The sequence below is a fragment of the Cucumis sativus genome, chromosome 1 (genome assembly GCF_000004075.3).
Source record: "Cucumis sativus cultivar 9930 chromosome 1, Cucumber_9930_V3, whole genome shotgun sequence".
NCBI lineage: Eukaryota > Viridiplantae > Streptophyta > Magnoliopsida > Cucurbitales > Cucurbitaceae > Cucumis > Cucumis sativus.
In genome coordinates this window covers 6057264-6277108 of record NC_026655.2, presented here as the reverse complement: position 1 = coordinate 6277108, position 219845 = coordinate 6057264, and the positions used below count along the sequence as shown (strand labels likewise).

General features: G+C 31.7%; 33 protein-coding genes and 1 long non-coding RNA gene across 48 annotated transcripts; 12 read left to right on the top strand and 22 right to left on the bottom strand.

Annotated features, from left to right (window-relative positions):
- Window positions 1-1098: 1098 nt before the first annotated feature.
- Window positions 1099-3464, bottom strand: LOC101204667 (protein UNUSUAL FLORAL ORGANS). The gene is made up of 2 exons (XM_004145158.3): window positions 2976-3464; window positions 1099-2314 (listed from the first exon to the last, which is right to left on the bottom strand). Exons 1-2 carry the CDS (start codon window positions 3404-3406, stop codon window positions 1363-1365), a joined length of 1383 nt encoding a protein of 460 aa, XP_004145206.2. The 5' UTR covers window positions 3407-3464; the 3' UTR covers window positions 1099-1362.
- Window positions 3465-8731: 5267 nt separating this feature from the next.
- On the bottom strand, window positions 8732-11243 carry LOC101216616 (UDP-glycosyltransferase 43). 3 transcript variants are annotated; one of them, XM_031890118.1, is made up of 3 exons: window positions 9991-11243; window positions 8994-9371; window positions 8732-8874 (listed from the first exon to the last, which is right to left on the bottom strand). In XM_031890118.1, the coding sequence occupies exons 1-2, from the start codon at window positions 11155-11157 to the stop codon at window positions 9006-9008; spliced, it is 1533 nt and encodes a 510-aa protein (XP_031745978.1). In that variant the 5' UTR covers window positions 11158-11243; the 3' UTR covers window positions 8732-8874; window positions 8994-9005. The 3 variants fall into 3 exon arrangements, with proteins under 3 accessions (XP_031745978.1, XP_031745989.1, XP_011652382.1); XM_031890129.1 differs by having other exon boundaries at window positions 8732-8878; window positions 8998-9371; XM_011654080.2 differs by having other exon boundaries at window positions 8862-9371.
- A 3817-nt stretch (window positions 11244-15060) lies between these two features.
- Window positions 15061-17159, top strand: LOC116402503 (GDSL esterase/lipase At1g71250). Its single transcript, XM_031881861.1, has 5 exons — window positions 15061-15295; window positions 15388-15515; window positions 15945-16187; window positions 16285-16540; window positions 16724-17159. Exons 1-5 carry the CDS (start codon window positions 15061-15063, stop codon window positions 16942-16944), a joined length of 1083 nt encoding a protein of 360 aa, XP_031737721.1. The 3' UTR covers window positions 16945-17159.
- Window positions 17160-19909: 2750 nt separating this feature from the next.
- On the top strand, window positions 19910-21972 carry LOC101219013 (cationic amino acid transporter 5). Its single transcript, XM_004145085.3, has one exon. It carries the CDS (start codon window positions 19976-19978, stop codon window positions 21770-21772), a length of 1797 nt encoding a protein of 598 aa, XP_004145133.2. The 5' UTR covers window positions 19910-19975; the 3' UTR covers window positions 21773-21972.
- A 32-nt stretch (window positions 21973-22004) lies between these two features.
- On the bottom strand, window positions 22005-24340 carry LOC101219254 (28S ribosomal protein S33, mitochondrial). Of its 3 annotated transcripts, XM_031890137.1 has the most exons (4): window positions 24184-24268; window positions 23427-23446; window positions 22960-23195; window positions 22034-22307 (listed from the first exon to the last, which is right to left on the bottom strand). In XM_031890137.1, exons 1-4 carry the CDS (start codon window positions 24260-24262, stop codon window positions 22217-22219), a joined length of 426 nt encoding a protein of 141 aa, XP_031745997.1. In that variant the 5' UTR covers window positions 24263-24268; the 3' UTR covers window positions 22034-22216. The 3 variants fall into 3 exon arrangements, with proteins under 3 accessions (XP_004145134.1, XP_031745998.1, XP_031745997.1); XM_004145086.3 differs by lacking the exon at window positions 23427-23446 and having other exon boundaries at window positions 22005-22307; window positions 24184-24340; XM_031890138.1 differs by lacking the exon at window positions 23427-23446 and having other exon boundaries at window positions 22030-22307; window positions 22960-23219; window positions 24184-24307.
- Window positions 24341-25080: 740 nt separating this feature from the next.
- On the bottom strand, window positions 25081-29488 carry LOC101221505 (protein PLASTID TRANSCRIPTIONALLY ACTIVE 14). Of its 2 annotated transcripts, none has more exons than XM_031890136.1 (13): window positions 29312-29488; window positions 29081-29230; window positions 28823-28960; window positions 28582-28707; window positions 28156-28284; window positions 27717-27806; window positions 27467-27617; window positions 27227-27336; window positions 26331-26402; window positions 25969-26074; window positions 25666-25866; window positions 25459-25501; window positions 25081-25353 (listed from the first exon to the last, which is right to left on the bottom strand). In XM_031890136.1, the coding sequence occupies exons 1-13, from the start codon at window positions 29366-29368 to the stop codon at window positions 25275-25277; spliced, it is 1452 nt and encodes a 483-aa protein (XP_031745996.1). In that variant the 5' UTR covers window positions 29369-29488; the 3' UTR covers window positions 25081-25274. The 2 variants fall into 2 exon arrangements, with proteins under 2 accessions (XP_031745996.1, XP_004154058.1); XM_004154010.3 differs by having other exon boundaries at window positions 25666-25863; window positions 29312-29487.
- A 369-nt stretch (window positions 29489-29857) lies between these two features.
- Window positions 29858-32097, bottom strand: LOC101221738 (putative pentatricopeptide repeat-containing protein At5g59900). The gene is made up of 2 exons (XM_004154011.3): window positions 31235-32097; window positions 29858-30438 (listed from the first exon to the last, which is right to left on the bottom strand). The coding sequence occupies exon 1, from the start codon at window positions 32022-32024 to the stop codon at window positions 31248-31250; it is 777 nt and encodes a 258-aa protein (XP_004154059.1). The 5' UTR covers window positions 32025-32097; the 3' UTR covers window positions 29858-30438; window positions 31235-31247.
- A 7111-nt stretch (window positions 32098-39208) lies between these two features.
- LOC101218073 (receptor-like protein EIX2) lies at window positions 39209-42355 on the bottom strand. Its single transcript, XM_011654041.2, has one exon. The coding sequence runs from the start codon at window positions 42353-42355 to the stop codon at window positions 39209-39211; it is 3147 nt and encodes a 1048-aa protein (XP_011652343.2).
- Window positions 42356-46190: 3835 nt separating this feature from the next.
- On the bottom strand, window positions 46191-49650 carry LOC101218583 (receptor-like protein EIX2). The gene is made up of 2 exons (XM_031890100.1): window positions 47531-49650; window positions 46191-47422 (listed from the first exon to the last, which is right to left on the bottom strand). Exons 1-2 carry the CDS (start codon window positions 49587-49589, stop codon window positions 46446-46448), a joined length of 3036 nt encoding a protein of 1011 aa, XP_031745960.1. The 5' UTR covers window positions 49590-49650; the 3' UTR covers window positions 46191-46445.
- A 3812-nt stretch (window positions 49651-53462) lies between these two features.
- On the bottom strand, window positions 53463-56656 carry LOC101218552 (receptor-like protein EIX2). The gene is made up of 2 exons (XM_031881825.1): window positions 55931-56656; window positions 53463-55280 (listed from the first exon to the last, which is right to left on the bottom strand). Exons 1-2 carry the CDS (start codon window positions 56654-56656, stop codon window positions 53463-53465), a joined length of 2544 nt encoding a protein of 847 aa, XP_031737685.1.
- A 2143-nt stretch (window positions 56657-58799) lies between these two features.
- LOC101218786 (receptor-like protein EIX2) lies at window positions 58800-61886 on the bottom strand. The gene has a single exon (XM_004145165.3). It carries the CDS (start codon window positions 61884-61886, stop codon window positions 58800-58802), a length of 3087 nt encoding a protein of 1028 aa, XP_004145213.1.
- Window positions 61887-63517: 1631 nt separating this feature from the next.
- On the bottom strand, window positions 63518-65659 carry LOC101208042 (peroxidase 7). Its single transcript, XM_004153964.3, has 3 exons — window positions 65303-65659; window positions 64723-65065; window positions 63518-64165 (listed from the first exon to the last, which is right to left on the bottom strand). The coding sequence occupies exons 1-3, from the start codon at window positions 65582-65584 to the stop codon at window positions 63759-63761; spliced, it is 1032 nt and encodes a 343-aa protein (XP_004154012.1). The 5' UTR covers window positions 65585-65659; the 3' UTR covers window positions 63518-63758.
- A 1486-nt stretch (window positions 65660-67145) lies between these two features.
- On the bottom strand, window positions 67146-68489 carry LOC105435014. Its single transcript, XM_011654029.2, has one exon. It carries the CDS (start codon window positions 68450-68452, stop codon window positions 67367-67369), a length of 1086 nt encoding a protein of 361 aa, XP_011652331.1. The 5' UTR covers window positions 68453-68489; the 3' UTR covers window positions 67146-67366.
- Window positions 68490-75712: 7223 nt separating this feature from the next.
- Window positions 75713-80213, top strand: LOC101207797 (LRR receptor-like serine/threonine-protein kinase GSO1). The gene is made up of 2 exons (XM_004153963.3): window positions 75713-79624; window positions 79706-80213. The coding sequence occupies exons 1-2, from the start codon at window positions 76213-76215 to the stop codon at window positions 80077-80079; spliced, it is 3786 nt and encodes a 1261-aa protein (XP_004154011.2). The 5' UTR covers window positions 75713-76212; the 3' UTR covers window positions 80080-80213.
- A 1641-nt stretch (window positions 80214-81854) lies between these two features.
- Window positions 81855-84906, top strand: LOC101207554 (calnexin homolog). The gene is made up of 6 exons (XM_004153962.3): window positions 81855-82063; window positions 82160-82229; window positions 82780-83909; window positions 83999-84070; window positions 84163-84282; window positions 84388-84906. Exons 1-6 carry the CDS (start codon window positions 81980-81982, stop codon window positions 84529-84531), a joined length of 1620 nt encoding a protein of 539 aa, XP_004154010.1. The 5' UTR covers window positions 81855-81979; the 3' UTR covers window positions 84532-84906.
- A 909-nt stretch (window positions 84907-85815) lies between these two features.
- LOC101207303 (chromophore lyase CRL, chloroplastic) lies at window positions 85816-89487 on the top strand. Of its 2 annotated transcripts, XM_011654014.2 has the most exons (10): window positions 85816-86355; window positions 86445-86494; window positions 86709-86769; window positions 86844-86879; window positions 87027-87077; window positions 87244-87336; window positions 88467-88571; window positions 88710-88802; window positions 88885-89052; window positions 89163-89487. In XM_011654014.2, exons 1-9 carry the CDS (start codon window positions 86182-86184, stop codon window positions 89020-89022), a joined length of 801 nt encoding a protein of 266 aa, XP_011652316.1. In that variant the 5' UTR covers window positions 85816-86181; the 3' UTR covers window positions 89023-89052; window positions 89163-89487. The 2 variants fall into 2 exon arrangements, with proteins under 2 accessions (XP_011652316.1, XP_011652315.1); XM_011654013.2 differs by having other exon boundaries at window positions 88885-89481.
- A 325-nt stretch (window positions 89488-89812) lies between these two features.
- LOC101207060 (hypothetical protein) lies at window positions 89813-95273 on the bottom strand. 2 transcript variants are annotated; one of them, XM_004153960.3, is made up of 7 exons: window positions 94914-95272; window positions 94329-94704; window positions 94019-94181; window positions 93604-93648; window positions 92823-92988; window positions 92270-92640; window positions 89813-90562 (listed from the first exon to the last, which is right to left on the bottom strand). In XM_004153960.3, exons 1-7 carry the CDS (start codon window positions 95046-95048, stop codon window positions 90244-90246), a joined length of 1575 nt encoding a protein of 524 aa, XP_004154008.1. In that variant the 5' UTR covers window positions 95049-95272; the 3' UTR covers window positions 89813-90243. The 2 variants fall into 2 exon arrangements, with proteins under 2 accessions (XP_004154008.1, XP_031743656.1); XM_031887796.1 differs by lacking the exon at window positions 89813-90562 and adding an exon at window positions 90743-91227 and having other exon boundaries at window positions 94914-95273.
- An 861-nt stretch (window positions 95274-96134) lies between these two features.
- Window positions 96135-98627, top strand: LOC101206659 (protein MHF1 homolog). 4 transcript variants are annotated; one of them, XM_004153958.3, is made up of 5 exons: window positions 96136-96295; window positions 96397-96468; window positions 97852-97932; window positions 98061-98243; window positions 98331-98627. In XM_004153958.3, exons 1-4 carry the CDS (start codon window positions 96205-96207, stop codon window positions 98204-98206), a joined length of 390 nt encoding a protein of 129 aa, XP_004154006.1. In that variant the 5' UTR covers window positions 96136-96204; the 3' UTR covers window positions 98207-98243; window positions 98331-98627. The 4 variants fall into 4 exon arrangements, with proteins under 4 accessions (XP_011652290.1, XP_004154006.1, XP_011652296.1 ...); XM_011653994.2 differs by having other exon boundaries at window positions 97849-97932; XM_011653988.1 differs by having other exon boundaries at window positions 96135-96295; window positions 97849-97932; window positions 98061-98627.
- Window positions 98628-98811: 184 nt separating this feature from the next.
- On the bottom strand, window positions 98812-102112 carry LOC101206422 (transcription factor ICE1). Its single transcript, XM_004153957.3, has 4 exons — window positions 100709-102112; window positions 99598-99822; window positions 99294-99464; window positions 98812-99175 (listed from the first exon to the last, which is right to left on the bottom strand). Exons 1-4 carry the CDS (start codon window positions 101879-101881, stop codon window positions 99092-99094), a joined length of 1653 nt encoding a protein of 550 aa, XP_004154005.1. The 5' UTR covers window positions 101882-102112; the 3' UTR covers window positions 98812-99091.
- Window positions 102113-105603: 3491 nt separating this feature from the next.
- Window positions 105604-113837, bottom strand: LOC101221393 (coiled-coil domain-containing protein SCD2). Of its 2 annotated transcripts, none has more exons than XM_004145096.3 (17): window positions 113262-113837; window positions 112776-112945; window positions 112512-112587; window positions 112296-112337; window positions 112139-112201; window positions 111780-111829; window positions 111676-111703; window positions 111440-111514; window positions 111237-111347; window positions 111079-111139; window positions 109513-109623; window positions 109295-109413; window positions 108981-109044; window positions 108571-108612; window positions 107733-107773; window positions 106699-106825; window positions 105604-106016 (listed from the first exon to the last, which is right to left on the bottom strand). In XM_004145096.3, the coding sequence occupies exons 1-17, from the start codon at window positions 113622-113624 to the stop codon at window positions 105904-105906; spliced, it is 1656 nt and encodes a 551-aa protein (XP_004145144.1). In that variant the 5' UTR covers window positions 113625-113837; the 3' UTR covers window positions 105604-105903. The 2 variants fall into 2 exon arrangements, with proteins under 2 accessions (XP_004145144.1, XP_011652277.1); XM_011653975.2 differs by having other exon boundaries at window positions 112776-112941; window positions 113262-113404.
- A 7765-nt stretch (window positions 113838-121602) lies between these two features.
- LOC101205943 (transcription factor bHLH137) lies at window positions 121603-123806 on the top strand. The gene is made up of 7 exons (XM_004153955.3): window positions 121603-122074; window positions 122182-122388; window positions 122513-122578; window positions 122707-122775; window positions 122860-122943; window positions 123040-123252; window positions 123344-123806. The coding sequence occupies exons 1-7, from the start codon at window positions 121694-121696 to the stop codon at window positions 123440-123442; spliced, it is 1119 nt and encodes a 372-aa protein (XP_004154003.1). The 5' UTR covers window positions 121603-121693; the 3' UTR covers window positions 123443-123806.
- An 11343-nt stretch (window positions 123807-135149) lies between these two features.
- Window positions 135150-139223, top strand: LOC101205716 (probable serine/threonine-protein kinase At1g54610). Its single transcript, XM_004153954.3, has 7 exons — window positions 135150-135654; window positions 135786-136070; window positions 136992-137309; window positions 137845-138072; window positions 138162-138262; window positions 138350-138476; window positions 138555-139223. Exons 1-7 carry the CDS (start codon window positions 135352-135354, stop codon window positions 138876-138878), a joined length of 1686 nt encoding a protein of 561 aa, XP_004154002.1. The 5' UTR covers window positions 135150-135351; the 3' UTR covers window positions 138879-139223.
- Window positions 139224-147835: 8612 nt separating this feature from the next.
- On the top strand, window positions 147836-149690 carry LOC101221861 (bidirectional sugar transporter SWEET12). Its single transcript, XM_004145098.3, has 6 exons — window positions 147836-148037; window positions 148147-148183; window positions 148286-148496; window positions 148595-148756; window positions 148905-149024; window positions 149133-149690. Exons 1-6 carry the CDS (start codon window positions 147986-147988, stop codon window positions 149424-149426), a joined length of 876 nt encoding a protein of 291 aa, XP_004145146.2. The 5' UTR covers window positions 147836-147985; the 3' UTR covers window positions 149427-149690.
- Window positions 149691-157094: 7404 nt separating this feature from the next.
- LOC101212917 (bidirectional sugar transporter N3) lies at window positions 157095-159356 on the top strand. Its single transcript, XM_004153453.2, has 6 exons — window positions 157095-157261; window positions 157406-157442; window positions 157578-157788; window positions 157877-158038; window positions 158213-158332; window positions 158709-159356. The coding sequence occupies exons 1-6, from the start codon at window positions 157207-157209 to the stop codon at window positions 159009-159011; spliced, it is 888 nt and encodes a 295-aa protein (XP_004153501.1). The 5' UTR covers window positions 157095-157206; the 3' UTR covers window positions 159012-159356.
- Window positions 159357-166303: 6947 nt separating this feature from the next.
- Window positions 166304-169518, bottom strand: LOC101213400 (protein TAPETUM DETERMINANT 1). Of its 4 annotated transcripts, none has more exons than XM_011653938.2 (5): window positions 169172-169518; window positions 168814-168869; window positions 168474-168703; window positions 168106-168198; window positions 166304-167161 (listed from the first exon to the last, which is right to left on the bottom strand). In XM_011653938.2, the coding sequence occupies exons 3-5, from the start codon at window positions 168580-168582 to the stop codon at window positions 166815-166817; spliced, it is 549 nt and encodes a 182-aa protein (XP_011652240.1). In that variant the 5' UTR covers window positions 168583-168703; window positions 168814-168869; window positions 169172-169518; the 3' UTR covers window positions 166304-166814. The 4 variants fall into 4 exon arrangements, with proteins under 4 accessions (XP_011652240.1, XP_011652243.1, XP_031736243.1 ...); XM_011653941.2 differs by having other exon boundaries at window positions 169240-169518; XM_031880383.1 differs by having other exon boundaries at window positions 168814-169518.
- A 9617-nt stretch (window positions 169519-179135) lies between these two features.
- On the top strand, window positions 179136-180053 carry LOC101220090. The gene has a single exon (XM_004153079.3). The coding sequence runs from the start codon at window positions 179292-179294 to the stop codon at window positions 179793-179795; it is 504 nt and encodes a 167-aa protein (XP_004153127.2). The 5' UTR covers window positions 179136-179291; the 3' UTR covers window positions 179796-180053.
- Window positions 180054-183209: 3156 nt separating this feature from the next.
- Window positions 183210-186067, bottom strand: LOC101220214 (11-beta-hydroxysteroid dehydrogenase 1B). The gene is made up of 8 exons (XM_031881818.1): window positions 186001-186067; window positions 185801-185813; window positions 185092-185161; window positions 184819-185011; window positions 184144-184229; window positions 183901-184032; window positions 183585-183749; window positions 183210-183506 (listed from the first exon to the last, which is right to left on the bottom strand). Exons 1-8 carry the CDS (start codon window positions 186065-186067, stop codon window positions 183210-183212), a joined length of 1023 nt encoding a protein of 340 aa, XP_031737678.1.
- Window positions 186068-186555: 488 nt separating this feature from the next.
- Window positions 186556-188138, bottom strand: LOC116402488 (11-beta-hydroxysteroid dehydrogenase 1B-like). Its single transcript, XM_031881801.1, has 5 exons — window positions 187956-188138; window positions 187655-187847; window positions 187307-187392; window positions 187094-187225; window positions 186556-187005 (listed from the first exon to the last, which is right to left on the bottom strand). Exons 1-5 carry the CDS (start codon window positions 188136-188138, stop codon window positions 186556-186558), a joined length of 1044 nt encoding a protein of 347 aa, XP_031737661.1.
- A 762-nt stretch (window positions 188139-188900) lies between these two features.
- On the bottom strand, window positions 188901-191499 carry LOC101220450 (11-beta-hydroxysteroid dehydrogenase 1B). The gene is made up of 6 exons (XM_004145172.2): window positions 190443-191499; window positions 190179-190371; window positions 190008-190093; window positions 189782-189913; window positions 189536-189700; window positions 188901-189452 (listed from the first exon to the last, which is right to left on the bottom strand). The coding sequence occupies exons 1-6, from the start codon at window positions 190623-190625 to the stop codon at window positions 189162-189164; spliced, it is 1050 nt and encodes a 349-aa protein (XP_004145220.1). The 5' UTR covers window positions 190626-191499; the 3' UTR covers window positions 188901-189161.
- A 512-nt stretch (window positions 191500-192011) lies between these two features.
- LOC101219132 (11-beta-hydroxysteroid dehydrogenase 1B) lies at window positions 192012-194069 on the bottom strand. Its single transcript, XM_004153075.2, has 6 exons — window positions 193723-194069; window positions 193171-193363; window positions 193000-193085; window positions 192791-192922; window positions 192549-192713; window positions 192012-192467 (listed from the first exon to the last, which is right to left on the bottom strand). The coding sequence occupies exons 1-6, from the start codon at window positions 193903-193905 to the stop codon at window positions 192177-192179; spliced, it is 1050 nt and encodes a 349-aa protein (XP_004153123.1). The 5' UTR covers window positions 193906-194069; the 3' UTR covers window positions 192012-192176.
- A 222-nt stretch (window positions 194070-194291) lies between these two features.
- On the bottom strand, window positions 194292-194807 carry LOC105436383. The gene has a single exon (XM_011662058.1). It carries the CDS (start codon window positions 194805-194807, stop codon window positions 194292-194294), a length of 516 nt encoding a protein of 171 aa, XP_011660360.1.
- Window positions 194808-197212: 2405 nt separating this feature from the next.
- Window positions 197213-200079, top strand: LOC101218502 (palmitoyl-acyl carrier protein thioesterase, chloroplastic). The gene is made up of 6 exons (XM_004153139.3): window positions 197213-197997; window positions 198167-198300; window positions 198443-198556; window positions 198742-198919; window positions 199146-199214; window positions 199539-200079. Exons 1-6 carry the CDS (start codon window positions 197572-197574, stop codon window positions 199776-199778), a joined length of 1161 nt encoding a protein of 386 aa, XP_004153187.1. The 5' UTR covers window positions 197213-197571; the 3' UTR covers window positions 199779-200079.
- Window positions 198608-199645, bottom strand: LOC116402741. Its single transcript, XR_004215344.1, has 2 exons — window positions 199546-199645; window positions 198608-199025 (listed from the first exon to the last, which is right to left on the bottom strand). It is a non-coding gene; the product is annotated as an uncharacterized LOC116402741 (long non-coding RNA).
- A 7574-nt stretch (window positions 200080-207653) lies between the features above and the next one.
- LOC101218262 (heavy metal-associated isoprenylated plant protein 7) lies at window positions 207654-209629 on the bottom strand. Its single transcript, XM_031880302.1, has 5 exons — window positions 209333-209629; window positions 208983-209250; window positions 208687-208892; window positions 208494-208581; window positions 207654-208334 (listed from the first exon to the last, which is right to left on the bottom strand). Exons 1-5 carry the CDS (start codon window positions 209339-209341, stop codon window positions 207904-207906), a joined length of 1002 nt encoding a protein of 333 aa, XP_031736162.1. The 5' UTR covers window positions 209342-209629; the 3' UTR covers window positions 207654-207903.
- Between the last annotated feature and the right edge of the window lie 10216 nt (window positions 209630-219845).

The following is a 219845-nucleotide window of genomic DNA, read 5'->3' as shown; positions in this document are numbered from 1 at the left end:
TTTAATCCATATATTAATATTCCTTATTTAAATGAAAAAAAATTAGCATAAATCCATTGCCCTTCCCCCAAACAACACATATTATCACAACACTAGAATTATCGTAATCCTTTTTCCCATAACTCTTTCTCTCCCTCAAGCGCACCCTAAAAGAATAATGAATAATACAACTTTGAAGTTAAATATGGACCCAAGATGATCAACAAACTAGAAACCGATCCAAACTGTTCTATAAGTTCATAAATTAAAGTTTACTTTTTTGAGAAAAAACAACAACAAAAATGAGAGATTGTATTAACTGCACTAAAATTAATACAGATACAAAGTTTAAATTCCACGAATTAAATTTATCTAAACATGGTTGAACTAACAAATTTTCTTTTGCAGTCCAAGCCCTTCATATACATAATTTTGGGTTTGAACCAAAATTTTCAACCCTTCTCTTAAACACGTGTTATAATAATATTAGAAAGTTGTTAACATGTTGTATGTGTATATATGTATAATAAACATAAAATGTAGGAGCCTTCAGCTCCCTAAACTTAGGTTAAATTGAATGGATATAAATATGAAAGTTTTAGGTACGTAGTAATGAAATGTTTGAAGGATGAAAGCGAAGTCAAATGTTTGGGTGCAAAGGTCTCCCACGCGGAGAGAGTCAACACACCAAAACCTCACTCATCTCTCCCTCTCTCTGCCATTACACAGTGTTGTCCAGAACAGGAACCTCATTTCTTTCATACAACAGATAAGATAAAAGCACAAAATAGAGAAAAGGTGTGTTAGAAAGGGAACAGTAACATCATAATAATAATAAAACTTCAAAGTACTTTAGGGTCGGCGTGCCCCTAAAATTGCGATTTGGAAGATATATGATGACACACACACACTAAAGTTTCTGAATTTTAGGAATAATATATAAATCTCCCTTTTCCCACACATATCTCTACTTCCTTTTCAATATTCCATACATAATACACTATTCATAGCAAAACTCCAAATTTACTCTAACCTCAACCTTTTTTGATATATAAAAAATTGATTTTCTTTGAAAACCAATCTTTTCAACAGCTATTCAAAGCACACACATGTCTAGAATAATTCACAAATTAAACTATTATTACTAAACGGTAAACATGCATCAGAAAGTGAAAGAGATCAGGTATATATAATAATAAAACCACTAAAAATCTCCATGAAAACATCTCCCAAAGTTCCCAACACCCAACAAAACCCCCACATAACACACAGTTTAGACTTTAACTCAACACAACAACACACAACTGAACTAATTATTATATCACTCTACCAAATAAAAAAACTTAAAACCCTAAACGAATTACCCTCTTACTTAATATTTAATCACTGATGATTAGCATTATAATTCTGAAACGGAATAGAGAAATGATCAATAAGTCCAGTCACCGGCGTCGCCAATCTAGGCTCATAAGCAAACCCATGTAAAACTTCCTCCCCACCACGGCCGCCACCGGCGGTTCCTATATAAGGACAGGGCGGAACCCATTGCCATAATTTCTTAGCCATATCATACAAAAGAGCGGCTTTATCCCAACACCCTCTAATCAAAACCATCACGAATTCACCATGGGCTACACATTCAAAGCCACAGGATTTTTCCAATTCCTCAAATTGGACGTACAACTGTTGCGGCATTCTTTCCATTTCAATCCACGTGGTCCCACAGCTTTGCAGCCCCCAAATCCTTAAGCTCTTTGGGATGTTTAATTTGCTTTTTTCTACCGCAGCGATTAACAGTAATTTCCCTTGACTTTCCACTAAGTTTGGAGACCGTAAAAACCGTCTCATTGGAGCTTGGATTTTCCACCAATTGTTGTGCGACATGTCGTACGCAAGGATGCTGAATGGGCTGTAGTTCATGCTGTATAATCTGCCTCCCACGTGGACCATTCGGCTTGATTCGAAACTGCAGAGACGTGGCAATGTGGACGTGGTGGCCCACATGGAGTAGAACCCCGTCGCGTCTATGTGGAAGGTTTCGGCGGTGAGGTTTTTGACGGCGTAAGGGGAGATTAAGTCGTCTCCAGCCACTGTGATGTCGATGGAAGATGGGGTTATGGCGAAGCCGATGGAGGGGAAAAGACGTGGTCTTGTGGTTGGGGGAAGTTGAGATAAAGTTCCGAGAATTGGGTTTGATAGGATTAGAGTTTTGGGACCTCCTTCGTCCGGTGCCCAACATATTAATCCGCCGGAGGAAGCTACCGGTGAGAACCCAGCCGGAATTTGAGCGAACGATAGCCGGTACCATGCCACGTCGTATGGATCGAATAAGTACCTGACAAATATTTTCTTTTTTGTTGTTATTATCGTTGCTGAATGAAGAAAACAAAAGTTAAAAATTAAACTATCTTTTTGGTACTCATGGTTTTAATTTTAGTTCAATCAAATTTAGGTGCATTCTAAACTACACATTTCTATTTAAAATGAAAAACCCTAAACAAATTTATTTCAACCATATAAAATATTAATTAGCCAAGACTCATGCTAAACGTTTTAAGAAAAAACAAGATAAAATGGAAAACAAAATAAATTATTTGATCATTTTTTAAAAAAAAGTATTCAGACCAAAATGAACACAACACTATGATTATTCTTTAGTTTTTTATTTTCAAAACCTGTATTTTCTCTATTGATTTTCATGTCCCTAATTTTGTTTTGGGTTTCTTAGCCAATTTTTTTTTTTTTTAAATTATGATACTTTTTTAATTTTCAAATTATAGGTTTGATTTAAAAAAATATAAATACAAGGTAAGTAACAAAACTTAGAACTAAGAAATAAAAATAGAATAAGTAGCAAATAATTTGATGTGGTGGAACATAAACAAAGATTAAAACCATGTGAACTAAGGATGAAGCAAAGGAGAAAGTGGAGACAATAGTATTGTAACCCTAGAAAAGAAATGGAGGGGATTGAGAAAAAGGTTGAAGGCATATACCCTTCATAGGTGGGTCTGGAGTGGTCGGGTCCAGCAAGTGGGGAGTTATTATTATTTCTGTAAATATGGCTGGAAACACCTTTAAGCTTGAAGAACAAGAACCAATGGCGGCGATATGGAGAAATTTGGAGGTACAATTCCAGAAAGCTTGCATAAAACAGAAGGCCGTACCATCTCTTACAAACGCAACGAGCACGAAAAAATGCCGGTGGCGGAAGAAACGCCACGATCCGATCCAGAATCCTCTGCGGCAGTTTGCTCCATATTCTGCTATCCATTCTAGGCCCCGTGGTTAGAAGTGCGACATTATTATTATTACTAGTTGTAGAAATAATGCCGCAATTTGAACTGGAAATAATGTTGTAGCTAAAGGGGATAGTGGGATTCATGGAAGAGTGAAGACTCATGTCCATATGGTGACTGAAATTCATTTTGGAAAGTTTTTCAAAAGGGAAATTGTGAAATGGATTTTAAAGATAATGTTGGGATTGGAGTTGTTGTTTATATAGGGGTGAACTGGGGAATTGATTAGTTAATATTAATATTTAATGTTATGATCAATTGGGTTGCTTTTTTGTTGTGTCTGAATGTGGGCAGTGAGTCTGAATGTTGCATCTGTCATTTCGAGTTGTTTTGTCAATGGCCGAGGTAGGAAGGACAAGGCCGGGGGCATCTCTCTCTATTCTCTCTCTCATTCACTTTTACACAATCTCTCTCTTTTTTTGCACACATACTCCGAATCTATTAACACAATATCAACAGATTGTTTGTGCATCCTTTTTTTTTTTAAATGTGTAATGGTTTTAGGATTATTAATAATCAGAGAAGTGTTGGAAAGGATAGATAATCTAAGATGGAATAAAAGTGAGATAGCCATCAACAATGAAAATGGTCAACGAGAGGGTTTAAATGAAAATTGTCCCAATGAAATAAACATTCAATTTAAATATGAGCTTTAGATTGCATTCCATTACAAATTCATCTTATTACAATCTATCAATCCTTATTAAAAATTTGAAATGATATTAAAGTGAACCTAGTTAATATTTGTCCTGGTCTTTTATATTTTAGGTGGATGTTTGATTCTCTTTTTCTCGGAACTGCTTCTACACAAATAATAAAATACATAAAATTTGTATTTATAATCTTTAAGCTTTGATGATTTTTAAATTTTTTTTTGTAATAATCATATTGTTTGTTAATCATTTCGTTTTTTCTTAGTTTTTAAAAATTAAGATTATTTTCTATCTTTTTTATAACATTATATATGTGTCGTTCTTAATGTACAAAAGTTGAAATCTTAACCAAATTCTCCCTATCAAAACAAGTTTTATTTTCTTTTTTTAAAAAAGTTGACATGATAACTTAGTTTTCTTAAATTTTAGTTGGTAACAATAAGTATAGATAATTGAATTGTTATATAACAAAAAAGATTGAAAATATAAAATTTAAATCATTACCCACCAAAATTTAAAAAATCAAACCTATTGCCTTCATGAAGGTTAATAAACCCAAAAGTGATTTCTAACCTACTTTTAAAATTTTGGGACTATTGAATATACATGAAAGTTAAAAAAGTTTGATTACTTAAACCTAAAAATAAGTTTTTGGAATGATTGATTGACATGACTTTTGCAAGAGAGTATCACTAAAATTCTTTCAACTTTCAACACATGTTTGTGTTTACTCACAGCCTTTCTTTTTCAGAATACTAATAATAAATTAGAAAGCCCACCTAATATATGATTTTGTTTTAGGTCAAACATAATTAGCTTTGAAATATTTTAGTAGTTCATGCCAAAAAAAGATGCTTAATTGGTATGAGTGTTATTATAATTTAATTTATTTTTTTATACAATTGAATTGATATTCAAATTACTGAACTTGTTAGTGATTACTGCATCTTATATTTTCATTGATCTATAGACACTTTGGTGTGAATTTATTTATATATATATCTCTTCTTCTTCTTTCTTCATTTTATTATCTCAAATATTGTAGTTTTAAAATATCTCAAAGACTTGGTAGAACCACCCATATACGTTAGTCATTTTCTTTTTAATAAAACACCATGAACTTTACTAGTTGACCTATAACAGTAAGGAGATTTTATTTCTTCTTTTGGGTAAGTGATAGACTTTGAAACCGTTTAGACTTAGGTCGATCTAACCCATGGATTTAGATGTTGCCTTTGAAACTTCAACAATAAATTAATATCACTTAAATATTAAGACACGTCGTTAATTATTTTAAGAAAGTTATAAGATATTTCTTCGTCGATGTAAATAATTAGAGAAAAAAGAATATCAACCAACAATAGTATAGATTAACTAGTTTAATTAAAATGTAAAGAAAAGAAATCAATCATGTTTGACTATATGGTACAAGTACTATATCATTATATGATCAACAAAAAGAGGTAGAAATTAGTATATAAAGATTGAAAAAAGAGAGAAAAGGGTTTTAAAAAAATGATGAAAGGGAAATAATGAATATATGTAAGAAGTTAGATGGATTAAGTAAATGGAAATTGTACTTTTGAAAAAACAAAAGGGCAGAGGTCATCATATGCTTATATTTCCCAAATAATTGGGGGCCCATTGGCCCCTTCTTTCCCACCATCACCACCATGCCCATCTCCTGCATTCTTTCTGCTCTCTACTCTCTTCTTTCTTTTCTATTATAGCACTTTACTAAATCACACTTTATTTTTTTATCTTTTTATATATATATATATATATATACACATATATATTAGAGATTAGAGCACGTTGAGAGTGATTATAAGTTGTTAAAATTGTTTTTGTTACACTCAAAATTACATTGAAAATACTTTTACTTAATTTAACACTTAGTTTGGGGTTATTTAAAGTATGTTTTGAGTGATTTTAAAATCAAGTCATTTTGTATTTGGTTATTTTTTGTTTTAGGGAAGTTTTGGTTTGGATTTTAAATTTGAACTTGAACTTTTGGTTTTTTTTTCTTTTTTTATTGCGAGAAAATTGGTAAAAAAAAAAAACAAAAAAAAAAAAAAACTTCAAACAATGTTAAAAGCAATTTTATTTGTTTTTAAAGTTCAACTATAGCTTTAAAATGAGTATTAGTGAATTGGGGGTTGATTTTTTTAATGACTTAGAGAGTTATATTGTTTGAGTAAAAGAAAAAATGTGTTTAAGATGAGAGAATTTAAACACCAATTATTTATTTGGTCATGGCAATAAAATATTAGGATACACTAAAGAAGGTGTTCCTTAAAAAAGGAAAGAAAAAGAAAAAAAGAAATGAAATAAACAGATATTGCAAATAATGAAACAAAATACGACCTTCACATTGTCACTAAAAAAAGAAATAAATTAAAAAGCTCACAAAGGTGGCCTGTACCCATTGAGAAGACTTGAATGTGAATGAGGGAATCCCAATTTGTTGTGTTCATTTTCTTTTAGTTATGGTATTGTTGTGGAAAGAAAAATAAAAAGTAACCATATATTCCCATAATAAATTAACATAATTATCCATCAACCTGGATGAATACACTTATAGTCTTTTATAAATATTTTGATTTATTTTTCCTAATAATATAAATAAAAGAAAGAATAGAAAGAGAGGGAGAGAGAGAGATGTCAGTGAGATCATATGTCCAATCCAATCTCATTTATTGATGGATTTGGTGACAGTTATTATAGAGTGTGGCGTGAACTACCAAAAGTTATGGTGTTCATTATTTCTTCTTAATTCTTTGTTTTTTCTTTTTTTTTTCTTTTTAAATTTTGGGATGTAAATCTAATCATTCACTTTCAACAAACTGTTGTGAAAATTTCTTTCTCCTTTCTCTGCAAATCATCATTTTCTGTTTTTGCATCTTCATACATTGAAATTTTAGTGAATGTGTTGTTATTGTCAATCCCAGTGGGTTTTTCATTTTCTTTTGTAAAAAGGAAAAAGCACTTAACATCACTTTTGGAAATTTGTTTCCTCCTTTAAGAAATCTCCTTATTTAGCATAAAGTAGAGTATTCAATTTTGGAAATTTTAGTCACTCTTCAAGCAACCAACACCCTAAACCCTAACCCTAAACCCCTTTACTTTCTCTCTTCCACTTCTCTACTACTACACTGCTACTACTACTACTGCCTTTAATTTCTCTGCCATTTTCCCCCCTCCCTTCTCCCCTTTCTCTCTTGTCTTGTATATTTCCCATCTCTCTTCCCCCTCCACCTTCCTTTCTTTCTCTAATATTAAGTCAACCATCATATATTCCTTTTTTTTTTCTTCTTTTCTTTACAAAACCCCCCCTTTGAAATTTGGGTTATACTAAGGTAATGGAATTCAAAGTCAGGTGGTTTGATAACCATTTGGTCTTTTATTTTTATTCAATTTGTTTCAAAAAAAAATCAAGCTTATAAACCTATATTGTTTTCTAAACTTTGTTGTCTACATTTTTGTAGTATTTTTTTTTCTGTACTTTTAAGTAGTATTTTAGACATTAAGGATTTCAAAAGTTTGTTTTTGTTTTTGTTTTTAGAATTGGATGAGCTCTAATATGTTTAGACAGGAAATATTAAAACCATATATAAGATATTGAAAAAAAAAACAACCCTAAATTTTTTTTAAAAAATCCAAAAGCCAAACAGTAAACTTAATTTTTAGCTTAAGTTATAAGCATACATGTTCAACTAAGATGAGTGTTTTTTTTAATTTTTTTTTTAGAATGTCTAATAAAACTCTAGATTTTTAATTTCACCTGCAATATAAATTTTCTTTCTTTTCTTTTATTTTTCTTTTTTAATAAAAAAATAAAAAAATAAAACATGAAGTTGATATATATATATATGATTGAGTAAAATAAAAAGGATATTTTAGAGAACAATCCGAAAGGGTATTTGAGTTTTAATTGAATTGAAATGGAGGAATGAGAGAGCGAGGAGTGCACTTCAACTTCAACAACTGTCTAATCAATCTTTCTAATCCCATTTCTATTAAACATATCCATTTTTTCTCCCCTAATATATATAATACTTTTCAACTTCTCCCTATATTTTTTTAGTATTAAATTTTCATTAAAACATTGATATTTTTACGTTTTCAAACGTTCAATATCAATAATATAATGGAAGAATCGATTTTTAGACTATATGGTAGAAAAATCTACAAAAACATAAAGATTAAATAACAAAGTCACTAATATACATATAATAATATAGATATGCTAACTCTTTTTTAAATATTTATTTACTAATTTAAATTTATTTTCTTTTATAAATTTTCTAGAAATAAGTATCAAAATCGATCAAAATTTCAGTAAATTAAAATCTTGATATATATTACATCATTAGTTTCTATTTATTTCTAAGATTTTAAAATGTAATAAATTTATTTGTGAATTTTGAATTTAACTTTCACTGCAGTTCGAGAAATTAAACTTACATTTTCCCCTTAAATTTTTACCATTCACCTTTAGTTCTTAGCAATTAAGTATATCTTTCAAATAATATATTTTCCATTGTTATTATATTTTCTTACCAATACACTTGAAGGTAATCATAACCTACTGTGGAGTGGAAGAGAATTTCCCTAAGAGACCTAAAGCAAGAAAGTAAGGATAGGGTTGATCACCTAAGTATATCAAAGTTAGTTTAATAAAAATTCCTTTAACAATATAATAGAATCATAAATAATAATAATAATAAAAAGAATGATTTTCAAACCAGCTTACTATTTAGATGTTTAAAACTTTCTTACATATATAAGAAAACAGAATAACCAACTTAGAGTTGTTATTTATAAAGCTTGTATATATAAAAAATAAAACTACATAGTTATCAAACCTATCTTACTTAAAAAAAAAAAACTGTAGGCCAATCAAGGAGGTCAAGTACAAAACCTAAAATAAGCATATAGTTCAATCAACCCACCCAGTGTTACTATTTATTATCAGTCTCGAAATTAGAGGATTCTTCGGATATATATTGTCAAAATAGAGAAGAAAAAAAAAGCAACAAGAATCATACCCAAATTCAAACAATTACAAAATTTAGGCTCTTAATTTCTCAATAAGAGAATTGAAGGCCACGTATGCGGATCCATTTTCCATGAGAACCATTTTACACTTTTCCCTCATTCGATTCACTCTCGACTTGACCTTGTTGTTGTCATCCATCAAGCGCCTCAACGCTCTCTCTAGCTCCTCTCCCGTCACTACCTTGCTTCCTTCCATGTAATCGAGTCGTACCTCCACTGCCAATTCCAATTCTTTCACCATTTCAAAGGCATTCATTTGTTGCTCTGCATACAATGGCCATGTTGCTATTGGTACACCAAACCATAAACTCTCAAGAATCGAGTTCCATCCGCAATGTGACACAAACCCTCCAATTGCACGATGACTCAAAATAGTCACCTACAAGCCAATATATGAACATAAATCGATGATCAAAAGAACTTTACAACACTATTCACATACCCTTCTTATTAAGGCTACACTATTTTTTTTCTTCATAAAGTGGTACATTTCTTGCTCAAGTCTAAATGACTAACAATATCAAATATTCTAATTCTACAAAAAAAGTTTCTTTTAACTTAGTCAGATTCAAATCAACACTTCCACTCCACATAAGTGACATTAAAGATGTTGTTTTTACATTATATAATTACCTTTAACATATAAAATATGATGTACTATTTTGGATGGGAAGTTTTCGATCGGTTGGTAAAACAGGGATGAAGATACACAATACATTTGCCATCTAAAATTCCCAATCTCATCGTTTTGTTTTATATATGTGTAATAATATATTAGAAGCACTCAAGGAATATCTTATATACGTGTAAATAGTCTTTTTGTATTTGACAACTTATCGTTATAGTTTCATTCAAATGTAGCCTTTTTTTAGTTTAAAACCTATCTTAGAAGTTTTGAAGACTATTTAATTAAGGATATTATTGACCAAATGGATGTTATTTTTGCAAAATACAAACATCATTTTTCCTCACAAATTAAAAGAAGAGAGAAAACACACCTGCGGGACCCACCCACAGACCAATCCCCGTCCGGCCGTGCGACTTAGAAACCCTTCCGGCAACACATCGCTTAGATCAGAGTAGTCATCCGGTTGTTCTAACTTCGCCTTTGGAGGCTGCCGTACAACCCACACGAACCGGAACCCACCCCTTTCGAGCCCAAACGCAATCTCTCTCACTTGACCTTCATCAAGGCTCCCCATACTCCCAAAGCTCAACAAAACAACCGACCCCTCCTCCTGACCATCCAACCACTTCACAACCCTCTCCACCCTCCCCTCACCACCCTGCCACTGGGCCGGCCCACCCAAATCAACCATAGGCCCAATAGCATAAACCGGTGGAACCTCATCCAACTCCAACGACCTCAGGGCGTGTGGCTCAAGCTCTTCAAACGTGTTTATGACAATACCCTTCGTCTCACCAAACCGTCGCCCGTGATAACCATACCAAAACAAACCATCCTCCGTCTTCGAAAGCGTCAGCGGCAACATACTCACAGTCAACGGGTGAACATAACTCGGTAAAACGAACTCAGCCTCCGAGTTACGAATCAATGAGTTAAATCGGTCGTGATCGGTTTTAGATACCTGAACCATGAGGCTAAGGAAAGTGGCAGGGGACGCAAAAAACAGGTAGGGAGGAATTTGGAGATCGTTAGCGACGTCGATGAATGTAGTAGTGAACATGTCGACAAACATCCCGACGATACGCGCGGAATTGGGGAGTTTTTTTTGGAGGTCGGAGAGAGTATGTTTGACGTTGGGTTTATGAGAATTGAAGATTAAGGATAAATAAGCAGTGTGGGAGTGGTAGAGATTGGGGGATGGGGGTTGGAGAGATGGGAGATGAATGAATTGGAGGTTTGGTGATGGGGAAAGGGAGGAACGTGATTGGGTATAGGCATTGACGAGGGATCTTCCGGGGATGTCGATGGCGAGAAAGGTGACGAAGAAACGAGAGTCGTGATTGATTAACCGAATGGCGAATTCGACGGCGGGAACTAGATTTCCGATTGCTGGAGTACAGATGAAAACTAGATGATGATGAGATACGGTCATGGTGGGGATATCTGTGAGATTGAAGGTAAACCAATTATTATTTTTGTACGCTTTTGAACATTTGAAGCTGAGTGGTTTATTACTTGATTGAATTTTCTTTTTCATTAGATATTTTTCAAGTTGTGAGATTAGTAAATGAAACTTTGTTTCTATCTCAATTTTTAAATAATAATTTGCATCTTTAATTTCTTAATACAAGAGTTTGATGCTTAATCAAATTTTAAAAAAACATATATATTTTTTTTAATAACCTATTTTTTTTTTCAATTTAAAAATATTGGTAAAGTAATACTAAAGAAAAAAAAAGTTGAGATAGGATTTTTTTTTTAAAAAAATAGGTTTGGGTATGATAACTATTTTATTTATGTAGTTTTTAGTTTTTGAAATGTATGCTCGTTTTCAATGTTGTTGGTTTGACTTGTACTTAATTTCTATTATTTTGTGTGTAAAAATGAAGTGATATTACTGTGAAGATAATATTTGAAAATTTTGACGACAACGATAGAATTATTAATATTAAATATTTTATTTTATATGTGGGGTGGATGTATTGGTGATGTATAAAAAGTATAGCATAAGTGCAAATTTTAAAATGGTTGCATATAGAAGACTATGATTAAATAAATATTTTTTTATAATGATATTTGAATTGGCTAATCGATCAAACACCTGCACAAAGAAACTTTGAATTAAGATGTGGCCATGCATGTCTTTTCTGCAATAAGGTTAGGTAATTCTTGAGATTAATTGTTAATTAATGATTTTGAGTATAGCACCTAACGTAATCCCTTACATCATGATCATATTAAAGCAAAAGTCCGTTGAAATTTGTGGATCGGTTGGCTAAAGTAACAAAAGATGAAAAAATAGAAAAGAAAAGAAGAAGAAATTGGTGTAAAAATAAATGCTACTCATCAATAAAATTATGAGTTTTAGCTGTACCAGATTTATAATTTTATCAATCAAAACTCTAACATTTAATTTATAGAAATCTACACATTGGATCATGGATAATTTTTAAATATAATCTTAATAAAAATTATAAATCAATTCTACCATTACAATTTCTAAATTTAATTGAAAGAATTAAATGCATTCTATTCTATAATTACAATTCTTCCTAACTAAAAGAAGAGTAGACACGACATACTTTTATAATACAATCTAATGTTTCAATTTAAATAGCAAATTCTCGTGACACGACTTTTTTCTCAATTGTGAACAACATAAACTATCGTATTATTAGAATTAATACACATTATCACCCCAATTGGTATAAGAGCAACACAAGTTTTAGGAAATTTACAAAATTTTGATAAAAGCACAGTAAGTAATAAGTAAAAAAAACTCTTTTGTAGGACAATTTTTTTTTTATAAAAGAGATACGATATGGACTGAGAGATGCGCCAGAACATCTCTGTTAAGACAACTATACAAGCAATACAAGCACAATTAGTTAATCTCAAATGAAAATTTAATCTTGCTTAATTCAACTCTTATCTCTATCATATTTATATTTATCCTAGTAGTGTATAAAAACCAGTATTCAAATGCAAGAAAAAAAGGAAAATAAAATTTCTAACAATTTCTTCAAAATGTCTAAGCACATGCACACATGACACATACTCATATATAATTTTGATGATTCTAATTAATTTACATTCAAATCAAATGTATATTTCTTCTCTACAACAAATCTAAAGATGTCAATCTTAAAAATGTTTCTGTTTTTAGAAAATAAACCCTATAGGACTAATTTGAGTTAAGATTTTTTTTGGACAAAAACATGATGCAATATTTTTAATGGGTAAAACGTTCAAGTTCATCCACATGTTTATGTAACATATAATAAAAGATATAAACTTTTTGGAAGTGGAAAAATTTTCATCTTCTTAATTATGAGTGTTGAGTGTGTAACATTTTGGTAAAACATAGATTTGAAAAATAAGTGGATTAGTAAAAATAAGATTATAGGACAAAATGTACTTCTGGTATCTAAGATTTGATGTCATTGTCTATCTCGTATCCATAAAGTTTCAAAATTGACGCTTAATCCCTAAAGTTTTTTTTTTTAAAATTATAAATGGTCCATATGAAAAAATTGACGGTCACTTGACTAACTAAAGAATGATGTAGCACTAAAATAACAATTATGCTTTTTCATCTTCTTTTTTAGCAAACTTGTCTCCGTAGTTTCAGCAGTGCTCTGTTTGATTTCGGCATCAATATCAACATATTTTCTCCTCTTTTTTTTTTTTTCAATTTCAATCTCCAAATTGAACTTTTTTCTTCGTTTTCCCAAGAACCCAGATAGAGAAATCTCAATTTTTGTCCACGATTGTCAATTTTTATTGAAGAAAACTGGCCAAAATAAAAGAAGAAGAATGAAAAGCTGTTCTAAGCTCCGTTGTTTGGTTGCTTGAATTTCATTCCAATTCTCACTAATGAATCCTAACGCAAAAATTCCCAATCAAAACAAACCAAATCTCATTCTCCAAAAGAAAAGAAATTCCAAGAAATCAGATTCTTGGAATCAAAATAAACAAATAGAGAAAAAGAAAGGAAACCCCATATACCTATAGGTGATGGAAAACAGAGGATTTCCACCACCCACAGGAAAAAAAACTGTGATCATGAACTAAAAAAAAGATACCAAACCTTTATTTCACCTGCATTAACGACCAAATGAAGAATGATGTAAAAACTAGAATAATTGTTATTACACCGTCTTGTCATTTTTTGGTTAGTAAACTAATAGTTAACTTTAATAGATATAGACCATTTATAACTATTTTTCAAATCCATGAAACTGAAGTGTACTCTTAAAACCTCAAAAATCAAATAGACAATAATATTAAATTTTAGAGTTTAAAAGTGTATTTTATCTAAAAGTGTATTTCATGTTTTTAAATATTTATTTGACAACGAATTTAAAAGTTAAATTTTAATTTAAACAATTATGTTCCATACTTATTTATAAACTATACAAATAGTTGAAGTTTCTAATTTTTTAATTAAAGTAATTATTATTTTGTAATATTATATACTTTATTATAAATAACATAGTTATCTATATATTTTTAATTAAAAAAATTAAGTTTTATAACATGACACGTTTTATCTTTATTTAATTTAATAACTTTGCATTTTGAAATTTAAATTCAAAATCTATTACATTTTAAACTATTAAAAATGATGTTCTTTCAATTCAACTTTCTACCCATCTCTAGAGTCTATACAAACATATGTGTAAAAAAATAATTTATTTTTGTTTTTTGCTTTTGTTATTTACAAGAAATTCTGAAAATATAATAACTCAAAAGACCAAAAAAGGAAATTATGAAAATATAAATAGAGGCATCAACATAAACCAAACGATCAATTATAAAATAACTCAAATACAATAGTCGGTGTTGTGACATAGTAGCTCTTAAATATTGATAAAAAAAATTGAGAAATTCTTGTAAATTTAAAGATAGTTTGGCAACTTTTTTAATACAACAACTACCTCTTGAAAAATGATGAGAAAAGATGATATCAAAAGATAGATTAACATCACTAATTAGTCAAGCCTACTTTGACTACCTATTCTCTCTTCATACAATTACAAAGCTATCCGTTACACTTTGAACTCTCTACTTGAACAACTTTTGACCGATATGAACATTATTGTTTAGGAGTAATCATATTTGTTTATATTACGTACCAAAAAGAAAAGACAGTTACAAAACATGTATAGGGATTTATGCATGAAGAACACCTGTCTTCAAAACGATATACATGAACGTTTCCATTTCATTCATGAGTGATCAAGCAAGAAGCATGAGCCAAAAAGCTGACCTACGCCATCAAAATAACTGACAAACTTTTCCGTTTTAAAACTTTTACCCTTGTAATTAATATCACATTCCCTTTTATATATAAACCCACACAACCTCCCCTCAATATAATTAATCCCATTACATTTCCATAGTTCTGATCATGATATCCAACCGACTACATCGTTTCATGGCGGCCGCTGCGGGGGTCGTCGTGCTCGTATTCCTCAAAAGTTCTTATCAAATGGTTGAGGCAGAAAATGGGGTTTCGGCGATTTTTGTGTTTGGAGACTCTCTTGTGGATGTTGGGAACAATAATTTTCTGCATTCAGCTGCAAGAGCCAATTATTATCCTTATGGCGTTGATTTTACTGATGGTCCTACTGGGAGATTCTCTAATGGAAGAACAGTTATAGATATGTTTGGTACAAATATAATATTATTAACTAAATTTTTTTCATTAAAGAAAAAAGAAAAACATTTTGGTGATTAAGAAGTGGTGATATATATGATGCAGTGGACATGCTTGGAATTCCAAACGCTCCAGAATTTTCAAATCCGGACACTTCCGGAGACAGAATACTGAACGGCGTCAACTACGCTTCGGCGGCTGCCGGCATCCTCGACGAGACCGGCCGACACTACGTATGTATTCTTTTATTTATAAAAGTTTGAAGTAATTTTTGATGGATTAAAAGTATGTTTTAGATATAATTAAAAATGGATTTTAAAAAATTATGATGATCTTATTTATCAATTGAATAGGATGTTTGTATTTATAGTAAAATTAGTTTCCGTTAAATCTAATTTACTTCATTTTAGTTTTAAAATTTTAGTTTAGGTTTTGGAAAATATTCCTAAAAGGTAAAATTTAGTGTGTAGGCTTCGTTAAGAAAAAGTAACAAAGTAGTTGTCAAACTGGTTTATATATACACACTTTCATCAGTAAAATAGTATTACATAAATGATTTATAGCAGTATTATTAAGATTAATATGTATGAAATTAATAGCTACACCTAATCATAATTATGTCTTAAAGAAAGTATAATGCATTGGTATATTGCATAATACAGGGAGATAGGTACACTCTAAGCCAACAAGTGGTGAATTTCGAAAGCACTCTAAATGACTTAAGGAGATCAATGGGAAGTTGGAATCTCACTCGTTACTTATCAAAATCCATAGCCTTTTTAGCGTTTGGAAGCAACGATTACATAAACAACTACTTAATGCCCAATCTATACACTACAAGATTCAGATACAACTCTAACCAATTCGCCAACCTTCTTCTTAATCGTTATTCTCGACAGCTTCTCGTAAGTTTCTCTTTCATATATCTAACCGTGCAAAACTATTAGTTACTATCAAAAAATAATACAACCATACATATACATCGTGCGAATGCATGTATAGGCACTGCAAAGCGTAGGGGTGAAAAAGCTTGTGATAGCCGGATTGGGACCGTTGGGTTGTATTCCTAACCAGAGGGCGACCGGGGTTACCCTTCCGGGGCGGTGCGCCGATAAGGTGAACGAGATGTTGGGAGCCTTTAATGAAGGGTTGAAATCGCTAGTAACTCAGCTAAATAGCCAGTATCCTGATACCAAATTTGTGTATACTAATATCTATGGCATTTTTGGCGACATCTTGAACAACCCTGAGACATACGGTGAGACATTCTCATATATATTATGTATACACACACACACATGTTGAATAAATTAATGGACAAGGCCCAATTTATTTGGGCAATACTTAGAAAATGTAACTTTAATTTTGATTGTTGAATTTGGTATGACTAATTATTATTTAGGTTAGGGAAGAAGTTAATAAAATGAAAATGTGCATGCAGGGTTTAGCGTAGTGGACACAGCATGCTGTGGAGTAGGTTTAAACAGAGGCCAAATCACATGTTTACCTCTCCAATTTCCATGCCTTAACCGAAACGAGTATGTCTTTTGGGATGCCTTTCATCCAACTGAAGCGGCCTCCTACATTCTCGCCGGCCGAGCTTTCCGAGGTCCGCCCTCCGACTCCTACCCCATCAATGTCCAACAGTTGGCCCTCATCTGACCGCCACGTACCATCGCTGTTGGGTCGTGGCGTTGCTGATCTCTCTCTCTTTCTACTATATGTTTGTAGTTATTATATTTGATCTCTGCAGCTTGTGTGTGTGTTTCTGCTTTTCTCATGTGAAAAAAGACGCAACGTAGCAATATGAATATGTTAATTTCTCTTGTTTTTACTCTTCTTCTTCCTATGGGGATTGGAGTGATTGTAATTTTATCTAAGTTTGGAGATCTACTTTCAAGTTTTTTGTTCTATTTTGGGTCATATTATTTTACTCTTTTGGAATTTCCTTTTAATTTTCTTTTGACAAAGTCCAAAGTTTTTAGTCTTAAAAATTAAAAAAAAAATGTCCCGTGATATTCTTAGACACTTGTATTCTTAGAATCTAAATTTTAGTTACTAAAATTTCCACAATTTTATCCCTTACAATATTTCTTAAAATTAGTTTATTTTTAAAAAAAATTATATCAAAAAGTTGAAAATATTTAAAAAACAATATCACCAAAATCTCTTCCAAAGAATCTCTATCCCCACAATTATTATATACTATATATTTTAGAAACATAAAAAAATATATGAAATTATATTTTGAGGTGGCTTCGTTTGGCTTGGCTTGGTTTGGTTTGGTGTGTAGTGTGTGGTGCATGTGAGGATTGAGATGTGGACAAAACAAAAGAAAAACAATTTAGAAGAAAGATATAAACTTTCAGAGGGTCATGAAGACAAAAGTTTAAAGAGAAAGGAAGATATCAATTGAAGAGATTCTTCTTTCATTTTTTTTTTTGTTTCTTGAAGTTGGTCTCATAAAGGATAGGATAAATTGGAACGATTGTGACGTAATGAAAGTGATTGTGTTGTTAAGGTATAAATGATGTGCTTACGTTTTTCAATACACTACGAGAATGTGTTCCGATAGTATAAATGATTTCATGTCATTAGTCTATTAATTGTAGCGATATCATCTTTTATGTCAATACAACAATAAAATCAGCTTCAATGGTTAATTTTCAAATGCTTATGTTTTATTCATCAAAAGTTAATTCTATCAATTCTTTAATCTTTGAATAATATTGTTTAACTTCGTCTAATTAATTTTGATTTTGTAGTCTACAACTTTTTGAACTTTTATTTAATTTGAATGATATTTGTTAAAGTTGTTTTATTATTAAACTTACCTCTTTTAATTTTAAGGTCTTTTAGTTCATTCTTTCTTAGTTATTTCTTCTACCAGATTGTTCTGGAGTCTCAACCAAGATTACTTAGTTGTGGAGTATCTCACACAATTTACACCATGTGTATTGTCCCTTTTTTGTGCATTTAGCTAGCCATTAAATGTGTATGGTTAGGGAGATAATCTATGTCATCAGATAAGAAAAGTTTTGACGTATTGTAGGCTTCGTTGTATGCTTGAGGTCTATTGTCTTCACATTCTTGTCCTAATTTAAGTAGGGGTAATATGAGGTGGTGTGTAAGACATATTATTGAAGATAATTGTCTAACTTATATACTCTTAATCACTTTCCTCCTTAGTCAATATAAGATTTTACTTGTACTTCCAAAAGTATTGTGGGTGAAAGTATCCAGAGACAAATGATTGAGACAAATTAAGGTGGTAGATCTAAATTAAAGAGTTGAACTCTAAGACTAGCCTAGGTGGTGAAGCCTTAAAGCCGAGACATAAAGACGTGGGCCGGGGGATGATCACATGAGGAGGTATGAGGCAATAAGCCATAAAGGCTGACGCATAGGCATGAGGTATGAATACATACCAACGTCAAAGCCTAAAGATGAGACTAATGGCGTGGGCTAAGTAGATGGTTGGGCCCATTGTGGTGGCCATAGACCTAGAGGGTCAACCCACTCCAGTCAATCGAGGCCTAAGAGGTTGATCTTGTGTGGGATCGGCCTCACCCACATCCTTGACTCCTCATGGATCGTTTATAGTTCAAACAAAAACAACTCTTTCAATGGATGAGTTTGATTCTTTCATATATGTCTCTAATATGTGACCGTTTTCTTAATTAAAATTTTTGACCAATTCTCAAACTACATCGATCAGACTAGCTAGAACTTTATAAAGAAATGAAATGAGATTCTTATTTGACAAGTTCAAAATTACATTCAAACACAATAATATACCTCCTCATAAACTTAAATCTAACCCTCGAGAATCGTTTGGAAATATATAAATTAAAATAGAACAAATTTAAAAGTAGATAGATCAAAAGTGTAGTGTGGTATTTCAGCCATATTTCTAACTCCAAATTGATATTGAAGTCTTCTTCTTACAATTTATTTGAAGGGAGACTAAAGTTGAACACTTTCGAAGTATATAAGTTCAAATTCAACTATAACAAATAACATAACTAAAATATCTTTTTGTCAAAATACATTTTTGGATATCTAAAATTTGGAGGAGTTGTTTATTTGATCTCTGAATTTTAGAAATGAACACTTTAAACCATGAAATTTGTCCCAAACCAATTTCAAATTTCTAAACCCACAAGTGCACTGTGCGATATTCTTTTAGCCAAACTAATTTTGAAGTTAAAAAACTGAAGGATTAAGACAGAGTACACTTGAAAGAGATATTTTGATAGTTAAACAAACTGTCATCGTATGGAAGGAACCAGCTGAGCTGGTAGACAACGAGCTAAACACTAAACATTACGATAATTAGAAAATTCAATTCATTAAACTATACAGCAAACGAATAATAGAATTGAAAATTGAATGGAAGTATTCGTATAGTATGAAAAGATCCACGGTCACACTCAAAGTCACAGTAATATCCTACTTAGTTGACTAAGTCTTTGATCCTAACGCCAATGAAAGACGTCAAATGCTCATGTATTGAATTAACCGAAAATGACATCCTCTAATCAACATCCAAACTTCTCTGCAAGACGGCCATTAATATTATGGCTTGAAGATACAGACAAACACATCAATTTCAAACCTTTGTGGGCCAATCCAGAACCCACCGTCGGTATCTTCAAAACCCATCTTTATAATCTGTTAAAACTATTCATGAATGACAGAAAATTCAATTGTAGGAAGCAAAATGGGGGAGGAAGTTATTGTTCATCAGCAAAGAAGCTATTGGTGGAGATGGAGCAAACAAGATTTCTTACCAGAAGAATCCTTTCAAAGTTGGAGCAATTACAGAACAGCTCTGTCACAGACATGGTTTCGATTCATCGATCGTCTTCAAAGCAGATCATTTGATGAAAATGAAATAGGAGAGCTAAGAAAACGAAGCGAGAATGAAATGAAACGTTGCCTTACTTGGTGGGATCTTACTTGGTTTGGATTTGGTGCTGTTATTGGTGCAGGAATTTTTGTTCTCACAGGCCAAGAAGCTAATGAACATGCTGGACCAGCCATTGTTCTTTCTTACGTAGCTTCCGGCATTTCTGCAATGCTCTCTGTTTTTTGCTATACAGAGTTCGCTATTGAAATCCCAGTTGCTGGGGGATCTTTTGCATACTTAAGAATTGAATTGGGGGACTTCGCAGCTTTCATTACTGCAGGCAACATTCTCCTCGAGAGTATTGTTGGTACCGCTGCTGTTGCTCGATCATGGACTTCTTACTTCACCTCACTTCTGGACCGACCCGACAAATCTTTGCTTATCCACACGAATCTCAAAGATGGATACAATCTTCTTGACCCTATAGCCGTTGCGGTATTGGCGATTGCTGCAACTATAGCGATGACAAGCACGAGGAAAACTTCATATTTGAATTGGATTGCTTCAGCTATTAATACAGTTGTGATTCTATTTGTTATAATTGCAGGTTTTATTCATGCTGATAAATCAAATTTGACTCCTTTTACGCCTTTTGGAGTTAAAGGCATTTTCCAAGCTGCCGCAATTGTTTACTTTGCTTATGGAGGTTTTGATAACATTGCTACAATGGCTGAAGAAACTAAAAATCCATCAAAAGACATACCTTTGGGATTGTTGGGATCGATGTCGATTATCACTGTGATATATTGTTTGATGGCACTGTCGCTTAGTATGATGCAGAAATATACTGATATAAACCCAGACGCAGCTTACTCTGTTGCTTTTGAGAGGGTTGGAATGAAATGGGCCAAGTATTTGGTGGCTCTTGGTGCTTTGAAGGGGATGACTACTGTTCTTTTGGTTGGGGCGCTCGGGCAAGCTCGGTATACGACTCACATTGCTCGAGCTCACATGATTCCTCCTTGGTTTGCTCTTGTCCATCCAAAGACTGGAACTCCCATCAATGCTACACTTCTGATTGCCATAACAAGTGGCTGCATTGCTTTCTTCTCTAGCTTGGATGTTCTAGCAAGCTTGTTGTCGGTCAGCACGCTCTTCGTCTTCATGATGATGGCTGTGGCACTTCTGGTAAGGAGATATTATGCAAGAGGGGTCACTCCACGGCTAGATCAGTTGAAGCTTTTCATTCTCTTGATACTCATCATTGGTTCCTCCATGGCTACTTCTGCATACTGGGGACTTTATCCAAACGGTTGGATAGGATACGTTGTGACTGTCCCGGTTTGGTTTCTGGGGACTTTGGGGATTGCTTTGCTTCTGCCAATGCAAAGAAAGCCGAAAGTTTGGGGTGTGCCATTGGTACCATGGCTGCCAAGTTTGTCGATTGCGACAAACATCTTTCTCATGGGATCTTTAGGTCGTGAGGCTTTCGAAAGATTTGGAATCTGCACATTGGTGATGCTTATCTATTATGTTTTCTTTGGTCTTCATGCAACCTACGATATGGCTCATCAACAAGATAAGTTAGTTACCCAAAAGCAGGTTAAGGAGGAAACCCCGCCCAGTGCAGTTCCTTAGATTCAGAACATGGTGGAAAATAAACTGGATTTCAGTTCCAAGGCAATCAACTTATCATACTTCAACCTGATATTTGTAATCATATAGTTTTCTTTTTCATTAAACAAAGCTCTACTGAAGAAAATTATGTATCAATATCCAGTTGGTTTGATCCTAAACCTGGTAATGAATTCTAGTCACTGCCTATTGGTTCTTTCCCACATAGAAGTATCAGTTCTAGTAATGCTTTTCATTCACAGATTACGTGTTTTATGCGATTTATTTCTGGAATTTTCCATGTATAGTACGTATTAATTTGCTGGAACCAAATACATTTGTTGAAAACATTGATCATAATGATGAATAGAAGTCATTACAACCGTGAGGAAACTGGCCCATAACCTAAACTTTGTTAAGAAAAAACAACAAAAATAACTGACAGGAACAAGTCCACTGTCATTGACTCTACTTGTTGCGCTTGGCCGCACGCCTGCCTTGGCCCTTCTTAGGTGGTCCCTTACCACGACGCTTTAGCATTTCAAGCTTGGACAAGCGCCTAGCAAAGTAGATGGAAGATAATCAGAATATTGGGACAAATCTATGCACAGAAAGATAAAAATGCGGGGCAAAAACAGAAGAAAATTGAATGAAAAGACATAAAATTAAACACCGGCTCATAATGTTTAAAAGCTTTGGTAATCGATATGCAACTAAAAACCCAGATGAGTTTTGTGCTTGTTAGAGAATGTAATATGTCTCTAGAAACATTTGAAACTCAGTTACTGAACTGCTCCGTCATGTTGATTTCCTTCTCCAAACAACATTAAGATCCTGATATTAAGGTAAAGAAGCACATTTCCCTTAAGCTTGGAAGTCTCAATCCACACCCCAGATTTGGTTTTTTAAACAATGCACTGCTGATTGAAACCTACTTTTGCTAACTAGAAAATTCACTAGTAGACAGTAGTATGTATATATCTCAAGTTCCCATTTCCCACATGAAGCCAACGTTTCTAGAGTGTTAAATTGGTAATTTCAGAACATGCAAGAACACTCATGCATGGACAAATATGGCCTTTCTACAAATCACTGCTTGTCCTAATATCACTCAGTATATTGACGGAGAAAATCAACAGCTGATGCACAAGAAATTTATTCAAATGATATGTCTAGCGCATGGCAGAGTCAGAAATAGAAAGAGAGCATACTCTTGTTCTAGGCGAGCCATGACAAGAGGATCATCCTTCTTGATGTCATATGGATACCACTGGGATACTTTGTCACCAATGAGTTTTTTGCGCAGAAGCTTGTGGGTAGATCGTTGACCTGTTGGGTTAAGTATGTGACCAAATATCCTTGCCCTTGCTTCTGTCACTCCCTTATTGACTGCTGCGGCAATCATACTCTTCAGGCTATTTGTAGCCATTCTCTCTTCTGGCTTTCCCTACGTATATCAACAAAGAAGCACCTGAGGATTTTAATTTCAAAGAAAATAATGCAAAAACATGTCGTTCATTAGAAGCTTCAGCTGATGAATTAATACTTTCCAACACCAAATTTACAGAAACTACTTCATCAGATAAAGATAACCAAGAATGTGAATGAGCTTTTTTTTTTTTAATAACAAACAAACGATTTTCAAGGAGAAAGAATGTAAATGAGCCTTTTGTTCAACCTTCAAATAGAAAGTCTCACCTGCAATAATAATTTCCTGTAAGTATAAAGTATCCAGAAATATGAAACAATTCAATGAAGAATCATATGAAAATTGGACTCGATCGACAATGAAACTTAAAAGCTCATAAACCAAACACTTCACACTCCTTGAGAGTGCATCCATATCAAAACCGGTCATTCTCAATTGCTCTACACACAGTATGATAATTAATAGTTGGTAATTGTAAGAAGCTTACGAGAATAGAACAAGAATTGAAGCCAAAGTATTCCCATTACCAATAAGAATTTGCAAAAAAATTAAAATGACTGCTTCAAGCCCACAAATCTGTTCTTACTAGAGATAATCCTAGAAATAAGAAATAAACCTGACATGCGATAATTATCACTATAACAAGAATAGAACGTAAATTAGATGTATATGCAGGTTTTCACAAGTGCAAAGCTTAGTCAAGAAGCAAAATTCACTGAGCAGTAATTCACATCACAATGCCGAATCCCTCAAATTCATCTTCGAATCCTTGAGGGACCCTATTTTAGAAATAGTTCAATATCGAATAAGACCAAAATGATTTGAAATCTTGTTTTGATTAAAAAAAAATTAGAACCCCATCCAAAATTGGTCGGATTTGGGAGCTGCAACGGCAGAAGATTGAGAATGCGGAAGTGAGCGAAGGAAGAGGTTTAGGTTGACTTGTTTTCATTTCGTTTACTTGAAGAAAATATGGAATAGAAACAATAGTAAATGAAATACATACCAGTGACAGAGAGAAACTGAAAGTTTGAAACTAACAAGATCGGAGGGGGAGGTAATCGCCGCCGCCGTCCAGAGATCATAAGCGGAGGATAGAGTCGATATTTTTTCTTAAAACCCCTTTCTTCAGTAAATCTTGGTTTGGTTTGGTTTTCTTAGGTTTGTCTAAACCGAACCCAACAATTTTTATTTGAAAAAAATGCAACGCCATCGTCTGTGAAGTATATGGTAATATTTTTAAAAAATTATAAATATGATAAAGTTAATTAAGGATAAACTTTCTGTTTCCTAATATAATGGGCTTGAATCATTGATACACAGAATGTGCATGTTTATGCTAAATAGTAAATACTTTTAAACTAATTGTTATGTTGGTATAATTTCCTTTATAAGCAAGATAATTTTCATAAGAATTCACTAAACATCAACCAGGCTAATTGGTAAATGAATAATTTTTTTAATGTTTATGAAAAAAAAAATACAAGAATCATGAAATAATTTAAAGCTTAGAAATGAAAATTGTGATTTGATTGCAAATTAAATTTAGAAAACCTAACTACGAAACTTATTTATATCATTAGTATGAGAAATTTATTGTATTTTATTAACTTAATCCTACTACTCCATTGAATATATTTTTTTTAGATATTTTGAAATACAGGAAAATGATTAATTTGTTTAGATAAAAGTTATAAGTAATATAAACAAACATATATACATATATATATACACCGAGAAAGTTATGAAGTTATTCATAAATTATGATATTTTGATATCTTAAAATTAACTCAAAATAAGAATTGAATTTAATAAAAAAATTGACTCAACATAAGAAAAGTGACTTTAATAAGAAAAAAAAGAAAGTGTGAGCTCACATGTAATATATAAATAAATAAATAAATAAATAAACGCTTTGACGCATGCGTAATATATATAAAAATTTTCTTCGAATTGATGCTACAATTAATAAAACATCTATGACTATTAAGTGAATTTACTTAAGCTACAGCAAAATCTTTACATGAACTGAACACAATTTCATGCAGCTACCAATAATATCTCCTAACATCAAATTGCAATAGAAAATTTTCAAAACTAGAAGAGTATCCGCTCTTGATAAACATCCAATGCCTTGATGACTTTCTCTATGAACAACTTTCGATGCAATCTATATCTGCAGGGGGTAAGAGCTCCATTGTTAGCCACAAAACAAATGGGACCCTGACGAATCATTGTTAGAATCGATAATTAGCTTAAGAAGAAAGAAGATAATGTGTACTTGATCGAGGCTTCTAGCGTCCTGGTAGCTTGTGACATTGAATCTGTTAGTTGTTTCCAGCAGCAACACAACAAGGTATTAATATCTTCGAATATAAGATCTTGAGATTTTATTTCCAATGGTTTTAGAAGTCAAGTCAGTTTGGGTTTTTGGCCGTTCACTAGAGAGGCCTTTAACTATGGGAAAGGCAAGGACTGCAGGGCGTACCTAGCATTTTTTGGTCTTTATCTGATGTGGTCGGAAATGCTGCGAGCATCCGTTGGCACTCTTCTTGTAGCTCTTTAACTGCTTTCCTCTCCCTGCTTGGGCTTGGCGGGATATCCCCATCGGACCATGAAGGCAGAGATCTTGCCGCTGCAATTACTGCTCCGTCAACAAATGTATCTTCCTTGCTAGATAAGCGACCTGCTATCGTTATTTTGTCAGTTTGTTCAGTACTTTGTTTAATTACTAATAGCCTTTTCCCCTTATAAAAGAGATAAACAAAAAGAAAATTCTCATCAACCATACCGTTGTAGTAGTAATTTTCAGGAAGCCCAGCTATATTGAAAACAGATAAGAATGAATCTAGGTGAATACATGCATTGCTGGAGAACTCGATCATATCCCAAGGGTTCTGCAGTTTCCCAAGTTAGATGTTAAAACCATACGCTACAAATACCAAATCCATGTCAATGATGATAGAGTACGAAATTGAATGAAAATTTCAAACTTGCAATGAAATAGATCTAGCACACGTGTTTTTATTCAGAGCGCTACTTAAGCAGTAAACACACTATTTTCTAGGGAACACAATCTTCTTCTGCACATGACTTGAAATAAATTGCATCATTAACTCAATTATATTTAGAAAGTGCTTGAGATCAAATTACCACAGGAGATGAAAAACCATATCTCTGCAGAAACATGTTGTTCTGTTGCCCATTCATGTAATTAACGGTCATCTGCGAGTTAAACAAGAGATAGTGTAGACTATTACATTTACAGGTAGGCACAGAAGCAATTATCACGAAAATTGAGTTCTAGGCTTCTAGCATTAAATGTTAATGTTAATAGGTTTATTGTATAGTTCTGGCAAGATGAAGTTGCAAATTGTATCAGGTTTTATTTACTTGGGCCAAAATATCTTTTATAAGTAACACAAATTGATACTTCAAGAAAATAGACAATGTCAACTTAAAATCCCAAAAAGAGTGATTCCTTTCGTCTCTTGCTTACAAAAGCATGAACAACCAAGACAAAGCCCAAAAGAAAAATTCTCATATCATCCCCCTTTCACAAGTATGTATGAACATTAGGAAGAGTAAAACCATCAACCATCTTTTATTTTTCCTGTTCTTTGGATGTGGAGAGTTGGTCAAATTATGCAATAAGTTTAGCTGTCTGCATGCAGAACTAAATTTGGTCTTTTTGGGATGGTGGCCTATAGGAAAAACTAAGACTCTTTGGAAAACTGTTACTAGAGATATCTTTTGGTAAACTTTGATACGAAGAACAATAGAATTTTCAAAGGGAAACACAAATTTTTGTAGCTTTTGGAAGGAAGTATAGCACACCACCTCCAGTTGATAAAACTATAAGCTGCCACACTACACAGTTTTTTATGTTCCCTTTGAGTGTTAAATGCTGGATTGTAAATTTTCCTCTAATCAATGAACTTCTTGCAATGACACAACCAATATCCTTTCATATAAGATTTCCAAGAAAAAAATCGTTTTAGTTGTGCAGGGACATTGCTAAATTTGAATATAATAAGACAATGAAAAACCTCTTGCCCTTTTTTGATCTGCTGCCCAGCATTTATCATCACCTCAAGCATCCGATCCTTAAAACGCCAGTGAAAAAAGCAATTGGGTTGAAAAGAATGGTTCAGCATATCTGCATAACATGGTTAAAAATTACACATTTTATGACATAAAAAAATTAACATAACAAACTAATCCTGTGATGCATTCTGAGGCATCTTAGCTTTTAAATCCTAATACATAATACTCAGCAGAAAGTTTACCAGCATAAGGAATTAGCATATTTGCATTTTGTACTAGGGCTCCAATTCTTGTTTCCATGTTTATGCATCGCGATTGTGCTATACTCAGAGCCCAAATGAATCTTTTAGGATCTCGAGCAAGCCTCTTAATTTTAAGAGGTACACCACTATGCTGTAGTATAAAAGAAACAAGGCCATAAAAGAGCAGCGGGCACATTAGTATAATGGAAAATAAAAAGCACACTACATTCATGTAACCGAGAACATTTACCCAGTTCCTTTCCCAGAACTCTAAAGCACGACGTTGCTGATCTCTGATGGTTGAAGCAAGATTTTGATCCTGCAGCTCCAAAAGTTCTTCCTAAAATGCATTAGAGATTTTATGTAATGCAAGTTAATCATTAAAGAACCGTGAAACTAATAAGAAATGGATTGACCAAAGGAAACGAATAATTGACTTTAAAATAAGAAATAACAGAATCTTTAAAAATAAAACAAGTATTTGGAGCAACCACTGGAGAACAAAAATTCCAATATACTTCATTAGTACTCTAATTAAGTTGCATTCCAACGCTTCCTACTTTCTTTTACTTGAAATGAACCATAGGTTGATTCATTAAATTGTATTATATCTCCATTCTCCATAGTTGGCACAAAAGATATTTTCATCACATAATCATCAGTAGAATAATTTCACTGTTTATTTATACCTCAGAGGCTAGAAGCAAGCTTGTACATTCGTCAATACTTGGTAGAAAATCACCATAGAGCTGCCAAAAGTTGTCATCTCGATCAAATGCATACAACAGAAGACACGCTAACCTTAAATCCCAATCTGTCTGCCATCAGAAGATATGCCTTATATGAGTCATTTTTAAACAAAAGAACAGAATCAATAAAACTAATAACAAATAATCATCTAAATAATATGCTAAATGATAACTGGAAACTTATTCAAACTGAATAGGATAAAATATCAGGGAACCAGGTAGGAGCTAAGCTAGAGACATTGATCAAATCAGCTAAACCAAAATAAAATAATAAAATGAATATTTCAGTTAAAATAACAAAATCAAAAGCAAAAGCAAAGCTTAGCTAAGAAATATTATCTTCAATCTTATGTAAAATTGGTTTACCTCTGGATTTGTCGAGTTAATAATATCAAATATTGGATGACCCAGTGGAATTATATCGGGGAAAAACATCCACGGGAGTTTCTGGCTTATGGTTAACATTAATTCTAAAGGAATTTCCATGATTACCTGTGAAGCAATACATAAAGAAAACACCATTCTTAGTTATCACAACCAAGTAGCATGTTATACTCCATGTATTTGAGCAGAACTGAGAACTTTAGAAGGAATGCATAAAACTGACCCTAGCACGACGAAGAGGTTCAACATCTTTGGAAGCATAAACACCAAATCCATCAGGTCCTTCTTTGAATTCAATTCCATAAGCTCGCATACTTCTAACATATCCTATCTTATAGAAATCAGGGTCTGCTGGTTCCAACTACGGAAGTTCAATAGTCATTAAGATTCAAAATTAACCCAACGCAAGAGGATGTCAAAGCATTGTACAAAATCATTCGTGGAAGACGAAAAATAAATGGTGGGTGTAGAGGAATTTCACCTCAGAAGGAGATTCGTCCGCTTTGGGAGGTTGAAGAAGAGGAAATGCAGGGATTCCAGTTGCAGCTTTAATCGGCCGGAGTCTGGCTTTAGGGGAAATGGAAGAATTGTTGGTGAATCTTGGTGACGGAAAAGACCGGAAATCCTTGACCTGTATTCAAAATAGAGAAAAAGAAAAGATGAGAGAGGAAGGAGGAAGGTTTATTGAGATGGGGAGAAAGGAAGAAAGAACCTGTGGGCAGGAAATGAAGCGGTGAGTGGGTTGATGGAAGGAGATGGAATTCGCCATTTTAGGTACCGTTCCGATCAAGTGCAGAGCAGAGCAAAACGTTATCCACTTCACCTCTCTGCTTTCGTGTTCCCTCTCATTTTTCAAAGAACGGCACAGTGTAATCTAATGTTTCACTTCACAATCTGTTTAAATATGTTTCTGAACATAAATTTCAATAGTTATTCATTTCAAACATAAATTTTCAATACTTAGTTTACTTCAAAGATAAGTTTTCAATAGTTATTTATTTAATTTATGTAATTTCTTTCTCTAATATGTGTGCAACAAATCTAAATTCGATAACGATCCTATCTTCCGATTTTTAACACTCAAGTACTCGACGAGGGCTTAAAATCAAGACTTATGTGATTAATTTTCCTTTCTTTTTTGTAATATTCAACACCTCTTTCTATATATAATTTTCTCTCTTCAAATGTAAAAAATGGTTTTGATAATGGATGTTAAGTTGTTTAGTTTATCAGATTGAAATAAGTTAATAATTAGAAATATGATTGAAATATGTATTCGAATTTAAATTTCATACGGAACATAAAAATGTCTCGAAGTTAACCGATACAATATTCACATTAAAAATAAAACAAGACAGTGTTTTTTATCAAGTTCAAAATTGCTGACGAGTACATTCAAACTTTTGACTGGAGTTTGATGTTTTTCTTCCCTAAACTCGAACGAGTGAGACTTCAAGTTGGAACGCCCACCTACTTGTGTCTTAACGAGTTTGAATTAGGTAATGCTTAGTACCCACCACCAACTGAGAGAACTTTGCGAAGATTCTATTGAAACCCCATGTCCAAAATGATGATACTAAACAGAGAAAAAATTATGTAGTTAACCTCCACTTGGGTTGCAGGGACATTTAACCACCATTATGTTACATTATACCCTCAATTTCTGCAGCTGTTTATCCCAGTTTGTAACATTTGATGTGAACTTGATGCTCAAGCCTTTCTACTTTGAAGATTTGTGAAAACTATGGGGTCCTGCATCACTGCCTTTCCTCTCCCTGGAAATTGAATACACCGGTAACGACCAAGTTTCTCTTCCTTCTCCAGGAAAGGAACCTGATACTGCAAGATTTTGAACTCTTAGATTAGCACCCAGCTATATAAGAAAAGTAACTAAAATTTAAAAGCTATTGAATCGCTAATCATGTTATACGCATAAGTTGATGAGTTATGAAATATTTTCCCTCCATTGTAAACTTGAAAATTTGTTGAAGCTGAACAAGAGAAAATGTCACTACTTATCTATCAAATTTATCATAATCCATCAACTTTAACCTGTCTTATCCATGCTCACTTAAACATAAACAATCCATAATATCTGTTTTTGTTATTCTTCTTTCTCTTCTCCTTCTAGCTACATGCTATCTAAGCTTTAAGCTTTCAATTATATCAATTCAAGTTGCAAGAAGGATGCAGAAATTACACTTTGTTGAGGGAGAATGACATGGTTTAGAAGCTTGCCCTTTATTTTTAGCTTATAGTTTAACTAGCTTAAATGCTAATCCTTTTGTGTGGAATTACTTTATGTGGTCTAGCTTTTGAAATGAAATGGCAGCAAATGTCACAAAACTACTCTGCTAATTAACTATACAACACAATACAAAGAAGTAAAAAGAATTCAATATTACCAATCAGATAATTGATACCAAGCTTCCCAATTTTATATGCACTTTAATAGATCATGCAGTAGACTATCCCGTGATAAAGTTGCTGAATCCTTATAAATGCATTGTAAGGTCTGTCTGCTTATGATCAACAAATTGCTTGACTCAATCATCCGCTATATTCTAAATATCGTCAAAATTAGAGTCTAGAGATGGTGAAAAATTAATAGAATGACAGAGAGCAAATGGCTTACCAGAAGATCTTCTCTAGTCTATCCAATTGGTGATGATACGATTCAACAATTCCGACACCCTTCGAAGATGGTCAATTGTATTCTGATCGCCAACGAAATTCAAAGCATCATTAAACTCCATGGCTTCGGGGATCATCGCTTCTTTCAGCAAAGACCTAAAAACCCAATTTCTCAAATCGCAATCCGGAACCAAATTCGAATCAATCATATTCCTGAGAACCTTCAAAGCATCAAATGTCATACCCTTCCTATAAAGTCCCGCAATTAGGGTTTTATAAACCCTCTCTTCCGGCTTACATGGCGACCCCGGTCTCAGCATCCAATGGAAAAGCTTCAACGCCTCCTTGGATTTCCGGCGTTTGCAATAAGAGGAAATAAGCATAGTGACGATAGGGGTTGAATAGAGAAGGGCATTGGGATGGTGCTTAAGACGAGTGAGGAGGGACATTGTGAGGGCAAAATCGGACTGGGAAGCAAGTGAGTGGGAGAGAACTGAAAGGGAAAGAGAGTGAAGTGAAGGATTGGTGAGGAGAGTGGCGTGGAGAAGAGAGATAGCAGTAGAAAGGTGGTTGTGGAGACAGAGACGAGGAAGAAGGAGATTGATCCTTGTGAGCTCGTCGTGGGTCAGAGTGGTATTGGGTTTGGTGGCTATGGAAGCTGATGGAGAATCGGAAATGAAGGAGGAAGAAGAAGAAAATGGAGAAAGAATGGCGGGAATTTGAAAGCGGAGGAGCTCTGGTGAGAGTGGAAGACGTTGTAGGGTAAGAAGCTGTTGCCGTATTCTCTTCATTTCCTCTCAGACTCAACTCGACTCTGCTCCTTGCAAAGTCTCATTCAAAGACTCTGCTCCTTATATATTTTTTCCCAAATCAAACCACTCCTTGATTTTATTATTGAAAAATGGTTAAATCACAAATTTCGTCAATTAAATTGATTCTAATATGTCCAATTTTAAACCGTTAAAAAGTATTGTGGAAGTGTTTAAAACAATAATATGTATATTTTGGAGTCAAACAGCGTCAAACCAAGGCAATAGTGAGCAAAAATATGAAGTTGACACTATGAAGCTTCGATGCCACGACGCCGAAAAGGCAAAATGCCTTTGTCTTTGCATAATTGGCCAAGCGTCACGACGTTGCTCTTGGGTGCCGTGACACTCCGAACTTGAAGCAGATGTCTGGCGCAGGCATAGCATTGAGCGTCGCGGTGCCGTACCTTCTTTTTGCTGCTAGCCGCATTCATTCGGAAATCCAAAGGACTTCCACCTATTTTCTCCCTATTTACCTCCTCATCTAGGAATTCTAACACTGTCTGATTCCTTAGGTGGTCGCTTTGCGCCTCTTGAGCGATTGATTCCTTTTCTTCCTTGCCTTCTTCTTTCTTATCTCTCTCACTCTTCTCTTTCATACTGAAGATCTTAAAACTCACTTCGCCTCCTTGATTCATCAAATATTTATTATTTGTTAAGTATCCTATTTAGATAGAATGCCTTCCATAACGAAAACACTAATTCTTTAATCCACTTTTTAATCTCGAATAACTCTTCATTGTCCGACATATGGATGAGAGTCTTTTCTAGCTTTAAGTTTCTTAGATTCTCCATTTATTTCTATGAATTCATCCGAACTTGAATTTATTTCTATGTAATCTTTGGTTCCGTTCACTCCTTAAATATGATTTTGTTATATGTTTGGACGCATGAGAAATATATGGTAGCACTTGCTAATTTTGAGTGTTGAGTTTGATTGAAATGAGACTAGTTGACAGATGGAAAGATGGGATTGTGAGAGTTTTTTCTACTAGAATAGCAGTTGCTCTAATACCATGAATAAACTAAACACACGATCAAAAGAGAATGATATTTGTGATAATTTTATTGATAAACAGATAATTAATATTTTTACACAAATGTGAATAAGCTACAAACATGGAAAGAATAAATTTTGTGAGGGAAAGAATAAATTTGTGGAGGTCAGAAAAGAAAAATGAGGGAGAGTCATATTTTTCATTCAAGACAAAATAATTATGGAGAATTTAAGCAACATTTATGTCAAGGTTAATTATTTAGATTTTGAGTTAATTTGATTAATTCGAATTTGGTGTCAATTTGATTTTGAGATGCTTGATCTTACAGTGTATAAGTGAAAAATACTAAGTGTATTTGTAGTACTTCAAGTGTATCAAATATATCACGTGTGTCAATAGTATAAAATTTGTTGAGTGTACCAATGAATCATAACAAGTTTATTAGCAGTGCATCAAGTGTATCAAACTCATCGGTGAAGCCTTTAAGAATATCAAGACCTAAAGAATATTAAGTGTATTAAGAAAAAATCAAATATAACCAGAAGTATGAAGTGTATCAGAGATGTATTGAGTACATCAAAGAGTATATCATAGTGCCTCAAGTGTATCAAGATTTAAAGGTCATCAAGAAGTGTCAAATGTATATTAACTTTATAGATGAGTTGGATTTTGTTTTTGTTATTTCTATGAATTTAACTTTTATAACTTGTTTCACTTTTTTTTTTTTGCAAGTGCCCGTGATAAACTTATTGACCAAGTCAAGGTGGTGTTTCTAATACACTGATCCAAATAATAAAAAATAAAAGAAATCCTTATAAGAAAAACAATACAATAATTTAAAAAATAAAAGAAAACCTTAGAAGAAAAGCAATACAATAATTTGAGGCTTAAAAGTAAATAAAGATAACATACTATTAATAAACTTAAACACGATGGATATTTCAAAATTTTACATTTCTAACTTAACTTTAGTCACGATCTTAAGAAACACTAAAGAAATTAGAAGCCCGAGAGAAGAAAGTCACATTAACACCATCCCAAAAAACAAAATTTATTTCTTTGACCCAAGAAGTGTGTCTCTCTCAAGCCCATCAGAATTAAAAGCCCCGAGGAGAATCTCCAAAAAGATCATCCGACAAGCCCAAACAACTTGAAGAAAAGAGTAATTGGAATGGATAATTATTTTAGAAATAATAATTAAGGATATAACAACATTTTAAAAAAATTGCAAATGTAGCAAAATTATCGCCGATAAACTTGTATCACTCATAGATAGATCAATATTTACAACATGGTCTATTGGTGATAGACTTCTATCATTGATAGAATTTGACAAATTTTACTATATTTACAAAATTTTTAAAATATTGCTATATATTTAATTATTTTGAATCTAATAACTAAATTTACAACTACCTTGAAGAAAAGAGGAAAGCAAATTTATCGGGTTAAGAATCCAATTAAGCTGGTTGAAGTGATGAAGGAAAACGCACGCAAGGATAGTGGAAATAAAGTACAATCAATAATGAAGTCTTTGACATGGTAGGGATAAATTTTACAGATGATTTAGGCTCCCTCTTTCCTATCACAGACGATGTAATCTCAAGCCCAGAACATTTCTCTCCCATACACTTTCCTCCATCAACAACTCAATCGGATATAGTGAAAGACAGTGTTGGCCCCATGATGATTAGTGACAAAGAAGAAACTTGTGATATGGCTAAACTAGCTTTAAATGTTAACGTTGAATGTGATAACAATGATATGATTGTAAGCAATGTTTTGAACTCAATTGATATGGGTCTGTATCAAATGGGGCAAATTGGTCCCCATGAAAGTTATATGCTGGAAACACTAGAGGATTAAACTCTCCCTCAAAATTAAAAGTAAAAGTGCTCAAATAAAAATTTTGCTTTGTTATCTTCCTGATTTTGTGATTATTCTGGCTGAAACCAAACTTCAAACTGTAAAAAAAAAATCAATAAATCTTTATGAGTTCTATCAGTATTAAATGACATTATGTTCAAGCTGTTAGGGAATTCATGTGGTATATTAATCATGTGGGATGATCATATTGAGAAAATTTTCTCTGTCTCCATTAAAAATTCTTTTCCAAATGACTTAAATAATTACAGTTGGTGGCTCATTGCTATATATGAGCCGAATGGCAAAAGGAACAGAGATGGTTTTTGGGTTGAACTTGAAGAGCTTAAATCAATATGCCTTCCAAATTGGCTTGTGGGAGGAGACTTCAATATATGTTGTTAGATGGCACTCGAAGACCACAGCAAAAAATTCAGCTACATTTAACATGAAAAAATTCAATGCTTTCATAAACAGCTGCAATCTAATTGATCCCCCCTCAACAATTCTAAGTATACTTAGTCGCATCTCAGAAATCAGCCCACAATATCAATTAAGACTTGACAGATTTCTATACACTTTGGATTGGGGAAGTTTCTTTGCCTCACTTTTCAAGAACTCTTTCTAGAGTAACTTTAGATCATTTTTCCATTGATTTCTTAAATCAAACAACTTAAAATGGGGCCCATCTCCCTTTAGATTTACTAATTTTAAACAGAACATTGAAAAGTTGGTGGAACATAACAATACTGCACAAGAAGGCCATTCTGGTTATTCCTTTCATGAGGAGACTAAAGCAGGTATCATCCACCATTAGAAAGTGGAACAAAAATCTCATAGAGGCAAATGAAGAGGAAAAGAAGGCATGGATAAAGGAAATTGATTCCATAGACAAGATGGAAGAAGAAAATAGTATTACTGAACTCCATATCATGCGATAACTGCTATCAAAACAGACCTAAACCAATTGGCTCTCAAAGAAGCACAAATTTGGGCTAAAAAATGCAAAAGATTGTGGAATTTAGAGGGGGATGAAAATACAGCTTTCTTCCATAAGATCTGCTCGACTAGACGAAGAAGAAGTTTCATCTCTAGTATATCTACAACCTTTGGGGCTCTTTGTACAATAGATGAGGAGTTCGAAAAAGCCTTGGTCACTTTAAAGACATTTATATTGATAATAGAAGAGATCTTTGGCTCATTGAGAATTTATGCTCTGGAATCCCATTTCAAAGAAGACTCAAGAAAACCTTTGCATTCCTGTTGCTGAAGAGGAGATGCATAGTGCACTTAAATCATTCTCAAACAATAAATCCCCTGGACCCGATGGATTCACTATGAAAATTTTAAAAGTTGCCTGGAACTTTATTAAAGCAAATATTCTAGAGATTTTCAAAGATTTTCACAAACAAAGCTGTGAACAGCACCTGTATTGCCCTTACTGCAAAGAAGGAGAAATGCTTTATGACATCCGATTACAGGCCTATTAGTCTCACAACAGCCTTGTACAAGCTCATTGCTAAAGTCGTTGCGGAAAGACTCAAAACAACCCTTCCAGATACCAGAGAACCAAATGGCCTTTTTGTTAGAGGAAGACAAATTACAGATGCCATTTTGATTGTAAATGAAGCGGTTGACTTCTGAAAAACAAAGAAAGTTAAAGAGTTTGTTATGAAGCTTGACATTGAGAAAACATTTGATAAAATCAATTGGAATTTCATTGATTTTATGCTTTTGAAAAAAAGTTTCTCCCTCAAATGGAGAAACTGGATTCGGCAAAGGGATCCCATTTCACCATTCATCTTTGTTCTTGTCATGGACTATCTGAGTAATCTTCTCAAATTTCTGGAGGTGCAAAATAAAATTAGGGGAGTTAGATTTAATGGGGATCAAATCTCACTCATCTTTTATTTGCAAACGATATTTTACTCTTTATTGAAGATGATGAAGAATTGATTGAGAATATGAGGTATGCCATCCATCTCTTTGAATTTGCCTCGGGCCTCAACGTTAATCTTAGCAAATCTACCATCTCTTCTTTCAACTGTGACGTCCAAAGAACCAATTTTGTGGCGGCTAAATGGGGTATCTCCATACAGTTTCTGTCTATTTACTATTTGGGAGTTCCATTAAGGGGTAATCCTCCGTCAAGAAATTTCTGGGCTGATGTTATTGATAAAATGCACAAGAAAATCAATAACTGGAAATACTCCTCCCTCTCCAAGGGTGACAAAATCACTCTTATTAACTCTACTCTTGCAAGCATTTCAAATTACCACTCATCGATCTTCAAAGCTCCCATATCTGTCTACAAAAATATTGAGAAAACTTAGAGAAACTTCCTCTGGAGAAGTTCCAAGGAGAAGAACAATATTCACCTCATCAGATCGCCGATCATTACTTCTCTTAAAGACAAGGGTGGTCTCGACATCAATCGTGTTTTGGACACAAACTTTACATTCCTGTATAAATAACTTTGGAGATTTTTAGATGAAAAAGATTCACTTTAGAAACGCATTGTATTGGCAAAATATATATGACCAATCTTATATAGGTGATATTCCTACCAAAGGTAAATTCAACAGCCTTAAAGCCCCTTGGAGATCAATCATCAAAGGTGTTGAATGGTTTATTCCTCAAATTAATGAAAAATCAAGAGTGATGAATTGCTCTTCTTTTGCCATAGTCTTTGCCATGATCACAGTTCTCTTTTCCTACACAGTCCTAGACTATATGCTCTCACAACAAAAAAATGGAACTCTATCAAAGATCGATGGAATACTGATAATCTGGAATATGATTTATTTCCAAGAAGATCTCTGAGAAGAGTGGAACTGCAACTCTAGAATGAGATGAAAATCTCCCTCAATACCCATGTGCTAATTTGTGGCAAGGACTCTCCTATTTGAAGTTTGAGTACAAATGGGAGCTTCACCATTGCCTCCATAAAAAATGTGTAATTCATGACAAAAATCAAGGGGATTTGAACAACATTGACCCGGGTGATATATCACAACCTCTAGAAGTCTACAATCCTAAAAAAATTCAAATTCTTCATTTGGTCACTCCTTTATGAATGCATCAACACCGCTGAAAATCTACAGAGAAGACTTCCATCGTGGAGTTTGAAACCATCTTGGTGTGTTCTTTGCAAATCAACTGATGGAGACAAGAACCACCTTTTTATCTCTTGCCCTTTTGTAAATGGTGTTTGGGAAAAAGCTCGAGCTTTGTTAAATCGATCTTTCAATTATCAGAATATTGCCTCCCTTTGCAAATATATTTGCAAGTCTAAATCTAAAGCAAAGAAGCAAGTCATCTTCTTCAACATTGTTGCAGTTTCCCTTTGGTCAATATAAACAAGAGGATTTTCAATGATGAAGAAAAATCTCTCTCTGTTGTATGGAAAGATGTTCAAGCTTTAACTGATTTTTGGATCGGTCCATCTCCACTTTTCAGAAACTACTCGACCAGTTGCATAGCTTTAAATCTCAATGTTTTTTAATTCTGGTTTTCGGGTCTCTTGGGCTTCTCTCTAGTCTTTTTGTACTTCCTTGCTTCTTGTACTTAACTCATATTATTAATGAAGCGAGAATGGTGATAGTGTTAAAAGAGTGTCTGCCTAATGAAAATGTAGTGGTATACCTACTGGTCCATGATATATATGTATATATATATTTAAAAAAAAACAGAAGAACTTGAAAAATTATTTATGCAATAGCTGTGAAAGATGTGAAGCTTTGAAGGTTTTTTTTTGGTTTTTTACCGTTCTTTCCCTTTTTGTTTTCTTATGTAGTAGCCAATTTTTATTGTATGAAAAAATCATTCTCGTTAAATATTGAGTAAAGAAGAAAAATGTTTTTCAAATATAAGTAATTAAAAAAATCCTTACAAATATGAGACCTTAGCTTTATTATGAAAAAAATGTGTCAAATGAAATAACTCACTAAAACGTACAAGTATAATAATTCATTTGCTAGTTAAGTGAAATAATGACATGTACGATAAAGAAATCTCTATCCAATTTTACTTCCTATTGATTAATTAAACAACTCACTTCATCCTTTCATCAACATGATTATAATATGGATGATAATAATAACAATAAAAAAAAAGTAATTAAAATCGTCCGTTCATTTATTATAATCAATTATCAAAATCCACAGCCATAATGACATACATGCATAAAAACTAAATTTGATGTAAAAAAAAAAAAAGCAACACATTTCTTAAAATTTTCAATCTTAAAAATAAATTTGATCCATTTGCTGCCCCACCAAGAAATTACAGTTTTGGTTAGTAGCTTCATCGTCTCCATATAATCATTCTCCTCAGACCAATTGTAAGAAAGGCAATTGTTTGGAGTATGTTATAATTGACACGATCCACAACTCGAAAGTAAAATAATCTCCTTGCTTCATTTGTGGAAATGGTAAAGAACAGTATGTTGATGCCGAATGGAAAACCAATTGCCATACTGATATAGAAGCCAACCATTTCCGAGTCATTTTCAGCTTTGTCGTCTTCTTCTTCGCTTGTGGAAATTGGTACATTGCTTGAACTTTCATCACCTGGACACTTGATCCGACTTAGAGGAGGCCCACATAGATAAGGATTACCTTCATAGATCGAGGGGTCTTCCAGTGTTTGAAGCTGATTACCCATCGGTATTCTTCCTGTCAAATTGTTGAATGACATATTCAAATGTGTCAAGAAATTTAAAGATGCTAGGCTGTCGGGAATCCTTCCAGAAAGATAGTTGAGGGAGAGATCTAGTGTTTCTAAAGTCTTCATCGCCCCAATATTTTCTGGAATGGTACCCACCAGAGCATTCCAAGATAAGTTTAGAGTAACCAATTGAATGAGCTTTGTTATCTCCTTTGGAATTTCACCACTCAATTTATTCCTTGAAAGATCTATCGTCAGAACAAACTTAACAATAGTGTTGTAGTATTCAAACTCTCTTCCTTTGGTAACCAACCTTGTATTTTCTTCATATGAGTAACTGATCGCTGCTTTGCTATAATAATTCAATCCTAATCCAACATTGTCATCATCATCGCCATGGACAAAAGCTGACCAATTATACAAACAACTTGGAAGTTCACCAAAAAGACGATTGTTTGATAGATCTAATATACGAAGAAAATGAAGATTGCACCATTGTCTTGGAATGGTTCCGCTGAAATTATTAGACCGCAAGTTCAACAATCGTATTTTTGACACAGCTACTCCTATCCATGAAGGCAGGTTTCCGTTTAAGAATCCATTTCCTGAAAGATCGATGCTCTTGAGTAGTGAACAATTCTGCAAGGATTCTGGAATTTCTCCATGCAAATTGTTGTTCTCTAACTTTAATACATTGAGCGATGTTGACAGACCTATTGTGGTTGGAATGTTTCCGTGTAGATTATTGTTGGCTAAATCAACACGAAGCACTAATTTGAGTCTACTCCAATCATCAAAAATCTCCCCTGAAAGTTGGTTGTCTGACATTAACAATATACCAATGTGATTCATTGTTTTAATGGATGATGGAATTGTACCATTAATAAGGTAATTCTTTGACAAATCTAATTCAAACAAGTTGGGCATCGAATCATTGATAGTTAAGGGCATAGGGCCCCACAGTTTATTGTTTCGTAGATTCAAGTGTATTAGATTTGGATAAAGGAGGGGAGTTGAGTCATTGAGAAGTTTTTGACTTTCACCAACAAAATTAGTATGATCAGGTATGATGAATAAGTGGGACAAGCTCATATTGAGCAAGTTGTTGGACAAATCCAATGTAGTGACTTGAGAAGATATGCTAGAAATCCACTCGTATGGTATAGAGCCAGAGATCCCAACATCGGTGAGAGTGATGTCAACAAGTTGAGTTTGAGTTTGAAGCCAAATTGGAAACTGTGGACCAATGAGACAATTTTCCAAATAAAGAACCTTCAGTTTGAATGGAGGAATCCAATCGCATGAGATATTGAAAACAAATCCTTGTTTATTTTTTGTCTTGAAGGTGAACATCTCCAACTTTGTCAAATTTACTAAGTGTGTCTCTGTTATGGTTATATTCTTCCATGAATTTTGGTAATTTCTGAACTCAACTAAGTTTGAAAGTTGTCCAAAACTTAAAGGTATAGTTCCATTTAAAGAGTTATATGAGATATCTAAATATTTTAACAATATCAAATTACCTATTGAATTTGGAAGTGAACCCCACAATTGATTACCTAAGAGATTCAAGGTTCTTAGGTTCTCAAATGTTCCCAATGAATTTGGTATCTCTCCCACAAATTCATTTCTTGACAAGTCCAAGGATTCCAAACTATTCCGGGTACAATTTGAGAAACTATCCAAAAACTCTTCAAGTTTAACCTTAAAACTACTGTATGAAAGGTCCAAAAGTCGTAATTTGCAAAGATTTTGTGGAGAGATTGGTGGGTGATCTCCAATAACACTAATTTCGCTATTCAATGCTAAGTCTAGGTGTTGGAGATTTTTCAATTTTATAAAATCATGAGGAATTGTACCTTGAAAATGATTGGCACTCAGATAAAGCGTTGAAATGTTAGCAAGGTTAGATAGCCACAAAGGTATGGAAGAATTTATCCAGTTACCTGATAAATCAAGGACTCTAAGTGAACTGAGATTTAAAAAGGTAACTGAAGAATCAAAACTTGAAATACCACACTGACTTAAGCGTAATTCTGACAAAGAGGAGAGTCCACCATTAAAAGCATGCATCCAATTTGAAGCTTGGACACTACTTAAATTCACCCCTCCAAGATTAAGGTACTCAAGGGATGAAAAACCAGAAATCCATTGCAAGTTTTGAACATGCAAACTAGGCCATTCGAAAAACGCTAGATTCCAAGTAGAAAGATCCAGATATTTCAAATTAGATAAATTTCCTAGATAAATGGGAACTTGTCCACTAAAATTTGCAAAAGAAAGGTTGAGGTACCTTAGGCTCGTGAGCATCCCAAAAAAATATGGAATTGGAGCACCTTCAAAATTATTTAAACTTAAGTCGAGATAATTCAAATGTTTGAGCTCAAGTAGGGAAGAACTTATTTTCCCTCTCAAACAAGTCTTTAGGAATTCTTGTTCAAAATCCTCGGGAACTTTCCATGGTTGTTTCTCATCCACACCAAACCTAATAGATGATGGAGAAATGGTAGAGCCCACTGAGTTGTGTAGATCAATTTCAATGACTTTTCCAGAAATGAGATCACAAGTAATGCCAAGCCATTGACAACAATTATGGCCAACCCAGGAAGAAAGACGAGCAGAAGGATCTGATAAGCCTTGTTTGAAGGAAATCAAGGCTTCCCTCTCAATAGAGCTACAGTTATTATTGGAAGTATAATCACCAACAGTAGTAGTTGAGGGCAATATTACAAAAAGCAGCCATACTAATGAGACATAACAATTTATGAAATGCTTATCGGCCATATGCGAATTCCAATAATTTTCACAGAACACAGAATATATTTTTGCAGAATTTGCTAATCAATTGGACATATATATATAAAAACTCTTTAAGGCTTGTTTTAATTTTAACTAGTGAGAGAAGCTAAAAGTCGTGTGGAAGTGAACCCAATTATGTCACATAGACTCATTTTTCACGCATGCCTCCAAAATATGGATATATAATTATTATCTTAATTGGAAAACGTATTCTATTAATTCTATTAATGATACACACTCCTAAAATAGAGCATTATTTGATTGCAGAAAAATATTGAAACTATTTATAATTATAATAAATTATTAAAAAAAGAAGAAGAAGGTAACAAACAAAAAACACTACTTTGAAGAAAACAAAAATAAATAAGTTTGAACACACACTCAAGTGTGAAAGTGCTAATAAGAAACTTCAGGGAAGCATCCAAAATCATGCGGTTGAAACAATAATACATATGGAAATATTAATATTTCTTGCACATAAATCATCTAACAATTTGAAAAATGTATATGGGACCATGATTTGATATATGTACGAAAAAATTAGGTTTAGGTTCAAAAGTTGGTGCTGTAAACTCAATCCTACACATTTGCAATTCAAAACTATTTATTAGGATACAGGTATATTAAATTTATCTTCACCTATTAAATTTTTCTGTACGAGTAGATGATTTAAAGACATTTAAATTTTTAAGAAAAAGATTGAAACTATTTATACATATGGAAACACTTGAACCACCGGCTAAGAGAAGAAAGTGAAAAAATTGATTGCTTCTTTCCTTTTCCTGTTATCAATGTTTCACTTCCTCATTGTGTCTGTAGTTTGAAGTTACTAGTGAGTGGAACTCAGCTAGCCAGCCTTGGCATTTAGGGGTAGCAAGATTGTTGACCTTGTTATTAATGAACTTCCTAATTTATGGCACTTCTAAATTAACTTATTAGTATAAAACAAAGTCATAGTTACATGTTTTAACCCTCACAATAAATATAAGTTCAATGGTCCAACACAAAGACAAAATTTAAAAGTTTTTATGAACTAAATTTGCAATTTAAATTTTTTACTTTTTCTTTTAATATTTTTGCAAAGCTTTATAAACTAAGTCTTTCTAAATCCACCCTAGTTATTAAGGTTTCGTATGATAATCATTTCGATTTTTGTATTTCGATCTAAGATTGATGAACCTAAGAAGGTACAACATCTCGAGAGAACATGTTAAGAACCTTGAGAATCCTACGTTGAACAAATAAAAAAAAAATCAAATAGATGAGTTACTTTTAGAATTGTCAATTTGATTTTGAGGTGAAATTTCGATTAGTTTAACCAACTCAATAATAACAAAAAAAAATACTAATGCTTAATTTTCCACATAATACATATTTTGATTTTTTTTTTCTTTTTCATAATATTTGTCAACGAAACTATACAAAGTTTGAAAAAAGGGAACAAAAGACTGGTGCATTTGAAAAGAAATAAAATACAGAACGTTTTTCTTTCTTTTACTTATTTTCTATAAAAGAATGTTCGTGTTCATACCTAACAACCCCATCAAATATATGATTATCTTTTTTCTTACAATTACATGTTTTTAAATATAGTAAAATAAACTAAAATATTTATAAATATAACAAAATATCATTCGTAAATATTAATTAGTGTGTATCAGTTTGATAGACTATAAATACGTTTGTAAGTGATACTTGGAGTAGTGATTTTAGAAAAAAAGAGATTTATATCCCATTGATTTTGTAATAGTGATTTTTTAACGATAAACTTTTTGTTTGGTTACAAACTTTTGAAATTACTTTTTAAATACTTAAAAGTAATTTTGAATTGGAGCACTTGCACAAATGACAAAATAAGTTATAATAATTAAGTTCATAGCACACACTTTATAATTTGCAAAAATGGTAAAAACGAAACTCAGTCTACACATTGTATACCCCTTGATACAATCGTTGTCACCAAATTTTAATAAATATCTAATTTTATTAACTTTTTTTAAAAATAATTTTCCATCTTTTAACTGGGTGAATTTATTTTTTAGATAATATATTAAATTTATAAGTTTTTATGAACTAAATTTGTAATTTAAAATTATTACTCTTTTTAATATTTTACATAGTTATTAAAGTTCAGTATCTTTTTGTTTAACACCCTTTTTTTTACTTCTAAATCTAATTTTTTTACTTTGATATCTATATTTTACTTTTCTACTTAAGATCGATCCGAAGAAATGAAAGAAAACATGTTTAATTTTTAAAAAAGGACTATAATAGTTAAGTAAAATATTGACGTGTAGCATAGAGAAATCTCTATCCAATTTTACTTCCTATTGATTAATTAACCAACACACTTCATCCTTTCTTCTATATGATTATTGGATGAATATGGAATAATAATCAAGAAAAACAAAGCAACTATAATTATAATCAAAATTATCAACACGCTTCTTAAAATTATCGATCTAAAAAATAAACTCGATCCACCAAGAAAAACTGCAGTTTTAATTAGTAACTTCATCTCCATATCATCATTCTCCTCACACCAAACGTAAGAAAGTGATCAGTTGTTTGAAGTATGTTGTAATTGACACGATCCACGAAACGAAAGTAGAATACTCTCCTTGCTTGGTTTGTGAAAATGGTAAAGAACAGTATGTTGATACCAACCGGAAAACCAATTGCCATCCTAACCATTTCCGAGTCATTTTCAGCTTCACCATCTTCTTTTTCTTCTTCTCTTGTTGAAATTGGTACATTGCTTGAACTTTCATCACCTGGACACTTGATTTGAAGAGGAGGCCCACATAAATAAGGATTGCCTTCATAGATCGGAAGGTGTTCCAGTGTTTGAAGCTGATTACCCGTCGGTATTCTTCCTGTCAAATTGTTGAATGACATACTCAAATGTATCAACAAAGTTAGAGATGCTAAGCTGACAGGGATCCTTCCAATAAGATGGTTGTGGGAGAGATCCAATGTTTGTAAATTCTTTATGGCTCCAATATTTTCTGGAATGGTACACAAGAGAGCATTCCAAGACAAGTTTAGAGTAACCAAGTGAATGAGCTTTGTTTATCTCATTTGGAATTTCACCACTCAATTTATTCCTTGAAAGATCTATTGTCAGAACAAGCTTGAGAATATTATAGTAGTATTCAGACTCTTTACCTTTCATAACCAACTTTGTTCCCTTATTATCACCATAATATCCCAAACTAGTCATTGCTATGGTTGCCATTGATCACAAAAGCTGTCCAATTATACAAACAATTTGGAACTTCACCAGAAAGACGATTATTTGATAGATCTAATATACGAAGGAAAGGAAGATTGCACCACTGTCTTTTGTGTGTGTTTAGTGATTTTGTATAAAGAAGATATTTTGAGAGCATAAACTTGTTCAGCAAGTCAAAAATGGTGTTTCTAAAACACTGATCAAATAATATAAAATAAAAAAACAATACAAATACCAATTTATGCAAAAATCTTACAAAATGTGATAGTTGTGAAATCTTTGAAAGGGTTTTTTCTTTTCTTTTTCTTTTCTTTTTTAGTAGCCAATTTTTATTGTATAAAAATAAAATCCTTCTGATTAAATATTGAGATTTACCAAAGACTTTGAAGAAAGTTGTTTTTCAAATATAAATATTTAAAAAAGTCCTTGCCAATATGAGACTTTAGCTTTATTGTGAAAAAAAGAATAATGTGTCAAATGAAATAACTAATTAATGAATAAGTATAATTATTCATTTGCTAATTAAGTGAATTGAACTGTCCCATAAAGAAATCTCTATCCGTTGATTATTGATTAATTAACTAATTAACTCACTTCATTCTTTTATCTATATGATTATTGGATGATAATAACAATATAAACAAACACAAAATAATTTATGAACATTATCCGTTGACTTATTATAATAAATTACAACAATCCACAACCATATAATATATAACATACATGCATAACAAGTTAATTTGATGTAAAATAAAATAAGCAACACACTTCTTCAAATTATCAATCTTAAAAATAAATTTGATCCATTTGCTGCCCACCAAGAAATGGCATTTTTAATTAGTAGCTTCGTCGTCTCCATATAATCATTCTCCTCAGACCAATTGTAAGAAAGGCAATTGTTTGGAGTATGTTATAATTGACACGATCCACAACTCGAAAGTAGAATATTCTCCTTGCTTCATTTGTGAAAATGGTAAAGAACAGTATGTTGATGCCAAATGGAAAACCAATTGCCATACTAATATAGAAGCCAGCCATTTCCGAGTCATTTTCAGCTTTGCCATCTTCTTCTACTTCGCTTGTAGAAATTGGTACATTGCTTGAACTTTCATCACCTGGACACTTCATCTGAATTAGAGGAGGTCCACATAGATAAGGATTGCCTTCATAGATCGAGGGGTCTTCCAGTGTTTGAAGCTGATAACCCGTCGGTATTCTTCCTGTCAAATTGTTGAATGACATATTCAAATGTGCCAAGAAATTTAAAGAAGCTAGGCTGTCGGGAATCCTTCCTGAAAGATGGTTGTGGGAGAAATCCAGTGTATCTAAAGTCTTCATGGCCCCAATATTTTCTGGAATGGTACCCACAAGAGCATTCCATGACAAGTTTAGAGTAATCAAATAAATGAGGTTTGTTATCTCATTTGGAATTTCACCACTTAATATATTTCGTGAAAGATCTATTGTCAAAACCAGCTTAACAGTAGTGTTGTTGTATTCAGACTCTATACCTTTCATAACCAACCTTGTCGTTTCTTCGTACAAGTAATACACCCATTTCATACTATCATGATAGTATCCCAATCCAATAGTGTCACCGTAGCCCTTGACCAAAGCTGTCCAATTATACAAACAATTTGGAAGTTCACCAGAAAGACGATTGTTTGATAGATCTAATATACGAAGGAAAGGAAGATTGCACCACTGTCTTGGAATGGTTCCGCTGAAATTATTAGACCGCAAGTTTAACAATCGCAGCTCTGACACAGCTTCTCCTATCCATGAAGGAAGATTTCCGTTTAAGAATCTATTTCCTGAAAGATCAATGCTTGTGAGTAGCGAACAAGTCTGCAAGGATTCCGGAATTTCTCCATGCAAATTGTTGTTCCTCAACTTTAATATGTTAAGGGATGTGGACAAACCTATTGTGGCTGGAATTTTTCCGTATAGATTATTATTGGCTAAATCAATCACAAGCAATGATTTGAGTTTACTCCAATCATCAGAAAGCTCCCCTGAAAGTTGGTTGTCTGACATTAACAATATTCCAAGGTGATTCATTATTTTAATGGATGACGGAATTGCACCATTAATAAGGTAATTCTTTGACAGATCTAATTCAAACAAGTTGGGCATGGAATCATTGATAGTTGAGGGTATAGGGCCCCACAGTTTATTGTTTCGTAGATTCAAGTATATTAGATTTGGATAAAGGATGGGAATTGAGTCGTTGAGGAGCTTTTGACTTTCACCAACAAAATTAGTTTGATCAGATATGATGAATATGTCGGACAAGCTCATATTGAGCAAGTTGTTGGATAAATCCAATGTAGTGACTTGTGAACATATGTTAGAAATCCACTCGTATGGTATAGAGCCAGAGATCCCAACATCGGTGAGAGTGATGTCAACAAGTTGAGTTTGAGTTTGAAGCCAAATTGGAAACTGTGGACCAATGAGACAATTTTCCAAATAAAGAACCTTCAGTTTGAATGGAGGAATCCAATCGCATGAGATATTGAAAACAAATCCTTGTTTATTTTTTGTCTTGAAGGTGAACATCTCCAACTTTGTCAAATTTACTAAGTGTGTCTCTGTTATGGTTATATTCTTCCATGAATTTTGGTAATTTCTGAACTCAACTAAGTTTGAAAGTTGTCCAAAACTTAAAGGTATAGTTCCATTTAAAGAGTTATATGAGATATCTAAATATTTTAACAATATCAAATTACCTATTGAATTTGGAAGTGAACCCCACAATTGATTACCGAAGAGATTTAAGGTTCTTAGGTTCTCAAATGTTCCCAATGAATTTGGTATCTCTCCCACAAATCTATTTCTTGACAAGTCCAAGGATTCCAAACTATTCCGTGTACAATTTGAGAAACTATCCATAAACTCTTCAAGTTTAACCTGAAAACTATTGACTGCAAGGTTCAAAAGTCGTAACTTGCATGGATTTTTTGGAAAGCTTGGTGGGTGATCTCCAACAAAATTAAAGGATAAGTCTAGGTGTTGGAGATTTTTCAATTTCACAAAATCATGAGGCATTATACCTCGAAAATAATTATATCTCAGATAAAGCGTTGAAATGCTAGTAAGGTTAGATAGCCACAAAGGTATAGAAGAATTTATCCAATTACGTGAGAGATCAAGGACTCTAAGTGAAGTGAGATTTAAAAAAGCAGCTGAAGTATCAAAACTTGAAATATCACAATGACTTAAGTGTAGTTCTAACAAAGAAGAAAGTCCATTGACTGCATGCATCCAATTTGAAGCTTGGACTCTACTAAAATTCACCCCTCCAAGATTAAGGTACTGAAGAGAAGAAAGACCAGAAATCCATTGCAAGTTTTCAACATGCAAATTATTCCATTTGAAAAAGTACTCTTGATTCCAATTAGTAGAAAGGTCTAGATAATTCAAATTAGATAAATTTCCTAGATAAATGGGAATTTGTCCACTAAAATTTGCAAAAGAAAGGTTGAGGTACCTTAAGCTCGCGAGCATTCCGAAAAAATATGGAATTGGAGCACCTTCAAAATTATTTAGACTTAAGTCTAAAGAATTCAAATGTTTGAGCTCAAGCAGAGATGAACTTATTTTCCCCCACAAGCAAGTCTTTTGGAATTCTTGTACAAAATCCTTGTATACTTTCCACGGTTGTAAAACATTCCAACCATACATAAAAGTTGGAGAAATGGTAGAGCTTAATGAGTTGTGTAGATCAATTTTGGTGACTTTTCCAGAAACGAGATCACAGGTTATGCCATGCCATTGACAACAATTGTGACCCACCCAGGAAGAAAGCCGAGCAGAAGGATCTAATAAGCCTTGCTTGAAGGAAATCAAGGCTTCCCTCTCAATAGAGCTACAGTTACTATTGGAAGAATAAGCGCCAACCATAGTAGTTGAGAGCAATATTACGCAAAGCAGCCATACATATGAGAGAGAACAATTAATGAAATCCTTATAGGCCATAAGCTTCCAATAATTTTCACAGAACACAGAATATGTTTTTGCAAAATTTGCTAATTGATTGGACAAATATATATGCATATATAAACACTCTTAAACGTATTTTTCTTTTTTGTTAATAAGAAAAAACTAGAGAGATCAGAAGCTAAAAGTCGTTGGAAGTGGACACAATTATGACACATGGCCTCCAAATTATGGGTATATAATTCTTTTTTTTATCGGAAGCATCCAAAATCATGTCTTTCAAACAATAATACATATGCAAATTATCATTTCTTACACATAAATCATCTAACCATATGAAAAATATGACCATGATTTGATATACGTACGAAAAAGGAAAAATTAGCTTTAGGTTCTAGACTTAGTGTTGTCCAGCTAACAATTAAATTATTAAGTTTCCTACTTGCCCACTTCAAAACTATTTAGGTATAGGATAACATTTTCAGAATATTATACACCAATTTTAGTCTATTGTTTTAGAATTTTTCAAATATGACAAAATTTTTAGTTCTTCGTCTTAAATTTGTTATTATTCCTAAACTACCTTTTAATAACTTATTTTTCTTCCACTTTTTAAGGTCATAATTATTTGTTTATTCTTATACTAGAAAAATTATTTATTTTTTATCTTAATCTTAATTTTAGAATATCAATAGTACAATAATTTCAATATGAAATGTAATGGTTGCTAATCGGAGTAATTTAACTTCATTTGTGATTTTCTTTTTTCTTTTTACTTTCTTCGATGTGTATTGTGAGTTGAATCTTATTCTAAATTATTTTGTTTTATTTTTTTACATTATTTTTGTTTTAGTTTTACTTTGTCTCAATCTTGTATATCAGTGTTACGATATACTTATATTATACGTATTAGTTGGTTAATATAATTACTACGTAACTTTTTTGTTTTTTTAAATTTTATACAGTTCATTAGAGTATTATAAAATATATGAATAATGTAACTCAGTGTATTATTATTAAGTATATGAATCAAGTTTACAAGTGTATATCAAGTGTATAAGTAGGATTTCAAGCATATCAAATGTCTTTAATCAATCAATTATATAAGTGAAGAATACCAAATATATATGCAGTGCATTAGGTGCATCAAACATATATTAGTAATGTTTCAGGTGTGTATTAAAAGGTATCGAGTGTATAAAAAAGTATCAGGTGCATCAAGTTTATCAATCAAATATATCGGGTGTATCAAGAAGTATCAGGTGTACCAAGGAGTATTAGGTGTATCAAACGTGTATAAGGTGTATCAAACATATATTAGTAACAAGGGCATTTGTGACATTTTACATCTTAATGTGTGAGTTGGGCTTTGTTTTTACCACTTTTACAAATAATAAAGTTGGTGTGTCATGGATTTAATTATTTACAAGTGCCCCTCCTTTAAATGTCCTAATTTAACTATCCTAATTTAATTATTATTGTTAGATATTATATTAAATTTGCTTTTAGTTACGCTAAACTTTTCTATCTACGGTCACTTAAAAGACCCATTTAAATTTAAGGCACTTCCAAATTAATAAGTCATAGTTACAATAGTTACATGTTTTAATTTAACCCTCACACATTAAATATAAGTTTAATGGTTGAGTAGAAAGACACAAAATTTAAAAGCTTTTATATATTAACTAAATTTTTAATTTAAAATTTTTACTCCTTGATACATATTAGTTATTAAGGCTGAATTGGATAACTATTTCAGTTTTTTTATTTTGAAAATGTTACAAAAACGAGTCAAAATTTGAGAACTAACAAAATACCTTTCAAAAATTTGTTTTTGTTTTTTAAATTTCTTAAAAAATGCAACTTCTCTACTTTAGAATAATACAAAAACTATGGTAAAAAATGAAAGAAAATATGTTTAATTTTCAAAATCCAAAAATTTGAAGAAAAAAAAGGAAGAAAAAAACGAGTTTTCAAAAACTTATTTTTGGTTTTAGAATCTTCAAACCATGGTAAGAAAGGAAGAAGAAGAAAGGAAATATATATGCTTAACTTTAACCAAAAATAAAAAATGAAATGAAGGTATGTTTGTAAAAGGTTTATGTTTGTTTGTTTTTTCTCTTTTCTACACAATTGATAGAAATCACCTAAAGTTGAAGTGATTGCATTATCGATGGATGTTATTGTTTATCCAACCCAATTTAAAGTACCAAAAACGACAATCAATAAAAGTAAAGAAAAAAAAATAGGATGATCCTATCTTTTGTAAAAACCAATTAGCACCAAAAGATCAAAGGTGTCACATTGGTGTGTTTTTTTTCTTTTTTAAAAAAATTCGTCCTTTGTGTAAAGAAGATGGAAGCGTGAAATTTAGGTGTGGCCAAATTTGTTCATATATATATATTTGGAGATATATGAGAAATTTGTTGAGAGGTTGAGAATGTCTAGTTGGAAAAACTAAAGGACTCAAACATTTTATAAAATAGAATAGGTTGTCAATTAGTTTTAAGATAAAACTTCATATTTATCAAATATGATATTAGAGACTATTAAGTAGAAACAGACATTCGATCTAAGATTGGTGAACCCCAAAGTGGAATTATCTTGTGGTGGTATGTTTAGATACTGACAATCCTACTTTAGAAAAAATAAAGAAAATCATAAGCACTCAGACTTTTTATATAAGATAGGATGAGTTACTCATCTAATTTCCAATTGATTTTGAGATGAAATTGTCCACAGGAACATACATGTGCCAGTTGAGCTAAGCTCATGTCGGCGATTTTACCTTTTTTTGGTAGTATTTGTCAATGAAATTATACAAAGTTTGAAGAAGGGGAACAATTAAAAACACAACGTTTTTCTTTGTGTGTGTGTGTGTTTTTTTATTTTAATTTTATTTTCTAAAAAGAATGTTTTTAGTTCATACCTAACCCCTTTCAAATATATGATATTATAATATTTTTTTTATCTCTTTGAATGTGTTTTTAAATATTAGTAAAATAAATCAAAATATTTATAAATATAACAAAATATGACTGATATATGTATGTTGATAGATTACACTTATGATTTATATTTCAAAGTAATAAATCTCAGATTCTGGGTCAATAACCCTTCCAAAACGTAGATGTTGTGTCATCGAACTGGGTTAATAATGTCATGTGTTACTACTATCTCTACTTATCACATCTATTTATATATCTTTTGTTGTTAACTGTGTATTCATGTTAGACTATTGTTCTTGACTCTTTTATTGATTTTCATAAAAAAATTACCAAACTATGTATGTATATATTTTAAAATGATACGGATGGGTCAGTAGGTGTATCAAGACATCCCTACTACTATCAAGACATCTCCACTAGGTGGATACCCTTTAACATGCTCATTATCTCCACTTCATTGATATAATAAGAAATAAGTATAATGAAGCAAAGGCAAATTATAGTATATATTAGAAAATTACCAAATTATATTATATATTAAAAAAAATTGTTTTTATTAAAAAGCTAATTGTTGAATAGGAAATTTTGAGATTAATCATAAATTGTCACATCATTTATTAAATTAATGATACAAAGTGCAAATAATTGAATTTGGAACTAATTAAAAAGTTGATATGTATCTCAAATTCAAATTGAAAACATAAATTGATCAATTCTAATAATGTCACGTGTTTTTATCATCATCGTTGGATCAAATTAATTATTTTTGTTTATTTAAATATTATTCACTTAACTAAGTTTAATTGAGCTCAAAAATAAACTTAATCGGGTGAAATGGTAAATATGATGGAAATGTATGTGGTTGAGTCTAAACTTGACAGACTTGTTAAAATTATCAATTTTAAAAATAAAGTTGATCCATTACTTGCTGCCCACCAAGAAATTGCATTTTTAATTAGTAGCTTCATCGTCTCCATATAATCATTCTCCTCAGACCAATTGTAAGAAAGGCAATTGTTTGGAGTATGTTATAATTGACACGATCCACAATGCCAAAGTAGAATATTCTCCTCGCTTCATTTGTGCAAATGGTAAACAACAGTATGCTGATGCCAAATGGAAAACCAACTGCCATACTGATATAGAAGCCAACCATTGCCGAGTCATTTTCTTTGCCATCTTCTTCTCCTTCACTTGTTGAAATTGGTAGATTGCTTGAACTCTCATCACCTGGACACTTGATCCGAATTAGAGGAGGCCCACATAGATAATGATTGCCTTCATAGATCCATGGGTCTTCCAGTGTTTGAAGCTGATTACCCGTCGGTATTCTTCCTGTCAAATTGTTGAATGACATATTCAAATGTGTCAAGAAATTTAAAGATGTTAGGCTATCGGGAATCCTTCCAGAAAGATGGTTGTGGGAGAGATCCAGTGTTTCTAAAGTTTTCATGGCCCCAATGCTTTCTGAAATGGTACCCACAAGAGCGTTCCAAGACAAGTTTAGAGTAACCAAGTGAATGAGCTTTGTTATCTCATTTGGAATCTGACCACTCAATTCATTCCTTGAAAGATCTATTGTCAGAACAAGCTCGAGAACTTTATTGTAGTATTCAGACTCTATACCTTTCATAACCAATCTTGTCTTTTCTTCGAACGAGTAATACCACGTTTTCTTACCCTCATGATAATATCCCAATCCAATAATGTCATCGTTGCCTTCGACAAAAGATGTCCAATTATACAAACAACTTGGAACTTCTCCAACAAGACGATTGTTTGATAGATCAAATATACGAAGAAAAAGAAGATTGCACCATTGTCTTGGAATGGTTCCGCTGAAATTATTAGACCGCAGGTTTAACAATCGTAGCTCTGACACAACTACTCCTATCCATGAAGGCAAGTTTCCGTTTAAGAATCTATTTCCTGAAAGATCAATGCTCGTGAGTAGCGAACAATTCTGCAAGGATTCCGGAATTTCTCCATGCAAATTGTTGTTCTCTAACTTTAATACATTGAGCGATGTTGATAGACCTATTGTGCTTGGAATTTTTCCGTGTAGATTATTGTTGGCTAAATCAACAACAAACATTGATTTGAGTCTACTCCAATCATCAAAAAGCTCTCCTGAAAGTTGGTTGTCTGACATTAACAATACTCCAAGGTGATTCATTGTTTTAATGGACGACGGAATTGCACCATTAATAAGGTAATTCTTAGACAAATCTAATTCAAACAACTTGGGCATGGAATCATTGATAGTTGAGGGTATAGGGCCCCACAGTTTGTTGTTTCGTAGATTCAAGTATACTAGATTGGGATAAAGAAGGGGAATTGAGTCATTGAGGAGCTTTTGACTTTCACCAACAAAATTAGTTTGATCAGATATGATGAATATGTGGGACAATCTCATATTGAGCAAGTTGTTGGACAAATCCAATATAGTGACTTGAGAAGATATGTTAGAAATCCACTCATATGGTATAGAGCCTGAGATCCCCACATTCCTGAGAGTGATCTCAATAAGGTGAGTTTGAGTTCGAAGCCAAATTGGAAACTGTGGGCCAATGAAACAATTTTCCAAATAAAGAACCTTCAGTTTGAATGGAGGAATCCAATCGCATGAGATGTTGAGAAAACAAATTCTTGTGTATTTTTTGTCGAGAGGTGAAAGATCTCCAACTTTGTCAAATTTACTAAGTCTGTCTCTGTTCTGGTTATATTTTTCCATGAATTTTGGTGATTTCTGAACGTGACTAAGTTTGAAAGTTGTCCAAAACTTAAAGGTATAGTTCCATTTAAGGAGTTAAATGAGATATCTAAGTACTGTAACAATGAAAAATTAGCTATTGAATTTGGAAGTGAACCCCACAATTTATTGAAGGAAAGATCTAAGGTTCTTAGGTTCTCAAATGTTCCCAATGAATTTGGTATCTCTCCCACAAATCCATTGCTTGACAAGTCCAAGGATTCCAAACTATTCAGGGTACAATTTGAGAAACTATCCAAAAACTCTTCAAGTTTATCCTGAAAACTATTGTATGAAAGGTGCAAAAGTTGTAAGTTGCAAAGATTTTGTGGAAAGCTTGGCCGTGAGTGATCTCCAATAATATTACTTAAGCTATTAGAGGTGAAGTCTAGGTGTTGGAGATTTTTCAATTTCATAAAATCATGAGGAATTGTACCTTGAAAATAATTGTAACTCAGATCAAGCGTTGAAATACTAGTAAGATTAGATAGCCACAAAGGTATGGAAGAATTTATCCTATTACGTGAGATATCAAGGACTATGAGTGAAGTGAGATTTAAAAAATCAGTTGAAGTGTCAAAACTTGAAATACCACAATTACTTAAATATAGTTCTGACAAAGAAGAAAGTCCATTGACTGTGTGCATCCAATTTGAAGCTTGGACACTAATTAAATTCACCCCTCCAAGATTAAGGAACTCAAGAGAAGAAAGACCAGAAATCCATTGCAAGTTTTCAACATGCAAATTAGGCCAATCGAAATTCTCTAGTTTCCAAGTAGAAAGATCTAGATGATTCAAATTAGATAAATTTCCTAGATAAACGGGAATTTGTCCACTAAAATTTGCAAAAGAAAGGTTGAGGTACCTTAGGCTCGTGAGCATCCCAAAAAAATATGGAATTGGAGCACCTTCAAAATTATTTAGACTTAAGTCCAGATAATTCAGATATTTGAGCTCAAGTAGAGAAGAACTCATTTTCCCTCTCAAACAAGTCTTTTGGAATACTTGGACAAAATCCTCGGAATCTTTCCATGGTTGTTCATAACCCCCACTAATAATCATAATCCTAAGAGATGATGGAGAAATGGTAGAAGATGATGCAGAAATGGTAAGGGATGTAGAAATGGTAGATTTGAATGAGTTGTGTAGATCAATTTTGGTGACTTTTCCAGAAATGAGATTACAGGTTATGCCATGCCATTGACAACAATTGTGACCCACCCAGGAAGAAAGACGAGCAGAAGGATCTGATAAGCCTTGTTTGAAGGAAATCAAGGCTTCCCTCTCAACAGAGCTACAGTTATTATTGAAAGTATAAGCACCAACAATAGTTGTTGAGAGCAATATTACACAAAGCATCCATACAAATGAGACATAACACTTTATGAAATCCTTATCAGCCATGTGCTACCAATAATTTTCACTGAACACAGAATATGGTTTTGCAAAATTTGCTAATCTATTGGACATATATATATATATATATATATAAACACTCTTAAGGCTTATTTTTCTTTTGACTAGAGAGAGAAGCTAAAACTCGTTGGAAGTGAACCCAATTAAAATGAGTATTTGTAGCCTTATGAGAAAACTAAAAAAAGCATTCTCGAACATATATAAACTATTTACAAATATAGTACAATATTTAAAAAGAACAAAAGTGTCACTGTGCAAATAAGAAAACAAAAATAAATAAGTTTCAACACACACTCAAAGTATCACTGTGCTAAAAAGAAAATTCAGTGAAGCATCCAAAATCATGTCGTTGAAACAATAATCAATGTGGTAATATCATTTCAATATCATTTCTTACACAAAAATCATCTAACCATTTGAAAAATGGGACTATGATTTGATATATGTACAAAAAAATTAGCTTTAGGTTCAAGAGTTAGTGCTGTCCAGCAAGAATGAAATTATTGGGTTTCCTACTTTAGGGAAAAAAACGAAAACAAGTCATTTATATTATTTTCTAAAAGAAGTTTATGAATTATATTTTTCTATAATTGATTTATTATTTGTTTCTATTTATTTAATATGAAAAATAAAATCAATATTACCCTGTGATCTTTAATTTAATTTCTAAAAATTATGAATTTATATTTAACGATGAGATTTCAAATAAATAAAAAAAAACCAATCGTTTATACCCCATATGAGTTTTTTAAAAGAAGTTTATTAATTATATTATATAATTTATTATTTAAAAAATATGAATTTATATTTAATGATGAAATTTCAAAAGATTTTTGTAATCATTTTTTTTCAACTATATATAAATACATCTCTTTCATCATTTTCTTACCAACATTTTGAATTTTTTTTACAAGTTACATCAGTTTTCCTATGACAAATGTATATGCTCTTTTCTTATAATAATTTCTATTATATAATATAATATAATATTGATTAATCAAACTCTCATGACTTTGATAATTTTATGAAGTCATTTTTATAAAATTTATTTATAGATCACATTTAGAATTATATTTTGTTATAATTAATGTGAATATGTGATCTTAGATTTTTTTTTTCAAGCGATAGTTTGAATCTCCCTACTCAATTATATTACAAAAAACAGTTTCTCTTAGCTACAATATTTTGTTTAGTAATATTTAAACGTAAAAAGTTAACATTATAATCTTTACATGTGCAACGGACGTAAATTTTATTTTATTTTCAAACATGAATTTCTTATATAAAAATGATTTTGATCGTAGCAAAAGTAATTTTAGCCATATCAAAATCCCAAACACCCTATAAAATTTAAGTATGTTTGTAAACTCTTTGTAATAAAAAATATAGTGAAAAAAATCAAGAAATATTTTTAAATATAGTAAAATAAATTAAAATATTTACAAGCTGTAACAAAATTTTAGATTTTATTGATCATAGAAATTTATAGACTTTCATCACTATCTATCAAAATTATCATCGATATGATGATAGAAATTTATCACATTGATAAAATCTAAAATTTTATTATATATGGTAAATATTTTGTCAAATTTATTATTTTTACAATTTTTCATAAAAAAAATCTAAATTTTTTTCTTCTGTCTAAAATGTTGAAACAGCGAGGAAGGAAAGTTTCCACATCATTTTCTACCATGAAAATTTGATTTCGATTAATCAGGAGACCACTTCTATTTGATTTCGGTTCATTAAGAGATCACATCTATACATCCCATTTGATTTTAGATATGTTGCATGTTCTAATATTGCATGTGTGGAAATTTTGTATTAATCATTTTAAAACAAAATTCTAATAGAATTTCTAAATTGTGATTTACCCTATAAATTAAGTCTTCACCATTTCATCTAACGAATATAGAATAATGAAAAAACAAAAACAAATTAGTAATCAAAACTCATGCATTCACATTTTATTATAATCAACTAAAACAGTCTACAAACGTATAATAACATCATGCATAAAAACTGAGAAAGATGCAAAAAGAAAAGTAACATAACATTCTTAAATATAAACTTCCATTTGCATGCAGCTGGCCAACCAAGAAACTGCAGTCTTTGATTAGTAGCTTCTTCATCTCCATCTCATCATTCTCCTCAGACCAACTATAAGAAAATCAATTATTTGGAGTATTTTGTAATTGACATCATCCACAAAACCAAAGTAGAATATTCTTCTTGCTTCGTTTGTGAAAATGGTGAAGAACAATATGTTGATTCCAACTGGAAAACCAATTGCCATACTAATGTAGAAGCCAATCATTTCCAAGTCATTTTCATTCCCATCTTCTTCTTCTTCTTCTTCACTTGTTGAAATAAGAACATTGTTTGAGCTTTCATCCCCTGGACACTTGATTTGAAGAGGAGGTCCACATAAAGAAGGATTCCCTTCATAGATGGAGGGATCTTCCAACGTTTGAAGTTGATTACCCATTGGTATTTTTCCTGTCAAATTGTTGAATGACATATTCAAATGCGTCAAGAAATTTAGTGAAGCTAGACTGGCAGGAATTCTGCCACGCAGATTGTTGTAGGACAGATCCAGTGTCTCTAATTTCTTCATAGCTCCAATATTTTCTGGTATGATACCAACAAAGTTGTTGTTCGATAAGTTTAAGGTATCAAGTTGGACAAGGTTTGTAATCTCCTTTGGAATTTCACCATTCAATTTATTCCTTGAAAGATCTATTGTCAAAACAGAGTCAAGAATAGTATTGTATTCAGATTCCATTCCTTTCATAACCAATCTTGTATTTTCTTCATAGCTGTAATAGGCTCCACTATTTGTTTGATAAGATCTCAATCCATCCCTGTAGTAATCTTGCACGAAATATTTCCAATTATATAAACAATTTGGGAGCTCCCCATCAAGATGGTTGTTTGATAGATCTAGCACACAGATGGCAGAAAGATTGCACCATTGTCTTGGGATGGTTCCACTGAAACGGTTCGACCGTAGGTTTAACAATTGTAGCTTTGGCACAGCTACTCCTAACCATGACGGTAGCTTTCCGGATAATAATCTGTTTTCAGAGAGGTCAAGGCTGGTGAGGAGTGAACAATTCTGCAAAGAATTGGGAATTTCTCCATGGAGATTGTTGTTGTTTAACATCAATTTGTTGAGGGATGTCAACAAACCTATTGTGGTTGGGATTTTTCCGTGAAGATTGTTCTTGGCTAAATCAACAACGAGTAATGATTTGAGTCTACTCCAATCATCAAAGAGCTTCCCTGAAAGTTGGTTGTGTGACATTGAAAGTACTTCAAGATGATTCATGGTTTTAATGGATGATGGAATTGTACCGTGGAGATTATTTTTTGACAAATCTAATCTATACAGATTGGGCATCGAATCGTTGATGGTTAAGGGTACAGTGCCCAACAGTTGATTATTTCGAAGATCTAAGTGTATTAGATTAGGATATCTTAAGGGAATAATTGAATCATTTTCTCCACTATCATTTTTCTGATGAGAAGTGAATATGTGAGACAGGTTTAGATTGAATAAGTTGTTGGACAAATCCAATCTAATGACTTGAGAAGATACCTTAGAAATCCAGTCGTTTGGTAGAGAGCCAAAAATCCCAACATTAGAGAGAACAATCTCAGTTAGTTGAGTTTGAGTTCGAAGCCAAGTTGGAAATTGAGAGCCAATGAGACAATTTTCCAAAAAAAGGATCTTGAGACAAAAGGGAGGAATCCAATCGTATGTGATGTTGAAAACAAAAGTTTGTATATTTTTTGTCCACACTTGAAGGATTTTCAATTCTGTCAAATTCATTAAGTGAACTTCTGTTATGGTTGTATTCCATGAATTCCCATAATCTTCGTAATAAACTAATTTTGAAAGTTGACCAAAACTCGAAGGTATAGTTCCATTCAAGACATTACTCGACACATGTAGATGCTCTAATAATGACAAATTACCTATTGAATTTGGAAGTGAACCCCACAAGAAATTATCAGAAAGATTCAAGAATCGAAGATTCTTAAACGTCCCCAGTGAATTTGGTATCTCTCCCACAATTCTATTACCTTCCAAATCCAAGGATTCCAACCTATTGCGCGAACAATTTGAGAAACTATCCAAAAAAATTTCAAGTTTAAAATCATAATGATTGTATGCAAGGTGCAAAAATCGTAAGTTGCAAAGACTTTGTGAAAAGATTGGTGGGTTGTGATCTCCAATATCATTACTTAAACTATTCCCACTCAATTCAAGAACTCGGAGATTTTTCAATTTCACAAAATTATGAGGAATTGTTCCTTGAAAAATATTGTCATTTAAATTAAGTGTTGAAAGACTAGTCAAATTCGATAGCCATAAAGGTATGGAAGAATTTATCAAATTACTTGATAAATCAAGGACTCTAAGTGAAGTGAGGTTTAAAAAAGCAATTGAAGTATCGAAACTTGAAATACCACAATTACTTAAGTGCAGCTCTGACAAAGAAGAAAGTCTATTGATTGTATGCATCCAATTTCTTTCAACACTAATTAAATTCACACCTCCAAGATTAAGGTACTCAAGAGAAGAAAGACTTGGGAGCCATTGCAAGTTCTTAACATGTAACATGAATCCTCGTTCATCCGAAAGATCTAGATAGCTCAAATTAGTCAAATTTCTAAGATAAATGGGAATCTGTCCATTAAAATTTGCAGAAGAAAGCTTGAGGTACCTTAAACTTTTGAGCATCCCAAAGAAATATGGAATTGAAGCACCTTCAAAATCATTGAAACTTAAGTCCAAATAGTACAAATATTTGAGCTCAAGTAGAGAGTAACTTATTTTCCCTCTCAAGCAAGTCTTTTGGAACTCTCGTATGAAATCCTCGAGATCTATCCATGGTCGTCCTGGATCTCCATACTCAACAAATTGAGAAATGGCAAAGCCTAATGAATTGTGTAGATCAATTTTAATGACTTTTCCTGAAATGGGATTACAAGTTATGCCATGCCATTGACAGCAATTATGGCCGACCCAAGAAGAAAGTCGAGCTGAAGGATCTAATAAGCCTTGTTTGAAGGAAATCAAGGCTTCCCTCTCAATATCGCTACAATTATTTGAAGTATAATCACCAACAATTGTAGTTGAGAGCAATATTACACAAAACACCCATACAAATGAGACATAACAATTTATGAAATAATGCTTATCCATATGTTTTTACAGAACAAAATTGCTTTGTAAAGCCTGCTAACTGATTGCATATATATGTATATATATATATATAAACTTCCTTGAAGCTTTTTTTTTCCTAAAAATTGTTGTAAGCTTTCAAGACATAAAAATTAGAGGCTAAGTTATAGCTTTGTTTAAAAAAATGAAATTGGATGAATTATAATTACTTGACCCACTATAGACATATGTAGATGATCATAATTAGTTCTCCATTACATATAGAAATTGACATTACCACAAACAAATGCAGTAAAAGCAAATGTTGATCATCATAGTTTCTCAAAGTGCCAAATCTTTGTCTCTTGGTTAGATATATAATATTGTAAATAATGTTTATATAAAAAGTACTTCTAAAAAGTTAAAATTAACTAATTATATATTAATAGATAATGGGCTTAATGCACACAAAAGATGATATTGTTAGGGAATGATTAATACCAAGAAAACATCAAAAAGATAAAAATGTGAATAATGATCCATAGGTGATTTGGAATTATCTTAAAAGTAATAAAATCTTGAATATTAAAACATTGAGAGAAAAATAATTAGATGCATCTCCAATTGACACAACACATGTACTTGTACCTAAGTTTATAATAATTTGTCACATGGTAATTTTTATTTCTTCCTTTCTGAAGTTTTTTTAATTCATTTTTGTTGTGTATATATGATAAAATTGAAATGCATAAAAGTTGGTGCACCCTTATTACTCTTATTGAAAAAATGTAATGTTGGGACAAGGCCTCCCAATTTTACCTTTCCTGATGAATAAGTTGAAAAATTTTATAAAAACAAACAATAAAGACTTAAAACACAATAATTAATTACTTGAAAAACTCTCGACGTAAGAGCTTCTAACTAATACATTTGGTAAATAAAGGAGGTGAGCTTCTCTCATAGGCTTGGAGTCACACATCTTCCTACAGAGTAACCGATCATCTTCCTACAAAGAAACCGATAATCAATATATGGAACAACCACACATCTTGCCAAACTCCCAACTCAACATGTGCAGGTGATGGGAGAAAGGAAGATAGGTGTAGAGGGAGAAAAGAAAGCAGAAGCAATAGCTCTCTTTCTTTAAAATAGATAAAGACGATATACGCCCCAAGCAATAACACTTGGCATATTTGAAAAATGGATTATTGCAATATTGAGTAGCACTTTTTAACTAAGAGTGTAACAACTTTTAAAAACTATGTATAACAGAATCTATCATCAATTAATTTAAATTACAGATCCTTTCTTTAAAATAATCATCAACCTATAAAAATTTACAAATATAACAAAAAGATCTAAATTTTGTTATATATTTTAGATTACGGCCAATAGTAACACAATTTTATTTTTATTAGGTCTATAGTAGGATGATTTTCAAATGTGCTTCAATAAAAATTTTATACAAAACAAATGTCGTAGTATTCTTATTTTTATTATATTAGTAGAACAATATTGGAGATGGAGGATAGAACTTTCCAACGTATTTCAAAATTGAAAATCATATCAATTAACTCAGACCTAAACTTACTCTTACCATGTTAATTGTGGTAGCTAAACTGTGTTAATTATAAGACTTTTACTATATTACTTCTCACACAAAACAGCGTAAGAAACGGCACAAAAAATATATAGATATATAGACTAAAACTCTTACGTACGCAACTCCACAATAAGCATCATTAATACCATAATCATTGAAAGGTATCTGATCCCAAAACCAAGATCAAGACTGCAATAATACATCAATCCTTAACATGAAATTAGAGAAGAAGAAAATTACCAACAACCAAAAACAAAAATGTTGAAAGAAAAATGGAAGAGATCAACCAGTAGTAGTGGATATATAACATATCAAGGAGAATTCCTACAACTGCATTTGGTTCGAATCTCGCCTTCGAAAAGGTCAGTAAGAACTTGAACGTTCCCAAGCTTAGCCATGGAGACAGCAAATTGGTGGCGGAAAATGGAGGGCTGATAGGCCAAGGCTTTAACAATAGGGGAAGTTCTTGAATCGGTATAGAGAGCGGCATCAGAGGACAAAAGACCCATCTTTTTTGGGAGATTGGAGTAATAGGCGTTGTCGAATTTGTTGGGAGTTGTAGCGTCAAGGTCCGCGTAGTCGGTGGCCCATCGGCATTTCCTTCTCAAGAAGTTTAAGTATTTTGGATTCAATGATGGGTCGGGTTTTCCAGTTGCGCTGTAATTGTAAAGTCTTTCTTGTACCACTCCACACGTTGCCCTTCCGATTGTGTGTGCCCCTTCACAAAATTTCCAATTCATTCTTCCAGTTCATGAATGACGGTAAATTTAAAGATTTGTATACACAAATGCAAACAAGTGAAAATGGAGCTTTTTTAGATCTAGGGTTGGAATTAAGCCATAAACCATTATCATGATAATTAGTGTCATTATTTTTGGATAATTTCATTCATTGTATAAGGTTTCTATCTTTTTTTTAGTACGCGTATAGAATTTAACTTTCACCCTCTAAAGACATAAGTCATGTTAATACCGACCTAAATTTACTTTGATTATAAAGTTTATATATTGATTTATAAAAAAATAAGTAATTTATCAAAATCATTTGAAATCTAATTGGATAAAATCCATAGACAATCTAGCTAAGCGAGTTAAGATTTCAAATTTGGAACTTACTAAGACTGAAATGCACAAATAACACCTCATTTTATCTAATTTAATTTAATTAAAGATTAGGGACAAAATTAAGGTATAACCGAGAGGTTTTAATGTTAAGTACTTAACACAAATCAGTTGAAAGGTAACACCGTAAGAGTTAGATAGTAAGAATGTATACCTGAAAGAACGACCAAATCGAGGACATTCAAGCCAAGAGATTGGTATAATTCAATGAGAGAAGTGATGTCTTCAATACCCATTGGCACTAATTCTGTTTCTTTGGCAATGGAATCAACTCCATCTCTTCTTCCATATGGTACCATCCAATAAGGCCCTCCCATGAGGACCGTCGCTTCTCTCGCAGCAGCGGTTAAAATATCAGCGCAAGAAACTGTTTTCGGGCACTTTTTCTCTAACTCAGCTTTGATATCGTCGATCACTTCGAAACCTCTAAGTGTCTTGCTCGCCGGAGCCCGTCTCTCACTTCCCTCGTAATCCAGAAGAATAGAACCATCGCAGCCCTGCAATTGCACAACCCCGCCCGGAGCCCATGCATGTTAGTGCCAATTTTCCCTCTATTTTACTTAATGTTTAGTTTAGATATTAAGTACTGTTTATTTATTATTTGCGTATCAATGAGTTAACTCTCTTATTTATTTTCTAGTAAAACTATTTTAGTGCTTTTTAGGCCTCATTTTAGGCCAGACAAAAATATTAAGAGTAGAAAAGAAAGATGGTAGAGAGAGAGCTGTATTTACCCTGACGACGCAGTCATGAAAGTGCAATCTCAAGAGGCCAGCGGCAATGGTGTTGTCTTTATCGAACCACTGCTTGACTTTACGGTGAATAATGCCTTCGACGCCGGGGCAACTTTTCTGGTAGAACCCATAAGTAAGAAAGTCCCCAAAAGCTGAAAAATCCTTCAACTGCGGAATCTCAAGGCTCGGGTATTCTTCTCCGTCATCCTCAAAATCTTTCTCGGCCCACGACACTGCGGTGGCGGAGGCCAGAATAAGAACAAGAAGAACCCCCCATTTCATTGTTTCTTCGTTTGTTTAAAACAACAACAACAACAATAATCTAAAAACAACTCTCTGGCTGTGCCCTTCTTGAGTATTTTCAAAATGTATAAATCATATATATAGTTAGGGAAATAGAGAGATGCATTATTGTATGGATGGGAACTACGTGATGCGCACTTTCCTATTTAATCTCTCTCTCTATCAGGTTTGTGTTTACAAATACAATGAGTGGAGGACTTGCTAGCATGTTCTTTTTCCTTTTCTAATTTTTTTTTTTCTCCTCATCGTTGACAATAATTTTAATCTTTTTTATATGTATATACTTCATCTCATTTTTTCTAAATACATATTTCAACATAACTCAACCGACATCATCTTTACTTTATGCTATCAAATTATCAATTTATAGAGGTAGGGTTCTCTTAATTCTTTAATACAAATAAATAATAAATTAATAAAACAGTGTTTTCTTATTAGTTTTGGTTTAATCACAAGAAAATGGAAAAGTTTAATTGAGCTGTTTTTTTTTTTTTAAGAAAAGACATACAAAGATGTCTAATCTTAAACAAAAAAGAAAATTGGTCAAACTCCAAATATAAATTGAATTTGAGCATTAAAATTAAAATTGTTTAAATAAATAATCTCATCTTATCCTTTTTAAAACAGTTTAATGATTTATTCTTTATAATATATTCATGATACTAACCTTTTATTATTTATTTTTATTCTTTATAAATTTTGTAACGATAAAATGAAAATGTTCAATTTCATCATCTTATATTCGATATAAAATTTATTTATGTATGTAAAAACGTTGACAAAAATTTAATATCGAATCTTAATATGGGATAAATATGGATGCAGTAAGTGAAAAAAGTTTAAATTTGTTGACTTGGTTGGAAACAAAAATTAAAACTTACCTTCTTCCTACTTCTTAATTAGGTCAACATTGTATAATGTTTTGAAGAGGAATGTTGTTTGATTGGATGAGTGGGATTAAATGTAACCTATAGACTATACCTATGTGTTCATGCAACTCTCTTTTATTAAGTTATCACATATGAAATATTAATTTACTATCAAAACTTAAATTTTTGAAGAGTTATTATCTTTCCAATAATCCAATCATTCAAATATATAATCTACCATATCTATTTCTTTTGAAGTAACATAACTATAAAGGCATCCACTAAAATGTGTTATTTTTTTTTAATTTAGTGACTAAAACATATACTTTATTAAAAGGTTTAGAAACCAAATATAGAACATGATATAGAGCTTAAGAATCAAAATAAGATTTAAATGTATGATAGTTAGTGTACATGTGTTGAATGTGTTATAGTGCTTCAAATTGGTTAATTACTTGCATATTTTGTTATTCTCCATCGTTGCATGAACATATAATTATCACATTATTATTAAATCAAATCAAATAAATTTATTTGTTGTTCTCCCTCTTGTTCTAATAATCTCTATATTTCACCTGTGGGGTTTTTATTTTTGTCATAACATCTATATATATATATGTTTATAATCCTAGAGCAGGTGTTTATGAGAATTAAATGCAAACACATTCATATGCTTGAAAGGTAGGTTAATTGGTCAATTAGATTGTACTTTTGTTCCTTTGTTCCTTAATTAGACTGCACAGATTTATTAGTGAGCTCCACAATTTATGAAGATTACGAAACACGAATAAACAACTACAAAACATAATTAATTGTTTGCTTAAAACAATTCATTTGAGTTAGCTTTCATGATCACAAATGTGTTATCAACTAAGTAATCAATTTTGATTTCTTAAGCACTACTTTGGGCTTCTAGGAAGGCATTAAACTCCTCTCTTGCCTTTCGCAATTTAGGAGTAATGCAAGAAGCTGGCGATGATGGTCCTGAAGAAGGAGACGATGCCGAAAATCGGGCACGATGAGAAGTCGATTCATGCGATTTTTGAACTACTTTTGTCGACGAGTTGTTCTTCATTACTCCCTTGTGATCTTTATCAAAAACGAACGCTGCATTGACTGGTGCATTGGCATCCACACTACTTCTCATTAACTCTAATGGAAGATCATAGAAAAGGCTGTTACCCGCTTCGTCTTCGCCGGGTTCGTTTGGCAAAACAGAGGAAGCCCATGATCCACATTCGAATTTCTCTAAAGAAACCGTCCTCGATATCACACTTCCAATCTCTGTCTTCGATATTCTCACTTTTTCTACCTCTGTTGTTTCTTCTTCCTTTCTAATTGACTTAACCGATTTCCCTTTGCCGAATCCCGGTAAGAACAAACAGAGTGCTCCGCAGTTAAATCCGTCATCCGGAGCCTCTAATTTCTTGTTCGATTCAGTCTTTGAGAAACCATCGTCGTAGCTTTTCGTTTCGGGCAACTTTGCTTTGTTTAACCACAAATCCAAATCGTCAGCTGGAGCACTTGCTCTGCCTTCGCCACACGATTTGCTCCTTCGAAATTGAGCATCTTCTTGCGGAGTACTCTGTATATCGTGAACCGAAGAATTGAGTTTTGTGGAATTGGAGACTTTAAGTAATGATACTTGATTTTCAAATTTTCCTTTCTTTTTTATTAAACCGATTTGGGGGGAGGAATTGGCAGAATTCGGTAGGCTGTAGCTTAAGAACTTGAACTGGGTCGGAGGGAGTGGCGGCGGGAGATGAAGATCGGCGACGTCAGGAGCCGTGAGAGGATCCACCATTATGTCCTCTCTAGCTGATGATTCTCTCAATGAAATTGGATCTACTGATATCTGTTTTTCCTTCTCTGCGCATTCGGCATTATCGGGAGAATATGTTGAAACGATGAACTCGAGCTTTCCGGAGATGGACCTGGAATTGTTGAAGTTGCCGGACGTTGGCAATGCAGGTGCCATTGCCGGAGAAATATGTGGGTGATGAGAGGAAGGAATTGAAGGTGAATGGAAATGGATGGTAATGGGGACTTTATAAGTGAAAGATGAAAGAGATGATGAGAAATGAGATTGAAAAACGTGGGGAGCATTTAGTTGAGGAGAATTTTGTAGTGTCTTGCATGATCTTTTCTTTCTTGTATTCATCAAATGAAACAATGAAGAAATTATAGAATGGGTGTTGACTTTCAAATTTGTATTTTGGAATTTTAAATCGATTTAGTTGTAACATATTTGTTTCTCAAACATTGAAGGGAGTTTTTCTTCCTAGCCTTCAGGGGACATCCAGCTTCCAACTCTTCAATTACTCTTTAAGAACGTAAGATAATAAAAAATTTAGTTTCCAACAACTTTAGTCTTCAAATCTTCACAAGAGTATGAGCTTTTTGTCTAATGATATTCAAAACTATGAGAGCTTCGAAGCTTTAATTCTTTGGGTTTTCAGAAAATTTGAGAACTTCAAAACTTAGTTCTTCGTAACTATGAGAGCTTCGGCCTTTAGTAATTTCAATCTCCTAAAAGAAAGTAAAGGATATGACAAATAACTAGAGTTTAATTGGAAGACCTTAAGTTAGTTTGAGGTTGATTTTGTTTATGGGCCAACAATTGAAGTTAGGATATGGCTTGGGTTATCCAACCTCTTGTTTAGCTCAATTTCTATCATGAACTTAAATTGATGAGTTCAGCCCAAACAAATTTACAATCTTGTGTTTGAGGTTGATTTCATTGTGATAACTCACAATGATCAATTCTGATTGACCAAATTTTTCTATGCTCACACATGTTTTTTAAACACATAATATATATATAGTATTATAGTTATTTATTTGTAAACCACACCAGTCACTTTCATAATATTTCAAACTTGAACGTACGAATAAAGGAATATCACTAAGTAAAACTTACTTTGACTTATGGGTAAAAGGTATATATCTTAATTAATTCTTTGTGTAGTCGCATTTACAAAATATTTTTAAAAAATTACAAAATTATTTTTTTTTGGTTTTCAATTGATTTTCCAGTTAATAAAATATTAACATGTCATCAAACATATATTAGTTTCTACATTATCACGTAACGGTCTAGTAAGAATTATGTTAACTTAAAGTTAAGTAAGAGACCATTTAGAATTATCTTACAAACGTGGAACACTAAAATATATGTTTCGAAATCTTAGAGTTCAAATAGACATGAACTTCAAACTACATAAATCAAAAGTACAATTTATCCTATTTATTAATATCAACTTCAATTTAACGAGCCTCCTTGTTTTCCTAGAATACAAGTTTCTATTTAAGAAAAAAAACAATTAAGGATTGTTTCAAAAGTAGAAAAAATTGATAAATTATTACACTTGATTTTTCTATTAAGGGTAAATATTTGGCAAATATTCTATTTTTGACAATTTTTCAATAATTAAAACCTAAATTAGAAAAACTACAAAAAATATTGATAATAATAATTAAAAAAAATGAAAAGCGGAACACAAATTTAAAATAATAATTGTAATAGGTAGCAATTTTATAAATAATAATTAAATGTATAATCATATTTTTTAAAAATATTGTAAATGTAGTAAAATTTGTCAAAGTTGTGATAGAATTTTATTGTCTATCAGTAATATACCAATAGTTTTAATATTTATAAATTTTGCTATATTTACAATTTTTTTTAAAATGTTGTTATATATATAAATATTTTGATTCTAATTACTATATATTTACCATTATCTCTCGAATCAAACTATATATAACTAACAAGGGTAAATGAAGGTTTAATAACTATATATTTTAATCGTCAAGACATACAAATTCAATTGAACACAAATTTTAGATCATTTAATTTAGTGCATACAAGCAATATTTTTGCTTTAGTATCAACTTCCTTCCTTATACTTCAATTTTTAGATCATTTAACTTAGGCCTTAAGTGAACATTTAGTAGAAAAATTACAATTAAAGAGGTAAATCATAGACCTAATTCAAACAAAACTCTAGAAATCTAATCTTTAAAAAACTTTGAAGATTAAAATTGTAATATTTGTAAATTTAGAGGTAAAATGAAAACAAAAAATAAAAGAGTTATTCTTTTTATTAATTGTATTAAATGAAAATAAATTATTGAACGTGTGGATCTGACGAAAACTTGGTCGTTATGTGTTGATGAAAGGTCAAGTCTCAGCCATACTTTCAAGCCTTTACTTCTTTGTTCTTTATCTCCATGTAAGTTAAGTCACCGACTCACCGGCATATGTATTCTCTCATCACATCAATAAGAAAATTGAATATTCACATTTTTCTTTCTTTCCCACATTTGTCATTAATTTGTTTTTAAAAAATCATTTCTAAATTTACAAACTTATTAAGAATACAACGTACTGAGAGTGAAAAGTTATATTGCTGTGACAGGAGTAAAGAAGGTTAATTATTGATAATATATAGATTACCATGTCTTTCATTATCATTTTTCTTATGAATTGCTGTTAATGTATGTTTCTAGATTCGAACAAGAAAATAGGCTTAATCATCCAGCATGAGAATGGCACACCTCTTGTGGTTGAGGTGATCAAAGCACATTAACTTACCCTTGTTTAGTTTAAATTTTTGAAAAATAATTTCTCGCTAACTTGAACACTCATGTTGAAAAAAGAGGATAAATTGATATCAAAATAATTTAATTAGGAGATAATAACAATATATATAACCATTGTGGGAAGTGGTTTGAATAATTGAGCCAACCAGCTTATGAAGAAATTAATGATATTCCATCCCCAAAGTGTGTTGATGATAATAAAATGAAATGCAGAAAACTATTATTAATTTACATTGTCTTTTGTCATACTCTATTTGGACAAGGCATCTTTTTTATTTATTATTATAAAAGCTTCTATATATGGCTTAATTTAAGTTAATCAATTTGTTTGGTTTAGCTACCTGCTGCTTTGACCTTGCATTATTATTATTCCATATATATGTGAAGCAAATTATTAAGAAGTGATTCAGGTTACCCATATTACTCTTTTGCTTATAACTTCAAAAGGAAATTCCATTATTAATTCGCTCTCTCATAGTTAGGTTATTGAATATAATTATGTGGTCCTCATCTCAAAAGATAAGATTTGTAACCCTTTAATTTGTTCTAAAATTAAATTAAATAACATATGTCTTGAACTGACTTAGTTTTGCTAAAACAATATGTCTTTTTTCTTGGCTTTATTTATGATGTATAAACCCAAGATATGTTAAGGTATTATATTGGGGTAACTATTTTTTTTTTTTTTTGTTAATTAACAAAATTCAAATAATGTAAATGAACATTCACGTTGATTTTAAATTTTGACTAGACAAATTTATTTGAAAGGAAGAAGAACGTGAAAAGCATAATTCACCTACCTAACTTGTTTCAAATAGGATTTTCACGAGGTACTTTAGAATAATATTTCAACTTATCGAAGCTAAAGAACGCATGTGTGTGTCTTGTTTCGAGTTTAGCTATATATGTTTAAGGTTACTGCGATTCGCTAGGCTTTCAAACACTTACCATCTTCTCCAAGTCCATTTTAGTCTTAGTGTGATGTTTTGAGACATACCGTGTTAGATTTTTTCACTACGCTATATCTTGGCTTCATTGATTTGGACATCGACACAAACTAACCCTACTCGATAGACTTGCGTCTCAAGGTGTTCTTTTTGGCATGAACCTTGTTGTTTCTCAAATTCTTATTACTTCCATCTCTATTTTATGTTGATTATATTGTTGAATCCAAAATCATGGTAAGAATTAGAATGATCATTATACAAATTACTTACCAACATCATATATATATATATATATATATATATATATTGCATATTGGATATAGTAAATATTAAAAACAGACCGTAAATTAAGTTTAAAAATTATTAAATAGATAAATTATAAGCACAGAGTTTTGTGAATCTCCCTTAAGATGACGGAAGAATATATTTGTGTTTAGATTTTGTTGGGTTATAATTGGAAAGCTAAGGACCATAGGCATGGATACGAGTGAAAAATTTGAGGTTGAAAGTGAAATTAAAATTACAATGATCAGTATAGAGATCATAACCTTACTAATATATAGTTGGATTCTAAACTCTAGAATTATAATTTGAATTTGAAGAGGAATAAATGTGAATACACACTACAGTAATACAGATATTCGTAAAGGAAAGGAGAATATTGTTGAACAATTAAAACCCAAGAAAATAAATATTAAGGAGGAGCCACCCGACAAAAGGACATAATATTCTTATTCTCTTTTTTGCTTTCTCGTGAATCTCAAGTTTTACACTAATCAACCAAAATAAGGGATCACACACCCCAATTTTAAATATTTCAATAATATATATACACACACATGAACAATTGTAAGGAATAAAAGTTTTTTAAAAAAATTCACATAGAAAAGAAAAAAACTTCAATGTATATAGAGAAATGGATTGATTTTGCATTGAAATAAATTACAAATATAGCAAAATTTGTCCAAAGTTATAAGTTTGACATTGATACATTTTGCTATATTTACACTTTATTTAAAAATATTGTTATACAAATGTTAAAAAAAATGCTAATAATTATAATCAAGATGTGTGTTCATTTTGTGGGAGAGAGGCTTCGTTAAAGTATGATATAAGTGTGTATTCACATCACGGCTAATAATTGATGGAACCAAAATCAAAAGAAACCAATTGACAATTATTGTTCTTCTCTATTACATTACTAATTAACAAATAAAAATAACTTTTAATTTAGTCTCTAATTTTCAAATGTTTCTATTCTGTTCCTGGATTTTAAAATGTTAATACTTTTTTTTCTTGGAATTTTGTTCCTAGATTTGCAGTTTCACCATCATCATTTTATTTTAATTAATTTCACTATTTTTTCAGTCACTTTAAAAATTAATTTAAGTTTTCACTTCATAATTGTTTTAAATTAATATTAATAGACATTAACAATGAAATTGAAGTGGTTTTTTCAAAAAAAAAAAAAAAAAGACAAATTATTTATAGAAATATTTTATTTTTGACAATTTTTCTAATTATGCAAGTAAGTATGTCGTGGAGTTTTCAAGTTAAAAATATAAACTCTTTAAATTAATTATAACCAAAGTTCTTAGATCAAATTGAAATTAAATTCAAAGTTCAACTCTATCGTATTTTGAAACCTATTAATAAATTGGAATTGGACACAAAATTTAGAGAGAAAAAAGCTTTAATTTTGTTCCTCAAGAAAACAACCACAACAAAGTTTTTTTTTTTTTTTTTTTTTTTTTTAAATGAACAATAAGTACTTTATTGTTTCTTGACAAGAGAATTGATATTAATTCACAACCACCCTTATCTACAAATTTCACAAGGTTATATATTTTTGATGAAGAAGCTTTGGGTTTGTTGAGAGCTTTTAATAATCTTTCCACTTTGATTTAGAGTCCCCATGGAGTGCTCATTGGATTGTGTACAACATCAAATGGCTTCAATTAAAAGCTACGGCTACCAATGGAACTTTACGTCTCATTCATTATTAATTCACAAGTTTTAATTAACCCTAGTTTAAGATTTCATAATATAATACTATCTAGTAATCTCACTTATTAATTCATAATTAAACATACAAAATTGGATACTTATATTAAATCACAAAACTATACTCCTAAAAATATTTATAAATATGTCAAAATGTTATAAACATTTATCTACTAGTGAGTACATATGATAATAGTCTATCGATTAATATATATCATTGATAAAGTGACATAATTTACTCTATATATTTATAAATATTATAGTTCATTTTGTTATATTTGAAAACACGACTAAAAAATTTGATTCATAATTTTATTAATGATGTAATTTAAAATTTAATTTGATTCATAAATAAGTTTCCCTTTCAACATTTTTCACATATATAATTTAACCATTTGTGAGAGTGTTTCAACCATTTGACTTGTTCGTTTGGTTAACAATACAATAACGTTAAACTTGTGTTTCAAAAGATCTTTCTTTTATTTAAAAAAATCTTGCATTTTAATTCATGCTAGAAATAAACGAAAATTATGTTTTTTCAAATTAAATTGTCGTTTAATAAAATGTAAGAAAAACTTTACAGAAGACAAAAATGTCCAAAATACTTACAAAATATAATAAATTTTCAGATTGTATGAACAATAGATACTGATATCATATCAACGTCACTCTGATAGAAGTCCATAAATGTTTATGAGTGTTAATGATTGATTGAATTTAAAATTTTATTAATTTGTTTGATTTTGTTATACTTGAAAGAAATGTTCAATTTTACTATGGTTTAGGGATATATATCCTCTCCTTGTGGGGTTGGTTTAAAAAGATAAAGGGGATATAGAGAAAAATTCCCTCGAGATAAACAAGGACGCCACCTGCCCATTCCTCATAGGTTTCCAAATATTGTATTGAAAAATAAAAGACAAAATGAACTAATGAAATAGTAAACATCTAGTCTCTATACTTAATTGTAGGTTATATAATAAATAATGGTACACATTACTTATATATTTGATCATTGATGAATTATAATAACTCATTCCAACTTCTAACTAGTACTCCAAACACCTCAATTTTATTTCATTCATATCTATTGAAAGTATACTTGGACCAAAAGTTAAGTACTAATAATATAAAAAAAAGAAATTGATTATGGAGATAGGGTTACTTAAGAAGGTCAAAAGAGAAAGGTAAGCGAATGGGGAAATAATACAATGAGTGAAAGTGAATGATTTGTGGTTTGGTTTTTACGTACCACGATGAGCATATATATTATAATTGAGAAAAAATATAAAATGAGAATAAGACATGAAGATTTGGTAAGATAAAGCCAACAAAAGTGTTTAAAACCCTAAATAAATATTGCATGGACATGGACTCTCTCTTGCTGCTCCCTTTGCATTGTTTTTTATTTTTTTCAACTATGGAATTGGTTTTGCATACGTGTGGGAATTATTGAAATTTTGTATGGGACAACTTTGACTTTTTCAAAAAGCTTCATTGTTTTCAAATTCATACTTCAAACCCAATCACATTTTCTTTTCAGATATTATCAAAAGAATACTATAATTATAGGACTTGTGAATATATAATATATTCAGTATTTCAACTGCTCACTTTCTCTATAGAGTTGTTTTTCATTCCATTTTTTGAGCTAACACATTATAAGAAGCAAACCCACCATCTTCCTCCTCTCAACCACTGTACTAAATTATAATGACATTAATTTAAATATCTTTACCCTTTTTTGTTGTTGTTTAATTTTATAATATTCTTCCTTTCTGACTCACCCTTTTGACCTTGGCTTCATTCTATTTATTATTATGGAATTATGAAAACATAGCATGTACTTATCTGATTCTGATCTTTTATTGGAATTTGAGCAGCTCAAAATGAAGAATTATTAATGGCACAGTAGAAATCCGCCGCTCATTTATGGCATTTCTCTGACAAGGAGATCGATTTTTCTCACAACCATTTACATATGCAGCAGCTATTATTATGGTCTTCGAGAAACACAGCTCCTCCTCCATGCAGCAGCAGCGCCGTTCTTTGTCTCTTCCAATTTTTCACCACGCGTCTTTCATAAGCACCGCCCAAATTTTGACTCCTTTTCAAGATATATAGCTCTGTTCGTATTTTGATGTGTTTCTAAGAACAGGGTGTTACTTGCATTTGTAGTGGAATGGCGGATTGTTATGCTCTGTTTTTACCGTTTGTTCTTGTGCTCTGTTTTTTTGTGTGGTCTGTTCAGTATGGGGTTGTTTTCTGCGATGATGGGTTGAGTTTAAACGTGCTTTTGGAGATAAGGAAGTCATTTGTGGATGACCCGGAAAATGTTTTGGAGGATTGGTCTGAGAGTAATCCGAATTTTTGTAAGTGGAGAGGGGTTTCTTGTGTGTCTGACTCGGCCGGTGGCTCTGTTTCAGTGGTGGGACTTAACCTTTCTGACTCGTCACTCGGTGGGTCTATTTCACCGGCACTCGGTAGGTTACATAACCTGCTCCACCTTGATCTTTCCAGCAACGGCTTAATGGGTCCCATTCCAACAAACCTCTCGCAACTCCATTCGCTGGAATCTTTGTTACTTTTCTCTAACCAACTCAATGGCTCGATTCCAACTGAGTTGGGCTCCATGTCGAGTTTACGAGTTATGCGAATCGGTGACAACGGACTTACTGGTCCCATTCCTTCTTCGTTTGGAAATCTTGTGAATTTGGTTACTCTTGGTTTGGCTTCGTGTAGTCTTAGCGGTTTGATACCTCCAGAACTCGGACAACTCAGCCGAGTTGAGGATATGGTTCTTCAGCAAAATCAACTTGAAGGTCCAGTTCCGGGTGAGCTTGGAAATTGTTCGAGCCTTGTTGTCTTCACTGCTGCTGGTAACAGTCTCAATGGATCAATACCGAAGCAATTGGGTCGTCTCGAGAATCTCCAAATTCTGAACCTCGCTAATAACACTCTCTCCGGTGAGATTCCGGTGGAGCTTGGGGAACTCGGTCAGCTTCTATATTTGAATCTAATGGGAAACCAACTCAAGGGTTCAATTCCAGTTTCACTTGCTCAATTGGGTAATCTTCAGAATCTTGATTTGTCTATGAACAAGCTCACAGGGGGGATTCCAGAGGAGTTGGGCAATATGGGAAGTTTGGAGTTCTTGGTTCTGTCAAACAATCCTCTTTCTGGTGTCATTCCTAGTAAGTTATGTTCTAATGCTTCAAGTTTACAACACTTGTTGATATCTCAGATACAAATTTCCGGCGAGATTCCGGTGGAGTTGATTCAATGCAGAGCTCTAACGCAGATGGATTTGTCTAACAATAGCCTAAATGGGTCAATTCCTGATGAATTTTACGAACTAAGAAGCTTGACTGACATCCTCCTTCATAACAACAGCTTAGTGGGTTCGATTTCACCGTCGATTGCAAACTTGAGCAACTTGAAAACTCTTGCTCTGTATCACAACAACCTACAAGGTGATCTTCCACGTGAGATTGGAATGCTGGGGGAGCTTGAAATTTTGTATCTCTACGACAATCAGTTTTCAGGGAAAATTCCTTTCGAGTTGGGGAATTGTTCAAAGTTGCAGATGATTGATTTCTTTGGGAATCGGTTCAGTGGGGAAATTCCGGTGAGCCTTGGTAGATTGAAGGAACTAAATTTCATTCATCTCCGGCAAAACGAACTTGAGGGTAAGATTCCCGCAACTTTGGGTAACTGTCGTAAGCTAACTACACTGGATTTGGCTGACAATCGTCTTTCTGGTGTAATTCCTTCAACATTTGGTTTTCTTGGAGCTCTGGAGCTGCTTATGCTTTACAACAATTCTCTTGAAGGTAATCTTCCTCGTTCTTTGATCAATTTGGCAAAACTTCAAAGAATAAATCTATCCAAAAACAGATTGAATGGGAGCATTGCTCCACTTTGTGCTTCCCCGTTTTTTCTTTCATTCGATATTACAAACAATAGGTTCGACGGCGAAATCCCTCCCCAACTGGGAAACTCATCCTCCCTTGAGAGGCTGAGATTAGGAAACAATCAATTCTTCGGTGAAATTCCGCCGGCATTGGGGAAGATTCGTGAATTATCACTGCTGGATTTATCTGGGAATTCTCTTACAGGGTCTATTCCGGCTGAGCTTTCATTATGTAAGAAACTGACTCACCTTGATCTTAACAATAACAATTTTTCTGGAAGTCTACCAATGTGGCTAGGAGGATTACCTCAATTAGGAGAGATTAAGCTCTCTTTCAATCAGTTCACTGGTCCATTACCTTTGGAGTTGTTCAATTGTTCTAAACTGATTGTGCTCTCTCTTAATGAAAATCTACTTAATGGAACATTGCCTATGGAGATTGGTAACCTGAGATCACTTAACATTCTCAACCTTGATGCTAACCGGTTTTCTGGTCCAATTCCTTCAACTATTGGTACGATAAGCAAATTATTTGAGCTTCGTATGTCGAGAAATGGTTTAGATGGGGAAATACCAGCGGAGATTTCTCAACTACAGAATCTTCAGAGTGTATTGGACCTCAGTTACAATAATCTGACTGGTGAAATCCCATCCTTTATTGCCCTGCTATCCAAACTAGAAGCGCTTGATCTGTCTCATAATGAACTCAGCGGTGAAGTCCCTTCAGACATTAGTAAGATGAGTAGTTTGGGCAAGCTGAACCTAGCTTACAACAAGCTAGAAGGAAAGTTGGAGAAGGAATTCTCACATTGGCCAATTAGTGTATTTCAAGGAAACCTTCAACTTTGTGGAGGCCCTCTTGACCGTTGTAATGAAGCTTCTTCGAGTGAGTCATCAAGTTTGAGTGAAGCGGCGGTGATAGCCATATCTGCAGTTTCAACTTTAGCAGGAATGGCGATTCTAGTGCTTACAGTTACCCTTCTCTATAAGCACAAGCTAGAAACCTTCAAAAGATGGGGTGAAGTGAACTGTGTTTATTCATCTAGTTCTTCCCAAGCACAGAGAAGACCACTTTTCCACAACCCTGGTGGAAATCGAGATTTCCATTGGGAAGAAATCATGGAAGTCACAAACAATTTAAGTGATGATTTCATTATCGGCTCAGGTGGCTCGGGAACAATCTATCGAGCCGAATTGCTCACCGGTGAAACTGTCGCCGTGAAGAAGATATCGTGCAAAGATGATCTTTTATCAAATAGAAGCTTCATAAGAGAGGTGAAGACACTGGGAAGGATAAAGCACAGACATCTAGTGAAACTACTTGGATATTGCATGAACAGAGGAGATGGCTCAAATCTGTTGATCTATGACTACATGGAGAACGGAAGTGTTTGGGATTGGTTACACCAACAACCAATCAATGGAAAGAAGAAAAAGAAGCTTGATTGGGAGGCAAGATTCAGGATTGCTGTTGGATTGGCTCAAGGATTGGAATATCTCCATCATGATTGTTTGCCAAAGATTGTCCACAGGGACATCAAAACAAGCAACATCCTTCTAGATTCCAATATGGAAGCACATTTGGGGGATTTTGGCCTAGCAAAGGCCCTCGTTGAGAATTACGACACAGACACCGAATCGAAAACATGGTTTGCAGGTTCTTATGGCTACATAGCTCCAGGTAACACCATTTTCCATTCACTTGATTTCAAATCTTTCAGTTTTTGTTAGTTGATTAACATTTCTTATTTCCATTTTGTAGAGTACGCTTATTCTCTTAGGGCAACAGAAAAGAGTGATGTTTATAGCATGGGAATTGTACTGATGGAGCTCATAAGTGGGAAGATGCCTACCGATGAAGCCTTTGGTGTGGATATGGACATGGTGAGATGGGTAGAGACACGAATTGAAATGCAAAGCTTAACTGATAGGGAGGGGTTGATAGATCCTTGTTTGAAGCCGCTTTTACCTGACGAAGAATCTGCAGCATTTCAAGTTCTTGAGATAGCTTTGCAATGTACTAAAACTGCCCCACAAGAAAGGCCAACATCTCGGCGAGTTTGTGATCAGCTACTGCATGTTTATAATCCTAGAACGGTTGGTTATGATAAGATGAAGACAGATCCATATTCTTGAGAAGTAGGTTTAATGAATCAAGATTAGTCTGATTTCAGAGCAATGTGTTTGCTATTTTGTTATAAGAAAGAAATTTATGATATGTTTAAATAGAGAGTTTCACTATCCATTAATATGAAACGAATATTCTTAAATTTTAATTTCAAAGAACTATGAAGCAAAATTCAACGATGAACAATACAAAATATTGGATTTGACTATGAAACTTTAAAACTCATAAATCAAACACTGTAGAGAAAAACAAAAAGTCACACTGCTGGACAATGAATCCACATCAGAACAATAGTTTTGTACTGTAAAAAAAGAACAAAAAATGAAGCCATAGTGATTGTGTATTTCCTATTAATCAAGAAGAATTTGCAAAGCGCAAGAAAAATGACTCTCAGACCCATAGCCATAAATATGTTCACACTAGATGTATCATCAGCAAGTGTTAAACAAGTTGACCTAGGTTTAAATGGATATGAGCTGACATTGAACCTTTGGAAAGATATGATTGATGTATTTATTCAGGTTGGCCTAAAGTTTCCTTGTCTAAACGTGGGTGTAGAAACTAGAAAGAACCACTTAGAAAAGAAACTTGTATCAAGAAGTCAAAAATATACACTTTCGGGAAGCCTTTTTTTAGTCTCTCTAACTGTTAAGTTTCTCATACTCTTTACTTATTTCTTCCTTTGTTTTTCTATTTTATAAATGAAAAATATGGCTCCCATCTCTATAGATGTACGATTCTCAAAATTCAAGGAAGAATATTTCTATAACATTTGTTTAGAGATACTTATTTACAATAAATATATATATCAAAATAAATGTTATATAATAGTTAGTGTTGTCTTCTATTTTAACATAAGATTTTATAATCTTATTTTTCTTTAGTTCTATTCAGCTCTGGTATAATAAAAATGGGTTCAAACCCTTAATTAACCTCAATCAATCCAAGGTTTGGACCTAGATCTATTTTGGACTTTTTGACTCCATTTGCTCTCTATAAAGTCTAGTAACACGTCTTTGTATAGATCATAGTACTTAGTATATGAAATTTATGTTTAGAGAAACAAGTCTTTGTTTAAATACATTAATATATATAATTTAGATTAAGAAATATTAATTAAAATATAATAAACCATCAAATAAATATTTATATAAATATATAGGCAACAAAATGAAGACTTTAAATATTTATCAAATGTTTTTTTCTAAGACTTAAGTTCTCTACGTGATTAATTTTTCTTAAATAATTTACTTTAAGTTAATATTTGAATGATTATATAAATATTAAAAGAGAGAAAAGTGGCAAAGATATGATCACATAATAGCAACCATAGTGTATTTATGTAATTGAAAGTGTATTAGACATCAACATAAATACAAATATCAAATACTAAATAAATTCAAATATCAAATACTATAATTATTTAAGAAAGAATTAATTTAACATAAAATTGACTAATTATGGAAAAAAAGGTGACACGTGTTACAAAAGCACTAGTAGAAAAAGAGAGAACTACTAGGCATTGGTGCAGGTGCACGTACAGAATAGGCTTCAGAGATGTCGTTTTAGACCAAAACGACAACCTAGCATTGAGGAAATAAATGGGCCGCCTTCGTTACGAAACCTAAAGAGAAAAGGCCCATTTAATCGAAGTAAGTAAACGGGACAAGTCTTCTTTGTTGGGGAAGTTGACTACGTGGCCAACAACCATTGGGTGATTTCACGTGGCACGAGATTTGATTGGTGGAAACAACGCAATGAAAGTGCTTCGAGATCTATTAATATGGAATTTTAGTATAGGGGTTGAGAAGTTTGCCGGACTCTTTGAAATGTTTTAAGGGAGCTCTGCTTTGATCGGGATCTAATCTTGTAAGGCTGAAATAGAGTTTAGGGTTTGAGATCTAGAAGATGAAGGCGGTTCATTTAGGTTTAGCTGTGGCTTTGCTTGTTCTTTGCCTCTCTTCTGTTCAGCTCCGAGCATCGGACGATGAGGTAGCCTTCGTTTCCTTTTTCTTTTTTCATTTTTCTTAAATTAAGATCCATTTGATTGTTTGAATGTCTAAAACCTTTTTCATTCTGTGGGGTCAGATCTTTTACGAGTCCTTCGATGTGAGTTTTCAAGGCCGCTGGATCGTGTCCGAGAAGGACGATTATCAAGGTTCGTTTTCATTTTGGTCTTGTCAAATTTAATTGTTCCTTTGTAATCTTTTTGCTAAATCTCAATAGTAATATCGAATTGCTGCTTGCTGAATGTGTATATGGCCTGATCTGTGTGTCAATAGAGAATGGAGGAGACTGAGTGATGTGTCAGTTATTCAAATTACCAAATGGATATTTTGCAAATGCCTTTTTATTTTGTTTGGTCTTTTCATTTCTATAGATATATTTCTCTTGTTTGAGTCATTGTTTTTTATCAATGAAATGATGAGAAGAGAATGTCGATTTTGGAATTATTAACGTTCGATACAGGTTTTTGTGTTTGATAATTCTATCTTACTGAACGGTTGTAACTGTCGAGGCATTTACATGATTGACTTTGTATGAGATAGTTGGGTGGGAGTTGCATCGTTAGCGCTATATTTAGCTTTAAATCAATATTGATGGTGTGGAACTAGGATTAGAAGAGATTATATAAATACGTTGTCATGCTCGGTGGGTTGGTTAGAGAGAGTTGCTTAGGTTACTCATTTTTCTGTTGTGTTCCATAGGTGTCTGGAAGCATGCTAAGAGTGAGGGGCATGATGATTACGGACTTTTAGTAAGTGAGAAGGCAAGGAAATACGCCATTGTAAGTGAGCTCGATGAGCCAGCGAGTCTCAAGGACGGGACCGTGGTTCTCCAGTTTGAGACTCGCCTTCAAAATGGGCTTGAATGTGGTGGTGCCTATCTTAAGTACCTACGGCCCCAGGATGCTGGATGGAAAGCTAAGGAGTTCGATAATGAATCTCCTTACTCTATCATGTTTGGACCTGACAAGTGCGGGGCTACGAACAAGGTGCACTTCATCGTGAAGCATAAGAATCCTAAGACTGGGGAGTACGGTGAGCATCATCTAAAGAATCCTCCTTCTGTCCCAGCCGACAAATTGTCTCATGTTTACACAGCCATTTTGGAATCTGGCAATAATGTGCGTATTCTCATTGATGGGAGTGAGAAGAAAAAGGCTAATTTCCTTTCTGAGGATGATTTCGAGCCTCCTATAATTCCTGCCAAGACAATAGCCGATCCAGATGACAAGAAACCTGAGGATTGGGATGAGAGAGCGAAAATTCCCGATCCTAATGCAGTGAAGCCAGATGATTGGGATGAGGATGCACCAATGGAAATTGTAGATGAGGAAGCCGAAAAGCCTGAAGGATGGCTAGATGATGAGCCTGAAGAGATCGATGATCCTGAGGCCACCAAGCCTGAAGATTGGGATGATGAAGAAGATGGTGAATGGGAGGCACCAAAGATTGATAACCCAAACTGTGAGACAGCTCCTGGCTGTGGTGAATGGAAGAAACCAATGAAGAGAAACCCCGAATACAAGGGCAAGTGGCACGCCCCAGAAATTGACAATCCTAACTACAAGGGAATATGGAAGCCTAGGCAAATCCCTAACCCTAGCTACTTCGAAATTGAAAAACCTGACTTCGATCCTGTGGCTGCAATTGGAATTGAGATCTGGACCATGCAAGACGGTATCTTGTTTGACAACATTTTGATCGCCAAAGACGAGAAACTTGCAACTTCATACCGTGATGAGAAATGGAAGCCAAAGTTTGAAGTTGAGAAAGAGAAACAGAAGGCCGAGGAAGCAGCTGCTAGTGGACCAGATGGTCTCGCAGAATACCAGGTAGATCTATAACAGTATTAGTTCTCTCATTGTGATAGAAAACACTCAAAATTCTTTACTCATGCCTGCCTTTTATAACTATCCTGCAGAAGAAAGTATTTGATGTCCTCTACAAGATAGCAGATATCTCCTTCCTAAGTCAATACAAGTCGAAAATAATTGTAAGTGTGCAAATCTCCCGTCTCTCTGCATTTATGATTTGGGTTGTTTATTTAGTATGCCCTATACTGAGTATGAACCTGAATGAATCCAGGATGTCATTGAAAAGGGTGAGAAGCAACCAAACCTCACCATTGGCATCATAGTCTCAATAGTGGTTGTTATCTTCACTATCTTGTTGAGGCTAGTCTTCGGAGGGAAGAAGCAGCAGCCGGTGAGTATTAAATATACTATCTTCATAACCTTTCAGCCAAGGTGGTGGTTGGCATACGGAGTATTAAGGGATTTACGTTGTTGTTTTTTTTTTTGGTTGTTACAGGCAAAGAGAGAGGAGAAGAGCACAGTAGCTGCAGAGAGTTCGAGCGATCAAAGTAGCAGTGGAGAAAAGGAAGGGGAGGAGAAGGAAGATGGTGGTGCTGCAGCACCCCCTCGTAGAAGGTCCGGTCCTAGGCGAGATAATTAGAGGGAAGAATCTGAGTCTTTTGCAATTTGCGGGGTTCTGAATGCGAAAGTTGAAAGAAACTAGCTGTTGAATTTGTACGCTGATTCTTCATTTTTTTTTTCTTTTTCTTTGGAGGTAGTCATGAATGAAGTATACTATTTTGGAGGTTTAGATAATGATGAGATGGTTTGTGCCGATTGTTGAAACTTGGGGCTGGATGGATGGGGAGAATTTTGAGGGAAAAGAAATGCTTTGGATAAACTATTTTTTAAAAATTTTGTTCCTCTTTTGCTATTTTTCCTACAAATTCCGATCTTAGTTTGATGATTACTGGATCTATTTTCTTCATTTCTTTTAGTGTATTTCTATTTTGTGTAATAATTTGTTGCCAGTGTCCATTTTGTTCCAATGATCAAGCGCAACACTCTATGATTACACAATTAGTTTCAATCAAACATAATTTTTGTTGGAGGTCTAGTCACTATCTGACATATCTGTAGTTGAAAAACGAAGTTGATGATATATGTAGTAGGGAGGAGCTTTTTATTAATTGTGCGCAATAATGAATTAGCGAAACATAATCAAATCAAAAGATGAATGAAGCCACGGCGGTAGATCTGTTTGGTGAGATTATTGATAGTGAGAAAATGCTATTTATGAAACAACAAATTCGACTGGTTTTGCCCTAATTGATTTATTGATATAAATATCAAGAAAGGACAATCTATGATTTAAAAAATATATATATATATATGTACGTACGGATGACAATTCCAATCTTAAGTCTTCTTGGCCCTACGGAGTTATACATAGATTGTCACTAAACAAAAGTATTTACTCCCAAAATGATTTAACAAGAAAATTGTCCATAAGCCAGTTTAGGACTATTTTTAAAAGTACGCCTTTTGTCATTAATTAAAAGTATTCAAAAACTCATCAGTCAATTATCAGTTATAGACAATAAACCAGTAATGATACAAAACTATTGTTTATAAATATATGGAGATGTTTTTATCAAAGGTAGATCTTAAAATAGTTTACTATTTACTAATAAACGTACAAAATTAATGTCTATAATTAAAAAAAGAAAAACTAATGACCATATTAATGATGTATGAAACAATAGTCACGTCAAAGTTTTACATAAGAATGAATAGAGGGATCTAACACTTAAAATGATGTCATATTTACAAATAAATGATTGGTATGTCATGTTTGCAAATAAGATGATTGATTATGCTACTTATTACTTACATATTTATAAATAAATTATTGAGATGTTAGAGGATATTAGGAATCTCCGACTACGAATTAAATTGGAGGGCACTCGTTTTTCTGTGGCCACGGCCGTTCTTTGTGTATATATCGAGAGATTGAAGAGAAGGAAAGATCCCGCCTTGATGTGGCGAAGTTTCACAAACCGACGCCCAATTTTTGGTAATGGGGAGTGGGGGAGTATTGGGTTCTCTTTCAATTTGACGGCACTAATTTAACGCTCACCTCCTAATTTCTCTCCATTTCGCCTTCTCTTCCAACTTTTTTTCTCACTTCCTCTCTGTCCGCCGATTCTTGGCTCTACTCTTTGAAGCTCGATTTCGTGCTTCGAATCATTTGGGGGAACCTGGAGAAGATTAGGGATGATGGGTGTTTGAGAACTGAGGAAGCGAAGCTATGGGTACCAATTCCAATGATAATAACAACTCAGTAGGATGGAACAGAGCTGGGGGTTTGATAATGAAGACTTTGGTACTCGTTGGAGGTGCCCTTTTGCTTAAACGCCTTACTAAGTCCACAACGCGATGGGATCATGCTCGCTTTGTATCTCAGTCCCTTTCTGGCGAAAAGGTTTCTGTTTTCAATCTCTTTGCAAAATCCCATCTGCGATACTCTTTTCCTTTTTTAATTTCTGAATTTCTTGTTCTTTTTTTTAATAGTTTTCGAAGGAGCAAGCAGCTAGGGATCCTGATAATTACTTCAATATCAGGTATGTAAAATTTGAATGTTGTTTAGTTGCTGCGAATTGTTCAATTTCCAGTCCTCTACTGAATGATGAACACCCCCCCCCCCCCCCCCCTCTCCCACGCACACACACACACACACACCACCAAATTCTATTTGAATAGGGTTTTATTATCCCCTATTTTGAATTGTAGTTTAGATGAATTCATGGCTGAGTGTTTTTTATTGTTGTGTTTTAGAATGATTACGTGCCCTGCAGCAGAAATGGTGGATGGTTCCACGGTGTTATACTTCGAACAAGTGAGTCTAATACTCTTGCTTGGTAGTATTCCATTCCCAGATATCAGTTCTCATTTTATTTTGTGTTTTGATAGGCTTTCTCCAGAACTCCTCAAAAACCCTTTCGCCAGGTATTGTTATTTTATCAACCTCTTTCCTGGTTTAAAATTTGGAATTTATCAAGGAAAAGAAGTTAACCATCGATGAACTCCTATTTTCAGTTTGCTGAACTTTCCTTCATTATACATATAATAATTCAATTACTTCTACGGTTGCAGAGATTTTATACGGTGAAGCCTTGTTCAAAAGAGATGAAATGTGATGTGGAGGTGAGCACATATGCTGTTTTGTAGTTCGTGTTAACAGAAGATATTTATTCTTATACTACAATTTTCTGAAGGTCTATAGGTGTTGGCATGGTTAGTTGGAGCTTTTGCAGCCAAGATTATCTAACATGCATGCTGTAAAAGTTTCTTACATTTGTTCACTTTGCAGCTAAGCTCATATGCCATTCGGGAAATGGAGGAGTACAAGAACTTTTGTGATCGGACAAAAGACCAACGTCCTCTTCCTGAAGAAATTGTTGGGGTTAGCCATCTGCTTAAGGCTTCCATCTGATTTTCTATTGCTTGAACGTATCCACTTAAGTTTGTTTCAAAATATTTAATTTTAGCTTTTCAATTATCCTACTTGGTCCAGAGTCTTTCTTTCTTTTTTTTTTTTATCTTTTAGTTTTTACAAAGCTCATCTTTAGTTTTGTGAAGTTTTTAAAATTTCCCCCCTGGTGGTTTTCCACTGGGAACTGTGTCTATTTTACTTGAGAATATATGACACAGAGTTCTCTTAGACCCGCTTAAACTCATTGTACCTGGCCTTAACCTGTCCAAATTTAGTGCCATTTTGATCCACTTTGTTTTTTACCGGGCCTTAAATCTAAGATATACATTAGTTTTTCATTTTTGGATCAAGTGAAAAGCTAAAGTTTGGTTCTGTGTAAACTTAAGTATAAGTGATAGTTTTTTTAGTGAACCTGAACTTAACATGTGAATATGGGCATGGGTGTTGGAAGACATTACCCCATTCAATTAAGAGAACAAAGTTCGGTCACGTCTCTGTAAGGTATCAGGTTGAACCATTGGAGCTGCCACTGGGAGTCAGACTGCAGTTTTGAATAAATGGATATATGAGTCTAATACTGATCGTAATTACTTGGTCAGGATTTTGAATTAGCAGTTTCCTATCTTTTAATCAATTTAATGACCCAGTCAAGTTCCTTTTCACATAGTCATTTCTAATAATTACCCATTAATGTGTAGAATGAACAGTTAGGTGGTGAAAGAAGACACTCAGATTAAGTTAAAACAGGTCAACATAAGTTACTGAACTCTAGCGAATGATGAAGATAAACAGGATTGTGAAAATAGAGGAAGCAAGAATTAGAATTTTGATCCCTCCGATGTCATCTATCTATTTTAGATGGTTTATAGTTTGAACCATTTGAACTTTTGTTCATTCAATATCATCTTTTAGTTTCTACAAGGCTCTTGGCTTTAGTTTTTTGGAGCTTATAAGATTAGCATTACTGTCTTTACTGTAAGATTAAAACAAAATCCACTCTTGTTTGGTAGTTCATCATTCTTAGCTTTAGTCTGTTCTTCACTGAAACTGAATTGGATATAGCTGGATGAATCTCATACAAGTCTAGATTTTATGCACAGGACATTGCAGAGCATTTAACTACTTTGCATCTTAAGCGTTGTGATCGTGGGAAACGTTGCTTGTATGAAGGATCAACTCCCCCTGGTGGTTTTCCAAATTCATGGGTAAGAGCATCTGAATATCTATATTCCATTGCCATTCCACACAATTTGTTTGATTTTTCTTATTTGTGAGAATGTCAAAAGTAAGTAGTCCGAGTATTACTCCCTCCCCTAACCTTTGGCCTTCCTTTTTTTTCACAGAGTGGAGCATCGTATTGTACTTCCGAAATTGCTATCCTAAAGAACAATGAAGTACATACCTGGGAAAGGGGTTACGACGAAGATGGAAACCAGGTTTAATCTGTTTTACATACTTGGTAGGGGAAAATGCTGTAAACGAATTAAAATTTAATGTATGATATGCTGCTCGTTACAGGTTTGGGGAACAAAAGAAGGACCTTACGAATTCAAGCCAGTTCCAGCCTCCAGTCTCAAAGACATGTTTTCTCCATTAAATTTCTCTCAGCCGTCCATGGAGAAAAGAATACTAGAGGGTTCATTTGTCTTGCAATAATAGTCACCTAATAATTTTTTCTTATCTAATGTAAATTTTCATCACCTTTTCTCTCTAAAATAAGATCTTGCATCGGCTTGTCATGTTTTGTCTCTCTGGTTCGTTCTTTGGTCAAATGTTTTTCATGTGTACTATTACAGTTGAAACTGCCATCGAATTCTTGAAAGCAAGCAAAATGCGCGCCAACTGCTCACTCTTCTAGACAGGCTCTCACAACAAAGTTCGGTTCAGGGAAAACAACTCAGTAATTGTATCCTCCTTTCTCAGCTCAGATATATCCCCTGAAGATACAACCATAGCTTAGTTTATATCTTCCGATGTTCAAACATATAATGGCCAGAAAGATAGATGACTTTTACAAGACAGATAGTGAATAAAGTTTAGGCTTATCAAGACATTTGAGCAATATTTTTGTCCAACCCGGAACTATACTTAAGAGAATTATATTTTTGGCTACAATTTCAAGTCTTTATCACCCAAGGGAGTGAAGTAATAGTGCTTCACGACATATATGAAATTGAGAATACTCCTAAAAAGTGTTTAATTCTTAATTTATTTGTCTTGTATTATATAAAAAATAAATAAATAAGTCACAAGTTTTCTGACTTTTTGGAATCATTTAGTGATCAGTCCGTTTACATATCTTGTCACTCAATTTCCAAAGAACTGTGGCATAAATTTTCAACTTTTTATAGAAGAGTTTTACTGTATGATTACTATATGAAATTGAGTTTACTAGGGGTGAGCTGAAACATATGTCGTAGAGCTGAAATGTACATTTTAGACGTAATTTCGGTAATATTGGTAGTTGAATTCTCATTGTCTAATGTTGGTGAACAAAAATTTAGAACTTAAAAACAGTATAATTTCCTTTGTTTGATATTACAAAGATGACAACATTTCACGAGAAGGTTGTCAATGTTCAAAATAAGACAGTACACAACACTTGCGACAACAACAAAACTTCGCTCTGCAATTTCGTTTCTAACTACCCATAGCAACACTCTTCTTCAAAGGATGACAGTTTCTCATCTTCAGCAAACTTGAAGACGATAAATGGAGCTTTGCAGTATCACTTTGTAAGTTCTAACTACAAAAAATAACATCCTTCTTCACTGGATGGCACTCATCATCTCATCTTTATGCAAAAAATTATTCCCTTTAAAATACAAAAAGGTTGAACAAGTCCAATGGGGAAATAAAATATCCAGATGGGGAACTTCACGCTGTTTTGTGCAATCCAATGTTGAGATCAGAAGATATGGAAATAAGAAGAGGGAGTGATTCGAGCCATACGGCCTTGAAGACTCGTTTGTGATGAGCACTTATGGATTGCGAAGGCTTGTGCAGATTGTACCGGATATCAAATAGATGGATCACAGGGTCTGCAGAGCCAGATGTAAGAATCAAACCGTCAGGAGACCAAGCTTGATTTATCAATGCTGACTGAGATTCACTGCTCTTTTGCTCCCACCCGAAGGCGTGTAGTTCTGTCTGCCTAAGTCTGATATCATATAACCGAAGTTGCTTTCCTGGAGTGCTGCACGCAAAAGATTTAACTAAGTAGATAATCAAAATACTTGTTTAAGTTTTCTCTAGCTTAATCGATATATAATTTCAGTCTAAACCTATAGATATTTATTTGGGATTTTATCCCCACGATTCTTTTTCAATGGAAGCAAATGATGGAAAGATCTGCAGGGGCTTTCAACCATAAATCTATGAAACAAATCAATACTGTACTAAAAATTATAAATTTGGCCCAATATAATATTTCATCATTTTCTTTGAATACTAACTTTGCTCACAGATAAATACACGAAAGTGAAGTCAGATGAAATCCTCTAATCCAATATATCATTGCACGAAAGCTAAGTAATGTAATGGAAGCTCCAAAAAGAGGAATGTTGGCCTTTGTTGATAAATGAGGTTGGGGGTTTATGTTGGACACTAATGCCCTTTGCAGGAAAGTTAATGCTAGCAACTATCCCTTGACCACTAGTAGTTGAATGAGAACGTTCACAATCTACAAGCCATTTTCAAGTGCTGCAGGTGGACAAATGGTTCAGATGCAAGCTTAGTTTGTAGTGGGAGGTTTCTTGGCTTCATGAAAGTCCACTGAGGCTGCTGTTCCTGAGGCTCTGCACCTGCAGAGTTGTAATTTAAGCAGCTTTTTGTCGACCTTTTCAATTTTATTGGTTGTTCCTGAAGGAGTTAACATAAATTCCAATGATTAGAGATGACTAAATGGCCATTCTATCCAAATTGCTTCAAGATTTAGGGTCCTTAATGATTCTTTAGAATCTAAAAGGTGGATTTTGGAATGTAAAGGCTTCAACACTTGAAAATCCTAGTTCTTGGGTATCTTCCAGATGGATGAACTCTCAGACAATTCAAAATAGTATGATCAAGGCTATTTGGTAAGCTGATATTCCTATAAAATGACGTTCTATATGTGAGTACTAGCCCAAGAAGATCAACTGCACACCTTGCAACAAGTGGAACAGATGATCCCTATTTACTATATCCCCAAGTTAGTGCTTTGTAAATGACCAGAGTAGCAATTTATGATACTGCATAATTTACCACCGGTGCTTCCCAAAGACAGTGCTGGCTCTAATCCAACTTTTGGATCCTTCCAGAGAGAAAGCGATGACATGTGGTCCAATAATGACATGGCTTTCCAATAAATATTGTGGTTCCAAAGAAATGGAAGGGTGTAGTGTTTCAAAATATGGTCCTTTTGAAGGCTTCAGGGACCTAGTAAAATCTTTTTCCCTCTACTTAGTGTATATGTTCAAAGAATTTCCTAAGCCAAGTGGGATTATCTTCTAAACTCCATTGGTTTTACGAGGTATTATCATTCTCTTTTTGAGATTACCCTTAGGAAACATTACTAGTTTAATTTCTTACAAAAAAAATGTAAAAAATCCAATACTAGATACCACTATTACACAACTAAAATATGCTCGAGAGGCTGTAAAGATATGTCTCGAAATATTTGCAATTCCCATCTTAGAACTGAAGAACGAACCTAATTTCTTCTGGGATTAAGTTAGCAATTCATCAGCTCATGCCTAATCATGTTTACCTCTGATTTTATGTCTAGTATAAGGAATCACTCTCTGAAATGAAAACCCAACATTTTATGCACCACTGATAAAACAAATGGAAATCTGGAATCACTTGCATTACACAAGACAACTCATTTCTCATAGCAAGCAAATTCTAGTATAAGAAAACTCACCCTGTTTGGACCATAAATAGGTTAAAATCGCACGGATTAGGTAATATACTCATGCATTTGCTTTCTATCTGATGCCTGAACTCAGTTCTTCCAACATTTACGTCAAACCCAAGTATTCTCTTGTCCGCCCCTGCAGAAAGTACAATTGGCTTCTGCTGCATCCCTGCAACTCCCATGACTGCTGACGAGTGCAGGCTTCTGTGCAATGCCTTTGGCTTCCATCTTTTATCTCCATCTCCCTCTTTCCATTGTATGACAGCATGATCACTTCCACCAGTGATAAAAGACGTGCTATCCCAAGGCAAGAAAATTATGCTGTTGATAATGCCCTTAACATGCGGTTTATCCTCAAGGAAAGTAACACGAGCTTTCTGTCAATGTACGGACATAATTACTCAACTTAGTCCCAAAATCTCAAATTAACAAGTGTTAAATCTGAAAAGGTACAATTCAGTTGTCTTGGAAAAGGGATATGCACCCAAAAATTAAAATTATAACCTTGCCTAAAAAATGCATGCCAAAGGCAAACGTTGATTACTAATATAAACCATACCCCTTCACTTTTGTTCAGATTCATGATTGAGACCTGAGAGTCCCCACCATCAGCACTGTAAACAAGAAATACACGATTCCCCTCTGGATGCCAGGCCATATCTTCTGGCCATCTTCTTTGTTTTGGAGATACACAGTCCGCAGAACTAAGAAGAGAGGCACTTGACCTGTGATAGAGGGAGTGGATAAAGATGAGATGGACAGAAACACACTCTTAAACATTTCTATATCTGGGTAGAAAATGGAAAGATTATGTCGCTTTTGTAATAGAGAAGAGTCTCTAGTTCTGAAGACATCAAGAAGTGCCTCATCTATATATACTTCAAGCCTCAAGGGATGACTGACAAGGGTATTTAATTAAACGCTTTGTAATATATTAATAGCATAGTACAAAATTACAAATGCATTCCTCCAATAGGAAACTACATCCAGAATAAAAAAGAATTTTTATACTCAAACTATAGATCTAAAGACAACAGACGAGCATTTGTACCCTCAGTCAGCTAAAAGCATCATCTTAACTTGCACAAAACTATTGAATATTCATTTTTGTTTCTTAGAAACAAACAATGATATGGTTATATTTATGACATTAGAAAATAAATCAACGTCTCATTCAAAGAGGGTTCTTATAAACACGTACTATACTCCAGGTTCACCAATTGGCATGGCAAATAGTTCATGCTCAAACCAGAATGACCATACCTTATAACTCTAGAAGATGATAGCTGTAGATGAGATATGATATAGGTACGATAAAGTGGGAAATAATCAGAACTCACCCTCTGGCCTGTAACTGCCACAAGTTGACTACTCCATCCAGGGCACTGTAAAACATAAAAACTTCAATACCACAAAAAGGTTAAGTTTATGTATTTGACTAGAAGAGTGGATAGGGTAAGTAAACTTTTTGGAGGTTAAGACCCTTCCATTAATGGGACTTTATTATGTAAACCTTTCGGGTGAGATTAAGCTAGGACTACCATTTAATTGTGGAATCCTAACCTTTTTTATTCACTCCATCATTGAGGGGGCGAAGAATCAAAGAAGTAAGAATAATGAAAACCGTATAATATGATGATTTAGACACTTGGAATAAGGAACACGTTCTTTAAGGACCGCCGGTCATAGTTTTAAGTAAGGGTTTCTTCAGTCTCTCTGAGTGTTCATAAATTCTATACTATGTTATGCCGTTACCTGGTCACAAATAACTGTTCGTTCACAGGGCATGAGATGAGACTTCTCAACTTTCTCTTATGCTGACTGGAGATGTGATTGCTCCCAACGCAGCGAATTTGAGAAGGTGATGAGCTGCTACGTATTAATGGAATCAACTCTTTATGCTCCTTGAACTGCTGTTCTGGAAAAAGAGTTAAAATTTTAGGAGGTACCGCAATAGAGTTGTTGAATGATGAATCGGATGTGCATAATGACCATAAAACAAAGGAACTTGCAGCTGAAAACTGAAACAAACACAGAGACAATATTTGGCCAACGAGAATCCTACCAAGCTTCCGTTTTGTTCCTCTATCAGGAGTGTTCGAAGTTTCTCGAAGAGAAGTGTTGCCAATATTTTTGTCCCCTTCAACTTTAACTACATTCTTAATATGAGAAGGACTTGATTGAGCCCTAGAGCTATTTGAAGCCTTCGCTCCATTTCCAGCCAATGCACTGTTCTGAGAAGTCTTTGGAACCACAGCCGGAATCACAAGCTCGGGTTTCGACACTGGCTGGGGCCTGCTACCTTCATTTACCGTTTGCTCCACTTTCACACTCACAGCTCTACTTCTCAGAGAATCTTTGGATGACACTGCATTGCTCTGACGACGAAGCCGGGCCAATTTAGATTCTGTATCCTGCAATCTCTTCTGCGCTTCCTCAAGCTGCAGACAGTTAGGAGATTAAGGTTAAGTTGAAAATAATGAAATTAAAAACGGGAGAAGAGATTCCAATGAATCAATCAATACATAAATTCTATGGATAGAAAATTGAGTTCGTAGTGACGTAAACATCAAATTAGTTTTAGGTTACAACAAAAAACGAATGAATAAAAAAGAAAAAAAGGGGTACGAGGATGTTGAGTTAGAGAGACCTGTGAAGTGTAGTAGGAGACACGGTGCTTGAGATTTTGAACTTCATGGCAACGATGATCGATGAGAGCGACCAAAGCCTCTTCTTGCTCTTCTTTGCTGGTGATTCCATCGATGTCTTCCGCAGGCTCCGCCATGTTCTTAGCTTTTCTAATGAAAATGGTAATAAAAATTGCTCATTTCTCCCTTCAATGGGGTTTTGAGCTTCCGATGAGTTTGTTTTCGTTTAAGCCTCTCTTTTTTTCTCTCTCCCTCTCTCGGAAGCCCTACGATCGGTGGTGTAGGAGTTGGGAGTAGAGAGGAGAGTTTGTGTTACCTAAACAACACTCTTATAACCTTACATTCACATGCAATTGACACGTTGCTATTATTTCCGGACTCTCCAATCAGATTTAGGTTAAAACTCTTTTAGTGGTTCAATTTTAGGTCACTTCTACTCTTTCCTAACGAATTTGTAATGGAATTTGATTAACGAATCAATCCTATGTTTTTTCTTTTGGACATTTTACAAATTTTAATTGATTTCTTACCCCTGTGGTTTTAGATTAATTGTAATAATAATTGTGGCATATTCTAACATTTAATCATATTTAAAACCATATTCAAACTAATTTTTAAATATAATCGAAGACGAAGGATAAGTAATTATTTTATTAATTTTACAAATCTGAAAGTTTGAAGTATAAGCCAAGCACGGCTTAGGGCTTATGGCTTCTATTCAAGATACTTATTAGGGTTTTTCATCCTCTTTAGTATTATATATATATATACATAAAGTCGAGTCAGACTCATTTTGCTATTTTCTTTTGAGGTGTGTCATAGGTAAGCTTTTACATTTTTTGTATGGTTTTATTGATGTTCATTTTCTTTGTATGAATAACTTTGAGGTCTTTTTCTCTTTTTAGCAACCCAATACTTTTGAATTTGATGTTATAGATATCTTATCAAAATTGAAGGAACAAATAACTTTGTTAAATCGAAAATTATTGAATGAAGCTGTTATAACATGTTATGGTTGCCTCGTTATAATAACCAGTCACCGATTAACATTTTTTTTAGTAATATATGAGAAGAATAGAAACTTGTTCGTTAAAGTTGACTCTACATGCTTTATACTAATATTTTTTGTTTATTTATTTTATTCTAATTTTTATTAGGACAAAAAAGAGAAAAAGAAAAAAAACAAATGAAAAGAGAATGGTGAAACGATTCGTTTAAGGCCGTCCCGTGCCGTCGTCAGATTCATTCGTGGAGGGAAATAAATGCGAAATGGCAAAAGGTAAATTGTAAGCAATGGAAACTGGAATGGAAGAAGACGACTCCGCTTCCGAACTCTTGAGGGACAGGTTCCGGCTCTCCTCTATTTCTATCGCTGAAGCTGAAGGTTAACGTCATCTCCACTCCCGATTACTGAATGCTAATTCCATCTTTTCTTACTTTTTGTTTCTCTTACTCTTCTGTCCAACTGTTTGGTTTGTTTTGCAGCGAATAAAAGCGGCATGGAAATTTCTGAACCTGTGATGACTTGTGTTGCTGATTTAGCATTCAAATATACAAGTTTGTTTACCTCGCTTTTCTGCCTGTTTTGAGTCTGGAGTGTTATTTTTAGTGATTTATACTTCCATTCTTCATTATGTTCATAATCTAATTGCTTATTATTTTAATTTTACTTCTCTTCTACCTGTGCTTCCATCAATTTTAGGTAGCTTATTTGTGATTTCAACTATATATTTCTTTACTCTTTGCCGTGCATTCGGTTTTGTTAGGACGCCTCTCTGTGCTTTGTTGTTAAGTTGTGTGACCTAGTTGGAAGGAGACTGCATTACTTTGGTCAAGTTTAAGAGAGTAAAAATTAACTTTGAGAGAAGTTTCCAGATGAACTAATGATGGAGAGAGACTATTGTGATAACTTATGGAGTGACTCTGTACGATACTTTTGGATTCTAATCAGACATTCTTATAGTTCATATGAATGTTTCTTCTTACCTTCAGACTTACACCTTAAATTGATCATGTTAGGTGTAAAGCCTTAACTCTCGTTGTGTTCTTGTGGGAACATATGCCTTAGGGTAGAACGGTGCAAGACCCCTAAGAGCCAAAAATGGCGCTAATCTTTAAACTTAGATTTTGTGCTTTTGCCTCAAGCAAGACGTGTGGTTACTACTTTGCGGCTAAAAACTGTGTTATCTATAGCATTTTTTACTATAAATTTTGAAAATATATTCACATGCTATGAAAACTATTGTTATTATTCAATCAATTTCAGCAAAAAATAACTTTGAGGGACGGAGGGGTCTATTTGGAATGACTTGCTGACTGTTTTAAATACTTTTTTGCCCTTATAAACACTTCAAAAGTTAATCCAAACGCCCCCTAAATTTAAGATTTATCAAATGTACGAACTGAAAGTGTGGGAACCATATTTGTTTTCTTATCTTATTATTTTAATTTATATACAATATATTAGCTTCAAGTCTGTTTTCTGGCTTCTCTATTTTCCTGTTTGCATAATCCTTTTGTACTTCGAGTTCTATTTAATAAAGAAGCTTCTTTTTTTAAAAAAGTCGGTTTTCTGTTACCAATGAATATTCTATTCTTTCATTGTCTAAAAGAAGTAAATGTTACTTATATCATATGGATGAAATTAGTATATACCTTCATCAAATGCAAGAATGATTTGGTAGATTTACAAAGGTTCAATTAGACCTTAAGTTCATATCTTGGTGTAGGGTCATGCTTATGTTTGGAATCACAGGGCTAACTTATTAAATGGCAATGGTACAATTCATGCGAGGAAAACGAAATTTTGTCACTCTCTTGCAGTAGTTCTAGTTCCGTCTAAGCCAGCAAGGAAAGGAGATAATTCTATCATATTTGTGCTTGATTTGTTTTTATGATTAATGTTGCAATGAGATAACGGATTGATAAATTGTGTAGCAGAACAGTTGGCGAAGGACCTTGAGTTATTTGCTCAGCATGCTGGTCGGAAGTCGGTAAATACAGAAGATGTAATACTAACAGGTTAGCATGTCCAATTCCCAAGTTGCTGTTTGTTCTATTAGTCTAGTTATATTTAGTCCATATGCAACAGACTTGAAGTAGTGCTTAATTGCCTAAACCTCTCCGCTTTTGCTTCATTTTGGTCTCAGCCCATAGAAACGAGCATTTAGCTGCCATATTAACATCCATCTGCAATGATCTAAAGACAAAAGAGCCACAGAGTGAAAGAAAGCGTAAAAAGGCACCAAAAAAGGATGATAGAGATAGAGGTGCCGTGCATATTGCTGACGCCTAATCACATCTCCAATCAGGCAGATCTCTAGTTAACAAATGTGCGTACCAACAAGCAAACGCAATAGCTTGTGATCTTTTTCCATTTCTTGGTTATACTAATTGGTAAAACCATTTTCGCATCATAGGGCATATGGAGTTCTTCTGATTCAAAGGAAAAGCTTCTGCATCATGCAATTCATTGAAGTGTCCCAAATGCAGAAACATGCATTTTGGTTTGCTTTAGGCATTTGAGATTGTCAAAAAGCGTTTGGTTTAGTGTTTATTAGCAGTTTTAGTTGCAAACAGGAAATTGCTCTTTGTACATCGACAGCACACTTTTATAGTTAAAACTAGTTAGTGCTAAGGAGTTTGATATTGTGAGATCATAAATCATGTCCATCGTGCAAATTTAATCCTAGTTCTGCATTGAGTAGAATGGTTCAGCCCTCTCTTTCTCTCTTGCTTTTCTCTTGAAAAAAAGAACCAATTCATCTTATTAATATATATTTCGAGCAGCTAAGATATGTTAGAGCTGATGTAGGGATGAAGTTGGGTGTGCTCAACCAAAATGGATGAAAACATAGAGTGAAATTATCTAATCTTTTGATTAGTGATGATTCAGAAGGATGAGATTATCAAGTTACGACCTCTTGACTAATGCAATCCACTTTTTTTCTGAAACATGGAATAGTTACACAAACCGCAACTTTAAATTGTGACAATCATCTCAACAACAAGTCAATGCACATAATATTCCAGAAGATTTTACTTCTGAGTCAACAATGGAGTCAATTACTTGATGAACAACAGAGAACTCAGCCTAAGAAGAAAAAAAAGCAAGGTAGAATCTGATTGAAATGGTTCAGTTTGTCAAAGGACAAGTATTCTTTACTTGTCTAGCAGATATTTATGTGGCACTATTGAAGCCAACTGAATCCAATAATATTGCTTTTATTTGCTCAGGATGGACATCTTGACCTTCGCTGCATTGCTGAAAAATATGTACTCTTTATCAGTCATAAGTCTTTAAGGGTCAAGTCATGTCATCGAGTATGAATGAATAAATGGTAAACAAAAGAATTAAGTGAATGTCAAACAGAATCTCTCACCTCTGCTCGAAAAATGTCCATAGCAAAACCATTAAAGCAGCTAATCACAGCCTGTTGGATATCCAGTCCAAGATTATCTAATGCCCTAACTGTAGAGAGCAAGAGACCCGGTCGGCGGCCACAAAACATGTGTATATTTACTGCACGTCCTTCTCGTACTCTAACTTCGACCTATTAGTACAGTAATACCATCAATGTTTTCTTCATGACACGGTCATAGCATATAATACAATTGCAAAATGCTAGAATCTTGGATCATTTGAAGGGCAAAGCAAAGTTGCTCCAAGATCAGGAATATATTTACCCTTGCAGGTTGGCCGTTTGGGCTGGGAAATGAGGTAGGACAAAGCTCCTCCTTTATACGACTCGAGAGGCTTGGTGGTGTTGGAGTCAAGGGATGGAAGCTTGCACCTGGCGTCAAGGCTGCCCCAGAAGGAGAAAACTCCAATTCATTATGGAGGTCGTTGATTCTTTGCAGTAATTCCTTCAAGTACTCAATTGCATCTCCAAGAATTGAAGCTCTATCCATCTAGTCATTACCAAAGGGAAAACTTTACATTACATTGCGTTATGTTTAACTCTATGAAGCCAAACAGCAAAAAGAGTACAGAATCTTGAAAGCAACTTTATAACGAATTCTTACTTACATGATTACAAGAATTTCTCGGAGATGTCAAAATAAATTTAGTTCAATGTAGGTTAAAAGACCAATACTAAGAGAATAAGAACCACTCAGAATATTCCCTTAATATATAGATCCAAAAGAAAGAAAGTCAATGAGAGCTGCTTTCACCTTTCCAACTCTGTTCATTGATAATACAGTTCATCGTCCAAGTATAGATCCTTTTGTTTTGTCCATATTGATAGGGAGTGGGGGAAAGGAAGCATAGAGATAAGCAAGTTTAAACTGAGAGCATGACAAAATGAAAATGAGACTAACCTATACTTCATTAGGAACCAAGTTTGAAATCTCAAACTGAGAATCCAAATGAATACTAACACGATTGATGCAGCCAGCTGAGGGAAACAGAGCGTTATCGGAACTCAATTAGAAATAAGAACAAGAACGAAGAGAAAGAGGACAAGCCATGTTTTCAAAGTCCCTGTTTCTTGATAGAGCACGACAAAAGAATAACATTCTTTACTAGTGGACTTAGACATTCAAGTGGCCTATATTCACGCATCACCCACATCTCCATTTATGAAATATAGAAATACCAAGATGTGGAATGAGTTGCAATCAGTCATATGAATTTGAAGCAATTTTGCAGCAGTTAAAAAACGAGGCTTTTGGTTAAAAGAAAGGGGGGATGTTCTTATGATCTTGTGAATCTGAGAATGCGAGAATATCACGTGAAATACCAATATATGAAACTAGCGAGAAACAAAGATAATGGCAAGAAATTCATTCTTACTTTGCTGATTTTTGGAACAACGGACCTCAGCATGTACAGCCTATCATTGAGCTTCTTCCTCCGGCGTCTCTCGGCCATTAAATTCTTCGCTGGAAGTCCTTTTTTCTTCCCCTTCTGGTCGCCGCCGGTTACTGTACTATTGGCGTTAGATGTATTTCCAACATTTCTACCACTCTCATCCAATTTAGTGTTAGTATTCTCGGTAAAGTCATCAGAATCGTAATTGAAACGGGATGTATCGATGCTAGTATCTTGCAATTCATCTGCATAAACCATTTTCCTCTTCTTCCCATTTTCTTCACCCATTTCATTTTTCCCAATCCCCCCTTCAATCCTATTTGAAAACCAGCCGCCATCGGGGCTCAAAACCCCCAAACTGCTTCCCTTATCAGCTAAACTCTTCCTTAGAGCAGCCCTCTTCTGGAAAAGAGTCGGCTGAGCTCCCACTGAGGGAAAAGATTCAAGTGGTCTCAAAAGCTTAGACCGATTCAAAAGCAGAGCATTTCCCAAATTCTCATCAAAACTCTGAAATCCAGCTAATCCCGAACAATTATCACTCATTGGGGCCACGTTTTGTGCTGTCAATTGAGAACCTAAGCACAAACTAGGAGTGTTCATCTGACTAGTTGGGCTTAAATCAGTGAACCCAGTTAATAACCCACCTCCATCGTTGAGCAGAGTCGAAGCATTTGAAGCTTGGACGTCAAGAAACCCAACCTCTGCTCCCAAATCGAAGCCATGGTCTAAAGGGTTGTTAGAAACTACCTTATGAAGTGAAGACAAAGTGCGAGTTGGAGGTAAGAAGAAACGCAATTGAGATGGGTCAATGTTATTAAACACAGAAGAAGAAGGGGAACAAGAAGAGGAGGAATCTCCAGGGGGGAGCAACAAATTATCAGGTGGGTCGGTGAAATTTTGAGAGAAGGTAATGTCATTGATGTCGGTGTGGTGGTTATGGTTATGGAGAGCATTAGCAGAGATACACCAGTCATCTTCAACCTCAAGCATGGATTTGAAGGTAGAGAGGGAGGTGATTTCGTCTTTGTTGTTCAAAACAGAGCAATTAACAGGGTGGTTGAGATGATTGTGGTCGGTGTTGTTTTTAGTCCAGGAAGATGAGTCTTCATCGTCCCGATTTTCCATCCAAAGAACGTTCCCAACTCTGGAAAGCATGGTGAAGAAGAAGGTGATGATGAGTATGAGGTTGAAGAGTAGTTTTTTGTTTTTAAATTTTTCTGGAGGTTTGGGTTAGGAAAAGAGTTTATTGGGAATGGGAAAAGAAATGGAGGAAAACTGACAGAAAGAGATAAGTGCAGTGAGGTGGAGAGGGAAATGAGAGAGAAAGTTTAAAGAAGAAGATGGAGAGAAAATTGAAGAGAAGGAAAGAGGAAGGTTGCAGAATGAAAAGGGCATTATCTTTTTGTTTTTCTATTTTTTTTCTTTTTTTAATTTCATTTTTCCATTATTTTACCATTGAATATAGATATTTACAGAATATAAACACTAAAATAGATTGATATGATGATAATTGATAGACACTAAAATACTTACAATAGCAATGTATGATATTTGTTTTGGTTATATATATGTAAATATTTTTGTTTATTGAAAAGAATTTTAATTTTAATTTGTTTGGGTGTTATATATAATTGATTGGGTTTGTTATTTTGATGAGAATTGAAATGAGGCGAAAGAGAGGAGAAGAAAGCAGAAAGCATCTCTCTGTTTTTTTGGATTTTTATGAATTTTTGGGCAAACAAACAATGACTGACCGTTACACTAATTTGCTTCTAACTAATATACAACTTTTTCATCTTAGGGTCCACTCTTCTATTCCCTATTTTTCTTCCTTTTCTTAGCACTATTTTTCAGCTGATTCTTTTCTTTATATATACATCTACATCTTCTTTTAGAAAATAAATATTAGGGGTATGTATCAAATTTGTTACACTCACTTTTCTTACTAAAACTACCATTTAATCATGATTAGTAAATATTCAAATCAACTTCGACCATTCAAGGAAAAAAATCTATCGAAGATAGTTTTTTAGTCACCATGCTCACCTCTAAGGAAAAACTATTTAGTTAGCTTTTTTCTACTCAATTTTTAAACATTAGACAATGTTGGGTAGATTTTTATCAAGTTTCAATTTTGTGTTTTTTACGATTTTAAAAATCACTTAATTTTTGATTTTAAAAAAAAAAATTGTGAAGTTCAATTTTTCTTTTTGGAATAAATATTTGACTCTTTTTTTTTTTTTTTTTGAAATTTTAGACTCAATTAAATAGCATTTTTTATTTTTGAAAATTTTGTGAGCACTTTTATCACTTTCGTTTATTATTTCATCATTTACGTTCTATCATTGTTTTAAAAGCTAAGCCAAAAATTTTTTAAATGGAAGAAATAGTTTTAAAACTTTTTTTTATTGTAAAAAGATGAAACACCGTTGAAGTTGAAGTTTAGAGGTTTATTTAATGCTAATTGTGTGAATTTATTTGATACTTTATTTTATAAATTCACAAACATGATAGACACATCTTTGTAAATATGTAAACCAAACATGTCCACTAGAATTTTGGTACAATCTAGACTTATAAAATACTTTTAAAAATCACTTTTCAAATTGTTCTATTTATATCAATTAAGCAAATGAATTATTGATAATACAGTGAATTTATGACTTTGAAAAAAAAAATGTTTAGTACTAAGAATTAAGCTATCTCGAGGGAAGATTTAACTACGTGTTGTCAGCTCTCCAAACATCTCTAAGTAGTTATGTAATAGATAAACTAATAGCAATCTTAATCACAAAACGATAATTTTGTCTTTGCTCTAACTTATTTTAATTAAATAAATCACACACACCACAAAAGATCCATAATGTCTTACATATCCCTATTTTATCAAGAAAATTTTAAACAAGAGAAGAAAAGAAAACGATTAGCAAAGAAATTATTCAATAAAGTCGTCACAGTGTAACTAACAATATTTTTACCGTTTAATTACGAGACTAAAGTGCTATCAAATTTTGAAGGATTAGGATGAGTAGCCACATTAAAGGGAAGTGATTGAAGAACAGTCGTTAGGGAGAGGGCAACAATAATGTTTGAAAGCTAGGAATAAAATTAAGTTAGATGGATGAGACTAATAAAGCAGAAGCCATGCATCTCGTGAACCCTTTAGTTTTCACCGCACCTACTAAGAACACTCTTTCCCCTCAAATCAAAATCCCATCGATTATCCCTCCATTTCTTTTTTCTTTCTTTTTTACCATTCATTCTCTGTTTCTAAAACCATAGATGGGAACTGAAATAGAAAATTTCCCTTTTTAAAAAAAAAAAAAGAAAAGAAACCCACATTCAAAGAAGAAGAGGGGGGGACTTAAAGAGTAAAAATTTGAGGAGTTGAAAGTACAAGAATTGAATGGGGGAGATGAGGAGGAGGAGGGAGGGTAAGATTTTAGATTCAAAAATTGAGGAGGGGTTACGTTCAGCTGAAAGGAAGGGGGACAAAGGATAATAAATGAGAGTTGCAGAAACAAAGAGGCAGCCATTAATATGAGTGGAGCAAGCTCGTGAAGTCAGAAAATGGAGAGCAGCCATTGAGATTTGAGATTTGAGAGATGGCCTTTTTCTTTGGTTAATTCATTCTAATAAATGTTGACTTCATTGTATACCAAAATCTATATTCACTGAAAATGATGGATCTACTGATTGCTCAAATGGAAATATTGGTGTGTGTCTGTAGCTTACACTGCCCATGTGTGTGATGTGTCTTTGGCTTGGCTCTTCTCTCTTCCTTTGCATGATTAATGGTTAACATCATCTTTTTTTTTTCTTTGTTTTGAAAAACTACTAAAAGTTGGACAGTTAGTGCATTCAATACACTGAATGGTAAATTTATGGATGAGTACAAGTATTCATTTGACTTAATTGATTCTCAAAATTTACAGTTCTCTTACTTTTTTGAAATCTACAAGATTTTTTCTATTAAACTAAATCCTTGGCCAGACAAAAAGAATCTTCATCCCTTTCATCCATTTAAGTTGAGGGAGCTTTATAAATAAATAACTAAGGTCCTATTCCGTAAACAGTTTCATTTTCTATTTTTTAAAACTAGATTTGTAAATATTTTTTCCACCTCTAAAACTCTCGTTTTAATATCTACTTTTTGTCCTTTTTAAAAGCTTTTATTTTTGAAATTTGAATAATAATACTTTTGTTCGTATCAACCTAAAATTGATACAAAGTATGATAAGAAAGTGAAGAAAAAATAGTCTTAATTTCAAATTCAAAAATAAAAACAAAATGGTTACAAACGAACTTAATTTAAGGATGTATTTGAATTATTTTGTTTAAATTTGAAAAAAAAAACATTTTAAAAAATTGAAATATTTGATCTTATAAAAATGCATTTTTTTAAAAATGAGATTGAAAAATAAAAAACACTCCAAACCAACATTTGAAGAAATAAGTTTTTAAACAAAATTATATATATAAACAATTATAAAGAGTATTTAAATTTTAAATATATTTTTTAAAAAATATGTTATTGAAAAATACTGTTTTTTCATAGATAATCCAAACAAACTTTAAATCTAAAATTACCAATTAAACATTTAATTAATATGTAATTAACAACTAAGTCAATATTAGGTAAATTATTTACCATTTTTATTAAGTTTTGAAAGCTCCATAAATTGTTGCAAAACTCCCATAATTTCACCAAGTCAGCGAATCAAACACCTGCTAAGTTTCTGTAAACCACAAGAGAGAAATAATAATAATGAAGGAAAAACAAAAAAGCAAATTAAAGAATTTGGATTCATTTCTTTCCCCTTCTCAATCTATGTTTTTCGAGGGGGAAAAGCACAAATTGGAGACTTAAATTAAAATGGAGAGCTAAACTTGGAAACAAATTAATTGAACTTTTTGAGTAAAAGAATTGGGAATGAAGTCTATCTATCATACAAGGCACAAGCCACTCTAAAATAACATTTCACTATAAACTCTCAGTTGAGGGGGTTGATGTAACCAAATATCACACAAGGCACAAAGGATATAAAATAAATGTGCATCCACTCTGGGCAAAACAGGCTCAAAGTAGAAGAAAGGTGGCAGAGAAAATTTGTTGCAAAAGAGAAGAAGAAGAAAAAAAAACTGTCATTTGAGTCCGTATAAATGCGAGCCATCTTTCAGGATAAGGTGTCTAAGTCTTTTGCAGAAGATTGATCGATTTCCTTTCGAGATGCCTCCCAAAGCTGTTGTTCTATTCCAAGCTTTCTCAGCTCTACGAGCCCTCGTTCAACTGCCAAAGGATATGAAACTTTAAGCTATTTTTCATGAAGTTATAAAGAGTTGTGCTTATGGAATATATAAGGTACATTCCAGTAGATATTAACAGCGTAATCTGAGGCTTCCAGACGAACAAATTACATCTTTTTTTTAGATAGAGTACAACTGGCTATATTGATGTGTTATGACCAATACGAAATCGACAAGCAAAGAAAAAAGATGAGAAGAAATTGACTCTAAATTTACAAGGTTCACTAACAATGTGTTGGCTACGTTTGCTTTCGTTATTAAGAGAAATATCATATAATAACGATGTAAAGGTATCGATAGGGTTAGAGGGCTTATATATGGCACGTGTCTAAACCCTAGGCTTAACTAAAACCAGTCCAACGTGATGAGAGCACTTGTTGGTTGAATCCCCAAATGAGATGGTTTTAGAAAGGCTATACTAAGCGTTGCCTTTTTTTCCCCCAAGGATAGGAATTCCACTTCTTGTGTGTGTAAAAGGACAACTCTAGTGTTTTATGAAATTTTATGCAGTTGCAGAAATGTCGGTAATACATCGATAAGGAAGCTAATTTGTATAGATACCATAATAAAAATCGAAAAACCAATAGATTAATTATAATACAAGAATAGAAAAGCTATCCAAAACGCAAAGATATCAAACCGGTAAAAGAAAATATAAACCGTACCATCCACAGCATCATGTGAAGTTGGAGGCTGTCCACTACGACTGATCCAAAACTGGAGCCGCTCATCGGCAACATCCTCATCCACACCATATGCCTTAGCTCTTCTCCAAAAGTATGTAAGCCACGCCTACATAAGTTTTCAAACTCCGTCAATTTTGAAACCAAAACTTGCAAACTCGTACAAACATAATTAAACCAAAAATGCACAACGCTCATTTTTGTAGGGACAAACAATTGCCAGGATGCCAAGATACTGGTAGGTAAAGTAGTTCATAAAAGTTGAACACATCATTTACGTTAATCTAGGATACTTAGAAGGATAATAAATTTAGACTAACGAAATATGAAAATCTTACAGAAAAAAAAAAGAAGAAAAGAAAAGAAAATATGCCATAGGCTGTGAAAGCAAACAATATCAAATGTTAGTTGAAAACAAGTTGAAGATTAGACACTTTTGGGCACCGGAGTTTCCACATTTTTTCACCAAAGAGATAAAGGTCTATTTGGAACACCTTCTAATTTATACACATTTGAGAAAAGATATTTTCAATACAAATGTTACTATATCTTACATCATCAAAATAATTTTAAACGACAAATTTGCTTGGATGCACTGTATTCAGAAATGATTTTGTCAATTTATTACCATATTTTAAGGACTTCCGATTTTTTTTTAACAAGAAAAAATCCTTCTTGGATAATCAATCTCTAAAGTGTTTCTTTGAAATTTTTTTTTTTTTTAAATTAATTCAATTTTTTAACAACTTATTTATTAGGATTTTTCTAAAACCATTTAATAAACTATATTAAACCCACTTTAGATTATTAATTTTTTCAAAGGTGCCAATCAAAAAAATCAATTTTATTTACAAAAGGAACATTATTCTCCAAAGGTATTACAAACACCTAATAATAGTGTAATGTAAAATCACAAAAGGACAAACAAAAGTAGGAGGTTCACATAGCACAAAACTAAATAATCCTCAATTCCTCGTGACCAACAACAACAACAAAGATGAGACAGATGAAACTACCTCCTTAAAAAGAACATCTTCAGCCTCAGCTTCACTTAGTTCTGCAAAGAGAGAAGTTCAATCATGAAATAACTATTAACAGAAACGTGCACTCCTTTTTTTTATCCGATCTTTCTTCTTATTCTAGTTCTTAGGTGTGAGTTGGACAGTAAAACCATCAGCTTCACGAATTATTCTTGTGTGAGGGTGTTTTTAAGTAAAGTGCTTAATAATAAATTGCTTGATGATTCGGTTCTAATATTTTAGATTTTTTGTAATTTAACCAAAAACACTTTTTCAATGATTTCCATAACAAATACTTCCAAAATTGACAATTTACTAAAACGAAAACCGTTGAAAGTAAAAAATAAAAAGTAAATGAGAAATAAAATGTATGTAGGGAGAGATTAGTGAGAGAAAATGTATGCAAAAGAAAGAAAGACAGAAAATAAAAGTGAAAGAAAAAGAGTGAGAGTGCAGAGTAATAAGCAAAATACAGGGTCGCCTATGAAAGATTATAAATAAATTGTCAAGTCAAAACACACCTGACAGAGAGTCTACCTCTCGTTTTAACCCTAAGCATTATACCTACACTTGGAGTAACATTTCGTACATCAACTCTATCAAGATTGATCCATCAAGTCAATGTCAATTGTCTCCTTATACCCTTTTAATTTTATGATTCATCAAGCATATCATGTCCAATACGCTTGGAATCTTTTCCTTCCACCACCAACCATAAAGTAACAAATAGCCTAATACAAAGATCTGGCTGCGCTTTTAATTTTATGATTCATCAAGCATATCATGTCTAATACGTCTAATGAGTGTAGTGCATAAGGTGCAGCAGTCAACTTACCAAAAGCCTCAGAAAACTTCGGATCAGCAGGTACTTTTGAATCTGTGAATAAAAAAACGAAAGAAAATAAGCAACTTTATGTGTACCTTTCCTATTTGATTCAATTAACAAATCATTCAGTTTGTAATAATTGCAAATCAAACTAAAGCTTTAAAATAATTCTCGAGGTTCTGATTCTAAAAGATTTGCTTAGTCAGTGACCAAGGTGACATATAAGTAATTCGTCCATCTAAAGATAGACATAAAAGGTGACCAAACCTCTCATTATTCAAAATAGTAATACATCTTACCAGTTGAGAAAGGTAACAAAAATAATTAATTTTCAAAATATCTAAATAAACTGGAATTGAAATTGTTCAGGAAGTTTGGAAGACAACAGAAACTCTGAACATAAGTGGGAAAAAAACTACCTGATTGATGAACCAAACTCGGACGTCTATGTTGTGCCAATGCAAGCACAGTTGCATCTTCAACCTGTGCAACAATGAAGGATTTTGAGAGAAAGATTAACATAAGGGCATATCAATAGCAAGGATACAGAAGAATGATTCAAGCTGCAGAGAGCTGTTATTTGCATCTAAACTCAGGGAATACAAAAAGAAACAACAGATAGTGTGATTATTATAGCTATTGTAGAGAATACTATGGTTTACACAAAGACGTTACCAGAGGGTATATAAGCAAGAGAGAAATGGAAACAACTACGAATTTAGAAAAAGAGAACCTTTAGAGATGTTAATTCTCTCAATCCCATTTCGACTGAAAGCATACTCTCAATATTTCCTTCCCCAGAGAGATCATTTATGTCCTGGATGAGCTTACTCCTATCTTGATCATTTCGACCTGAAACATTGATGCCCAACATTATTTTTATTAATCAAGTAGTGAGGACTAGATAAACGCATTGCATATAAAACAACAAGAGCCAACATTCGAATCAACCTTCAGGCTCCTCCTTAGCTTTTTGTCCTGCAGAAATTACAACTTCAAACGGCAAAGGAGCTAAAGAAGACCAATACTCATGTTTTGAGATTGCAATATCCGCACATATGCCTGGAAATAAGCAAATCAGTGGAGAGAGACCCAAAAACAAAACACTACAAAAGAAGACAAATTCTTGCAGCATATACAAGCGGTCAAGATGTAAAATTATTAAAAGAAAATCTTGTACTTTAGAGAACACAAATGAAAAATAGGAGGGAAAAAAGACCTAGGGAGATAATAAATATTGGCATTCAAAATCTCTTTGGGAAAGAAAAAAGTCATCCACGTTCTATACAAAATTACTAGAAAGAGAATCAACAATCAATGAACAAGTTCAGGAGAGGAGATAAGAACAAGAGAAGAAAACATCATAAACAGCTTTGCTAATCTTTTTCTAATGTCATGCATACAATTTGTTTCTTATCAAAATAAGAAGTCTCTCAAGTCCCAACTTCCTTAAGGTAAACAAATTTAAGAAACAAATAATCGAAAGGAAAAGAAAAACACTAAATCACTATATCAGACAAAAATTCAAAAATTGTTACAAAAGGCTTAACAAGGATTAGAGAGAGCAAGCCAACAATCCACTTTGATGATTTCACATCCTTCCTCCCACAAATCTCGATTTCCTTAAAAAGTGTGTGGCGATCCTTCATGTCCAGAGTCCCCATAAAGTACCCTTGACCATACTAAACTATAATAATTTATAATCTAGCTTCCTTGTCCAACTGAATACCACAAAGCATAAAAAGGAACATTGTTTTTCACTGCGACATCTAGGACCCATGAAACACTTGAATCCTTGAAACACTGGTACCAATTTTTTCTTTTATAAGAACAATGAAACAAATGACTGAGATTCTCTTCAACTTTCAAACAAGAACTGGATCCAACTTCAGCAAACACCTAGTTTCCAGATAAAAGGATCTTTGTCTGAGTAGAGTTTCAACCTTCCACATACATCAACTACGCCAGAAGATCACTTCTCTGGGTCTGGTATTTAAGTTTCCAAACAGCATATACAGTACAAAGAACTACCCAAAGAACCAGTTGCATCCAACACCCACCATCTTTTATCTTCCTTTTCAGTAACTGAAACGCTCTCAACCAGAATGAAAGATCACAAAATTCACCAACAGCTGCCTCTTTTCCTAATCTTCTTACCAATACTTTCCATGATTTTGAATTTGCTTCCTTACGTCAAAAGTAGAACCTTTTTTTTCTTATGTTTTTAATTGATTATTTATTTTGTAAGAAACGATAACCACTTCATTGCAAAAAGAAACCAACCAGCAACCTGATATAGGAAGGGACAAGGTACCCCCTCCAAAAACCAAAAGGGTTTACAAGAACACCTTAACACTCTACCAAGGGCTTTTTGAATTTCCTTTTTACTTTATTTTTGTAAACTTCATAATATACAGAATTTTAATGTTGCCAACCATCATCCCAGCCCAATAAGCAAAGAACCTAAACAACTCAAGTATGTTATGAGCCATTTATACTGTAGAAAGTGTTTCTTACCATATTGAACAGCTAAGCCCCAGTAGCGAGCAAGCCAACACCTCTTTAAAACAACCTCCTCCTGGAAAAAGAAAGATAAACTATGAATATGATTGAAAGAGAATTTCACAGCAAAAGACAACTGAACGTAGATATTGCTTCTTTAGCTAAACACTAACCATCTCTTCCTGTGTCAAAACCATTCTCTGTGTCATTACACGAAGAGCCTTTGCTTCAGACTCTGCTTCTCGTAGTTGTTCTGTAGCTGCCACTGACTCCTCTTTTAAGTTCTGATAAAATAATTACAATGTCATACATCTGAAACCAGGACGAAGATTGAAAACACTCAACAAGTTATGTAAACAGAGGTAGTGATTTCGACCTCAATTTCTGAACGAAGGGCAGCAAGTTCTTCGTTTCTACTATCCTTGGTTGGTTGTGCAGCTTTGAGTGCAGCCTGTACAAAGAATAGCAGACAGGATTAAAAACAAAAAAACAAGGACGACTTGGCCCATTTCCTAGAAATAGGATTAATGTTGTGAAGGCCTCCAATATATAAATGACTTGATTCCTTAAAACCTATTCTACATGCTGTATGCAGTTATGACCTCAACATACCTCTCTTTGACGCAGGGCTGCTTCTTTCCTACAAATAAATAGTGTGAAACAATAAGACAGAAATTTTCATAAAGAACGGAAAACGCAGAAGGATGCAAACATACCTGCTCAATAATTTAGCTTCTAAGGACACACCCTCTCCGAGAGTAGCCACCTATTAAAGTATTAATAGGAAAACAATAAATAAATATTAGTCAGCAAATTCCAGAAAGGGATGTGAAAATCTTGCAACGAATGCAAAAGTTAATTCAATGAGCTGGCTACCTATGCAGAAGTTCAAAAAAAAAAAAAACTAGCCGACCAACATCTCATCTCAAGATACATGCAGTCAAGCATAATGGAAAAGAGGACAGTCTAAAAACCATTATTACCTACACCCAACATCTTCTATTGAAGCACTAGGATTTAATAATTTTTCACTTTGACTTATTATCAAAATAAAAAAAAATCAACAGGTCAATACCTGTTTCTCTAGCATTCTAGCTCTAGCCTCCGCCTCTTCTCGTTTTTCTTCTGCTAGTCGAAGCTGTTGAACAAACTCGAGTGTAAATATCAACTGAACATGATATTGAGGGAACTGATATTCAAATTCATGAGCTTTCTTGAAATGGTAAGCAGACCTTTTCAAGTATATTCTCGTTCTCTTCTTGTAGCATATCAAGCTGCAAAAAGATCCAAGTCAGATTGGGAGCATTTGACTTGACAGTTACGGTGCGGCTCCATAGATCAAAAGACAAAGTAAATACAATGAGGAAAAAGCTTCCTCCAATGCAATGGAGTAGCGATCTTTCTAGTGCAAGACGGAGAAATTGATTTCTACATTTATAATGCCATACCTCATCACGCAGTGCCGATGCTTCCCGCTGATCTCCGGCATCTTTAGATTTGGCCTGTCCAATATCTGATGCAAACCTGGAATAAAAAATTGGAACCGAGTAAATGAGAAAACACACTGCCTCATCACGTTGTCAAAAGCTTCCCGCTGATAGCTAGTTCCTTGAACTAAACAAGAAAGTTGTGCTGCCGTATTTTTCATAACTATAAGCTCCATTATTCACATGTATTTGAAAAAAGGAAACAAGGTTCTATTTAATAATAACCTTCTATCTCCAATCCTATTAGAAGGAGGTTCAATTGGAGGTATGGAGACTGAAGTTTTAAGTGGTTGTTTACTCGGTGGAACGTTCGGGTTCACACGCACGGACATCGATGGTCTACCAGTTGATGTGGATCGAACTTGAGGAACAATCTCTACGATATTCCGACCTAACTAATCAAAACACCAGAAATTCCAATCACCTTCTCGTTAGATAGTATACCACATGCTAATGCTTAAACAATTAAAACCGCCGGAAATGCTCCGCCTGGAATTGATCACAAACTCTACTGTATCCTAGAACAATCCACAACAAGCCAAGCTACTAGTGCACAGATCTTATAAAACATGATAAGAAAAAAAAGAAAAATAGAGACTAGAAAAGCTCAATTCAACTACCAATCCAGAACGACATAGACAATATATCATGAGAATTGACATCAACCAGACACCTAATTAAATCAGACGAGTCAAAAATACTCGAAATTACCGCGGGGGATGGAGATCTGTTAATCCTTGGACCCGAAATCGTATGAAATGAATTGGTATTATTACTACTGACAACAGTTGGATAAGAGGAGTGAGTACGGGGAGGAGGTGGAGCACCGAATCGAAAGTTGAGATCATCGTCTTCATCCTCGTCATCCGGTTCATGCGTGTTGGCCATGACCAGAGCCAAACGTTCAGCAGCCTTCTTGGCGGCAACATTCTGAGCGCGCTTGATGGTGGAAGAAGCAGCCAATCGAGACTGAGGATGAGCCGGGGACATGACCGGAGAAGAAGATCCGGTGCTGCTGGAGCCGCCACTCCATTGCCTGGCGTAGACAGGACTAGCAGGTCTCCTCCGATCCATTTCCGTTTACGGAAATAATGAGAAGTGATTGTACCGCAGTTCCGAAATTTTATCGGGGCTAGATTTTCTCGAGAAAAAGCAACAAATAAAAAGAAAGAAAGAGGAGGTTCTAAGAGAAAGAATCGGTGTTGACAAAATAGGTCGTGCAAAGAAATATAGAACAACGTCGTTTGATTCAGATTCCCGATTTCGTGGCGTATAATCAATCATGGAATTTCTAAATAACTATGCTCAATATGATCATTATTATATTCACAATTTTTTTTAGTACATTTTTGCAACATTATAAGCTGTTCAAATATATGAGAAGGATTCTAATTAGGAAATCATTAAATGTCACATTTTAAGTTATAAAACTTTCTCTTTCTCTTCCTTTATTTTAATTAATTGAAGTTTGACATTGTCGTGTTTAGGTGTATAGTAGACCTCGTGTATTTAAATCACAAGTAAAGCAACTTGTTATCTATTCTAAACAAATAAAATTCAACTTATTTAAAATAAATAATTAGGACTCTTTGCTTTTTCTCTTTAATTTCTGTTTGTTTTGCTTTTTAAAAACAGATCCATATAACATTGCTAAAATCATGGAACCAAACGAAATGCGAGAGGTGACATTTTTATTTTTCTAAAAGTTCCACGGTCTACCTTCGCTCGCAAGTTCGCATATATACATCTTGATCTTACCTCGGGCTAGTATTTTGTGGGCCGGCCCGCCAGGGAGTTCGCAGTAGCATCCAAGCCCAAGTTCTTGATTTTGGGCTCGACTTCTCCAGATTGATGTAACTAGGCCCACATTACTGGATATTTCTGGTTAACCCAAATTATTGGTTTAAACATCAATTAGATTCAAAAAAATATCGTAATAAAAAATTATAAATATAACAAAATTGATAAAAGAGTCTATCATGCTACAGTAATATTTACATTTGATTATGATTCTCAAAATAATTGCTATCTATTAAAATTATTTCAATGGTTAACTCAAACAATAATAGTTGTTATATATAGTTAATAATTAAATGAGATCACTTTTAACAATTCCATAACTATGAATTTTTAAACAATATTAGCAACTATTTTCTATATTATTTTCATGCAAATGTGAAACCCTCTCGGAATAACTAAATGACTTAGAACATAAAAGGGATATTCGATATGGGTATGGTTTTTATTAGATAGAATATGAACTCTAAAAAGATATCTACAATGGTACGATGTTATCTACCTTAAATGCAAGCAAAATTCCAAAACTCAAATAGTAATAATTTTTTCAAGTCTCATCCATAAACAATTTAAACTTTATGTTTGTAGTAAGAGTAGAAAGGTGAAGATTATTTTTCAAATATAACAAATCAAATTATTTATAAATAAAGCAAAAGAGTACCGTCTATTTACTGCGAATCGTGATAGACAAAGAAAGACTAGAGTATGATATGTATATGTGTATAGGATAGGTAGATAGAGTGTGATATTAATTATATTTGAAAACGATTTATTCATTTAAAAAAGAAATGAAATAGTTGTTTTGACCGTGGTCTTGATATGAATGAATACAGAGATGAATGTGTACGTAAATTGGGCGGTGCATATTAAGTGGAAGGTACGAAAGAAAAGTGGAGATTGATTAAAAGGAAATGGGGGGAGTGAGATGGGATTGGATTTTACATGGAAGTTTGAGAGATCGTATCTTCGTAAAAGATACTCTCTCTAGTCTGTGTGTTTGTAAGTTTTAGTAAGCAACAACAAAAGCTGATTATTGGCTGTGCATGTGTTTATAACAATAGTGCTTTCACTATTCAAATATTGATTCCCGTATGTGACAAAGTTAATAATTTAATCTCTCTAACACATAAAGTTGAGAAGCTTTGATTTGATTACTCTCAAACATTAATTAATATGAAGGTGTGGGAGTACAAAAATGGGCAGAAATAACTTTGACAATGAAAACAAACACGTACAAATATATTTCAATAATTTTAGTGCCGGAAATGGCACACATAACACGTATCTATGCCACCACTACCTAATAATGTCTTACATTCACTACAAAAATGGAGATCTATACTATATATGTCCTACATTTTTTCTTTTACCATTCATTTCAACAACTTTCAATCTTTTTCATTCATAAATCCAATCTTTTACTATATAAAACAATTTTAATATTCAATGGGCTATAATAAAATCCTTCTATAGTCATCTTAATTTTAGTTTGATTTTTCTTTTAAATTTAAAAAGATTTATTGTATTTGTTTCTTCAACCCATCTTTTCATCTTCTCCATGTAAATATTTGAGTTACTAATCAAATTGTAAAAACAAAATCGAGTTTTTCAAAACCATTAACAATCATTTTGGTTTTTAATTTTTTATAGATTGTAGTAATCTACATGCGTTAACTGTAGTACTCTATGTCTCGAGTGCAATTATTAGAAAATTGGTGGGTGGAAGAGTAATTATATAATCAGTGAGTGATCACTAATTTGTAGAAAAACGAAGAGCAGTACGGGTTGGAAGACATTTTCAACCCAACCCATATTTTCATGTTGGTTGGGTTGGCAACTCAAATAATCGAGATTAATTTTTCAATCAAACTCGTAAAATATAAGATTTGGGTCGGGACGGGTTGAGTTGTCAGATTGTATTGTTTTTTTTTTCATTCTCAACTCAATGATCGTTTAACTTTCTACATTAAAACGTTCGTTTACTTCTTACACGATCGGCTAACTTTCTATGCGATCATTTAGCTTTCTACACGATAGTTTAACAAAATACTTATAACTTTACTTTTATTAAAGGAAAATTGTCAAAAGTAGCAAATTTGACAAAATATTTACAAGTTATAGCAACATTTCATATTCTATCGATAACAAACATTCGATAGTCAGTAATATCTTTTATAAGCGGTATTGGTAGAATCTAAAAAATTTGCTATATCTTCTAAATGTTTTAATTTATTTTGTTATTTTTAGAAATGTCTCTTTATTAAATGAATAATATATATATTAATTCAAAATGAGTTGAGTTGAACTAAAATTTTCAACAAACACAACTCATATTTTAAACTAAACCAACACGATCATATAATATGAATTTGGTAGTCCATATTGTCAAGCTATTCAAGTTGGACTTACACATTTAAAAGGTACAAATAATAACTCTGGATTTCCATATTGTTTTAACTACGTTCCAAACGTTGAACGAACTATTATAGTCCACTTGATTCACTTCAAGTTAGATATCGAAACACCCGTGCTAGATTTTTTGCACGCATCCCACCCTAAGGGCATTAATTAAATCGTATAAGGCTATAGTTTGTATAGGCTTTTTGTTACCGTGTGACTTATGCAAAAGGGAGATAGTACATATAGCCTAATATAGCTTTGACCCTATAGGACCATAAAGTTAAAAACACACATTAATGAGAGAAATTCAATTTTTGGAAAACTTTGGATGTTTGGCAATTGGGAAACGCACATAAATAATTATGATACACAAAAATATTGAAATCTCAAAAATAAAATAAAACCCTAAGTCGTTTCTCATGTAGCTTAATTAATGATTGTTTGAAATAATATCACACTTTATATTATATTTCAAACATGTGTATCAAAATGTGATCTCATCTCTTGACTTTTTAGACCATTTTTGGCATATTCTACACCAATTGAAACTCATATAATTAGTATTTACAACCACAAATCAAAATGCAATTAATTAAAGAATGATAATAATTATATTATCAATAAATCTTTAATTGAGTTTAGTTTCAAATCTTTGTACTTGTTATGCTCAACACAAGCCTCCCATTTTTTAAGTACTTTCTATTTATCCTATTTAAAAGTAGGTTAATTAACTATAATTCAACTAATTATATATTACTTACTTTTTCTTTTTATTATTTAATTTAGTATAACAAAAAAGAGTTGTCACCTAGCAGGAATGGGGAGTGACACATCTCCTTCCCCATTTGCGTCGGCATCGGCGTCGGTGTCCCCTATCCCATTCTCTATCTCCCAAAATGGGGTGGAGATTCCTCGCGATGATTTAGTTTCTCGCAAGGAAATATTTCTCACGTTTTTTTATAAATATATATACAAACATTTCAATGGAATATATATATAAATATGTCCAAAAATATGTACATACTTTTTTTCTTTAGGAGCGGAGTGGAGATCAAGACGGGACAGAGTCCGAAAATGTATTTTCATCCCCGACTCAAAAATGTCAACGAAGAAAAAATAATCGTCACTCACTCCCCATTTTGCGTGTGTTTAGAGATTTTATGCTTTGTTCGAGGCAGGTCTTGGTAGAACCCCACCCGATGAGTAAAATTGACATCTCCATAACCTACCTACGATATCTAGAAATGAAAATCTTGTCTAATGGATAAATTTTAGATGGCTTTGATTGGGAGTTGGGAATTGAGGGTGTGTTGAGGGCACAATTGGGCCGAGCTTACAAGCCTGACAGCCCAACAAGACTGCCGACATAGCCCACAATTAGAATGAGATTAACCTTGTTTGAATAATTGCTTGTTAAGTATATAGTTGATAAATATTTTTGTAATAATTTACATTTGGTTACTTGTTATTCTAAAAACTTCTTCCTATTCTATGATCAATTAGTGTCTATAAATATTATAGCTTGAGGTTACCCATATAGGTTTGAATTATGAATATAAATATGTGTACTAACAATACAATTTTAATAAATCGGTAGATTAATAATTTATACTTTGATATAAATTCAATTATATATTTGTTGCTTTTATATCACTAGTGAAGTAGAAGAGAGTAATTATTTGTGACCTATTTCCATAATTGTTTAGAGGCGTTTAAAATTCAACCAATTCTAATAAACTCATTAACATATTATTCTAACCTATAATAAATAATTCAAAGGGTCTTGTGAATACATACATATACAATTATTATATTTATTTTGAGGGTACTAAAATAATTAAGAAATGCGTAAACAAAGTTTTCAATTTTCTATTTATATCCCACCATTCAAAGGAAAAAGAAAAAATGAAAAAGGTCTTTGAACAGTCTCATCTATGAGGGTTTCAAAAATTAAAATGGACGATTTGATGATGATTTTCTAAAAGCAATGTTTGGTATAATGTCCATGTGTCTATTCAATGAAGAAAATATATAAAACAAAATCATTTATTTTTGTAAAGAGAACATATTATTGTGAAGAAAAAAAATTACACCGAAGATCGTGTCATTGACCACTTGAATAGAATTCACACAAAAAGAAAATGCACGTTATTCTTTTTTATTCACCTTGACATATATGGTTTAAAAGTATACATAAAAAAATCTATATAACTGAATTGTAAATACACACAGTAGAAGATGAAAAGAAGTTATGTAGTACTTTGGAAGTTCATATATAGTCTTTTGAAAAGGTTCATTTTCTCCATGACAACGATGCCCTAATGAGGCAGAACTTGTGATAGGAAGTGGGGAAAAAAGTGTCCTTTTAGGCTAAATGATTCCTCGTATTCCTATTTTATTTATCCCCCCCTTTTTTATATATCTATATATTCTTTATTATTATTGTGAGTATATAAACATAATATTTAAATTTAAAATTTAGTTCATATCAAGAGGTTTAAGAAATTTCTCCTTCAAGGAGGATTCATGAAGTATTAAATTGGAGTAATAGTTAGTAGGTGATTAATGAATGCATTTGTATTTGTTTGTATGGAGACATTGAGAGGGCCGCTTTCCCTTCGGTGGTATCAACAACCGCCAAAGTTCCTCTTTTTTGTCCCACACTCCCAATTCTCTCGATTGATCTACAAAACAATTAACATGTTTCCTCTTTCATTTCATTTCCTACAACTCTTTTCTCTATTTCTTTCTATATATCCCTTTCTATTCTTTTCATTTCAATTAATACTCTCTTTTGGACTTTTCCATTTCTACCCCCATCAACACATTGTCATTCTTTTAAAATTTAATCACTACCCCTACCCATATCCCATCTCCCTTATCTCCTTCCGCGTCTTGTCTTTCTTATTAATATTTGATTATAGACTTACTTATAACTATATACATATGATGTATTCTTAAAATAAGTTTGAAAAGTTATTAAACACATGTCATATTAAGTCTAACACACTTTTAATCAACTCTTACAAATGTTTCTTGTATTTACCTAATTAATATGTTGCAAATTTATAAACATTGATTTTTCGTTAGGTTTGAAATTAAGTATTGTATCTAATAAGTTTATATGGATTCTAAAATGTTTAACATAATGGTCATTTATTAAAAATTAGATTCAAAGTTCAAAAGGTTAACAACTATACATTTAGTTAAATTTTGAAAAGTTAATAGAGATCAAATTAAGGAAATTTGTAAAAATTGATAAATTTAATAAAATATTTATAGAATATAGCAAAATTTCATATTCGATAAATGATAAACATTAATAGACACTGATATGTTTTTATCAATCATATTGATAGACAGTGATATATATAGAAGTCTATCAGTATCTATCATTGATATGTTGTATATATTTTAACTTATTTTACTATTTTAAAAAATGTCACCATTATTTGTTAGAACATGTTAGATATTCTTTTTAAATTTAAAATTTTATTAGATATAAAATTAAATTATTTTAAAAAATTATACACCTTTTTAAACGATAGAGATGGTTAAATCATAAACATGGTTTATGCTTTAAGATTTGTGTGGATTTAGTTGAATTTTTGGAGGGTTTGTGTCTAATATAGGTTTTCAAATTACTTAAAAAGTGCATAGTAGAATATTGTTCCAACCTTATGTCACTTATGTTATAATTTACTTTACAAATTTTATAAATTATAATTTAATGATAACCCTTTAACCTTCTTCTCATTTGTGTGTGTTTTTTTGTTGTTGTTAATTTACATATACAAATTGAAAGCTTAGGTTAGAGTAAACATAAAATTCAATTTTAATCTTAGATCATTTATCAATTGTTTTTTTTTTCTTTTAAGAATCTTAAACTTGTAAAACAACTTATAGATACAAAATTAAAATTTTAAAAAATGAATGAAAGTTTTAAATTTTAATTCAATACAAGTTTAAAGGATAGCTAGAACTAAACATTTTAAAAGTGGTTTCAAAAGGAAAAGGGTCTTCTAAGTTAATATATATTTAGACAAGTTTAGTTCAACTCTAACTGAAACAATTATATTTCCAATAGCTATGGCAAATAACTTTGAAGTAAGCCAAGGTTATAAACCTAACCATATGGTAATTAAAAGAATAGTTATAATTAATAAATAAGACAAAATTTTCTTTTTATATAAAATAATACCCCTTTTGTTTAAACCATAAAACAGAAGATTTCATCCTTGTTTTTAATAGTTTACCATAATCAGCAAATGATTTGCTATAATTTCTACTAAGAAAGAAAAAGAGAACCCCAATAATTGTTAGTAGTAATTGATTAAACAAAAAATTAAGGACGTAGAGAAGTATGAATAGAACAGTAACAAAAACTAATAAATCATAGGACAAAAAAGAAACAAAGTTTTTTTTGGATAAACAATCCCTTAAATATTTATGTTGAATACCATTAATTAATTAGAAAACAAGCAGTCGACACACAGGAAGTTTAATGTTTTCTAATTTTGAAATAGTTGTCACCAGCTTTCGTCCTTTAACAATCCCTGACCCAAACACACTAACTTCGACTCATCATATGAAAAGATAGCAATTACATCTCTTGATATGATATATGAATAATCATAATTACAATTTCTAACATAACCCAATTTAATTTACTTTTTTTCTATAAGAAAAAAAAAGAAGAAGAAAAGACCAGTCAATTATACACTGAAATTTTGCATGGGAATGCGTTACCAAAGATTTCAGCATCTTTTTTTCTTCTCTTTCCTCTTTTTTATTTTTATTATCATTTAACATTTCTTTTTTGTCTATCTCTATCTTAACTCTTTATATAAGCCTGACCCTCTGAGTATTTTCTTGCACTCACTTTTTCTAGACCTGAATCAATAGCTTCCATTCAAAGAGAGAGAGAAAAGAAAAGAAAAAAAACAATGGCAGCCTTTTCATATCAATACCAACCATTTCTTCTTGACTCTATTTTCTTGCACAATAACAATCCTCTTAAAATGGGAGGCTTTTTTGATGAACAGAATTTCAACACCAATTGTTTCTCCCCATTTTACCCTCAAGATCATCAACCACAGCAGCAGCAGCAGCAGCAGCAACAGCAACAACAAGAACAACCCATTTACCATTTTCCTGACCTCTCTAAACAAAGCCCTGAATCTTCAACTTTGGTGGACCGGTCGGACAGCGCTGAGCTGCCGGTTGGAGATCAGTTGAAGCCGGCTGTTACTGTTACCGTCACTTCCCCTTGTAGTAAGAAAAGAAAGAGTCGGAATAATTCCTCCGCCTCCTCCGCCCAGTCCAAGGTCTAGAATAAATTTTCATTTTTTATTTTATTGGTTTTTTATTGTATTTTGTAATTTATATAAATTCCCCTTATATATAGATTATATATATATATATTTAATTTCAGGGGAGTAATGATCAGAGCAACGGGAAAAAGGCGAAAAATAAAGGAGAAGTAGAAGAAGGGAAAGAAAGAGATCAAAAGGCCAAAAGTGGGAAGAAATTATTGGAGGAGAAGTTAAAAGATTCAGAAGATGGAGGTGCAACCACCGGTTACATTCATGTCAGAGCAAGAAGGGGCCAAGCCACTGATAGCCACAGTCTTGCTGAGAGGGTAATTAATTATTAATATAGTTAATTAATAATTTAAAAAGTATAAAGTTTTAATTATTTGAAAAGAAATATTTAAAGTATACCCCACACGCTAAGAACGACATGTCGTTGTCTTGTCATTTCAGGTGAGAAGAGAGAAGATTAGTGAAAGGATGAAGACATTGCAACGCCTTGTTCCCGGTTGCGACAAGGTAAACTTATACTTATATACTTCTATTTCATTCATTCATTCCAATTAAAATTCTTTTCTTTTATTATTATTAATTAATTAATTAATTTGGTGCTAAAAAATGGCCATGTGGGTTTTGGTGATGAATAGGTTACAGGGAAGGCCCTTATGTTGGATGAAATTATCAATTATGTTCAGTCTCTACAAAATCAAGTTGAGGTATAACACTGTTTTAAAATAATTTCTTTAATCAATCTCATAATTATATCATTAAATTTCACTAACTTCTATTTTTCTTTCCAGTTTCTCTCCATGAAACTCGCTTCTTTGAACCCAATTTTCTTCGACTTCAGAATGGACTTAGACGGTCTCATGATTCAACCAGAGGTGAGCCAAAAATAAAAACCATTCAAAAAATATTAATTTTGATTAAAAAAACTCATTTTTAATTAATATATATATATATTATTTAATTTTGACCAGACGACGTCGTTGAGTAGCATAACACCAACACTACCGGCGATGGCGCAATGCAGTGTCGTATCACAGCCGGCGTTGATCGACACGACGCCTCCGGCGACCCCATCTCCGGCAATCTCCACCGGGAATAATTTTCCCTTAATGGACCCTTCAGCTAATTTGTTTCTACTTCAACAAGGGATAAGCCCAAGTAACGGTTACTCCCAATCGTCACAGGTAATTAAATATAATGTAATGTAAGATATTAGATTATTGGGGATTTAATTAATTTGAGGACATTAGAAGTAACATTCAACATCGTTATCAGGATAACGTTAAAGTTTCATCATGGGATGTGGAAGACCAAAAAAGAAAGCAGCTTCTTATTTCATCAGGAATTGGCGACAACTTGTGTTACTTCCATTAAAGAAAGCTCTCTACTATCTCATTAAAATTAAATTTCTAAAAAAAAAAGAAAGAAAATGAAGAGGGATACGAAGTTGACAGAGAACCTGAATAAAGTGGAAGTAACAAAAATGAATGGACGAAGAACACAAAGGATCTGATCTTTTTCAAAGACATTAAATTGTGGCTGCTCAAGTTTCGAGAATCTCCAGTCATTTTTTTAGATTAAATAAATAAATTTATTTATTTCAAATGTATTAGTCTTAGATGAAAGAGAAAAAAAAAATAAAAAAACTGATTTGTTAGCTTGTAAGTTGTATCCATTTTCATTTTATATGTATGTAATTTCCATTCATCTGTTAATATATGCAATTTTTTCATCTACAGAAACATAGTTTCTATCTTCTCTTTTTCTTTTTTTCTTTTTTCTTTTTAATTCTCCTCCTGCCTTTTTGTTAATTTAACATATTATGAGTCGTCTTAAGTATGTCATTCCAAACCATTCTTAAATTACAACGAACAAGGTGTCGTAATCGTATTGGATTTTAATGAAATTTGGAGGATAGTATATGGTGGTTGAGTAAGATTGGGATTTAAACATGCAGTTATGTGAACAGAACGTTGTCTGGCAAATTGATGATGTTTGTCAAACTTCTACTGTGTTATGCTCATACAAAATGCCAAAATATATTAATCAATCAGTCCATCAAATCCTGTTTACTTTATAATTTTTCATTTTCTAAAATGGGAAAAAAAATACTTCTTTTCAAGTTCACTCAAGTCAATTATAAAATTCTAACTCATAAAGTTTTGAGTTTCTTTTAAGAACAATGATGGGTTAAAGTGTCATAGTTTAATAATCTAATATTTAGATAGAATTAAAGTAGATGTTGTCATCATAATTAACAATGATGATTTTATTTTAACATTAGAAGATAATCCTATATTATATTATCAAAGCTGATTAAATGGAACTTTTGGGATAAACTATGAGATGACATATTCTGAATGACATCAAAATGGAATAAAATTTCATGAACTGAAGAGAGAGGGATATGTTTATTTTTCTCAAATTTTTATTGACTTTTTTTCCTACCTGATCTTTAATTTGATTTGCTCCATTAAAAAAACAAAAAAAATAAAAGTTGAAAGGGGACAGTTGATGAAGTCATTTACAAAATGCCATAGCCAGCCAAATCTCTCTTTTTGCCAAGATTCCATGTGAAGAAATCCCCAAGAGGGTCATCATGCCTAGGTAACGTAATATAGACTAATGGCTTCTCTAACAAAAATTTACACCAAAATATTAAATTCTCTAGTGACCTAGATTCAAACCCATGATCTAAAAAATCTATGAATTTTTAATTTGAATTTTCTACAAATTTTTTAGTCCATTATAAAAAAAATTTTAAATTTTGATTTAATAATACAATTGAGGGATATTCGTCGTTTTGAGAGAAAACGTAGGTAATGTAAAAGAGAGATAAAATATCTCATCTTTACAAATAGAACATGAAAATAAACTTTATTAGAAAACAATACCTCTAGTAAATAGTAATCAACATCCACAAGGTAGGACAACTTGGTATGGTTGTTTTGCATTAAAATTATAGGAAGAGAAGAGAAGAAAAAAAGAAGAAGAAGAATTCCATGAAACTTCTCTATCAATTTCAAAGTCTCTATTCTAACCTTATATGCATGTGTTTTTTACGAAAGAATGGGAGTGATATTAAAGTAGTCACTATTTGTGCCCATAAATCCAATATGTCACGTTGAATTCAAAATACCATAATTTCAATATAAATTTAGTTCCCAAAAAAGTCACAAATGTAAACAAGATATATACAATATAACACCTCAATTTGAAGTAAACTTTTGAATAACAATAAAAAGTTGGGATTGACCCGCTAATTAACACAATGTGAGATGGTGAGAAATGAATATACAGCTTGACATAAAGAGAGAAAAAGAGAGAAAAAAAAAAAACAAGAAATTCAATTATTTGCATTAATTATTGGAGATAGCGAAAGATAATATTTGAAAATAATGAGGAGAAGTAATTAAGGTTTGAAGAAGGTTATTGGCTAAAAATGATGAAGAAACAGTGGCAAGTAGATCCTATATAACTGTGTGATTAAATAGTATAGATTTTGTTTTATAAACAATAATTGAACAATAGCTCTGCCAAAGCCAATAAAACCCCTTCGTGCGTTTTTCTTTTATTAAAAAAAAAAACACATAATTGCTGGGTTAAGCAACGATTTAATCCGTAAACATTCAATTTTATAACAATTTCATTAATTCGGGTAGTTTTAAATTTATAATAATTTAATCATCAATGAAAAAATTATCAACATTAGATTTTTTTAAATTATTTTACTGTATCTTATAAAAGTATTGAGTTTTAAATTAGTTTATCGATTTATTTAGATAAAAAAAGAAAAAAATTTGTTATATACATTAACACAATCTTTTTAGGATAGATACTAAACTAAAATTTAAAATGCAAAGACTAAATTGTTTCTTAATAAAATTTAGGAACGAAGTCGTTACAAATCAAAGCTCATAAACTAAATTTTTATTAATGCAAGGAAAAATTAAAGGATTAATAGTGATTTTTATCCTTAATTATAGATGACTCACATAATGATTTTTTTTAAAGAAACAAACGACAACAACCGACTAAAGAATTACATCAAAAGAAGAACTAGGGACTTAAACCACACATGGAAATTAAGGAGAAAAAGGAAGGAAAGAAGTTTTTCCTTCCAATAACTTTGATGCCATAGAGTGAGTCAAGACGTTACTTGGATGATGAACATAAATAAAATAGACATTTCTCAAGTCATGTGCATAGTTATTCACCTCGTAGAATAAAGATAAGGATACTCCTTATTAAAACAACTAGTTAGACAAGAAAAGAACACAACCTCTGAATAGTCTGACTCAACTGGTATAAATTAGCGCACATTAGAAATGAAAATAGTAGAAAAAGCATTCATATATAGTCATGAATTCAAAAACCTTGATATCTATCGTTGCATAAGAGTGAATGAATTAGCTCATGTATATGACTTGAGTAATTTAAATAATTAGCACGAGATTAGGGAGGATGAACAATAATTGAATGTGAAATGTGTAAACCAATATATTGGGATTAAGATTAATAAAAGAAAAGAGGGGGGAGATGCAAAGTTAGATAATAGATAATCAAATGGGGTTTTCTTGTTGTGCAGCTGTTGTGTACCATAGCCCCCACATGTTGAATTGTTCTCATCATGATAATTTTGGACCCCAAAGTTGATCTTCAATATGTCCTATTCTATAAATATACATATATCACAAATCTCCCTCCCCCTTCTTTAATTTATCTCATTATATTAATAAAAATGTCACACCCCCCAAATAAATTAGTACCAATTCATATTTATGGTTATAATGGAAAATAATGGGATGTAAAATTATATATATATATATATATATATAGGAAAATAGTAAATAATAATAAAAGGAAATGAATATAATTATAGCTGGAAATGGTGTAATTAGAATTATTTGCAACCTACCAGCCCATCAATTTGGTGTTTGAAGGGACCCTTGTGTTATTGTTATAAGAAAGAAAAATATAGGTTTTCGTAGAAGCCCTTTGGGTAGTCCCCCTGACCATTCTTGCCTTTTATTTCCAACATCTTAAGCATAGCCCCCTCCCTTCTCATTTAATTTGGGTGGTCACCACCTTATATCATTAATTAATCCATTAATGAAATAACATTAAAGTAATCTAGCTAGCTTGCTTCACTTCAAAGTTCATTTCTACTATCCATTTGGTTTTAATTTAGTTCATACATTTCAAAATGCTGTAATTTTATACTTTAGTTTTAAGTTTTAAGTTTTGTTTAATTTATTGATGATAAGGTAGTGATGGATGGTTTGTGTTTTGTGGGTAAGTGGGTTATTTTTGTACCTAGGTTTATAGTTTTATTTAATATATTAATATGAATATTTGTATAGTATATACTAAGGACTTATCACAATCTACATTTAATTTTAAAATTGATTTAGATTTAGATTTATTTAAAATATGGTGTGTGTGAGGTAGCCGACATTCATGTATGGTCTTGTTTCTCTCCGTTTGGCCTATGTCTTGTACTATTTCACATAACATCACTACGAAATTTCACCATCATCCTTTGACTCTTTCTTTCTTTTATTTACTTTTTTCCTTTTGGTATATGAATGGGACAAGTTGTGTAGAATCTCTCTATATTTAATACCACTCTGATTTATATTTATTGAATGATTAATTATTGTATGTACCAACTTTTTAAAGCCACAATCAATTCACTGTTTGCTAATTAGTTGCCTAATTATTAGGAGAGAGCTATTAATTATCCATTGCCTACATTACTGTTTCTATTTAATCTCTTCTGTCATTTCAACTTTTTTTTTTTTTTTTCTATATATATTTCTCTAAGCTTTTATTAGAGGGATATCCATACATGAGTAGAAGATCTCAATTAAGTTGATATACTCGAGCATCACAAACCATCATTTTTATAAGCGAAGCTAAAACTTGATCTAAATTTTTTTGGTCTTATTTATAAATCTCTTTATATGTTTATTTGATTGTTTATTTATATTAACAATGATGGGATGGATCAAGATATAATGTAAAAGAAAAATTGATATTAGTATGAAAATCTTGACCACAAAGCAAATGGGTACAAAAATTGAGAAAAGGACATGATGAAGATCGTATTGTTATTAATTTTTCATGGTTTAATAGGGGATATTGTTTTTGTTTGGAGATCTTTCTTTGTGTGTGTGTTTAATTAAGGGTATATGGGAATGAATGAATTCAGGCAGTGAAGTCTTTTTCTTTGTCTATCTTTTCAGTGAAAGGAAAAAAGGAAAATAATTTTTTTCAAGAAAGATATAAAATAGTTATTTAAGCCAAAAGAAAGAAAGAAAACCCTAAGGTCAGGCCATGGAATTGACCACTCTATTCACTCTCTCTTTCCTTGAAACATCGCAGAGACTACATAGAGAAGTGCTTTGTCGAAAAGTACATACTTTTTAGACCGTTTGATAATAAGAAATCATCTTCAAAATTTTATCAAACATTTTTGGGAAGCATTACTACAAAAAGGAAAAGTTTGAACTGTTTATGGTTGTTTGATATGTAGTTATAAAATCTATAATCAAATAAATGAGAGAGTGTAAACAGAAAAGATATTAACAAAGCACACAGATTTTCGTGGATTTGCTAACAATTTGTTAGCTAACAAAGAAATATTAGTTTTTGTTAGAAAAAACATCATATGATAATTTAAGCTGTTTGAGAGATGGAAATTAGGTTAAAGGGTTTCTACACAACGCCTCTCTAAACCCTAAACCTAACAACAAATTTCAAACCTTGTGAAAGTAATAACTGGTTTTGTTTTTTGTTTTTTGTTTTATTTTTTTCTTTCCTTTGAAATTAATCAAAATAAACAATAGAAATCAATAAGTAATTATCAACTATAAATGGTTAATTATTGAATGGGGTGATCTTAACATTTTAATACAAATCTTAAACCAAAATGGGAGGGTGAGAAATAATTGTGTTGTTATTTCTCACATTATCCTAATATCAATAATCTCCCATGTCAAGCAAGTGAGAGGATCGACAAACGACAAGGCAGGAGAAAAGGATGATCGCCGTAGTTGTCGTCATTGTTACCACTACGATCACGACCACCGTATTTAGTAATGGGCAACCGGGGAGGGACCAGTGGGTTAGAGAGAGGGCGGTGGTTGCGGCCAAAAAATGGGGCCAGGGTCCACTGGAGGCAACCCCCTATGGCCTTTGGCCCCTCAACCATTGAATTGCCTTGTCCCTTTCCCTCTCTTAACAACAAATAATATGTATCCACATCATTCAGCACCTAACCCTAACTCATGCATGGGCTGTCCCAAACGGAAATAACAACTCCCAAATATTTTTAATTTTTTTCTAAAAAAAGTATATCCATACTAAATATTAAAATAAATAAATAAATAACCCAAAGCCCATCAATAAACAAACACTAACTATATAAATAATAATATCAAGGTATGATTTATATAAATGAAAAAATAAATAGAAAATTTGAACCAATATGATTTCAACCAAGGGCAAGAAAGCAGTTGCATACACACACACACATATATATTATAACTACATATGCTTTGTTTATGTAATTTTTGTGACAATAAATATAAATACACATGCATGCACCCGACTCATTTTGTCCTTGCATATATATATAAATATATATTTTATAAGCTTTTGTCAACTTGGTCGCCGTGCAGAACCATGCAATTGGTACACATGTTGGATACATTATGTTTTATTAATTTGGATTCTTTTTCTTTTTCTTAATTCCTTTTTTCATTTTTTGTGATTACCTTATAATTAAGTAATAAATATGTTTGGACTGATTTGTATTGTGAATTTATTTAATCAATTTGGAATGAAATCTTTGGTTAGATTATATTGATAAACTATATTCCCTTTGGTTCAAAAACAATTTCAAAAAAGAAACAATTTCAAAAAAGAAACAATTCCTATAGCCCCACCAATCCTTGACGTTTTTTTAGTTTGAATTTATCTTTTACGCTCTTCCTTCAAGTTATTCCATGTGTTCTTGCAAATAATCCATATATGGGCTTTTAATATCTAATGATTAGTTATAATAGTAATAATATGTAGTTATTCTAAACGTATTTATTATATTAGTATATCAATATATATATGATTCTTGGGATTGTATATGTGTTGGGTAGAAGCTTAAATGTCAATTTATTCCTTTCATAAACAACGGAAATAGTTGTAGACTATCAATTAAATATTACTGGAGCTATTTTAATCTACTGTTAATTAATTTATTAACTAACTATATGTTATAAAATATTCCTTTTATCATTCTACAACATTGTATGAACGATCATGGTGGGCCCAATTGTAGTATAGGAACATCAAAAAACGATGGAGGGGTTAGGGGCTACGACTGATGGGTTGTTTCATGAAACTAGTCGTGGTGCATGTAAACTCGTGCGTATAAAAAATATAACATCATAAAAAAGTTTTAATTTAACACAAATGACTAATCGAATAAAATACAATTATAACAATCGTTGCAAATATAGAAAATATATTTATATTATTATTAAATATAATAAAATGCAAAACAATTTATAGATATATCAAAATTGAGATAAGCTCAGTCCATTACTGATGGATGGTCAAATTTATGATAGATTTTGCTACATTTACAATAATATGAGTTGGGTAATCCGTATTATCGAGTTATTCAGATTACTCTTCTCCCTCACTACGGTACTACCTAGTGCAAGAAAAGAAAAGAATAGTTGCAAATTTAGCAATTAGATTCAAAATAATTAAGTATATACTAACATTTAAAGTTTTTGCAAATATAACAAAATTTGTTAAATTCTATTAATGATGAAAGTTTATCACTGATAGATTTTGTTGCAGATATTGGTCTATCATTGATAAATTATACGAGTCTATCAGTGATAGATTTTGGTATATTTGCAATTTCTTTTAAATGTTGCTATATCGATTATGTATCAGTTATAATTTTTTTTTATAAATAAAAGCGAATTTACCAAAAGAGTGTATCTGCCCTGGTGTCCCATAGGGATTGAAAAACAATGGCGTAAGTAAAATTGAAGGCCTTGTGAGCGCAATTTGAAGGCTGGATATACACCCAACTGGGCAAACTCTTTCACGTCGGCTGGGCCGATATAGGCTTGACGTTCCATATGGGCCTTCATGCCCAGCCCACATTATCAGTAGATAGCAATTCTCCAATTTGGCCTACGTTCTTCGAATGAATAATATTTCAATATTCATGTTCTTGCTTTCTCTCAACATTCATTTTCAAGCAAGGAGATTAACAAGATTGTCAAAATACTTCACAAACCTACTAAAATTGTGCTTCTTCTTCTGCCTCAATTTTTGTAACTCAGTAGAAGCACTACAATAAAACCACTAATGTTATTGGTGATTTTAGAATGAAGGGATAATTGACAGAAAAAAAAAATGTTAAAAGAATAACACGACATGAACCAAAAGTTACACCTAAAAACCAAAATTGGTCTAGGAAAAGGGGTTAGGCTCACCAAATGTCTAATAGGACGTGTTTTATACAAAAGAATATTTTAGACTCATAATATGGTTTAGAGAAGAGGTTTGGCCTCTTAACTCAACATGGAAATCGATAGATTATCTAATTATCCGAAGGTGATTCTTTTTGTTAAGTGAATAACTCTGTAATCCTATATAAATTTAGAATTTAAGATGTATGAGTGATTTTTTTAAAAATTAAGATACATGCATCATATTCATACATATGAAATGTGTAGTTTGCATCTCATATCTTATTATGTTATGAAACTTTAGAATAATGTATACTACATAACCATAACAAACAAATATAGAAAAATGAAGCTATAAAAGAAACAAAAGCAGTTGTAGCAAAATATTATAATGAGTTGTGCCACACTAAGAGAGGAAGACAGTGATTGTGTCTTGGATTATGGGTAGAGAGAGATATGGTCAAATTGTGTAAGGAGAAAAATAGGTATTTATACACAATGATGGGCAAAGTGATGGACAAAATCATTAAACAAAAGGAGAAAGCATTTAAGAATGCAAAGAGAGACAAAGACAAGTGTGGAAGATTGAAGAAGAAGTGACAATCAAAAGGAGTTAATAGCAACCAAAATCTAAATGATTTCTTCTCTTTTTCTTCTTCTTCTTCTTTATTGCTTTTTTAATTCAAGACAAATGAGAAAAAATTTGACCATTTGTCTCCTTTTTTATGGAAAGAAACATAGAAATTTTAAAAACACCAATCAAACAACTAATCCCATCCTCCATTTTTGTCTTCAAACATTCATAATTATCCACACCTTTTGTTTTGTTTACCATGTTACTAAAAAGACTGTTTGTTTAATCTACGTTGTTGTTGAGATAAATTCAACCGAGAGTAATAGATCTGACAAATATACAATATATCTTTTGTTGATGAAATTAGTTTTTTCGCTTTCTTTGTAAATAATGTTGCTTCTTTCAACTTTTGTCACAAATCAAGTAATAGTGTTGCTCATATATTTGTTAGAGCCGTTTGTTTCGACATTTTGAGAATTTCTACTCCAACGTGGATATAAGATATATTATAAAATTTATATATCCATACCTAATTATTCAATGAAATTGTACCTTTTTTTTCAATCGATATTCCAACAAAAGAAAAAAGAAATTAAAATGATGGGAATTCTTAAGTTAGGAAAAGAAAAAAGAAGAAGAAGAAGAGAAAGGATTTTAGTTTAATAATAAGAACAGGATTCTCCAACTTTTGAATCCCCAACACCAAAAATTCCCTTTCGGGTTCTCATCTTTTTTTGTGGTTACCCCAACTTTAAGCTATCTCACCAATCATCATCATCATAAAAACACATTTTTCATTTTTGCTTTTGGGTATGAACAAAAAAAGATTCCAATGATATACATTTGTTATGAACAGAGAAACAAAATAAACAGACAAATTTCATAAGGGTGAAAGGAATGAATTAAGAATCTGAAATGTAAATTTGTTGTGGAAAAGTAGAGCATGACACTGTGCTTCAAAGAGATTTAATGGAAACAGATGAAACCAAAGTGTCTCCACTTCTTCCTTCAACCATTTATTATTATTTAACACAACACAACACTCACTTCTCTTTTCATTATCATTTACTTGAGTTAGAGTTAGTTTGGAAAATTTTGGATCTCTTAAACTCAGTTGAATACTATGCTTAAACAAAATTAGATTAATAAACAAACAATATGATTATTATGCTCAAACAAAATAGATTATTCGAGAAGAAAGAATATTCAAAAGTAATATAAGATTAATATGTGAGTTTGATTTCCTTGAATTATGCAAAGATTCAAGTCAGTGGTGGTTGGTTGTCAACCAAAGCATGGGTTTGAATAAAATAACATTACGAAATGTCTAATTATGTTCTCTATCAAACACTGACTTTGTTGTATAAATTAAGAACTAACCTCTCTAAGAATGTTTTTGGTGGAATGCTTTTGTTTGGTCAATATTTGTAGCCTTCATTTTCAAATTTCATCAAATAATCCTCCCTACATCCTACATCTCATTTTCAACACCCTAATTCATACATCAAAATTAATTAATGATAAAATTCAACTATACAATAATATTTTTAAAATCGATTTTCAACCCTATAATATTTCTCATAATCCATTTTTACCTCCTTTATCTATTAACTAAGACACTTTTATTCATGTTTAGTAGTTAATTAAACTAAGAGATCCCTTTCTCTACTCTCTACTCTCAATTCCCCTTTCTGTATATATTTTTGTACCCTAACATATATGTTCTAACATCAAAGAATTAAACCAAACCAAACTAAGGGCCCATAATAAATAGGGAAAATAAATACTTGCAATTTCAACTTAATTGAGATTTTTTTATAAAAAAAACTACCACTTTTGTTGATTCATAAATTAATGAATAAAGTTTTTATCCAATAGTTAGTTATTGCATATAATAACGATTAATATAAATATTTAAATAGTAAGATATTTATGTTTTAACGAGTGTATCAATCATAGAAGTCGGACTATATTATAAAAGTTGGTCTAAAATTCAAAAGAAAAAAAAAAGAAAGAGGAATTTTGTTATTTTGGGCACCAAATAAGACCAAAACGTAGGTCTCCATTGTGAGGCTCAAATTGTGAGCAATAAATGTGGCTCATCAACTTCCTCTAACAAAACACCCCTTTTTAATACTTTCAGCTTGGTAGGTTATATTTATTTCACAATAACTCTCTTTTTCTCCTTTTCTCTTTTCTCAAATAAAAAAATTCAAATCTCATTCTTTGACTCTACCCTCTTTTTTTTTTTTTTTTTTTTTATACTTTGAATTTGAAAATTTTCTAGACTTTCTGATTTTTAACCATCACTATATTTGATTATATTTATTAAAAGAAAGTGACATCTATATATAGTTTAAAACAAAATCAAACCATACAATATAATCATCAATTACCGTTTTCCTTACGCATTAGGACTGCAAATTTATTTATATATATCTAATGGTAGAAAAAGTTGTCTGCCTTTTCTTTGAAAAGGGAATTTTTCAATAGAAAAATATAAAAGAAAACATTATTTGACTTTGCTTATATTTAAAGTTAAGTTACAAATTTAGGCATTCTTGTCAATTTTAAAATAATAATTGGTTAAAGATAATTTTGATTCTAAAAAGTTGAATCAATAATAAATTATTGTGATTAGGCCTATAACTTATAATGAATAAAAGTAAGTATACACTATTCCAATGGTTTAATATGAAGTGGTGATAAAAAAATGAATTATTATTTAAAAGATATAAATGTAAGGATAGATTTAGGTTTGATTTTATTTTTTAATTGAAGATTATGATATATGTTTAATAGAATGTAGTTAAATTTTAATAGAATTGTCATAGCAAAGTGAGTTCATTATTTTTTAAAAAGAAAGTAGGAACTTTTTTTATAAATTCACAAAATTATTGAAATATTTACAAAAGGTATTTTTGTAATTTAAGACAAAAACAAGGCCTCAATATTCACTCAAAAGACAAAATAAAAATCAAATTCTTAATTTTAATAACAATTGAAAAATTGAAAGAAAAAAAAGAAAAGGCCTTGACGAGTTTTCACTCTCACCGTCTTCTCCATTCTCCAACTCACTGATTCCTAAAATCTCAAACAAATGCCCAAAACTTCTCTCTTCTCTTCTTCCATAATCATCACCTCCTTCCATTTTCCTTCTCCTTCCTTCATGACTTAAAAGCATCACTCTATGAGCTCCGGGACATTCCCCAATGGGTTGCGTTCTTGGCACACCAGCCGCCGACGCTCACCTCGGCCCATCAGGACCTACCCATCGCCGCCGCACCACCGATCACCTCTCTCATATCCACGCTGTTAACAAACACACAACTTCATTACAAAATCAGGGAGTTCGGCAGGACTTGGATTCCTGCTCTGTAGAGCGTCGGAGGCCTTCGCCGGGCCTTTGCCACAGGAATGAGCAAGGTTGGCCGTCTTGGCTACTGGCTGTCGCCGGCGAGGTTATCCAAGGATGGACGCCTCGTCGAGCTAATACGTTTGAGAAGCTTGCTAAGGTCTGCTTGCCACGTGTTCGTGATCGTTTTTTTTTTCTCACTTTTTTTTTCTCACTTTTTGTTTTTTTTTGTCTTGATTCAGTAGTTGTGGAAGTTTGTGTGATTTTTTGTTGTTGTTGGTGGTGATTCAGATTGGGCAAGGGACTTATAGCAATGTGTACAAGGCGAGAGATCTTATTACGGGGAAAATTGTAGCTCTGAAGAAGGTTAGGTTTGATAATTTAGAACCGGAGAGTGTAAGGTTTATGGCCAGAGAGATTTTGGTTCTGAAACGCCTCGATCATCCCAATGTGCTTAAGCTTGAAGGCTTGGTTACTTCGAGAATGTCGTGTAGTCTTTACTTAGTCTTTGAGTATATGGAGCACGACCTCGCCGGACTTGCTGCCGGTCAAGGAGTCAAGTTCACGGAGCCTCAGGTATCTGTTCCGGTTAATCCAGATTGTTTCTAATATTGGTTGAACCCGTTCATTTCGTTGTGTTTTGAATATGAATTTCGGTGTTGTTTATTGTAATTGATATTTTTCCGGCGAAATTTTCTTAGGTTTTGAGTTGATGTTCTGGCCTGCTCTGTTTGGCTTTTGTTTTCCTTTTCGCACTTATTGCTCTGTGTTTCAATATTACTGCAAGGGCATGAGATACTTGGATTTTTTTTGGCATTTTTCTTCCTTTTGTCTTCTTCCTCTTAAAAGCAAATTTAGCAGGTTTCTTGCGAAATTTCATGTTTTTGACTTCATTAAGCTACAAGAAGATCGGAGAGATATATAAAGTAAATTCTAAATTAGTTAATATTGTCCTGTAGTTAATTTGGTTTCGGTTGGATTAGATAAAAAAGTGTTCTTAGTTTCTTCGACATCTCTGTGCATTTGGATTCACATATTTGTTCCGGATTCTCTGTACATAGAGAAGAAGAGACTCAAACAGAAATTTCCACGTTATACTAATCTTTGGCTGAATTTCAATTTTCAGTGAACAAGCATACTGCTCACTTAGACATGATTTTATACTTTCAGAATTGCGAATTTTGTAGTTAAAAAGAAAATAAGAAACAAGATTGCTTGTGTCCCTTTAGTTTCCGTTGTTTATCATCTCCTTATGTCTCAAGAAATAGCTACGTTTCAAATTTGATGATTGGTTAAGTGAAGTGATCTAAGATAATTGGAGACAGAAAAACTCTAGTTTAACTTCAAGTAGGCCTCTTCAAACTTTTCCAAGTAGTAGATTGTATGCTAATGCATTCTCAGAGGTTTCTTGCATACTACAGAGGGTAGCTACCTGTGACATTTGCCACATTGATTATGTCAAAAACATTAAAAGATTGGCTGTAACTTTTCTACCAGGTCAAGTGCTATATGAAGCAACTATTGTTGGGGCTTGAGCATTGTCACAACCGAGGTGTCTTGCATCGTGATATAAAGGGTTCCAATTTGCTAATTGATAACGAAGGAATACTGAAAATAGCTGATTTTGGGTTAGCTACTTTCTTTGATCCTGAACAGAACCAACATATGACTAGTCGAGTAGTAACCCTTTGGTACCGTCCTCCTGAATTATTACTTGGAGCGACTCTTTATGGTACAGGGGTTGATCTTTGGAGTGCTGGCTGCATCTTGGCCGAGCTGCTTGCTGGGAGGCCGATCATGCCAGGAAGGACAGAGGTATTGCTACTTCTATCTCTCTATTCCTCCTCACCTATCTTCTTATTTTGTAACATTTTTCTGTGGTTCTTACTATATTTTACCTGTCTCTAATGAACTAAATTGGCCGATCCACAAAATATGATGCTATTAATTATTGAGCTTTTAATGATTGTGAAAAATAATTGATTTTTCATCAAATATGTAAAGAATTCATACATTAGCTGTTGCATGATATTTCAATCATTTAAATCCTTTTCATGTGAAAATGTTAAGAAAATGCTTGATATTTCAATTATTTAAATTCTTTTATCATAAAAAATGGGCACGTGATTATGACACCAGACGACAGTGAAGTGTACTTAAGAAAAATGTCGACAATGATTTTGTGCTTACATTTTTAACTTCCAATTTCAGTTCATAATGCAACTGTTTTAAGAGTCTATTCCAACACTTAATTCTATTTTTTCACCTCAGTTCTTACAAGATATATGTTCATCTTAAACTGATGCATCATCACTGTGTGAAGTTGATCGTGGATAACTTTTTCTGTTAGGTTGAACAACTCCATAAGATATTTAAATTATGTGGTTCTCCATCTGAGGATTACTGGAAGAAGTACAAATTGCCAAATGCAACTCTATTTAAACCCCAACAACCATACAAACGCTGCATTGCAGAAACTTTAAAAGATTTTCCACCTTCTTCTCTACCTCTTATCGAATCTCTCCTTACAATGGACCCCGATGGGAGAGGTACTGCCACTGCTGCTCTGAATAGCGAAGTGAGTAATTTTGCTTCATAATATTGCTTACGCAAAATAAAAATGTTTAGTTTTGCATAAAACTATATATTTAATCTTTCTGATTACAGTTCTTTACTACCGAGCCTCTTGCCTGTGAACCGTCAAGTCTACCTAAATACCCTCCTAGCAAAGAATTGGATGTAAAGTTGAGAGATGAGGAAGCTAGAAGGTTTTTCCCCCTCCTTCCCCTTGCTGGTGTTTCAATCATCTAGATCAGTCTTGGTATCTTAACAAGCAATTTATGCTTTCATTTCAGGCAAAGGGGTCTAAATGGGAAATCAACAGCTGTTGACGGTGGTGGAAGGAGAGTAAGAGGACGGGATCGGGTTGGTCGTGCTGTCCCAGCTCCTGAAGCTAATGCAGAGATACAAGCAAACTTAGATGTAAGTCAAACTTCCTTGTTTATCCTCCCTACATTTCAATCTTTCCATTAGTTATTAACGAATGTGTCTGCTATTCAGAGGTGGAGAAATGCGACAAATGCAAATGGTAAGAGCAAGAGTGAGAAGTTTCCTCCACCTCATCAAGATGGGGCCGTGGGATATCCGCCACACGAGACGTCCCAGAGGGGCCATCTATCATTTGGGGCAGCTGATACTTCATTCAGCTCCTCCATTTTTAGTTCAAAGTCAGGATCTGTTAAAAGTTCAGTAGCTGCCGGGGGACCTTCTCGGAGGAAGAAAGGAGATAAAGATAACTCCTCGATGTCTTCATCTCGAAAGTTCATCCGTGCATTGAAGCCATCAATCGGGTTATCAATGGATCTGTTGTTTAGGGGTAAATAAAAAGAAAGAGAAAAGAAAAAAAAGAAAATACATATCGAGTTTTTGAGATGCCAAATCTGAAATAGAGAAGAATGCATAAAAATGATTAAATCCTTTACTACAAAATCATGAAGTTCTTCCCCATCTCAGCTTTGGTACATAATCTACAAAGGTAGAAGTAGAATTAAGGCTGAGGATATTTGTGTATATTTTTGCAAAATGGGGTTCCAAATGCCATCATTTTGCTGAGCCTTTTTAGTAATATCATAATTGTCATTATTTTTGGGAAGCATGTACTGCTTCTTATGGACATTGGAAAATGGAAATTATATTCTTATGAAAATGAAGAGAAACTTTTGACCCTAATTTATTCATCCATATCAAGTTCAATTCTATGAAAACGCTTTTTTCACAAGTTACTCATTTCTGTTCCTCATTCTCTATTCAGAAAAAAGTTGCTAATTATGAAGAGTTGGCGAACTTTTCAATTAGATAAAGAACAAAAAGAAAAGAAATGATTGAACATTAAAAAACAACAGAAAATTTGAAGAATAAAAAGTAAAACTGAATGTACAGTTCCTCTGAAAGCTAAAAGGACATTTTGGGGTCTTCTTCTTCCCAACTCTCTTCTTCTTTCTTCTTTTATTGAATCCTTTTTGGATATTTGGTTTCAATAGTGCCTTAACCTTCACTCTTTAAGAGTCTTTTCCAAAACCCAACTCATGTGGAGTTTCTGTCATCACTTTACATTCCCAAACAAATTTGGGCAACCTTCCATTGTTACATTTGATTCTCCTATGGTTACGACAACTTTACTATGAGTCCATCGTTCTATCGATAAAACTTAAGCTCTCTTGCTCTTGTTTTTCTCTCTTTTTTTTGGTCTTACATCTCAAGAGCTTATAATGATTTGCCTCACATTCTTTATCGCTTCTTTTGTTTTATGTTCCAAGCACACGCTATTTTGTTATCAATTTTTAATTTCTTTTCTTAAACATTAATTTTCATTCTCCATGAAATTGGAAGTCGGGTTTGATTTTTAATAAATATTTTGATAAAATAGGTCAAATAAATAAATAATATAATTTACTATTTCTTAATGAAAAAGTAAACACAATGACTTTGAAATTAAAAGAGAATTATAGGATGAACCTAATCCCAAAGTTATGATTGACACAGCCCAATATCATTGATAAAAAAATTGTCCTCTCCTACAATTTGGACAACTCATTTCATAGATCAATGTTCTTGTTGATCATTTCTGTTTATAACAAAACCTTCGCACTTAATTCATTTACATTTAGCTTCTAATAATTGCTAGCTTAATTGAAAATAATTAAAATAAAAAGTGAGCAATGAAACCTGAGTGATAAAGTAAGTCCACCCATACATACATGCATGCATGCAATGGTGTCCAAAATCGATCTTTAGTCGTAACACACAATTGTAGATATGTACTTAGTGAAACTGAAGCTTTTGATAGCACAACACGAGGATGTAACATTGAAGTATGGAGATGAATTGGTGAAAAGAGCTGAAGTGTTACTGTTTATTAAAGAAGAGGATGTGGGACAAAAACAAGAGAGAGAGAGAGAGAGAGAGAGAGAGAGAGATGAGAATATGAGAGAGAAGGAAATTGTGATCTGAACCGTCCATCTCCATTGATGGTTGTAAATGTGCAAAAACAACAACTCGCAAAACAAGAAAACAAATATCGTTCCAATGGCTAAAGCTTGTCGGCTCAATCTGTCATTTAGATCACTACGAATGAATTACATCTAATCTCTTATCATTTTTGTCCCACTAAAAGTCACCTAAAGAATTACAGATAAATATAAACTTCAATTTCATTTTTTTGTTAGAGATTCATATATAACTATTCGGTTTCCCAACTTTTCAAATTTTTGGATTGAAGATTAGGGTCTCAATGTTATTGTTTTAATGTATATGAATAAATCAATTATTTTTTTCAAAAATTTAAATTTATAAACGATTTATTTTATTACAAATTAAAGTAAAAAGTTGAGAGACCTATTAAATATTAAACCCCAAGTTTTGGATCTTTGAGATGCTTTTAAAAGTTTTTTTAACCTCAATGTTGATTTAAAATTACTTTTAAATTTATATGTGTTAAAATGTAAATTTTATCAATACATCAGTAATGTATGAGTTTTTGACCAAAGTAAGAAAAAATTAATTAACGTATGTATATTAGCAATCAAAAGTTCGGTAGTTTGAAACTTTCTAATCATGTTGTTTTGGAAAATGCATTAATTTCTGTTGTAATCATATTTCGACTACTTATTCTTTTTATTTTATTATATATATATATATATTTATTGATAATTCACTTTCATAAGATTTTTTTTTTTTGATATATGTAGTATACACCTAGGACAAACAAAGGAAATTGTAAAATTTCTTTTGCTATAATAAATCCATCCAATATTAGAATGCATGGTTAGGGTATTGAAAACTAACTCATGGAAATTACTATATATTTCTAAATTCATTCATATATAGTGATCCACTAGAAATTAATTGAAAAAGAAAAAAAAAAGTAATAAATGTGTTAGTCTCTACTGTTGAATTTTAATTAAATATTTTATGTTTAACGTTTTTTAAAATTTATTTCTTCATGATTTTGTTAAAATTGAGCTATAGGAGAAACAGAAGAAAAAAAAAAAGTCATTTAAGAAATTAGTAAAGTTTAAATCAAATTTTAACAAAAGAAAAAAAAATCTAAATTTTATTCTTATATTATTTTCAAATATAGAAAATGAAGAAAAATATTTAGATAATATAGTAAAAAATCATAGTCTATCTACGACCAACCATGATAAACCACTCTTGTATCCGTTTGTAAATAATAGTATAGGAAAATTATAATTGTAAATATTTTAAAAAGTTTTCTTTTAAAATAATTTTCCTTTCTTCTTTATTTGAAAATTTCTTCCTATTTACTCTTTCAATAATTCACATGGTGTATCACATAGGTTTACCATTAACATGCTAGCATAAAATACTTTTAACTCTTAGAATCATTCACGTTAAATTTTCAAGAATAAATAACACATCAAATATTATCGAAAGATCGTGGATGACTATATAAAGCAGTTATTATCTTCCTCTATATTGGAATTTAAGAAAGAGTGACATATATTATTTAGATATATTGAAACCATATTCCTAAAATCTTTTTATATAATAATTCAATTAAAATTTCCGTCAAACCCTAGTCAATTAAGAATGTGTTTCTACCCTTTTTAGTCCATACTTAATTAACAATCTAAGGTCCTAATTAAGTATGACACATAATTATAGAGTCCAATCTAATAAAATAACCATAAAATTAAGCATTAACCACACACACCATCAACCATACTTCAATTATATATATTATAATTTAAATACCTCTAACGTAATAAACTTAAACATATTGTTCATGGCTGTTACAAAGTAATTTTGAGCCTGACATATAATAGGTTAAAGGTTAGAAAAATACTATAAAGAATAAGTTCATGATTAAAATGGATTTGGTTCAAACAAGTCAGAAGCCAATTATGGATTAGGCAAATTAAGAGACTTAATCCTAACCTCTTTTAAGATTAGAGAAAAATCTAATATCTAATTTTAGGTAGGTCAAGTCTTCTCTCGTTACATCATAATGTCTTATTATCAAACTTCATAGCTTCAACATACGTACTTTTACTAGTGAGTAAATGTGACAAATACCACGCTCGACATATATATGTGTGTTTTTCGTTTTGGTTGCTTCCATTATTTTTCCCTTCAACATATTTACTGATTTAATTTAATTAAAATTTTAGAAAGTCCATGAATCAAATCCAAAAAACATTAGAACATTGACTATAAAGTCCTATTTACTTAATAATTAAATGTAAAATTAATAATTAAATGTAAAATTATAATTAAGATCGTAAATCACTTTTATCTTTGTAATTTTATTACATCATAGTTGCTAAAAAAGTCGATAAACTAAAAACGAGACTCATGATTTTAAAACACAAAATTTATATCATGAAATGAGGACCAAAGTTGAAGATAAATGGGTGCCTTCCCAAATAACTTTTTGACCATAAATATTTTTTTAACCTAAAGACAAGAGGGTGTGGGAAAATCCAAGTGGTATAGTTCTCTTTAATGGAAAGATGGAGACAAGTAAAGGCCATTCCCATTTAATTTTATGACTATATCATTCTAATCATTTCCATAAAAAGTAGCACATTCTTTAATTATATAGTTAATCAAATTGAAATTATGAAAAAATTACAAACATAATTGGATATTTGAATGCAAGATGTTTATATAAATTGTAATATAAAAAGAAACGACATTGCTGACGCTAAACAAAAAGTAACTTTTTACAAGATAAAATAAAATGTGATCCCAAGTGTTCGTAATTTTGCTAAAATTAAAAAGAAAAGAAAGAAAGTAGAAATCAATCAAAATCAGTTCTTGTGGTGTGGGATGAATCCAATTGCGTATCAAAATCGAAAAAACACAACTTCAATCATAATTGGTTTCATAGAAGAATAGTAACAATAAATAAACAAAAATTACATATCAATCAATCAATGCTTGAAATCAATTTTGTATTATTATTCATTAGGAAAGCCCCCAACAGTGGAAAAGCTCTTCATCTTTTCTCCATTCACTCTTTTTCCTTTTTGTATTACAGATGAAGTTCCATTGTAAACAACCATATCTTAAAAAATAGGATAATTATTATATAATGCATGGCTAAATTAAAAAAAAGAAACATATATAATTAATGCTTTTTTCTTCACCAAACACACACACTTCGTTCATCATCAATTTCAAGAACTTTCTTTTGAAATAAATGAAAAAAAAGTATTAAGATCCCGCACAATTAAATATACACGTACAAAAAAGACGTTGAAATAATGTGTAATATGCATTATTTGGACGTAGAGATTTCTCGAACTCTCTTTATATTTCTCATCGCGTAAACAATGCACAAGATCGAAGAAAACGAAAATGACAACTCTCAAACTCACTCTTACCTCATGTTATATTCTTGCAATTTATAATAATATTGATTGAAGAGACTACCTATATTACAAAGACAAAGACTCAATCATTGAAAACCCAACTTTAGGGTCGCATAGAAACAAATTATTATATACAAACAAAAACAAAAAACCAAGAAGCATAAGATACATATATGTGTTTTTCATTTTGACAAATTACAAGGAGAGTTTAATTGAATAATATAGGTTAAAATTTAAAGGTTCCATCTTTTGGGAAAAAGGTTATAGGAAGTCAACAGAAGGTTTTAATTGAATTATTTTTTAGGGTTTTTTTTTATGATAATAATAATAATTATTATTAATTTAATTTATTATTATAATAATTATTTTTTGGGGTTGAGGATTGGCATTTGGCATTATGATGAAAAAGTGTTAATACTTAGCAAAATGGCAAACTTTAATGACCTAAGAAAAAGTGAAGAAGATAACAACTTTGAAAAGAAAAGGGGCAAAGGCATTGGCAAAGGCAAAGGCAAAGGCAATGGCAATGGCAAAGCAAATAGTGTCTTCGTGTCTATCATCTAACCTTACCAACTCATTTCTCAATAATTGCCTTATTCCTTACCTTCTTCTTCTTCTCTTATATATTGTCCTTTTATGTTCTTTTTCTTTCTTTTAATTTCTCAACAAAATCCCACACCATTGATTCAATACAAAATATCTTTCACCACTGTTTGCTTTATTATTTTAATTAACAAACTTAAGTATCACGACTTTAATTTTTCTTAGATAATTACATTTACAATGAAATTACATAAAATCGCATAAATCTAGCACCTCTAATCCCATTCCTTGATTATTTCTTTCAAATCAAATGTTCTATGATACAATACATATAATGGTAATGTTAGAAATAAAAAATCTTTTTATTTTTATATTTACAATTAACCGACCAAATTTCTTCACAAAATGATGCAATTCTAGCACGAACAACCAAGAAAGAGATAAATCAAGATCAATTCCTCTAATACCTAATAAAAGCACCGAACGAAAAAATATGATGAATAGTGTTTCTGAAATTTTCATATACAAAGAAGGGCAAGAATTAAAATTGAGAATAAACTAAGGGAGCATCACACTTGAGCTTTGGAAGCAACTCATTTGTCTTTAGACTTCAATATACAAAATAGATCAGATGAAGAAGTTGGCAGTCTCTTAATTAACTCATTAATGTGTTTAAAAAGATTCTATAAACTTCTAATTCTTTAATTTACAGTAAATAACATGTTAGAGTTTCTAAAAATTAAAAAAACTTACTTGGTACAAATAACAAATTTGAATTACTAAACACTACTTTTCGTTATTAAAAATTTGAAAGCAACCCCAAGATGGTTAATTTGATTAAGATATATTTAAGAATTCCACTAATCATGGAAGATATCATATGGCCATATATATATTAAGCTAATCTTATCATTAGCCAAAGAAGGAAAAAAATAAAAACTACACTACTTGACAAATCTTATCATCTGGGTTTCTATAAACTTATATTTATTTTTTCCCCACCTCACCCTATCCCCTAAAATCCAAACTCCCCACCAAAAACCCCACTTCTTCATTTTATTTTTGTCACTTTTGCAGCATTATTATTAACATTTTCCAATTATATGGAGTCAATTTTTTTTTTAGAGATATTTATATAAATTATATTATAACAATTAAAAATTTGAGTGGAAAATAATTATTTTAATTTCATTGTTTTTGGATGAACATGGTGCCACTTGTACATAAAGTATTGGGTCCCTTTGTTCACGTATGGAAGGTCAAAAAGCTTGGCCTAGATAGAACGCAATAACAAAATTAAATTATAAAGAATTGAAATACCAAAATCATTCTAAAATCAATAGTGCTAATTAAGAGCTTTAAAACAATAATAACAATAATTCTAATATTAATCATATTACAGATGTCTTCTTAGGTTAAGATGTAAAAGTAAAGTTGCAAAACGTTTTAAAGATGATGAATTACCTGCTTCCTTTTGATTTGTTGGTAAACTAAAATATCTAACACTTTTACTTATTAAATTCTCATTCCATAAATTCATTTAATTAGACACCACACCGTACAAGCTTACGCTATTTAATACTAATAATCATGACGATTATTAATTAAATTCCATTATCAGTAATGTTTCGATTTTTATATTTTAATTGGATTTGAATTATGCATGGGTTTATTTAAGAAGGATGTAATTGTAAAGGATTCAAACTTTCTATTACAAGGAGGGGTTTATAATTGGGGAAGGTTTGTTTATAAAAGAAGAAGAAAGAATCATTTAATTAGATATATATATCATTTACTCTCAATCATTACTTTATTAATATGTTTTAGATAATTATCAACTTGGTTCTCTATATTTTAAATCTAAATTCCCAACCATGTCTCATGCAAAAATTGTTACACTTTTGCTAATGAAAATTGATGAATTATATACTATTGTTCATTAAATTTGAACATGATACATTTTGTCGTTGCTTGATAAGTGAAATAATCTAAGTTGTCTAGTAGGAAGATTTCATCCATTCATTTCGAAAAGAAAAAAAGAACAATAATTCAAAAGTAGGTGGTGTGCCCATGTATAAAAAATTCTTAATAAAATAATTGTTTAATATTGTATAGGTTTTTGTTAACAAATTCTATCCTTTTTTCTTTATAGAAAAAAATTTGAAAGTTTTTTTTTGAAGTTTGGGGTAAATTTATTATTATTATTATTATTCTATAAAATAAAAGTAATGGGTGGATATTAGGAAATATTTAAAATACTTCTTTTAGGACACCCATACTTGCGAGAAGGGGATCGAACATCATAGATCATAGATCGTAGATCATGTCAATTGTTTTTGAGTTAGGCTAACTGAATTATCTAAAATATTAGAAGGCATTAGTAGGTTCTACTAATTAACTAACGAACAAAATCCTCAAATGGGATTTGCACCCTATTTTTTTTTCGATAAGTTTTAATATACTTTATAGATTTAATGAATGTTTTGAATTTGATTTCAATTTAATTTTAAAGTTTTATGTTTCAATTTAATTACCTTGCGATTTAAATTTTTTGTTTTAATTTAATCTTTTCGTTTCAAAATTTGCATTTTTAACCTCTTAAATTTTTATTAAATATTAATTTTTGCCTATGTTAATTAATTAATTTAAAATAATTATAGTTAATTAAAATTTCTTCATTAATTATTATGAATAAAAAACTATTTTCACATATACACAGAAAAAAAAAAATACACAGTAAAGAATTTGATTTTTCCATATTCCTGAATAGTTTGATTTTTCTTCCTATATTTACTCGTTTCTAATCATAGTTATTAAAATGAAATTTAAAATTCCACATGATAACTAATTAAAACTAGTCAATACATTAACGTCCAATTACTAAAAGTGAATAGTTAATGACAAATTAAGACTAAAATTATAATACATATTTTGATATTAAAAATAAAACAATTTTTTAAAAAAGAATTATGAAAAGAAAGTAAAATTAAATTCAAAACTTAATTAAAAGGGTAAGAATTTGAAAGTTTGAAGTGATAATTTAAGGGTTTAATAATTGGAAAGAAGAAAATAGATGCATGTACATTGCACACTAAGTATTTATGGGAAAATATGTAGAAGAGAAATGGCAGAAAATAAGCAAAAAAGGGAAATGGAAAAGAAGTAAGTCACGTGAAGAGAAGGCGGGCAGAGGTGGCTGAGTTGTGTTGGTTATGTAACGTACGTAATTCTTCCTCAATTCATATAATATTCATACGTGGCTTTCACTTTTGTCTTAATAATAATAATACTAAGAAGCTTCATTCATCACATATTAATTATTGGGATTCAATTTGTATAATATGATTTGATGGCAACAGTGACAAATGTTGAGCCTTATAAATAAGGTAGCTTCTGACATTTGTTATTACAAACCAAAAAAGAAATTTATAAACAAAAGAAAATAATAATAAGGTTTAGATCCTTTTTACGACGGTCCCCTCTCCAAAACCTTTCTCTTTCATTCCAATCATACAATAAATCTCTCAAACACCACAAGTTCAGAAAGTGATGGCTTTATTCGATACTCATCACCCTGGAGTTTTTGCATTTGGTCTTCTTGGTAACTAACTCTTTTTTCTTATTTCCTTTCATTTATATGTATATTAATCTTCATATTTTCCATCTATGTATATATATATTGTAATTTTCTAATTGATTCTTATTTTTAGGTAACATTATCTCCTTCATTGTGTTCTTGGCTCCTGTGTAAGTATATATATGATTTAATTTGTTCATATTATTCTACTTATATATATATATTGAATGTAATTAATTAAAAGGTTGTTGTTATGTGTTTTATTATGGCAGGCCAACATTTATGAGAATATGTAAGAAGAAATCAACAGAAGGGTTTCAATCAGTTCCATATGTGGTGGCACTCTTTAGTGCAATGTTGTGGTTATATTATGCTTCCTTCAATTCTAATGAAACCCTTCTCATTACTATCAATTCTGTTGGCTGTCTCATTGAGACTCTTTACATTGCCATCTTCATTGTTTTTGCTCCTAAACAAATTCGGGTACTTGATTAATTAACTATATCATTACTTAGCTTAATCATCTCTAATTAATTTCATTAATTATTAACTAATTTGATGAACAAATATATAATGGACAGGTTTCAACGTTGAGATTTGTTCTTCTACTGAACTTTGGAGGGTTTTGCATAATTCTACTTGTTACTCACTTCTTAGTTCATGGCTCTAATCAAGTGAAGGTTGTTGGATGGATTTGTGTTGCCTTTTCCGTCTCTGTCTTTGCCGCTCCGCTTACGATCATGGTTAGTATTGAATTTAAGATAATGGTTAGATACATTCTAGACTGTACTTGATTTTTTTTATTATATTGTCCCTTTTTAAAGAATAACTTTTATGTTAATTTATTGTTTTGTTATATTTTTATTGATGTGTTTTTTTGCATTATAAAAGAGATTGGTGATTCGCACAAAGAGCGTGGAGTTCATGCCCTTTTCATTATCGTTTTTCCTCACACTTAGCGCAATTACATGGCTTCTTTACGGCGTATTTCTCAAAGACATCTATGTTGCGGTATTAATTGTTACTTCAATTTCTCAAACCAATTTTCTCTTTTCTTTAAACTATGAATATACTAAAATATATTGCATTTAATAATAATTTTGATTATGTGTTTCACAGCTTCCAAATGTATTGGGATTTATATTTGGAGTAGCACAGATGATCCTATATTTGATTTACAGAAAGTATGAGATAGCCATAGCAAAGGAAATGAAGCTACCAGAACAAACAACAGTGGATATTGTAATGAAACAAAAACAAGACTCTTCTGTTGAAGCAATTGAGGTAATAATAAAGACCAATATTGAAGAAATCGAACTCAGCAACGGCAACAACAACAACGATAACGACAAACATAACCACAAAACCTTGGAAGTCAGCCACCAAATTACAGATCACCTTAATCATGTTTAACTATATATGTTCTCTTCTAACTAAATCTCTTTGGCTCTCTTCATGTTTGTACGTTTTGTAATGCTTTAAATTTTGGTGTTTTGGTTTATGTACTTGCCCAACTTTTCTCTAAGCTACCATGTAATAATGTTATAATAGCTTGAGATTAGTGACTATGGTACGTGCATAACTAAAGTATATAGTTTTTATTTTGCTCTCATGTAATTAATAATTATTTGAATCAATCGTATTTTGATGGATAAAAGTACAAGGACTTTGGTTCTAGATCATGTTGTAGCTTTTCTTAATTTTATTTAGTTATGCACTGATTACACTTTTATAGTAAATTTTATCAATAAAGTATTGTTGGCTTTTTTCTTACGATTTACTTTTATTATAAAATAATTGAGTGCCTGAATTTAATTAGTCAATTTCTTTTATAGGAAATTTATCAATGAATTTGTTATCAGAAGAAAATATTTAAACTATTATTATATGATTAATTTTAAACAATTACGTAGAGTTGTATATAACAATGTTTGGGTGTTAAAAGATAAAATTCATAAGGCAGTGACGCTTTACAATATGTATAATTTAGTGTTACCTTTCTAAAAATGTGTTAATTTTTTCCATGTGTAGAACTATAAAAATACGAAAATTCACACAAATGTCACTTTTCGTTTTTAGAATTGTTTGAATTGGGTAAGGAAAGAAGTGTTTTTCAAACAAGTTTTTTTTTTCTCCTTTTATAGAATATAATTCCGTTTAAAATAAATTTTAAATTAAATATTGTTTCGAAAACTATTTGTTTGAGTCTTTAAAGTTTTTTCGAAATGATTTATTTCCAAACCCAAGCACTTTAAAAGCTAAACCATTATTCTTTTTTTAGAGAAAGATACACATGTTGTTGTGTCAGCCGATGCACCAGCGCATTCTCACTAGGTGAGCACCTTCTAGTACTCTCATTATCACCACTTTCGATATATATACCATAAAACCAGAGAAGTATAGAATGATGTCCCAAAAAGAGCTAGATATAAATTCCAAAAAATAAAAAAACCACCCAAACTATTCAATTCTAATTAAAGTGGTTTGAGTAGCTTTATAACCTTGTGGTTTAATTTGTGTGGTAGGGAGAAGATGGTTTTGAATATTTAGAAGGTGTATATATATAGAAAAATGAGCCAAACTATTTATAAGTTATAACAAATTTCTTATACAACTCCTCAACAACGTATATAGACATTAAGAGAAGTTTATCAACATCTATTACTAATATATAAACTGCTAATACAAGTCTATCACTATATCCTAGTGAAGATGTGTGCACCTACTTATCCATATATCATTTTCAAAAAAATAAAAGTCTATAATTGATAGACATATATAAAAGTTTATTAGGGAGAGAAACTTATAGAACTTGAAAGAAATTGATAGAAACCTATCGTTAATACTATTATTGATAGAATTCGATACAAGTCTACCATTTTTTTTTTTTTGTTGTTATTTTTGTAAATAGTTTGATATATGTGAAAATTCCTGTTGATATATACCTTCATGCTTTTAGCAAAATTTACTCTTATGTAAATCAGAAAATGAAGATCCAATCGTTAATTATTACAGCACTAAGATTATTATATGTACATGCAGATATGGGCACATATATAAAATTAAAGCATATTTATATTGGTACTTTAGCTTATGAGAACACCTAATTAATTAGTTAATAGACACCATAATCACCCATATATATATGTGTGTGTATGAATCCGCCGTCAGATCAATTCAAAAGCCTGCCTACCCTCAACTTTATTAAATTGCTTTTGTGTAAATGATTAAATATTAGAGTGAGAAAACAAAATTTAGGCTACCTAAATTTTTGGTAAACATACATACATATAAAAGTTCAAACTTTTGTGAATAAGTGCATACCCAAGCAACTCGTTTTCATGTGAGAGAGTTAACTAAAAATAAAAAGTCACAAAATGTTATATAACACGTTTGTTGTACCCTCAAATTAATCCTCCCAAATCTTTAATATCATTCTAGAGTTCGATTATTTCAATTAAACCTGAAATTTATAATAATTACTAATACTTCAAAAAGTTCCACTTCTACTTTTGACTTTGACTACACAATTTGTAGATACAAAGAAGGAGAAAAAAGAGATTAAACAGAAAAAGAAAATTACATAGAGAAATATTTATGTTGGAAGAAATAAAAAGTTGTGTGTATAGTGGAATGCTTCAAAAGGAAAAAAAGTTATTATGTAGTGAAAAAAAGAGGGAAATTTAGAGAAAATGGATTAATTAAATGAAGTAATTGGGAGAGAGACTATGAGAAACAAAGATAAAGGTGTCAACAAATAAGAATATTGGAAATCCATATTTTAAAATTTTATAAAATAAAAACAGAAAACGCTAAGCAACCAAATTACAACCCTCTCAAGATTAAATATATACATGCACACACATGCTTATTTAATAATGAGAATTAAATTTAACCCAGATTTTTTAGATGGTTAATTATATAAAAAGAAAAATCTCATCTTATCTAACCTGATATCAAAGTATATAAAATTCAACGAAACGTTTTGTCCAAAAAAAGAAAATTTAAAATCCAATTAAAGTAGAAATTTGAAGAGAGGGTATTTTGGAAAGACGAGTTAAAAAATACTTAGTGTCTTTATATTAAACTTCATGTTTTTGTATTGTGTCACTGTGTTTAGGTTGGAGAGAACTAGATGGATTTGAATCAAAAAGGAAAAGAAACAAAGATAAACAAACAAACAATATATATATTATAATTTTAAAATTTAGGCAGAAAGAAGATAAAATTTAAGAAGCAAGAAGGATAATAGAAATTAGAGAGATAAACAAGTGGGATTGGTATAGAATAATCCAAAAAAAGTGAAGCAAATCAGGTTATAATCCGTAGGAATTTGAGTAGGTTGATCACATCTTAAACCATACAATAATTTAAAATAATATGTAATGATCCGATAATGCAAAGATAAAAATAAGGGTTCTTTATATCCATTGATGTCACACACTGACTAATCTCTTTTTTCAGCACTATGGTTTTTCTTCGTTGAAGCAAATGATATTATTTGGCTCTGTTTTAGGCAGAGACACACATAAAGATTAATTTCCTTTTGATTTGGTACGATGAATTTGCTTTTTTGGTTTCATAAAGAAAATTGTTTGGCTCTTAGCCTATTACGTGCACTTCACTTAACCCCCATACCTCCTTCCTCATATGCTCCATTCATCCATCACCCTTCAACAATCTATATCTTTCTTTACCACAATTAAAATTACTCTTGTCATTTTCAAAAAGTACGTTTTCTTTGAAGATAAAAGTGATTCTGGGTATAGAGTGGTTGATTAAGAATCAGCTCAAAAATTTGCCTTTCCTTTCTTTTTTTTTTAAAGAAAGTATAAGAATTGGTGAGATTAGGAGATGCACCGATAGTTTAGATTTTTTAAACCAAATATCAATACGAAATTATACGAAAATCACACTTAAATCTAGCACACTTCTTCATCCTTCATCCCCAAAATTAATCTTCTTAATTGTAACTACTAAAAAAATTATTCGACCAGAGATTACTACAAAGGTGGCTAACTTGCATCTTTCTAATTTTCAGATAGAGAGAGAATATTCAAATTTACTTAATATTATTATTCAGATTACTACAAAACTTACCAGATGCACCCTATTCTTATTACAATTGTAATCAATATTATGTCACATAAGCTCATCAGCATTATTATAATATTTACTTATTAAAGTTATAGCTAAAGCCCCACCAAGATTTGCATTAATTTATTCTCCAAATATAATTCTTTAACAATGTAGAATTCAGACGAAAAACAAAATCTAATTAAAACAATAAAAGATTGAATACATATTTTGTGGGCATGCAGTGGGACCTCATCAATGGCCGTCGGCAATAACCCTAAGTTGGAACAGTGGGAATATTTTTTAGCACCACACACTTAATAAAAGGACACACAACCCCCTAATTCCAACCACATTTTATTCTTTTGCTCAATACACTAAACACAATAATTTTCCAACCTAAAATCTTAATTAAATCTCAATTATTCAATGTTAATGATAATGATATGATTCATCCTGAATTGCTTTATGTTTTAAAAACTTTATTATCCTTTTGGTGACACCCCCTTTAAATGTTACTAATAGTTAAACTTTAGTGACGATTGCATAATCGCAGGTGGGTGAAAATTTTCCATTAAATATCGAATTTCCTCTTGTAGTGTTTCAAAATAAAAAAGATTGTATGATTAAAAAGAATGAAAAGATCATAAGAAAACACTAGATTATTGGAAGAAAAAGAAAAGGAGAAGATTAAAAAGAAGAGATATATTATGATAAAATTTGTGGAAGGAAGCATAAGTGAAGAGATGCAGCTAAGATAGCAGACATAATTAAAATTCATCTTTAAGGAGGATCCAATTGTTAACTCCACGTGTATGGTCCACACTCTCTTTAAGTCTATTTCTCTTAGATTCTTAGTCTTAAAAATTATGGATTTTGAGATTTATTTAGATAACAAGTACTCTGTTAGTACATTTTGACAATGGTAGAGTGTCATCTTTGGTTATTTTAAAAATCTGGAACAACCATTGTTAACCATAAGCTCAACAGTAAGATTAAATTACACATAACCTTACAAGTTTTAAGTTTAATTTGTGACTGGAGTCTCAACAGGCAATTTTGTGGCATCAATAGATCATTTAGTTTCTTTTCAATCTATTTTACATTATTTTTGGTTTAGAGTGGAAGAAAATAATATGGAAATGTGGGAATGAAAGAAGAAAGAAGGAGAAGATCAAAAGGGAATTTTGTTTAAGGAGCAGAAACGTTATATTTTGAAGTTGACATGCCAACCTACTTGTAATTCATAATAACATTATATTGACCATCTCAAGGTTGATAAGTAATTCTTGTAATCACTCTTATAATAATAAAAGAAAAAGAGAGAATTTTCTCACAAATCTAATTTATATGTACTATCATGTATCTTGTATTTGTTTACCTCAGGGTATGGTTTTATTCTGGATCACTGTTTAAGTACTAGACGGCGTCAATTTCTTCTTTGAAACTTTGGATGTTCTTTATAAGATCAAAGATTATGATAAGCTAATCCCAATTAGGTCCTAATCCTAATTATGTTTCACATAGAAATTTTATTTGAGATCAGTATATAATATATATATCCAATATGTGTTATTGGGATAAGTGCATGAAATAAGAATAATGGACTAGCCCACAAATAAAGGCTTTTGGTCCCTTCTTGCATGTCCAATCACATTTATTTTTTCTTATAGGCTATGGTTCACTAGTGAATGACAAGATGGTCACCCCCAACAATCATTGAATGGGCCGCCCAAATACCCATAAGTAAGTATATATTTGCAACTTTGATTAAGAGTAATCATAGTATATAATAAAAAAAAACTATAAATATAGTAAAATTGATGAATTATGTTCTTCTATCACTATAAGACTCTTATGATTTATAAATAATAGACTTCTATTGTTGATAGACTCTTATGATTTATCAGTGGTAAGCCAAAATTTGCAACGTGGTTTATGATCAACAATGAATTTCTATCGTCGGTAGATTTTGACAGATTTTGTTATATTTATAATTTTTAAAAATATTATTATATACTTAATTGTTTTAAGAAAAATAGTTATATTAACGACTATCACTTTAATTGATATACATATAAATTAATCTGATACAGAAAACTATTAGAAAAGTGGAGGATGATTAGTTGTACATGAATATACATTTTCATCACATAATTTGGAAGCATCTTATTGTTCATGGTTAGATAACCGAATATAAACCCACTTAGTGAAATTGAAATTAGAAAATAATGTGTGGGAAAAGGAAATTGTTAGCAACAAAAAGGTAGGATTAGATGTAGGTAAGTAAGTGGAAGAAATTAAAGGAAATTTATTAAGAAAATACAATGATGATTATTACTTTTAGAAAGAATAATAAAAGGTAAAAAGAACCCTATGCTATAATTATTTTTATTTAATGAGTATATGAAAAGAACCATATCCTTTCACACAGAATAACTTCATGGGATTGGAGCAATTCCTATACAATAGAGTATATATTGTTTTACATTGTGTTAGCTTTGTCAAAGAAGAAAATAAAAAATTTAGAAAAAAATCATAGACAATAATTTTCAATATAATTAGTATTTTTGTTCTCAATTTTATAACTTTTAGAATAAGATTTATTTTATATATTTATCTATTTTCACGAAATTAAACCTATTTCCTATTTTTCATGAGTACATTAATATTTTAAAAAGGTACCTTTACTCATTTCTCTTCCCCCACTAATTTCTTTTTGCCTATAATTTTCCTTTAAATAGAAAGAAAAAAATAGTATGTATATATATAGCATATCAACAAAATTTTATATTTGTGTATATCCTAGAAATTATAGGGTTGAAGTTTGCTTGAGATATGTTGATGCATTTTCACGGACTCTTTTCTTCTCTTTGTAAAGAAGAAAATCGAATGAAAATAAAACAAGAGAAAATACTTGATGCATCGACCAAGTTGTGTATAACACAATTTGCTAAATATCGATCTAGTGAGTGATTTTGTTATAATACATACTAAACATTCGTTCACATGTTGATATTTCTATTGATACCGTAACACCCCGAATTTAGGAGGGAGACATGAATAAACCGATATTACATCTGAATGAGAGATCTTGAGAACATGAAAAGTGAGGTTAAAAAAGACTTGTAAACTTAAAAGTTACTACCTACACCAACAAGGTGCACCATCTTTTTCGGTGGTTCGATCATAGAAACAATTTGATATTAGGTGACCTCTTGAAAATTTTTCTAGGATGCATGTGAGTGGGGACAAAACACATTCTAGAAGGACTCGTTTTGGTTTGTAAACCTTTAGGACACATGAAAGAATGATGTTGTCAGGTCGCAAGAGAATGTCGAGGATCCGAATTCTGAATCCTGGGTATGGGACGTTTCAAATACACAATTTCATGAAAAAGAAAAATCAAAATATCACTAATATAAATAATAAGCAAAAATCATAAAATATATATTTATTCATTTAAACTTTTATAATGTTCCAAAAATGTTTAAATTTTCAAATCAACCTAAGATTCACTTTTGTGAATTAGCTTTTTTTTTGTTTTAGAATGGAAGATTGCAAGAATTTTGTTGTACTGGTGTCCTCTTGGGGTTGCTCAACCTGCTACTTCTATTCTTTCTCTCCTTTCCAAACTAAAGCAAAAAGGAAATTGAGAAAAGGGAGATAGAAAAAGTTATACTACTACTACGGTCTGCATTAATTATACATACAAATTTCATATATGGTTCTAAAAGTTTGTGTCACAACAAAATGAATAACTTAACATGTGATAGTAAATTTGATATCAGAGCACCCTGATCTACCTAATTTGATCTTCCAGTTCAAACGTGTGGGGTTCATTTTTCTTTTCTTAAGGCCAATTCTCTAACAAACAATATTAAAAGTTCATATTAATACACATGGTCACTATTCTTTACATATATATATATATAATTTGATGGGTACAACAGTAACAAAATCCCAATCCACTTTATTCATTATATATATATGGGACACCCTCTTACATTTGTTATTACATCCAAAACAACAACATAAATAAATAAATAAACAAGATTGTGGTTTCAACAGAGAGTTCTTCCTTACACTCTCTCTTTATTACCTTCTTCTTCACAACATGGCTTTGTCCTTCAATACCCATAACCCTGCTGCTTTTACATTTGGCCTTCTAGGTATGTATGCCCACCTATTTTTCTTCTTCATATCTATATATTCCTTGTATATGCTTCATTCAATATTATTAATTTCTAATCCTAACTAATATATAAACTTGATTATCCTTGTGGGTTGGTGTTTCTTTTTCTTTTGAAATTTAGGTAATATTATCTCCTTCATCGTGTTCTTGGCTCCTGTGTAAGTATATATGATCTAATTCGTTCGTATAGTGTACTTTTATATATATATATATGTGTGTGTGTGTGTGGCAGGCCAATATATATATTGATGTAATTAATTAAAAGGTTATTGTTATGTGTTTTATTATGGCAGGCCAACATTTATGAGAATATATAAGAAGAAATCAACAGAAGGGTTTCAATCAATTCCTTATGTGGTAGCACTTTTTAGTGCAATGTTGTGGTTATACTATGCCTCATTCAACCCTAATGAAACCCTTCTTATTACTATTAATTCAGTTGGTTGTCTCATTGAGACTATTTACCTTGCCATCTTCATTGTTTTTGCTCCTAAACAAATTCGGGTACTTAATTAATTATATCGTTAGTTTATTGTCTCTAACAAATTTCAATTTTCTTTATTAATTAATTTGATGAACAAATAATGGACAGGTTTCAACGTTGAGATTTGTTCTTCTATTGAATTTTGGAGGGTTTTGCATAATCCTACTTGTTACTCACTTCTTAGTTCATGGATCTAATAGAGTGAAGGTTGTTGGATGGATTTGTGTCGCCTTTTCTATCTCTGTTTTTGCAGCTCCACTTACCATCATCGTAAGTTTATTATTAATTTTCCATTTCATTATTACATATATACATCTCTTCAATCATTTCTCAATTATATATATGTATATATATATAGTCTCTCTCTCTTTAAACCTTTATGTAAATTGTTGTTTTGTTATTTCTTATTATTATTTATTGTGATGTGTTCTTACTTTATAAAAGAGATTGGTGATTCGCACAAAGAGCGTGGAGTTCATGCCCTTTTATTTGTCGTTTTTCCTCACACTTAGTGCAACCTCATGGCTTCTTTACGGTGTATTTCTCAAAGACATCTATATTGCGGTATTCTTTCCATCCTCTCTCTCATTTTTACACCATTTCCCCCTTACTTTGCTTATTAATATCATAATTTTAATTTTACTCTTTGTAATTTTTAGCCTTTATTTGGATTTCTAGACTTTTAACTTTCCTAAAAGAAAAATTTAGAAAGTATAAAAACTAATTAAATAAACCACACTAAAAAAAAAAAATACTAAAAGTACAAGCAATTACAATCCACCACTAGCTAAAATTTTCAAGAGTTGTGTCCCATATGTCTAAAACATTCCATTTTTGTTGATGTACTCAAAACCCTAATATTAAATGAGGTGAGATAAAGTTAGGGTTATAATTATAATTACTATATCTGTAATTTGATTGTATATATGGTCTGTCTCAGGTTCCAAATATCCCGGGATTTATGTTTGGGATAGCTCAAATGATATTGTATTTAATCTACAAGAAGCGTGAAACAGCAATGGAGATGCAACTACCACAGCATAGTACTGATAATATTGTAATCGTTAGCGCAGCCACAAATTCTGACAAGCAAAAACAGCATTCTTCTTCTCTGCCATCTAATAATCTTGTTGGAGCCGCCGTTGATGATGATGATGTTACAACCACAACCAAGAACGGAATAGATCCCATCAACAACTTGGAACAAAACCACCAAGTTAAAGATCAACTTAATCATGTTTAACTATATTCTCTCCCAGACGAACTCAGTTTAGCTTTAACAGTCATGAGCATATCGATGGTTCAATCTTCATTGCTGCACTTGTTTTACTTAAAACAACTATATTCTCATCAAATCCTTGTTTTTTCTCCATTGATGTACTCCTCTATTTTTGTTGTCGTTGTTCAAGTTTTGTCTTTTATTTTGATCTGGTGTATCTATTTGGTCAAATTCTCTTCAAGCTACCACGTAAATCGTGTATAATAGCTAGAGATTAGCCAAAAGTGATTTTGGTTCATGTGAAACTAAGTAAGACTTTTGTAACCAAAATAAGCATAACTCAATTGACCGCATATGATTTTCTTTTTAGTTTTAAAGTCAGAAATTCAATTCTCTCGCTACAAATGTTGTAAAAGAAAAATCATATTAATAAATAACGTTTTAGCTAAGCTATCATGTTTGGATGAAATGTGTAAAAATCTTTTAAGTGAACTATTACTATTAAATTCTTCCCGTAGCTTGTGTTTTGATTATATTTTTCAGTTGAATCCCTAAATTTTAAATTATAACTCATAAAATTTGAGTTTAGTTTAGCAATAGGTTTAAAGATTTTGCATTTTTATCATCTAATTTTGAATTTAGTTTCTATGCACCATAACATTCAAGATTTTACCCATAGGCTATAACTTTTGGTATTTTGGGTTAATTTTCTATTAACCAATTTCAAATGATCAAATTAAGTGTACTTATAATTAGTTTTCACTTATTCATCATCACCTTTCAAATTAATTAAAGAAGTTCACATCTTAATTCTTTTAAATTGATAGATTGAAGTTTTAACATCAATAGGTAAAAATGAGAAGTTGAGCTCACAGGATGATACAAAATCCTTAAAACTTTGAAATTAAATTTAAAAAACGAAAGAGTAATAGTTTGAATTCTATAGATAAAATAAAATAAAAATTATACTTAAACGGTTGGTATCCAACTTTACTTTTATTCGATCCAAAGATGTGGCCAAGACAAGTATAGCTCATCGATTATAAGGATGTGGCAATGACACAAGAGACTTATAGTACCAATCTTTCAAGAAAAAAAACGTGTGAATTATAACAAATGAACATACACTATCGAATTCAAAAGTAGTTTTGGTAGCTTTATGATCCTGTGGTTATTTGTGCCATCTCTTGATCTTCTCAACAATATTGCTATCAATAAAGTAACGATAGTGTAGTTTGTGTTACAGAGATTTAGTATTATTATTATTTCAAAAGTTGCACAGAAGATTAATGATGAGATGAGAAGAAATTGGGAACCCTAAGAGAGTTTCTTTATCTTTTTGTTTAATAAGAAAAAATTAATATTATAAAAACGAAATGTTTTGTGGTGTGTGTTATATTAATTAATATAACGTATATTTTATATAGGAGAAAAAAATGACATTTTAATTAATATAACAACACATTATTAATACTTTAAAAAGTTTAATTTCCACTTACGGTCATTAAAATTGATTTGAATATTTCAATTAAAAGTATATATTATATTAATTTTCTAAATTTGCAATGAAAACAAATATGACCCAACCGAATTTCAAACGAAACAGCTGCAGACATGACTTTTGAAAAATTTGGGAGATGAAAAGACAAGTTAGAGAATGACAAAAAAATTAAATTAAATTAAAGAGAAAAGGCTAAAGTTATGGGAAGAAATATTATTAGAAAAGATTCAAGTTTTAAATTTAAAAAAAAAAAAGAAGAAGAGAATAATGGTTGCAAGAAGAGTGAGAAAAGGAAAATAAATTGAAGTTTTAGGGTTAATTAGGAGTTGTTTGATAAACGTGTAAAAAGAGATTAAGTATTAGATGAAGTTTTTCGACCAATGTTATTTGACTATTAAAGTTGGTGGAGTTGAGCTATTTGAGTTCAACTTATAGAGTTGATAGGCCATAAACATCCTTTACTTATAAGGTTTGAAAAAATAACGAAGTGTTTTTATTATGTTTTTATTAACTTAAATACAATTCTATAACCATTCTTCGTAAAGTTATATATATATAAAAACACAAAAAGGTTGTCAAACACAACCCTTCCGGGAATGAAAAGCCAAAAGAAGAAGACGTAAAATGAATTTTATATATAGAACAATGGTTAGATGCATTTTAAACGGAATCACTACTACGTATCTCAATTAAAAAAAGTCTTTATTATAAGTAGATAGATAAGTTAAGGTGAGTAAAATCTAATAATCACTGCCTTACCTAAACCCTTATAGGTTTCTTTGTTTTTGTTTACTTGAAGATCAACTGAATATGTTCTTAAAGACAAGAGGTTTCCGTTCAAATCCTCTCATCCCAAATTGTATTTAATTTTCAAAATCTAAAAACAAAAACAAAATGGCTAATATCAAGCATAGTATAAATTTTTAAAAGCCATTTTTACATTTTAGTAAGAACTCAAATATGTTTAGACGAAATGAAAAAAAAGTAGACACCAAACAAAACCAATGTGCGAATTTGAAAAATGCAAAAAAGTTGTTACCTTTGTTTAGTACAACTTGAAGGTAAACAATAAAAGAGTTGAGCTCACGTTGGCATTAATTTCATTTTGTAACTTTCATTGAAAAAATTATACGAAATTATATATTTTACTCATTTATCAATATAAATGGAAATATCGGGTCTATTTTAGTTATTATCATGGATAAATTATAAAAATTTAGTATTAATCAAATTGAACTTAAAAATTTATTAAACATTATTTTTTGCTTTATGTCACATTTTTTATTCTCAAAGTATTACTATCTTGAAAGTTCTAACAATCTCAAACTAAGTCTAAGTTTTTGAACAACACGTTACCTGAATTCTGGCATCGATCGCTGTTAGGTTAAATCCAAACGTTTCTTCTTCATCACTCCCTCTTAGCTTCTTCAAACTCATGATTAGAATGTTTACAATTCCCACTTCCAAACTACTTTAATTTTTCTTTCCCTTTTTCTATACAATAATTTCTACCTTTTTCTCATCCTCCACATCTTTTTTTTATTTATAATTATTTTGAAACCTATTGTTGTTTGTTTTTATGTACTAAAAGTGGTCAAAGGGGCGATCTAAGGGGTTTTGTCGCAGTTCAATAAAAATATTCTAATTACTCTTAACACTTCATAAAGACGTGGCCGTGTGGGCGCATCCCCTTCTCCAATTATATCTCACTTTATAATTTTAACTATCACTAATAAACAAACAAAATATGTCGTTCTTTCTACTACGTTTAACTCTCAATAATATACATTTTTAACCTCGATTTTTTTCATAAAAGAAAGGTATGAATCGTCGCTTCATCGAAGAATAAAAGAGTTATGTGCCAACCGAATGTTATTAGAGCTAGAAAATCAAAGTAGCTTTCAAGTTAAGAAAGATAGAGGCATTGAAGTTTTGTAGATTGGATTTGGAACACCAAATTGGGCAATAATGATGGTGTTAGTTGTCTCTTTGAAGATTTATCCTAATATATTGTATTTTTCACTCAATCCTCACTTTGTTTTTTAGGGTTAGTCATGCACTAATATTAACAAGTGAAAGTGAGTATTTAAAGAAAAATTGAGATGAAAAATAGCTATAGACCATAAATTCTTCTACATAATAATAAAATTGGTTAATACATGTTTTAGTCACTCTAATAGTTTAAGCTTCATGAGTCAACCAAGTATTTAACATAATATAAGAATAGAAGATATTGTATTCAAATTTATGTTTTATCATTTTTTCTTTCATTATTTAACGTTGAATTCCACAGATTATAGCGTTGTATTTAAAAAAAAAGTAAAACAACACGAGACTAAATGAAAAGTTTTAAACAGTAAAAAGTGGTGCATAAAGAAGCACATGAATAAAGCATATATATATTAAGTCTAAGAAAAGTTAGCTTTTGAGTTGTGAATGCATCCATTGGTGGATTCTTCAAAATGGAAAATTCAAAACGAAATATTAAAAGAAAAAAAAAGATAATGAAATGGATATGGCATGTGGGACCTTGCTCGGCCCGCCCATGCTAAATTCGAACCGTCAAAATAATTTTGAGTCTGCACCGCACCATTTGTTTTTGTATAGACAGGTATAATTATATAATCATTAGATTCAAAGTATTAGTATGTATAATAGTTTTTTTTTAGAATATAACTAGTATTGATAAAATGAGTCTATCATCGATTAATTTTAATCTATAACTGATAGACTATGTTATATTTGCATTTTTTTAAATGTTGTTATAAACTTAATTATTATTTATAAAATGTCTATCGATTATTATTACTATTTTTTTAAAAAATAATCCATAAAAATATTTTCTAAAGTTAAGGTTACTCAAAATAAGGTCTAGAGTTTATCACGTAATGGTGAGAATAGACGTAAGGGAACATGCATCTTGAAAGAAAAAAAATTGAAGTTTTGAAGTTTTGGCTCACTAGTCGAATTGGTGAATATATATATATCGATAAAAAAATAACCAAATTTTGATTTGGAGTGAACAACCTCGATCGCCAAATACATTTGTGACACTACTATCGGCTCATATAATAGTAGATACGTGTAAGAGGACATGCTCATATAATTGTACGGATGATGAAAATGTAATTTAAAATGGTCTAGTACGAGCATATATACACTCTCAAATAGTAATAAAACTTGAATTATTTCTATGGCCAACTAAATCTTAGATCGTTTCAATGCAATCTTTATGTCCTATGTTGTACCTTATTTTTAAGATTACATGACAATCACATCTCTTCGCTTTTAGTTTCGTATTCTTTTTGTAAAACATGAGACAAACAAAATCTATGGACGAGTAAATATACACGAGATGTAGAATAAATAAGAAAATTCTAAAACTCTACTCTCTAAAAATAACCTCAACGTAGAGATAGGATTTAGATATGGTAACAATCTTTTGTCCTTTTAAATAATCTAAGTAGTTGAATAAAAAGTACTTTTAATAAAATTTTAAACAAGAAAAAAGAGATAGTATTTAGATTCCACACCATAATTTAAATCCATGTTGAATGAGAATCTCCCTTTCGTTGCATGCATTCTTTAGTCTCTTTCTCTCTTTCCATAGTCAATTTTTTTTAATCTAACTATGCTCCTAACAACTAATAAAGTCTATGTGAAACACACATTAAAATTTAAAATAAATAAAAGTACATATAAAGGAAAATTGGAAACTTCCATTTAACCAATTCCCATACCTATAATTTTGTAAGGTTTCCAACTTCTTCGTAAAATTAAAGATTACACAATAAACTTCAAATTTATGTTTCAGTTGAAGAAACTATTTGATTTAATTGTTTGGTTGTCATAAATTTAAAATGGGTAAGTCTTGTTGGAAAAAGTTAGGGGAGGAAGTTAGCCCACTTTCCATTATCCAAATAAAGGCTATTTGTCTCCTCTTCCATGTGGTATCGTTTCATTTTGAAGGATATGATATGATAAGATGGCCACCCAATCATTTGACCAAATTATCAGATGGAGGCACCTCAAAAATTCTCAAGTTGAAGGCTATATATATATTTGCAAGTTTATTATTATTATATATATATACATGCATGCATGTATATGTAGTTCACTTAATCACTTTGAGGACTAAGTTAATGAACATAAGCGATAAAAAGAAGAGCAGTAAACCAAGGCGATTAACTATATGATTTTCTATCATTTTTGTTATATCATTGAAGTCGAGAATATTCATTTTTAAAGATAAAGTAGAACCAAATTTATCTATGCTACAGTAACTTTTTGACATCCTCTACTCTCAAGAACGTTCTTTATGATGTATAGTGTATGGAGTGTATGTTATTGATGTTCTTGTTTGTTTTCTTTGTAAAAAAAGAACAATACAATGATCAAATCTATGTAAAACACAATTGGATGAATTTGAGACTCATCCTCGTATTGAAATCAAAATATATTGAAATTGGCGTCCAAAACAACTGCCTGAAAAGATCATTGATGATGACACAAAATTTCCGATTTAATAGAGAAGGGCTGAGAATACTACAGGCCCATTGGGCCTTATAAATATTAGTCCCAAATCCTCCAAACCCATACTTCCTACGGCTGACTAACGTTCGGTTTTTAATTTCTTTCAACTAAAATGGGATTAATGAATTCATATATTAATAATGTACTAGTTACAATTTTAATACAGGGTCCGGTATGCAACCATAACTTTAACAAGAAAATAATAAAATATCTAGAGTCGAGAGTTTTGATTTTTCGTCTCACAATTGTTACTACGTATGATTTAAAAAAAGAAAAAAGTCAATCTTGAAAATTAAATAAAAGGGTAATTTTGAAAATTTTATTTTTATTTTAAAATTTAACTAAGAATTAAATCATTTTAGTTAAAAAAAAAAAAGAAGTAAATTAAGAAATACGGGTAGTTTTCAAAAATTAAATGGTAACAATCACTGTTTTTAAAAAATATCATCAAATTTTGAAAAGCAAAGAAAGAGACTTTAAATATTTATTAATGGTTTTATATGTTAAAATTTAACTCTTTTACTCAAGCATGAAAATCAGTACAAAATATCGAAAGGAAATTAACTTAATTTTCATAATCTGAAAACTGTCTAAAACTTCCAATAATTTGGGCTTATTTCCAAATCAGATCATTCAATTACCAAAAATTAACTTAATTTTGGTTCCTTGGTTTGAAACTTATTCACTTTTAGTTTCTATATTTTTATTATCTAAATTTAATCAAATGTATTTTTAACACATTTTAATTTCAGTCCATCAAACTTGATTAAATAATATTAATAATTTTCATACAAAAGTAACATATAAATGTATTGCAAATTTTAACTAAAATTGAACTAACATTAACCAAGATTTGAAAACAAACATAATGCTCGAAAAAGTCATTATCAAATGGTCATGTAGACTTAATAGACACCTAACCCATTATCTGTACATTTCTGGCGACTAGAGATCTTTATTTCCACTCTTTTTTCAATTTTCTCCATGAAAAGAAACCTATCGTCCATTTAATTTTCTGATCTTTAGATCTTATAGTATTGTCGTTTCCCAAAGGGATTAGGCTTTTAGGTTTTGTCTTTTACATGAACAATATTGTGATAATTGGTCAGAACCATACCCAAAAGAAAGGCTTAGGTAGGGGGGCGGGGGAGAAAATCTATCTTGCTTGATGAAAAAAAGGCAAAAAGAGAAGAAAAGAGAGCTAGCTTTCTTTTTATATTAAATAGATGATGGCCTACAAAATGAGTTACGTGAGAGAGAGGGTGAAAAATTAAGAGGATCATTAATTTGTAAGCTTACGAACAAATGGACAGATATTCTGCATATGATGGGGGATTTTAGATCTCATGAACATTGTCCAGCTAGCGCAGTACTATCAGATTCTATATAACTGTATATTTACACTTGTCCTTTCTACACTCAATGACTATCTCACACAACCCCAAAAAGAAAACAAAAAAAATCAAAATGAAGTAGGTTCCTGTCATTTCATGCCCTAACTCACCATCTATCATATGTGTATGCAAAGGTGGTGCAATCACCATTATTAAACCACAGACGTTGACACGAAAAATCAAACCTCTCTATCAAGAAAAACAACCAATCAAACAGGCCACACACATATAAAGCAAAAGCAGAACCCAAAAAAAAAAAAAAAAAAAAAAACAGAAAAGAAGGGACAAGAAAAGGCAGGTGGGGGCGGCCATCGTCAATCAGTAATCGACTAAAGTACCTGCTGCTGCTTCAAGTGCTTCATATGAGCGTCTCCTAATTGGTCTGGTGGGTGTGTCATTTCACATGCATAGAACTGAGGAGACTGAAAGTGGGTAAGGATAAGTGTTTGCATATTGAAATGAGAGTGTACCGCCATAGACAAGAGGTTTGCCGTCGTTCACGAGACAGTCGTCATAACGTAGACGCTTAAAGACTCTAGGATTGATGAGGTGAGCGGAGCTAAACCAACCGCATTTGAAATGAATACCATAAATCTCACATCCAGTGACACAAGCGTTCACCACTTCCACGGTGTAGGTGGGGATACCAGTTGGAAGTGGAGCAGTGGGGCCTTGGTTAATCACAATGTCTGATTTTGTACACTTTTCACCCCAAATTCTGGTTGGTTCCTCAATTGTTGCTTCCCCTAAAAAGCACATATTCAAATAAAGAAGCAAACAGGTCGACGTCATTTGTTGGCATCGTATATTATGGCATTGTTGAAGGCACCACCCACGTGCAAACATTACTCTTATAAATAAATATCGACCCACCCAATGGAAAAACAACTACAGACACACAAACTACACTTTCTGAAAGTCATAAAAGTTGTGTTCAAAGCATTAATAATGAATTATAAAGGATAAAGCAAATTCAAAGGCGAAGGTAAAGATAAAGAGAGTATGAAAAAGAAAAATCCCAAGGCACCATTATCTAAATTCAATCCATTTGGTTAGGCATGACAAAATTTAAAATTAAAAAAAAAATCATATGAAAGTTTAAAACTAATAAAACTGTACCCTCAACAATCCCACTAAAGAGAGTCCACGCATTAGCTAATCGTTTGATATAATTTAATACACACACACTGGTAGAGCTTTTTTGTCAAAGCAATGAATTCAATTAGAAGCTCAAAAGCTAAAACTGAAAAAGGCATTATAATGCTCCACGCTTTCGGGCCAAAGGTTGCTTTTATGTAATCAATGAATTGTGGACAGAAAAAGGAAGAAATGCTGGTGGGTATATAGGATCAAATAAAGAAGATTTCTCCAAAAACAGCTACAGAAAGGCCATATAGGTTAAAGAACAGAAAGAAGGAGTTGAAAGCTACATAGAAAAAGGTGCGCCTTAGCTTCATTACTAAGAATGGATGGGCGTGCAATTCTGACAACAAATCAACTATATATGCAATTGAGTACCCAATCTTTCAATCCCTCCCCTCATCCCCAAGATCATAATTCCAAAATCAAACAGACATTTAAAACAAAAACCAACGACAAACTCAGAAAAGAATAACGATTCCTCCGAATAACGAATCTGCTGGTATAACATTTATGAATACGCGATTAAATCAGATTTTCGTAAACTTACTAGTGAGAAGAAGCTTCCGATGAGGAGCAACTGTTGTGGTATTCAAATCCAACGGAAGAAAACTTGGTGGACCGGAATCCATAATATTCGGATCTGCAATCATGTAAGGAAGAAAATGATGTGAAAAAAAGTAGTAGAAGAAGAATAATATCTTTGTTTCTATACGAAGCAGAAAAAGACAAAGGAGAGAACAATGATTGAGGAACAAATAAAATATACAGGAAGAAGAAGACAAAACAAAAGGTAAACCCACAGAGAAAGAGAGAGAGAGAGAGAGAGAGGCGACGTAAAAGTATAACAAATCAAAACACACAGTAAAAACAAATTGAAAACAAAACGAAGAACGGAGAGCGAGAGATGATACAGACCTGTAAGAATAGCAGATACGAAAAAGAAGATGAATAAAACCAAAGCGAAAATCACCGATACACGCCGAGTAGTAGTAGTAGTAGTAGTAGTAGACAGTTCTTTCATCATTTATAACAGAGAATCCTGTAAACTCCGGAAAGAACTGTTGTACAGTGAAAGGAAAGAAATGGGAATCGGAAGAGGCAACCGATCCTTGATAAGAGAGAAGAAACTTCAGAAACTAAAGAACCTGCGTTGGGAAAAGAATGAAAACATCACATCATCAGAGAGAAAAAATGGGATTTGAAAACACAAGGAGTCAAAAAAGAAAAGAAGAGCCGTCGAAAGCAAGAGATATACAGAGAGAAGTCGATTGAGTTTAAAGGAAGAAGCATCGCCATAAAGAGTCGCAGAGGCTGAAAAATGGTCAGAATCAGAGCTATAGTTAGTAGTTACCCCCACCAGTAGGTGTAGGCGAAATTAATGAAACGACAACGCAGAAACCGTGTAAGAAAAAGAGGGAATACAAAGAAATGGAAGAGAAGAAAAAAGAAAAAAAACGAAGCGTGTTATGGTGCAAGAGAAGTGACAGTTAGGGTAGAAGAAGAAGGAAAGAGAGTAAAAGGGAAAAGAATAGAGAGAAATGAAAAGGCATGCGAGAGGGAGAGAAAGAGAGAAAAAGTGAAACAGAAAAAAGGAAAAGATGGAGAGTACGTACAAGATGAAAATGGAGCAGAAAGTTCAGTAGAGGAGAGACAAAAATGACAGAAGGGAAATCGTGGATACCTGTAAATAACAAAACACCAGGATCCTGAAAAAGGGAAAATCATCACACTCTACGTTTTGTTTGAAGGCATTAAATGAAAGGAAAAAATGGTGCAGAAGGAGAGGAAAGGAATGGAGAAAAGTAAAAGCGTAGAGGAGGAGGGTGAAAGGAGAGGCGGGGGCGAAGGAGGCGAAGGGCGGCGAAGTGTGGGAGGAGGGAAGAAGAAGTGGAGGGGGAGTCCAAAAAAATAAGAAAAGAAAAGAAAAGAAAAGGGGTAAAAAGGAAAATAAAGGGTGAAATAAAGAAGTGAGAGAGAAGGTATATAGAGTAGTATTGTAGTGGGGGAAGGTAACCGTCACGTGTGCAATATTTACCCGCCTTGGGGGTTGGCTTGGATTGGATGTGATTATTAGCCTATTAATTCCATTTTATTTATTCATTTATAACAAACTTAATATTAAAATATTTCTTTTAAATTCTTCATTCCCTCAGTGGAGCAGGCGAATCATTTTTCTTTTTTTCACATTACGTGTCATCCCTCTCGGGCCCTCTTCCATTATTACCTTTTATTGTTTATTTTATTTTCTTTTATTTTATTTCCACTCCCTTCTTAACTTTCCATTTTTTCTTTTTTTTTTAAAAAAAAAACAAATTATCTTTAGCCGTGAGTCTATCTGTGACATGGTACATTATGATTACCATGTTTCTTCTCTCTTTAATACTTCAATTATTTACTCTAAAAACACTACCTAGTAATGGGAGAATTGAAGCAATTTCAAACATATGGAATATAGACTTACTATTAGTTCAACCATACTAAATAAACTAGAGGAATAAAATGGGTGTAAATTAAAATTAAAATTAAGATTAAGGTTGAGTAAATGGTGGACAACTTGATGACCAAACCAGTACACTTCATCAACCTCTCTTTTGGCACAACCAATGACCAATGACCAATTTTTCTTTTTCATGGAATTGTATTAAGATACAAAACATAGTTCTTCACTTTTCCACGTAACTTGTTTTACTACTTCTTTATTAGAACTTTGCTTAAAATGATTTTGTTTAGAATATATCAATTTTGTCCTGCTTTTGCTGCCTACTTTGTACTGTGTTTTTGTGTGTTTTATATATATATATATTTCTTTCTTTCTTTTGAAGCAACTGCTTTTCTTTTCTTTGGACTAATATTGTGATGTTAAATCGGAGACTGGTACAATTTTATTTATTTTATATGTCGGAATGAGAAGAGTAGTAGTTGAGTGTTCATTAAAGAATTAATAAGGTGAGTCATGAGAAAATAAATAATATCTTCACCAAAATATTTAAAGACTTTTCTCTTTCTCATTACCTTACAATTTATTATTCTTTTTCTGCTTCTTTAAAAAACAATACAATATAAATCTTCATTTTGTTACACTTTTTCCTTAATTTCTCTCCCCCTTCAAAATCTAGACATGAAGTAAAACATGAGTGAAGCAGCAACAGCAGCTTCCTCACCAGTATGAGAGAAGGAATCCATTAAATAATTCTTTGCCTTTTAAGAAAACACTTCTTGTCTAACAAGGATTCCAACGTATCATACGGTGTGGTTCTTAGCTTGGAATGAAGATACCTTGTGCTATGCTTGAAGGATTATTATGTGATGCTATGCTTTTTGTTGTCAAGGTCATAAGATTATGATTCTACCTTTCATATTGTTACTTATTAACCTGCTTAATCAACCTTCCTTGTTTTGATCTTCTTCAATGTATTTATTATCCAAAATGGAGGCTTTTCATATAAACGTCTAGATGGAACGATCTCTAGTTGTAATTTTGATATAAGTAATTTTATTCAAAAATAAAAGCAACAAATTTATTTTTAATTAAATAATTTAACCAAAAAACCAATTTAAAGATTTTAGTTATCCAAGAATGTGATCATATAACTACTTTTTCTTTTAATTTTTTTAGATCGAAAAAGTATTTAAATTTCAAATAAAAACAGTGTTTTAATGAAATTTGCTTAAATTAATTTTCTAAATATTTAAATGAGTGTTTACTATGATAACAAAAAGTATTTATGTTTTAGTTAGAAAATAATTCCAAACCAACCTTTATTCATTTATAAATTAAATTTGAATATTTCTTATATATATATATATAAATATATAAATGATCAAAAAGTACAAATTCATTAATAATTATCAATAAGTACTTTCCATTCAAGTTTGAAACATAACATTCATTTTAAAGTGATAAAAACCATAGTTAAAGGTAATAAAAAATAGATAAATGGACATCAAATTGTCTTTAGTATATTCACAAAACCTATGAACTTAAATTGAAAGCAAAAATTGAAATATGATAGGAAGATATATTATTTTTTTGGAAACTAAAGATATAAAGTTAATAATGATGGACGTATCAATTCTAAAAACTGGGCCACTCAAATGGGAAATTCTGAATTGGGCCATCAGCAGTCCACTCAATCCCTAAAGACAATAGCTACCTTCATTCATCCAAATTATTAGTTTTACTTTACAAAAATAGCAAAAATAATTTTAAATTATTAAAATAGCAAAACATACAAATTTTAAAAGTAAATAAATGAACTAATCTCTTAAATGTCCTTACCCAATCTAAAAAATACAATTGTTTATCTAAATTTTAAATACACTGTAATTACAATAACATATGCTACATAAACTTTTTTTTCCAAAAAACATAAAGATTAGATAATTTGTCATTACGCTTGCAAAAATTAAAGAAAGTTCGAAAATCCATAAATTCATCTTTTTACCAGTTTTCTCCTGAATCACATTTGTGCAACACCGAAAACGACAATGCACAAATCGAGCAAAAAGACGGCGTGCAAAGAAGAACTAAGTGTGGCTCGACGACTCAAGTCTAGCTTGGACGGAGACAAATCGACTCAGATTTGGGAGTGCAAAATGAATGGGCTCGGGTGGAGAACAAAACGGAGAAGCTACGAGATCGAAATGAGCTAGGGACGACTTGATGGTCATACTCTGATACCTTATCTCTTCGGCTTAACTCTACCTCTCATCCTCACCTCATTGATTTTATTTGCATGTTCCCTATCAGAAATGCCTTACTTCCTCTTTCTCTTTTCTCTACGAGGAACATATGAAAATCATGAATATCGATACGCCTTCCACAACAATCGCCACCACCATCATCATCGCTAGAAATCACATGCCCACTTTCTTCGCTACCGCTACTAATACACCACCAGATTAATTATTCTCATTCTTCTAATCCAGAAAAATAGCAAAGATATTTGATATTGTGTATTGTAGTAAGTGTCAGTTGAGCTAAGCTCATGTTGGTGTTGAATGAACAATTTTATGAAAAAGATAGTTAAATGCATAATTATAGGGGAAATAACAAATTTAATACTGAGGTTATATCAAATGCACGATTTTAGGGGAAGATACCCTTCTAAATTCAAATTTTGGATATCTTTTGACTAAACATTCAAATTCAAATAATAAATAAATAATTATAAACATTGAATTATATGAAAAATGTATATTATGTATGATATAATATAATGCTACTAAATATTAACCAAATCATATGAAATGTATGATGAAGAAATTATATTATCAATCACTTTATTGACAAAAAAAAAAAAAAAAAAACTACTAGTATATATATTATGAATTATATAAATAAATTGTTAATTAGTTGATTTGAAGCCTAAAAATTTGAAAATCTAGTATGAATTGCAGCCATAAATCTAGAGAAGGTTGATTCAATTAGATTCATCTCGAAAATAAATATTTATTAATACAGAGTATTTGTGATTCTGGATTATATAATATCACTTTTATCTATACAAATACACCATATGTGCAATAAAAGAATTTTTTTTTCTATAAGAGTAAAATCAACTATTTAATATTATATGTAAAAGTAAAAAAAAAAACAGATATAACAATACTTTGTTTATTTTACATTTTCTTAAATTTTGTGTTTATGTTTTGATATCATCTAACCTCTAACATAATTCGAAATTTGGATGTTCCACATTCTCTTGCATCTCCTACGTCATAACAACAATATCACATACTAATAGAATTTCTTTTAGCATGCTTTGTCTGTCCTAGCTCACATGCATTTAAAGAGACTATACATTATTGGGATATGTATTAACTCTTAATTCTTTTAAGTCTTTCATAACCTTATTTTCATGTTCTTAGAATCCTTCTTCATCAGATGTGATATTGATTTATTTATGTATTTCTCTTAAACTCAGGGCGTTACATCACCCTAAGGTAACAAATCATAGGATTATTTTCTCTCAAAAAATTTCTTTCTAATTTTTTTAAAAATCAAATCTATTTGTTCTCAATTTCGATGGTTTTATATTTCTTGAATAATAAGTTTGATTTTCAACAAAATTCTATAAACAATCTTTTTTCAGCAAACTGCTTTTAAGAAAAAACTTGAAACTTATACCAAAATTTTAAAATGAATGAAAGAAATACTTAAGAAGCTGAGATTTTAGATGAAGGTTTCAATTTTGGTGAAATTTTAACCTATGTGACCCTACAATTTTAACATTAGGGTAATTGGTAGAATTTTAATGCCTTTGGTATGCAGATGTTATATGTTGGTGGTTACGAACCTATGTATTTACTTCTTCTCCACCCAACTTAATTAGAAATTAAAGGATACACATGTACAACCTATATATATATAGAGAACAAATCCTGTTCAACTAAGGTCGTACTTCTTCCATCTAACTTGATTGCCTATTATTTACCTTAACACTTTGTAGCTCGTGGTCTATCAACAAAAATATATCATTTAAGGAAAATAAACTCAATAATTGTCTAATTTACATTTTTTTTATAAAGAGATTGAGATGTAATTGTTTTATATACGTGTCTGAACAAAAGTTATCGTAGAATACAGTTTGGATTAAGCTAATGAAACTAAAACCTTTGCTAATTAGTGACTAGTTTAATTAAACTTGTTCCTCATCCAGCACTAGAACGAGAAAGTTCAAAACATCCTACCTCTATTTTAATTTGATCGATTCATTTTATTAAGAAATTGCTTTAGTTACCACACACTAAAATATCAATTACTTGAGACGATCTTTTATTCAATAATTAATTTTCGTTTCAACACACTCTTAACTTTGATAATTTTTTTTAAAAAAAGTGGGGACAAATGAACCTTTGTTAGCTGTATGTATTTGACTATTAAAGTTGCGACCATTGGATATACCTTTATCCGAGCTCTTAAATCTTTGAATAGTATACTAGCCTATAAATTGATCATAGCTGGGCAGTATGATTGATTGTTATATATTTTGCATAAAATCTTGAGTTTTGTATTAATGATTGTTTGATAGTTGGAGTAAACATTTGAAATTTGACTTTTTGTTCCAACAAAAGTAAGATAGAAAGAGATAGAGATATATAAAGGCAATTAAATGGATGATACTTCATAAGATGACATAATCATATATATGTTATGTATCGATCTCATTTTTTTTTTTTTTTTGCCAAAAGTCTTACACTTCTTTTGAATTTTGGGAGTTAGGATCATGAGTTGCATATTACTACATCACTTTTCATACTTGACGAAAATTTGAAAATCATCTCCTTTCAGTTATTTAACCGACGTATACCAATTGAATTTCGTTTCATAGGTGACTCTTGATATACTTTCCATATATTAACTTTTTTATTTCAACCTTAAATAATCTTTCCAACCTATACAAATTCAGTTGTTCATGCTCGCCATCTTAGAAACTTCGTCATGTTGCCGGTTTGGAGTAGTGAATACTATACTATTTGCGTGGTTCTTGCAATTGATCATTTTCTATAGTGGACTTTAACTCGAACACAAAACACTAAATTATAATATTTAAGTTCAAACCTATAGGAACAAGATTGATATAATTAATGTTTTATAATACCCAAGAGTGAAAGAACATGACGGGCGTAAAGTCATGTTTAAATGACAACTTCTAGAAATATTTAAATATGCATAACAAATATCACAATGAACTAAAATACATTATTATTTTTGTCTATCATGATACGAAATAGACACGTATAGTATAGTATTCTATATATTTCGATCGATTTTATTATATTGAAAAAACTTCATTCGTTTTTTTTTTTTTAATTCTTCTAAATGAAAAAGTAAAATAGCAGAGGAAATAAACAGCCAAAGAGACGACACTTATTTATTTATAGGTGTAGTACATAGAGAAAAATGTTGCACATTTGAATATGCATATAAGACAACACACTATGAATCAACTTTTTGTCTTATACTATAACATTTATTAATTAAATTTCTACCAAAAGGGGTTTAGGGTTTTATAAAAGACAGAGAAAGAGAGAAGTAAGTTAATCCTATGATCATTTTTTTATCTATGCATAATTAATTTAAAAATAATGTGATAAGGTGAATTTGTAGTTTTCCCAATTTATTAATTTGAGTTTGGATTTATAAAATGTATATTAATTAAAATAATGAAGTAAAGTCGTATCCATCACTCAAAAACTCTATACTTAATTATGAATGTACACATTATAAAAGCTCTCTCTTTAGGATTAAAAATGTTAAAGTGACACACGTTCATGGTTTAAGACTTTATATTTAAAGATAAATTGGGATATTCATCATAATCAAGTGCTAACTAATAGCATATTTTATTTAAATGAACCATTTTCATCTCCTTCTGTTTCTATATTTTTCATTTATCATTTTTCAATACTATGTTTACAAAAATATCAACAAAAGTGATTCTATTGTTTTAAAAAAAATAAAAACAAAGAACTTGATTTTTGTTTGAAAAGATTTGTTAGAAAAATAGAAATAGAAAATGTTGTACCTAACTAAATTTGTTCCTACCATCAAAATAAGAAATAAAAAAACCTAAAAATTTTCAACCACATCATTGGGAAGTTTTTCTTTTCTGGAAAGGTCAACCATATGCTCAAAGCACATCCTCAACCTCAACCTCAACTTGAAATAACCCTTCATGCTCAAGCTACAAACACACAAAACCATTCCAAAATTGTCAATGCATGTCTTTTTTAGCAATGTGTGGGAATACTACTCTACCAATAATATTCAATAATAATTCATTTGACTACCATATATAACACAAAAACAAAACGTTTTAATAATTCAAATCGTAAAATTACTACCTATTTTTCTTTATCATCTCAAAAGTATTCACTATTGTTGGCATTTGTTTGGTTTGATTTGTGTTAAATGAAAAAATTAAACAAAGAAAAGCTAATGAAAAAATAAATAATAATATGCATGTGAAAGTTGTGGATGCAATATGAGAGGGAGAGTGCATCTATGGGATTATTATTATAAATTAAGGTATCATATTTGAATAATATAAATCCAAAAGGAAGAATATTTAAAACCTACTACCATCACTAAATTTCAATGTGCCCCCCTATGTGCATCATCATCATTATATATATATCAAACTGCCAAATATGACTTTTCAATTTCTTCCCTTTTATTCATTCATTATTCTTTCTTTCTTTCTTTAATTTATAGCTTCCACCCATCTTCCTCCTCATACTCATGCTCATCTTTCCTCTGTTTTTTTTTTATTATTTCAATACACTAACTACACGTTGACATAAATTTAAAAACTAAAATTTTGTTATATTTTATAAATATTTTAGTTCACATTCTAACGTTTTTTATATTAAGTGATTTCTGCATTAATAAATACAAAATTTGAACCAAAATGTGCACTTTTCTCTCTATATTAATCTATATCTATTGCCTCATTGATATAGGATCATATATTCTTTATGTAATTATGTTCTCCTCTCATTTTCTATTTTGTACCAACCAACTTGAGTTTTTAATTAAAAGAAGCAGTTTTCCTTTTCTTCTTTTTAATTTTTTTTAAATATTAAAATTATTTATAAATATAATAAAATATTATAGTCTACTAGCAATAAGTTGTAGTAGAGAATATTATGTAGGTCTATTGCAATATACAAATAACAATTTATCGCAATCTATCGTTAATAAAAAGTAAAATTTAGTTATATTGATAAGTACGTGGTTCTTATTTTGCTACAATAATTTAAACCAAAATTTTAAAAATAAATTCAATATTTGTTTGAACGCTTGTAATAGATACATTGAGAAGATATCGATGCACCAACAAATTTACTATAGGGTCGAGAGGCTCGAGCCTCTTTCAACTTTATGCTCGTTATATTACATATACATATATACATATACATACACATACCTATATAAAACGATACTGAAATATAATCAATTTTAGAAGTTAGTTTAGTGGTAAAATTGTCATCTAACTCTCTTCTAATCAAGATCCATTGTCGCTGTATGTATGCATATATTTATGATAATTAATTTTTTAATTTCAATCACATGGGACATTAGATTTTAAATAATGTTGTAATACTTTTAACTTCTAGAATTTCAATTGAAGAAAAGAACTATTTGAATATGCTTATTGTTGAACTAGATTAGAAGAGAACTAGACCTAGCTAGGTTTGGATTGATGTGACTTGGAGAAATTAAAAAAAAAAAAAAAAAAAGCTGAAATTTATATTGAAATATAATGGATGGATTTTGATAGATTCATTGTATTTTGTTCTTGTTTGGATTGCTTTATTCTTACAAATTTCATCTAACCAAATGTATAGGTGATCAATGAAACACAAAGTGTTAATTTTGAAACTAAAAATCCATGCCCTTTGATCAATTTAATGAAAACAGGTAGTGTTTTAATAAATTATGTTAAGAGTTTGTTTGGCTGGATTAGCTTCAGAAAAAAAAAAAGGGTTAAAATACATTCTAAAACTACTCAAAAAATTTAAAAATTAAAAAAAAAACTTATTTTTTAAATTAAACACTTCTAAATGCATTTCAAACACACCCAACAACTCATATTTATATAGTAATTATTTGTTTCATCTCAACTTCAATTGACAATAAAAGAAATAGTTCACATTAAAATTGAATATAATGTTGACTTGATCTTTGTATAAACATTTATAAAATTAATTCAAACATAAACTTATCACCCATCCATTGCCCATCCTCAATTGTTGATTGTCATTAATTATGAAAATTTGTGTCCTTTCACTAAACTCTATAAAGAATATATTACATGCATGGAGCAATTCAAGTGCACATATAATATTTCATCAGTACCCTAACCCAACAGAGAAGCTAGCAATTAATATTTTGACAAATAATTTTATCTATATATAATAATAAAAAGACTACAGATTTGAAGATCATTCTCAAACGGATTATATTCGAATTCATCTTGAAATAGATACACTTATAAAAAGAATATTTGAAAAGAAGATATATTCAATGAATTATTTGTAAAGTAGCAAGTTATAATAATTATATAATTGAATAAATGACTTTTTTTACCCCAAGAATATACCAAGAGTAAAAATCCAAATTTTCCTCTTCCCTTTTTCCATGTGTTTTATTAGAAACCATTTGTTAATGTTTTTGAGTGAAAAAAAGAAGAGGAAGGAACATTCCAATGACAATCCAAATATGATGGGTAGCTGTTCTCTCTTTTTCTTTCCATCTTCCAACAATTATTATTAATACCCTTTTTTAGCATTACATTTTGTCTACTCTCAACTTGTAGAGACAACGAGAGTTCGTTTATAGACAAAACTAAGTGGATTAACCATAATTTTGTCATTTGTCAACACCCAACACCCTTCTTTTTTTTTCTTTTAATTTTATTTTACCTATATTATAATTAAACCCATTCATAATTATTCAAAATAAACCAACTTCTCTCCGTTGACAATAAATCCCACCTCAAATTTTCCATCCTAAATAATGTAACCATCTGGAAATGGCTGCTTAGATTAAATATTGAAAATCAAAACTTTATCCTTAAAAAAAAAAAGGGAAAAAAAATCCCTCCCTCCCCCTCTATATAAATCCAACCTTCTTTACAACTTTTCTTTCGGACCAAAACAAACTTGATCAAAGAATTCCTCCCTTTTCTCTTCTTTGCTAATCTTGGGGTTTTTATAATTTACATGGAGGGGATGAAGAAAAAGTGGAGTAAGTATATGGGTTTGAAGGGATTGGGGCGGAGCCGATCGGTGACCGGAGGAACAGCGGTCGGACCGGAAGGTATGTCGAAAAAGAGCAAATCTTTGAACAGTGGTCCGAAATATAAAACACCGGTGGCTCCGGACGGTTGTTTTGCTGTGTATGTGGGAGCGGAACGGCAACGGTTTGTTGTGAGAACGGAATTTGCGAATCATCCTTTATTTCAGATGCTGCTAGAAGATGCGGAGGTGGAATATGGGTATAACAGTCAAGGCCCTATTTTGCTTCCTTGTGAAGTTGGGATGTTTTATAATGTGTTGGCGGAGATGGACGACGGCGGCGATGGGATTAGCAACCGTTGGACAGGTGGAGAAAGCGGTGGTTTAATTGCTTGTAGCCCACTTCGGCTGACTAGTTGTGGTAGTAGAAATGGCGGTGGGTATAGGGTGTTGAGTCCGTCATCGATGCTTAAATTAAATGGACTTTGACTTGGCACATAATTTCACAAATATATATTATTTATTTATTTTTCTTATATATACGGTAAGATTTCTTCTTTGTTCGAGTGTATTGAAATTAGGAAGAAATTTCTTGTCAAAAAAGAAAAATTAGAAAGGAACTAGATGATTTGAGGTTGTAAATTGATGGAGGTTTTCTTTTTTCTTTCTTTCTTTCAATTGAAAAACTCAATGTGTGTGTTGGTGGAATTAACGACAAAACTACAAGAACAATTACAAAACTTTAAAGAGAAAATCACCCTTTTTGTATCATAAAACGTTTCAAGAACATCCGTTGCTTGATAAAAATCTAATATGTACTTTATATTTTGAGTATGAATAATAGTTGAGAATGGTAGAAAAGTCTACCTAGGTAGCTCGAAATTAATTTTGATAAATAGTGTATTGAGTTGATGAGTAATAGTTTGGGGAAATATATGTTAGGACTGTTTCAAATAATGAGATTATAAAGTGGAAACGAATTATAGTCGTGATATATGATATCACAATTGTCAAAGCTTTAATTATTGTTTATAAAAATTGGATCACAAGTAGAATAAAGTCAGAAACTAATAAAATAGGAAAATAATGTAAACAGGCTTTTTAAAAAGTGGTTACTATGCATTGAATTTTTGCTTTCCAAACACAATAAATTATATTTGAAAGCAACTTATGTAATACTCATATATATATATATTAATAACCCAATTTCAAATTTGATATTGATATATATATATGGTTGATTGGTAGAGTGAAAATATCACGTACGATGATCTTTTAACGAATATAGGAAAAATTTGTTTCTATTGTTATTAATTGTATTTATTCTCTATTTATGAATTTAAGGTTGGTTTATATTGATTTTAGAAAAAAGTATTTTATTTTTTTTAATGAAAATGATTTAAAACACATTTTAAAATCTATTTTGTGCTTATCAAAATCTCTATTTGTTTTAGAATAATAATTTCTAAAAATCAAATATTTATTTCAATAATCGGAGGAAATTATTTAAATATTAAAAGATCTTTATATAAAATGTTTACATCTCGAAAAAGTATAATGATATATATAGTTTATTTGTTCAGAATAACTCATTATTATTTAGTCAAATTGACAATAAGAAGAATAATCAATCTATCTCATAAAATAGTTCAAGTACTCTTCTTAATTTTTTCAACACGTGATATTCTTGATACTTATACCAATGAAGGGTTTGTCTACAACTTAATTATAATGCATAGTTTTATAGAAGACTCAAGTACAAGTGAAAAATTAAGATTAATCGAAGAAGTGAGGACATTCTTATATAAGATAATGTTTCATTTTAGTTGATAGTTAGAAATGTGATTCACGTACGAATAGATACTTTAATATTTTTAACATGAGATTCTCAAGATGGTGCCTCTTCGAGGATGTTGATTATTCATAAATCGCTACCACTTTTTCTTTTTTGTTAACCAAATGTTTGTTTCGACTTCATTATTATCTCAAATATATTCTATTTGGCTTCCTTAATCTAACCTTTTTCTCAATAACACAACACCACTAATCCAATTGAATTTCCTATGCAAATAAGATTTAGAAACTTCACACACTTATATACTTGAAAAACTAGTTTGATCAACTCCATATATCTCTTTCTTCCCATTTTCACTGTTTTTCTTTTTCTCTCGTTTTGGAATTTCCCAAATTTCATATAAACCCTGAATTAGTATTGCATATCGGGCATTATACCATATAGTCTATGTTTGTGTGTGTACTATAGCGCTGAATAGTTTAGTGTACGTAATTGGGATAGAAAGATCTAACTAGAGATTTTGTGTATGTTAATTAAAGTTGTTTGAAATAAGTTTTAAAGTTGAAGAGGGTATAAATTCAATTACTTAACATGTAACGTGTGGAAGTAGGGCTTAACAAAATAATAACATTTATTGCCTCTGGCATGCGCCATCACTAATTAGTAGTATTAATTATAACTTAAAGTGCAAAGCCATCGCCTAATCTATGGTGTTAATATAAAATGAAAAGGTTAAAAAATATACTCACATGAAATCGGCAATTTTATCTTCTATGTCAACGCAATCAATAATCATGTCGTATGACTATGAGCTTTGAAATTCATGCGTCCTCTATGTGATTGCATTTAATAAATTCATTAAATACTTTGAATTAATGACAAATAATTGAAGAAAAGATAAACTTTTGTCCTTCTTCTAAAACCTCTTTGTATCACAGATAAAATAATATTAGTCGATATTCATAGAATTTGAATGGACGAAAAGGTATATTATTATAAATTTACAATAAATCTACGTAATAAAAAATATTTTTGACGTCAAAGTTAAAATTGGAAACGATAAAATGGATAAGTTTCATATCAAGTTAAAAGTTTCAATTCTTTTTATAAAATTATAATGATATATTTGTAGAGAGAATGATGTAAGGTTTACATTTTTCTTGTCAAATTAATTAGAGTGAAATAAATCATCTCTATCCTGGAATTTGATTACATCATCTAAACTGATTAGATCCTAAGTTTAATATTTATGTTTAAGTATGAACGGTGAATAATTAATGTATGTTTGATTTATTTGGCAAGTTCTCAAGTTACTTTCATGCATTCATGCATCTTTTATTACCTTCAATTAATGAGTGTATTAAGTAAAACTTATATTATTAAACAATATAAAAATCAACACACAGATATTTTGTACACACATAGTTACATATTAAACATATACAGAAAGAAACATAATCAAATATCTTATATTTCTAATTCTCAACTCGATCTTTTGTAATAAAATAGTATATCTATAGATATTAAATTAATATCTATAATTTCTTATGACACTAATTAAATTCAAATCATGTTTGAAACAAACATTGATTTTTTTATATGTTTTCCGAGTGCTATATCAAATTATATATGCACGAATTTTAAAATATAGGTTTCTATCACATTGTAAGTTGTGACAAGAAAGAAAGAAAAGAAATAAAAAGGGTTTTTCGAGTGATTATTTGAGTAAATATTATTCATTGAACATTCACAAAATTTGAAGGCGTCATCTATGACTATGATCTATCTTCTTCCGCCGACAATATAATATATATATGTGTGTGTGTATGAGCAAATCAATGAAAACGATAGCCTCCACAAATGGCCTCATCATCTCAACTGGACTTTGCTCATTTCGGTCCATACCCTGCTCAAAGCCCACTTTTCAAACATACATCCAATCTACATACAAACTGATGCATTTTTGTAGCAAAACCACCAAGTGTTAACGACATCGATTTTATGAATTTCGACTCTAAATATGAAAATAAATCTTCTTTTACATATAAAACTGAACTCAAAGTTTACAACACATGATCAACTTATGGGGTAATTAGAAGAAGTGGAAATCAGTTAGTTTCGACGTCCAAGTCCGGTGAACGAACAGAGTCCGGATAAAACCAATTCTTCAATCCACTGAGCTGAACCAGCCTTTTCCCAAAAGTGTCTGTAGGAGAATTAGATGAACCACGCATGTTAATCAAGTAATTAAACCACTCTACTAACTCAGGCCACAACGTTTTATAGTAAAACGCCATTTTCATCCACCGTGGCTCCGTCGCATACCGGTCTCCCTTGCACACACTCCTTAATATCCCCTTCACCGCATCGTCGATTGGCATAATCGGCATTGCACTCACTGTAGCCTGCAGGTTTATGTCAGGCACTTCAATATTTTTTTTCTTCTAAAAACAGAATAAATGAGAGAGGTAAAATGAAGTTACGTCTCTGAGTTGTTGGTCGAGGTATAAATGGCCATCTTTGGACATGAATTTTCCCTGTGTCATCTCCGATTCAACCAGCCCGGGCGTGACGATGGTGATTCCAATATCTCTTCCAACCTCCACTCGCAATGTCTCGTAGAAGCTTATCACTGCTGCTTTGCTAGACTTCAATATCCAAATTAAATAATAATAATTAATTGGCAAACATATATATCAAAGTTGTGTTATGAATAACTAATTTTTGTTATTCTTCTCTTAGTTATATTACGGTGATTATTTTATTTGTGATTATTTTAACTAAGAGAATATATATTACGGTGTAGAAGCTGAGCCTGGGGGCAGGCAGCCATGCGGCGGAAGAAGCAATTCCAATAATCTTCCCTCTGCTTTGCTTCAAGTGTGGAATCCCATAATAGCTGCAATACACCATTCCCCAGAAGTTTACATCCTGCGTATAATATAGAAACTTCATTATTCAAATAATCCAATTAAATTTAACATTAAAAGTAGGGAGGTGAAAGAGGATTAATTAAGAAAGATTATGGAAAAACAAAGGTACCATCACCGGGACCGCATTTTGGAGGTTGTCGTATTCTTCAAACAGGTTGACGCTTGATACTCCTGCGTTGTTTACCAGATGATCCACTGTTTTTTTTTTTTTTTTTCCAATTTAATTATTGTATTATTAGAATAGTTCAACAAAAATACATCAATCACAAATTTACTACTCACAAAAGTTTTCTTTTTCAAGAGAATATATATTTCATATTTTTTCCTGGAGATGTATGAGATGAGTGTAATAACCTAATACTCGGAGTATTAATCTCTATGGCTGATACTCTATTATGGTGTATTATTGTATAAGAGTATGATCTATAAGACTATATTAGTCAAATAAAAATGTTGTTATACTCTCTATTACTATCTCTAAAACTTTTATTCATGCCTCAAATATATGTTTGAATACGAGGTATTGGATTCGCTAATCCAAATAAAAACTCAAATTTCAAGAGTAAAGTATAATATTTGAAATTTTAAAAACTAAGTTGAAATCCTAACCAAAATTTTAAAACTACACCTTCAATAATTTTGAAATGTATATGAACCTCAATTAGCATGATTTGTATTATCAATTTTGAGATGAGATGATGAATCTAATATGGATCAAAAGGACCAAACAAATAGTACTGTTCCTAAAAATAGAAAATGGATGGAATAATAAAGGGGAGGTTACGTCGTCGGAAGTGGGTGACGGTGGTTTGGATACACCGTTTACAGTCTTCAATCTTGGAAATGTCCGCCGGAATCACGAGAGCATAAGGTGACCCTAAATACTGTGCCACGGCGGCCACTTCCCGGAGCCGGTTCTCTCTTCTGGCAACCAACGCCAGATAAGCTCCTCTTTTAGCATATTCGTACGCCAGATGCTTTAAAATTAAGAATCAACACAAATTAAACCAAATATAAGAGTTACAATTTTAATTTGGAATTTATTTTGAAATAAAACCTCGCCGATGCCGGAGGATGCTCCGGTGATGAGAACAACTTTTCCGGCGACATCTTCGCTGAAAACGGACCTAATTATGGATGAGAGAGATTTGAAAAATAAGTAAATTGGGAGAAAAAAGAAGAAAGATATTAGAGATGTTGGTGGAAGTATAAGGTTTAAGAAATTATTGAGGAGATCCATAGAATTATTGGATCATTTCATTACGCATTAACAGAGTTTGGAAGTTGAAATTTAAATTTTAACCAAAGGAAGGGAAGGAACAAAAGGAACAAATTAAAACTAATGTACCAACACGTAACACTGCATGAAACACGTAACATTTCATTACACATATCATTGCATGTCTAATAATCAACACGTAACACTGCCACAAAGACAAATATTCCACCTAATATATATAAATGTTTATTGTACCCAAGTACGAAATAAGTGTTGAAAATTTACCCAACTTTCTAATAGATCCCACAATGTCACCACCATCTCTTAGCTGTACTTCTGTTCAAATTAAAATAGTAGGTTAAATCATCAATTTTATAACTTGATTAAACTATTTGTACAGATTTCATGAAACTATAAAAACTATCAATGTCAAACACACTAAACTCCAAATTCTAAAAAAACTAAATTTGTAATTTAACCCTTCTAACTACTCTCTAATCTCGAGACTGGTGAAAAACTATATCAGTTGTATGAGGTAACCAATCACAAGTGTAAGGTTCCTGTGAACAGTTAACAAAAGTTCAAACATCAGGCCCCGAAAGTAATATTTAGGACAGAGCTCTACTAAATCCATGGAGCTCGATCGGTTAATCCTCCCTATCCCTATCCTTATCGTGGGCGGGATGGCTCACAGCAACAACTGTTAAAAATGAAGTTCGTGCTCAGACGTGTCATCGGGTTAGAAACCATCCACCGTCGGGTTGGGGAGTTCAGCCCAAAAGACGAGCCTTTGCAGGTAAAAATTGCCCTCCATGACATCAAAAAGAGATTTAGAAAACACGAACATGCATGAGAGGAGGTAAAAAAAACCTCCAAATATTTTCTACTATTTTCATAGGAAAGATAATGAATTTTACAATGAGAGAGAATATTAAAGATGTGAGAGAGTGTTAAATATGTAATTTACATATATATATATCGTCTTGTATAAAAGATACTTAAAGAAAATAATTCAACACTAATTGAAATATAGAATGGCTACTAACATGGCAAGACTCAACTTCAAGGACGCTATTTTTATAGATTATAGAAATTCAAATGGTAGACCTCCAAATCTAACACAGTAAAACACACTTATCCATCAAATCTACAACCACTCTAATTCAAATTCAAGTTATTGTATTTAACGATTCATACTTATATATTATTAGTTAGGATAATATAAATAAAAAATCCTTCAAACATCTCTCTAATTTACAAAATTAACCATAAAAAAAAAAGACAATAATAATAATAGTATTCCTAATCATATTCCAGTTGCGAGCATCGCACCGAAGGTGGATAAATGAAGGGCTTCAATCCTGTAAACTCGAGTACCCTTTTCCCGAAACTCTCCGTCGGTGAACTTCCGGTCATAATAAACAAGTAATTCAACCACTCGACCATCTCCGGCAAAAACATTTTCCAGTAAAACGTCATCCTTATCCACGGCGGTTCCGTCACATACTCATCTCCTCTGCAGCCACCGTTCACAATGGCCTTTGCTGCACTGCCCACCGCCTCTATCGGCATTACACTCATTACCGCATCTCTCAATTCTTGATCCAGGTACATCTTCCCATCTTCGAACATGAATTTCCCCTGCGTCATTTCGGACTCCGTCAATCCCGGAGTCACAATCGTAATTCCGATATCTCTCCCAATTTCAACTCTCAACGTCTCGTAGAAACTTATCACTGCTGCTTTGCTTGCCTATCCATTCAAAGTGTTTTATTTAATACAAAAAAAAAAAAAAAAAGGATATAAAACAGAGAACGCAAAACAGGAGAGGGAATTTTACAGAGTAGAAGCTGAGGCGAGGGGTGGGTAGCCAGGCGGCGGAGGAAGCAATTCCGATGATTTTGCCTCTTGTTTGTTTGAGGTATGGAATGGCGTAATAAGTGCAATAAACCGTTCCCCAGAAGTCAGTGTCCTGTTTGAAGAACAAAGAACATTCATCTTCGTAACTATGTGGCTATTTTTGTTAAATCAATGAAATCTGATGTATATTCACCATTACTGATGCAACGTTTCTTGGGTCGTCATATTCTTCGAACAAGTTGATGCTGGTTATCCCGGCGTTGTTAACCAAGTGATCCACTATTTCAATGTAGTAATGCAACAAAATTTATCATAAGGTCAAAAGAAAAGCATCTAAAACAAACTCTTATTCTAAATTCTCCATACAAATTTCTAAAATTTTGTCTCGAGACTACTGATATTGAAGTTTCCTCATCAACCTTAGCTTGTTAAGGTTGGGTTAAAATAATGTAACGTTTGTTCATTAAGTGTTGGTTTTCCATTTTTAAGTACACTTTGGCCCCAAAAATACAGACACACAACAAAAGCATATTGAACCTACAACGTCCGAAGTGAGTGAGAGTTGTTTGAACACAGCGTTTGCAATCATCAACGTTGGAGACGTCAGCATGAATAAGTAAAGCAAAAGGTGAGCCCAAAATCTCCGCCACCTCCGCAACTTCCCGGAGACGGTGTTCCCTTCTGGCAACCAACGCTAAATAAGCTCCTCTTTTAGCGTACTCGTAAGCTACATGCTTTAAGTTCATATATATACACAAATAATAATCGAAATTAATAAAAAAAAGAAAGAAAATTAATGATTAATTATAATTATATAAATAAATTGTGGGCCGTTTTTAAACCTCGCCGATTCCTGAGGATGCTCCGGTGATGAGAACAACTTTTCCGGCGACATCTTCGGCGAAAGAGGATCTTATTGGGAATAAAAGAAGCTTGAAGAAGAAATAAAGTGGGAAAACGAAGGAAAAGGCAGTTTGAGATATACGGTCAATGATGAGATTCAAGAAATTGTTGATGAGATCCATAGGATTCTTCGGATTCAGAAAGGTAAAAGAAGGTATATAATTTGAGGTTCAGTTAATAAATTAAAAAGGATTTGAACACTTTACGTGGCATAGTTGCATGGCAAAGAAGCAACACCCGTATCATTATATACTGCTCCCCAAATTACTCTGCTCCACCTCACGCCCAAATCTCTTCTAACAAAAATATTTAGTTGAATATTCAACTAAAATATTTTACGAGTTGTCATTAATTTTATAAAGAGGAAGTTACAAAATAAATATTGTGCGTGAAAGCAAATCATAGATTGATATATGACCAAATAATAAACCCTAAAGTTAACTAACATTACATAGAAAATTTGTGTTCAAAAGAGGTCTAAGGTCAAAAGATTTATACTAATAATTTATATTGTTCCTTCATTCACTCTACATATTTGTCCAAACAAAAGTCATATTAATATATTAAGTATAATGGCTTGAAAAACCAATAGTTGAAATTTATAAGTAACTACTACATTAGATATTTATTTAAGGTTACTTGCAAAAGAAAAGGGGCAAAATAAATTACAAAAATTAGACTCTTGGCCTAGTTAGAAAACAATGGCAAAAAACCAAGTCCAAACCTACATATGAAAATGTTGCAAATGCACCCTTCACTACTAATACTAGTAGTATGCCCTTGAACAGTTGGTCTAATATATTTGTTTGTTTTATATTCATAAGTTTATTAATGAAAAAAGTGACATAAAGTTGTTGTTGAGAAGGTGTGAAACAGAAGGGTCATAAGTTGGTATGATTCTCCAAGTTGATATCAATAGTTGTCATTACATGTGTTCATGGGGAGGCAACTATGCCAGTTTCGTAACTCAATTTGGAAGTTAAATAAAATCTGACCATTTCTTTATTTCATAACTAACTAAGACAAAACAAAGTGTTTGAATTTATGGAGAAAAAAGTAAGAAGAAGCAGAGAGAGATTACAAAGAAGTAAAAGAGCAGAAAACACACAAAATAAAAAAACCAAATGCTGCTTCATGAAATTTGATCAGTCTCCCTTCAGCTCCGTAGACCGAATTGAAGATGGATACAGCATATACTTTCCACCCGTATAATCCAACGCCTGCTTGCTCAGGGCGTCCGATTCTGAACCTCCCGGCGCCGGCATCGACATTATACGGTAGCACCACTCGATCAACTCTGGGCAAAACGCCTTCCAGTAAAACAGCACTTTGTACCACGACGGCTCCGTCACGTACCTATATCCTCTGCATACCCCTCTCACCACCCCCTTCGCGCATTCATCCGCCGTCTCCACCGGTACAATTCCGATCAATGCCTGTCACCATTTTATTTCTACCTTCAATTTATATGATTCTAAACACTAAATCAATTTTAAAAGGGGGTTGAGAAATTGCTTACATCCCTCATATCCTGACGAAGTTCGACTTTCCCAAAAGCGTTCAAAGCTTTTCCTTGAGTCAATTCTGATTCAACGAACCCTGGAGTTACAATCGTCACACCGATCTCCGGCGCCAGCTCCACTCTCAGTGTCTCAAACATACTCTTAATCGCCGCCTTGCTCGACTGTCATTTTTCAATTTTTCCAAATCTCATTTAAACAAAACAACCCACAATATCTCAATGTTTCTAGATTTACAAACATACATTGTAAATACTCATTCTCGGCGACGGTAGCCACGCTGGTGGAGCCGACAACGCCACGATCTTCCCTCTGCTATATCTTAAATAAGGAATTGCCAAATGGGTCATGTATACTGCTCCCCAGTAATTTATATCCTGCAATTTTCCCCAAATGTATCCTTAAATACCAAAATCCATATTTTTTTTTTCTCAATTTTTACTTTTAAGAGCTTCCAGTAATTGTTATTACCATTACTTGCTTGAACGCAGCAATATCGGCTATGTCTTCAAACAACACCAAATGGGTTATCGCCGCATTGTTCACCAAATGATCCACTGCATTTGCATTACAAAATCATTGGCAAAAAACTACTCTGTTTTTGGTTGTCTAAATTGAAATTTGAAAAACTTATGCTCTTACATCTCCCAAAGTTATTCATTGTCTCGTTAATGACTCGTCTGCAATCTTCAAACTTGGAAACATCTGCTTTAATGGTGATTACACCTGGTGATCCATAATAGCGAGCTATATCTGCAACTTCTTCAAGTAGATTCTGTCGTCTTGCTACAAGTACTAAGCAAGCTCCTCGTTTTGCATACTCGTACGCCAAATGCTGCAATAATAATAATAACAAAATCAATTCCCATTTGTAGTCTTCTCCCTCAATTTGAATAGATGGATTACCTCGCCGATACCGGAGGAAGCGCCGGTGATGAGAACGACTTTTCCATGGACATTTTCAGTGAAGAGAACACCAAGTAAAGAGAGGAAGGATTTGAGAGCTTGATAAGGCGGAAGTAAAAGGAAAAGGGAGATAAAAGTAAAGGGTGGAGAGACTAAATTAAGAAAGCTGTGAATAAGATTCATAGCTGCCTAATTAAGAATCCTCTGTGAGCATACACAATCTGAAAAGAGGAAAATTAATTAAAGGAGATTATATAGGGGAAGTAAGCCAGCAGAATGTAGAAGAAGAAGAAGGTGTCAAATTTTGAAATGCATGAATAGTGATACGTGCTGAGAAACTACCCCAAGGTGACAAATACCCACTAAAATCTATCTCATTGCTACTTGAACTTGTCTTCAATTTGGGGAGATGAGGATGATAATGTTTTCAGAAATCGTTTTACACGATCCATGTTGATCTCGAAAGAAGCTTTGTGTAGGTGCTACCATTGACACGATTCATTGAAGATGGTTATGTAAACCACAGCTGGTAGGAAAAAGGCAGAGAGTGTTGAGATGAAAATGAATCGGTGGTTTGGAAGGGGGAGAGTGAGGTTAACGAAAATGAGATGAGAGGAGGGAAGAAAACAGAATAGACTATAAACCTACAAAAGACGAGGCAATCTCTAAGGTTTACATGTGGATTTTGAACTTGGACGCATGCTATTATTTTTGTCCTGCACCATCTTCATGTTTTCATATTAAACCTGAGATGAGAGGTGAATTTATATGGCTTTGTAAGGGACCTAAAACTTGAGTTACCTCACATTCAGGTGAAATTACTACAGTAGAATTTCATGTACGAAAAGATCTCTTATTGGCTGTGGAGTCGAGCTGCCCTCACTCAATCTTTTTTGGTTTCCTTTCTCTTTCTTGCTCTCTCGCTCTCCCTCTTGGTCCTCTCTCTCAGTCTCCTCTCTTTCGTTGCTCTCGTTCACTTGCTTCACTGCATATGACGTTTCGATAACTAGCATTGACACCTCTATATCATTTTGATAGTCAACTACAAAGGAGAAAAGGAAAACGGAGAACGGCCAATGAAGAAGAAGAGGAAAAAATAAAAAATTAACTTAATTTATAACTTTGACCATAACCGGTAATGATATGTCCATTACATTTAGAGGTTTAAGATTCTATCTTATCTTATAACTTAAATAGATGATATGTCCATTACATTATAAAATAATTAAACAGAAAATGAATAAAATAAGCAAAGAAAACAAATGTTGGTGAATATGATAAGAGAAAAATTGCTTAAAATAACTTGAAACCCAAAAAACTTCCAATGCAAATTAACTCTTCTTTAGTTACGTGTTTTTATAACTTTAATACTTTTTGCTCTTATATTTTCAATTATATGAAAAACCATAAATGATCACTGTTGTAATGGTCATCCATGATTGAAACAAAATTTAAATTTTTTTACTTTCGACACTATACAGATATTAGGTCTAGATATCTCGTTTCTTGATGCCATCTTAAAAGACATTGCCAAAGATTCAATGCTACTTGATGGATATTTAGTAAAAATGATTGTAATTCATACACACACGTATATCATTTATCATTCGTTGCTAGATGGAAGATCTACACTAAAGTGGTCTAAAAAACAAAGCAATCCCAAGGAAAGACATTACATAAATATATACAAAGAAGATAGAAAGACCAAAACTTTTGTATAAGGTTCTTGCAAAACTAGTCGTCCTCGATTTCAGCAGAGTGTATGGAAGGTGGGTACATTACATTCTTGGCTCCGGTGGCATCCAGCAACTTCTTGCTCGGCGCCTCCGCGACAGAGGATCCCGGCCTCGTATACATAAATATACGATAACACCACTCCAACACCTCCGGGCAAAACACTTTCAGGTAATACACACTATTGTACCAAGATGGCTCCGTCAAGTACCGGTCACCACGACACACACTTCTCACAATGGCCTTTGCACATGCCTCGACCGTCTCAACCGGAATCGCACCAATCAGAGCCTGCCATGAATGTCATGCCATGCCATCAATTATACAAAAACAGAGAAACAGAGAAGAGGATATGAGAAATTATATGCTTACATCTCTAACATCTTGATGAACTTCCATTGCACCATGAGAATACAAGGCCTTTCCTTTAGTTAATTCAGACTCAACAAACCCGGGTGTTACAATTGTGATCCCAATATCAGGAGCTAATTCCACTCTCAATGTTTCGAACATGCTTTTAAGTGCAGCCTTTGTTGCCTAAGAAAAAACAGAGCATAAAACCAAATGAAACAAAATTTAAACCCATAAAATAGAGAGAGACGACAAGAACTTGCATTGTAAATGCTCATTCTTGGAGCCGGCAACCACGCCGCGGTTGAAGAAAGGACTATGATCTTCCCTCTGTTGTTCCTCAAATACGGAATCGCAAATTGGGTTGTATAAACCGACCCCCAGTAATTCGTGTCCTGCATCAAGAGATTAAAAAAATTATAATAAAGTTTAAATTGCTCTTCAGATTACTATTTTTGGTATTTGTTGTTACCATTATTTGATTGAAAGAAGTTATGTCTTTCATTTCTTCGAACAGGGTCATGTTGGCGACGCCTGCATTGTTCACTAAATGATCCACTGCATTCAAATCACAAAATTGAAGTAAAGTTATGATGAATCCAATAGCAATGATGTGCATTGATACGTGGATTGATTGAATTACGTCGGCCGAAGTGATTAATCGTGTCGTAGATGATTCGTCGAGAATCTTGGAGTTTGGAAACGTCGGCTGGAATGGTGATAACATCAGGGGAGCCATAGTAGCGAGCTATATCAGCAACTTCATGAAGTGGGCTCTTTCGTCTATCTACAAGAGCTAATCGAGCTCCTCTCTGTGCGTACTGATATGCTAAATGCTGCATTTAATACAAAATTACAAACACAAATCTCATCCTTACAAACCTTTGATTTTGTGTTAACTTTCAAGGCAACAGTCAACTAGAGCAGTTCACCAAGGTTTTTATTATTATTGTTGTTGTTATTATTACTCATCATTGTTGGTTCATAATAGTAAATATTTTAGTTATTAACATTCTCAAAAAATACTTCCTCCAATAAAAAATAGTCAAATGGCAAAATCATTTAAGTTTAGTTGGAATGCTGTTTTGATTATTGTCTATTTGAAATCAGTACTAAACTCAAAACCTTACATCAACGTATCAATAGGTTAGTTCTTATATTAACACTTCACCAAAGGAAGAAGGTTGTTAGTTACCTCGCCGATGCCGGAGGAAGCGCCGGTTATGAGAACTACTTTTCCGGCGACATCTTCGGTAAAAATACCTCTAACCAAATAGAGGAAATACTTAAGAACCACATAAGGCGGTAAGAAGAATCCGAGAGAGACGAAAGTAATGGGTGGAGAAACTAAATTCAAGAAGCTTTTAATCAACTCCATTCCTAATTTACTCCTCTTCCCGAAAACAGAGACAAAGTTCAGAACAAAATAACACAATTGAATTCACTTTCGAATCCTCTTATAACAAAACCAAAAAGAAAAAAGAGTCGTGGCAACTGCATGATCCACACACGTGCCAATCAGAAATAACATTTATATATATATATATATATATTGCATTGTTCATGTTTTTTCTTTCCCTGTTTTTTTGTAAACTTTTATGTCGTTCATTCCATGACACGAGTCACTCAAAATTGGCTCCGTCTTTTCCATACTCGTCTCGTTTTTTCATTTATAAAGTTTGAAATATGAACAAATCATTACATAGTATGCCAACGGAACGACTTCCATTAGTTAAACAAAGAAGCTAATAAATTACAGAAGACTTAATAGTATTTCTTTGTATATCGTTTCTTCATCGTCATCATATCACAACAATACATAACCATCATAGCTTCAATCTTCCTCTGCATATTAACTCTGGCAATAAAATCATCAGCCCTTTTACTCAATTCCTCCGAATTAACCGATTCAATTTCCCACTCATCCTCCTCATCAAAGCTCTCAGAAGTCCTCTTGTGATCCCCTTCACTAACCAAAGTCTCTCGAAAACTCCCATCGTAAAAGCAAATATCAAACCCGAAAGGGTCCGGAGTTGTTGATGAAAAAACCTTGGATTCTCCGATGAGAAGGACGACGATGAGATTGCCAAGGATGAAAACGAAAGTGGGCGTGGGAAAGTTTATTGGGTAATTGGAGGGATGAAAGAGAGATGAAGAAGGAAGGATCCATAAGAGAGCTGTGAGAAAGCAGCAGAGGAGGAGGATGTTGATGATTATATTATTTACAGGGGAATGGTTGGATTTTGATGAAGATGATGTTTCGATCTTTGTAAGACCCATTTTCCTTGATTGGGATTTTCTCAAAAAAGAAAATTTATAAGAAATCTAAGAAGATGGAAGAGGCTTCCATATCTTGAGGGAAAATTGAGGAAATCCTACAATTTATATAATCCATGAATGGCAATGTGATACTGAGTGGAACTTTTAGACTTCAGAAACTTTGAATACTATATTCAGTTATTTTAATTGTTTGCAAGGCTTGTTTAGTTTATTTTAAGACTATTATAAATTATTGCTTAACTTCATTCATGGATAGTCATATATGAGTAGATTGGATAGTTAAGTGAAAGAAATAGATTTATCTTTTAATTTATATATAGAGAGAGAGAGTTGTAAATTGGAGGTTTAAAGTGATAAGTTGTGATTATGGGTTAAAAATGGGACATGTATGCATGAGTTACTTTAAAATATTTGAAAAAAATTAACACGAAAAGAGAAGAAAGAATCATTTAAAATAAAATTTATATTGCAAAACTACGAATACAAAAGAATTAATTAGGATGGATCAAAAGAAGAGATATATATGTATGATCAAAGTTATGATTTTAACTTTACAACTAAGCATGCATGGTTTTAAAAATAATTAAAGTTAGCTAAACAAATTGAACTCAACCCATAGAAGATGTATAAAAATGTAAGAATGGTTAAGATCAAAACATTGGTATTGCACAAATAAAAGGAAAAGAAAAAACTTTACAAATCAGATAGTAACTTTATAAATGGAAAGCTCATTTGAATATTTAATTAAGTGATTCATCCATTAAGGAAAGAAGATATAGCTTTATATTTATTTATATGAATGAATAAGATGCAACTTTGAGACACACTTCCATATTCCAATTTGTGTGTATGCAAGTCCATTTCTAGGCAAAGTAGTGGACAGATTCTAAAGTTTATATGCCCCATTCTTTATTTATATATATGTGTGTGTGTGTGTGTTTGTGTTTCAATGTTATGTATTTTGAAGCTCCTCCTTATAAGGGTTATGATATTCATTTATAATTGGAAGAACATACTCGGAGTTTTCGTGCTCATTATAAGTGGTTGTGTGTGTGGCTCTCTACCTCTTCTTGCAGTTGCTACCACAATGACAATGAGTGCTCTTAAATTCTCTCTTCTTTTTTCTTTTAAGTTTTCTCTTTAAAACTCACTTTAGTTCTTTCGACTTTATTAAATTTAAATATTAAGTCAATTCTGGAATTATATTTAAAAGACAAATTTAAAGAAAATGGGGAGCTTTACCCTTTTTAAAAAGAAAAACAAATTATCAAAATTAGCTTTTAGCAAAGGTATAGTTGAAATATATATATTATATATGATCTTCCACTCATCACATAAACTCAAGTTGCTATCCAACTTTACATTAGTTTATTACACAATACTCTCTATTTACAGTTTCTTTTTTTTTACAGAAATCAAAATTAATGCCATCATACCTAATTAGCAGAGTTCTCATTTCTTAAAAAAAAAATATTTTTTGAGTCATATTTGGTGATTAATTTCATAACTAAAACATGTAAATTGAGATTTAATATATTTTAAAGATTGAAAATTGAGATTTAGCAAACCCTAAATATACTACATTTTATCACTAATTTTTGTATAAGCAATAACACTTTTAACAATTATTTTTAAAACTACATTAATCTGAAGCTAAGCACATAATACCTAATTTGAATAGACATTTTAGTGATTCTTAATACAAGTCAATCCAAATAACCCTTAGTTTGACTCTTTTACTATGTTTATTTTGTTGATTAATTTTCTTTATAGCATGGGCCTAAACTCAATCGTACTTCCAATATTGGATTGGGCCACAACCCAAATACAACAATTAGTTGCAAATTTAGTAATTAAATTCAAAATAATTAAGTATATAAAAACATTTTTAAAAAATTACAAATATAGTAAAGTTTGTCAAATTTTATCAATGATATAGTCTATCACTGATAGATCATATTATAAAAATTGGTCTATCATCGACAGATTATACGAGCCTATATTAATACAAGTCTATCAACGATATTTGCAATTTTTTTAATTATTATTCTTAAAATCATCGTGACAATTACCCTTTTATTTATCCAACTCTTAAAAGCAATAAAACTTGAATATATACTAAAATAAATAAATTTATCTCAAACACTACTCTTTTAAAAAGCCAACATTACTCATCTTGAAATAGCTAAGGTGGTAAAATTCATATTTAATTACTATAAGTTCCTAATGTTTTGTATTGAACTTCTCTTCAATCAAATTATCTAAAATACACATTGCATATATCCAAAATTGGTCAATTATTATTAACTTAATTCAACAATTATTCAAGGAGTCTATAATTAAGAAAAATAAATGGCCAAATTAAACCATTCATATTTCTCCACTTTTGCGTGTAAGTTAAGGATGGAAGAGACCTCTAGATTTCTCTCCCACCTATTTCAAAGTTTGTTCAACAATAAACTCCCATTTCCTTCCATCTTCTCTATTTCTTTATATACATTTACTTTATTCATTTACCCATTTTCCCAATTTCCATCCTCTTTCTTCTACCTTCTTCCTTTCCAAATTAAATTAAAATCTTTTGGTTGCACCTACTAGGGTTAATGTTTTTATTTTCCCATTTCTTCTCTTTAGCCAACCATGACCTAGCTAGAATCAATTCATTGTTATTCCCTTTCTTAATATTCTCCGCACACATTCATTTTACTTTCTTTCCCTCTTTTCAATTTAAAAACAACATACTCCATCCATTTACCACTATTCAATGGCTTCCATTGCACCATTATCGTTCAATCCAACATTCTTAACTACCCATTTCTCCAAACTCCAAAACAACAACTGTTATTCCTACGCCTCGTGTTACCCTCGTGGTTTGAACAACCGACGATGTAACTTCTGCATTGTGATGGTGAGGGGCCGACGGAGTAGTTCACGTAGAAGCGTGGACTTGGTAAATGGGAAGAAGGTAAATGGGGTTCATGTTGAGGCTCCGGTTTTCTCCGGCGAAAAGAGAGGGTCGTTGTTGGTGGAAGAAAGCGGCGCCATCGAGGGAGAAAAGCCTCTCCATGATTGTCTTCTTGGGAGGTTTGTAGAAGATAAGTTTGTTTATGGACAAACCTTTATTATTAGGTCTTATGAAATTGGACCAGATAAAACTGCCACCATGGAAACTCTCATGAATCTTCTTCAGGTTTGTTTGTTTAATTTAAAGCATGTACGGATACGGATAGCTTATTATTTTTAAGAATTTGATTTAAAAGGATCAATTGTATTTTAAAGTATGGTTTGGTGATTGTTGAGATAAAAATAATGAAATGAAATGAAAAAATTAAAAAAAACAAAAAAACAAAACAAAACAGGAAACAGCGCTGAATCATGTAACGTGCTCGGGTTTGGCCGGAAATGACTTTGGCGCCACTCGGGAGATGAGCCTCCGGAAACTCATCTGGGTTGTTACACGTGTTCACGTTCAAGTTCAGAGATATAGTTGCTGGTATTCTCTTCTCTTCTATTCTAGTCTATTGTGTTACATAAATTAATTAAACCCTTTCATTAGACTTCTATTTTTGTACTCGTTTACTTCATCTTAATCTACTCTATACTTTCATTTCACTTCAATTAATTCAATTATACAGGGGAGATGTTGTTGAGATAGACACCTGGGTTGACGCAGCTGGCAAAAATGGGATGCGACGTGATTGGATTATAAGAGACTATCATACTCGAGAGGTTATTACTCGAGCTACTAGGTACATAAAAGAGTTTATATGTAAATCTTTTCAACAATTTTGTCATTTGAATAGATATACAAATCAACTTTATATTTTATAATATAACAAATAATATTCATGCACATAATTTCCATTCATGTTTTCGTTAATATTCTCTCTTACATTATAATTTTTTGTTATGTACAATTCTTTTTGGATTTCAGCACATGGGTTATAATGAACAAAGAAACAAGAAGGTTATCAAAAATACCAGACCAAGTTAGAGAAGAGTTGACCCCATTTTATCTCAATAGAATCGCCATCCCCACTGACCAAAACGACAGCGAAAAGATCGACAAGCTCACTGATAAAACCGCTGAGAGAATTCGATCAGGCTTAGCAGTGAGTATCAAAACTCAATCACCAAAGTAGATTTGCGATGATATATATTATTAAAGTAGACATATGCAAAAGATCATATCTCCTTCGAATTCCTTTCGTGCCTTTCCTACATCACAATGGAAATATATCAATTAACCTCCTTCCTATGTTGATGTCGAACCTACGATAGCATAGATAAATATTTAATGTTGTGGTTATTAACAGTGATATTTGTCGACATATGCAGCCTAGATGGAACGACATGGATGCCAACCAGCATGTCAACAATGTTAAATACATAGGGTGGATTTTGGAGGTACAAATTTAAAGCTTAAACTATAATTTTTAGCATTTTAAAATTTTATAATGATGTCAAATAACTTCAGTCTCTCAACTTTCCCAATCTTCTATCTTATAAGTGATAATTGAACTTTCATTCATCGTCTGTTTAATAAAAAAAATAGCAAAAAGTCTTCGATGAATTCAGGACTCTTCAAATTAGAAAGTTTAAAATTTTAATTATACATAATATTGAAAGTTGAATAAGATATAGTTAGTTGATAGCTTATAAACACAACCAGAACTAAATTAGAGCTACCATGGGAATGAGAATGGAAATGAATATTATATAATTTTGCAGAGTGTACCAATAACTGTGTTGGAAGATTTTGATCTAACGAGCATGACGCTGGAATATCGGAGAGAATGCCGGCAATCCAATCTGGTGGAGTCATTGACAAGCACCACCACCACAGCCACCGGAGACCTTTCCAAAAATCTCCATTACACCCACCTTCTTCGGATGCAACCCAATAAGGATGAGATTGTGAGAGCCAGAACTCAATGGAATTCGAAGCCCAAACAATATTTTACTAATTAATTCTCCAACTAAACCAAACCCACTCCCAATTTCTTAATCCCTTTTAAACATAAATTTTTCTCCAAACAATTGTTTTTGTATTTTTATTTTTTCTCTTTTTTTCTTTCTTGTGTGTCTAGAACTATTTGTCTGTCGTCCAAAGCGATGTCTACTTATTAATTATCTTTTTATTTGAGAGTCGCAATGTGACTGTAATTTTTATACTTATTAGATGTAAAGTCATTGATTCTAATTTTTTTCCAATGTTTAACTCTGTGAAACGCTATTAGCTGAATAATTTACATTTTGATTATTTTTGTGATTTGTGTTTATGATCTGAATTCTTTGGATATTGGACTAAAGCTAATCTAAAATAGTTCATGATTCAAGATACGCCAAATACTTAAAAGGGCCCGTAATAGGTTTGGCATAGAAAATTAAAGATCATAAACTTTCAAACATCCAGTGGTACTAGATCAATTAGATGTTCAATTCTTCTACAATTATTGGTAATTTTGGGTTATAGAACACGTAATGGGCTTATGGAGTTCCCAAAAGAAAATAGTGAAAGTGTTAAACCAGAGAATTGCACCTCCGAGCCAAATCGGTCTACTCGATCTTGGCCACGGCTGATGATGAGGTTGATCCCGACTCTCCTCATTTTATGAATAGAGAGTTCAATATCTATTTAAGCCTAAAAAAAAGTAGTTTTATGGTAAAAAGTCCAAACTAACCTCTTTTATATCTTAAGCAAGAGACGATATACCACGGTTGAGCTATGAATTTAGTTTATAAGCTAAATATATACTCTAATTCATTTGGTTCGAGAATTAATTTAATATGACTTGAAAATCCTAATACGAACATCCTAAGTCAAAGTTTTATTGTAAGTATATCATTTTGATTTTAAAATTTATATCATTAAATCAATGGAAATGATCTTTTCATCTTTTCCTAGATCACATTATCCTTCAAATTACAAATTTATCGTTATTAACACATAAAGATGGGTGCATTTTAATTTTGGCATATAACATGTATAAGGTTGGGGAAAAGTAGGGTTTTGGTGTATTTAAAATTGGTGATGGGTCATATAGGTTAGTGGATAGAATGTGGGAATGTAATTGATAATACTAAAGTAATTTGGTGAAAATATAAAATCCTATAATTGTATAAACAAAAGAAATATATTTTATGGATCTGAAAAAGTGTCAACAAATTCCTTCACCACATCAATGCATGCCACACATTTCTGACTCACCAAATTAATAATAGTATCAAAAAGTAACTAAGGAAGACAAAAGAGAAACCAAAAGTACACTACATGATTTACTATATATAGCACATTCTTATAATTGCTTTTCAACCATACAAACACATAACAATATGTTTTAATTTTGGATGATCAAATTGAAATTCGTTCAAGAAAAAGTGTGAAGCTGCTAAAGAACTTGTCCCTACACCAATTCATATTTCTAGAGCATATCCCTAGCAATCCACCAAACGCACTAGGTTTGGTCAAAAGGGGATGAATGAAAAAGTATACAAAATATAATTTGTTGTTCAAAGTTTGGGCTAGAGAGAGATGATTGCAAATTAAGTTAATGATCAGTTAATTAAGGCATTGATTAAATAAATAATTAATTGTAAGGTTTGTTGGCATTGTTTTTGGGTAAGATGAAGAATAATAAGCCAAATGCCATTGCTCTTCTGTCATTCTTGTTCAATAAACCATACATAATACACCTTAAGAAGACAGTGGTCCTTTAATCATTGACTGCTCAACTTTATAATATATAGTTTTTTATTACCCTTTTCAATTATAGGATATAATGATTATTCTCATGCATGTTATGTTATCATAAAAACAAATGTTAAAGGGGCATGAATTCTCTTAATTCTTTTTCTTTTTAAGTTGATTCTCTTTTTGTGTGTCTTCCCAATGGCTTTTTGTAAATGAAAGACCACGTGAGGCTTTGATGCAACAATCCCTTTTATTTCTTCCCTTTTTCCTGAATGTAGTCAAAAAGTAAGTACCTTTTAATTAATTGTCACACTACTTATTAAAACTTATTTAATACATTATTTATACTAAACCCCCCCATTCTTTAAGTGAGTTTCACGTTTGATGAATTTTATTGCTTTCTTTAATCCAAAAACATATACAAGAAAAATCAAATATCTAACTCCTTAATTGCAATATGTCCAATGTGATAGGAATAACTTGTATGTATCAAAACAATCTCTCACATTTTAAATCTTCACACAAATAAAAAAAAAGAGTTCAAATTGAATAATCAATTGGATATATATAGTTTTTAATTACATTATTGTTGCGATTAATTAAATCATACTCGAATCATGTTAATAATTTTTTCTTTTGTTGGTTGAAGAAAATGATGTTAATAATTAAGGAATATGAATTATATTTTGTAAGTATGTTGTGATGAGAAAGTTATAAAAATATATTAATTGGAAAAGTACGAAATTGATTAAATACATAATAATAAAAAAAAGGCGTAAGGAGTCGGTGCGTGCATTCTGCAAAGGGCAGAAATTGCACAATAAGCGAGGAAGGATTAACCTTCACCATTTTCTTTATAATTATATTTCATACCAAAAATCAATTTAAAGAAAAATTATGATACAAAAACAAATATTTACTATTATGTGTAACATAAAATAAAACTCCATAAATTTGGTAAAAAAATTCAATTTTTCAGATTTATCAAGATTAATCATTTTTTTCTTTTTCTTTAATATTTATTCATCCAATGTTATCCAATATTTTCTTAAGATACTTCTACTTTTAGGTATTCAATATAAAAATATCATTTTTACATGATCTAAATAATTTTTTATCATTAACAACACGACCGTTTACCGTGATCAACAATTTAAATTTGATGTCATTTTCTCATCGTTTAAAAAGAACTATACAATCGTATTGGTATGATCTAAATAATTGCTTATTATAGTCAATACAATCGTTTAAGATTATCAAAATAATTGTTAAATTTGAAGTTTTTAACTATCATTTACATTTGATTACACAATCGTTTATCATAATTAATACGACCATTTCCCTAACTTACATAATTGTTTGTCATGATCAGTAGGATCGTTAAAATTTGAATCAATTTTTGTATGATCATGTATCATAACCAGTCGTTTATTATGTTTTGAAAGAAAAAAAAAGAGAGAAAATATTTCAAAACTCTGAACACAAAAAGAGAGAGGTAGTCACGTGGGTTTGGGCAACCAACATATGAAAAATCCCCATAATGTGGGACCCTCCAGTATTTCAAAATATGCAATTACCAAACTACCCTAAACTTCCAATTCAAATTATATTTTCTCAAATCTTAAAGTTGTTAGTGAACAACATCATATTGCTATTGAGACACTTAAAAAGTTTCAATACAATTTTATTTTTACAAGGGGTGGGGGTGAGTCAGCAATTTGTAGTGTAATAATGATGAAAGGGAATATTTGGGAATGAAGAGTGAAAAGAGGAGGGAAGGGGGGTGTCAGTGTGGTTGTAGATCTGGGATCAGGGTTTAGGATCTTCTTTTATTTTTACTCTTACAAAAAAGAAAAACATAAGGATCCACGTCACAAGCAACCCCTCATTTTGGAATACATGTCTACAAATTTTGACAATTATCAAATCAAATTTATATATTTTAATGTGAAGTTGTTGATAAATATAAAATACTAAAATGAGGAGAGAATTGAAAAGGAGTGGAAACGGTGCGCTTAGAAAGGGCATAGAAAGAAGTGATCAAGGAAGGGGCATGGACCCCAGCTTTGGTTAACTCTTGAATGCCTTTGTCACTTGTCAGACTACTCATCAATTGAATCTAACCCTTCCACGGCCGCCATCACTTCCTCACTCAATTAAACAAACATTTTTACTACTATATTATATTTCTTTTTATTATATATGACAATTTAATGGCACGCAATCAAAGGGTATTAGCCCAAAATTCATTACTAAACATAATCAAAAACTTTCTATTACACCTTTCGATGGGTTATTCATAATACATAGTCTTACAAGAAAAAAAAATATTAAACAACTAGTTAATCTACATTAACAATCATACAAACAATAAACTCTCTTACAACCGCTTAGGCTCACTTCTCTATACTATGAGCTCATTAATTGATTTATGAATTAAATTTAATACTCATATTTTCCTTCAAATCCCAACCAAAAGATTTTATTACATAACATTCTAAGCATGATTATTTGATTTTTAAATAGATGTATTCAAAATCAAAGTAGATATAATAAAGCAAAGGTAACTCCTTCACGAAAATTGATTTTGTTGCCTATATAATCATCAAAAAGTTAGAAACCAATTTGTTATGAAAAGGTAATCCAGAGCATATTTTAAACTTTACCCCCAAGAATTTTAGATATTCTATTCCACTTTTGGAGTGAAATGACATAATCTACAGTAAACAAAGATAAAAAAATTGGTGACCTTTTATGGAAAATCATTTTAAGTTGTAAATATGTTAGAAATATTTTTATTGGTAATAAATTAGAACAAACTTAGATATTAATGTCTATCATTTTAGTAATTAATATCTATTAAAGTCTATCTTGATTTGTCTTTACTCATTTTTGTTAGATTTTAAAACGTTTGGATAGACTTTTGACCTTCTCTATTGAAATATTATACTACTCTCTAGTCTTTAACATGCAAGTCATAGTCCATCCTCCACATGTATCTTTCTTAATCACAAACCCAAAAGTAAATTTAAAAAGCCCCAAATTTTGTTACTGGTTTTTTGAATAAAAAAGTTTATATGTATAATTAGTTCAATGAGAGTATAGTTATTTACTGAACTTTTGACATTAAGCAACGTGACATGTCTTAACGATCAGCAGTTCCTCAATAAGATCAGCAGTTCCTCAATGGGATATGAAAATCAGTTCAAGTAAAGGGGTTAGAATTTGTGCAACTTTAGTCATGAAGCAACGTGGCATGTCTTATCACTCCATAAGTAGACAAAATGTCTCGTCTAATTATAACATTGGGTATAAAACCTTTATAATTTATATAATATATAAGTACTACTATGTACTATCCTCATTTATTGTTTGTCCTTGAAAAATATTTTAAATACAATGCAAATCTCTTGAAAAGGAAAATACCATATCATGTGTTGAATATTACTTTGTTATGAAACCTAAACAAAGAAACTGATCGAGGAAACGTTTACAGTAAAGAAAGCATAATTATTCTCTTTTTCCTAAAGTAAAAGAAAATGACTATCAACCAAGATGGTTTCGTGTAGTTGAGTTGTGGTGATTTCTTATGAATATTCCACTAACCAAAGTTAAATATATATGAAACTCACAATCAGATTCCATATTTGACTGGATCAACCAAACAATGCCCTAGCATTCATTCCTCTCTATACAATCCCACTTATCCATAGCTACCAGTTTGTTGATAAACATAGCTATCCACTTTAATTAAATTTGATATATATATATATATATATATATATATATATATATATATATATTGCTCAACTTGCCCAAATTGCATAATTCCTAAATGTCTTCACCCCTTTTTTTGTTTTGGTCATACATTCAAATCTTTCTACTCTTTGAACAGGTCTTCTTCATACCCACATAATTTTGATAATTATCTCATTTCAATAACAAACAACAATAAATATAAAAATAAGTTTACCTCGGTTTCCAATACTTTTGTTCTTTTGAACTTGATAGGTTTGCATTGCATACCATATTAGATAATACTAATTAATGATATGATAAAATATATATTTAAAAAGAAAAAAGAATATGGTTTTGAAGTTAGACAAGTGAACTGAAAAACTGTCGAAAAGAAAAGGTGTAAAAAAGTTAAACTCAATGATGGCGAAGTTAAGAGAAATTAAAAAAATAATAAAGCATGGAATAATGTGAAATTAATAATAAAAGAATGTTTAACTTTTGAATTAGTTTATACCAAAAGAGGTACATAAGCTTTTGTTTGGACATGAAACATAACAAGTTCCAAAGATAGTAAAAATATACATTTAAAAAATCAAATAAATGGACTCCATTAAAACCAAAAGGAAAAAAGAAAGTGTTAGAATAGAAAGGAGCATGTGAGGGGTGGTGGAATCTGAAAATAAATAAATAAATAAAATTTAAAATGGTTGATATTAATAATAAATATATGAAAAAGAGTCATAATAATAATAATATTGCTATTATTATTATTATTATTATTATGAAGATTTTGAATTAACTGAACCGTTGTCTGTTGGCACAACCCTCCATAGTCCACTTTGAAACATTAGACATCACCAAAAAGCTAAGCAATTCCATGTGCTAATGCCAATATCCTTTTAGGTATTAACCTATTCTATTTATTATTATTTCATTCAAAGGTACCCAATATAAATTTATATTACTTAATGCTACTTTACTGGTAGTACAATAATCACCTCTATGATCAATATATATTGCTCAATAATTTAGAAAATAATTCAATGGCATGAGAGAGAGAGGGGGTGTAAATATAATTGATAATGAAACAATGGAGAAACATTAGGATGAATATTTTGAGATTGTTTAGGGTGTCACTTCCTACTGCGAGAGGGAGAAGAAGAAATAGAAATAAAGGGCGGAAAAGTGGAGTAAGAAGAAGGAAAGTATGGAGGACTTAGAACCTTATCTATGTATGTATATGAAATGATATTTGTTGATATTAGAAGGTGAGAAAAGGGGGAGATAATGAGGGGGAACTATAGTGGATGTGCAGTGAAAATTCAGATAAAGTTGTGGAAAGAATAAGTTGGAATAATGAACAAAATGGCACTGACTTTTTTAACTTCTATTTTATATATATCCAAAATTAAATTAAACCCCTTTACCCTTTTACTTTTGTTTTATATATGAAAAAAATAGCTTTTTCAAACTATATCATCTTCTCTATCTTCTTCAAACCTCACAAATCTCATGCTATGCCAACCCAATTGCTATATTTGTAAGAATTTTAAAATTTTCTTATATACTTGATTAATATTCTCTAAAATAAAACTCACTTAGTTTGTTTGTTTGGTTGATTCATTGATTGTGGGTTGGTATTGTGTAGAGGGTTGTAGGAGTGACGTTACATTTTGTGTGTTTAGGGGTAAGCAAGAAGAGAAAAAAGAGATTCCCGATAAAAACCACTCTTGGGAATATCTCCATTAAACACATTACAAAAAGGCAACTTCTTAGGAAAAGACTATGGTCAAATATTTTCTGCCACACCTCCAAACAATGCACTTCCTTATCAACTTCAATTCCATTTATTAACTTTCCTATTTAATAAATGCAATTTCCTTTTTTTAAAAAAATAAATATCTAATTAACTTAACTTCACTAATTGATTTTTCTTTTCTTTTTTTAAAAAAAGAAACTGAAAAAGTACTAGAATCAAAAGGGTATATTTTCCCACTAATTAAAACCATATATTATATGTAGGTTGTATTTACTATTTTATAGTCATCCCCCCACCCCCCTTAAAAGAGGACCCTAACATAGCGCACACACACTACCACCCAATTGTACGTATGCAAGCAAAGGCATTCATCCCCCACTATGTCCCCACTCACATTAACATTCCCATCTCTCTTTTTGAAAATTTAAAAGAATAAAAATAAGTTCATAATAATTTCAAACAACCTTATGAACTTTAGAAGTGAAGATTTGGCTCATATATTTTGCTTAAAACCTCAAAATTGTGACAATTTAATAATAAGGTTTTTTATAGTATAAACCCATCTGATTCTGATTTTGTGCCATCACTGAAGACAAATACTGAGTTATATAAATATATGAAAACAACATATGTATATTGTAACATCATTCACAAATTTTTCAAATTTTATATGACAAATATTATTCCATATCATTATTTTACATCCCCATTTTTTTCAAAACAGATAAGAAAAAGAAAAAGAAAAATTACAATCCCCAACAAAATTCTACAGTCTTTTCTGTAGAAACCATAATCTTTTTTTTGAGAGCATATTTCATTTTCATTATCGCTATCTTTCATCTTTCCCTCCATTCTAATTTTTTTTTTTTTAAACCCTTGAAATGAATGTTCTTCGTCTTTTGCATTCACATAACAGAACATGCATTAGGGTTTTCATCACTGAAAATCTGGGGAGGATACGCGTACATTTCCATGGCGTACCTTTGTGGGTAATGCTGATAATATTCATTCTTTTTCAATTCCACCAATATTGTTTCTTCCGGCGTTACTTCTACGGCGGATTTAGCCTCTCCGCCGCCACCCTCTGCTTCTTTGTTGCTCTCTTTGTTCTCGCCCCCCTCGTCGCCTTTCTTCTCTTTCCCACTTTCTTCATTTGCTTTTTCTTCTTTCGTTTCTTTAGCTTCTGTTTCTTTCTGTTTCTTTTCTGGGTCTGTCTTCACTATCACGGCGTGTTTTCCAGTTCTTTTGTACACATAATCCACAAGCTTTGGTGGGTCGAAAACGCCCGTCACTGAAACTTGTGACGCTTTCAGATCTGCCTCAACTGCATCTACCCCTGCAACCACAATTAAAAAAAAAAAAACAGATTTTTAGAATTGGATCTGATTTGGGAATTAATTGTTTAATGGGGATCTACATATAATATATTTTTTGAGATTCAAAGTTGGATTCGAAGCTCTGAAGTTTGAGTTGATGGTTAAAAATGATGCGAAACCTTTCATTCTCAATATGCGCTTTTTGATTTCTTGGGCGCAAGCTTCGCAATGCATATGGACTCCTAATACTACAGTCACGACCTGAGGCTGCACATTGCACCAGCAAATTAGAAGTTGGATTTGTCAGAAATAGAGAAAAAAAAACAGAGGACTGTATTAAATAAGGTGTGTGGCTGGGTTTGTGATTAATACCTCTTCTTTCTTCTCTTCAGGTTTGGGCTTCTCCTTCTCCTCTGGTTTTAGTTCCTCCGGCTCCGGCGGTTTTGGGATCGGAGATAGAAGCTCCACCTGTCTGTGACTCTTCCTCTGAACTCTATCCAAAACCTTCAATGGATCCGCCTTTTCCCCTTTCACAACCACTTTATGGGTCTTGCAATCAGTGATTACATCTTCAACCCCTGCTAACAAAAAAAAAAAATCCCATTACAAAAAACAATAAAAATCCTCTCATTTTCCCCTCTTTACGCTGCTTTTCAAATCGGTAGTACCTTCAAAGCCTCTGAGACAACGGCGAACTTTCCGAGCACATCCTTCACAATGCATGTAAACCTTAAGCACAATCTCCGGCGGAGGCGGGGGTGGAGCTTGCTCCTTGGTGGGTTCCTTCCCATCCTTAGATTCCTCTGTTTTCGTCTCCTCTTTCTCGGAAGGCTTACTTTCATCCTTCTTCTCCTTGGCATTAACATCCTCAGGCGGGGGTTTTTGAACAGCCATTTCTTCAGCAGATACTGTCTTCTCGTCGGGCTTCTTCTCCTCCTAAACAAAAAAGAAAAAAAAAATAAGAAGAGAAACAGAGAGAAATGAATGGGGATTGGTGGATAGTAAGAGAGAGAGAAACCTCTCCCATGGTTGGAGGGGCGTGAAATCAGAAGCAGTGGAAAGGGCAAAAGAAATGAGGGTAGAGGGTTTAGTGAATGGAAGAAGAGATTGAAATGAGAGGTTTGTGAGTGAAGAATGAAGGTGAAATTATAATAATAATAATAAAGAAGAGAGGGAGAAGAGAGAGGTGTCGTTATATAAAGAGAACATGCAACCGAGACGCCATATTTTTAAGCCAAATGCTGCCTGCGCCCTGCAGGTCTCATGCTCTTCTCTTTTTCTCACTTTACTTTGGGCATTTCTGTCATTTCCCCACCTCATTTCTTTAACGCCAATCTCTCCTCATTCTTAAGACACTCTTTTGGCTCCAACTGCGAGCGACCACGATTCATAAAAGAAAAATAGTCAATTAGTAATTAGTAATTAGTAATAACATTCTATTAAGGTTAGTTTGAACTTTTTAATTAAAAAATTAGTTAGATATATCATTTTTTGCAGTTCAGGATGTATTTGAGATAAAAGTGTGGAATGGCAAGGAGAAAGAAGTAAAAAAAAAGAATTGTAAATGAGGTGTGAGGATGGTTAGGATTGTGTAGTTGTTTTGTTTGTGTATGATGATTGGGTTTAGAAAACGTGATCAACGCAAAACTTAGACTACAACTAATTTTCGTTTTACGTTTCACCACAAAACCAAACCAATCCTCTCTTCACTTATTCATCACCTACCAATTTTCAATATATCATTTTACTCTCTCTACATTAACCAAAAAAAAAAGAACATAAATTAGGGGTGAAAAGGGAGAAGACAAAAAGAAACAGAATTTGAGAGAGGAAGTGAGTTGTAAAATTGAAAGTTTGTAAATTAATGAATTTGATTTCCAAATATAGCTCTAAATTGGTGGAGCAGTGGAGTGAGTTCTGAAATGGAAAAATTGGCCAAATTTGAGTTTATTGAGTATTCACCCTTTTGCCTTAGGGATAAGTGCTGTGCTGGCAAAAGTTAAATTACTTATTTGGGAATTTTCTTAAATACAATCTCCACGTAGGCATGTGGACAACTTAGCTTACAACAAAACTACTTTCTACTCTACTTTCATATTTACATTATTGTCAATTTCTTCATTTAAGGCAACATTTGATACCCAAAAATAAATTGTTACATCCCTCAATCTTTACCTTCTTAAATTTAATATTTTAATTCTAACACACAAACAAATATACATATCTAACTTAGAACAAGTTCTTTTTATATAGATATATATATATATAATTTGTTTATTTAAACACAAATTTCTTTAAGAAGACATCCATAACATTCAAAGCCGAATAAAATTGATATAGTTAAAGTTAATTAACAAGTGATAAAATTTATATTACGTATTCGTCTCTTCTTTTGTACGGTAGCAAATCAAAAGTAGAATTTAAATCAATTGACGTGACTTGATTTTCTTGTATTGTGATTTTACTCTTTTAAAACGTACTATACTTTTACCTTATTTTAAAGCTCCTCTTGAATGACAAACTAATACATCTCTTTCTTATCTTTTTGTACGTGTATATTTAAAATTTGTCTGTTCTCTAACTTTTACATACAATATTTTTCACTTCACTATCTACTTTCACTCTCAGTAGAACTTTATAGACATTATTTCAACCTCTAAAATTTTATTCCACCCCTCTCTATACTTCTCTAGAAAAATTATCTCTATTTAATTTCAAAAGATCCATAACATATAAACAAACTTTTTCTAATCGGTGTCAACGTTTTTTCCTCAATTATAAGTATATAATAGCAAAACTAGAAAAACCACTCAATCTTATATAAAAGTGAATACATAAACCCCACGAATTAATTTATTTTACTAATGGAAGCAGTACTCTATCTACGAGATCAACTAACTCTACTTTATTTATAAAAATAAGTAAGAAAAATAGACAAAAAAATATAATTTTATAATTAAGTTAATGAGATTGGTTATTTACAAAGAGGGTGTTAATGGTTGAGCAAATTGAAAATAATAAACCCTAAATTACAAAGACTTTACCTATACCATTTATTGGCAACATTGATTATTAAGTATTGAATATCTTTATCAATAGTTTACTAAATATAATACAAGAAGTGCTTGAGAAAATAATAATGATATTTAAATTCCAGAAGCATGGGAACAAAAACCAAACACAAAATTGTGTTAGGTAAAGAGAAATAATAAAGAAGAGGGAAAGTGAAAGAAAGGTGATGAGATTTAATGTAATGGAAATAATATTTATGGATTAGGAAGGAAGGACCATATAGAAAGCGAAATATGTATACAACTTAATAGAATATGCATGTGGTGCAGTAACTCACACATGCAATAGTGCACCATCATAAAATATAAAAAATACTTACAACATATAATAAACTTTTGATTCTACGCATCCAAATTATGCTTATCGACTAGAGTTTTAATCCATCGTAACATATATATATATCGAGAAGTATCTACTTCAAACTCGTGCCTTTTTTTTTTTTTATCAACTTTTACTGAGTGGTCCATATTATTTGTTAATTTTGGTACTGTTTTCTCTTTTCTTCTTCTCCTTTATATACTCATAAAATTACACCAAATTGTCTTTACACATCCAATAGGAAAATTTTGATTCGGAGTGATCTTCTTCGTTTAATTCCTTGTTGTACTTTGCTACTTCCGAGTTCCTTTCTTTTTGTGTCAATCCATGTGTCTATCTTTTCTTTTCTTTTTGACGCATTTCGTCACGTTATCTTTGTTTAATTTATTGTAAAGTAAAAACAACTTCGTTAAAGATATAAGTGAGGTCAATTATTTCTACAAATACGAAAATATTGTAAAGATAAAGATAGAATAGAGTTTTTTTATTGTTCATGATCATGAAAAAAATGTTCTCCCGTTTTTTAAATACAAATTTACTTTAAGAATGTTAACATGGTCACTAGCAACCATTAGTTAGGAGTATTGAAGTGAAACTTTAAGTCCAAGTTAAAAGGTGAATAATAGTAAATTCCCTCATGCACCTTTGGAGCTTTTTAAGCCTTTTTTTCAAACCAAAGTTAAATTAATAGAGATTAATATATTTATATTAGAAATGAGAAAGATGTACGATCACAAAAGTAAATAGTGTTGTTTCGTTGGTACAAATCAGGAGCTTTTGTTATGAATAAAGAACAAAGAAGAAAACACTAGATCATAAATTCTTTTTATATATCCCTTAAAGTTTATAACCTCTTTAAATTTTTCTAATGTGATGAGACAATTCCTCTTCTAATATTTTGTCAAAAATTCAATGTCTATATATGTGCACATAAAACCTCTATTCACTAGAGTATTATCACACTATGAAAGATGGTAATGATAGGTTACCACGAACATAAATAGTTCAACAATCAAAACATCAACTCGTTCGGAATATTCAAATACTCACCTTAACGTAGGAAAACAAAGAAAAGAATAGTGATTAGACCCATCATCCCAACTATGTATTCACACCAGCACCAACTTCCCACATTCCATTTATTTTTTGCTTTAGCTAATTAATTCTCTCAACTTGAGAAACCCACATCAACATAGACTAGAAAGTAGGTATATATATATTTAAAACAGAAGCTACTGTTACACTTATAGTAATGTTTAATAAAGAGTGGGAGAGAGAGATTAAAAATAAAAAGAAGCAGAAGAAGAGATATGCGTTGGTGTGAGTAGTGAAGAAAGGAGAAAACAGAAGATAAAACAAAACGTTATAATGGGATCCCATCCCATATTGTTTGGTCGTACTAAAGTTGGGAATATTACAATAGTTTTAAATGAAACCTCGATACACAAAATTAATTATAACCTATAGTCTATAGTACTGTGTCTTTGTGTCTCTCTCTGCTATTTTTCTGCACCCACTTATATTTATTTATCTATTCAACTCTGAAATAATCATCAATTATTCATCAACCCAACAATATAATGTCACTCATATCACTTCTTTAAATTCTCACTGTTTTCAGATACCCTTGTTCTGTAGGACCTCACCCTCTGACCATCCTCTCCAATCTCCATCTCCTGTTAGGAATCAAATTTTCCATACAACCATATTATATATTTTTTTTTCCATAAATATTACAAGTTCTATTCGTGGTCAAACATGTCTTTTAGCTTTAAAAGTGTTTAATAGGTATGTAAGCTATTAATTCAAAAGTCTTAATGCTTTTATAGTTTGTTTTAATTGTTTTGAAATATAATCAACATGCCATGAGAGAGAGACTATTGAAAGTTAGATTTTAATTTCTTCAATAATCAATATAAAATGTCTACAGATCAAGGTATAATTTTAATTAATTATTTATTCATTTTAAGAGAAAAAAAATGACAAATACATTTATAGTTCATTGTTGAAGTCTTTTCTATGGAATACTAATATTGACTTTATATGTTTTTGAAAACGATAAAACTGTTTTTGAACATCTTCGCATTAAAGAGAAATCAAAATGTATTGCACGCCATAACACAACACTTCAACTCACCTTAAAATTAATCAATACAATAAGAAAAATGTCATTCCATGATTATCTCATTAAATTTAAAAAATACAAAAAAAAAAAAATTTAGAAAAAATATTTCAAAGAACCAAATTAAAATTATTAAAATAATTACAAACATAACACAATATTACAATATTTGATATACTACAATAGATAAAAAATATTTATATATATAGGCACAAAGAATCCTATATAAGTTATAATATTTTACAATATCTAAAAATAATTCCATTTTTATGATAAAATATTGAGTTGTATTAAATTATTTAATCACTTGAGGCAAAGATAAATCAATAGAATATCTAAAAATAAATTATTTGGTATATTGGTTTGAAAATTGGGTGGATGATAAATTTGTGGATTAAAGAAAGAAATTAGAAAAGAAAAATAGTAAATAAGAAAGAAATAATTGTAGGAAGTACGTAATTTGAATAGATATACCCAGAGAAGGTTGACAAGAAATGAATTGATGTATAAGTTATGAATTTTCATAGTTTCAATTATTTGTAATTGGATGTGAATGCTGAGTTATGACATCTCTATAGAATCTTTATGTAAAATCAAATCATCTTTCTTTTTTCTTATTTATTTTATGTCACTTCATTACACCTTTATTTTTATTGTTATTGTTCATTCAACCTGTTTCTAAATTGTACCTCACAATTTGCAGCTTCTTATGAAACTGCTTTTTTTAAAAAAGAATAATGGATCACTTGTGGCTAATAACCCATAAACCTTCATCTCTTTATCTACCATTACTGTTCATCTATATTATCTTTATAACAAACAAAGAACCATATCTGTGTTTATAGATATGAGTTCAATAAATTTACATTGTTTTTTTAAGATAAATTTACGAAGATCAACAGAATCTACAAAATGTCAAGATTGTGGACATGGAGAAAAATTCGTTTTTAGAAGACAAAGAATTGTTAATATGAATCTTCTTTCAACCAAATAGAAATAAACTTATTTATGGACTTATTCGTGACCATTCGAAATATCATTTTCCATAAAATGATGCATCCATTCATGAAGCACCTATCCATTAAAAAACATAAATGACAACCATTTATTCTAATAATTACTATCATAAATTTTGTACTAGTTGAGAAATTTAATATTTATATATGACGGATATGTGAATTATTCTGTTTATTTACACTCCAACGTAAAATGTTCGTGCATGTCATTAATGTTTTTATTGAAACATTTTAAGAACATTAGATATTCTCTACTATATGGATCTTTAAGATTCACACATCGTCGAAGACATAGTCATCTTACTCTTTTAAAACTTAATTTGTGTTTGCTCGCCAAAGTTTTTGCATTTTATAATCAAAGTAAATATTGCTTATCATGTATATATATAGTGTTTTATTCAGATTCATGTTTATTTATAAAACTTCTGAGTTGGGAAATTGATATAAATTATAGGATGGCGCAAAATAACATATAAAATTCATATAAACTATATTAAAAAGGTGGAAAGTAAAAGTAAAGTGTTATATGAATTAAAATTATATTAAATATGACAAAGAAAAAAAAGAATCTATTTATAAACGTAACAAAATTGATCAATTTTTTTTATAGTATGTTAAAAAACATTGATTGTATTTGAAAATTTGTTAAAAAAATTTTAGATATCCATTACAATTTGTCTTAAATATAATTATAAATAATTATAAATACTTAAGAAGTTTATAGATAAGTTAGGGTTATTTTTTATTTTAAGTGTCATAGACATATGTTGATATTAATTCTAATTATTTGGGATTCATACAACCCAACTCCAAGTAAATGGAAACCATATTTTATTAACTTACATTTATGAATGTGTTAATTCTGGGAGAATAATTAAAAATGGGGTTGCCAAAATAGATTAAAAATTGATTTGTGGAAAGATTCGATTGGGTTGTGAAAGCACAAAAAACTGATGGGTTTAGGTTATTATTACGAATAATAATTGACACAACACAACTCTTAACAAAACTTTGATTGAGTTATAATTGGAAGAACAATAATAATAACAATAAAGAGATGGCAAATCCACGTCATTGTGACCCTACTAATTACTAAGTATGAAGACAAATTATTTGGTCTTCTCAATTTTCCACGTGGTTTTGTCTAAAAAGAGTGAAATACGTGTTATATAACTCTAATTAATGATCCTTAATTATCATTTTCTTTTGTATATTTCACAAGACACCGACTTTTTTTTTTTAAAAAAAAAGAAAACTGTTATCTATTTGGAGCCTACGTGGCAACGAATGTGTGTGTATTGTATGTTTTTTGGTTAAGGGAAAAAAGAGGAAAAGGAAGAGAGATGCCACGTGGTCGTCAAAGGTACACGTCATCTCCATTGAATTAGTACACGTAGAGGCAACATAACACAAGGTGTGTCAGCCGGGTAACACGGAAATGTTTGCAAACGAGGGGAACTGTGTATGTATTGTGTATATACATACATACATACATATATATATGTGTGTGTGTTTTGTTATATTTAACTTTTTGAAACTTTATCTTTCAATATGATGTGTTAAATCATTTGAAAAAGAAAAGAAAAAATGTGTAAGCTAAAAAAATGCCAAACAAAGTAAGGAGATTTGGTTTTGGCGGTGTGTTGTGATTCATGATAAGCCAACAAAATATTTGAGTGGGTTTTAACTTATCCTAAATGAAAGGGTGTAATTAAGTCTGTGATCTATTTAGAGAGTGTAGAAAGGTAAGGATGAACACTGGGGGGGATATGGTTGTAGCCAAGTAATAGTGATGAGTCAAATCTAGGTTTTGATGCATAATTAAGATGAAGAGGCTTCTGGATTAAGTGGAGTAGAGAAGAATGCAAAAATAAATAAAATTATTTTAGAAAGGAGTGGTCAAATAAGAGAAAGGGAAAAGGCAATAAATAATGGGAGGGGCTAAAATGTGATAGATGTCTAACAAAAGTAAAACATATCATGGGGGAATGAGAGTGGTAAACTGGGGCATCCATGTGATTTGTGATCTTCCTCTAATGTTTTTGGACTGGACCCTTTTTTCAAAAAAATATTATAAATTAAAGAGACTTTTTGTAATTTTGCTCTCATTTCAAATTTGTTTGGTTTCTGTAATGTATTTCATCATTTTTCCATTTCCAGAAATAAAACTTTAGCAACAAGATCTTTGATCAACATTATTTAAAAAACTATAGGAAACAAAATAAAAGATCTGTGATCAATCTTATCAAAATATAAATGAAATAAAAAGAAAAAAAATATGTTTAAGAAAGAAGCTGCTGCTCTGGAATCAAATACTTAATGGGCCCAATGTTATCGGCTGTGATTTGTTTCGGCCCATGCTGCTCTACACCTGTGACCAATTACGTAAATCACTAAATATTAATAAACTCACTTTAAAAACAATTAATTTGTAATTTGTTGTGAGTACTCGGGCTTTTTTGTGGGGACAAATTTCACACTAATAAGTCTTTAAAACAAACGAGGAGGATGATTCTCAGTCACAGAGGATGCAGAAAATAAAAGCATAATTAAACTTCACAATTTCATATTAACCTAAATTTTAGTTAAATCGTTTTTTCTCGTTAAATTACAAATTTGATAACTATAATGTAAACAAGATTAAAATTTTGTCCTATAGTTTCAAAAGAAGAACTCAAACTCTGGTTTAATAAAGTCCCATCAATAGTTTCTATATGGTTGAACAAAAGTTTGGTAAATGTAAATAGTCACTATCATGGAAAATAAATTATATCTTCTTCAAATCATGAATATTAAATTTACAATTTAAACAACATTTTAAAAATTATTACCACTTATGATCCGTTAGTGAAAGACGTATATCTTAACAAGTTAAGACTATGATTAGACTAATACATGATTTGTTTTAAACATTGAATTCCCAATTTTAGTTATTTGTAGAGGTTGACTCTTGTTGGTGTAAAGAATCTATTTTAACGTTTTAACAATCTCACTATGTATTGCAATTAAGGAACATACTTTGTTTAAGTATACTAAAGATTATGAAAATACTTTTTAAAAGGGTTTAAATTGTTTATTGTCATGTTTGAAATTCTTTTGGAACGTACGTTTGAGTTAATGAAAATCAAAATCTGATTCGACGAACATTGAGTTAGAAGCAATAAACATAAAAAAAGTTAAGTTAGTTTTGATGATTAAAAATATATTTTGGAATAAAAGTAATTGTAATCAAATCCCTCTCTAAATAAATTTGATAAATGTTCCACCAACTACGTAAAAGCAGATTTACCGTAGGGTTTATTGGGCCCAGTACCGTGAGGCCCAAGAATAGAACCAAATATTGGGGCCTACACTAATGGACCAAATAAAAGAGAAGAAATAAAATAGCCCACTAAAGCTACAAATCTCCGTTTCAATTCTTTGACGAAGTGCACGTTAAGAAAAAGAAAAAAGAAGTAACGAAGAAGAAAAGAAGAAAAAATTCCAACAAATACACAAAATAGAAGAAGAAAAGAAAAAAAATCCACCAAATACACAAAATACAATCCACAATTTTCAAGAAAAAAAACTCATAAGAGAACTAAAAGATAAATAGAGGAATCAAAGAAATTATATAGAAGCAAAATATGTGTTACAATATTTTGCACAAAACTAACAAACTGTTATCTCATAAAATAATAAAACCAAAGAAAATAATAATATAAAAAAGTGTACCAAATAATAGAAGAACTCATAATTTTAAATACAACCATTAGATTCAAAATAATTAAGTATATAACAACATTTTAAACATTTACAAATATAACAAAATCTGTCAGAATCTATTAATGATAGACCATAATAGTAGCAACATTTTAAAACATTTACGAATATAACAAAACTTGTCAGAATCTATTAATGTAGTCTATCGTGAAAAATAAAAGTTTCAAATATAGATTTTGCTATATTTGTAAATTTTTAAAAATATTATTATATATTGCTATATTTGTAAATTTTTAAAAATATTATTATATATTTAATTATTATTTTTAAAATTACCACGAATTAGAATTACATCCAAAATAAAACTAGAAGAACTAAAAATTTCATAAAGAAACAAACGTGGAGTAAAATATTTTAAACCATCCAACAAAATTAAAATTACACATTCGTTCCAAAACAAATGAAATATATGACCAAAAGAGTAAAAACAAAAAACTACTAAAACTAATATTTATAAACAAATGAAATATATGACCAAAAGAGTAAAAACAAAAAACTACTAAAACTAATATTTATAAACAAATGAAATATATGACCAAAAGAGTAAAAACAAAAAACTACTAAAACTAATATTTATAAACGTGAACTAGAAAATAGAAAAAAGTAGTCATTCTACACTTCTCTACTCACAAAAAATTATGCGTTGGACGGTAAAAAACTAACAAATTAATACATCTCATAATATAACAAGTTTACCAAAGAAATTAATTATATATGATTATTTTATAAACCATCTAAGAAAAACAAATTATACATTCGTTCTACAAGGAATGTACCAAAAGAAAAGGTACCAAATCTAATATTTCAACTAAGGCACAAAAGTCACAAAAGTGAGAATGGTGCTTTCACCAAAGAGAAAGATAAAGATACAGCATTTCATACAGAAAGGTCAAATAAAAGAAAAGGACAAGAATTAGATAGACAAGGGGTGAAAAAAAAACATCCAAAACGATAATGAAAATAGAAATGATCAGAAATAGTAAATTTGTCAAAATATTTACGAACATATAACAAAATTTCAGATTCTGTCAATAATTTACATTGATAAGACACAAATATGTTTCTACAAGTGACAGTGATAAAAGTCTATCAGTTTTTATTATTAATAAAAAATTTGCTATAGATCGTAAATATTTTTATTTATTTTGCTATTTTTAAAAGTGTCCTTAGTGAAAAAAATCTACCATCATCCTAAAATATATATCTAAAAATAATAGACTCAAAGAACACAATATAGTATA

Coding starts and splice junctions, on each gene's coding strand:
- LOC101219013 (XM_004145085.3), top strand. CDS start 19,976: ATGACAGAAAATTCAATTGTAGGAAGCAAAATGGGGGAGGAAGTTATT.
- LOC101218073 (XM_011654041.2), bottom strand. CDS start 42,355: ATGGCCGATAAGCATTTCATAAATTGTTATGTCTCATTAGTATGGCTG.
- LOC101208042 (XM_004153964.3), bottom strand. CDS start 65,584: ATGAAATGGGGGGTTCTTCTTGTTCTTATTCTGGCCTCCGCCACCGCA. Junction 65,066..65,302: donor TTCATGACTGCGTCGTCAGG/GTAAATACAGCT, acceptor GTGCAATTGCAG/GGCTGCGATGGTTCTATTCT. Junction 64,166..64,722: donor CGATTTGGTCGTTCTTTCAG/GTATACATTCTT, acceptor AATTTTGTGAAG/GGGCACACACAATCGGAAGG.
- LOC116402488 (XM_031881801.1), bottom strand. CDS start 188,138: ATGGATCTCATCAACAATTTCTTGAATCTCATCATTGACCGTATATCT. Junction 187,393..187,654: donor TCTCACTCACTTCGGACGTT/GTAGGTTCAATA, acceptor ACATTGAAATAG/TGGATCACTTGGTTAACAAC. Junction 187,226..187,306: donor GAAACGTTGCATCAGTAATG/GTGAATATACAT, acceptor TTCTTCAAACAG/GACACTGACTTCTGGGGAAC.
- LOC101218552 (XM_031881825.1), bottom strand. CDS start 56,656: ATGGCTGATAAGGATTTCATAAAGTGTTATGTCTCATTTGTATGGATG. Junction 55,281..55,930: donor AGTTCCTTAATCTTGGAGGG/GTGAATTTAATT, acceptor TATACCTTTAAG/TTTTGGACAACTTTCAAACT.
- LOC101207797 (XM_004153963.3), top strand. CDS start 76,213: ATGGCGGATTGTTATGCTCTGTTTTTACCGTTTGTTCTTGTGCTCTGT. Junction 79,625..79,705: donor TTATGGCTACATAGCTCCAG/GTAACACCATTT, acceptor TCCATTTTGTAG/AGTACGCTTATTCTCTTAGG.
- LOC101219132 (XM_004153075.2), bottom strand. CDS start 193,905: ATGGAGTTGATTAAAAGCTTCTTGAATTTAGTTTCTCCACCCATTACT. Junction 193,086..193,170: donor GATTAATCACTTCGGCCGAC/GTAATTCAATCA, acceptor ATTTGAATGCAG/TGGATCATTTAGTGAACAAT. Junction 192,468..192,548: donor TTCATCAAGATGTTAGAGAT/GTAAGCATATAA, acceptor CATTCATGGCAG/GCTCTGATTGGTGCGATTCC.
- LOC101218262 (XM_031880302.1), bottom strand. Junction 208,893..208,982: donor TTGTCTCAGAGGCTTTGAAG/GTACTACCGATT, acceptor TTTTGTTAGCAG/GGGTTGAAGATGTAATCACT. Junction 208,582..208,686: donor CTGAAGAGAAGAAAGAAGAG/GTATTAATCACA, acceptor TGCAATGTGCAG/CCTCAGGTCGTGACTGTAGT.
- LOC101207060 (XM_004153960.3), bottom strand. CDS start 95,048: ATGGCGGAGCCTGCGGAAGACATCGATGGAATCACCAGCAAAGAAGAG. Junction 92,989..93,603: donor TGGCAGTTACAGGCCAGAGG/GTGAGTTCTGAT, acceptor CCTCTATCACAG/GTCAAGTGCCTCTCTTCTTA. Junction 90,563..92,269: donor CTATTTATGGTCCAAACAGG/GTGAGTTTTCTT, acceptor TTTTGCGTGCAG/CACTCCAGGAAAGCAACTTC.
- LOC101205943 (XM_004153955.3), top strand. CDS start 121,694: ATGGCAGCCTTTTCATATCAATACCAACCATTTCTTCTTGACTCTATT. Junction 122,579..122,706: donor TTGTTCCCGGTTGCGACAAG/GTAAACTTATAC, acceptor GGTGATGAATAG/GTTACAGGGAAGGCCCTTAT. Junction 122,944..123,039: donor GTCTCATGATTCAACCAGAG/GTGAGCCAAAAA, acceptor AATTTTGACCAG/ACGACGTCGTTGAGTAGCAT.
- LOC101220450 (XM_004145172.2), bottom strand. CDS start 190,625: ATGAATCTTATTCACAGCTTTCTTAATTTAGTCTCTCCACCCTTTACT. Junction 190,094..190,178: donor AATGAATAACTTTGGGAGAT/GTAAGAGCATAA, acceptor ATGCAAATGCAG/TGGATCATTTGGTGAACAAT. Junction 189,914..190,007: donor CTGCGTTCAAGCAAGTAATG/GTAATAACAATT, acceptor GGAAAATTGCAG/GATATAAATTACTGGGGAGC.
- LOC101221505 (XM_031890136.1), bottom strand. CDS start 29,368: ATGGCGAATTCCATCTCCTTCCATCAACCCACTCACCGCTTCATTTCC. Junction 28,961..29,080: donor CGGACGAATCTCCTTCTGAG/GTGAAATTCCTC, acceptor GAACTTCCGTAG/TTGGAACCAGCAGACCCTGA. Junction 27,337..27,466: donor TATGCTAATTCCTTATGCTG/GTAAACTTTCTG, acceptor CATGTTATGCAG/ATATGCTGAACCATTCTTTT.
- LOC101205716 (XM_004153954.3), top strand. CDS start 135,352: ATGGGTTGCGTTCTTGGCACACCAGCCGCCGACGCTCACCTCGGCCCA. Junction 135,655..135,785: donor CGTTTGAGAAGCTTGCTAAG/GTCTGCTTGCCA, acceptor GTGGTGATTCAG/ATTGGGCAAGGGACTTATAG. Junction 137,310..137,844: donor TCATGCCAGGAAGGACAGAG/GTATTGCTACTT, acceptor TTTTTCTGTTAG/GTTGAACAACTCCATAAGAT.
- LOC105436383 (XM_011662058.1), bottom strand. CDS start 194,807: ATGGGTCTTACAAAGATCGAAACATCATCTTCATCAAAATCCAACCAT.
- LOC101212917 (XM_004153453.2), top strand. CDS start 157,207: ATGGCTTTGTCCTTCAATACCCATAACCCTGCTGCTTTTACATTTGGC. Junction 157,262..157,405: donor TTTTACATTTGGCCTTCTAG/GTATGTATGCCC, acceptor TTTGAAATTTAG/GTAATATTATCTCCTTCATC. Junction 158,039..158,212: donor CAGCTCCACTTACCATCATC/GTAAGTTTATTA, acceptor ACTTTATAAAAG/AGATTGGTGATTCGCACAAA.
- LOC101219254 (XM_031890137.1), bottom strand. CDS start 24,262: ATGATCTCTGGACGGCGGCGGCGATTACCTCCCCCTCCGATCTTGTTA. Junction 23,447..24,183: donor TCAGTTTCTCTCTGTCACTG/GTATGTATTTCA, acceptor TTATTATTGCAG/GTGAGACTTTCTATTTGAAG. Junction 22,308..22,959: donor ATGGCTCGCCTAGAACAAGA/GTATGCTCTCTT, acceptor CTACTTTGCTAG/GCGCTTGTCCAAGCTTGAAA.
- LOC101216616 (XM_031890118.1), bottom strand. CDS start 11,157: ATGAAAAAGAAAATTCAATCAAGTAATAAACCACTCAGCTTCAAATGT. Junction 9,372..9,990: donor TCTGTGGGTGGGTCCCGCAG/GTGTGTTTTCTC, acceptor ATTGGCTTGTAG/GTGACTATTTTGAGTCATCG.
- LOC101204667 (XM_004145158.3), bottom strand. CDS start 3,406: ATGAATTTCAGTCACCATATGGACATGAGTCTTCACTCTTCCATGAAT. Junction 2,315..2,975: donor TCCAGACCCACCTATGAAGG/GTATATGCCTTC, acceptor AATATTTGTCAG/GTACTTATTCGATCCATACG.
- LOC101207554 (XM_004153962.3), top strand. CDS start 81,980: ATGAAGGCGGTTCATTTAGGTTTAGCTGTGGCTTTGCTTGTTCTTTGC. Junction 83,910..83,998: donor ATGGTCTCGCAGAATACCAG/GTAGATCTATAA, acceptor ACTATCCTGCAG/AAGAAAGTATTTGATGTCCT. Junction 84,071..84,162: donor AATACAAGTCGAAAATAATT/GTAAGTGTGCAA, acceptor GAATGAATCCAG/GATGTCATTGAAAAGGGTGA.
- LOC105435014 (XM_011654029.2), bottom strand. CDS start 68,452: ATGGCACCTGCATTGCCAACGTCCGGCAACTTCAACAATTCCAGGTCC.
- LOC101221861 (XM_004145098.3), top strand. CDS start 147,986: ATGGCTTTATTCGATACTCATCACCCTGGAGTTTTTGCATTTGGTCTT. Junction 148,038..148,146: donor TTTTGCATTTGGTCTTCTTG/GTAACTAACTCT, acceptor TCTTATTTTTAG/GTAACATTATCTCCTTCATT. Junction 148,757..148,904: donor CCGCTCCGCTTACGATCATG/GTTAGTATTGAA, acceptor GCATTATAAAAG/AGATTGGTGATTCGCACAAA.
- LOC101218502 (XM_004153139.3), top strand. CDS start 197,572: ATGGCTTCCATTGCACCATTATCGTTCAATCCAACATTCTTAACTACC. Junction 198,920..199,145: donor GAATTCGATCAGGCTTAGCA/GTGAGTATCAAA, acceptor CGACATATGCAG/CCTAGATGGAACGACATGGA. Junction 199,215..199,538: donor ACATAGGGTGGATTTTGGAG/GTACAAATTTAA, acceptor ATAATTTTGCAG/AGTGTACCAATAACTGTGTT.
- LOC101221738 (XM_004154011.3), bottom strand. CDS start 32,024: ATGAAGAGAATACGGCAACAGCTTCTTACCCTACAACGTCTTCCACTC.
- LOC101218583 (XM_031890100.1), bottom strand. CDS start 49,589: ATGGCCTATAAGGATTTCATTAATTGTTCTCTCTCATATGTATGGCTG. Junction 47,423..47,530: donor AAAAATTCCAGCCACAATAG/GTTTGTCCACAT, acceptor TTGATCTTTCAG/GAAATAGATTCTTAAACGGA.
- LOC101218786 (XM_004145165.3), bottom strand. CDS start 61,886: ATGGATAAGCATTATTTCATAAATTGTTATGTCTCATTTGTATGGGTG.
- LOC101207303 (XM_011654014.2), top strand. CDS start 86,182: ATGGGTACCAATTCCAATGATAATAACAACTCAGTAGGATGGAACAGA. Junction 86,880..87,026: donor CTCAAAAACCCTTTCGCCAG/GTATTGTTATTT, acceptor CTACGGTTGCAG/AGATTTTATACGGTGAAGCC. Junction 87,078..87,243: donor AGATGAAATGTGATGTGGAG/GTGAGCACATAT, acceptor TTCACTTTGCAG/CTAAGCTCATATGCCATTCG.
- LOC101221393 (XM_004145096.3), bottom strand. CDS start 113,624: ATGGATCGGAGGAGACCTGCTAGTCCTGTCTACGCCAGGCAATGGAGT. Junction 111,830..112,138: donor CTAGAATGCTAGAGAAACAG/GTATTGACCTGT, acceptor ATACTTTAATAG/GTGGCTACTCTCGGAGAGGG. Junction 107,774..108,570: donor GAAGTTTTCTGAGGCTTTTG/GTAAGTTGACTG, acceptor CTCTCTTTGCAG/AACTAAGTGAAGCTGAGGCT.
- LOC116402503 (XM_031881861.1), top strand. CDS start 15,061: ATGGCGGCCGCTGCGGGGGTCGTCGTGCTCGTATTCCTCAAAAGTTCT. Junction 15,516..15,944: donor ACGAGACCGGCCGACACTAC/GTATGTATTCTT, acceptor TGCATAATACAG/GGAGATAGGTACACTCTAAG. Junction 16,541..16,723: donor GAACAACCCTGAGACATACG/GTGAGACATTCT, acceptor ATGTGCATGCAG/GGTTTAGCGTAGTGGACACA.
- LOC101206422 (XM_004153957.3), bottom strand. CDS start 101,881: ATGCTTTCCAGAGTTGGGAACGTTCTTTGGATGGAAAATCGGGACGAT. Junction 99,465..99,597: donor CAAACGGCCAACCTGCAAGG/GTAAATATATTC, acceptor CTGTACTAATAG/GTCGAAGTTAGAGTACGAGA. Junction 99,176..99,293: donor TGGACATTTTTCGAGCAGAG/GTGAGAGATTCT, acceptor CATATTTTTCAG/CAATGCAGCGAAGGTCAAGA.
- LOC101220090 (XM_004153079.3), top strand. CDS start 179,292: ATGGAGGGGATGAAGAAAAAGTGGAGTAAGTATATGGGTTTGAAGGGA.
- LOC101206659 (XM_011653988.1), top strand. CDS start 96,205: ATGGAAACTGGAATGGAAGAAGACGACTCCGCTTCCGAACTCTTGAGG. Junction 96,296..96,396: donor TTCTATCGCTGAAGCTGAAG/GTTAACGTCATC, acceptor TTTGTTTTGCAG/CGAATAAAAGCGGCATGGAA. Junction 97,933..98,060: donor AGAAGATGTAATACTAACAG/GTTAGCATGTCC, acceptor TTTTGGTCTCAG/CCCATAGAAACGAGCATTTA.
- LOC101213400 (XM_031880383.1), bottom strand. CDS start 168,582: ATGATGAAAGAACTGTCTACTACTACTACTACTACTACTACTCGGCGT. Junction 168,199..168,473: donor CGTATCTGCTATTCTTACAG/GTCTGTATCATC, acceptor ACATGATTGCAG/ATCCGAATATTATGGATTCC. Junction 167,162..168,105: donor TCGGAAGCTTCTTCTCACTA/GTAAGTTTACGA, acceptor TGTGCTTTTTAG/GGGAAGCAACAATTGAGGAA.
- LOC101220214 (XM_031881818.1), bottom strand. CDS start 186,067: ATGGAGGGCAATTTTTACCTGCAAAGGCTCGTCTTTTGGGCTGAACTC. Junction 184,230..184,818: donor CGTCACCCACTTCCGACGAC/GTAACCTCCCCT, acceptor AAAAAAAAACAG/TGGATCATCTGGTAAACAAC. Junction 183,750..183,900: donor CCAGGCTCAGCTTCTACACC/GTAATATATATT, acceptor TGGATATTGAAG/TCTAGCAAAGCAGCAGTGAT.